Genomic DNA, 244824 nt, shown 5'->3' with positions numbered 1-244824 from the left:
TGTGAAAGTAACCTCGGAATGGACGTGAATTACCAGGCATTCTGAAATGGGTTGCTGAATCTGCAGTAGAGCTATCGCTTTCTAACTCCCGGGCTAAACTTGCTTTAAATTATTACATCAAGGATTGTTGTAAGCAAATTTCTTCCATAATACCACTGCCGGCCAGTGGGGGTTAGATTGAATACACACACACACACAAAGCTAGCGATTTGCTGTGTATGATTAAAATCCTGCTCAATATGTTAAACATTGCTATCACTATATGTGTTTAATTGGAAATACAAATAACTTTCCGGTCATCAAAACAAAACTTTATTTTTCTCGGATCGGTGCGAGTGTTACTTTCGACATAATGAAAATTTGCTCTTGACATGCACTTCCACTTCAAATTTTCAATCACACACATCTCCGAAATGAATGTCCCATTTGTATGTATATACAATCCAACTTCCACTGTCCGGCAGTGTTTTTATCAAAGAAAAATGTTTGCAATATAATCTACTAGCTGAGTGTGCCCGGTCTTGCTCGGGATTCAATATTAGCTTCAGTTTATGCGCCGATTTAAAAAAAAAAGCATGCTGTATTGTACGTTGCCCCCCCTATTATCTAAGGGCTACCCCCTATGATTATCTCCTTATACCCCCACACTCGCCCCCACATGCCTAATTTGGTTCCATTTGCTTCATTAGTTCTCGAGTTATGCAGAAATTTCTGTTTCATTTGTATGGGAGCCCCCCCCCCCCTTTACAGAAGTCCTGTTACTTGAGTCCTGTCGAATAATCGGCATATGTAGTGGAATAATCTTCTCTCTCGTTTTTCGTATCTCTTCTGCAATATTGTAACCCGAGTAGTCCTTGAAGCTCTCGAATGCAGTTAATGTTTCGAAACGTCTCTTTGATACTGACTAAGAAAAACCGCTACCCCTTGCCAGCCAAGCTCTTCCCATCACGGAAATCACATGAAAACAACGCATGATGACCGGTCAAGGCAAACCCTTCAAAGTCAAACGGGAGACACTGCGGTTGATTATTGGCAAAACGCACGCAGGAGCTTTTCTCCAACAATTTGACATTTTTCCAGCATAAATGTTATCCGTTGGCAAAGAAATATTATCTGAAACTAGTTTATGCGCGATGGAAAAATAAAAACGAAAAATCTGACGGGAGGAAAACTTCTCTTGTCCCCAGGCCCTCACACCCTTTTTGAGCAATAATGGTCTCACACTGACGTATTACGACCCGACAAAGACACGGTTTTCCACGGCGCACTCTGGTGGTCACTATCATTTCTCACTGGGGGAATCGAAATTAAATCTTTGTTTATCACCAATCACTATTTATTTGCACGGAAATTTAGCTAAAACGAGACCTCCGAAATTAATGCACCATTTCACCTGAAATTGCTACTTCATGTATGTTGCAGTACAGCAAACGTGGAGTAACAGTTTCATTGTGGGATACGTACCGTACCGTAGAAGCTGATATATGTGCACTAAAAGTTTCGAAGTGGTTACGAGAATAAGGATCTCACAGCGAAACACCTTAATCGCCTTTTACAATTTCACAACAACATAGGACCTCAGATAGCCTACTTAGTCTAGTCAGTTAAGGTACGGTATAACCACAAACGAAGTGACAGACGGAGCGGCTCAAAATTTGATTTGACGCACTTACGTTTGAAATTTTCGAGTGTACCTCACGGCAACACTATCTACTCATATGTACTAGCTTAAAGTATATATAGTTGATGCTATTGGCCTTGACGGCGAATCTATAACTCTTTACTCCTATGGTAAAATCCGTAAGCAAACGTCAGACTGTGCGTGAAATTTACTTTCAAAAACGAAGAGGTTCGCAAGTGGTGCTGGTGCTGAAGAGTATTGGCGTTGACAGCACTGTCGAAAAATTTGCTCTTACAGCAAATGTAGACAGTTTCTTATGGGAATTTTCGATGGAGTGAAAGGATAGTACGAAGTCCGCCATGTTTCACGCACAGTCTGACGTTTGCTTATGGATTTTCTCATAGGAGTAAAGAGCTACAGAGTCGCCGTCAACGCCAATGAACTGCTGTTGGATGATCAGATTGATTTCGTCCAGGCACTCCGACTGGATGGAACTAAAGAAAAGGACCGGAAAGCACCGGTATCTGAGGAGGAAAGGAAGAAGATGGACATTGAGGAAACGAAGAAATCACTTCCAGTTTTTCCATTCAAGGAGGATCTCATAGCCGCTATAAAAGAACACCAAATTCTTATTATCGAAGGAGAAACGGGTTCGGGAAAAACGACACAGATTCCACAGTATCTCTATGAAGCTGGGTTTACAAACGACGGCAAGAAGATTGGATGTACTCAGCCTCGTCGCGTGGCAGCGATGTCCGTGGCGGCACGTGTTGCACAGGAAATGGGCGTCAAGTTGGGCAACGAAGTTGGTTATAGTATTCGTTTCGAGGATTGCACATCCGAGCGGACTGTCATTAAATACATGACAGATGGTACGTTGCACAGGGAGTTTCTTTCGGAACCGGACCTAGCTTCGTATAGTGTGATGATTATCGATGAAGCTCACGACCGTACGTTGCACACGGACATTCTGTTTGGATTGGTGAAGGACATTGCGCGGTTTCGGTTGGATTTGAAACTACTGATTTCCAGTGCCACGTTGGATGCGGAAAAGTTTTCGGATTTCTTCGATGATGCGAACATATTCCGTATTCCTGGTCGTCGTTTTCCGGTACGTAGTTAGATTTGACTTGCTTTGTGTTTTGCTGTAAAATCTAACTTTTTCTCTTCTAGGTTGATGTCTTCTACACCAAAGCACCGGAAGCAGATTATATCGATGCATGTGTGGTGTCGGTTCTACAGATTCATGCCACTCAGCCTCTTGGAGACATTCTTGTATTTTTAACTGGTAAGTGGGTCTATTTCTATGCGATGTTAAAAAATTACATTTTTTTTTCGTTCCAGGACAAGAGGAAATCGAAGCCTGCCAGGAGATGCTCCAGGATCGCGTCAAGCGGTTGGGTTCCAAACTCAAGGAACTACTCATCATTCCCATCGGACATGCAGGCGAAAATTTTCGATCCAACTCCACCGAACGCCCGGAAAGTCGTACTGGCCACCAACATCGCCGAGACATCACTAACCATCGATAACATAATGTACGTGATCGATCCGGGCTTTGCAAAGCAAAACAATTTTAACTCCAGAACCGGGATGGAGACCCTGATGGTCGTGCCCATTTCGAAAGCGTCTGCCAATCAACGTGCAGGTCGAGCAGGGCGCGTTGCCCCTGGCAAGTGCTTTCGTCTGTACACAGCCTGGGCATACAAACACGAGCTGGAAGACAACACCGTCCCGGAAATTCAGCGCATAAACCTGGGCAATGCCGTGCTAATGCTCAAAGCTCTTGGAATCAACGATTTGCTTAATTTCGATTTCCTCGATCCTCCACCACATGAAACGTTGGTTTTGGCATTGGAGCAACTTTACGCCCTAGGGGCATTGAATCACCACGGTAAACTGACCAAACTTGGACGACGGATGGCGGAATTTCCGGTCGATCCCATGATGGCAAAAATGCTGCTTGCTAGTGAAAAGTACAAATGTTCCGAGGAGGTGGTGGCCATCGCTGCAATGCTATCGGTGAATGGAGCCATCTTCTACCGACCGAAAGATAAAATCATCCACGCAGATACGGCCCGGAAGAACTTCAACCACATGCACGGGGACCACTTGAGTTTGCTGCAGGTCTACAACCAATGGGCCGAATCGGACTACAGCACTCAGTGGTGTTACGAAAATTTCATTCAGTTCCGTTCGATGAAACGAGCTCGCGATGTCCGGGAGCAGCTGGTTGGGTTAATGCAGCGAGTCGAAATCGAAATGGTTTCCAGTCTGCCGGAAACGACCAACATCCGGAAGGCTATTACAGCCGGGTACTTTTATCACGTCGCTCGGCTCTCCAAGGGGGGGTCACTACAAAACGGCCAAGCACAATCAGACGGTGATGATCCATCCGAATTCGGCACTGTTCGAAGAACTGCCTCGTTGGGTGCTGTACCACGAGCTGGTGTTTACGACGAAGGAGTACATGCGGTCGGTGATTGAAATCGAAAGCAAGTGGCTGCTGGAGGCGGCACCGCATTACTACAAACCGAAGGAGCTCGAGGATTCCACCAATAAAAAGATGCCGAAAACGATCGGTCGGGCCACGCTGACCGAGGCGTAGGTTGTGATGAGACGGTTTGGGGTAATTCAAGAGCATTTTTCGCACTATGTATTCAACGGGAATTGTTGTTATTTGCGATGACATTATCCTACCTAGGGTGTCGGGTGTAAATTAGTGATCTTTAGAGACAAATAGGTGAAATATAAGGTTGCTGCAACCATGCTATATTGTATGTCAGTAGAGAGCTTCATAAGGCTAGCCCGTCTAATCCCAGTCGCGCTCCTTTCCGTTTCTTCAGGTCCGGTTAGGTGGATTAGGTATTCTCTGGCACGCCGAAGCCAACTGCAGGGCTGTTACAAGTGTCGCAAATTTTGTGCGGTTTTATGGCTTTTGAAGTGCGGATTTTGCGGAAAGCTTATCGACATTGAACACATTTTTTTAAATGATATTTTAGCTTGCCCAACTATTAATAACTTTACTGCTTTACTTCTTTATTAAATAATAGAAGGTCTTTCTAAACGTAGATTTTCCTGGAGTCTTCAAATAATTAGAATCGAAACTTAGTTGAATTAACCCTAAGTGGAACTAATCCGCGCCAAAGCAAATCTGAGATGGCAGTCCACGAATACCTCAGATTTGCGAATTTAGCGTAGTCGTAACAACGCCGTCCTTGACGGGAATTAACAAAGTTTATACTATTTCAAACAATCGCTGATAGGAAGTTTTTTCGCCAAGTGAATGATGAAATACTCACAATGATTTCACTGTATAAGATTTATTGCTGTCTCTAATAGCATATGTAGCAAAGCTATACATTATTTTTCTCTCGTCTCAATACCTACTTACTACCAAAAGTGGATGTGTTAATAACACAATCAATGATTAACAATTAAAAAAAAACCCTCACTGAATTCAACCATACACAGCAGAACATACAAAATCAAATCTCTCTTTAAAATATGCCCCGACCCGTCCGCTCTAATGCTGTGAGCACTGGATCGACTTGATGTCGATACCTTCCTGGACCATCTCCCACAGCGGGGACATCTCTCGGAGTCGAGTCACGTGCTTGATGCACTTTTCAGCTATGTAGTCGATTTCCTCGATGGTGGTAAACCGTCCGATGCCAAAGCGAATCGAGCTGTGAGCCAGATCTTCGTCGGCACCAATCGCACGCAGCACATACGACGGTTCCAGCGAAGCCGAAGTGCAAGCCGACCCACTCGAGAGGGCAACGTCTTTCAGCGCCATCAACAGCGATTCACCCTCAACGTATGCAAACGACAGATTGATACATCCGGGATAAGAATGAACTGGATCGCCATTGCGGATGACTTTCGGTAGCGATGCGAAGATTTGGTCCATCAGGCGTTTCGAGAGGAACTCCATCCATTTGTGATCGTACTTCATTTCACGGCTAGCGATTTCACAGGCTTCCCCCAATCCAACGACCAGTGGAGTCGGAACGGTTCCACTTCGAATGCCACGCTCCTGGCCACCTCCGCTCTGAATGGCTTCCACACGAACTCGAGGACGAATGCGAGTTGAATGCGAGAGGCTCCCAAACATACAAACTTTGCTCTTTCATTATCACGACGTTCTTATGCATAATCTAGTGTGACGTAACGTTGGATCATGCGTAAGAACACCGTGAGAACGAAGGAGTCGACTACATTCTTTCTGCCGCACCTATAGTACCGCACACGGTTCCCGCGCTGACTGTTCCTTACTTTCTCACTCTAATCAAAATTTCCTTCGATGAGTGAGAAAACAGCACCCCGTCAACGCGAGTGAGAACGCGAGTTGCCAGATCATTGCACACAAAACCAACTTGAATTAATTCAAATCAAAAATACTAGCGAACCTGGCGGTGAGCGGCGGAAAGTGGTCTAAAATTCTATTACAGAGAACCACCTTATTTTAATTAATTTCTTCGGAGAAAGTCGTCTGTAACTTCGTTTGTGCTATTAGTATTCATCTTTGCTTGATATGTGTACACATAAAATCCATGCGTAACCACACATACTACTCATCTGACTCATAAATTCCATGTGTACTTCTGAGTGGATTATGTTTATGTGTGGACATATGAAAATCATGTGTCGAATTTTTGAGTGTGGGCTTGATGCACAGCAAAAAAAGTTGTTGAATATTACATCGAAACTGCTGCAACCAGGTCAATCCCGAGGTCAATCCATCAGTTGTGTAATATCACATTGTACGACGTACATTGATTTTGCGAACAAAATTACATCCATTGATGTAATATTGTTTCTGCTTTTTGCTATATTACATCATTATTTCATACATCAGCTTGAATTACGTTCATAGATATTACAATTGTTTTTGCTGTGTGCACACTTAATCTAGCTCGGTAAAATCTCCCACAGCCGATTACCTCGGCATTTACTTTTGCTGATATCTTTGTAAAATATATATTTGTTAGCTGATATCTCAGCAAAATCTTATTTGTTAGCTGAGTCTCGGCAATTGTTTTACTGAATCTCAGCAAAATAAATTGCAGAACTACTCGGCTGTAGGAATATAGGCGAAAAAATTTAAGTGTGTGGGGACCTCGGTGGGGACTACCCTCATAAAAAATAACTATAAACGAACGATAACCCAAATCATTGAACTATTCCACAAATGGTTTGGATGATACCCAGAACACGTCGTTAAGCAAATTAACCATACATTTTTTATTAGGGTAGGGAATCGATTGTTGCTAGAGAGCTTTTTGACGTTTAATCTGCGTACACTACACACTTAAATTTTTTCGCCGAGATTCCAACAGCCGAGTAGTTCTGCAATTTATTTTGCTGAGATTCAGTAAAACAATTGCCGAGAATCAGCTAACAAATTAGATTTTGCTGAGATATCAGCTAACAAATAGATATTTTGCAGAGAAATCAGCAAAAGTAAATGCCGAGGTAGTCGGCTGTTGGAGATTTTACCGAGCTAGATTAAGTGTGTACTGCACAATTTAAATCGAATGATTACGACCAAGAGGGAAACAGATTAGTGGGAAAACAAACCCTTCATTCATCCATGTGTGCTAGATAGAGAAAGACGATTAAACGTCAAAAGGTCTAGTGGGCTATTTTGGTTTTTGGTATACCGTATAATAAAACCTCCAAATGGTCACCCTACCTGGTATGATGACATCCCACGAAAAACATACCACCATCAATACGAAAACTTTGCGCCTGCATCGACCAAAAACCCGCGACAAGAAAGTGTTATGTTTGTTTTGTTTTGGTTCTGCTTCGTCGTCCCGTTCGTTTGTTTTCCACCCACCCACAGAGCGCCGCACTAGTGCAGAAAAAATAAAGATCGATCTTCTTCCGACGCCGCAGCCACCGTCGTTCCGATTTCCGATCATCTCAAGTGTCAAGTGTGTGTGTCTGTGAATTCACCGTGTCACGAAAAGAGTGAAAGGACAGAAAGAAAAACACTTATCAGTTCGTGATAAGCATTAGCAGTCGTCGCGGAATTTCGTTCGTTCATAATTCGATCGGTGCGAGAGGAAAAATCAATTTTTGTTGTGTTTTGATGTTATGCTAATCTCATTCGGTGCTTCTCCGTTTCGTTCAGTTCCGGAATTCAGTCATCAATTTAGGTAAGAGAAACGAAATAGTTATTGGTGTTTAATTTTTTAGATTAGGCTTATATTACTGTTCAGTTCTAATAAAGTCACTTTTCTCACACTGACAAACAAGGTATTTTTTTTATCTCCATCGTAGGCTGTATCTGATTTCAATTAGGCGCTGAGGAGCGGCAACAAGGTCACTTCTGGTCCTTTGGACGGTTTTGTTTTTCACGGTTAAGACTAACATAATATTACATATTTGCTTTGCATTTCGTTGAGTAGTGTATAGAGCAATCCTATCGGGATCAGGCCGGCACTCTGCCGGCCGCCGATTTGTCCCTGTTGCCGATCCGGTGCTTCTTTTTGTGCTTCCTAACAATTTTGACGTTCTTTTCAGATTCCGTCTCGGAGCAGAGTGTGGTCAGCTGTATATCGATTGTGGTCGTCGTGGGCAGTTTGGTCGGTGAAGTGGAAGAAGATTGGTTGTTGTTGTTGTTGTTGCTGGGTGCATTGGACGGTGTCCTGACGGCTCGCAAGTGTCCTTGTGCGGTTTTCCGTTGCTTCGAGTGCAGAGGTTGAGCGGCCGTTACGACTATTCCGCCGGTTTTGAACTTATTGCCGCCACCGGTGTGGATTGGTGTTTTAAGCGATTGACTGGAAACGAGCAGTTGGGTTTGCGATCCGGATACCGGACCTAGCAGATTGCTGGTGCTTGTGGCCTTCCGGGGAGAACCGGACGACGAGAGAAGACTAGCTGCTGCGGCGACTGCCATCCGACGGGAGTGACCGGAACGTGCACTGCGCGACAGGTGAGTAATGATTTCCGCTTTCTCTACGATTTTGTTCAGGGTCGATCTGAGGAGGGTAGGGTAAATGGATATGATTTAGGGTTTAGAACTATAATTCCCATCTGTACCTGGTTTTCCTCCGAACTTTGGCAATGCCACTGCCTTCGGAACTATCGCTATGCTTCTTGTCGGAGGAGGCTTTCTGCTTTCCGCCGCTGTACTGATCGGCGAGGGACAGCTTCACCCGGGTGGCAGCGCTGCTCACTGCCGAACGATTCTCCTTATCCTTGGCGGCCAGGCGGGACATGCTCTTGTAGTGTTTCTCCTTGAGGCTTCGCTTTTCGTCCTTCCAGGCGGCCAGCTTCTGCGAACAGGCACTGTTTGGATGGGAAATGAATTATTATTTTTTCGTGGGTAATCATCGGGATTGCAAAACTTACGTCAGCAGGGCTTCGTTGTCGAAGTGGGTGGATTTGACCAGAACTGGTGGGACACCCCAGGATAGGGGACGGGAGTTGATGGTCGCCGCTTCGTTGACGTACCCGTCCGAGTGCGTTCCGGTCCAGATGGACCGCTTGAACGACAGATGGGCAAAGATGTGGTCCGGGCTCATCGGTTTCATCATTTCCGCTCGGTTTCTAGGGGTTTGGGGATATTGAAAAATTATTGATTTTATGGTGGATGGTGTTCCTCGGCGCCGGGAATTTCAATTGTCACCCCTATTCTGTATTTCGTTTCGAACGATATTCTCATACAAAAATTTTTTTTTTTTTTTTGTATGAGAATTTCGTTTGAAACGAAATACAGAATAGGGGTGTGTATTTAGAAGATGTTTCAGTCTACCGTGGAAGTGAGAAATAATTCTGGAAAGTCGTCGGGCTTAAGACAGGTGGTTCATGTCTTCAGTTGTTCACTAGAATTGTGGGTACCTCAATCTTGGTAGATATTTTGCCTAAGAATTCATTCGCTAGGTGGTGCTACTGCATAGAGAAAAGTTCGCATTGGACATTTCCGCTGAATCTGGTTCTAATGATCCAGTCAAAATAGATTCTGTTTTTTGGAAAAGTTGTTCACTTTTGTGAGAAGTTAGCCAAATTTCTCTAAAGTTCGCTTATTTTCAACAATGTTGTTCTACGAAGTTCACTGAGCATCTACAAAGTCTAGCATTTGCAAAGTTAGCTAAATGTCTATGAAATTTGTTGCACTTCTAGAAAGTTTCCTAACCTTCTACACAGTTCAATGAATGTCTGCGAAGTTTTCGAAAGTTCTACGATGTTTCTTGAAGATCTATGTCCCTTGGAATCCTAAAACATTTCTTTGACTGAAGTCGTGGGAAAATTTTCCTAAAGTTCTAGAAAGAACTTCCTTAAAGTTATCTGAAGAATTTCTTTAAAGTCTTCTCAAGTTCTCGGAAGAACTTCCCTGGAATTGTGGGAAGTAGTTCCCTGAACTTCTAGGAAGGACTTTTGTGAGATTTTGGGAAGAACTTCCCTAAAGAAGTTCTGGGAAGAACTTCCCTAAAGAAGTTCTGGGAAGAAATTCCCTAAAGAAGTTCTGGGAAGAACTTCCCTAGAGTTCTGGGAAAAATTTCCAAAATTCTGGGATGAACTTTCCTTCAGCTCTGGGAAACACTTGCCTCAAGCTGTAGGTAGAACTTTTCTAGAGTTCTAGGAAGAATTTTCCCGAAGTTTATTTCAGGATATTTTTTGAAGTCTTCAGGATGATCAGGTTGATTTGGATCCTGATTGGTTCAGGATGATTCAGTTGATTCAGGTTATATTCTTAAGTTCTGGATAGAACTTCCCTTATGTTTTGGGAAGAACATCTCTAAAGTTCTAGACTAAACTTCTATGGAGTTCTGGGATTTTTTTTCTGTATTTCTGAGAAGGATTTATCTGCAGCTTTGGGAAGAAGTTCCTTGAAGTTTTGAGAAAAACTTCCTTCAAGTTCTGGGACGATTTTACTGGAGTTCTGGGAAGAAATTTTCGGAAGTTCTGAGGAAACCTTTTCAGCTTCAGCTCTAAAAGAAATTTCCTATAGGTCTGGATAGAACTTCCCTGAAGTTCTGGGAAGAACTTCCCTGAAGATATGAAAAGATTTTTTCCTAAGTTTCGGAAAAGCTTCCCTAAAGCTCTTGGAAGAATTTCCTTATAGTTTTGGAAAGAACGCTCCTAAAGTTCATGGAAAAACATCCCTGAAGTTTTTGGACGAACTTTACTGAAGCACTGGGAAAAGCTACCCTGGAGTTCTGGGAAGAGCTTTTCTTAAGTTCTAAGAAGAACTTTTCTGAAGTTTTGGGAAACATGCCCAAAGTTCACAGACGAACTTCTTTGACGTTTTGGCAAGAACTTCCTTGAAATTCTGGGAAGAACACCCCTAAAGTTCTATGAAGAACTTCCCTAGAGTTCTGGAATTTTTTTTCCAAGATTCTGGGAAGAACTTCCCTAAAGTTCTGGGAATCACTTGCCTCAAGCTGTAGATAGAACTTTTCTAGAGTTCTAGAAAGAATTTTCCCGAAGTTTATTTTAGGATCTTTTTTGAAGTCTTCAGGTTGATCAGGTTTTATTCTGAAGTTCTAGATAGAACTTCCCTCATGTTTTGAGAAGAACATCTCTAAAGTTCTGGACTAAACTTCGCTGCAATTCTGGGAAAAACTTTTCTGTTTTTCTGAAAATGATTTTTCTGAAGTTTTGGGAAGAGCTTTCCTGAAGTTTTGGGAAGAAGTTCCTTGAACTTTTGAGAAAAACTTCCTTTAAGTTTTGGGAAGAATTTTTTAAAAGTTCTGGGGAAACCTTTTCTGAAGTTCTTGAAAGAACTTCCCTATAAGTCTGGATAGAACTTCCCTGAAGATATGAAAAGATTTTTTCCTAAGTTCCGGAAAAAGCTTCCCTAAAGCTCTTGGAAGAACTTCCTTATAGTTTTGGAAAGAACGTCCCTAAAGTTCATGGAAAAACATCCCTGAAGTTTTTGGGCAAACTTAACTGAAGCACTGGAAAGAGCTTCCCTGGATTTCTGAGAAGAGATTTTCTTAAGTTCCAAGAAGAATTTTTCTGAAGTTTTAGGCAACATGTCCAAAGTTCGAAGATGAATGTTTTGGGAAGAATTTCCTTGAAATTCTGGGAAGAACATCCCTAAAAATCTATGAAGAACTTCGCTGGAGTTCTGGGCAAAACTTTTCCAAAATTCTGGGAAGAACTTCCCTTCATTTCTGGGAAAAACTTGTCTCAAGTTGTAGATAGAACTTGTTTAGAGTTCTGGGAAGAATTTTCCCGAAGTTTATTTCAGGATATTTTTTGAAGTCTTCAAGAAGTTGATCAAGTTTTATTCTGAAGTTCTGGATAGAACTTCCCTCAAGTTTCGGGAAGAACATCTCTAAAGTTCTGGACTAAACTTCCCTTGGAGTTCTGGGAAAAACTTTTCTGTATTTCTGAGAATGATTTTTCTGAAGATTTGGGAAGAACTTCTTTGAAGTTTTGGGAAGAGCTTTCCTGAAGTTTTGGGAAGAACTTCCTTGAAATTATGGGAAAAACATTCCTAAATTTCTGAAAAGAACTTCCTGGAGTTCAGGGCAAAACTTTTCCAAAATTCTGGGAAGAACTTCTCTTCAGTTCTTGGAGAAACTTGCATCAAGTTGTGAATAGAACTTTTCTAGAGTTCTGTGAAGAATTTTCCCGAATTTTATTCTAGGATATTTCTTCAAGTCTTCCGGTTGATCAGGTTTTATTCTGAAGTTCTAGATAGAACTTCCCTCATGTTTTGGGAAGAACATCTCTGAAGTTTTGAATAAAACTTCTCTGGAGTTCTGGGACGAACTTTTCTGTGAGAAGGATTTTTCTGAAGTTTTGGGAAGACCATCCCTAAAGTTTTGGGAAGAACTTCTTAAGGTTCATCAGGCTTTAGGTTCATCAGGCTTTATTAACTTTAAAGATCTTCAGGAACAGTCAGAGAGCTTCGGGAAGGTTCTGAGAACTTCAAAGCAGTTTGCAAATTGGCGAACTTTAGGATATTTAGTTCCTAAAACCAATGTTGCAAATATTCGCATCAATGACAACTCAGTACCAGTATTTGAGAGATACAACTCACAATGTTCATTTTCCTACCAGACTCTCACTACGAATAGGACAGAGGCAATGACAAAAATATTCCGACTCAACTCAGCGGGAGAACAGACAAATCTAGATAGAGCTGGAATTAGGGTGTAACAGCTTTTGTAAACACTGACTTCTCTCGATGATTTCTCGAAGGCCATGGCTCTCCCTGGAAAATCGACATCACCATCGAGTAGAGGAAGACTTCTCCTACCCGATGAATATGTTGGTTTGTGCTGGCGTGCCTTGGATTCCGAGGAATCAACCAGAGAAGTCATTGTTTACAAAGGTTGTTACGCCCTAATTCCAGCTCTATCTAGAAATGCTGAGAATGTGTTCATCTAACCAGACTCTCTCTCTCTCTCTCTCAGTCATTGAGCTTAGTCGTTCTGATTCACCATGAATCTAACTCGAGGTCTGAGTCAGAGTGTGTTGATAGAGACAAATTGAGTCAGAGTGAGTCTACCTGTTCGTTGAAGCAGTTGGTGAAAAAGCGGGGTAACGTATTTTTAAAGGGGGGGTCTTGCCAGAAAAATAACTCTCTTTGTCGTGTCTCCGTATCCGTACATAATAACCAGTAAAATCTTGCTCAACCATTGACTCAGTCAATCACTGATTCAAGCCACCAGAAACTCGAGCGGCACTCACTCAGTGCCCGAGTTTCCTCGGTATCGGCTTGGATTTGTGCATTTCATAGAATGAACGGATAAAGACGTAAACGTAAAGGACACTCTTTCGCTCTTCTCTTGAAGCGGTAGGTGACTGATGAACAGATACAGTTTTGGTTTGTAGTTCTCTCCCGTGGAGAGTATCGTCGGTTTCAAATCGCGGCTTCGCTCATCAATCAGCAACATTGCCTAAAACTTCAGGAAAGGCTTCTTCAGAAAAATAGCAGAACAAAGTCCAAACAAACTACAAAGAATTTCAGAATTTCGGGAATTTCAAGAATTTAAAGGAAGCTCCGAAAACTTCAGGGTAGTTCTGAGAACATCCAGAACTACGGGGAATCGTTAAAGTCCTTTATGTTAGGTTGCAATAGGTGTTCAGCTTTAGGGCAGCTCCATTAAATTCAGGAAAATTGCAGGAGTTTTGGAGAAGCTTCCAAAACGTTATATGAATTTAATGATCTTAACGGCCGTTACGTGAATTTTAGGGCAGTTCTGAGAACTTCAGTGCAGGGCCGTAAATATTAGGAAAATTACGGGAATTTCAGCGAAGTCCCGAGAGCTCCAGGTAAATTTCGAAAAATAGCGAGAACCTGATCATCAGAGAAGTTTAGAGAACTTAAAACCAACATTTGGAAACTTCACCGAAACTTATAGAAATTCTCGGAACAGCAGAGAAGGGAAGTTTAGAGATCTTTTAAGCAGTTTTAACAATTTCAGGGCAATTCCAGGAACTTCAAAGTTTCGGGAACTTCAGGGAAGCTTCATGGCCGTTCCATCAGCTTCAGGGTAATTTCAGGAACATCGAAGAAGTTTTTTTTATCTAGTTCGTTTATTTGTAAGGCTCAATCGCGTTCGCTTTACGGAGCCGATAATTCATTGTTCTTTGTTTGTAACAAAATTCACTTAATTCTATGTCTAGTAGGAGTTGGGCCGAATACTCGCGGCTTACCCGAGGTTAGAGGGGTACATTGTCGAAGGATAGGAAAAGCGGAGGTGCTTGCGGGTAGGGTTTCGTTGTCTCATCAGAGCGATGTCGCCAGTATGAACGGTAGTGCGGTTCTTCAAGAATATCCCGATAACTTCAGGAAAGTTAACAAAACTTCAAAGTAATTCAGAGAACTTGAGGAACATTGAGAGTAGTTTTGAATAAATTTCAAAATCCTCACCCAAGCAGCATTGCAAGTTTTATCGAGGTTTTATAGCAATCTACAAGTCTAAATCATGGTCTACAGAACCCTCATGACATCAAACATGCTACTTAGGCAGAGAAGTTAGGACTAGAGATCATCGGGGAAGCTCAGAAAGTCTAGACTTTCGGGAAATTTAGTGATGAAGTTCCGGAAATTTAATGGTAGTCCAGAGATTTTCCAGGAAGATTAAAGATTTTCAGGACAATTTAATTTATTTCTGAGTAGCTTCAATAACTTAAGAAGAATCAGGGAAGAACAGAGCTCCTAAGGACAGTACAATTAACCTCATGGAAATTGCAGGTATTTTACAAAAGTTTCAAGAAACTCGGAGAATTTTCGAAAACTTAAGTAAAGTTGCCAGAACTTCAAGGATGTCCAAGGAACTTCAAAAATGTCCAAAGAACTTCAGGAAAATGTTGAGATTTTTATGCTGTTTCATATTTTTTTTGGAGGACTGTTTCCAGTACTACAAGAGATCAGAGAACTTCAGAGCAGTTCATGGTGTTACGAGGAATTATGAAAATTCAAATAAATTTCAAGAATGTTCCAAAAAATAGGAAAATGGCGTAGTCTTCAGGACAGACCATGAAGATCAGGAAAATTGATGGAACGATAGAGAGGTTTCGAGAAATTCTTAAAAATTTAGGAAACTTCAGGGACAAACAGAGAAGTTGAAAGATTTTAAGGGAAGTTCCATGAGCTTCAAAGAAGTTTCGAAAAGGGAAAATAACTTCAAGGCCGTTCAATTTACTTCAGGAAAATTGGGAGAACTTTTAAAAAGTTCTATGAAATTCAGCGACTTCAGAAATCTTTAGGGCAGTTCCAATAACTACGGCAAAAAAATTTTGATATATTTGGGTTTTTATTTTTTTAAATCTTTACCTAACAAAAATTGTTTATTTTTCCCAGAAAGACATTGTTTGTCGATATTTTGAGCACCCCTATCATATTTCTTCTCTCGATGCCTTGTATCGCAGTAACACACATACAAACACATGTATTTTTTCTTATTTTGCTTTTATTTCGACGCAATAAAGAGAGTTGTTTTTGACGCTACAGTGAACCGGACGCGTTTCTTTTAAGGTCCGAAAAAAGTAGCTTTCTCGAAGAAATTTACAGTCCACTTTACCAAATAGAAGAGACCGACATGATTTTTCTCTACACATTTGTGTTAGACGTAATTTCGATCAGAAATGCCGTTTCCGTGCTACAATTTTCTGAAAAATTTCAAGGATGCCATTTTGTAAATTTTACAATGGCCAAATTTTGGAAAAAAAAATGAGATTCATTGCCCAAAACAAACAATTACTCAAAGTTTCATAGAAATCGGAGAAGGTCGATTCAAAAATACGATTTTTTTTTTCACTAATTTGGAATTGTAACATTCTTAAATTACACACAATTATGGGCTGCCCATAAATTTGAGGTGGCGGGGGCGCTAATTTAAAAAATAGTATGTAACCAGCATTAAATTTACCATGACAGCCTTGCTCGGGTCTTCTGCAGGGCCCAAAAAAGCCACTTTCAATCGAAAATCGTCAAGCGACGACGAAGCTGTCAGCCATCGCTTTCAATTGAAAGTCATTCTGTCTTCTCTTCGAGCAGATCCCCTTCAACATCACTTTCGATCAGTTTCCATGCTGTTTGTTTTGGTTTGATTCGTGTTCATTTCGTCTTTCACTGTCAAATGCACCTTCGTTCGGATTGAAGTGAAGCTGTTCGATCCAAATTACTTTTGTTGATTGTTCACTCGGTTCATTGTTCATCCATCAATATGGGTATTTTTGGAATCGCCATTTCAAAATCTAAGATGGCGGCTTCCAGTTTAAAAAAAGGTGGAACATACTGTCAAATACCCATTAATATAGGTATTTTTTGAATCGGTATGACAGCTAGAGAATGAAAATCGATATTCGACACCATTTTGAACTCCAAGTTGGTGGCTTCCAATTTCAGAAAATGTGGAAAATACTGTAAAATATCCATCAATATTGACACTTTTTTGAAACCCGATGGCCACCAACGTGTTGTTCCCGTTCCGCAAATACCCATACGAATCTATGCGTCGTTCCCGTTCCGAAAATAGCAATATTTTAGGGTATTTGACACTTTTCTGAAACCCAATGTCGGTTTCCAAAATGGCGTCCACTATATATTTTCGGTATCTACGCGTCGTCTACGTTCCGAAAATAGAGCTTTTTGACGTTTAATCGGCGCACACTACTGTACCATTTAAAGCGAACGAGTGCGAGCAAGAGGGAAACAGATTAGTGGGAGAACAAACCGTCCATTCATCCATGTGTGCTAGATAGAGAAAGATGATTAAACGTCAAAAAGGTCTATACCCATATCTTAGAGTATTTGTCGAATATCGATCTTCGGCGTCTGCGCGTTGATCACGTTCTGAAAATACCGAGGGGGGCGACACATCTAAATCTCAAGTTTAGATGCTCAACAAATCTCACACTAGCGAATCAATCTTCGAAAAATCTTCTTTCATTTGTCGCATCTATTTGCATCGCGCATCATCTTTTTGCAGGAAATCTTCAGAATCGTCATCAATCTTCTTTCTATTTACTCAGTGTGCGCGCAGCTAGCCACAGCAAAACACAATGTTTTCTGCATCGTAGATAGAGTCGTTCCCCTCGGAAAATACCCATTAGAGACTTTTCCAGAGCTCGATGGCCGTCATCTTGGATTCCAAAATGGCGTCGGACATCGATTTTTGGCACCTTCGCGTCGTCCAAGGTTCAAAAATACTCATATTGTAGGGTATTTGAAACCAATGGTCGCCATCTTGGACTTCAGTTGGGCTCTATTTTCGTTTAATATAAAATAACAATGTATTACTACATATAATCCGGATGCCATCCCTATCGGCAACCGGTATTGTGCGGATACTATCCGGATACTATATTTTGATGCCTGACGACGCGACGCGTGACAAGTCGAATGAGCCCCTAATTGAAGTGAAAGTGGAAGCAACGAATGATGCAGTTTTCGAATCATTCATTGCGTCAATTGAAACACGTCTTTGCTTCAAATGAAATGAACTGATGCACTTGACGAACGAAACAAGCGATATCCAATTCATGTTTGATAGGAGGATTGTTCATTGTGACTCGATAACAAGAAACACAGTGACCTACACGAAAATGATATTGCTCGAAATGAAGCGCTTCTGCGGAAAGTTCCTTTTCTTTTCTTTGTTTCGAAAATGCAGAACCCTGGTCTTCCGAGTTAAAGAGATTTGAAATGTTGTAGGAATCCCCATCCCCACCAATCGCCCAAAACTCACCTCTCCGCACTCCTCCGGTTGAATCCCTGCCACGAGCGCTCCTTGCTGATCGGTGGAAACTCCTTGATAATGCTCATCACCATCCGGTTGTTGTCGTCCTCCTCCTCGGACATGTATCGACTCGTCGCCGACCGTACGATCAGTTCCGGTGGCATCAGATATTGCGTTTCGCAGCCCAGCATCGTCAGCTTCTTGATCCGTTCCGATTGGCGAAACTTGTGGTGCCGCCGGAAGCTCCGCTTGATCGTATTCTCCGTATCGGACACGGCCATCTGGTGAGGCTGACCGCCCACCGGAGACGATTCCTCGTCGGAGGAGTACTCGAAGAAATCGCTAGCCGGTTCGGCCGTAGGAATGTCCAGCACGATGCGGTGCGCATTGCGGGCTCTTCGCCGATACGGTCTGGTCGGAGTGCGACTTTGCTTTTTGCCCTGTGCGGTGGAAGTTGAACAGTGTTTTTCAAAGAGTTGAGGTTAGGTGCGGTTGTGATTACCTTTTTGTTTCCCTTGAATTTCTGCGGTAGAACCGGAGATGATGGAGGTACCCTCAGTGAAGAACAGCACGGGCCTTCCAGTTCTGCCATGCTATCTTTGCCAGCTGCGAGAAAGAAAAACGTTTTTCTAATTTTATAGCGAAAACGATGAATTTTATAGCACACTAACCTTCATCTTCGGAACTACTGGTGCTGGTGTCGCCTTCGTCGCTGGAGTAATCCGACAGGGGAATGTTGAGCGGTTCCTCCGCGCTGGAGCCCTCCTTCGAAAGTCGAGTCAGGATCTTCATGCGGAGCTTTTCCTTCAAAGTAAACAACCACTTTCGGTAACGTTTTGCAAAACCTAGAAGCTTGTTTTTTTCCATCCTAATCAAGTGCGTTCGGTGCCATAAAAAAGATTCTACAAAGCGTGCTTTTCGGTTTCCAAAAATGGACTACTTTATTCAACTACCTAATCAAAATAAACAAACCAGAATATCGAGTCAAATCTGTCTCTCGTCGTCGGATTGGGGCGTCTTGGGTCTCGTTTTCCGAACGACGCGCCGCACGACTTTGACCACCCGGCGTACGATCCGTTTGCGAGGTCCCTGCTCCAGTCGCAGAGCTTCCCGTTCCTCTTTGGTGCGCGGAACGGGAATGGAGCGGAAGTGCTGCATCCGTCGTTGGATGGCTTCGTTCGACGGTGGCGCTGAATCCAGGTTGGCCAGGTTCAGTATGAAGTGCAAGCACTGGCGCGCTTTATTGCGGTAGACTCGCTTAAGGTTTTTTTTTTTGTAGCACAAAAGGTAAACATTCGATTATGAGCGGGCAGTAACTGCGTTACCGTAAATCTAGCCTAATAGTTCTGCTAATTCTACTTGGACTGTACATTACTGCGTGGGCAATGGGACAAATCCATAACTATTGTTTGAACATATATACACGTGTGTTAGCAGTGCTCTGTGGCGTGTTGTAGATGTCGCTAGTGTAGTAGCTTGGCCTCCTTGCCTCGGTTGTTAGCCCAGAAGTACTTTTGCCACTGGAAACGGAACGGGGTCGGTTCGGGAGGAACTTGAGCAGCTACAGCGGCGGCCTTTTTGGCTTCAATGCGGCTGATACGTTCCTCTTCGACTCGTTTCCGGCGGGCTAGGATCTCTGCTTCCTTTATGGCTGCCTTTTCCTCCTCCGTCGTAGGCAGAGGGATCTGGCTGAATTCGACTAGTCGCCAACGCCATTCTTCCATGCAGGGTGGTTCCGAGTTCGGATCGTGCAGATTCATAAAGAACCACAAGTACTTGCGCACGATCTGGCGGTACTTCCGCTGGCGGTGGTTAGAAAAGTGTTGTAAAGCGGTGTGATGTGGAGTGAAAGAAAGTATCGTATCAGGAAGTTTGACTGGGATAGTGTGTGGCGTTTTATAGCAAGGGTAGTTTTGATTTTATAGCGCACAAGGGACACGAACATAGACGGGTGAGTAACACATTGAACAGTCGGAAAACGTGTCACAGTCTCTAGTGATAGCGTCTAGTCTTGGGATTCGCCGCCCAAACGTATTTTCGCCAGTTGAACAGGAACACTTTCGGCGGAGATGGCGGCCTCAGGGTTATTCGTTTTGCACGTTTCCGGTTCTCTTCTTCGGTTCGTTCCTTCTGGAGCGCGGCATTTTCCTCCCGTTTGGCTGCTTTTTCCTCCTTCGTCCGAGGCACCGGAATCCGAAGAAACTCCTCCAGCCGCCGTTCAATGGCGCTTCGACTAGGCGGGACCGACAATGGATTGTGCATGTTTCGTATGAACCATAAAAACTTGAGTACAATTACCCGATACTGACACTATTCATTGATCGTCATGGTTTCGGTTTCAGTCAATGTTCGTTTGCAAAGAGTAAACAAATCAATTTAACAACAATCGTGTGAGGAATTTTGCCCTTAACTAGCGTGCAACCCTGTTGGTGACTTGCATGCAATTTTTCGGAACAACATCAACGAGTGCGATTATGACATTTGCTTTTTCATATGGTCGACGATGGCTGTCTGTCAAAACTTACACGAGAACAAAATGGGCGTGCCGCGTTCGGTTTGTCATTTTTGGTGGTCGTGCTGGAAGTACTTGCAATAATATTTAACACAAACACACGTTCCCATACAAACAATCATACACACGCGCGCTCACTGACAAATACAATACGGTGAAAATGTCAACAAAGGAAAAAAAATGACACAAACACAACTTCTATCGAACCCGGATGGATTTGTTTTTGAACTAAAAATAAGCGAATACTCTTTAATATTTGCGTTTTATCAAATTTCACTTGTTTTTTGTTTTGCGAATTTGTACAATGCCAAACAGAGAAAAAAAAAAGATCTTCGATTTCGGTTTCCAAAACTACTACATACTTCAAGAAAGCGCTGACATTTGATGAATAAATAAGTAAAAGAAATGTATACAATATGCTATTATTTACAAATATACAAACGTAATGACTTCAATTATTTTTTTTAACTCGAGCAATACTCTAAAAGATGCGCCTACTAGTTTATGCTTGCTTTCTTATTGTTTCGTTTGCTTGCTATGCATTTAAATTAACTTAACTAAACACGATTCGCTTAGACGTTGCGAGTGAGAGCGAGAGAAAACTGGCGTTATTATTTCGAAATAAAAATGATAATACTTTTGCAGCGACAGTCGACAGAAAATTCGGGTGGGTGGGTGAGAATGTTATTAAAAAAATGGGTGTTGAGTAAATGCTATATCCGATGCAATCGACGGATTGGTTTCAGTTGGTTAGCTGGGAAGGAGTTTAACTGAAAGTCAGCGTTCTTATTTTACGGTGTAAAATTTTCGCCTTTAACTTGTTGTTAATTGATTTCAGGTGAGAGTGTATTCGCCATCTGTCAAAGATTCGGCGCAGCAAGCGGTTTATTTCTGATCAGTTCAAGTGAATTCAACATCGATTAATTGGAAGTGTTTGCACAGTAGTTCATCGTCGAAGAAAAGTGTAGCAATTTCTTGCATTTGAGGCGAATCTCTAAAGCGTATCCGAAACATTGCAACCTCTCCAGTTAAACTCCTTCGCTGCTTCTAGGAACATGCTTATTTCCAACGAATTTTGAGCGATCAGAATTTTTCCAATCAACCAATTCAGACGCAGTAAGCTAAAAACAAAAGCAAATTTTCCAGGAATAAATTAGCATTCGTTCAACCACCACCAGGCACTCTGTTGGGCCTTGCGGCGTGCCTTTCGCAGTTTTTTCTCCCTCTTTCGCAACTTGCGCAACCGTTTGACGAAGAAATTTACTTTGATCGGATTATCGTCGTAGTAGTCCATCAGCGTTTCGCAGTAGGCCCGGCCGATGTGTTCGTAGTCCTGTTCGGAAGTATTCGCTTCATTAGAAAATGTTTCTCCAGGGAAAAAAAAACCCAGAAAACAAAACTTACCGCCGTGGAAAAGTGCGTCCCGGCCCGGCCACCCATCGTGCTGCCACCGAAGGACGCCTCCAGGGTGTAGCTGTTGGTCACTCCGAGCACCCAGACGACGATCCGTCCGGTGCCTTCCTTGTTTTTCTGTACCTTAAATTTGCAGTTCTCGAACGAAAACTGATGCGGGGAAGAAGCAAATCAACTGTCAGTTATCAGTTATAGGGCTTAGTTCAGATCTGGCCGTTACCTTATCGGCGACATTCTTGTGCAACATCAGCGGAAAGACCTGCTCCAGCAGCCGCCGGTCGGGATGTCGCTTCAGATTCTCGCACCCGTAGATGAACACATTGTGCTTGCGTGAGTGGGCGTGCATGTCGCAGTACATCGCGACGCCACAGTCCTCCATCAGTCTGCAGAAATGGGGAAATGGAGAATAGGAGATTGGAATCAGTCTAGATATTATTGGATAAGTTTCACAAGGTTTCGAGGGGAGGCTTCTAGGGAATACTTTGAAGACTTTGGACGTAGATGAATTCCAGCGAAAGTTCCAGGGTGGCCAGTGAACGGAGAAAGCCGAAAAACCACCAGGAATTTGAAAAGCAATTTCATGGGAGAGCCGTGAAAAAGTCAGTAAACCATCCCGGAACAAAATAACCATACAATTACCATAAAATAAAATACAATTACATCTTAATCTATTGCCAATCGATCTTATTGTACGTATATTGTACAAGAAATTTGAACATATTGTTATTACGATCGATGTACAAAACGACCCGTATGAATTTTCAATAATAGAAAAACAATACAATTAATGGGAAATGGCTCAACTCTGCTCGGGAAAAAGAGATTTTTCGTATGGTTAAGATACATAACAACCCCCTTGTTCTATTGTAGATTTCCCCATTTACCATAGAATCTATTGTGGAAACAATACATTATATGATTATTTTATCGTTGTGGACAATACGATTTATTGTAAATACAATGAATTCTATTGTATGGTTACAATACATCTCTATGGTTCTTTTTTTGTAGGTTGTATTTATTTATGGATTTGCAATTGGACGCAAACTTATTTTAATTAAACTTAAGAATTCATCATGATTTATGAGCAATGCAGATTTCAACTTTATCTACTCATGCGTTACATTTCCAATAAGTTTATTATTAAATTAACTTTAAAATTGAAACGCTTTGTTCAAAGTAGGAGTTGTAACGTTGTTATGTTTCGCTTCAATTCGCGAGAAATCGCCGATGGTTGGGACATGTTTTTTCAGGAAATTTTTTTTTGCTCCTAATAACGCTCCAAATCTTGATTAGAGCCATATTAACGGAGATAAATCGATTTAAAGATTTTCATACCCGCCAGTCTGAAAAAATGTGTTGGGACATGTTTTTTCAGGAATTTTTTTTTTTTTTGTTTTGGCTTCTAAACACGCTCCAAATCTCGATTAGAGCCATATTAACGGAGATAAATCGATTTAAAGATTTTCATACCCGCCAGCCTGAAAAAATGGGTTGGGACATGTTTTTTCAGGGATTTTTTTTTGACTCCTAAAAACGCTCCAAATCTCGATTAGAGCCATATTAACGGAGATAAATCGATTTAAAGATTTTCATACCAAGCCTAAAAAAATGGGTTGCGACATGTTTTTTTATGAATTTTTTTTGACTCCATAAAACGCTCCAAATCTCGATTAGAGCCATATTATCGGAGATAAATCGATTTAAAGATTTTCATACCCGCCAGCCTGAAAAAATGTGTTGGGACATGTTTTTTCAGGAATTTTTTTTTTTTTGTTTTGGCTTCTAAACACGCTCCAAATCTCGATTAGAGCCATATTAACGGAGATAAATCGATTTAAAGATTTTCATACCCGCCAGCCTGAAAAAATGGGTTGGGACATGTTTTTTCAGGGATTTTTTTTTGACTCCTAAAAACGCTCTAAATCTCGATTAGAGCCATATTAACGGAGATAAATCGATTTAAAGATTTTAATAAAAGATTCGATTTAAAGTAACTAATATAAAAAAATGAAAAATGAAAAGACAATTCTCGATTACTTTTTCGAAGAGACGTATCAGCTTTTGTTAACAATGCATTTGATCGTCGGTTTGGCGTAGCTGGTAGCTCGCCTATGCATGCTAACAATACCATCAGGTAGGGGAAATTTCCCCCTACCTGATAGTGGTATTAGTATACGTGGACGAGCTACCAGCTACGCCAAACCGACGATCAAATGCATTGTTTACAAAAGCTGATACGTCCCTTCGAAAAAGTAATCGAGAATTGATCAATCTAGATGCTCAAGTTTTGAACCCACTGCAGCATGCTTTTGACGCTACTGTATATGGACGATCAAATGTAAAATACTAGGATAGCCACAGCATAGTTCTGTCAAAACCTCAGCATTTTCATTGATCCATTGCACCGTCTTCAACCAGAGGTTGCACAGACTAGACGTCGGACAACACTCAACAACTAGAAGACCAGTAGGGAATTTCCGGGATGAAAAAAGTTTCACCGGTTGGAGCGGGAATTGAACCCTCACTTCGTGTCACTTACAATACGACGGGTGACGCCGCTAGCCGCACGACTACGAAGCCCACGAATCTGGATCATCTGGAATTCTCCTCAGAAATCTCTTGAAATTACCTTCTGAATTTTCCTGAAACTTTCCTGAGTAGGGGAAATGGATGTAATGTCGGGCTAAATGCTTCTAATTTGGGCCCATACATATGTTCAGCAACCGACTAAATTTTCAATAGCGACCAAAAATATCCATTAGTACCGTCCCAATGACGCGTTCATCTAGATAAAATTGATAAATAGCTGATTTTTAGCGATGGGTCCAATCTTAGATCCATAGGCCAACATTAGAGCCATTTCCCCTAATTAAGTTTAAATTGTGCTCTATTTTTGTATCGTCCTCAGTATGTTCCTTTAGATATTTTTTTTTTTTTTTGAATTCCTGTTAAGTTCTTTTCTGAATCTTGGCTGGTGGGTGAATAAGTATTTATTGATTTATCGGTATAGTTTTGGACTTTATTAAGAAATCCAACTTAAGATCCTGCGCGCCTGTTGGCAGGAATAAGCACTAATCGACGGTGATAAGTCTGTGAAAGCCCTTGAAAATTTAATTCTAGCGTTCAGAATCATAAGCGTCTAACTGCGATGATCGATTCTATTTATCGATTTACTCTTGGCATTACCGCAGCTAAGTAAACCAATTTTTCGAAACTATTCCCATACAGTGTAGGGAAACGTTGTATTAGCTAGCAATAGCTACATCAAACGCACCCAGGAATGCTAATCTAGCAGAGTTATTAACAAAAAAGTAAATCGATGGAAAGTATCGATCATCGCAGTTAGGCTAGAATTGGGGTCACTCTGGGACAACGGCATTCAACTTTACTGTTCTGTAACAATTATACACACGGTGAACATAATGTTTACTATACGCCTTTTTAATAGAAACTAAACGATCGATTCAACCTCTGGTGATGAATAGGAAAACGTCAAAAAGAGTGTTGTGAGCAGAAATTTCTACCGTGATACAGGAAACGGAACACTTTTTTACTTTTCCTGATAAATTGATTTATCAGAGATGCTCCAAAACTTGATCTACAGTTGAAAAATTTAATTCTGTAACGTTTTTGCAAAGATCCTGATGGTGTTCAGGAATATTTTTGTTGAGAAAAATGGAAAATTAGAAAAGTGCCTTAGTGGTTATGATCTTCCGGATTTCTTGCGTGTGAATAGTTAAGGTACAAATCAGTTCAGATCTGTGAAAAATCGTACAATAAGACAATTACCGATGAAAATTGGCAAGATGTTGAATGAAAAATGCTTTAATTTGTGTTGTGAAAAAATCTTTTTCTGATGTAAACAAACGGTTTGGTTGACGTTTCCTCTCGAACTCGCGGGGCGCACTCTACTTTGGTGGTGCCTTAAAAGGCCTATTGAAAGTTATGCCGAGTTTATTTTGGTCTCCACTCGTTCCTAGCTCGTTCATTCTCACGGAGAAAGGAGATAAAAGGACGGCAAAAAAAGAGAGGTTAGCATTCGCGTGCAGTGCTTTATTGAATTTCTGTTGCTAATTTGACAGCTCCTCTTGTTCGTTTACGATTATGCTTGGTTTATGTCGCCCCGCAAAACGTTAAATAGAGATAGTATTCTAGATCATATCAACTAATAATTTTAGCTGCAGACCAGCTTCCCAAGTAACATTGCAAGTTTTATCGAGGTTTTAAAGCATTCTTCAAGACTAAATCATGGTCTACAGAACCCTCATAAAACCCGAATTGTTACTTGGGTTATACAGTCAAAAATTGCCTTATGCAGCTAGTTTTTGCCTGTATAAGCGGTCTACAGCTAAAATTGTCTGTTGGGATTTAGTTTTTGTCATCTTGCCGCTTTTCATGTTCCATGAATGCGATGTCAATTATTCAAGGTCTGATTAGATTCAGTGTTTGTCGAGAAATGTGAACTCTCAATATGGCCATTACCAACCGAGTTTTGTAAAATCATGAAGTTTGATATGTCGCACGATGGGTTTTGGTTCTTGTTGGAAGTTGGCCACTTCCTGGGGGCACCGAAACATTTCCAAACAGTGTGGCCATGGACAGCCAATAAGGCCATTACCGGTCGATTTTTTATAAAATCATGAAGTTTGATATGTCGCACGACGAGTTTAAATTATTGTTGAGAATTGGTTACTTCCCCAAAAGCACCGGAACATTTCCGGGGTGGCCAATGTGCCGGAGCTTCTCAAAAAAGCCATTACCGGTCGAGTTTTGTAAAATCATAAAGTTTTATGTGTCGCACAACGGGTTTTGATTCTTGTCGAGAATTGGCCACTTTTTGGAGGCACCAGAACATGCCCAGGAGGGCTTGTGTGACTGTCAGTAAGGCAATTATCGGCGGCATTTTGTAAAATCATGAAGTTTGATGTGTCGCACGACGGGTTTTTATTCTTGTTTGCCACTTCCCCGAGGGCATCGGTACATTTCTGGGATGGCCAATGTAATCGTGGTGTCTCAATGAGACCATTACCGGTCGAGGTTTGAAAAACCATGAAGTTTGATATGTTGCACGACGGGTTTTGGTTTTTTTTTGTCGAGAATTGGCCGCTTCCCCGTGGGTACCAGAATATTTTCGGGGGTACCGAAACATGCCCGAGAGCGTTACTGTGATCGTGGACTGTCAGTAAGGCCATTATCGGCCGCATTTGGTAAAATCATGAAGTTTGATATATGACAGCTTGAATCTGTTTGGGCATATTTCGATACTACTGTCCCAGTCATGGTTGATCTAAAGGGTGTCCCACATCAAATTGCATCACGGAAAAAACGCTGTAGAAAATTACCTAGTAGATCGATCCTTTTCAAACTGGCAGACAATAAAATATAACACATTAGTAAGCTTTTGGCATACTAATGGAATGTGGTACCATAACCGTACGCTCGCACCTTACGCTTAACTCCACTCATTAGGTTCTGTACAACATCTGGCTGCAGCTTCTTCTGTACGGGAATCCACTTTTTCTTCATGTCTTCCTTAGATTTGACCTCCTTGGGATGCTTCCGTAGTGCCTGCTTCATAATAGCCCAGTATTTTTCGATGGGCCTTAGTTCCGGTGCGTTGGGAGGGTTCATGTTCTTGGGTACGAAAGTGACCCCGTTGGCGACAACATTTGAATAGTGGCGATCGCTTGCCAAATCATGTATTTCTTCCCAACTAACATTTTCAGCTTTGTAAGCTAACTTTTCCAGCGTTGTGCTGTAAAGTAGCTGAAAAGAAGCTGCAGATCCAGCTACAAGCAAAAGCTAGCAAAATAGTTTTGGAGAGCGTTTACTCAGCTTTCTTACAACCATTATTCAATTTGTGAGTCGCAATGAATAACATCAGACAATAAACGCTAATGTCACTTCTATACACACACTAATCAACTATCCACTTGAAGCTGCAAAACAAAGCTAACAAAGTGAATATATTACTCATTTGATGGCTTCTACACAACCAACAACTCTTGCTGAATAACATAAACATCAAAAGTGCTTTTTCAACAACTAAACAACCTGTACTCAGCTTATAAACTGCGTTAGAGCAACTTCGGAAGCATTTTCACAGTCAAGTAAGGTTTATTTTTAGACGTGTGCAGTTTTACAGCTTTTACTCTGCTCTTTTATAACTAGTCGAGAAAGGTGATTCGTGTGCACTATTATAAAGCCTCTACTCAGCGATTTTGTTGTAGAAGGGAATGTTGATTTGTTTACATAAGTTCAATGTGTTGGCGTAGCACAGTTGGTAGTGTCAAAGGTTTGCCAATGAGGTCGTCTCGAGTTCGATTCCAGGTTCCGTTGCTTTGTAAATAATTTGGTGATGATTTGTAACTAATTTCGATTAATTAGATTTAACAGCAAAATAAACTCAGTAAATTCCTTCATAAAAAAGCGTAAACAGTATTTAACCCGGCTTCAAGAGAAAGCTGTGTAGTGATTATTGGACAACCGGGAAAAGGTTGAATAAGCACCTTTCAAGTTCACACACAAATAACCAGCAGGATAACAGCTGTATAGAAGCGTTAATGGATATGCAATAAGAGCTTCTCCCGACCGTTCCAACAGCCATAAGGGGCTGTCCATAAACTACGTAGACAGTTTAGGGGGGGGGGGGTTGACAATTATCTACGGCCCATACAAATTTGAATTTTTTTGTATGGACAATTGTCTACGCAGGGGGAGGGGGGGTCAAGAATCCAAAAAAAACTGTCTACGTAGTTTATGAACAGCCCCTAAGTAGCTGACTAAGTTCGCCAGATTTGCTTGTATAGAGGTTGAGTAAAGGTTTCCTCATATCGTATAACGTTTAAATACAGCTTGAGACTGTATAAATGAAATGAGTAAAGCGTTTACATTGTGAAAATTGTTAGTTGGGTTGGCAAACTTTGAAAGTTTCTGCTTCCTTACTTCCTCCGAAACTTAAAAGTTGTGCTTTGCGGTAGAGAACAGTAGCTCGGAAAGCTGCCGGAAGTCCGCCTTGACGTAACCGTAAGTCTCATCATCCATGATGAGACAATGAGGCTTCGTCAGCATCTGGGTGTACAGATTCCGGGCCCGTGACTTTCCCACCGTATTTTGCCGCCCGTCATGATTTGGAGCCTTCTGAACTTTGTACGTATGCAGTCCCTCCCGGCCCTTGGCTCTCTGAACGAAAGACTTGGAAAGATTCAACTTTTTGGCCACATCCCTGACCGAAGCATTGGGATTCCGCTTAAATGCTTTCACGACACGCTTATGATCCTTATCATTAATAGAACATCCATTCTGACCGCATTTCTCCTTCCGTTCGATGCTCAGAGTTTCGTAGTAACGTTTAATCACACGGCTCACCGTTGACTGCACGATTCCGAGTGGTTTTCCGATGTCCCGATGAGAGAATTGAGGATTTTCCAGGTGCTTGCGCAAAATCAATTCGCGATATTGCTTTTCGAGTGACGCCATTTTTTCCAACGTTCGAAAAAACTGACAGCGATTAAAATACAGTGTAAAAAATACACTCTAAACTACTTATACCCAAATTTTCAAGAGAAAATACCCAATGGGTAATTTTCTACAGCGTTTTTTCCGTGATGCAATTTGATGTGGGACACCTTTTAGTTGAACAAAGCATCTGAACTCCAGGACGGTTTGAAGAACCTAAAGCTTCTGGTGTACATGGCAATAGATCGTGCATGATCCACAGAGACACCTTGAATTTATTTGGATATATTTCGATACTACAGACGTTGTTCCAAAAATGCCCAATATTTTTTTAGGTTCCATCATTTCGGAAGCCAGCATCTTGGGTTTCAAAATGGCTTTCTTACATGGATTTCCGGTCTTCACACGTCGACACGGATCCAAAAATATTATTATTATTATTTAACTTTATTAAAGAGGCTTTCAGCCTTGGGCTGGTTCGCCTCCACGGATCCAAAAATACCCATATTGTGGATCAGTGTGTCCCAGTTTTTCTGTAAACGTAAGCGGCCATATTGGATTTCAAAATGGTGTCAAACATAGATTTCCGGTCCCTACACGTCACCTAGATTTCAAACATACTCATATTTTGGAGTAGTATTGGGGTGACAGTGTTTTTCAGTTTTTCTCGTACCGAAAGCCGCCATCAAAATGGCATCAGACATTGATTTCAAATATTACACGTCACACTGGTTCCAAAAATTCCCATATTGAGGGCAGAATTTCTAAGTTTTTCTGTATCTGGAAGCTGCCATCTTGGATTTAAAAATGGCATCAAACATAAACTTCCAGTCCCTAAGCGTCACACCGCAATTTTCTGAGAGTTTCATGAATGTTCCAAAATTTCTAGAAATTTGTGGGTCTTCCGGAAAGTTCTAAAGGGTTTTCCAATAGGGATTTTCTAACTTTGACTGTTCATTGCGGCCATATTGTTGAAGCTACAAGTGTCAAATTGGCTGTCATTTATTCAGTGTGTCTTGCCAAATTACCATGCAGAGTTATAGCGTCCAACAGCACATGCGAATGATAAAATTGCTGTGTTAAAGTAAGTGTTTTTTGCGAGCAACGTTCCGAGTGCTTCGCCCATTTTACGGTCGCAATAATCGTCCTACCGATAACTAGGCTATTTTTGAAATATTGGACTCAATCAAATCAAACTTGGAGAAATTTTCAAGAATCTGGAACGAAAATAAATATTCAAGACATAGAATAAATTCCAATGATCCAGATTTCAAATAAATTAAGGGCCTTGCAAAAGTTTCGAAGCCTTTGAACTTTAAGAATGAATTTGATAGGAATTTCCAAGGATCTCTACACGCAAAACAAAAATGTATTACAATGTTAGTCGCATTTCCTATCATCCTCCGCAACGAAAGACTTAAACATTTTTTATCTTTTATAATTTGTGTTCTGTCGACGCTTTCGACTAAGCCAGCAAGCATTTTAGTTATAACATGTAGAACGACGCACACACTTGCCACGATTCTCTCCCATTTCCGTTCAGCAGAAAAAGCATACGAAATCGAGTTATCGTACTATGAGCGCATCTTATTAGCTTTTAGCCTATCCATACTTCGAAGCATGCAGAGAACAGTGGAGAATGCACAGGTCTAATAACCGCAACGTTCGTGGTTCGAGTCCAGTCGGTGACCATTTTTCTATTTTGTTTCGACATGATTGATTTCACTCACTAATACACTCCACATTGGGTGTAGGAATAATTTCAAGGGAATTCAGAGGATAGATTTTTAGGAAGTGAAATCTAAGGATTCCTTTCAAATTAGTTATGAGGAACTCCCGTTTCGAAGTGAAACGTAGGGATCATTCCAAGGTTGGTCTGAGAAGAATTCCAAGCGAATCCTGAGTGGGATTCTAACAAATATATTTTATTAACAATATGATCCACTCTTTCGCTTAGCTGGCGAACCGAATTTTTAGCGATGAAAGCACCTCTGTGGCCAAAAAGGCTACCAATGTATTTGTTTATCGTCACGGGGGGTAGACCAAATGAAAATTTGTTTAATATTTCAAATGAATGTATTTCAGCATTTTATTTTATTTGACATGCCAGACACATTTTAAAGTACATAATATACACAATGTAATTAATGAAAATAATTTGACTCTTACTTTTGTAATAAGTGCTATATTCGCACCCCTCGATTGTAATTGAATGATTGTTGCTGACCTTTCACAACGCTAGATAGTGCGTGAAGCAATATTTTGCGGGTCTCCATTGCAACATTTGAAAAAGGCATAAATGGATCATATTGTTAATATGATATATTTGATTCAAAGCAAATCTACAAGAGAATTCTGTGGAACATTCCAAAGCAATTCCAAAGAGAATTCAAATAGGGTTCTGACTAAAACTCCAAAGTAAAAGGAGAACACCAAGATACTTGTTATGTATAATTCCAAGAGAAACAGCAGAATCCGAAAATAATTCTGTAAGCAATGCAATGAAACTTCTGAGGATAACTTCAAAAGTACTCTTCAAAGAAGATTTGAGGAAGGTTTCAACGAAACTTTTAACGAAGTTTTGAGCTTTGACTATATGTTTTTAGTATTACTTCTACGTGAAGTCAACGATTTACATAGTTGAAGATGCTAATTTCAAATAACAGACTGTAGTGGTAATTTTTATACGATAGATGGAGTAGATGAAAGCATAGAGTTGATAGTTCCGTTAGAGTACGGCAGTGTGAAGATTGTATATAGATATTAGAATAGCGAACTAGGACAACTTTTAAGGAAGGTACAAATCGGTTTTTTCATCTCTCTTTACCAAACTTCCCCTTTGGAGAGGGATGGTGAGGGGTGTCCCCCCCCCCCGCCACCACTGGCAAAAGAGATGAAAACCGACCCGTTCAAGTACCAACTGTGTGTTTGAAACAGTTTTACCGATTTTTACCGTACTTCAATTGTTATTTGAAGGAAGGCATCCAGTCGTAGGTTTGGAAATTGCAACTATTGTTTACCCCTACCACGATATGTGCTCCTGTCATCGTCGACTTGACGTGTCCCCTCGAGATCGTCAAGTCGACGATGACAGGAGCACATATCGTGGTAGGGGTAAACAATAGTTGCAATTTCCAAACCTACGACTGGATGCCTTCCTTCAAATAACAATTGAAGTGCGGTAAAAATCGGTAGAACTGTTTCAAACACACAGTTGGTACTTGAACGGGTCGGTTTTCATCTCTTTTGCCAGTGGTGGCGGGGGGGGGGGACACCCCTCACCATCCCTCTCCAAAGGGGGAGTTTGGTAAAGAGAGATGAAAAAAAACCGATTTGTACCTTCCTTAAAAGTTGTCCTAGTTCGCTATTCTAATATCTATATACAATCTTCACACTGCCGTACTCTAACGGAACTATCAACTCTATGCTTTCATCTACTCCATCTATCGTATAAAAATTACCACTACAGTCTGTTATTTGAAATTAGCATCTTCAACTATGAAGTTTTGAGGTTAATTTCAAAGAAATACTATGGAGAACTTCAAGGTTGTTTCTGTAATCATCTTTAGAGAACTCAAAGAAGAGATCGTAGTGAATTCTGCGGACCATTTCAAAGAATTCACATTTAGAAAAAAGTTTCTTCCAAAACCGGAAAAATGTCCGTTAAAGTCCTGAAAACTCAGGGACACCCTGTTTATAAAAGTTGTACGGCCCTTATTCTAGCTCTATATACAAATCCTGTCTAAGTGCCATCTCGTTCCATATACACATATATGAAAGCTCATTGCAGGCTACAAGATTGATCGCCAAGAACCCTGTTAAAACAAAAAGAAAACATTCAAATGCCTCACCTTCTAATCATTGCCTTCGTGTTCCAGATGGACGGATACGTCTCCCGAATCACGGTCCGGTACTGTCGGTTGAGATCACGTCCGGTCAGCGAGCTGCGGGTGTTTCCCACGATGACGCCGTCCGGATTGAGCATAGGCACTAGCTTAAAGATAAACTTGTGGCGAAGCTTTTTCGCCTGCAATGCAAATTTTTGGAAGGTTGAAGTTTCTCAGTTTTCTCAGCGTCGGCTCGTCGGTCACTTACCACATATGAATCACCGGTGATAAAGTCCATGAGGCCCTTCATCATCCACGACGAAGGACTCTCGCCTGGATGAACACGTGCGCTGATGATTACCGCTTTCTTCTTCTGAAAATAGAATTTTCACATGATTAATGGCATAACATAGTCTGCTGATTTGTTTTATTCCTTCCTTGGATTACAACATCCCAACCAGAAGAAAGAGAATCGAAAGATTGGCACGCGCCCTGAAATAGATTGATTCGGCGTACATACGTACAGAGTAATTCACGCGATCCTCAGTCTACCGGTAGGTGATTGATTGCCAACTTTGTCACCTCCTCGGTTTCGCTAATCGCCATAGGGTGGTTCGAAATCTAATTTTGCTAGCACAATTTGACGCACCTGTGGTTCCACCCTCAAATAATGGGATAAATTGGCACGCGATCTGAACCGTGGATGTTTTTCATTGTCAAGGGTCAGACTCAAATTTAGATCTGGTAGACGTACCGGGTGTCAAAGCCAGACACGTCACGAGACTGAGCGTTACGGCATTGTTTGATCCGTTCGTTTGTCAGGTTGATCATCCGGAAAGGTAGAAAGTTTAGAAATGCGGATGACACATAGACCTCCTAACACGAGCAATGATTGACTGACGCTGGTCGGTTGGTATGGTTACCGCACGGCTCAACAGAATTTTCCAATTTAACCCCCGAAAATAGAATTCGGCAGCTGTTCTCAATGTCGCCTCGATCGGCGTTGGGCAGTGCGAATGAACCCCGTTCAAGTTGGCTGGAATGGAAGCTGACAGCGGTTGCCATATATCACTCGTCGCGACGCTTCACGGATCGATCACGAACTGGCCGGGTGAGGGAAATTGTGTAATTGAGTAGATGAAATTCGATGAAAACAAAATTCTTTGTCTCTGGACTTCGTTATTGGCACCTGTTTTGGGTGAGATCTATGAAAATGATCATGTGATTTTTTCGGGGTTTGTGGAAACATGCTTTCTAATTAACTTGCACGCAAGTATGCATTTAGTGTCCGGGAGGAATTTTTCGAAAATTTTAATTGGCGTATGCAGATGTTTTTTTTTTAAAGGAATGCTGAATTTAATCCCATGGATGGATTACGAGGTAATTCCAATGGGGTGTTCAACTCTGTGCCGAAAGCTAGGTCAAGCGTTGTACCGAACGTGCCGAAGTGTGGCAATCAAGGTATCAGTCTCAGTAACCCATGAGTTTGGCAACCCTGCACTTATGACTTTTGAGATTGTGTGTTTACATTTTCTAGTCAAGTACGGAAAAAAGTCGTGGAACTTAATTCCAAGATGATATTTAACGAGCTGATTGCCGGTCATCCGCTTAATTTCGCACTCGAAGTTTAGCCCCTCCGCGATTGATGGCAGAAGCTGTGCATCCAGGAGGTGACATTTATGTACCGTGCGGCATTCTGGCAGACGTTTGCCGGAACGAAGTAAGGCAAATGGAAGATGAATCTTGTCTGCATTATCATCATGCTACACGGGCAATGCTACAACTTGAAAAACATTAAGGACTCGACCTAAAATGCCCACCGGTGGTAGTAGTAGCAGCAATAGACCTGCAGTAGTTTCCCAGTGTCAGCAGCAACTAATTTTATAGGGAAGAGGGGTCGAACTACTTCGTCCACGGCTTATCCAAATAAATGTCGGTTCAGGATCTCGATACTGGTTGCAGTCGTTTGATGACTACCTCCTCCTTGTATGCCGCTTGTCATACCGGAATGGCATAATAATCTCCCTGAAACTGCTGCCGATTCCGATTAGAGGTGGGCAAAATAGCTCATCTGGCCGAGCGGATCAGACCCGTCCAGCTGATTAAAGGGAGTCGATTCTTTTGAACAGCTCTTCAGCTCACCTTTAAATTAAAGAAATTTTTACACAAATTTCACACGCGATGATATGATCGACATCGTGTTACACGATGTTACGCCTTTTCTCTAGCCATGTAATCCAGTCTACATACAGATTTTATTTCTGATGTTAATTCTTCAGCGGGAATTGCTCCCACTATTCTCGGCTTCAGCTCCAGATCATCAGCTCAGATCTAGAGATGGACTCCCAAGCTGTTCTATAGACCCGATTCATTAAAGTCAGCTGATGACCCGCGGGTCATTTTTAGGAACCGTAGCTCATCAGCTCACTGATATCATAAGTCTAATAGTGTATTCAGATCTGAGCGTGCATTAGCAGAGCGGAGCAGAATTTGTGTTGGAATGAGAGAGACAACTAGTACTTCTATCCCTCTCGTACATTCGCAAAATCTCGCCTCGCGCGTGGAATATCGCTCAAGACGGAATCTACCTTGATTCTCCAGCACAATTACTCCCACTATTCTCGGCTTCAGCTCAGATCTAGAGATGGACTCCCGAGGTGTTCTATAGACCCAACTCACTAAAGTCAGCTGATGACCCGCGGTTCATTTTTAGGAACCGCAGCTCATCAGCTCACTGATATCATAAGTCTAATGGTGTATTCAGAGCAGAGCGTGCATTAGCGAAGCGGAGCTCTCTCTATTCTCGGCTTCAGCTCTAGATCATCAGCTCAGATCCGGATCCGGAGCTGAATCGTGAAGAATCGAGAGAGAAAAAGATCAGAAGAGCTGGATGGGTCCGACTGAATCATCCGAGCCGATGATTCGGATCCGGAGATGAGCTGCTAAGCTGGAGAGCTGCATTTAGCTTTTCGGTTATTTGCTTTTGTGCGGATCTTCCGCTCCCCAAGAGAATGATGGGAGGAGAGGTGAGAGCACATATGCTGGAAGAATAACATCAGCAATAATAAGAGCTGGGTACGTAAATATATTTGATAATACCAGTAGAAATTTAACATCGTGTAACACATGTACATATGTCTCTCTCTCTCCCATACAGCCGCTTGGAAGTTTGCTTTTACGGTTGATGCTATCGTTCAGTATGCACATGTTGAATTACGCGCGCATCTTGGTTTACGCGGTGACTGTTCAATGCGTGCTTTTTTGAAAAATTCCGCTATAAGTCACGGATTGAATGGTTTAGATTTGTGATAACAATGTCCTGATGAGCTGCGGTTCCTAAAAAAATGAACCGCGGGTCATCAGCTCACTTGAGTTAATCGGGTCTTTAGAACAGCTCGGGAGCGGATCTCCCATCTCTAGTTCCGATTGCGTTCATTAATAATACCGCGATTCAGATTGGCTCTGTTACCTCCGTTGTGGTTACCTTCATAATTCCGTTAGCAGCATCTTTCTTAATGTTGCAACCGTCGTTGATGCGAACAGTTTCGAAAAAGCGTAGAGAGACTGCAAACCGGTAATACGGGATCCACTGACTCCACCAGCCTCCACAGTCATTCGAATACAAGTTCAGTCCATAGAATGAGTTGAACGGCTGCATCAATCGTACCGGTTGGTTCTGCGAGAGAAACAGCTCGAGAAACAGCTGCCATTGCAGATACATCTGAAGAATGGTAGGATTGTTCGGACTGTTGTTGACACCGTACATTATCACTGCAATGCTCCTTACCCATACAATTGACTCTCGGTTCGGATCCAATGGCCATCGAGTTAATACTTAATTCTAGTTAATTCTGGCCTATTTAGCGGGGCGTTTGGACTTTGGACACCTCTCAAAAACCGTGCGGACTTTCTGTAGAGGTTCATCCCCCAGAATGCATAAGGACAAAGAGCGTCTCGTCAATTATACAATGTCTTATTATGATTGGGGAAAATTTCGCTGGAAAATGACACTGACAAAAAAATCCCCCTTACGACGTAAACGAAGAAGTAAACCTTAGCAACGATTGCCAAAATGTAAACACAAAACAGTGATGCCGTTTTAGTACGTTTTGTGTCATACTTGTCATCGTGTGGCATGACGTGCCGATCAGTGTGCCACGATGTGTTTCGGCACAATGTGCAGAGTTAATTACTATAGCTATGAATAAGCGGACTGGGATAGCTATGGTGATGGCCTTTCAGTCCTTGTTACTACAGCAACGAACAGCATTGAAGACTTTGCAGAAGTGGTATACGAAGCGGCAACAGCAACCATCCCAAAGACCAGCAGCGTTCCGGGGCGAAAAGCGCTACGCTGGTGGAATGAAGATACGAGTAAAGCCGTTAAAGCCCGGCGTAAAGCGCCTTCCTATCGGACACCCCGACCGCGAGGCCGCTCTCCGTCACTACAATGAGTTGCACAATCAATGCCGGCAAGAAATCCGTGTCGCCAAACGAACCAGCTGGATGGACTTTCTGGAAGGAATGAATTCGTCACAGCCTTCGACCGACTTATGGAGGCAAGTCAACGCCCTCAGTGGGAAACGGCGCATGACTCCGCTCCACGTACAGATTAACGGTGAAGCGGTTTCTGACCCTGCAATTGTTGCGGACGAACTCGGCTCGTACTTTGTCGATCTCGCAGCCATCGAGGAGTACGAAGACGAATTCAAGCGGAAAGCTAAGCCTTCGACGTCATCCATTGCAAGTTTCTCTGTTTCTTCTGACGCTGGGAACTCGGACATCAACCAGGCATTCTCCTGGCAGCAACGGAAAGTCGGCGGGTCCCGACGAAATCGGGTACCCTCTATTCAAGAGATTACCAACGCCAGGCCAGCTACGGATGCTGGAGCTTTTCAACAAGCTCTGGCTCACCAAATCGTATCCAGCGTCGTGGAAGGAGAGCTTAGTCATTCCCATCCCAAAAGCCAATGAAACAACCCGTGAAGTTAGCAAGTTCCGGCCAATAGGCTTGACATGCTGTATGGCCAAGGTCCTGGAGCGAATGGTCAACAGGAGGCTACAACATTTCCTTGAAGCCGAAAACCTGCTAGACCATCGCCAACGATAGCTGTCTCCACACCGAGATTGTCTCGCTGGATATATCGAAGGCCTTCAACAGGACGTGGACGCCCCTCGTCTTAGAGCAGCTTGTTAACTGGGGGCTGTGTGGACCTATGGTCCACTTCATCAATAATTTCCTGACCGATCGTTCTTTCAGAGTCGCAGTTGGCAACACGAGGTCCCAGCTTTTCAGAGAAGAGACGGGCGTCCCACAAGGTTCAGTTATCGCCGTTACCCTCTTCTTAGGTTTCCAGCTTTCGGCCACCAAAAGCGCCAGGTGGCACGTGTGTCCATCCCGGCACCGTGTCAGCGGGCCACCTATCAAAGTTAAAAGCCAGCTCATACCACTGAAGAAGACGGTCCGTATTCTGGGGGTACTTGTTGACCGGTCCCTCAACTTCGAGCAGCACTTTAAGGCGATCAAGAACGACTGCCGCAGTAGGATCAACTTGATCCGCACCATCTCTCGCCCCCACCGGTCTAACAATCGCGACACTCGTTTCCGGGTTGCAAGAGCCGTCATCGATAGTCGCCTACTGTACGGTCTTGAGATGACGTGCATCGCCACCGAAAAGCTCGTGCAGATACTAGCACCAACTTTCAACAACTACGTTCGGATTGTCTCCGGTCTTCTTCCGTCAACGCCCGCCGATGCCGCATGCATCGAAGTCTTTACAGCAATGACCTCCGGAAGTGACAGGATCTTTTTCCTCGATGAGGGGAATGTGCCGGGAAGATTCAAGTTTGTGTTTGCCGCAAGTTCGCGAAGAAGGCAATGATTTGGCAAGCGATTTGCAATTCCTCGACGATGACATTTCAAGTTTACATCGAAGAATGCCTGAATAAGCGTGTATTGCCGATCATCCACAAGCATAGGGGCAAAGTCATCTTTTGGCCCGATTTGGCCAGCTGTCACTACTCGAAGGTGGTTCTGGAGTTGTATGCTGCCAACAAGATCGATTTTGTCCCTAAGCTAATGAATCCTCTGAATTGCCCGGAATTTCGACCAATCGAAAAATACTGGGCAATTTCAAAGCAGTGACTTCGACTTCGAAATGCCGGCATCAAGGACATCCAGCAAATGCGGACAAAATGGAAGAAATTCGATGATTCCGTGTCCGTTTCCACTGTACGGGCGCTGATGGGCTCTATCCAGAGTAAGGTACGAGATTTCGTTCGAACTGGAGAAATGCTGTAACTTTGAAGTTTTAATAAAAGTACTGTAAAGTACTGAGGTTTTAATAAAAGTACTGCATCGAAGTTTTTACAGCAATGACCTCCGGAAATGACAGGATCTTTCTCCTCGATGAGGGGAACAGACTTCTCCGCATGTCTGCCAATTCAGAGCTCCCCCCAGTGGCCAATGTTCACTGGTACGGAGACAAAAGTTGGTGCATACCTCCACCAAAAATCGAGAGTCGGATAAAGAGCAGGTTAAAGGCTGGAGATAACTCTGCAGCACTGAAGAGAACAGTACACGGACGGATCGCTTTCCCGAGCCGGGGTTGGAATTGGAGTAGCCGGAATTTCAGCACCGATGAGTAGCAGCCTATCGCCACAAAGCTTGGTTTTCTCCGCCCAAGCTGCGGCCATCTTTGTTGCCGTTACAACACCCTCGGGCCGGCCCATACTGTTGCTATCCGATTCGTACAGCGTGATACAAGCCCTTACATCCCTGACTCACCCCTGGATACAGGCTATTGTGGAGGCCACACCTCCGAACACGGTGTTTTCCTGGATCCCTGGGCACTGCGGTATCCCAGGAAATAGCGAAGCTGACAGCCTGGCAGGGTCTGGACCAGCTGGCCGCCGTTACACCGACGAAGTGTCACTACAAGACATAAAGCGATGGATAGTCAGCAAAATTTGGGAAGTCAGGGAAGCAGAGTGGTGCCAATCCCAATCCCTCTTCATTCGAAGAATTAAAGGAACGACGAGCAAGTGGACGGATATGTTGAAACTACGGGACCAGAAGGTGGTTTCTTGTTTTAGGACAGGCCATACATCTCACATAGTTTTGGTGGGACGCAGTTCGTTTGCGGAACCACTGCATCGGTGGAACACATCCTATGCCTGTACCCGCAATACCAACAACTACGGGAGCGGTACGCACTTCCCAACAGCATTAAGGACATACTGGGCGACGAACCTTCCACCTTAGCGACAGTTATTTATTTCCTCAAGTCCTTTTAACTTTCTTTTGGCTGACGGGACATCTCTGCCGGACGGGGATTACCCTTCTAATTTCCCACCGTGAAGGCTTTTGACCACCCCAAACTCACCTTCTGATTGTCATCCTCGTGCGTCGAGGGAGCCGTCACCGTCAGGTAGTACACGTTGTTCCCCGCCAGCGAGCGGCACAGCAGCCGCAGCTTGCAAAACTTCGACTTGACCGGATTCCGCTGGATGCTCATCAGATAGTCCTGCAGGTCCGAATAGGTGTACGGATAGCTGTGGGCAAAGAACACCGTATCGTCGTCGTACTTGAACTCAATGTTGAACGACAGCGTGAACGAAGCATTCCCAACGAACTCCTCGTCGTCATCGTCGCACGGCCGGTGATGGTAGTTGCTGTGATTGTAGCTGTGGGGGGGCTTGATTAACTACGGGTCTATATGCATTGCACAATGGTCCAGGATGTGAATTTAGCAAGACATAAGTTCTAGGGCTTTTGGTTTCAGTTTTGGACGTTTGGTGTCTGCGGTGTAGTGGTCGTCAAAATAATGTTTCTGAATCATCTTGCCCCTTAAAGGCTGCACAGTTGACCTGGCCGTTTTGATACATTTTGCGCATCTCTGATGTGCAACATTGGTATATGATTCACAAGAAAAATGGATTTTTTAATGGATATTCAGAAACTAATTTTCTTGTTAATGGAAATAGAGAAAAAAATCACCTGGACAAAGTTGTAACTGAGTTAACTTCAAGCAACTTTGTCGTGGAATTGTTTTTTTTTTTTCTATCTCTTAACGTTCTCTTTTTTTAAAGTTTGTCTATTTTTCCAGGCTCATTCGCGGTAGCTTTGCGGAGCCGTATCTCGTTTTCAATTTAGAGCAAAGAGTTGTTTGAAATTAACTCAGCTGCAAATCTGCTGAAAGCTTGTTTTTAAATATTCTTTAATTAAAAGAACGACCAAAAGAAAAGATAACGATTAAGATAAACAAATTCACCGAAGACACCAAACTAAAAACAACAGCACTTGACCCACTTGTCCTGTCAAATTCACATCCTGTTCCGCTGTGCATTTTGAATCACCAAAGATCTTACCCATTTTCGCTATCGTTCCGGAAGTAGGCAATGTTCTCCCCGCACCTCTGCCAACCGATGTGGTTGTACTCGGCGCACAGCGTGGAGTACATCAACGGTCGCATGCCCTCCTTGTACAGGCTGTCCGGCTTCGTTAGGTTGATGATCGAGAACCTATAGAGAGGATATACAGAAATAGATTTAAATTAATCGACTAATCTTCCGGTTCAGCAACTGGGAAATTCATGCACGGTGCTCCACTCTCGCCGGTCGTGATGGTGCAAAGGAGAATTATGATTTATGACCACCAGCCGGGTTGGCAAATTTGACGGTAAACTGCCGACTGAGTCAAAAGTTATGAATTTCCAGCTGAAAGATGTGCTTCGCCGAAGAAAGTCTCGGCGGACTCGCAATCATCATTTTCGCGGAAGTCATCAGCTGCAGATTTTTTCCTCTTCAAAATCGTCAGCTTTCAGCAGTAGCTATCAATTATCAAACCTAACGGTTTCCAGGTGCTGCCACCATTTATCGCTTGGACAAGAACGGGCACCTAACGTCAGTCGCCTTAAATGATTATTACGCGAAAATTTGATTTTTTTTTCCTTCTCCGCAAACATTGTTATACCCATTTGGACCAGATGTTTGCATTTGATGAGTTTCAGCGCCCGAGAAACAGCAGCGTAGCAAACATCGTCGTCGTCATAATCATAATTAGTATGATGTGCCCAGGGTGGCTGAGAAAAAAATGGTTAAATTTTCCGGTTTTTTTTCGCTTTCAGCCAAACGCAAGATAAGTAGTTTCGACTGCATGGACTCAGATTTTTTTTGCCTGCGATCCTTTGTTTTAACTTTCCATCGGGGTATAATTACGCGTTTCATTATGCGAGATGAGAGGACAAGGAAGCACGAAAGCGAAAACCATCCATCAGAACCGCACATGGACGACGATGTCGAGAGCGTTCTGGGGCTGATAAGAACTCTTTATGAACAAACATGACATGAGTATTATAAGAGGAAATTTTCGGTTTTCGCAAATTGTGCACCTTTCAATTTTTTATTAATTCGATTTCATTATTATCGCGCGCACATGTGCGTTGGATGGCGAAAGTGCGGTTTTCGCTTCTGGTAGTTAACGGGAAGCGAAGCGATTTTTTTTATTGTGGAAATGTGCTTCTTTGTTCGAATTTCTGTCGATTATCTACATGGCCAATGAAATGTAATGTTGTGATAACGAGTAGTTCATTATTTTACAACTACACCCATGGTTTGCAGAAGCTAGTCTATCAAGGTTCCATAATCAAGCAAAATTTGAAACTTTGAATGAACCCTTATCAAATTCGTGAAATTTCAGGGTGGCCAGCAAACCGAGAAAACGTGGAAAACCGGAAAATAACCGGGAATTTGAAAAGTAACCTAGATAGGATTTCTACCGGATGTATCTTCAGGCATTACATCAAATGTTCTCCGGAATTTTCGGCTAGCTTCTCCCTCTGGAACTATCTTTCAATCTATTTTCCTCGGAAGTTTCCTCCAAATGTCTTTCACCAGAAGATTTTTTCGACTTCTTTTTATAGCTTCTTCCGACTTCCTTTGGATGTATCAACGTACCTCGAAAACTGCTCCGACTTTCGGACGATTCCTCCAACATACCCAGGAAGTTTCTGCCACCTTCTTGCGGAAGTTTCTATCAATTCCTTTGAATAGGTTCTTCTAATTTCCCATATGATTTCAAGTCTTCAGTAAAGCTGTTCACTTGTTAAAATTTAGGCATATTTGTCCCAGGTCACCATGGAAGTCAAACCAGTTTGTCTGGAATCGAGAAACGGCAATTTCCTGGGCTGTCCCGGGTAGGAAACACTAGGTATGTTAAAGAATTGGCACGCCCCTAACGCGCCGCTAACACGCTTCTAGTGTTGGGAATCGAAAATCTTTGACATTGGTTTGTTTACACTTCTATTGGCGTCTTGCAGTGAAACTTTTTCAAGCTTTCGCCACCTACATTTCGAAGTGAGAACTACTAGAAGGAGGATAGTTTCCAAATTCTCCAAGTAAAACAGACGATTTTTGTGGCAAATTGGTAGGGTAATTGATTCTGGTTGGACCTATCCAAATACTGATGATGGTTGGACCTATTTATCAATCACTAGTTTAGTCAATCTTCGCTATTTTTTTTTTTCAAAGATCACTTTACTATCATAAAAAAAACTCTTTTTCTTCAATTTGCATGGGTGTTTTATTGAAAAAACTACAAAACAATTGAGTTTCAATGTGTTTTCAAAACAGTTCACTTTTCACGCATTAGCTCGTCATCATGCCGTACTTTCAAACATACAAAAAGGGAAAAAAATTCACATTTATTTTTATTTTCATGCAGTAAAATACTGCTTTAAGGTGTAAACAGCACGTTAGTACGCCATTTATCCATTGGTTTCACTAAAATGTTTGAATATATGACGAAATTCGAATAGATAAATATGATCATGGTTGGACGTACGCATGATGATGGTTGGACCTATGTGTTTCCTAAGACGGCCGCTAGGTGCGCTTCGGTTTGTGTACATCCTTCATGCGCAGCTGATTTGAAATTCGATTTCTTTTTGGCCGAGTGATCTATTTCTTCGATTGAAAAAATGGCTAAAGAAAAGAGTTATACGGTCGAAAATCTTCAAGAGGCTGTTCTTTTAGTAAGAAATAAATCACTTACCGCGTATCAGGCACAGAAAAGGTACAATATTCCGAAAACGACACTTCACGCAAAAATTAAGGGAAGCCACGGCAAGAAATATGGAAGGGAAATAGTGTTGAGTGTTGATTTGGAGAACCAGCTAGGGGATTGGGTTTGTGTATGCGCTGCTTCTGGCAGTCCCAAGACGACCAAAAAGATCTTGGAAGCTGCTAAGACATTGCGTCACTAGTTGGGCGTAAATTTAAAGGAGGAATTCCATCGTCAGGTTGGCTGAAAGGGTAACCACCGATTTCCGAACTACCACGAAAGCGCCGAAAGAATCTGTTAATATGAATTTACATTAAGCACTTCTCATACACCTTCTGTGTGTGAATTAACTTGAAATAAAATGTTAACAAACTAAAAATTGCTAACTGAAACTTATTTCCGAAAAAGAAAACTCTTAGCCCCTAAATTCCCCGGGGGCACCCAGAACATGCCCAGAAGTGGCCAATGTGGTCCAAGGCACTCAATTTTGCTATTGATCTTGTTATCGAATTTGGAAGTAATTTGAAGTGTCGCATGATAGGTTTTATTCCTTCCATGTCCTAATTACCATGTTCCATATACCCTGGAACTTGTTCCGGCCATATCTCCGGAACCAGTTGACCGATTCCAAAAATATTCGATAGCTTTCAATGGGACCACAATACCTATAGTTTGACGTTAAAAAATTTCCAAATTGGGTCAATGATTTCCTAGAAAATGAGCCATGATGAATAGCTAATGCATGGAAAATGAACTTTTTTAAAAACGAAGATAAACTCAAATTTCTTGATTTTTTTTAAATAGCAAATTCATAAAAAACTGTATAAAAAGAGTTTTTTCATGATACCAAAAAACCCTAAACAAAGTTTTTGAACAAATATGGGCTAAACTAGCATTTGCAAAAATAGGTCCAACCATCATCATTTTTTAGGTCCAACCAACATCATAATTCTTTGCTGAATAAAAACGTTTTATAAAATCATTTGTTCATAATATTTAACTTTTTATGTTATTATAAGAAACAAGAAAGGTAGATCTTTCCCCTAATCACGCATTTTTCATATTATATGTTGAATTCATAAAAAAAATACGACATGAATGTTGACGTCGAGTGAAACCGGCCTAAATAGGTCCAACCATCATCAGTTACCCTACATAAAGAAAAACTAATAATTTACGGTGTAAATTTTTGCTTGAATCGTGTAAGAAAACGTGTTTGCAAACTAACTGTTATTATTTCGGTATAGATCGGAGATGTTTTCATGGAAAATTATGCATAACAAGTTTGCACCCACAGGTAGAGGTTACCTCCTGCGCAGCTGCATTTTTTGGAAAATGGTGAATATGTGCGATTTCCACTAGGATGAAAGTGGAAATTAAGTTAATTTACTTAGGGAAGATTGTATCATGCTGGTGATAATGGAGAAATGGTTGTATAGGACGCCAATATTCATTTTGGTCTTTTTTAGGTACACATATTGATACTCACAATTTTCGACGGAAAACGCAACGGAACTGGATTTACTCAACACGCACCATACTATAAAATGGTGCTCGATGGTTTATAAAGTGATAACAAGATGACAAATCATTTTTATTTTGAGTAATTGAGCAATTTACTTCTGTTTACATCATATGTACGATGCAGCATTGATGGAGCTGTGAAATGAAATGAATATATCTTATGAAAGTTCATCTGGAAAAGTCAAAGATGCACATCAGTCTGATCGTGAAAACATTTTCTTCTTCAATTCGAATGTTATATTGGAAGGATTTCACGCAGGCTTGATGAAAATTATGATTTAATGCTAATTTTCACGAATTTTATATGCAGTCTGTCAACATTATCATCATCATGCAGTGGCGACATCTGCGTCGAGCTTTTCCGGCAATCTCCCAATATAGAGAACAACTGGTGCAAGTTTGATCAAAGTAGTCGATCGCGTTCAGATATAACGTCAAATGGAACTCGAAAAAAGAAAAAAATAATGTTCTCAAACACCTGGAAATCCGAAGTGGTCCGGTTTCAAGCTGGCTAAAGCGCTGAAGATGTCGAAAACAACAGTTTGTCGAGTGCTCAAAACCTACAAGGAAACCCTGAGTGTGGAAAGGAATCAGCGGACCTACGAAAAAACTGGAACCAGGGATCGTCAGCTGCGCAGCGTTAAAGCCAACTCGGTCTTTCGATCCGAGATGTGGCCAGGAGGAGGTACAACGCCAACCTTCAAACGGTGCTGAACATCCTTGCCAGGGAAGGATACAAGTCGTACAAAGCCAGTAAATATCCGAACCGGTACATGAAGCAGAATTCCGTGGCCAAAAAGCGTGCAAAGCTCTTGTACGACCGTGTTTTGACGAAACACAAGGGCTGTACTTTGATCGGAACCATTCGTCACATCCTCGACGATGACATCCCAAGTTTACATCGAAGAATGCCTGAAAAAGCGTGTATTGCCGTTCATCCGCAAGCATAGGGGCAAAGTCATCTTTTGGTCCGATTTGGTTAGTTGCCACTACTCGAAGGTGGTTCTGGAGTGATATGCTGCCAACAAGATCGATTTTGTCCCCAAGCTAATTAATCCTCCGAATTGCCCGGAATTTCGACCATTCGAAAAATACTGGGCAATTTCAAAGCAGTGACTTCGACTTCGAGTCAAGGACATCTAGCAAATGCGGGCAACATTGCAGAAATGCGATGATTCCGTGTCCGTTAACACTGTGCGGGCGCTGATGGGCTCTATCCAGAGTAAGGTACGAGATTTCGTTCGAACTGGAGAAATGTAACCATCTAATGCTGTAACTTTTAAGTTTTAATAAAAGTACTGTAAAGCAACCATTAATGGACTTTTTAAACTTATTGAATCACGAACTACAGGTCTTGGCAAATGTCATTTTCAATGAAAGATCTCACGCGATATTTACAGAGAGACTTCAGTCACTATCATTGGATGAGAAAACGATGATAGAGATTTTCTTCAAAATCTCATCGATTTTTTTGTCATGACAGAACGTGACAGTGTTGTGATCATCGTAACTACTAGCTAATTTAATGCTATTAAAGTTACTTGTACCGAGAAGATCTTAATAATGTATTCACATACGGTTGTTTGCTTAAATTCATCTAAATCAGTAAGAAATGTTGATGTCATAACCACATAAGAATTATTCTCATGAGTGCTTGATCATTGAAAAATGACAAGAAAGCTAATGATAGGTAGTTTCGTCTCATGACAGTGCGAGTACCTGTTTTCTAATCGTCACATGACGGCCGTGATATTTACCAGCTCTGACCTTAATACCTCTTTTCTGACCCTGAAAGCATACTGAATCTGTTCTAGACAGTTCCTGATTTTCTTAAGATCTTAGTTCAATTGACGTTTCTATAAAATTCCCAAAGCTTATAACTTGTCACCAGGGATCGGGTGCTACTCAATTTTCTGCGAGTAAAACACCCGCTGTTGTGAGACATCTCTTTCATTTCCAAAGAGACGTGAAAGAGCATTTTAAATCGTGCACACGCTTTTTTGAATCTACCCAGTAACTGGGTAGGTGGCACCCAGTCTTGTATCCATTAAGGAGTTGTCAAAATCTAGGTAAACTAATTTTGTTCTGATGAGTAGAATCTACCCAGATTCTGGGTAAATGGTTCTAATTGAAATTTTCCCAAAGTTCAAAATAGCGCAGGTATGAAAGGGAGATTGTTGCACTGCCAGTGAAATGTTTACTGCTCAAAATATACAATTCTGACGCTAAAAATGTTACAGCTATGGAACTGTTTGGATGGTGAATACTACCAGAAGCTATAGTTGGTAAGTATATTGTTAGTTTCTGAACTTTAAACTCTTATAATTCTAGGCTATTCAGATATTTTGTGCCGCTATGCTCGATGCCAAATGTTTGTTGTTGTTCCTAATTTATAGAAAATCAAATCTCAATAAAGGTTAGCATTTGTATTGATATCCTTATTTGGGAATTGAAATGCCGTATTCCATAGTTATACATTTTTACCGACAATCATTAACAGTAGGGTAAGATTACGTTTGATAGAGCTGGTACAGCGATCATATCAACAAATTTCTTTTAAATGGGTAAAGTTTACCCAGTTATCAAATGACAGTATCTGAGTAACCGTTACCCAGTTTCTGTTACAAGTACGTTTACCCAGATTTGGGTAAATGCATGTTTACCCATTTTTGGAAACGTTCAGTTTTAACCGTTGCTTCTCTGAGAGTGTGCTTCTTCTATAGCTGTAGCGCTGTAGGATAGTTAGCATACGAGGTAGCTTGTATGCGCCTTTAGCATTATTCATTTTCCAAGCATTAACAGACGAGTGGTTAAAGCACGGGTCTCGTAATATCAGCATCCTTGGTTGGATTCCGGTCTGCTGCGTTTTATATTTTTTTTTAGCATTGCTATTTTCCATAAGGCAAATCAATTAAATTCGTATCCAATTTTGCTGGCTATAAAGCAAAAGGCAATCTTTTGAATATCGGTAGTTTACTTCGCCAAGTGTACCGTGGCGGATTAATGACGAAGTGGTGCAGAGTCCTATGTCCTTAAAAAATATTTTAAGGCCAATCTATTCAGGACTGTTAGCATTCAAACTTGATGTTTTCGCCTCTTTGGACACATCGTGCGCGTGTGAAGCAAACTGCACCAGCAGAGTGGGGTGTCTATTTATCGCCTAGCCTAGTTTAAATTAATACTTGAAAATTTAGAGGATTATTTTTCATGCAAAAAAAGTAGATCCAAGTTCTCTACCATTTGTTTTCCCACACTGTCCCAAAATAGCTTCTTCACACCAAATTAAATGTGTAATATTCACATCGAACTTTAAAAAATCTGCGCTAGGAAATATACCAAAATTTGTATTTTCTTACGCTATTGAACACCATACAGTCACTGCAACATATATTTTATGAGTGTCGAAATATTGTGCACCCAGCCAAACGTTTGCAGTCATTCCTGTAAATCTCTAAGCCACGTCTCCCCCGATTGAAAGGTGATACTCCCGTCATAACACCGTGCACTACTCGAGTGAGCTATACACTCATAAAATTTGACACATTTTTATTGGCGAATGTCCATGTAAAATTCCACATAATTTTCGTGTGTCCACACATGGACAGAATCCACTCAGAAGTACACATGAAATTTATGAGTCAAATGAATAGTATGTGTGGTTTCACATCATTTGTTGATCAAATTGCAAAAATTCATGTGAGGGACACATAACAATAATCATTGAATTTTTATCAGTGTACGCAAGTCTGTCCGGTGTATGTTTTTATCATTTACCATCACACGCAAAGAGCAGCGCTTCAACAAAGTGTGGATGAATTTTGTTTTGAAAATCTTCGTTGTAACGTACGAGCGAAATGAGCAAATGAGTTCATTATACATCAACGAATACACAGTGCTTGATTAGCCAACCCAAAATTCTAGATAGAGCTGGAATTAGGGCGTAACAGCCTTTGTAAACAATGACTTCTCTCATTGATTTATCTGAATTCAAGGCACGCCTACACAAACCAACACATCCATCGGGTAGGAGAAGTCTTCCTCTACTCGATGGTGATGTCGATTTTCCAGGGAGAGCCATGGCTTCCGAGAAATCATCGAGAGAAGTCATTGTTTACAAAAGCTGTTACGCCCAAATTCCAGCTCTATCTAGAATTGTCAAAATCAGAAACGATCCTCAAAAGACAAATAATTAATTTCATTTTGGGCAAAATGAATATTTTGAATATTGTCAACCCCAGATATTATCATCAATCTTGATATCATCAATTCAGCATGAGGCCATAATTTGCCATCTATCTGTGTATAAAAACCAACACGACACGTTCTTCAGCGCTATATTTGTGTACGATGAAAATAATCATTTTGCATTTAATACAAGGGGTGGTCACTGTACACACTTTTCTCTCAGTGTGCCTCAGTGTGCCGCAGCAGTGCCGAGAAGTAATTGAACTGACTTTTGTTTGCTTGTGAATAATGCCTTCTTTGGCAACCCGGTTTTTTAACAGCGCTTGTTTTTGTTTTCTTTTTCGAAACCTGAGATGGCCCGGGAGTAGGAAGGACATTTCCGTTCTGAGATACGGACCGTGCTGGTGGAGGTTCACCTAGTACGAGTCTACGTTAAGTGAGGAAAAGTTCCAGGTTTTTCAACAGCGGTTATTATCGTAGGCTGTCCCGAGTGATAAGTGAAGCATAGTGAGGTGTCGTGACATTTTCTCAACCCTTCCCTCCTCTTTGCTTGCCCGTGTGTGCTAGTAAAAAAAGCTCAATTTCAATGATCATGGCGTTTAACGGAAACGGTGCTGGCGGTGACCAGGACCGGCGGCACAACAAGCGCCTCTGTACTGGCCAAAAGTTGTTCGAGACGGTTCCGCTCAATAGCTGAAACAATAGCAACATCAACGTAACAGATGAGCCTCGGCGAAAGCGCGAGGTAGCAGTCCGGTCCAACCATATCCTGCTGTTCACCTTCATTAATCCAGTCTATCCTATTACAGTGGACGTTCTACACACCATCTGCTCACCCAACGGACAAGTACAACATATCAAAATATTCAAGAAAAATGGAGTCCAAACTATGGTTGAGTTTGACAGCATAGAATCCGCCACTAGAGCCATTGAACGACTGTGGCGTCTACTCCGTTTGCTGCACACAGAAGATCGACTATGCCAACTCAATGTTTACAAAACCGACACTCCAGTTGAGACTTCCAGGTTGGAAGCGGCCGTCTCCAAGGATGCCTGCAACGGACGAGCCTCGTTGCTACACGGGCCTACCATCTTCGGCACAAGGCCCACCCCGTCAATCATTAGTCAACCATGGTCCTAAACTAGCTCTTCTGGGAGTCGGTGGAGGAAACGGATTTGCACCAAATTTTTCATCGCCCGAGTTTCATCCGGCGGAAAACTGGAAACCAACACCGGTCGGAACACACGTTGGACTGTGATGAAGGAAGCACCGCTGACCCGAAACGGACCAGCCAACTTCATTCAACCGGTACAGCAACAGGGCGCAGTAATGATGGTATTCGGACTCGATAACAACACAGCCATCACCGGGAAGCTATTCTATTTGTTCTGCCTGTACGGAAATGTTGTCAGGATAAAGTTCATGAAGACCACTTGAACAACATTCCAATCGAAACTGATGGTAGCAAAATTCAGATTTCATTTTCCAAGCAGAACTACTTGTCAGAGACCACCGATCCCTACACTCTGCCGGACAATTCTATCAGCTTCAAGAACTACAGCGCCTCCAGGAACAATCGCTTCCTTTCCCGAGCAAGATTCTCCACTTCTTCAATACCCCACCCGGTATGTCCGAGGATCTACTGCTGACTGCATTCACACCCACGCAAGTGCGAATGTTGCCGCTGAAATCGGAACGTTCCTCCTCCGGATTGGTTGAGTTCCCGAGCGTAGCCCTGGCAGTGAACGCCATCATGAAGTGCAACCACAGCGCGATCGATCACAAAGGCACAACATTCCCGTTCATTATGGAGCTGTGCTTGTCTTCGTCCAACACGATGAACGGTGCGTGGAGCAACGAAAACATCGAAAACATGGACATGGGCATGGCACCGGTACCTGGTAACACAATGTCGGCGGCGGCCCCGACAGCCTCCTCAGCCGTGGCAGCAGCGCCCGGTGGTGTGACACCCATTTCGGTAACGGGCGACTGTCTCAAATCCGAACACGATGAACCAATGTAAGATGGAGTCCGTGTCCTTTGAAGGAAACCAAAAGCAACGACGATACTTGGTGGAGATTCACGGTTGTGCCTTGAAAAAAAATGGTTATATTGTGGCAACATCAATAACAAATTTTGACACATGCACACTGCGCTGGCGCAGAAAAAGTACAGTGTTGCCAGTAACTTCAAAGATCAGAAAAATTATAACCATGGGTGCCAAACAGTGCCAATGACTGTGCCCTGGTGTGCCCAAGCTTATTTTTGGCACACTGTGCGGAGTGACCCCTTGATTTGATCCTCAAAACCATCCCCATCAAGATGAAGTTATGTTAAGTTTTCTTTATTAAGGAGGCTTTCAGCCTGCGGCTGGTTCGCCTCCATCGATCAAGATGAAGACGAATATTAATATTGACGACAACAGAGGCGATAATCAACATCCAGCCAAGAATGAAGACAATCAAATGTTGATTTCGATACTCACAGGTTGCCTTGATCAAGAGAATGTTGTTTCATCAAAATTCAAATTCATGCAGGTAGTTAGCAGGGCTCTACATTTTCGAAGCTCTGCATCACTCTAAGTTTTTAGGTGATCCCTGGGGCTGGTAGTAGGTCACTTTTTATTTTCTAGATCACTATTTTCAACAGTCACTAAAATTGTAATTTATGCAACGAGTTGCATGCAAAAAAATTTGCATTCAAAAGAGGGAATCTCAGGGAATTCCATTTATGATCTTGACACTCAGGGAATAATCTTTAAGTTCACGGAAATATTTCTCAATCCTTGTTCATAACTGCATTACAAACTATAATGATAACACCAATCATGTAGGAAAGTGAAACAATGTTTTGTTTAGAAGGCTAAGACTTGAACTTTTTAAATCCAGGTAATAGTTCTAGCCCAAGGAAGCATTTTTTAAAGATCCAAAACATGAATCATTTCTTCAAGGTTCTTGGGCGTATTTCACTTTCAAGGTTTCGTAAAATTTTGAAGATTGCGCGAACTTAGCTCTTCTTCTTCTTACGGGAAGGTACTGAGGGTAAATCGAAAATCTAAAATTGCGACCGTCACAAAAGGTTTAAGGTTTTGAACGCTTCTAACTTTGTCATTTATGGATGAAATTAAAATTCAAATACACCAATCGATAGGAAATAACTCTCAAAATCTGCTGCAATAAATGCTTTTTCAATTGTTCATACAAAAAACTGTTGAAAAATGTACAAATAAAAAGTAGTAATTTTATCACTGTTTTCATGAAATAAACGTTGTCCCCAAACCCAGTCGTCATAATCGAGTACCATTTAGTTGTACATCGTGCTGGATCAATCCCTTGCCTGAATGATAACGATCTCGCGTTCTACAAATTTCGATTACTCTTTCGAAATGACATATCAGCTTTTGTAAACAACGCATTTTATCGTCGGTTCGGCGTAACTGATAGCTTGCCCACGTATACTAACACCACTATATCCGGTAGGGGAAAATTAGCCTTATCTGACGGTAGAATTGCCGAATTTAACTCATTATTAAACGTGACATTTCGAACGTTATTTTCAATGTTCGAAAATCCCGAAAATTGATCGGTTTTCAAATAGAACTCAGGCACGGTTGCCAAAATTTAACTTCTAGTCGGTCCGAAATAACCACGCTCGGGTAGCAGGGTTATTCGATAGCTCATCTATCACTTTTAACCACGAGTTAAATTTAACGCCCATTGGGACAGCCTTGGAAGCAAAATTGGGGAAATCCATAAATGACGTAGAACAAAACGAAATTTAGGTACTGTTACTCTATTTATGCATATAGATTAGCTATGAAAGTCCATCCTACTTGGAAAATTATGCTATAGAACGGTTTACAAAATCCCAGTTTTTTTTGCTGATGGGGGCGAGGCATAGCAAGCCGTTCGATTGCATAATTCTCCAAGTAGGAGGGACTTACAATGCATATCTCTTTGCATCAATAGAGGTACCGTCGAGTTTTTTTTTCAGTGCTGATACTGAAATTCGACAGTGAACTTTCAAAAGGGCCTACTTGCAATGATCGATTAACTTCATCGATTTTCTCTTAAAATTGCTACAGGTAAGCGAAACAATTCAAGCTGAACATTTCATTAAGTCCTAATTAACATTGACAAGATTATATTCGTCGATTTTCTCCTTGTATCTCTTCGGCACTGCAATGTAGAATTTCACTACACAGCTTAACGTTGTCTACGTCAACCATCGTGTCTTGTACACAACCCCACCAATTTTTTTTTTCTCCTAATATTCGTAGATCTTCTTTAAAGTTTACCGTACTTTCCAATAATGTTATAAAATTTCCCCTACGTTTCGCAGAACGTCTTTAAAGTTTGTAGAACTTTGTTGACATTAGAAGAAGTTTTCTTATTTTTTTAACTTTCCTGGAGGATGCAGAGCTACATTGAAGTTTATATAATATTGCTAGAGTTCACGGAACTCTCTCGAAGCTCGTAGAACTTAGCACCCCTGAAGCTCGCAAAACGTGCACAATGAACATCTCTGAAGGTTGTTGAAAATATCTATTTCTCTGGCGTTTGCAAGAATTTGCTGGGGTTCGAAGTCCATAAAATCTTCCTAGAGCTCGGAGATCTTCATTGAAGTTCGTTGAACTTTCCTGGAGTGTGTAGAACTTACATGTGTTCGCTAGAGTTCTCTCAAGTTTACAGAATTTCTTTAAAGTTCGCACAAATATCCTACAGTTCGCAGAACGCCCCTAAGATTTGCAGAACTTTACTGTAGTTTATAATTTCGCTTGAGTTCAAAGAACCCTCCGAAAAAATGCAGAAAGTCCCCAAAGTTTGGAGCAGTTGTCTAAAATTATCAGAACCTGTTTGAAGTTCGCAGAACTTCATTGAAGCTCATAGAGTGTTGCTGAATCTCGTAGAACATTCTGGATGTTTTTAAAATGTCCCTAAAGCCCGTAGATTTTTCCTGAAGTTCGAAAATCTACACTGAAGACCGCAGAACGTTTTTGAAGTTTACAAAACTTTATTAAACTTCACTGCAGTTCCCTGAAGTTTGCTAAACTTCTTGAATCGAATAAGTCCAATAACTGAATTCTGGATTATTTCTCCAAATACAACTATCCTCGTTTCTAGTATTATAGGGTAGATGCCCCTAACATCGGCCTCATATAACATATATCACAAAATTACCAGCCCTACCGCCCACCAAAGTGACGTGCAAAGAAAACACAAAATGCCAAAGCAAGTTGTCATTTCACACATTGTGATACAAAAGATAACACCTTGTCAAGAGACCGGCGCTTACAAAAACAAACGATAAACAGTGCAGTGAAAAAGTGGTTAACCGGCAAACCGCAAATCGTTTGACCGAAAATAACCCACCGAAAAATGACGCGACTGCACAAAGCCGACTAGCCAGGCTAGGCCAGAACGCATAATTTAGTTGCTGGCGGTTCTTCACATCGCACACCGAACACGCCCATTCTAAAAATAACCCGTTCCGTTTCTTGCTCGGCCGGTTGTCCAAAATTTTTTTCTGGTAACATCTTCTTCTACCAATATTCGTTTTTTTTTCGCGTTTGCCTTAATGATCAACACAATTTTTGCACTCCCCCTCAATACTGCTCGGCTGCTGCTGTCAACCTCAACTTACGAGCATCGCGTGTGTGTTTGTCGCTCGGCATAGATTATAAATATTTTGGTTTTTCAGCGAGAGCATAAGACCACTTGTTGAGTGAGTGACCTGACGGGGCGAATTTCGACGATTTTCGAGAAGCGTGTGCCGGCTTTCGAGTTAATTCCCGGTGGCGGCGAGAGTGGAACTAATTTTTCAATTATTCAAAATTATGATTGACTTACCTGTAGACCATCTTGGCTTTGGTGTTCTTCACCCGGAAGTAGAACCACTGTGTGTGCCGGTTGGTGTACATGTCCGGCCGCAGGTACAGCTCGTAGTAGGTTGGCGTGATCTTGATGGCTCGGCCGAGGTTGCCGCTCTCGAACCGGGACTCGAAGACCAGATCGTCCGGATCGAACGCATTCGGTTGGGCCGTCGGTTGGGCCTTCGAACCTCCGACCGTCGAACGGCTAAACTGCGGAACGGAAGTAGTCGGTGATGAACCATCATCGAGAGTTGACGAAAGTGTATCGGTGTTGAGTGGGTTGTTGCTGTTGTTGTGATGCATGGCTGTGGAGTTGAGGTGCAACAGTGTTGGTGCTGATTTGATTTCGTGCTTGCTCTGCTCGCCCTCCGAGTCGTTGTCGGATTCTGGATCACTAGCGTAGAAGTTTTGTGCGGGGGTGGGAGTCGCACCGTTGTTCTGAACGGGACTTGCCGAAGAGGACGAAATGTCAACCTGCTCGGCGTCGTCTTCCTCCTCGTCCTCTTCTTCGTCTTTGGACGATGACTCCGAAGTTTGCGAATGAGGCTGTGGCTGTGGCTGTTCCAATGTCAACTTCTTTAGCTGACCCCCCATGAAGATCTCTGATTCGTCGTTCATCTGGCCGATTGTCAGCTTTGAGTTAAACTCGCTAGGGCCGTACCGCAGAAGACCATTGTCTTCGGTATCAGTGTCTGTGGATGAACCATTTGCTTCATCGTCACTGTAGCCAAAGTAGTGCCAGTTGGAGTCGTCGTCCAGATCTAGTACCGGACTGCTGTAGAATCGGTCCGAGCAGCGATCCTGTCCGGATGGAAAATGGTTACTCGCATCCGAATCTTCGTCATCGTCAGTTTCATCGTCGTCATCGTCTAGAAATTGCGGCTTATTATCTCGACATTCGGAAGCAGTGGATTTGGAGTCGCTGTTAGACGGGTGAAGCTTCTCGGGAGTTAGTCGCGTTGGCGATGGACTCGGTGAGCTAGAAGAGCTATCACTGTCCTGCTGGTAGTAGCATTTGTGAATTTGTGCGAGTAGGGGTGCAAGGCATTTGTTGGCGTGTTTTTTTTTGGTTGTGCGTTAGTATGGAGAAGCGTGGCCAAAAGAAAGATTCATTTTAGAGAACCGTCTGGGGACGTTGACAGAGGATACACGCACTCGCAGCACTCGTTCGCGTTTGGATGGGTAATTCAGGGACGCTTGAAGTTTGAAGGTTAGCAGAAGCATTGGCAGGCAGACAGATTACAACAACAACAACAACAACAACATCAACATGGCTTAGTCCTGCAACTTTCACAGCATCCATGCTACACAACAGCGAGCGGGGTCGTTTCGGGTTATTTGGTATCAGTTAGGTTGGCTTTGGAGTTTGGCCAATGTAGTACAGTATATATCCGTTAATCCGAAGATCGATGATGCAAAATAAAAGGTCTAAATCATTGCCTACAAGAGTATAAAGAAATCAAAACCATTACGGGAGAGGACTAGTCCAGGGAATCTTCAGGAAAAGCCCAGCTAGGATTCCACGGGGGATCTCGGTGGTAAACCCAGCAATCTTCCAGGACAAGTCTAGGGTCCTCCGACGAAAGCAAGTTTGGTGACGTTCAGAGAGTTCTTCAACTAAACTCAGAGGACTCTGCGTACAAGTTCAAAAGGCCTTTGGAACGAGCCCGAAGAACGTATAGAGCATCTTCAGATTTAAATGCCTGTAAGTCCTACGGAGTCATCTTAAATGTCGTCCTACGCAACTGTCTTCATGGACCTGTGCTTGGAATCATTTACATGTATGCCTGGAACAACTTAAATTTCCGACAAAATGCATTTGACTCGTCCTAGAAGTCCTCTTAACCTGCCCTTTGAGTGTACCCAACCAATTTCTGTGGACCTTCCTCAACACATTATCCACGTGCGTCTCCGAAGTTTACTGAATCTTTCTTCAAAGTCGCTGAATCCACCGCTGAAGTCAGCAGGGAAATCATTAGCTCATTGCTTGATAAGTACCATTAAACTGCCCCTGTGCTAACTGAACAGCTGGACCCACTTTCCGAGTTCACTTGTATCACCTTTGAAACCACCTCCGAAGACATGTGAACCTGGAACTTATCAGATCAAGACTGAATCCAAGTAACATTTCAAGTTCTATCGAGGTTTTATAGCATTCTACAAGTCTAAACAATGATCTATAGAACCTTCATAAAACCCAAATTGTTACTTGGGAATGGATATGATCTTTAAAAAAAACCCTTCCAATGAGGTTTTATCGAGGTTTTATAGTATTCTTCGAGTTCAAATCATTGCCTTCAAGAGTGTTGCAATGACCGAAAAACTTCTCCAAAGATCTTGAAGAACATCATGGGCCAAAGATACCACAAAATACCTTTACATATCATGGAAAGCTAATGGCAATGACAAAGACAAGCTTCCTCAAATCAAGTTCCAAAGCACCTTTTGATGTTACCTAATCGTTCTCATTGATCCAACTCTCTATAAGTTTATCAGTGTGTGTGCAGAAGGGGTGACTGACAACTCTCAAACTGGCATCGTTAGTCATTTTGATCGCTTGAGTGCTGGTTTCGAGTTCAAGGGTCGATTTCTTCACCTCCGCTTAAATCTTCAACCAGGTTTAACCATACAGCTAAACCTGGCAACCGTTTGAGTCCCAATTTTAGGCCTTATGTTAAGGAGCTTTTTGTTAGAATTCGGTTGTAGAAATACAAAAATGCAGGCATTTTTGGAAAGATTTTTTTTAGTCTAGGGCTTCCAAAATATTCTGGAGTTTTGATCTTTATATTTTCAGGTTCAACTGAGACGTATAGAATATTTTTTCGTAAGAAGTGAATTCAAAAATGCTCCTAGAGTTTAATCACATCATATGAAAAATTAAACAGCATACACAAGGCATAGCAAATTCTCCAAATCATCCTGGAGAATTAGTCTTGATGTTCTACCCTACTGAATGAAATTTTGCTCAATGTCCCGACTAAAGGAACGAATCCGTAGAGCTTCGTGGGACCTCGTATCATCATTAGCGATTCATAGGTGTGTCAACAAATAACTTGGATTCTCCAACTCCTTGTGCAGTTCAGAGCTTGATGTTCTTGTTGACTCAACAAGGTATTCTATGATGGTCCCGACTAAAACTTTAAACCTTTAAAGCTTCGTGGAGCCCCATAACATCATGTGAGATGTATTGCTGTCATGACAAAATATGTCGGGTTTTCCAAATTATCCTGATGTTTAGATCTTGATGTTCTACTTCCTAAACACAGTCTTGTACAATGTTCTGAGCTATTATACAAATCCGTAGAGCTGCGTGAGTCGTCACCACATCATGTGGGACCTGATTTCAAAAAGTTCAACAGGTAATTTTCTTTTGAATTTCGTCTGCAGAACTTCATGCAGCCCCATACTATCATTTGGGATGTACAATTGTAATGGCAAAGTCTTTTGGGTTCTCCAAATTATCCTGCAGTTGAGATCTTGATATTCAACAGGCTCAACAAAGTGTTGTACGATGTTCCGATTTCGTATACACATCCGTAGAGCTTCTTGGGATCTGATCACATCGTGTGATGGCATAAGTCGTATTATCAGATTCTCCAAAGTGCCTGGATTAAAGATATTGAAGTTCTATTGAGCCAATTTGATATTTAACGATGTCCAGACTAAATTTTGGAATCCTCGGAGCCCCCATAATGACATGTGGGATATATAGTTGTAATGACAAAGTATCCTGTGATCTTCTAATTATCCTGAAGCTTCCATTTTTATGTTATACAGGCTGGACAACGTCTTGTACGAATTATTATACGAATCCATAGCGATTTTTTGGCATGTGTAACATTAGTTGAATCAGTATAATATCTTAGATTGAGGCGAACCAGCCCAGGCTGAAAGCCTCCTTAACAAAGGAAACTTAATTTAACTTAATATCTTAGATTCTCCAAAGTGGAGTTGACACCTTGAAATTCTACAGGCTCAATGAAGTCTTCCATAATGTTTCGATATCCTGTAAGAATTCGTGAACATTCACTTAATTTAGGGCATTTCTAGATAGAGCTGAAATTAGGGCGTAACAGCTTTGGTAAACAATTACTTCTCTTAGTGATTTCTAGAAGGTCAAGGCTCGCTCACGCAAATCAACATCACCATCGGGTAGGTGAAGACTTCCACTTTCCGATGGTTTTGTTGGTTTGCGTGGGCGTGCCTTGAATTCCTAGAAATCATCGAGAGAAGTCATTGTTTACAATAGCTATTACGCCCTAATTCCAGCTCTATCTAGATTTGTATTTACGATTTATCTTAGGTTCTCCCAACCGTCCAGAAGTTCAGATCTTTAAGTCCTATACCCAAGTAACATAGCAAGTTTTATCGAGGTTTTAAAGCGTTCTACAAGTCTAAATCATGGTCTACAGAACCCTCTTAAAACCACAATTGTTGCTTGGGTAGGCTCAACTCCCGTTGATTATACGAATCTGTAGAGCTGTATGAGAACATATCGCATTGAACGTCACGAGAGAGGATTTCCAAAAATTCCAAAATATCGTGTACTCCTGCATCATAGCTTATCGAAGTCGCCATAATGATTGATTCAAGTTAAGACCAAAAAAAGCCCTCTAGTTGTTCTCTCATCAATTCAGGTCCATTAGGAATTATTCTGAAGACCTTTAATCTTTCTAATATTTTCCGATTTCATCTGGATGATCAGGAATCATTATGATGACCCTCAATTGGCCAACAAATCAAACGAAGTTCTTCAGATATCCTCTGATCATATCTGGATGATTAGAAATCATTCTGAGGAGCTTCAGACCTTGAGATACTTTCTTATCGTATTACGTTGGTTAGGAATTATTGCGATGACCTTCAGAACTTCAGATATTCTCTCATTACCTAAGGTTGTTTACTACCCATAATCGCATAACAGTCCCATATGGATAGGAAATCAATCAAACAGTTCAGGAATTATTCTGAAGATCTATAGCGAATCAAGAATCCTGTCTAATTCCATCAGATGTGCTCATCATATTACATTGACTGGGAATTATTTTAAAGACCAAAAATTCATACAAAGTCGTTCAGATATTCTTTGAGTATATCAAGCTGATCTGGAATTATTCTGGAGATTTTCAGACCATCAAATATTCTCTCATCATAGTGCGATTTCAAGGAATTATTCAGAAGACTTCGTATATTCTCTCAACGTATAAGATTGATTATGAATAATTCTGAAGACATTTAAACCTTGAAATATTTCACTGAGGCAAATGAAATCACGAATTTCATAAGGCTCGACTCATGAATGACACATTTGAATTTCATTAGCGTGACAATGAATGTTTTTCGTCTCAAGCGTTGAAAGACGAGTGGCCAACAAACGGGCCCCGTAATCTCAACATTCATGGTTCAGTTTCAGCGAAGACATCAAATCAAAAAGACTGGCAACTCTGCCAGAATCCAAGCGACAGATACAGTAGCGCTTCGCTCGAGCGAAAGTGGAAGTAACGCATAGAGAACTGAGCAAATACACAAACCTTTCTTCTGAGGTTGTAATATTTGCTATCAAATTCGTTCGAAGCATTTGCCTTTGCACGGCAGATGACGCGACTGTGCCGGTCTCATAGCGGTCGTATGAGAAAATGGTAGAGTTGCCAGTCTTCTTGATATGTAGTCTTCGGTTTCAGAATCATCAAAATCAAACGACTGTCTAAACAAAACAAAATCAAAGCACAAACCCATTCTACTTACAAAGGTTTTCAAACTTATTATTTTTTTTTTTTGATAATGCATTAACTAAAAATCATAGTGCAAGCTGTATTTTCAGATCTATGATTAAAGTTTCAGAAAATTTGAAAAGCTTACTGAACCCTTATGCGATAAACGAGTGTTTAAAAAAAATTTGTTTACGATTTCATCAGATTTAATTTGTACTATTGTACGGTATAAGTCGTTTTTGTATTCTGTTCTGTATCCTATAAATTAAAAAAAGTAAGATGTTGTATCCAAGACTCGACCGTAGATTTGACGTAGAATTACGTGCTCGGTATCCATATTTGGCGTCTATGTTAGGGAAACCACTATTTGCAGGCAATCGATGATAATTTTGATCACCATTGCAACAGTTGGACATTTGTGTAATTTTCAATAGCGACCTATTCAAGTTTTAGCTTTGTAGAAAAATTACCAATCGATTGGCTTGTTTGGAATTAATATCCATCCGCTATTGACAGAGTTATAAGTGGTCAAAACCTGACCTCTTTTCGTAACGCGGTCGATTTTGGTTTTTTTTTTTTTAATTGAACCCCCAATATGTTGCCGAAAGACGTAATCCTTCGTCCTAAAAATCTCGATACGAATTCGACCTGTTCAACGGGTACAAATTTACGACCCTGTCTGGATATTATTATAAGACTTTTCGTTGCTTGGGTAGGCCCTAGCATAGCTATTGACATCATCGGATTAACCAGACTATACCGGTACAGTGTACCTTAATCTCAAAACAAAAGTATGGCGAGTGAATAATTCCACCCGAAGACGACAACTCCACAACACCGAAGGCTTTGAAGAACGCTTGGGACTTCCGAGAGTCCTACTTACATAATGAACCGCACTGGTAGGATTGTAGTTGTAGACGATTACCCCGTTCTCCTCGCCAACGGGCCGGGGCTGGAGCTCCTTCCCCGTCGGTTGGTAGTACGGTTCCGGCGACTCCGGCGCATAGTTGATGTGATACACGCGTTCCTCCTGGACCTGGCGATCGAAATGGAATGAAACAAAAGAAAATAAAAGGACCATCAATAAAGCAACTGAACAACGCAAATACGTCTAAATTGACGCAATCATGGAAATATTCCTCTAGATCTAAATGAGCTGATTGGAATCTCTCGGGGTGCAACGCTCTTCGACTTGGCAATCGGAAGCCAGAAGCAGACCCGACCGTCTAGGTAGGAACAAAAATGGGAAAACCAACTTCAATTTACATAGAACAGTTCGATCAACTTTCACCGGAGTTATTTATGGCCATTCATTCTTGCCTACAGGGTGGATTGCTGCACCGATAAAGAGTGAAAACTCAAGTTGAAGGAAGGGCTTGGGAGCACAGTATGAAAAACTTCTGTAATTTTGATGTGAAGCAATTTATGAAATATTTCAAATCCTGTGTGCTAGGATTGATTGAGTTTTCGATCTGGCTTTTGCTGCTACGACGTCAATTGTGGCGTCACGTCGCAGTCGAATACATGGGCATGGGCGGATTTGTTTGGGTCAATCTTTTAATGGTGTGTACATTTGATTTACGAGCGTCGATAAAATTAGTCATTATTGCCGTTTTGGGGCTACCGCCATTAATTTGCTTGTGGGGTGCTTGGTTGGAGAGTGGCAGGAATTGAATGATTGAATCGTATTTGAGTGTTGGATGGAGTCGTGTTTCAATACGAGGTGGCATGTTCCGGTTGACGGCTTTCCGTTTGACGAAGCAAACGGACGGTTGACGATGGAAATGGCACTAAGTGAGCGGAAGTCGAACGTAATATTTGTTCTACGCTTCAGAAAATTGGAGACCTTTGTGTTAACAAATACCCATCTGATTCATAAACAAGAAACTTGAAACTTGTGCCCTTTAGACGGAAATGTCTTTGAAATATTTCATGAGCATAGCAGGTCAATCAAAGGCAACAGAAAATATCGGGGGGAATGACTACCCAAGTATGAATAACCAACAAGCCGTTTTAATCCATTTGTTTTCAATATGGCCTGTACTCGAAAAAAATGCACCAGACAAAACTGTTCACCAAAAATTTATTTTAAGTCGGATTTTCTTGAAACTTTCAGGGAATGAACTAATACATATGGATTATGTTTTGGCATAATTACTTTATTCAATTTCCTTTCCATCGCCAAAAGCCCGCACCTTTCCCTTAAAACCCCTCATTACATTTTGTGCAATGGTGGAGCCGACCTTTTTGGTCACTTTCATCCATTATTTCTTCAACTCCAGCTCGTTCTTAAACACCTTGGACGATTTTCGAACTTTGGCCTTCATTATGGCCCAAAATCTTTCCACCGGACGAATCTCTGGTGAATTTGGGGGGTTGGCGGTTTTTGGTACAAAAACAACGTTATTGTCTCTGTACCAATCCAACGTCGATCGCGCGTAATGGCATGATGCCAGGTCCGGCCAAAATAATGTCTCGCCTCCGTGGGACTGCAGGAAGGGCAACAGACGCTTCTGGAGGCACTCGGTGCGGTAAATTTCGCTGTTAATGGTACCCATTGTGATGTACGGTTTACTCAGTTTACCGCATTGGCCTGCCAGAGCAAGTGTTTTTTGGCGAATTTGTCCACTTTCTTCTTCCTTATGTTTTCCGGAACATTAAACCGTGATTTGGCAACGTAGAACTCCAGCCCCGGAATCTGCTTTGCGTCTGCCTTGATGTATGTTTCGTCATCCATAACCACACACATCGGTTTCGTTAACCACTCTCAATACAGCTTCCTTGCGCGGGATTTGGCGTCCGTGTTTTGTTGATCACGCCGGTTCGGTGCCCTCCGGACCATGAATACACGAAGCCCAGCTCGTTTCATGGTTTTCTGAACGAACCAGGCGGAACACTTTACCTTCAGAGCCGCGTCACGAATCGAAAGGTTCGGATTACGCTTGAAATAATCCAACACCTTCCGGGCCTTCACACGGTCAGCTGTCTTCGATTTTCTTCCACTTCCAGCCCGCCTCTCGGTCGTCTGGGACTCCTTAAACGATTTTACCACCCGAGACACAGTTGTATGGGTGATTCCCAGTTGTCTTCCGATCCATCTCATGGTCGCAGTCGGATTTTCCATGACGACGCGCAAAATTCTCCGGCGATTTTCTTCTTGTTTCGATGACATCTCAATAACCACTAAACCGATTGTTATGAAATTTTGCACATGTAAACAATTCACTCCAAACTAGTTATACCCAGATTTTCATCAATTTTTACCCACGGATAAAAAAGGTACACACGGATAAAAATGGTGCATTTTATTCGAGTACAAGCCTTATAAAGCTATCACACGGCTAATATATAATTAAGAAGACTTATAGGGAAAATGGATATAAATTCGGCCTGAATGGGCTCATACAAAAATTCAGCAATCGACTATGTTTTCAATAGCGACTAAAAATATCCATTAGTACCGTTCCAATGACGCGTTCATCTAGATAAAATTGATAAATAGCAGATTTTTAGCGATGGGCCCAATCTTAGATCCATAGGCCAACATTAGAGCCATTTCCCCTAGATCATATGATTTCATACCAACACGATTTGGAGATCCTGGTACACCTGATTTTCATATAAATACATTTTAAATTATGCCCATGGACTCTATTAACATGCTTGGAATGTTTTGTAGTTAACGGAATTTTACCAGTCGTCGATCTAAACTCCAGCATGATTTGGAAAAACCTAGAACATCTTATATTCCTAGAAATCGATTTTAAACTATTCTCATGGTCTCTATGACCCTGATAGGACATGTTTTGTTGCTAGTAGGTGTTGAAGAGTCGTAGCAAGATGTCAATCTATCCAGCAGGCCACTTTTCACAAAATTTGATAAAATTATGTTTTTCGTAGTGTACCAACTGCGTACCATAGCGTACCTTCAAGGATTTTGAACGTACCTCGCAAATTCCTTGTTTTAGAGTGTCCTGCTGAATAGACGGGTGATTTTTCGAAAACCTTCATTAAACCTTCCAAAACCTACACCAATGTAGTGTACCAATAGCGTACCTTCCGAATCTGAGGTTCATTTTTAACGTATCTCAAAATTTACTATACTTACTTATATAAAACTCTTTAAAAAAACATTATATGTAAAATCTGACTTCGGATTTGAACTTCTCGGAAAATTTTAGCCCGATTTGACCCAAAAAACATATTACTTAAGTGTATTATACGCTACTTAATGGCCAAAAACGTGATTTTAAAACAAGTATATCTAAATGCCCTTGAATACCTACATCCAGCTAAACATTCTGTTTACCCCTGAAATTAGATATCGAACAAACATGGGAGGAGAAACTGTTAATATCTTTAAAAAACTACAAGGGACAGCCCTAGGGGTTGTACGCAATGGTGACGTAGCACTACGTGGTCTTATATATTAAATGGTAATGTGTATCTTTATTCAGCCAGGTATTAATCTGAACCATTTTTTTTAATTATTTTCCTTACCTCATTTTCATATTTTCATTTTCTGTTCTATTTACTATCGTACAGATTTGTCTTGAATCTGATGAAATATTGCTTGGAGCCAATGCCCATGATTGTGCTGGGTAATTAAAATTTTTATTCAACAGATTGCGTTCAACGTATCCACATCGTATAATGGCCGCACCAAGCAGACCGCTCGTAAGTCCACCGGAGGAAAGGCTCCTCTCAAACAGATGGAGGAGTGAAGAAGTCTCATCGCTACCGGCCAGGAACAGTCGCTCTGCGTGAGATCCGTCGTTACCAGAAATCGACCGACCTGCTGACTGCAAGTTGCCTTAAAAGCGTCTGGTCCGTGAAATCGCCCAGGACTTCAAGACCGATCTGCGCTTCCAGAGCTCGGCCGTTAATGGCCCTACAGGAATTCAGCGAGGCATATCTGGTCGGTCTGTTCGCCATCCATGCCAAGCGTGTCACAATTAATTCATGTTCCATATTCGGTTTTCACAATGTGTACCCCCATATTGAAATCACAGACGTCCTACGTCAAAACCGTACGGTCGTGTCATGGATGCAACCTCTTATTCTTTTTGTCAACATTGTTTTCATAAGGCAAATCAACTGATTTCTTATCGCGAACTTTGCTAACGCTGCTTTCGAACATTTAAAAGTTCAATAAATCATCAAAACCTCTTTCACGTTGGAAATCGATTTGTGGCCCTGAAAAGGGCTGATTGATTGTTTGGATGGAACTAATTTACTTGGAGCTAGTGTACTTGGTAACGGCCTTGGTTCCTTCAGAGACAGCGTGCTTGGCCAACTCACCCGCCATAGCAGATGGACAGCAGTTTGGATTTCGCGGGAGGTGATCGTCGAGCGTTTGTTGTATTGAGGACGACTCAGCAGCAATACGTTCGAAGATGTCATTGACGAAGCTGTTCATGATGCTCATGGCCTTTGACGAGACTCCGGTGTCCGGGTGGACCTGCTTCAACACCTTGTAGATGTAGATGGCAGAGCTTTTTTTCCTGCGCTGTCTCCTCTTCTTCTTCTCTCCCTTGACGATGACTTTCTGCGCCTTTCCGGACTTCTTGGCGGCCTTTCCACTGGTTTTCGGTGCCAAAATTTAGCTGTTCGCTTCGGTAGAGAATAACTGATAGTCGTTTCGACGGTGATGTCTCGTTTTGTGCTCGTAGCATAAGAAGCGAAACTCCTCCCCTTTTCAGTATTTTGCTTCCCACTGTATGTATTGTACCCTCCCTGTATTAATAATATGCTACTCGACGCAGGTATAAGTATACCCTCGATGAGTGAAATAAACCGACCTATCTGGTCGGTCTGTTCGCCTTTCACGCCAAACGTGTCACAATTATGCCAAAGGACCTTCAGCTGGCTCTTCGTATTTGTGGTGAACGCTCTTAATTTTTCCATCGAAATCTATCAAAACCGGCCATTTTCAGAGCCACTAAAAGATTCCACAAGAGAGTTGGGAAGGAAATTTGTGCTGCTTACAACTGATCGAATCACAGTGAATCCTGATCTAAAAATTGCAACCAGCAAGTGCCCTAGAACCAAAAGCGATGCGATGCTATGACGATGACTGTAAGAGGCTTAGAAGCAGAAGGGTGAAAGCCAATTCGCTTTTTCGATTTCCTCTTTTGTGATGACCATAGCTTCCTATTTCGCACTATTTCTGCTATGCTCTTCTATCATCCACAACAATAAACGTATCAATGAATGTGTTTGCCGTCGTTATCTGACCGTGCACTTCGTAGTTGCTCCTCCGTGAATGATCACAACTAATCCACTTGCACAGAGAACTAAATACATAGATGGGTGCATAGGATAAGCTTTCCATCTTCAATGAACAATCACATTAATTCATTCTATTGATCAATTCACAGCGCCGGCCACGTCCTCCCGGTCTTTTGGGGACGGAAGGATGATTAGTCCGACGTCCGGTTGTTACTAGAGACCGAGAATACCTTTACATCTCCACGGTTATCTCGGGAAGAATAGTAGTGTAAGTGAGGTAGGTTATTTTTAGTTTAGGATTCACTGTGGTAAGTTATGAGATCGGTTAAAGCAGAATTTGTTCTTTATTTAAATCTAGTGGGGATAGAATAAGGCAAAGTGAAACATTGCAAGCGGGGGGGGGGGGGGGGGATCGAACTCCCTACCTTCTGCTCAGTAAGCAGAAACGGTAACCACTGAACTACCGAACCTCGTCGTAATACTATATCGACATGTTTCGTCTACTTACTACTCTCTGACGACTGTGCTGGGGAAGCAGCATAAGCATGTACGTAATTGGTGGATTTGTTAATTATTTCGACGCTTTTGGGCAATGCTTGACATTTACTACTTTTTCAATAGTTTCTTGTTGAACATAAACATTGATATCGATGCGTAAGCGTAGCCCTGATCGATTGGTGATAAAATTATTGAAATTGGTTCAGGGGCAGCTGAGTTATTAACGTTCAAAATCTTTCATAATTTGTTACATGTTCCATTTTCAGTTTTCACAAAGTGTACCCCCATATAGAAATCAAAGACGTAGTCCTACGTCAAAAAACATTATTTATCTGTATGGGTACAGGTTGAACGTACCTCAAGGCAAATCATGTTAATATGGATGGAATGGATGATTTTCTAAGAAAAATTTAATTTTTATAATTATTTTAGAAAATTTGTAGTTGTTTGCTGAGAATTAAATCTTCTCAAAATACAAAATACATAAAAATAAAATTTTTCTTAGAAAATCATCCATCCCATCCAAATTAACATGAGTTGCCTTGAGGTACGTTCAACCTGTACCCATACAGATTGATAATGTTTTTTTTAAAGATATTAAAAGTTTCTTCTCCCATGTTTGTTCGATATATACTTTCAGGGGTAAACAGAATGTTTAGCTGGATGTAGGTATTCAAGGGTATTTCGATATATTTGTTTTAAAATCACGTTTTTGGTCATTAAGTAGCGTATAATACACTTAAGAAATATGTTTTTTGGGTCAAATCGGGCTAAAATTTTCCGAGAAATTCAAATCCGAAGTCAGATTTTACATATAATGTTTTTTAAAGAGTTTTGTATAAGTAAGTATAGTAAATTTTGATGTACGTTAAAAATGAACCTCAGATTCGGAAGGTACGCTATTGGTACACTACATTGGTGTAGGTTTTGGAAGGTTTAATGAAGGTTTTCGAAAAATAACCCGTCTATTCAGCAGGACACTCTCAAAATCCTTGAAGGTCCGCTATGGTACGCAGTTGGTACACTACGAAAAACATAATTTTATCAATTTTTGTGAAAAGTGGCCTGCTGGATAGATTAACATCGTAGCAAGCATTGGAAATGCAACATCATTCCGTTGCTATGTATTTTCCAACCACTATATTATACTAATTCATTAATTGTTCAACCATCAACTCGACTAGATGTCTCAAGTTATTTCTCCCCAATAGTCTATTCCTGCGTCTGAAACCTCGAATAGGTTATGGACCCAGACGGAAGCTCCTGATCGGAAAATTTAAGAGTGAAAAGTTTGCTGTTTTTTTCTCGAAGCGATGGAGTGGGCAAAAATTGTCAAGTTGATCAATTCGAACTATCAAGCATGGTCGTTCTCTGTGAAAGCGTTTCTGCGGAGGGAGCAGCTCTGGAAGCATGTCGAACCAGGTACTCCTCCGGCACCGATGACGGACGCTTGGAGGGACGGCGATGAGAAGACGTTGGCCACGATTCATTTGATGGTGGATGAGAGCCCATATAGACTGATTCGTGACAAAACGACCGCGAAGGACACGTGGACGACTCTGAAGGAGCACCACGAGAAGACCACGTTAGGGCAGCGAGTGACCCTACTTCGACAGATCACACGAACCAGAACTTCTGGCGGAAATTGAGAAGCAGTACGCACGTCTGGAAAATTCCGGATTTGAAATGAAGGAGTTCCTTAAAGTGGCGCTGATATTGCAGAAGAAAGAAAAGGTCACGGCCAAAACAGTGCGCGAAAACGACTCAAGGTCGTTCACATTTATGGTGCGGTCTGGTAAGCATGCTGCGAGTGCGTGGGTGATTGATAGAAAAAAAATCACATTTAAATGAAAAATGCAACCATTGATAGCAGCGAACATGGCAGCAATGTTTCATTCAAGTCGGAAGGGGTCGATACTAAATTGAAATGCTCTATAGCAAGAACACTATCTTGATATTCTGGTCATGCTTTGATTTCGAAAAAAATGCTCATGTTTCAACTACACCTCTGCGCCACCGCGCCACGCCGCCGCCAACGACGATTTTCATACGCCGCCGGCGCCGATGAAATTGAGCCGGCGCGCCGCCGCAGTAAAATGGTTCACGCCGCCGAATAAATGTATGTCACGCCGATGAAAATTCCGTAACATCTTTTCGGTAAAATGCCTTGAACGAGTTGAAATTACGGTCTTGTTCCTCATCGTAATCGACGAGATCATGGTGGGTGCAATTGACCGTGTACCGAACCGTGGGCTGCATTGGCAGCCTATCATCATGGAGCATCTCAACGACTTCGATTTGGCTGATGATGTTGCTCTGCTGGTGCTTTGATATGCAGAGTAAGCTCAATGACCTTGGCGAACATCAACGTCAACAAGACCAAATCGTTGGATGTCAACACGGGCTACCCTTCCAACTTTACGGTAGCAGGGCAAACAATGGAGAAGGTCGAAAGTTTCCAATATCTTGGCAGCCAAATAGCGTCGGACGCCGGGACCAAGAGCGACCTAGGTGCACGAATCAAGAAGGCTAGGGCTTCCTTTGCGAGTTTACGAAACGTATGGAGATACAAACAGATAAGTCAACGCACCAAAATCCGATTTTTCAACTCAAACGTGAAATCTGTGTACGCCAGCGAGACGTGGTGTGTATCAACGGAGAATACTCAGAAGCTACTTCGTGCCTGGTGGCCTCACAACAGGATCTCGAATGCCGAGCTCCATCCTCGATGTCATCTGAAGCCGTTGGCAACAGAAATTCGAGAGCGAAAGTGGAGGTGGGTCGGCCACACACTTCGACGGGGCGGAAACGAAATCTGAAAGCAAGCGCTGGATTGGAATCCGGCAGGACATCGCAGCAGAGGAAGACACAGGGGCTCATGATGGCGGAGCTTCAACAAGGAAATAAAGCAAGTCGATAGGAATCTGATCTGGGCCATGTACATGACCCTTAAGTACCCGTGGTTGGCAGCCTTGATTCGCAAGTGTGTCCGCCACCAGCACGCCAAGTGAATGAGTTTTTAACACAGCTGGGCTGACCGTATCTGCACATTGGTCAGGCATCCAGTAAAAGGGTTGTAACACTTTGCCATATGAATCCACCCCCTGCAATTTTAACAAGCACTTGACATATCTTTCTAAACAAATTCCGCATGCACGGCCAATGAAAACGCTCAAAATTGAGTAAGAGTTACTCATATTTGAGTTCAAGTTACTGAAATTCGCGAAAACGTAGGTCACTCATACAGTAAACAAAAATACAAAATAAATCATACCCTCAACCCAAAAAAGTACATCGTACATCATATTTTTGCTATTTTGCACGCAATTTCAGCAGTATATTCAGAAAAGTTCAAGTATTTCTCATGGTGCATTCAATTAGCTGAATGAAAATTGTTATAATATTCTGCTATTTTTGTTACAAATTTAAATAAATATATGCTCACTTTTGTGCTTGGAGAAAATAAATCAACACTCCTAAGATTTTATTTTTTAGCAATCGAATAAAAACAAAATCTGAAGATTTGGCATCACGGCGTAATATTTGACAGTTCTTGTTCCGGGAAGCGTGCGCATCGCACCATTGTGTTTGTTTGCGCCATTTGAAAAGTGAAAAATGTCGGGAAAGCAGATTTCGCTCGATGTTAGAAATTTGGTGATTCGCGATCGTGAAAAAGGAATTTCTACTCGATCTCAGTTGGAGCTGTTCAGCACATATGGAAATTATCCGGACAAGGACGTCATCGTGCGACAAGTAATCGTGATGACATCAGAATTGTTCGAATGGCTAAGCAGAATCCGAAGTATTCGTCGGGGCATATTGTGGAATCGATGGATCTCAATGTAAGTCGACGTCCTGTTCGCCGGCGACTTAATGAGAACGGTTTGAAAAGCTGTTTGGCATCGAAGCGCCCTTTTATCAACAAGCGGAACCAACGGAAGCGACTGGAATTTGCTAAAAAGTACGCCGGAATAACTGTGGACTTCTGGAAACGAGTTCTGTTGACGGATGAGAGCAAATTTGAGTTATTTGGACAGAAAAGGCATACATTAAAAGACGGTTAAACACGGAGGTGGAAATATCATGGTATGGGGAGCATTTGCGTGGTCTGGTGTTGGAAGCTTGGCTCATATAAAGGGAATAATGACTGCATATGTGTACATTGTTAAGTGTACATTGTGGAAGTTTCGCTACTGAAAACTGACCTGGAATCCAATTACATTTTCCAACAAGATAATGACCCAAAGCACACAGCGAAGAAAACAACGGCTTTTTTCAAATCAAATCGGATCAAAACCCCCCGGATGGCTTCCCAATCTCCCAATCTCAACCCAATTGAGAATTTGTGGTCTTACTTGGACAACAAAGTGGATAAAGCATCGGTTTCCAACAAAAACGTTTATTTTGAACCACTTGAAGCAGCGTGGGAGAATATCGATTCAGAATATCTACAAAACCTCGTCGAAAGTATGCCAAGACGGTTGGAAGCAGTGTTGAAAGCAAAGGGTGGTCATACCAAATACTGAGAGTGTTGAAATGTAAGTTGAAAGTTGAATTAGACAAGAATTTTGTCCAACTTGAAATTCTCCTTTTACAACTTATAAATGATGATTGAGAAAGTCATACAATATATTGAATATTCTATACCTGCACAGTTTTAGCGAAAACATACAGAAGTTTTGCAGAACAAACCATTATTGTATGTTTGAATCTACCTGATATATCGAGCTCCAAAGAAAAATTATATGGGTGTATGATTTACTTTGTCCAGTACTGTAGAATGAGTAAATTTTTCGACGCTTTTCCGAGGAAAACTTCTTGAAGACGAGGAAAACTGATTGTGGTTTTAGTCTGCCTACTAGTGCACTTCTAAACTGTGTATAGAAGTTTTCCCCGGGAAAGTGTCGGAAAATTTACTCACGTTTTAGCGATTTTGAGTAATCTGAACTCAAATGTGGGTAGCATTTTTTGTCCATGTTCGATTAGTTTGGAAAGTATTTTTTTCTAAATCATTAAAAATAAACTCACGCCGCCGCCGAAAATATTTTGATCGGCGCACAGCCTCTAAAAAACGTCGTTGGCCGAAAATTCCTTAGCTAAAAATATTTTAATTTGTGAGATCTCGAAAAATGTTCCAAGCTTTAGTTCTTAAATTTTCTACGCTTACATCTCAATTTTATCAGAATTTAGGAAAACTCAACAAGTCGGAGATCTTAAACATTAGAGTTAAGTTCATGATACTTATTTTTTTAGAATGAGATACTGAAATTTTCTTGTAGTTCAATTATCAAGTCAAGTCTCAGACAGAAATCTTCCTCAGTTCCCAAAGATCCAGAGTGTTGTGAATTGTTTCAACGAATAGTCTAAGCTCAAACTTTTACTTTTCTTAATTCGACTCAATGGCCGTATACACCACAATCGTAAACGGCGGCAATTCTTGACCGAAATTAGCAGCACTTCAAAATTTGACATTACAAAACGCCCGCTTCATCCAATCAAAGTCCACCGCAACAATGTCCCGTTCGACAAATCCGCCTAATTAATGACCAGCTGTTTGTTCCGTCCACTCACGCTCCGGCGCTGGGGGACGATGCTTATCGTCCATCCGTACTCGCCACATTCTCCAATGCCAACAGCCGTCAGAAAATATTAAACAAACACCACTCATATGACATTTAATTTTCCTTCAGCCAACCAATTGAAATCCAAAAAAAAAAAATCGCACACGACCAGGCGCCCGTCTCGGTGCTCAGTAGTTTCTTCGACGAGACTAGCAGGAGAGCATTCGATTCATTGCACACGGGACCGGATTTCACTTTTCAAAACAAACACGACTTCAGTGGAAAACTGAACATCTAGGGCTGTTGGATTATGTGGGATACGGAATCGTGTTGTGCATTTATCGCGCCGTCGATTTTATGGCTTTCGGTCAGCTGGGAACCGTAAACAAACAAATGTATGGAGGACCATTCGACGACGGTGTCGTCGGTGCGCCGTCCGTTTCGCTGCTTTTAGTTTACTAAACGGGACATTGACTATATTTTGATTCACATTTAGAGCCGAGAGAGCAATGTGCCAAATTTTTTACCTGACACTCGATCGGCCATCTGGGGGCTTGCTGTGGGCAGTCATAGTCCCGTTCCTTCGGCAGTGCGAAAAGTTCCCGCGGTTCCTTGAGGCGAGCGATCGGGCGGAGCGTTTTCGAGTCGGTGTTCACCTCCAGCTGGTTGGTTTTGAGGCTGTTGGAGAGGAAGCTTCCGAGGTAGCCGGCTGGAATGGTAAAGAGAAATGGAAATAGATATTTAGTAATCATACTCCTTCCGTACATCATCAGCGAGCTCTCAATTCCAAAGGGGTCCCTCCGAGTGATAAATCCCTAAATCATCATGCTCGCAAATCTCACGTCAGTTGTGAATAACGATCCGCTTTTTCGTGTTCTCTTTTCAGATTTACCCCGCACCTGTCACCAGTGACCGAGAGGAGAGGTACGTACTCAATGAATCGAAAACGAACCACTAAATCAGCCAAGACCAAGACAAATCAACGTGCAACGAGATGAGGGATCAGTGCAATCCTCCGCTTGCGCACGCTATATAGTAGCTAAAACGACGACCGAAGGTCGAATTGCTGGCGAAAAATGGGGCGAGTGGAGCTTGCCGTAAGAAATGGAACAAGAGCTGCCAAAGTGGACCATTTACAAGACTCTTGTGTCGGCGGCCGTCTCAGCGTTTCAGAATCGAGGGAAACGATATAAATCTTCACTCAGGGCGGCTGCCGAGACTAATGATGTACAATTTCGAGCAGCAATGAACCGGTGTCGTTGTTGAAGCATCCCAGGGGTGGCACTTTCAACCACCCACCCACCCACGCTTATTATCTTTAACATCCGACCAAGGGAAAAAGCATATGTTTGGGGGATGAATTTTTAACAGACTCCTAAGGCTAATTTCAGGCATCTCGTGCATTGGGATAAATCTGTGAAACGATGTCTTCATCTTATTATTCGCCGATCCTTCCATTTGTCGCTTGTCAGCCACACGCATATGCAACATTATATGTAGTCTTATCACGTGATGACGCATTCATTTATTTCGCATTCAGAAACTCCCGTTGGCATTGTACCAACATTTTCCACTTCGTCATCACGCGAGCGGATTAAAAAGCCACACTTCTGGTCTTTGGTTGTCGTTCGCGGTTTAGTAATAGAAGGTGTGCACTGGTGAACATTTCCCTCCCAAACTGCGAATGACCTGAGCGTAATTTTTCATCTGAATTTTTCACAGTGTCATCGCTCGTTAATCAAGCCAAAAATAATTCATATAACTATATGCACGGTAGGCAGTGGGTGACTCCACACGCCGAAAACGAGAGTCGACGAACGGCTCGTGTGACTTTGTCATCTTTCTTCTTCATTCTATTTTTTCTCCAACCCAACGTAAACATGATTTCGCTTCTTCTGTGCTCACCTCTTCCGTGTACGACGACTAGGAAAATTGCGGAAAATTGTTACACGATTTTTCTTTGTCGTAAACCAAACCCGGTGTGTTGCACACGGGCGGTATTTAATTTCTCTTTCTGTGTTCTTTTATTTTTATTTTGGCGAAAATCGTTTCTTCTTTCCCGAAATTCTGCCGTTGTGGATTTTCGGTTGTTATTTCGCGCAATGAAAACATGACACTGGGCTTCGACCGCTTTGCTGCTCTCCCGCGCTTCACTAGTGCGGTGACAGCTGCAGCAAATATCGCTAGCATCGTATCGAGAGAAAAGGGCGCCATGTGGCAATTTTCGGTTTAATCAATCAATCGATGATTGATTAACCTTTGGATTCGGTTGGCGCGGTGCGTTCTGTTGGGGTAATTTATTCGATATTATACGGCTCTGTAGATCTCCGCTTATGGTGGATTGCATAGAAAGGCAGCACCGTCACTTGGGCCATAGTCGTTTGAGCTACATGGCAGAAAATGGCAATATTTTATTTAGTTGGAATAGAGCATAATACGAGAGTTATATCCCCGAAATAAACTGTCCACCAGCTTAATCATTTTGGCCTTATAAGCAACAGTGCTGAATACTGAATCTTTCAATGTGACCAATTACAAGAGAATTCTGAACTACATAAAATTACATCACGGAAAAAACGCTGTAGAAAATTACCCATTGGGTATTTTCTCGCGAAAATTTGGGTAGAAGTTGTTTAGAGTGTATCGTTACAGAGTATTTTTATCGCTGTCAGTTTTTCGAATGTTGGAAAAAATGGCGTCACCCGAAAAGCAACGTCGCGAATTGATTTTGCGCAAGCACCTGGAAAATCCTCAACTCTCTCATCGGGACATCGAAAAACAACTTGGAATCGTGCAGTCAACGGTGAGTCGTGTGATTAAACGTTACTACGAAACTTTGAGCATCGAACTGAAGCAGAAATGCGGTCAGAATGCATATTCTATTAGTGATCAGGATCACAAGCGTGTCGTGAAAGCGTTTAACCGGAATCTCAATGCTTCGGTCAGGGATGTGGCCAAAAAGTTGAATCTTTACAAGTCTTCCGTTCAGAGAGCCAAGGATCGGGAGGGACTGCTTATCTACAAAGTGCAGAAGGCTACAAATCGTGACGAACGGAAAAATACAGTGGGAAAGTCACGGGCCCGGAAACTGTATACCCAGATGCTGATGAAGCCTCATTGTCTCATCAAGGATGATGAGACTTACGTCAAGGCGGACTTCCGGCAGCTTCCGGGGCTACTGGTCTTCACCGCCCAGCACAAGTTTGATGTTCCGGAGAGGAAGTAAGGAAGCAAAAACTTTCAAAGTTTGCCAAGAAATACATGATTTGGCAAGCGATGTGCTCATGTGGCAAACGGAGTGCTTCGTTTTTGACTACCGGGACTGTAAACGGAGCGATCTACCTCAAGGAGTGTCTACAGAAGCGTCTGCTTCCTCTGTTGAAGCATCACGAGGCCCTACGATCTTCTGGCCGGATCTAGCTTCTCGCCACTATTCAAATGTTGTCCTGGAGTGGTACGAAGCAAAACTACGGCCCATCGAAAAATACTGGGCTATTATGAAGCAGGCACTACGGAAGCACCCCAAGGAGGTCAAATCTGAGGAAGACATGAAGAAAAAGTGGGTTTCCGTACAGAAGAAGCTGGAGCTAGATGGTGTACAGAACCTAATGAGTGGAGTTAAGCGTAAGCTGCGAGCGTACGGTTATGGTATTGAAGTTGAATGAAATAAATATGCCAAAAGCTTACTAATGGGTTATATTTTATTGTCTGAAAGTTTGAAAAGGATCGGTCAACTTGGTAATTTTCTACAACGTTTTTTTCGTGATGCAATTTGATGTGGGACAACCTTTACCTCTAAATATTCTTTTCATGAATCAAATGAATTCATTCATGAAGGGAAAGGGGCCTCAGATAGCATATTCGGTAAAGGCACAGTATGACCAAGGATTTCCGGTCCAGTCGAGGTTATCTTTCTAGATGGATATTTTCTCAACTTCTCTCATTGTGCTTGCCACAGAATATACAACGTCACATAACTGAGGAGAAGACCCAAAATCCCACGTAATTAAAGGAGCTCTTCAATATAGCTTATCTTATGTACATTTTTAAGATCAGAGGAAGTGGTTCATTTTGCCCAATTTTCGCTTAATTAAATAAACCTTGTCATACGTAATCACTATTTCAAATTGATTTTTCGTCCTATACCAAATTTCCGATGCAAAGTGTGTGGGCTTTAAAAAAATATATTATATAGGTATATTGGAAAAAATATTTGTAAACCCCAAAATTGAACTAAACCTTTTTTGACGTAGACTACGGCTTGCGTGAAGGTACGGGGGTTAATTGAAAAGGGGTTAGGTTTTGAACGCTTATAACTTTGTCATTTATAGATGAAATTGAAATTCAAATACAGCAATCGATAGGAAATAACTCTAAGAGTCTGCTGAAATAAATACTTTTCTAATTTTCTATTTAAAAGTTTTGAAAAATGTACTGTTTTCATGAAATAATCGTTTTCCTAACCCAGTTGTCATAATCGAGTACCATTTGGTTGCGCATCGTTCTGCTTGAACTTGTAAAGCTATAAAAGATCGCTGTTGTAGCGCCACCACTCATTTTCGCATTAGACGGCGTGTTGAGCTGCTCGCTTAAGGTAGCCAGCTGCCGTCGTGCAGAAAATCTGAGTGGCGTAATGAGTGGATCACCTTGACAACCACCCCACCGCTGGAAGGAGACTCACTTCTTCAACGCGCTGTTTTGGAATTAAGCTCAATCTGCACCTACCCGATATCATCCGATCCGACTGGCGATTTTCTATATATATATATATATATATATATATATATATATATATATATATATATATATATATATACACACTCTCTCATTTGTAGAAAGTTGCTCGGATGATATCGGGCAGGTGTGGGATGAGCTTGAAGTGAAGAACGATGTCGTGGTACCGAAGCTCATTTTCGCATCGGACAATGTAGTGAGCAACTAGCAGCAGCAGTATCTTCAACGATAGGAGATAGAGCCTCAGGACCACAAATTTGTACAGAAAGATTTATATTCTTGTGATAATTTGGCAGTATTGACCGATTTCCAGTGAGACTACAATATTATTTCCCACTTGGGACCCGTTCAAAGATTACGTAATGATTTTTTTATAAAACACCCACCCCCTATAACGAATCGTAACAATTTTCACTCACCCTCCTACCCCTTGTCGCCTGTAACAACAAAAAATCACCTATAAAAATTGTATTTTTTTCATTTTATCATACGTAACAACCCATTTCAACACCCCCATCCCTAATAACAACTTGTAACAAATTCTAAACTACGCCTCCCCCTCCCTGTCTTTTCTATTCTTCGCATTTCAAGCTTATTGCTTATCGCATATTAGCCTATTGCGTGCTCTCAACGTAGTGTTCTAGATTAGCTTTGAATGAATTCACAGAAAATTCCTTTCATAATTATATTTGAATTCAGCCTGAATCCTCCTTAGAACTTCCATGCAGCTTACATCAGAATTGTCTTGCAACTCTGCTCACAATTATCCTATAGCTCTCCTCTAAATTCACTTAGAATTATCTAGACATTCTTCACGAGATGCCATTGGAATTATTCTCGGAATTTTCATTAAACACTTCTCAGAATTCTTTTGAAATTCGATCCCCTTGGTATTTATCGCTGGATTTCCTTGTCACTCTCTTTAGAATTAGCTTGAAATTATCTTTAGCATATTCAAAGAATTCAATAGTCTCGGAATTTTCTTTGTGTTGTCATCACAACTCTTTTAAAATTCTTCTCATAACTTATTGAGATAATAACCGATAGTGAACGATCGTCGGTCGTAGCTTGTTGTGATGTAAGGGTCACGGTGACCTTAGAGCGACCGTTTTTGCTTACGGAGCAGAAGATCGTGGGTTAAATTGCAAGCCTCTTTACATTACTGAGTTGATAGGGTCGCGTCATTTGCTTAACAGGTTTTAAAAGATCGCATCACTTTCCAATGTGAATCCAGATCTAATTTACCCTTCCCACTAACAAAAACGTCCTTCCCGTGACAACCGTGGGGATGCAGAGGTATACTCGGTCTCTAGTAGCAACGGTTGTTGAAATAACAATCCTTTCCTTCCCCGATGACCGTAAGGATGTGGCCGGTGCCGTTATTGACCTCACCAATATGGATTCTCCGGATTTTGTACACTGAGAATGGATTGCTAGTCCCAAGCCCCATTCATATGGTTCTTTGTGCAAATATCGCTAAATCTGGTCAATCACGGAGTAGCAACTACTGAAATGTATGGTCGTCAATGCTCATGCTCATGCTCATAAGTCGATTCGATTTCTGAACAAAGTTGTTCAGTTGTGAAAAATGCTCGAAGGTTGCCTTTGGTGATAAATTCGGAAGGCTACACCAACAATTTCATCAACGTTAAGCAAATGGATCCCAACTATGCGACGGGGATGGTGGAACACCTACGCTATGCTATTATTCGTACGAAAAGAACTACGAAGGATCTATGAGCATCGAGCTTGATGAATCCTCACATTGAGTTTTGGAAAAGTTCACGATAACTCAATACGACTCGCGATTTCCTTGATGAACTTCGTGAAATATCGCAAACTTTCCCAGCACTGCTCACATTCTCGCCCACATGGTTTACCCAAAGGTCGCCCATTGGAAGCGTTATTCCAGAATACAGTTCATATTTTTGAACTTAGCATTTTATACGAAGCGTACAACGAAGGATCAGAGCAGGCCAGATTTGAATCCCGGTCTTGCCGAGAATCTTCGGGACGGAAATTTTCACATTTTCTCCTGTGTTTTTCCTCGGATATTCTTATCAGTCATTAGTCTCAATGGGCATGGACTTCGATGGCATGGCCACAGGACTTTATAGGGAAGACCATAGCTGAGTGGATTGGGCGGAATCTGCTCGAGTTCTGAAAACCTGCAGGTGCCGGATAAAGCGCTTCCGCTGAAGGTTTCGGTGACCGAGAATCCTATTTTAGAAGCATGACAGATGTTCAGGGGGAGATGTTTGATAGTTTTCATCGGGGGTACATAGCGGAAGGTACCTCAACTGCATCAGATCGTAGCTTGGTAGGTTTGGTGGTGTGTAATTAGCAGGTGGTAGAAGGCAATATGATAGGCTTTGAGGACACGCACTTCCGAGTCGATCAGATGATTTAAAGCTGGTTCGACGATGTTGCTCCTAGCGTGGGATTGCACTATCGCTCGTTCCAGTTTTGGGTTTACTTTAGTCGAGGAGGAATTTCATTCATCGATCAGGTTTCTCTTTTGTTTCTGTACACGTGCAAGGATTCAACAATTCAAAAGGAAATCAAGCCAACATCTTGTGGAATTTGTTTGAACACCATATTGGTTTGATGGTTTCCAGTTCCTCTTCCACCGCTTGACCGGCTAACGCTCTAATGAGAATGAAGCTGAATGCTTGCCATCCATCCATCCATCAGAGAAATTGAGAATGTAAACACAATCACAAAAGTCATAACTTTGAAGGTTGCCAAACTCATGGAATATTGCCGCCTTGATAGGCATACTTTGATTGACCTTGACAGGCACGTTCGGCCCAGCGCTTGGCACAGCTTTCAGTACAACTCAATTACTCGTCACGAATTAATATGTGCAGAGTTGAATACCCCTAGGATCTATCACATAACGGGTGTGGCTTCTAGTTAGATATTTATCACTTCTCTAGGCGCATCTGGAAAACTACTGGGTAAAACTAGTTAATTTGTGTAATGATAGGCTCTTGTATGATTTACAGGTATAGATATTTTTTCCGCGGACATTGAGAAAGTGATCGGATTTGACCCGGGTACTCAACATTATAACCATTCCTAGCTATAAGTGTTTCAGCAACTCAAACCAAGTCTGTTAGTGAAGAATAACTGATTTAAATTTCGTCATCAATTTCCTTCGGATCACGATAATGCGCGCCTTTTTCACCATTCCTCCATTGTCAGAACTTGATGCATCAAATGTAGATTTGATTCGCTCATTCATCACTGCACTTCCCGCGCCGTGCAGCGTCAAACACTGTCATCAACCTAAGGATGTCACTGACTGGCAGTGAACGGAAGCAAGCTGCCGATTGATTTATGAGCAATTAGCACTTGCACAAACGCCCCCTTGCAGATGCCATACGACATTCTAACAACGCTGTTGAAACCCCCTTCCTATTGCTGAGATGTTACGAGGATGCTTCGTAACAAATTAGCCTTCCGTACCTCAATGATCATAAAATTTTCCCTTCTAATTAACCGGGTCCCTGGCCTATGGACGAAACATGGTCTTGACTCGGTTACAAATAAGCCACAATCGTGAACGTTGTTTACCGTCCCACGTTTCGATTCGTACGATTTCGTACCCCCAAAAAACACAGAAAATGGCATGCACATGTATGCGAATGTATATCTTCAAATCCGATGCAAACCTCGCGCTAGTTGTTGTTACTAGAGGAAATTTTAATTACCTGCGCCTCTCTGCAAGACAAGGTATGCACTCGGACGGTTATTGCAGCGTGTCCCTTCTGCTCGTCCGGATTATGCAATTTTCGACTTGTAAATACTTTACTCTTTTTTAATTTTGATTCACTTTCAACGGCTCGCGCACTGCTCCGTAATTTTCTCAAATCAGCTGTTTTTTCGCCGCCAAACGAACCCCGGTCGTTGTTTTCGATTCGAATAAACAAACCGCGAAAAGATCACTCACAGCCGAGAACGCAAAAAAAAAATGCTCACCAACACACAATCAGTCCGAATTCGACTAGTTGTTGTTCGAGCTTAAATAGTTTCACTTTGTTTGGTTGAACCGGAATAGACGGTTCTCGTTGGTTGTTATTGTTTGTTTCCAGATTTTATTACTTTACTTAAGTAACACGCAAAAGGCACAATGTACGAGAGGAAAAAAAATCGCGATTCGATTGGATCGAACTTCCCTGAGATGGGCGCGCTATTATTCCAAAACAGTCAGACCGCGAGATTAGACCACGATGATGACAACTAATTACAGAGCGTCTCCACCGTTTGCTCTCTGGCAAGTGACTGACTGGTCGTCCAAATAGCAACTGGCTGCTGCTGCTACTCCTAGGGCTATGGTCAATTTGTGGGGGATGAAATTTTCCCGAGCGTCGTCCTCGTCGTCTCGGCCCAGCTTATTGCGATCGCGTGTGGCGTCATTTCTGTGTAGGTACTTAATATTGGCAACAACAACAACGTCGACCAGCATAGGAAAAGTACTCATTCTCTCTCGTGCTCTCTATGAGTGTGAGAAGCTGTTTACCGAGATTGGGTGAGTGGGTGGATGCGAAAACGTTCTACCAACCGAGAGGAAAATGCTGAAAGTCGTTCAGTCCGAGCTCGAGAGTAGGTACGGAAAAGTGGCAAGAGTGGCTAGTTCGTGTGTTTACGCGAGTGTCGGTTAGTTCGCTTGCTTTGAATTGCAGCCGGTCGGTCGGTCGGTCGTCTGCACGGTGGTGAGATCAATGAGTGTGAGCATTATTCGGGACGGGTGAGAAATAACCCTTTTGGTGCTGAGAATTTATAATTTGGGGTTCAACAGCTATTGAATAAAGAGAAAATTAAGGCTTTCGAATTCTCTACAAATTGAGAGTACCGCAAGGATCAAGGATAGCATTACTTTATTGTGCTTGCTTAATCTAAATAATGTGCAGGGTTGTAACAGTAGGGGACTCCCTTAGCCTATTCGGTAAAGGTGCAGCTACAGTGCAAGGCCATGCTGAAGGTGGCTGGGTTATATTCCCGGTCCGGTCTAGGAATTCTTCGGGTTGGAAAATTTCTCGACTTCACTGGTATGATTGTACTTGTCACATAGTTATACTAATGCAAAAATCGATTTTACTCCCTTTCTATATGTTATACATACATAGTGTCGGAAGTAGTGCGCATAATAGCACATCATTGTGCAATTACTGTGCACTACTTCCGACAATATGTATAACGTATAGAACAAGAGTAAAATCGAAGACAACAAATCAAGAAGACTGGCAACTCTTCCATTTTCTCATACGAACGCTATGAGACAGGTACAATCACGTCATCTGCCGCTCAAAGGTAAATGCTTCGAACGAAATTGTTAGCAAAGATTACATCCTCAGAAGAAGGGTTTGTGTATTTGCTTATTTTTCTATGCGTTGCTTCCACCTTCACTCAAGCGCAGTGCCATTGTATCTGTCGCTTGGATTCTGGCAAACTTGCCAGTCTTCTTGATTTGTTGTCTTCGGTAAAATCCAGTAAGAGTAAGCGGATTTTTCCAGTTTTCAGCTGTAACGACAACTCCAGGATGATCATAAATTATTTAAAAAAATCAACAGATTATCAGAAATCTTCCTGAAGTTCTCAGAGTTTTTTTAAGGCTTAAGGTTGATCACATATTATATTGTTGATTTTTTTAAGTTCGCAGACTTCGATGGTATTTGCAGAGAATTGATTTGAAGTTCATAAAATATTCCTGGTGGAAATTGGCAGAATATTTTTGAAATTCACCGAATTTTCCAGAAGTTCGCGGACTTTCTTTAATTAAGTATAATCATCCTGAATATCGTAGAAGTACTTGAAGTTCACAGACTTCCCTGAAATTCCCAGGTTTTTCCTTAATTTTCAGAATTTTCGGGAAGTTTGTAGATCTTTCTAAACATTAGCTGAACTTTCCAGAAATATGCAGAATTTTCTTGGAGTTCTTGTAATTTTTCTGAACTTTTCAAAACTTTCCAGAAGTTCGTTGAAATATTCTGGAGTTTTCAGAAATTCCTGAAGCTCATCGACTTCACTGAAATTGGCAGAATACTAATAAAGTAGGCAGAATTTTACAGAAATTCGTGGACTTCCATTGGTTCGCAAATTTCCATGAAGCTCGCAGACTTTCCTGAATTTAGTATGATTTTCTAAAGTTTCATAAAGTTTACATACTTCCTGGAAGTTCGCAGACTTTTTTTTAAATTTTCTAGATTTTTCCTGTAATTTGCGGAATGTTCTTGAAGTTTGCAGATCAGCTGAACGAATACCTAAACGTATTCTAATCCCGTTATTGTCATTATCTACATCTAGGGGACATTCCATTGCACCATCCTAAAATGGTTAGAAGTGGTTCTGAACTCGTTAAGGGTGCCATTTTGATGCTACAAAAAACGCCAAAAATGCATTTTTTTTCACTTCGGTTCAACCACAAAAAAACACCCTAAACGCATTCTGATCCCGTTATTGTAATTATCAACACCTACGGGACAAGACAATGCACCATCCTAGAATGGTTAGAAGTGGTTCTGAACTCGTTAAGGGTGCCATTTTGATGCTACAAAAATCGCCAAAAATGCGCATTTTTTTTCACTTCGGTTGAACCACAAAAAAAACACCCTAAACGTATTCTAATCCCGTTATTGTCATTATCTACATCTAGGGGACATTCCATTGCACCATCCTAGAATGGTTAGAAGTGGTTCTGAACTCATTAAGGGTGCCATTTTGATGCTACAAAAATCAGCTGAATTTTCCTGAACTTTTTAGAATTTTCCTGGAGTTCTTGAAATTTTTCAGAACTTTTCAAAACTTTTATTTTAAATTTTTTGGAGTTCGCAGAATTTTTCTGAAGCTCACTGACTTTATTGAAATTGGTAGAATATTTTTGAAGTTTGCAATATTGTTCAGAAATTCGCGGACTTCCCGTCGGTTCGCAAATTTCCATGAAGCTCGCAGACTTTCTTCCTGTTTACATACTTCCTGGAAGTTCGCAGATTTCCCTTGAAATTTTCAAAATTTTCCGGATGTTTGCAGATCTTTCCAAAAATTAGCTGAACTTTACTGAAATTTGCCGAATTTTCCTGGAGTTCTTGATTTTTTTTTTAACTTTTCAAAACATTCCACTAGTTTGTTGAAATTTTATGGAGGTTGCAGAATTTTACTGAAGCTCACCGACTCCACTGAAATTCGTAGAATACTTTTGAAGTTTGCAGAATTTTCTAGAAAAAGGCGAACTTCCCATAGGTTCGCAAATTTTAATAAAGTTTGCAGACTTTCTTGACTTTAGTACAATGTTCCTTGAAATTTGCAGAATTTTCTGAAGTGTACAGATTTTCCCCGAAATTTGCAGAATTTTCGTGAAATTTGCAGATCATTCCAAAAATTAGCTGAACTTTCCTGCAATTTGCAGAGATTTCCTGGAGTTCTTGAAATTTTTCTTAACCTTTAAAAATTGTCTAGAAGTTCGTTGAAATTTTCTGGAGTTCGCAAAATTTTACTAATGTGAGCTTCGACTTCTCTGAAATTGGCAGAACTTCGCAGAATTTTCCAGAAATTCGCCGCTTCCCATAGGTTCGCTAATTCTCATGCAGCTCGCAGACTTTCTGGAATTTAGTACAATTATCTGAAGTTTCATAAAGTTTACATACCTCCTTGAAGTTCTCAGACTTTCCTGAAATTTCCAGATAGTTCACGAAATCTGCAAAATTTTCGTGAAATTTGCAGATATTTCCAAAAATTATCCTGAAGTTGTTGAAATTTTGTCTGAACTTTTCAAAACTTTCCAGGAGTTTGTTAAAATTTTCTGAAGTGCAGAATTTTCCTGAAGCTCCGACTTTACTGAAATTGACAGAGCATTTTTGAAGTTGGCAGAATTTTCCAGAAGTTCGCGTACTTCCCATAGATTCGCAAATGTCCATAAAGCTCGCAGACTTTCTTGAATTTAGTACAATTTTCAAAAGTTTCATAAACTTTACATATTTCCTGGAAGTTTGCAGACTTTCCTGAAGTTCCTAGATTTTTTCCTTAATTTGCGGAATTTTTGTGAAACTTACAGATCATTCCAAAAATTAACTGCACTTTCCTGAAATTTGCAAAGATTCCTGGAGTTTTTGAAATTTTTCTGAACTCTTCGAAACTTTCCAGAAGTTTTTTAAAATTTTCTGGAGTTCGCAGAATTTTCCTGATGTGAGTTTCGACTTCACTAGAATTGGCAGAAGATTGCAGAATTTTACAGAAATTCGAGGACTTCCCATACGTTCGAAAAATGTCCATGCAGCTCGCAGACTTTCTTGAATTTAGTACAATTTTCTAAAGATTCATAAAGTTTACATACTTCTTTGAAGTTCGCAGACTTCCCTGAAGAGATTTTTCCTGGAATTTTCAGAATTTCTGTGAAATTTGCAAATCTTTCCAAAAATTAGCTGAACTTTCCTGAAATTTGCAGAATTTTCCTGGAGTTGTTTAATTTTTTTTTTAATTTTTTTTTAAATTCCAGAACTTTGTTGAAATTTTCCTAGATTCTGCAGAATTTTTCTGAAACTCACCGGCTTCACTGAAATTAGCAGAATACTTTCGAAATTCGCAAAATTGTCCAGAAATTCGCGGACTTCCCATAGGTTCGCCAATTTCCATGAAGCTCGCAGACTTTCTTGAATTTAAGTTTCATAAAGTTTACATACTTCCTGGAAGTTCGCAGATTTTCCCTGAAATTTTCAAAATTTTCGTGAAGTTTGCAGATTTTTCCAAAAATTAGCTGAACTTTACTGAAATTTGCCGAATTTTCCTGGAGTTTTTGATTTTTTTTTTACTTTTCAAAACATTCCACAAGTTTGTTGAAATTTTATGGAGGTCGAAGAATTTTACTGAAGCTCATCGACTTCACTGAAATTCGCAGAATACTTTTGAAGCTGGCAGAATTTTCTAGAAATTTGCTTGCAGACTTTCTTGAATTTAATACAATCTTTCGAAGTTTCACATACTTCCTTGAAGTTTGCAGAATTTTCAGAACTGTACAAATTTTTCCCAAAATTTCCAGAATTTTCGTGAAGTTTACAGATCATTCCAAAAATTAGCTGAACTTTCCTGAAATTTGCAGAGATTTCCCAGAGTTCTTGAAATTTTTGTTAACCTTTAGAAATTGTCTAGAAGTTTGTTGAAATTTTCTGGAGTTCGCAGAATTTTCCTGAAGCTCACCGACTTTACTGAAATTGGCAGAGAATTATTGAAGTTAGATCAATTTTCCAGAAATTCACAGACTCCCCATAGGTTCGCCAATGTCCATGACGCTCGCAGAGTTATTTAAATTTAGTACAATTTTCTAAAGTTTCATAAACTTTACATATTTCCTGCAGTTCCCAGATTTTTCCCGAAATTTCCAGAATTTTCGTGAAACTTACAGATTATTCTAAAAATTAGCTGAACTTTCTTGAAATTTGCAGAGATTTCCTGGAGTTTTTGAAATTTTTCTGAACTCTTCGAAACCTTCCAGAAGTTTATTGAAATTTTCTGGAGTTCACAGAATTTTCCTGATGTGAGCTTCGACTTCACTGGAATTGGCAGAAGATTGCAGAATTTTACAGAAATTCGCGGACTTCCCATATGTTCACAAATTTCCATGCAGCTCGTAGACTTTCTTGAATTTAGTACAATTTTCTGAAGATTCATAAAGTTTACATATTTCCTTGAAGTTAACAGACTTTTCAGAAATTCTCAGATTTTTCCCGAAATTTACAGAGCTTTCAAGAAGTTTGTACATCTTTCCAAAAATTAGGTGGACTTTCCTGAAATTTGCAGAATTTTCCTGGAATTAGGTTATTTTTTCTGAATTTTTCAAAACTTTCCAGAAGTTCGTTGAAATTTTCTGGAGTTCCCAGAAATTTCCTGAAGCTCACCTACTTCACTGAAATTTTTAGAATACTAATAAAGTTCGCAGAATTTTCCTGAAATTCGTGGACTGCCCATAGGTTCGAAAATTTCCATCAAACTCACAGTCTTTATTGAATTTAGTACAATGTTCTGTAATTTCATAAAGTTTTTCTGAACTTTTCAAAACTTTCCAGAAGTTTGTTGAAATTTTCTGGAGTTCACAGAATTTTCCTGATGTGAGCTTCGACTTCACTGAAATTGGCGGAATACTTTTGAAGATCGTAGAATTTTCCATAAAAATGCGTACCTGCCATAGGTTTGCAAATTTCCATGAAGCTTGCAGACTTTCATGAATTTGGTACGATTGTCCGGAGTTCCATAAAATTTACATATTTCCTTGAAATTCGCAGATTTTTCGTTAAATTTTCAAAATTTTCGTGTAGTTTGCAGATCTTTCCAAAAATTAGCTGAACGTTACTGAAATTTGCCAAATTTTCCTGGAGTACTGTTTTTTTTTTATTTTTCAAAACATTCCAGAAGCTTGTTGAAGTTTTTCTGGAGTTCGCAGAATTTTCCTGAAGCTCGCCGACTTCACTGAAATTGGCAAAGTACCTTTAAAGCTCTTTGAATTTTCCATAAAATCGCGGACTTCCCATCGGTTCGCAACTTCCCATGAAGCTTGCAGACTTTCATGAACTTATTACTTCCTTAAAATTCGCAGACTTTCCTAAAGTACCCAGATTTTTTATGAAATTTGCAGAATGTTCGTGAAATTTGCAGATCTTTCATAAAATTAGTTGAAATTTCCTGAAATTTGCAGAATTTTCCTGGGGATCTAGATTTTTTTTTAAGTTTTAAAAACATTCCAGAAGTTTTTTGAAATTTTCTGGAGTTCGCAGAATTTAAAGTTGGCAGAATTTTCCAGAAATTCGTGGACTTCCCATAGGTTCGCAAATTTCCATGAAGCTCGCAAACTTTCTTGAATTTTGTACAATTTTCTGAAGTTGCATAAAGTTCACATACTTCATTGAAGTTCGCAGACTTCCGTGAAGTTTCCAAATTTTTCATAAAATTTTCAAAATTGCTGTAAAATTTGTAAATCTCTCCAAAGATTAGCTGAACTTTCCTGAAATTTGCAGAATTTTCCTGGAGTTGTTTTAATTTTTTTAATTTTTCAAAACATTCCAGAACTTTGTTGAAATTTTACTTGATTTCGCAGAATCGTTCTGAAGCTCACCGGCTTCACTGAAATTAGCAGAATACTTTTGAAAACCGCAGAATTTTCAAGAAATTTGCAGACTTCCCATGTTTCCATGAACCTTACAGACTTTCTTGAAATTAGTACAATTTTCCAAAAATTCACAAATTTTACAAACTTCCTGAAAGATCGCAGACTTCCCTGAAGTTCCCAGATTTTTCCTGTAATTTGCATAATGTTCTTGAAGTTTGCAGATCCTTCCAAAAATTAGTTCTATTTTCTTGAACTTTTTAGAATTTTCCTGGAGTTCTTAAATTTTTTCTGAACGTTTCAAAACTTTTATTAAGTTCGTTGAAATTTTATGGAGTTCTCAGAATTTTCCTGAAGCTTACCGACTTAACTGAAATTGGCTGAACTCTTTTCAAGCTCGCAGAATTTTCCAAAAAAATGCGTACTTCCCATAGGTTTGCAAATTTCCATGAAGCTTGCAGACTTTCATGAATTTGGTACGATTTTCCGAAGTTTCATAATGTTTACATACTTCCTTGAAGTTCGCAGATTTTTCCTGAAATTTTCAAAATTTTCGTGTAGTTTGCAGATCTTTCCAAAAATTATCTGAACTTTATTGAAATTTGCAAAATTTTCCTGGAGCTCTGTTTTTTTTTTTTTTTTTCAAAACATTCCAGAAGCTTGTTGAAGTTTTTCTGGAGTTCGCAGAATTTTCCTGAAGCTCGCCGACTTCACTGAAATTGGAATAATACCTTTAAAGCTCTTAGAATTTTCCAGAAATTTGCGGACTTCCCATCGGTTCGCAACTTCACATGAAGCTTGCAGACTTTCATGAACTTATTACAATTTTCTGAAATATTATAATGTTTACATACTTCCTTGAAGTTCGCAGACTTCCCTAAAGTACCCAGATTTTTCCTGAAATTTGCAGAATGTTCGTGAAATTTGCAGATCTTTCATAAAATTAGTTGAAATTTCCTGAAATTCGCAGAATTTTCCTGGGGATCTAGATTTTTTTTAAGTTTTAAAAACATTCCAGAAGTTTTTTGAAATTTTTAAATATGAATTTCAAAATTAAAAAGAATTTAAAGCTCGTAGAATTTTCCAGAAATTCTCAGACTTCCCATGAAGCTTGTAGACTTTCATAAACTTATTAAAATTTTATGAAGTTTCATAATGTTTACATACTTCCTCGAAGTTCGCAGACTTCCTGAAATTTTCAGAATTTCCGTGAAATTTGCAGATCTTTCCAAAAATTAGCTGAACTTCCTGAAATTTGCACAAATTTCCTGGATGTCTGAGATTTTTTTAAATTTTCAAACATTCCAGAAGCTTGCTGAAGTTTTTCTGGAGTTCGCAGAATTTTCCTGAAGCTCACCGACTTAAATGAAATTGACAGAATACTATTGAAGTTGGCAGAATTTTCCAGAAATTCGTGGAATTCCCATAGGTTCAAAAATTTCCCTAAAGCTCACAGGCTTTTTTGAATTTAGTAAAATTTTCAAGGTTTCATAAAGTTTACATACTTCCTGGAAGTTTGCAGACTTTCTCGATGTTCCCTGATTTTTTTTCAGAATTTTCCTGGAGTTATTGAAATTTTTATAAACTTTTATGAAGTTCGATGAAATTTTGTGGAGTTCACCGGCTTCTCTGAAATCGGCAGAATACTTTAAAAGTTCGCATGATTTTTCAGAAATTCGCGGACTTCCCATAGGTTCGCAAATTGCCATGAAGCTCGCAAACTTTCTTGAATTTTGTACAATTTTCTGAAGTTGCATAAAGTTCACATACTTCCTTGAAGTTCGCAGACTTCCGTGGAGTTCCCAGATTGTTCCTGTAATTTGCAGAATGTTTTTGAAGTTTGCAGATCCTTCCAAAAATTAGCTGAATTTTCCTGAACTTTTTAGAATTTTCCTGGAGTTCTTGAAATTTTTCTGAATTATCCAAAACTTTTATTAAGTTAGTTTAAATCTTCTGAATTTCGCAGAATTTTTCTGAAGCTCACCGGCTTCACTGAAATTGGCAGAATACTTTTGAAGATCGTAGTATTTTCCAAAAAAAATGCGTACCTGCCATAGGTTTGCAAATTTCCATGAAGCTTGCAGACTTTCATGAATTTGGTACGATTTTCCGGAGTTTCATAAAGATTACAAACTTCCTTGAAGTTCGCAGATTTTCCAGAAATTTTCAAAATTTTCGTGTAGTTTGCAGATCTTTCCAAAAATTAGCTGAACTTTACTGAAATTTGCAAAATTTTCCTGGAGTTCTGTTTTTTTTATTTTTCAAAACATTTCAGAAGCTTGTTGAAGTTTTTCTGGAGTTCGCAGAATTTTCCTGAAGCTCACCGACTTAAATGAAATTGACAGAATACTATTGAAGTTGGCAGAATTTTCCAGAAATTCGTGGAATTCCCATAGGTTCAAAAATTTCCCTAAAGCTCACAGGCTTTTTTGAATTTAGTAAAATTTTCAAGGTTTCATAAAGTTTACATACTTCCTGGAAGTTTGCAGACTTTCCCGATGTTCCCTGATTTTTTTTCAGAATTTTCCTGGAGTTATTGAAATTTTTATAAACTTTTATGAAGTTCGATGAAATTTTGTGGCATTCACCGGCTTCTCTGAAATCGGCAGAATACTTTAAAAGTTCGCATGATTTTTCAGAAATTCGCGGACTTCCCATAGGTTCGCAAATTGCCATGAAGCTCGCAAACTTTCTTGAAATTTGTACAATTTTCTGAAGTTGCATAAAGTTCACATACTTCCTTGAAGTTCGCAGACTTCCCTTAAGTTCTTGTATTTTTCTTGAAATTTGCAGAATTTTCGTGAAGTTTGCAGATCTTTCCAAAAATTAGCTGAACTTTCCTGAAAATTGCACAATTTTCCTGGAGTTCTGGAAATTTTTCTGAACTTTTCAAAACATTCCAGAAATTCGTTGAAATTTTCAGGATCTCGCAGAATTTTCCTAAAGCTCACCGACTTCACTGAAATTGGCAGAGTACTTTTGAAGGTCGCAGAATTTTCCAGAAATTTGCAGACTTCCCATAGTTTCGCAGACTTTCTTGAAGTTTCATAAAGTTTACATACAAAGAACTTCCAGGAAGTAGAAATTCGCAGACTTCCCTGAAGATCCCAGATTTTTCCCGAAATTTGCAGATTTTTCCTGTAATTTACAGAATTTCCTGAAGTTTGCAGAACTTTCCAAAAAATTGCTTAGCTTTTCTTCCTGAAAGCCACAGAATTTTATGAGAGTTAATGAAAGTTTTCTGAATTTTTCAAAACTTTCCAGCAGTTTGATAATATTTTCCTAAAGTTTTCTTGAAGTTCACTGAACTTTCATGTAGCTCTCAGAATTTTTGTTAATCATAAAAAACAACTCCTGATGGTTTTAGAATTTCCTTGGAGTTCGCAGAATTTTTCCAAAAGTTAGTCGAACTCTTTTGTAGTTCGCAGAATATTCCTGAAGTTTGCATATGACAGCTTTCAGAACTTTACAGTAGTTGTAGTTTTAGTTCTACTGTAGGAAATTCACATATTTTTTTTTTAAGGAATTGTCGGCGGATTAAATTTGGAGATTGCAGTCTTCCTTAAATTTAGCAGATTTTTTTTCAAAAATCTACAGACGTCCCGAAGATAAAATTTTCTAAAAATTCATTTAAATTTTCCGAAGATCGCAGTATTCTCCCAAAGTTTAGAAAATTTCCCTGAAGTTAACTAAGCCTTCATGTTGTTCTCAGAACTTCCCTGAAGTTCGCAGAATTTTTCGCATGTTTGTAGAACGTTCCGAAATTTCAATGTTTTCTATGAAATTTACAGGTTATTTTTAGGTTTACATACTTCCCTGTTACCTGCAGAGATCAAACGATAATGCTGATGGTTGCCGTTGGCGGCTTACGCTTTGCTTTGTTTACAAAATCTGATAGGCCTTTTTCAATTGTTGGTTGAGATTTCCTGAAGTTCGCTGAATTTCCCTGGTTACATAACCCTCTGGGACTTAGTGCGATTGTTGCTGCTTGTCCTTTTTATTTATGGCCATGGCCGCACGACGACCCAGTGAAAATGGTTCTAGAAAGTGACCCAAAAGGAACAAGAAGAAGAGGCGCGCAGCGGGCAAGGTGGATCGACCAAGTAGAAGGTGACCTGCGGACCCTTCGCAGACTACGAGGCTGGCGAACTGTGGCCATGGATCGAGTAGAGTGGAGACGACTTCTTCGGACAGCAGAGGACAACAAGGCCTTAGCCTGATTGGTAAGGTAAGTACGGTCCCGGCAACGGTGAACAGGTGAGGCCCAGAGAATTTGTCGTCTCCTTTGTTCCTCCGCTGTATAAATGAATGATAGACTTTGACGTCTGGATAGAAGCAACGGGCACGTCATCAGCAGCAGAGATGTTCGCTTCTTGCCGGCAACCAGTATCCAAGAAAAAGTAGAACACAATGGAAGTATCATAGATTATCGCCTCCCTTCGGCCGACAATTCTGAAACTAATCCATTTCCTATCGTTGCAGGGGACGTTCTCGGTGAACCAGCAGACGACGAGGAAGAGTTTTTGGCGAAGTCCGAAGAAAGCGAACCGAAGAGTACGTCGTTGCCGAAGAACGTCCCCTCAACGCACCGAGTGGACCGTTATCAACGAGCACGCCGATACGCATGTCAAGTCGGCCAAATAAAGGTATTCCACCATCCCGATACGCTGAAACCAGCAGTTTGACAAGCCAGGAAACGTTCGAGCCACACTAGCAGAAGCGCTAGCAAGTCCAGAGATGGATGAAGAGTATGCTGCCCTGCAAGAAAACTCCACCTGGGATATCGTCAGTCTCCCCTCCAACCGCAAACCAATAGGATGTGGATTTTCAAAAAGAAACAGGGATGCAGTCAGAAATTTGGTAACGACTACGACGAGGTCTACGCACCGGTTGCAAAGCACACCACGTTCATGGCACTCTTGTCGGTAGCAGCGGAAGATGCATGTGAAGCATGTCGACATTTCGGAGACCTTCTATATGCGTCAGCCACCTGAGTACGAATCCAGAAATCCGCCAGACGTTTGCTTTTTGAGGAGGAGCTTGTATGGCTTGAAGCAAGCAAGAAGGGTCTAGAACCGGACCATCACCGACGTTCTGAAACTGCTGAGGTACGAAGACGGAAGTTTCCTGTGAAGTCAAGAAAACTATATCAAGAGCATGTTAGCGAACTTTGGGATAATGCAAGCGAAGCCATCATCGATCCCAATGGACCCGGGGTACGTCACTGCAGATAAAAAGGTTTTTTTTTTTAAACTTTATTTAAGAGATTTTTAGCCTTAGGCTAGTTCATCTCTTAAAGCAGATCAAAAGAAGGAGAAGATGTTGGCCACCGCCGAGAAGTACCAGAGTTTGGTGGGAACTTTGTTCTACGTCGCCGTATGTACATGGCCTGGTCTTGCAATTACGGTATCCATCGTTGGCCGTAAAGTCAGCAAACCTACCAATAGCGACTGGACGGAAGCGAAACGAGCATTGCTGTATTTGAAGAGCACCGCTGCTGGACTGAAGTTGAAACTAGGCGGAGTGGTAGTATGGAAGGCTACACTGATGCTGATTAGGAAGTCCAATTCCGGATTTATGTTCAAGCTTGGCGAAGGTACAATTAGTTGGAAGCAGGAATGTGTAACCTTGTCTTGGACCGAAGCGGAATATGTTGCACTCGCTAAAGCAAGCAAGGAGCTACTTTGGCTTATGAAGCTGATGCGAGGACTTGGCGAGGACATTCAGCAGCCGGTGACCATCCAAGAGGACAACCAGTATCAGTATGCTGAGCGCCAAAGGTGATACCAGAAGAACGAAGCACATCGATACCAGGTACAATTTCGTACGGGATTTGGCCAGGTCAGGAGTTCTTCATGTTAGGTATTGTCCGACGGAGCATATGTTGGTGGACGTATTGACAAAACCACTTGGTCGGATCAAACTAGCAAAGATGACGGAGATGATTGGCTTGCAGAACATCGACCTTGAGTTGGAAGTAGGAGAACAAGAACGATGAATAGCATGCCATGATTATATTGATGTAGATGATTAGAAATACAAATATCGTTATGCCGCGGATACTCTTGGATGAGCATGAGTAAATATGCTGAATTTTGCGTGTACGTGATATCAAATTATTGGAAGCACTTGCAGGAGATTGACGGGCTGGTTGAAAATGGCCAACTAACTAGCACATTTATAATTCGAAATATCCGAAGTCAATTATTTCGGAATTTTTTGACCATATCGTAAATAACTTTCTTAAGCATTATTTCGCAGCAACTTCGAATTATAATTAGTTGGTCATTTTCAACCAGCCCTTAAATTTCGGGCATGCACTTTCAATAATTTGATATTACGTACACGCAAAATCAAAATTCAGCATAATTGTAGTTCTGTGTCAAAATTTCAGCTAAATTGATCATAACAAAACATAGTTGCAAAATGCCAAAGTTGACTAGTTTGTATGAAAATCGGCCTTTTGTGCTATCGGCCACCATTGGATCTTAATTGCAACTTTGATAGCTGGGTTTGTAAGTAAGGAACGCAAACAAGAATTAAAGCAACTATTGAATCCAAAACTCGTTCTGTGAAATGCAATTGCAAGCAACGGGGAATTACGGAATCGTCGAGGAGGAGTATACCACGGAATTAGTTCCAGGAGTTCGGGACACTCCACGTTGCCTGTTATGAGGTCGAAGATAAACAGTCGTTGCAATTTAAGACGTGTTCACTCGACTGTCGACAAAAGCAGGCCACTCTCGATGCGTGCTACGCGATCGTCTGTTTACTCGGCAGCAACCATTGTGTGGTCCTCCTCATTGTTCTTCATCAGCAGTTCTTTTGGTCGATGCGTCGTCGACTTTGGAAAGCAACCGTTTCGTGATGAGTGTGTGAGTGCTGACCACGTTTTGCTTCCATTGATGCAATGGACGCGCTCTGACCCTCGTTGGCGTACAACAATTTGCCATACAATGAAACTACTGGAAGCGGCTCCAGTTCTGATGGAGGAGGCTTTCTGGATAGCGGAAGATAAAGTGTTTATTGTGTTGTACCTTTTGACTATAGCTTTAAGATGTATTGTATAGTGACCAAGTATCCTCGGCTCTGTTAAGTTAATTCGGTTGAGCCTTATCAAATAAATTAATAAACAAAAAAATTTAAGACGCCTGGCAGAGAGGGATTCGAAATCAATCAGCTTGCATCGGTCGGGATAACTTGGAAGGAGTTTGGATTGGATCAGGAATTGGATCATTCCAGGGAAGCTGACGCAAGGCAAACATTATAAAACTTTTCTGAATCCTTTCAACCGCAAGGATATGCGTAACGTAAAATGGAGACCAAACCGGGGAAGCATATTCTAAAATGCTGCGAACCAGCGAGCAGAATAGCGTCTTGAGACAATAAACATCGGTGAAACCAGAAGCATGACGACGAATAAAACCAAGCACAGTATCAGCTACGATGTTTATGTGTTCGTTAAACCTTAGCTTCGAATCGATCGTAATACCTACTAGATCACAGATGGAATGAATTTGCACGTTCTAGAGAATCCGGCTACATGTAATATTGATGGTGAATAACGCTGTTGCAACGAGTGCTGTTTACGCGCATGCCGTTGTCACCGCACCAGACTATCACACAATGTATATCTTCTTACACTGCGACACAGTCAGTGAGAGAAACAGTCGCATGGAAATTTTTTAGATGATCTGTAAAAGGAAGTCTGGATGATGAGAGCATGTCACACAGGTCATTAACATAAATGATAAAAATAAGAGGACTGAGAACACTGCCTTGTGGTACGCCAGATGGTTTGTTGAAAGTCCTGGAGTGCACGGAATTCACCATCACGAAAGCATTGCGATTAGACAGGTATGAATAGAGCCATTCTGTGATCCATGTCGGAAATCCAATGTGGTTCATTTTGTCAGCGATGAGATTGTGCGGTACTGTATCATAAGCTTTCGCGAAATCAACATAAACCAACATAATCCACTTGTTGCTTCGATTCTAAGTTACGTGATATCGCTGATACATAACACATTAAGTTCGATGTTGTTGAACGGTGCTTCATAAAGCCGTGCTGACTGTTGGAAATGATCGGTGCAGCAGCTCTGTACAAAACTGTGTGGATCAGTTTCTCAAATACCTTACTGAGACTACAAAGCATGGATACACCTTGTTAATTGGTGACACACTTGTAGCTTCCGGATTTATGGATCGGTACTATGGATGCCGTTTTTCATGCATTTGGGAACGTTCTATCTTGGAGCGAACGGTTGAAAACAGCAGCGATGGGCGTCGCCAGCGTAGCGGCGCAGCTCTTCAACAACACAGGAGGCAAGCTGTCTGTTCCGGGTCCTTTCGTTGAATCAAGCTCATCGAGGGCGCTTTCTGAACTTCGTCTGAAGAAAACTGTATACACGGTAGATTAATGTTATGGGAGACGGTATCTGCTCAAAACAGTTTTGACGTTGTACGGGCGATGCTTTACTAAACACGTTCTCGAAGAAAGTTGCAAAGAGATTGGCTGCTTCTGAGCTTGAACGAGAATTTGTTCCATTGAAGTGGACCGAGCCAAGGATTCCGTTTCTTGATGAAGTCCCAGAAGCGTGAAGGATGTTGCTTGACGGTTGACTGAATACTGAGCAAATACTGTACTCCAACTCAAGCTCACGGAGTCTAGCTTTGTCGGACCCAATTTTTGTAAGGAAATATCGGTTGCGCATCTTACGTACATTGTTACGAAGGTTACGTAGCTCAGGAGTCCACCACGGTTGGATGAAAACAGATACCGATTTTTGTCTTTTTCGAGGTACATGACGGTTGACAACTTCCGATAGAGATTGGTAAAAAGCTGATAGCATCTGATCTACCGTACCATTATTCCATAATCGTTCCCACTCAATATCCATAAAAATACAGTCTAATCTTATGCTTCATAGTGGAGCGTTGGAGACGGTTAGTTTAGGTCCGGCATCGTTGGCTCATGCCGTGACAGAATAGCGTCATGAGCATGCGATGAGGATTACTGAGCTTCCCCTCTCTGATGAACCATTGCATGAGAGAACCAAAGTTCTAGCCTGAAGTGATAGTATCACACTTGTTACTCCTTTATTTGAAAGCCGCGTTGTAGTACGCTTACGTATAGGCACTGACGTTGGGTGCGATACTGGCGGGTTTTTCCGCAAATCACTCTTATTTTATTTATTTTTACGCAGATAGATTTATTTGGGCTTGCAAGGGAATTATACTATTGAAAAATTTCAGAAAGTGCCTAACGGTACTCCTTCTATTTGCGTGAAAAGCTTTCATTGTTGTTTTCATTGAAGCATTACTCAGGGAACAATGTTAAACACCATTTTTGTACATGGTATTGCAACTAATCTTATATGAGCTTCATTTTGATTTGGGATAAGTGTTTGAACTATGGCTCGGGATTTCCACTGTGGCGTGCTTCTATTGTGACATATCCATACGTAATTTTGTGGGACGACATAGTGAAAACGTGTGAGCGTAGTTGGACCAAATACCCTATATAATTTAAAAATCAGCTAGGAAACTAATTTCAAAGTGAAGCATTTTAGTCACTTGAAGGTGTCACCTGTGTCGATCTAAGATATAATAAATATAAATCAAAGTCAAAATTACTTGAAACACGTTAAATTATAGATTATATAGCAGTTTAGGGACTTAATAAAGCATGAGCTATGATTGATTAGGTAAATTAGAGATTTCAATTTTTTATTAAATTGACTAATGAGATATCATAATCATCAAACGAACTTAAATAAGAACATTTAGACAGCCTAATAACATTAAGTAGATTAACAAAATAGTTAGGATGCGGGGGGTCCGCTTAGCGAGGCAACAAGCCTTTTCATATATTGTCTGTTTATTTTGATGATTGCTTTAAAATATCAATTTGGTATATATGTGAAAGGATGAATCAGTGGGAGATGGATTTTTGGTTTCTTTACATTTTGCAACACAAATCTATGTGTCATTTCCTCAAAACCCCCCAATAACCGACCTCTTCATTCCCTTCCTTGCACTTCCATTGCTCCACCAAACGCTGCAAAATGAAAATGAAATATCCATAAAAATACAGTTCAACAAGTCAAAGTCGCATGACGAATAATCAAATTTGAAACATTGATCATGATCGTCAAGTAGTAAAATGACTGATGTGTGATGGTTATCTACAGGTAACAGCGGAGAAGACGGTGAAATCAGGTCAAGATATTCCGGTAAATTGGTAAATACAAGGTCCAGCAGTCTGCCATTTGTGTTGACGAAACTGTTAATCTGCCTCAAGCCGTTGGCAAACATTGCTTCTGTAAAGTTCATCTCAGTATCAGTAGAGACATTCGAAGGAATGAATCCATTAATATCCTCGTCAAGATGCCATCGCAAATTAGGAAGATTGAAATCGCCAACCGACAAGATTATGTCAGACTCTGATAGGCGATCTGCAACAAGTTGAACTGAATTAGCATGAGCAGTATACAACTCGGTACTCCAATTAGGTGGGAGGTAGATAGCAACTACGTAAAGCGAACGAAGTTGTGACTTTGTGACTGCGATTTGTTCAAGTTCATTACAGTTAGCCATCGAAACAAATTCACACTCCAATCCAATGTGTTCTTAACCGCAATCAGCACTCCACCACCCCGCAAATGGCAACTCGTCATTTCATTGCGATAACAACTCAAAAAACGTAATCAGACGAGATTTCACAGCTATCAATATCTGCACGGAACCATGTTTCCGTAAAGACAAGTACGTGATAATCACAACTAGACAACAGCAAACGCAGCTGAACAATTTTTGTGCGCAAACCCTTGACATTCTGGTAGTACACAGAAAACATGCGATCGGAAACACGCTTCGCTGTGATGGGCACTTCGAGATGCGACGCTAGACGGTATGTTGACATGCTGGGTGAGACGACGCTAGGTGCAACAGCTTCAACAATTTCAATAGCTTCGGTTGTAGTGTGGCATCTAGAAGCGATGGACATTACTGGAGGAGAAGTATTCCAAATGTGTGTATATTTGCCTGTGATGAAGGTTTGGAACACCCCTTCTCCATTCTCATTTCCCTTTCACAGACTACAAAATACAGTACCTAGCCCTGGAAAAATTTTGGAACCCATATTTATGCAATTAGATTTCCCATCCAGGGGTGGAGCTTGGCTAGTATTTTGCTCGTAGAATATGTAAAAAAGGAGGGACTGTGAATGTTAATCTAGCTGCATATATGGAGGTACCATACATGTTTTGATCGCACTGCCCTCTGTTAATAATTAACGGAACTAAGTGTAAACGTGATTTCCGATAGATGTCATCATTAACAGCAGTGACATATGAAGGGAAATTAACGCAGATGCATGGTAACACGATTAATTGATCACAATTTTTATTAAACTGATCACTGAAAACAGGAATCTGCAAACGAATCACTTTGATTCGAAAACTAATGCTTGTGAAATTTCTATTCAAATAAAGCAAATTGTGTTAAGACCGATATTACATCGATTAATTTGAAAAGTTCTCAAGTGATAAATGTAAATTTATTAGTTGTGTATTGTGCCCAATCTTGATTGAAATGCTAAACTCACATTAGCATGTATGTTGGCAGTAACATATTGCCTGCAGCTCTATTATTTTTTGCCATCAATTGATTTTTAGTCGTATTACGACCCATCCTATTTCGTCTATTTATTTTTAAAACGGTGCTTGCACTTTTTCTTAAATGTCAAACTATCTTTTCAATTCTGATTTTTGTAGTATCAGAATATGAATTCGATCTTGTTAAAAATAAAATAATATCAAAAAACGATATCAACGTGCTTTCAAAAACATAATTTAATCTCATTTTGATCATTTTTCGATGCATTCCATTTTGGTGTGATTTGAAGACAGTAGGAGTAAAAGTACAACCGACAACTGTCCAAAAACGAATGTGGTGTACTTAATTTACGTAACTATTGAATAATTCACAAAATTCATAAGCAAGCACATTTGCAACTCAGCATCCAGAGAAAAACCTAACCTTGCAAATTACGAGCAAGCGGCAGTGTTTTCTGAGTTTGTACCAGCGCAAATCTCGCAAACAACTTGGCCTTTTTTACCCCTCCTGAGCCTGCTTTTAGAGCGTTATTTTCGGGTGAAATGGCACCGACACCTTTTGATCCCTTCTTCACACCGTTCACCATGCGGTGCAGAAGGAAAACCTTCCACTCAGAGATCAGAGGGAATTTCCGAGTAGCTTCAGGATGTGTCTATACCTCGAATGGAATCCGTGAAATTCCGTCCCGTTGGGACACTACCGTCGAACGCGCGCGCGAGCGCGTTTCTCCCATAAACAAACGGAATGGTATATTTGATAGTCCTTTTCACCTGTTTTTCATGCTTTCTACGTCCACAACCACACCCGACACCCACCCACCGCGCATTTCTTTCATCTGTGAGTATAGGTATGAATTTCAGTTCAGTGGCGGATTTCTTCACTCAAACACTCATTCGCCTGCCGTCGGAAGCCTGCTGGTTGATTGCTTGCTTGCTTGCCTGGCCGTCGCGTTGTTGGTGGCAACCGTTTGGCCGGGCGAAAAGTTTTTGAAAACATCAAACAAACGACAGCCGGGAGCAGCCGGGAGGGTTCAGAAAGCCTCCTCCAGAGCACACACACACCCGCAAGCAACATTCAAAGACAGCGCGGAGTTAACAACTCCAAAGGTATTCGTCCATCAAAACCTACCTACGCCATATGATGGGGGTGGAAAATTAAAATTTCTGATTTACAGCCGCAGTCTGGCGAAAAATTAGTTGGAAAGGGAAGACAAGGGAAAAGAAGTTGTTATTGAAATTGTTCTACTGTTTCGGTGTTAAATGAGTGTGCGTTTTTTTTTTCGTTTTCAAGTTCTGTCTGGTTCCGTGTTGATATTTTGTTCAACATTTCTAACCGAAGGCGATTGAAAAGTTTTCGACGTGTCGTTGCTTTCCGCTTTCATCAGCGTTGCTGCGGTGGGGGTTTTGTGTTTCCATTTTTTTCCGCTGTGGTATGAGGTTTAATAATAGCGTAAAAGTTGGAAAAGTTGTGGAGAAAAGTTCTTAAAATAAAGTGGCATCCATGCGTATTATTTTGGCCATAAACATGAAATTAATGGTTTGCGTTAAATTTCTAGGTACGTTTTGCAGAGTATACTGTATCCACATAATTTGTTTTTCTTGTTTAATTATATGATTCACTAAAAAAAAAGTTTCAGGCAGGATACTTAAATATTTATCGAGGGTGGTTGACGTCCTCTAAAGGTGCGTTTAGACTATCTGATTTGTTGGTCTGATTCGAGCGGACTGCTCGATAATTTTTATCAGATGCAATGTTCGGATGCGTTCACACTTCAAGACCAACAATTGAAATGGCCTTAACTCCATTTTGTAAACAAACCTTGTAAGGTCATTTGCTCGCGAACCGAAACCTACATTTGCAAACCTAAACCACAATCGGGTAGAGGAGAATTTCTCCTACCTGTTCATTATGTTGGTTTGCCTTTGCGGACTTCGGTTCGCGAGAAAATGGCCTTACAAGGTTTGTTTACAAAATGGAGTTAAGGCCATTTCAATTGTTGGTCTTGTCTTCTTCGACATGATGATTAGATTTGACGTTTGATTTGTCGAGCGAAATAGGTTTGTGTTTAATTTTCATTCGACTTTTTCAGCAAAATAGCCGCAAGTTAGGTTAAAATATTGTTTTTTTTTCAAAAATTTCACGGATTTGAACTGCTAAAGAACGCATTATTTGTGTTTTGATGGCATCCAGCAGCAAGGTAAACCGATTTCACTATTCAATATTGTCCTGTGTATGATTTGACTGATTTTTATTTTCCAGTGTGATTGGCCGAAAGATACCGTAATGGCTTTGATCAACAAAAAAGTGTTTATATAATACGAATTAATTATATAAGAATAACCATGCCAGACAGCAGGTCTGAGAGTCTACAAAGATTTTTTTTTTTGAGTTTCAGAGAGGTTCAGAGATCTACTGAGAAATTCGTAGAGCTTCAGGGTAGTTCGTAGATCTTGAAAACAGAGCTACAAATCTTTAGAGAATTTTACAGAAATTACAAGGAATTTGCACATTAGACTGATGCAAAATTTGACTTTTTCGCTCCACCGTGCTTAAATGGCTTCAAATCGGGTCCTGATAAGTCTCCCAAAGTAACAACTCATTTGGTTAGAAACAGACTTAGCACAAGCCATTTGAAGTTTACATGTAAATAACTATGGGAAATCTGAACTTTTTGTTCATTGCCTTCTAGTCTTTTTCTTTATTGAGCTGTGAAACAGTTTGATAGCCATTCTTATAGATTCTCAGCTACAACTTTGCTGAAGATCGTTTCTATGTAAAACGAGATAGGAAAAAGTTATTAATTATTTAAGAGATTGGTAAACTTATGACAAGATCAAGCAGCTGCTTTGTAGGCAACACTGTATTTTGCAGTGTGACATAGTAGACATGATTTTTGTTTCCTATTCAACGCCCCAGAAACACCAATGTTGCCTGCTGAGCAGTTGATTGAGCATGATCATAAGACATCAGCGCATTGAACCATTGATAACTTTCGATCCTTGCATTTAATCAAAAAGTGGTACTGAGCAAAGTTGTAGCTGGGAAAATTTCCTATAAGTACAGTTGAAAGTTTTTGAAGTAGACCAATATGGTGAATTATTAGATAGACATGAACAAAAATCTTGGTTTTACCATAGTAATTCCCATACAAACTTCAAATGGTTTGTGCCGTCTCAGTTTCTCACCAAATGGGTTCAAATTTTGAGAGGCTTGTCAGGATTCGATTTGGAATCGTTTAAGTATTGTGGAGCGAAAATTTAAAATTTTGCATCACGTGGGCGTACTTTGGTTCGCGTGTAAAGGGCCTTAGAAAGTTTGTGTGCAAATGCTTTTGTGCCGTTATCAAATGTTATGCTTGAAATGTTCAAAAATAAAATTCAAAACTTCAAGCAAGCTAAAATATTTCCAGATTAATTTGCAATCTCCAGATCTATAAACGAAATTTTGCAAATCTTCAGGGAAATTTGCAGAACTTCAGTCCAAGAATCTACAGTGAAATATAAAGAATTTCACAGAAGTTTGGAGATCTACTGAAAAATGATTGAACATCAGTGAAGTTCGTAGATCTTCAGAACAAAGCTACAGAACTTTGAAAAAAGTTACAGAACTTCATAAAAAATCACAAGAATGGTCATAGATCTTCAGATAAATTTGAAGAACTTTAAAAAAAACGAGTAGATTTTCTAAAAAAAAAAATTGAATGAATATTCAGTGAAATTTGCAGAACTTCAGGGAAATTCGTCGATTTTTTTTTAAATATTTATACGATTTCAGAGAAATTTGTAGATTTTGAGAAAGACATCTAAAACTTCAAGGAAGCTCAAATATTTTCAGATGAATTTGAAGAACTTTAGGTAATTTAGAAGATCTTTAGAGAAATGGTCAGATCTTCAGAGTAGCCCGAGAGCCTACAGAGGAATTTACAAAACTTCAGAGAAGTTTGCAGATCTACTGAGAAATTTATTGAGCCTCAAGGTTTTTTTTTCGTAGATCTTGAGAATAGAACTACGGAGCTTACAAAAACTTTATAGAACTTTAAAGATATTTGCAGAAATTTGAGGAACTTCAGAAAATTTCAGAGTGTAGATAGTAAATCTACTGAAAAACTTGGTGACGTAAGACTACGTGGTCTTATATAATAAATCTAATTTGTTAACTACAGCAAGAGCTTGTGTTTTGTGTAGGAATAGGAATTTGAGCGGGTTTCTCTCTGTTTATGCTCTTTAGTATGACTATGATTGCCCTGAAAAGAACCTTTTTATATGAATTTCAGTTGGGACATGTTCAGAAATTTAACTCTTTTAGAAAATCTTGGTGGTACAGGCTTAAAGCCTTTGGAAGATGGTGATGACGTGTAGACAGCTGGATCAGCAAATCGGACCGGACAATCCCATATTCTTCGGTTCAATTATTGGGCACTCGCAAGAGTATCGGCCCGTCTGCTGTTGGACAGGGGATGAACTGGTGTCTGTGACAGGTTGGAAGGCCGCAGCAAGGGCAACCTCAACCTTGTTACGATGAATGGACACTCGGAAGAGTCTCGCCGCGACTGCTGCTGGACACAGGTTGACTAGGTGGCTGCGACGGGTTGGAAGGACGCAGTGAAGAATACCTCAACGACGAATGGGCACTTGGAAGAGTCTCGGCCCGGCTACTGCTGGACACGGGTTCACCCGGTGGTTGGAAAGGCGCAGCAAAGGATACCTCAACTTCGCTACGAGAAATGGGCACTCAGAAGAGTCTCGGCCCGATTGCTTCAGGATTAGAAGCTTGATTGCTACCGTTTTGCTGATCGTCGCGATGGTTCTACTTCCACACGGGGGTAGTTGCTTTGTTGGATGGGACTAGATGATATCATAAGATGATCAGACCGGAGATACGTTTGACACCGCCACGGCGAGCCAGACGACTGATGGCGGGCTTGGTAGTACCCTGGATGTTATCACGAAGAACCTTGCGATGACGATTGGCGCCTACTTTACCAAGACCTTTTCCTCCTTTGCCGCGACCAGTCATGGTTGCTTGTTAGGTAGAAGAGTGGACTAACTAACATTCTCACTGCTGCTATTACTGCTTCTGCTGCCTGCTCACAACGCCGTCCGAAGCGAAAATGAGTTGAGGCTAGACAGCAGTGCTGTTTTATATCCCTTCAGGTTAAAGCAGAATGATGTTCACCCAAGTGGTACTCGATTATGACGACTGGGTTTGTGACGAACGCTTATTTCATCAAAGCAGTGATAAAATTCACTTTTTATTTGTACATTGGACAATGCTTGACATTTACCACTTTTTCAATAGTTTCTTGTTGAAAATCCATAATCAAAGCATTGCTATCGATGCGTAGAAATATTTCTGATCAATTGGTGAAAAAATTATTGAAATTGGACCAGGGGCTGCTGAGTTATTAATGTTCAAAATCTTTCATAATTTTGTTACATGTTCCATTTTCAGTTTTCACAAAGTGTACCCCCATCTAAAAATCACAGACGTAGTCCTACGTCAAAATCTGCAGATGTTTGAATAAATTTTCTGAATTTTGTTGTGATTCCTGGATTTTAAGAGAAGTTTACAGAACTACAGGAAAGTTCGCTGATCTGCTTGCACAATTTCAGAACAAATGGTAGATCTTCAGAGAACTTCCTAAAACTTCCGGAAAGCTAAAAAATTTCCAGATAAACTTTTAATGCTTTAGGGAATTGTGTTCAGAGATATTTGCAGATATTCATTGAATCATGAAAATCTACAGATAAGATTCGTAGATAATTAGAAACTTAGCGAACATCAGCAATAATTGTTGATCTTTATGGATCTTAAATCTGCAGGGATTCAAGAACTTTGTAGATTTTTAGAGAAATTTGCAGGACTTCAAAAAAATCTTTTAATATATTTTACCAGAAAACATAAACAAAACTTCAGAGAAATATACAGAATTGAGTTCTAAACAGAAATTTTCAGAACTCAAGAAATCTTGTAGATCTATGGAGAACTTTTCCCACTAGCTTGTCGAAAGTTGGTATCAACATCCTGGCGAATTTTTTTTTTTTTTTTTATCTAGTTCGTTTATTTGGGAGGCTCAATCGCGTTAGCTTTACGGAGCCGATAATTCATTGTTCACTGTGTGTAACAAAATTCACTTAATTCTATGTCTAGTAGGAGTTGGGCCGATTACTCGCGGCTTACTCGAGGTTAGAAGGGTACATTTTCGAAGGATAGGATCAGGGGAGGAGCTTGGGGTAGGGTTTCGTTGTCTCATCAGAGCGTTGTCGCCAGTATGAACGGTAGTGCTGTTCTAGCTTCGTCTGGAGTTCGACCGGCTATGGTGAGTGACCAGTGGGCGACGATGAGACTCATCGAGACGGGGGGACAAGACAAACAAAAACTAAGAAAGAGAGACAAAAGACAAAAGGAATTAAATTCTTATACTAGACATTTGAAGAAAAACATAAACGGACTGCATATAGCAGAGATCACGGGTTGCCAACACGTCTCTGATAGGAACATAGGGTTGTCTTCCTTGGGCCTCGAGGGTATTCAAAAGTCGCTCTCTGGCGGCGTCATTATCCGTACATTGCCAAACTGCGTGTTCGATGTCATCGTAACCGTTTCCACACCGACAGATGTTGCTGTCCACGAGGTTTATTCTATTGAGATGAGCATCTAGCGAGTAGTGGTTGGACATAAGTCTACTCATCACGCGAATGAAGTCACGACTTAAGCCCAAGCCTTTAAACCACGCTCTCGAAGAAACATTAGGAATAATTGAATGTAACCACCGTCCAAGATTTCCAGTGTCCCAATCGGTTTGCCAACTCGAAAAGGTACTCTGACGCACTAAATGGTAAAATTCATCGTGTGAAATTTGCCTGTCATACAATTCGCCTTCCTGCGCGCCCACCTTTGCGAGAGAGTCCGCCTTCTCATTGCCTGGGATTGAGCAATGTGAGGGGACCCATACAAAGGTAATCATATATGATCTTTCGACCAGCACACACATCTGCTCCCTTACCTTTGAAAGGAAATAAGATGAGTGCCTACCTTGTTTCATCGACCGAATAGCCTCAATCGAACTGAGACTATCCGAGAAGATGAAGTAATGGTCTGTGGGCATATTGGAAATCATCCCCAATGCGAAGTTGATTGCTGCCAGCTCAGCAACAAAAACGGAACAAGGTTCCTGAAGTTTGCGGAAGGCGCTAGAGTTTTCATTGAAGACACCGAAGCCAGTGGATCCATTGAGACGGGACCCGTCTGTAAAATATCTTTTCATGCAATTGACTTGTTGGTACTTTTCAGTAAAAATACGTGGGATAATAATAGGTCGAAGTTGATCGGGAATCCCATGAGTTGCTTGTTTCATGGTCAGATCATATTCAATTGAGGAACTGCGATTGGTGAAGTGAACACGGTCTGGAGTATAACAAGGAAGACACATATCTGATGATATGTAGTGGTGGTAGATTCTCATAAATCGAGATTGTGTGTTCAGCCCAAGAATTTCTTCAAAATTAGCAATTATAAGTGTGTTCGTCACTCCGCATTTGATTAGTATTCTGAGAGAGAGCTCCCAGAAACGGTTCTGGAGGGGTGTTACTCCTGCCAGAACCTCGAGACTCATGTTATGCGTTGAGTGCATACAGCCTAGAGCAATACGCAGACAACGATATTGAATTCGTTCCAATTTTATTAGGTGACTTTTTCTTGCCGAGAGAAAGCAGAAAGAGCCGTACTCTAGAACAGAGAGAATAGTTGTTTTATAAAGCGTTATGAGGTCTCCCGGATGAGCACCCCACCATGTGCCGCAAATTGAACGGAGAAAGTTGATCCTCTGCTGACATTTTTGCTTCAAATACGTAATATGGGCATTCCAAGTGCACTTTGAATCAAACCAGACCCCAAGGTACTTGAAAGACAATGATTGAGTAATGTTTCTGCCCAAAAGATTAAGATGCATTTGGGCTGGGTACCGCTTTCGAGTAAACACTACCAGTTCAGTTTTCTGCGGCGAGAATTCGATCCCTAGATTCATAGCCCAAGAAGACAAGTTATCTAAGGAATTTTGCAATGGTCCTTGCAAGTCCACGGCATGTGGACCTCTTACGGAAACCACACCGTCATCTGCAAGTTGTCTTAGCGTGCATTGTTCTGCCAAACAGTTGTCGATATCTTTGACATAAAAGTTATAAAGAAGAGGGCTGAGACATGAGCCTTGGGGCAGGCCCATGTAACTAATTCTGGAAGTTGTCAGTTTTCCAAGAGAAAAGTTCATTTGCTTTTCTGACAACAAATTGTACAAGAAATTATTTAAAATTCCAGAAAGTCCACATCTGTGCAGATTGTCTGACAGAATTTCAATGGAAACTGAATCAAAAGCCCCCTTAATGTCCAAGAATACTGAAGCCAATTGCTCCTTGTGCGCAAAGGCCAGTTGAATATCTGTGGAAAGCAGCGCTAGACAATCGTTTGTTCCTTTGCTCTTGCGGAACCCAAATTGTGTATTTGATAGCAAGTTATTTGATTCGACCCAGTGATCGAGTCTCCGAAGGATCATTTTCTCCAACAATTTCCTAATGCACGAAAGCATAGCAATCGGACGGTATGAGTTATGGTCAGACGCTGATTTGCCAGGTTTTTTAATGGCTATTACTTTGACCTGTCTCCATTCAGGCGGTACAATGTTGTTTTCTAGCAAGGAATTGAATAAATCTAGCAAGCGTCTTTTAGCGATATCTGGGAGATTTTTCAGAAGATTGAATTTAATCATATCGCTTCCCGGTGAGGAGTTGTTCGATGAAAGAAGAGCCATAGAGAAATCCAGCATTGAGAATGGTCTATCCAGAGAGCCGCCGCTAGGAGACGCTTCTCGAAGAATATTTTGTGCTGGAACTGAGTCCGGACAGACCTTTTTAGCGAAATCGAATATCCATCGGTTGGAGTATTCTTCACTCTCATTGAAAGATGAGCGGTTACGCATGTTGCGAGCCACCCTCCACAAGGTGTTCATTGAGGTTTCTCGTGAGAGTCCCTCGACGAAATTGCGCCAATAACCGCGTTTTTTTGCTTTGATTAATTGTTTCAGCTTTGTCTCAAGCTTTGAATATTCCTCGAAGTAAGTGGAGGTTTTGTGTCTACGAAAAGCTTTGAAAGCATCAGATTTTTCTACATACAATTTTGTGCATTCTTCGTCCCAACCAGGTGTGGCTGGTCTCCTTTTAAAGGGTGCACTTGGAACTTTTCTTTTTTGTGCTTCCAGTGAGCTTTTGTAAATCAAATCGGCTAGGAATCGATATTCTTCCAATGGTGGAAGCGCATCTATTGATTCGACACCGATTGTCACCGCCGTTGCATATTTCTGCCAGTCGATGTTCCTTGTAAGATCAAATGGAACCCGAGATGGTTCTGCAGAGTGAGGGGCACACTTTATTGAAATGATGATTGGCAAATGATCGCTACCATGGGGATCATTGATAACCTTCCACTGACAATCCAATGATAGCGATCTTGAACACAAAGATAGGTCGAGTCGGCTTTCTCGAGCCGGAGGTTTTGCTATACGTGTCGCTTCACCAGTGTTCAAAATAGTCAAATTGAAATCGTCACATAAATCGTAAAAAATAGCCGCTCTATTGTCGTCATATAGATCGCCCCACCCAGTACCATGGGAGTTCATATCACCCAGAATTAATACTGGGGATGGAAGAATCGAAACTAGATTCCAGAGTTGACTACGGCTAATGGAGGTTCTTGGTGGAACGTATACTGAAGCTATGCAAAGATCTTTGTTCTTCACATTTATTTGGCAAGCAACGATTTCGACGCCGGATAGAGCAGGAAGGGAAATTTTGTAGAAAGGGTAGCACTTTTTGATCCCTAAAAGTACTCCTCCATAAGAATCGTCTCTATCCAGGCGTATAATGTTAAAATCGTGGAAGTTGAGTTCTTTATCGGAAGAAAGCCATGTTTCACAGAGAGCAAATATATCACAGTCAGAATTGTGAAGTAAAAATTTGAACGAGTCTAGTTTAGGCACTAGACTACGGCAGTTCCACTGTAGCACAGTGATCATATCTTCGACCTCGTTCGACGAATTATCCATCGAAAGATATGATTGATGCAAGGAGGGGCCATGAAACAGTCAATTGCTTAAGATATGATTCTAATGTTGGAAGCAAGGCAGAAACTAAGCTTCTTAGAGGGTCTTGTATGTTGAACATGTTTAATATGAATTCCACAATGTCCGAAAAAGCTAGCAAACCTCGTTCGGACTTGGATTTCTTTTGAGAAGTTTGAGGAGCAGCTTTTTTATTTTTTTTATCTTTGTTGGGCAATGGCGGAAAATTCTTGCTGCATCCAGGGATTGGATCAACAGGAGCCTTCGGTTTTGTTTTTTCATCCCCATTACCCTGGGAATTTGGCAATCGTCTGGAGGTGACTTTAGTTTTCTTACGGCGCACTTTCGGGGAGGGGCATTTTCTTTTTGAGGAACCGTCTATTTTTGAAGGTGCGTGTACCACCGTAGAATCACCTTCATCGGATGAGTCAGAGTCCGATTCTTCAACTGACAAAACCGAAAATTGGTTTGCATCTTGGACGGCTGATGCAGCCTTCAACATTTGAGCATATGTCTGCTTGGAGCGTCCAGAGATTGAACGCTGCACTTTATCGGAGTGCTGTTTGTACATCGGGCACTCCTGCAAGGGGTGAGGATTCTCGCCACAGTAAGCGCATTTTACTGATTCTTTGTGGCAAGAATCCTCTTTGTGGTTTTCACCACATTTGCCACAACGAGTTTTGTTGCCGCAATGGCTGGCCGAGTGTCCCAGCCGTTTGCAGTTGGTACAATTATATACCCTCTGTACAAACAGTCGCACCGGAAAAAAAGCACCATCAATTTTAACAAAGTTTGGGAGAACTGAACCTGCGAAAGTCACCCGGAACGAGTCTGAATGTTTATAAACTTTTTTACCGTCTAGCAAAGATGCTGAATGCAGTTGCCTTACATCCAGTATCTTCACTGCGCGAATGTCGAGTTTTTAAAAGTTCCCGAGGCATGTTTCAAGTCCTCGACAGTCAGACTCGCGTCAGAGACCACGCCTTCTATCTCCACATCTCGAGAAGGGATGTAGATGTTGTACTCAACACTAAACAACTCGTGATCAGCAATTTTATTTGCCACATCATAAGTCGGTGCTTCTACACGCAGTTTGTTGAATCTTTCTTTGTGTACCAAGATTCCCGGATACTTACGCAGCAAATCTCTCGTTATGTCGAGAGTTTTCAAAGGTTTATTTTTGGGCCGAAAAAAGACAACCCATGGTCCTTTCGAAGACGGTTCATAGTATCTGGTTCGCGTAACGTAGGCATCGGAAGATGCCATAAGTGTTGCGCAAAAGCGGTGCGCAACCACTTAAGAAGGAAAAAAAAAATAAAACCTTCACTAATTAATTAATTTTAATTACTAGTAATTAAATTTTTTGCCCGACGTACGAACAAATCAAAAAGAAAAAAAAAAAAACTTATATCTACTTGCAAAAAGTTGTCTCACTATGACCCATACTCCCCTACCAGGGGTGAGAGACAGAGTCACGCGCCACGAGGCAAAATTAAACTACAATAGGGAGGCAATGGACTTGCAAAATGTATTGTCTAATACTTATGCCGGTTGTAAACAACCTATCAGCCGTTGCAGCTAGATGGTCCGTTTGCTGCTGCTGGTGGTGATGATTGGTGTTGGTGGGTCGGCACGATGATGAAAAAATGGCTTGACGACCGGATGGATTACCGGGGTGGATTAAAGCTGGATGGCAACTCCAAGGGGCTCGGCCCATGGAATTCCACTTCCTCTGCTGCACACTGGTCACTTGGGGCACCCAATGGGGGGGTGAAAAAACCGCTCGGGCGAAAAAAACACCGAAAAAAATTAGATGCCGCGCGACTGAGACCGGGACGTTGTTAACCGACTGAGTGTTCAACTAGGAATGCTGGCGAATTTTTGAAATCCTTTTTTGGCTTCATATCACAGTTCCTGAAGGACAAGATGAGCCAGATCCCTGCTAGTGTTCCTCCTGAGCAACCATATTCCACAAAGTTCACCTCATCCTTCTCATTTCATTCGCCTACCGAAGCTAGAGCAATTTTCCGGTAATTCATGATTCAATAGAAATTAGGGAAATTTTCGGAACTTCTGAGAAGTTTGAGAATATTTTATAGAACTTCGGAGAACTTCATTTCAATAACGAAGAGCTTCACCAAAAAATCGGAGAACTTCATAGGGAACAGTAAAATGTATGGAAATTGTATTTTAAAAAAGTTACAAGTGAGAGGTATTTCATACAAGATCAGGGAAAATCATAGTAGTTCTGAAAATTTCGTAGCATATTGTTGTACTTTATGGAAATCCATGGATCTTTACAGAATTTCATGAAAGCGTTTGCGTCTTTTACATCAACAAGATATTCTAGATAAACATTTCAAAAGGTCCTATCTGCATTGATCGATTCTCTTCATCAATTTTCTCTTTCGTTAATAACTCAGTTGCAAAACCTTTCCCTGTAGTATTTGACGTTTTGGACGCTAGATAAGAACCTCCTTTATCAAACTATGTGGTAGAATCAGCGCTAAATCTGTTTGCATAGCAGTGGTTATGAAAAGAGAAAGTCGATGAAGAGAATCGATCAAAGCAGATAGGACCATTTGAAATGTTCATCGAGATATGCTCTCATAGGATACCCGGCTGCTCAGAAATTATTGATGAAGCCCTTTAGATATTTTTTTCAAGTCTTAGTTTGAAACAACTTTGAAACTTAGCAATGCCAATTGCCTAATGACACATTTCGCCCTAGCTCTAGCCAGTCAATTAAAGCATATCATGCAGTGTCTGGTTTTATTCTCGGTTCTTTTTGGGTTGAACAGTTTTGCCACTTTCGTGAGCATAGAACATAATTGTGCTTGCCACACGCTATACGTCCGGGTCCTCCCTTAGCTCAGTCGGTAAAGGCATAGCTACAAAGCAAGACCATGCTGGAGGTTGCTGGGTTCGAATCCTGGTCCGGACTAGGAATTTTTCGGGTTTCTAGAACACTAAGTTGAGAGCACGCAATAAGCTAATATCCCAAGAAACATTGCAAGCTTTATCGAGGTTTTATAGCATTCTACAAGTATAAATCATGGTCTACAGAACCCTAATAAAACAAGAAATGTTACTTGGGATGCGATAAGCAATAAGCTTGAAATGCGAAGAAAATATGAAGACGAAGAAGAAGAAGAAGAAGAAGAAGAAGAAGAAGACACGCTATACGTACGCTTAAAAAGCCCTCAACTATCTCAAATGTTCGTCACATTATTGAACCTAATAATTCCGGAGCGGATTTATCTTCAGTGACCAAATATATTTTAAAGAGGCTTCAATCTGGAACATTGAATTAATCTGAACTTAAAAATAATCATACTTCAAGAATCTAGAACGATGATAAATATTCCAGATTTTTCACATTGAACATTTTCCAAGATCTCAGATTTGATTAAAAAAAATTTCAAGAAAATGTTGAAGTCTCATGGCCTTTGAATAAATTAATCTGAGAAAAATTGTAAGTGAACTTCAAGTAAAATTGCTTTCAAAGTAGCCCCGAGGAACTCCAAATTCCAGCCAAAACTTTTGAAAAATTCCATGGTAGTTGTAGGCAGGATTTGAAAGGAATCCTGAACATAATTTTAATGGAGTATTCAAATTTTATAAATTGAATTTTTAATTTTTGTTGTTATTTATTTACGACACTTTACGTCCGAAAAATGCATTCGTGTCACCATCAGTGTTAGTGTTACAAATGTATTTTGTATTATGTTTATGTTAGTGTTAGTGTGGTAGATTTTCATTTAGCTTTCTCCTCCTTGCTCTCTGGAGTTCTGGGCCAGATATCTAGATAAACATTTCAAAAGTTCCTATCTGCATTGATCGATGCTCTTAATCGACTTTCTCTTCCGTTAATAACTCAACTTCAACAGCATTCCCTGCTGTGTTCAACGTTCTAAGCACAAGATAGAAATTTCTGCTATCAAACTGTGTGGCAAAAATAACACGAAATGAATTTGCGTAGGCGAGGTTATCAAAAGAGAAAGTCGATGAAGAAAATCGATCAAAGCAAATAGGACCATTTGAAATGTTCATCGAGATATCGTCATTTCGTTCTTCATTGTATTGCTGCTGCATTTTGTTCTTCTTTCTGCTTCACACTTTTGGTAATTTTGCCACCCTGTCTTCGCTTTCTCATCTTCTTTTCCGTATATCTTCAACTTTTTCCGTCTTCGGCTTCTTCTGTTTATCCTCCATCATCTTCTCGTTTCCTGCTTCCTGTACATCTTTTATTTTCCGTCTTCTTTTGCTCATAACAGCAGCGTTAACCGTCTTCTTGGATTTCTGCTTCTCTTCATCTTTCTGTATTTCCATTCAGCATCTTCTTCATTAACTCACTTGCTTCCAACATTCATCGGCAACTTTCTTCCGCTGCATCTTCTTCGATTTCCTCCCCGGCATCTTCTGCCATTCATTTATTTATTAGTCGTCAATCAGTGTAGACCGTTTTACAGTTTTACTTAAACGCTAATTGTTACAATTTTACTTCAATTACTTGCATAGCATTTATATTTTATTATTGATGCCTAGCTAACCTCGTGAAGAAAGTTTTTTTAAGCGTACTTTTATTCATTGTTATGTCAATATATTCACAGTATGTATTATAGCAAGACATCATTCTATTCAATGGGCTGTTTTTGGCATAGTCTGTTCTTTGATTGTTGATGCTAAACAAATTTCTATTCCGCAGTGAGCGAGTGGGAGCATAAAAATTGATATTTTCCAAAATCTCTGGACTGTTAACTCTTTGCGAAATCACATCGTTTATAAAAGCAATCATTGCGAACTCTCTTCGCTTTTTGAGCTCATCTAAATTAATTAGCATACAACGCGATTCATAAGATGGAAGTGGAAAACTCGTCCAACCCAACTTTCTTAGAGCGAACAACAAGAACTGCTTTTGAACTGATTCAATGCGGTTTACATGTGTATCATGATATGGAGCCCAAACTATGCTACAATATTCGAGAAGAGGCCTCACATATGCTACGTAAAGTGTTTTGATTGTGTAGGGATCATTGAAGTGCAAACTAAATCTTTTAATGAACCCGAGCATGTTGCTTGCTTTGTAGATAATGTTATTGTAGTGATCAGCAAAAGTTAACTTGGAGTCGAGGATAACACCTAAGTCTCTGACTTGATAGGATCTTTGGATTGTTTTCTGGCCAAGAGTAATTGTGTCGTGTATTACAGCTTGCTTTCTTGTGAACGATATAGAATTGCATTTATTAATATTTAGTTCTAACAAATTTTTCTTACACCATGTGTAAAAAACGTCAATTTCTTGTTGAAATATTTGAAGATCAGGTGCTTTAGATATCTCCATGAAAAGTTTCATGTCATCAGCATATATAGAAACATGAAGAAATTTAAAAATATGTTCTATATCGTTGACAAATAAAATAAACAGTAATGGACCAAGATGTGAACCTTGTGGCACACCAGATGTTACATTAACTATGGTGGACAGATTTCCTTCAAATCTTACCTTTTGCGTCCGCCTTGATAAGTACGACTCGATCCATTTCAGTAGCCTAGGACTGAAGCCTAATTTGGATAGCTTAAAAAGCAAGAGTGGTATATCAACTCTGTCAAATGCTTTACTGAAATCAGTATATAGCGTTTCTACATAATTTCCTTTATCCATTGAGTTTAAACAGTATGACACAAAATGAATCAAGTTGGTAGTTGTAGATCGTCCTTTAACAAATCCGTGCTGTTTGCTAGTAATTACCGACCTAATCTGTAAGAATACATTGTCATTAATGATGGATTCGAATAATTTAGGAATGCTTGATAATATAGCAACTCCACGGTAATTTTTTACATCAGACTTTTTACCACTTTTAAAAATTGGAATTAAAAATGATTCCTTCCAAATCGGAGGAAGTACACTCGACTCCAAGGATAAATTAAACAGCCAGAACAAAGGTTTTGCTAGCTCCTTCGAAAGTGACTTTAAAAAAATAGGTGGTAAACCATCCGGTCCAGCACCTTTTGAAGCATCCAAGGTTTCAAGACCACGTATAATTTCCTTGAGAGTTAAATTATCCACTGCGATGTTCTTCATTGGCTCGGGGAGATACGAAAAATATTGATAATCTCGCTCATTCTCATCATGAATTGTATAAACGTCCTGAAAGAAGTCAGCAAATAAGTTACTAATCTGACTAGGAGTATTGCCCAACTTACTGTCTAATTGCATTTTGGATGGAAAGCTCTTGGATTTTTGCCTTTCTTTAACATAGTTAAAAAAGGATTTTGGGTCTGACTTAATGTTAGTTTCAATCTTTCTATTGTGCTCTTCATATGCATTTTCAATTTCTAAATTAAGTTGGTCACAAATAGTAAGATAATAGGTAAAATTTTCATTTTTTTTTTTTTTTTTTTTTTTTTTTTTTAACTCTTTATTTGTTCCAAATTCAAAATAAATTACATTTCATTTTAACCTAGGTGCTCCAGTTACTGCAGTAACGTACCAGCCTTAATTGTTATGATATATATCTAAGTGTTTTTACATTGTTCATGTCTTGGCAATTCAGTATTTTAAACAGGTTTTTTAACCTGCATGTCAGTATAACAATTGATATCTTAAAACTAAAAACTAAAACTAAATCTTATCTAAGTATAAAGGGAATTAATCGTTGCAATTGAGGATTGCAACGATTTTTGCCTGAAATTATTAATTATTTTGTTGGAAATTTGTGCTAAAGTCTCAACATTCGAAATTCTATGTACTTCGGTAGTACTGTACCAGGGAGGCAACTTCAAAATCATTTTCAGAATTTTGTTCTGAATCCTTTGAAGTGCTTTTTTCCTGGTAGTGCAGCAACTAGACCATATTGGCACAGCGTAAAGCATGGCCGGTCTAAAAACTTGTTTAAATATTAGAAGTTTATTCGTCAGGCAAAGTTTGGATTTCCTGTTTATAAGAGGATACAAACATTTTATATATTTGTTACATTTGGCTTGAATGCCCTCAATGTGATCTTTAAAAGTTAATTTTTTGTCAAGTATTAATCCAAGATATTTCACTTGGTTTGACCAGGAAATTGGAACTCCGTTCATAGTGACTATGTGACTATTACTAGGTTTCAAAAACGAAGCTCTAGGCTTATGTGGAAATATTATAAGTTGAGTTTTGGAAGCGTTGGGAGAAATCTTCCATTTTTGTAAATAAGAAGAGAAAATATCTAAACTTTTCTGCAGTCTGCTGCAAATAACACGAAGACTTCTTCCTTTAGCGGAAATGCCTGTGTCATCAGCGAACAAAGATTTGTGGCAACCCTGAGGCAAATCAGGGAGGTCCGAAGTGAAAATGTTATACAATATAGGCCCAAGAATGCTACCCTGAGGAACTCCTGCCCTAACAGGTAGTCGATTAGATTTGGAATTTTGATAATTTACTTGAAGAGTTCTGTCAGTTAAATAATTTTGAACTAATTTCATAATATAAAGTGGAAAATTAAACTTTTTCAATTTAGCAATCAAACCTTCATGCCAAACACTGTCGAATGCTTTTTCTATGTCTAGAAGAGCAACTCCAGTTGAGTGGCCTTCAGATTTGTTTGAACGAATTAAATTGGTAACTCTTAAGAGTTGATGAGTAGTTGAATGCCCATGGCGAAATCCAAACTGCTCATCTGCAAAAATTGAGTTCGTATTGATGTGAAGCATCATTCTATTCAAAATTATCTTTTCAAAAAGTTTACTTATTGAAGAAAGCAAACTTATTGGGCGGTAGCTAGAAGCTTCAGCTGGATTTTTATCCGGCTTCAAAATTGGAACAACTTTTGCATTTTTCCATTTATCAGGAAAGTATGCCAAATGGAAACATCTGTTAAATAATTTTACCAAGAAAGACAAGGTACTCTCTGGGAGTTTTTTGATGAGGATATAGAAAATTCCATCATCACCTGGAGCTTTCATATTTTGAAATTTTTTAGTTATAGACCTTACTTCGTCCAAATCAGTCCCCCAGGAATCATCAAAAATATTTTCCCGAGAGAAAATATTCAGAAAATCCCGAGCAACCTGATTCTCAATAGGACTAGTAAGACCCAAACTGAAATTATGGGAACTCTCGAATTGCTTAGCAAGTTTCTGAGCTTTTTCCAAATTTGTGATCAAAATTTTACCACCTTCTTTAAGCGCTGGAATAGGCTTTTGAGGTTTTTTCAAAATTTTTGTGAGTTTCCAAAAGGGTTTGGAACTCGGGTCTAATTTAGAAATATTATTTTCAAAAGTTTTGTTCCTCAGGGCAGAGAATCGCTTTTTAATTTGTTTTTGCAAATCCCGCCAGATAACTTTCATGGCAGGATCGCGTGTTCTTTGATATTGTCTCCTACGGACATTTTTAAGACGGATCAAGAGCTGAAGATCATCGTCTATTATAATTGAATCGAATTTAACCTCGCATTTTGGTACTGAGGCAGCTCTTGCTTCAACTATAGAAGTAGTCAGAGATTCGAGAGCATAATTAATTTCATCTTTGGTTTGCAAAGGAATGTTTGGATCGAAGTTATATTCCATAAATGTTCGATATTGCTCCCAATCAGCTCTATGGTAATTGAAAGTAGAGCTGTTGGGATTACAAATTATTTCTTGGGATATTTCAAAAGTTACTGGAAGGTGATCAGAACCGAAGTCAGCATGGGTAACCAATTGGCTACAAAGTTGACATGAATCAGTTAAGACCAAATCAATAGTGGAGGGATTTCTTATAGAAGAAAAGCATGTTGGGCTGTTTGGATATTGAATAGTGTAATAACCTGCAGAACAATCATCAAACAGAATATTACCATTGGAATTGCTTTGAGCATTATTCCATGAGCGGTGTTTTGCATTAAAATCACCAATAATGAAGAATTTAGACCTATGACGGGTAAGTTTCTGGAGGTCACCCTTGAGAAAATTCTTTTGCTGGCCTACGCATTGGAATGGCAAATAGGCAGCTATAAACGTAAGTTGTCCAAATTTTGTTTCAACAGAAACTCCCAAAGTTTCAAAAACTTTGGTTTCAAATGAAGAAAGAATTTTATGTTTGATTCGTCTATGAATAATGATGGCAACGCCACCACAGGGTCCATCAAGACGATCATTTCTATAAATCAAGTAGTTTGCGTCCTTCTTAACCTTATGGGCAGGTTTAAGGAACGTTTCAGTTATAACGGCAATATGCACGTTATGAACTCTTAAAAAGTTAAATAGCTCGTCTTCATTATCTTTAAGAGATCGAGCATTCCAATTTACAATATTTAATGCTTTAAAATCCATTACTGAATTTTAAAGTCATGACAATATTATTTGCAAATTTTACTCCAGTTTGAATAGCATCAAACATGGAGTTAGATTTAAGCATATCAGAAATCATGTCAATTAATGAATTCTGTAAAAATTCCATTTTGGGGGCAGTAATGCTTCCTAAGTCAAAATTGTCAAAATTTCCGTTAGAACGTTGGTTAGTATTTTGATTTCTACCCGCTGCAATAGCTGCATAGGTAGCTCCATTAACTCGCTGAACATTGTTAGCAGCGAGGGGAGTAGGTACAGATGAAACATTTGAAGCAGGGGAGATATTTGTACCTACGGGTACGAATGTAGAATTTGTTCCTCGCTGACCGTTGTTAACAGCAGAGGAATTTTTACCTGGTCGGAAACGTGGAGCGTTTCCTACCTGACGGTTAGAGCGAGATTGTAGGATCGCTTTGCGAGTCTTACATTCCCAAAAATTGGATTTGTGGTTTTCACCACAATTTGAACATTTAAATTTCTTAGGATCTTCCTTCACAGGACAGTCGTCCTTTGCGTGAGAGGAATCACCACAATTCATGCATTTAGCTGGCATGTAGCAATTTTTAGTTCCGTGACCCCATCCCTGGCACTTACGGCACTGGGTGAGGTTTTGGAAATTTCCTCCAGTCTTCCTGAAGTGTTCCCACTTCACTCGGACATGGAGCATAAGGCTAGCTTTTTCTAAGGCCTTAAGGTTGTTTAGTTCACTAGACTTGAAGTGAACTAAATAAAAATCATTAGAAATCCCGTTGTGCGAATCGCCAGGACGGGATTTAATTTTCATTTTGATTACTTGGAGTGGCACAACTCCAAGTAATTTTGCCAGTTCATCTTTGATCTGATCCAGGGATTCACCACTGGGCAGTCCTTTCATGACAACCTTGAACACACGTTCAGTTTTGGTGTCGTAAGTAAAAAATTTGTGCTTCTTCTCAGTAAGATACTTGAGAAGACATTTAAATCCGTCCAAGGTTTCAGCCAATACACGGCATTCACCCCGACGTCCAATTTGTAGTGAAAACTTAACTTTCACGAAATTCAAAAGTTCCATGCGAAGAGCATGGAAATCGGTAGTGGTTATCACAATAGGGGGAATCTTTTCCTTCTTGGCATTAAGCCGGGAAAGTTTACTAGAATTTTTCTTGGATGATGGATCATTCTCATCATCCGTGAGCAAATCAAATTGATTACTCAAATTAATTTCATCAGAAGGGGGGTCAAGAGTTTGCCCCTTTCTTTTGCGTTTAGGCGCCATGGCGGCAGTAAATTTTTATCCAATTCGACTTCCAAGCAGATTACTATAAGAATCTGAAGGATCGAAGAGGAATTTTCCAAATCGATATCCAAGAAGGATTACCTCGGGTAGGGTCCAAACAAGGATCGAAGAGGAATAAGAGTTGGAACAAGGTAGAAAATTTTTACAGGTTGAGCACTGAAAAGTGCTGTTTAAATTTGTTGTAGCTTTAGGTAGTAGTAACACTTCCTTCAGCAAAAAGCAAATAGATCCGCACGGCAAGAGAGCACGATGCGGACTGGTAAAATTTTCATCATTTTTGTTTCTCTTGTACGCTTTATGAGCTTTCTGCTTTCTGTTTCTAAGATTTATTATCTGTCTATTGTACCATATTGGTGTTTTTGCATTGGCTTTTTCTTTTGCTTCATGGGCACTGTCTGTTCTAGAATAGAATAAATAATCTGATAGAATACATCAACTGCATGTTCTGTATCATGACTACGGATTACAAGTTGCCAATCTATACTGTTCAATTTATTTTTGATAGCTCCATAGTCTGCCTTACTGAAATCGAAATAGGAGTCTGACAAATTATTATCCACCATTGCGGTTTTTTCAAGAATCATTATGGAATATTCAATAGCAGTGTGGAACACTTCATTTTTCCAAAGAGGAGAAGGTGACTCTGATACGCAAAAATCGTCAGTCATGGTAGTAAATAGCAAATCTAAATAGCAGTTATTTTGATTTTTTATATGATTTACTTGATTCAATCCAATTTCTGCGCATTTTTCAAACAAAGTATGAAGTGTTTCATTTTCCCCCATAATCGGAATCAAAATGGATTCATTTTCGTCATCTACAATAAAATTAGCTGCCCGTTGATTAAAATCTCCGTATATGTGAACGTTTGCTTCAGCCTCGAATTCCGACATAATACTGCTAGCAAGACCAAAAAATTTTTCAAATGCTTCTTTTTTAGCATGTTCTGGTGGAAAATACACAACCGCGAAAATATGAACACGATCACCAATAATTAATTTGACCCATACATGGTCAAACTCCTTGTTCTTGCAAGATGAAATTTGCTCAGATTCATACTCCACGCTAACTGCTATTAACACACCTCCACCGCATTTTTTGTTGGATAATAATTTATCGCGATCATCTCTATAAACATTAAAACGATCGCCAAAAACTTCTTCGTTATTAATACTAGAATCCCAACTTGTTTCTGTTCCTAAAATCACAGGAAAAGTGCAAGCATTAACTTTCTTGTAAATCTCATTCACTTTGGTGGCGCTTCTCATTCTATTAAAATTCTGACAGTAAATGACCAACTCCTTACTTTCATCATTACGATGCAATTCCAAATTTTGTGCTTCAGTACTAGGCGGCAAACTAAAACTATTTAAATTAATTACCTCTCCTTCCTGCTGTCGAGAGGTCGTCAAATCGTGAAAGTTGTCCAGTTCTTCAAAAACATTGTCATCGTTGGGACTTTCCTCTAGATGACTCGTCAATTTAGTCGAAAACACGAATGCCTGCATGAACTTGAACATGCCTCACATGCAGTAGCTGAAATCATCCGGTTAGGCGCAGGAATGGTACATGGAGATTCGCTCTCCGGATATGGGTTTAGAATTTCACCTCGATGAAATTGCATCGTTGGACGATAATTAGTCAATTAGTAATTACAGACTTAGTTTCTTCTTCTATATCACTTGCTTTTTCTTTATCTGCATCCGTGTCTTGATCGATTATTTCAGCAGCCGTTCCGTTTTCTTCCTACATCCTGCAGTTTCCGATAAACGTCGATTTCATCCAGGAACTTCAGCAACTGCTTCTCAGTATCCTCGTCGTTGCGTAACGCCGTATAAAGGCTTGTGGAATCGATTCCGTATTTCGTCCTGGTCGCTTCAAATTTTCTGCAGTGCAGAATAATGTGCCGAACGCCAACAACGGTCCCACAGCATTCACATGTTAGTGGTGATGTTTTCTTCAGCAGAAACTCTTGCGTAAGCCTAGTATGGCTGATTCGCAGACGATTGAGTACGCGTTTATCGGCAGAACAGTACTGATCGATCCACTTCTTCGTTTCCCTTTTGACCTCCTTCAGCTTGAAATCTGTCAATTGTGCCCAACGTGACTTGGTTCATATTCTTGATGGCATCATTCCTTGGTACCGGCATGACCAGGGATCCAACAAAGGTGGCCGTCCAAGTAATAAGCGCTCGATTTCCTATGGTCGAAGGACAGCTGGCCGAATCAGACAGAATGACAACACGTTCGTTTGATGCTCTCGCTGCGATGACGGCCGACTTGATTGCAAAGGCCTGAGCCGAAAACACGCTACACTGTGACGGTTTGCCAGCAACACCAGCACGGTGGGACGCACTGTATTCGGAGAATCCCCAACTTTCATCTGCCCAAACAATATGCGGCTTGGGTTTATACCACTCTCGGTTGGCGTGACGTGTCCGTACAGCGATGTATGGAAGCTGCAAATCAACCGCCGCCAGGCGATCGGTCGCTCACTCCACAACAGGAAGATCGATATTCCTGGAATCCTTCTCCATCAAACGAATTGCAACACGAATTATAGCTTGCAAAACCATTTGATCGAATGTATCGGAAAAGTGCCTGCTTCAGCCATGATCGCTGGAATCGGACTGGTGACGTACGCCCCTGAGGCGAAACGGACCATCCGGTTGTAGATGGGTGCAAGAGTCTGCACCACCGAATCCTTCACTGTACTGATGAGTCCGATAACGTAGATAAGTCGCGACGTGACGATTTCCGATCCGATACACAACAGAGAATCGCGTTGACCTCGTGGAAGTTTAGCCCCGATCATCTTCAAGATCCACAGCCTAGAGTCGCACGTGGTTTGAAGGGCAGCGACCGGTCAAGGTTGACGCCAACAACTTTCAGTCCTCGGTACAGCTGCGCGGTCGCTGCTGGGTTCTCGACGGGCGTTGGGACTGCCGTAGAAAATGCTTGATTTTGACGCGGAAATTCTGAAGCCGACGCGTTTCTCTCACTTGTCGACAGCTTTCACTGCAGTCTGTGTAGATCTTGATACAGCGGACGCTCCTTATTCCTCGATACCACCAGCAAAATATCGTAACCCGATAAATGTTCTTCCACGTTCACCCGCAAAGACCTGTCGTCGCCTCTCCCAGCTCTACATAAATTCATGCTGCCTCTTGTCCAGTCGTCCATTCGACTTCTCAGTCGTCAATCTGCGGTTCACGTTACATTGCAACAACTTCGCGATACAGTTGGTCAAAGGAATAGGCCGGAAAGCAACAGGTCCAGATTCAGAACAGTTTGGCTTCGGAATCGGTACTGTTGTTCCGGTTCGCCAGCTGATAGGATAAACATCACTACGTCAGACTCCGTTTAGAAGCTGCAACAGCGCGATTTTGACGGATGCAGGCAGACGTCGGATCTGTGGATACACTACGTCCCTACGTTGTCGAGTTCCCACAGAAGCTCATCCAGGATAAAGTCCGTGTTATATATGTCGTTGTCTACAGAACCCTCATAAAGCCACAATTGTTTCTTGTGTATCTGCTTTGATCGATGAAGAGCGATTTTCTCTTTAGATAACCACGGTCATGTAAGTACAATTCGGGCTATTTTCGCCACAATGTTTTTTTTTTATTAAATTGGATATGGTATTCGGAATCGAGTATTTCTTCGTCTTCTTCAATACAGGCACCGAAATTGAGTTGGGAAATGGATTTCCCACACTAACGGAATCGGTATTCGGCTGGATGGTATCTGGTTTGGTGAATACTGATAACCCAAAACCAAGGTTCTGGAGGAAATATTAACTCGATTTTAGGCTTGCGAAGAAATTGAGCCTCCCAACAATTATTCGCCAACGGAGGTAAAGTGTGAGGAGCACTACAGTCGTACGGTACGACGTGGTACAGATGGTCGATATACAGTCTCACTTCAGAAGGACGAAACCGTGCAAGCTAGGATGGGCGAATCAAGGGATATCGCATTCCGCCGTCTTCAAGAGATAGAACGACGATTGCTTCGGGAACCAAGGACAAATTTATGGAGGAATATTTGGAGTTAGGACACATGCGCAAAGTGAACGCTGCTGCAGAAGGAGATGTAATCCGGTGCTATCTACCTCACCATCCCGTAGTTAAGGAGAGTAGCACAACCACCAAGGTCAGAGTGGTGTTCGATGCGTCTTGTAAGACCACTACAGGAGTTTCGCTCAACGATGCGCTGCTGGCAGGGCCAGTAATCCAGGATGACCTACGTGCTATATAATAAGCAAATTCTGATGGTAGCTGATGCGGAAAAGATGTTCCGTCAAATTTAAGTAGACTGGTTGGCTGTGGTACTTCAATGCATACTATGGCGCAAGGATTTCAATGGCAGAGCCGAAACCTACGAGCTCTGTATGGTTACTTACGGTACGAAGCCAGCACCGTATTTAGCAACGCGAACCCTTAAACAGCTGGCGATGGATGAAAAATGCGCTTCCCCATGGCAGCAAGGGCAGCCATGCAGGACGTGTACATGGATGACGTTTTGACGGGTGAGGATGATGAAGAAACCGCAAGGCAGCTTCGAATTCAACTCGATCAGATGATGGAGAGCGGAGGATTTCGTTTGAGGAAATGGGCCTCTAACGCAGCTGTTGTACTGCGTACAATTTAGCGCTATCGAAAGAGGAAATTCAACTCGATCCAGATCCAGCTGTGAAAACTTTGGGTCTATTGTGGCTGCCAACAAGCGACGTCTTCAAATTCCAGTTCAAAACCCCACAGATCAGTGAGAATGAGAAGCTGTCGAAACGGAAGTTATTATCCATGATCGCAACTCTCTTCGATCCTCTTGGTGCAGTTATAGTAACGGCGCAAATATTCAAAATGTTTTACCTCGGAACTGGTTCTTCTTTCCAGGATTTGTTTCTTGGTTGAAATTAGATTGGGCGCCACTACACTACCCTAAACATCGAACATTTATTACAACTAACTACATCTATTCCAAAATCAAAACTGGTCCGGTGACCGTCTGCTCATCGAGCTGGCCCTTTGGTATCTAAAGTATTCCAATAATTAAAAAATGAAACCTAAATCTATGCCTTCTCGGTTATTGACCTATCACAAAAGTGCATATGCAATTAATTTTACTTGATCTTCTCTCCGACTGTTGTAGTGTTGGAATCGTGCTAAACACTTCAATCATCCAGACGGTGACTGTACAACACGTTCCACAGTCCCATGCAGCATTCGGTTGTGGAATTTGATGTTGAACGCACGGTTGTGATTGACTTTTTGTATTGCTCCTCAACAAAGGTCCCAACAAACATTGGAAGCCGAATAAGAGCTTACTCAGGCAAAAATATGCTTCTTCAGCTAAAAAGTTGCTTATTCAGCTTTTAATCAGCTCAAATTGTTTATTGCGGTATTATCTAGCATATACAGCGATAAGCATTGCAGGGAATATTTTTGTAGCCGAGTTATTAACGAAAGAGTATTTAGCCCGTGGCTTACAATCTCCTAAATAAAGTATTAAAAAAAATCATGGATGTTGATGAAAATGTTCAAGAAGTAAAGATTTAGGAGCTTTGTAGATGTTCAAGCAACATTAGAGAAATTTTTCCGCCTGTCAGGAATTTTTTGGATCGCCACCTACTGAGTACGGTGCTGAATACGATATACACTATTTTGACAAACAGATGTCGCGAATTTCGTCTACTACTTGCAGACTTCATCAGTGCCAAGTACTCAACACCACTTTAGTATCTGTCAAAAGATAATCAATTGTAACGGAATTTAAAGGAAATAAACCAACACACTCAAAGCAAAGGGATTCCGTTAAGAGGTTCGACAAATTTAAAAGATTGAAACAGATGTCGATTTCATATTCACTTTGGGTCCCGAAGAGACAATAAACAAACTGATTAATACACTCACCAATACTAACTTGCTTATGAAATAAGATAAAAACTGTGACTCACCTCCACCACTCATGCAAGTTTTTTTTTTAATTAAAACACGTCCCAAACTTATTTCAATTCAACGAAAGACAACCCATCTCAAGGGAGTCGTCCCTCATCTGTTCGATAATAATTGCTCTTCATGTGAGTTTTACTCTCGATTGTCCTTGTCTGGTGGATTCAATAGCGCCTGCTGGACATGAGGGTCCTTTCTCTATATTTCGTCCGTATTTTCTCTTATTATGCCACAAGTTCGGACAAGTGTCATAAACATATCCTTGGTCTTTACTCGTTACATCATAGTTTGTTTGCTTCTATCTTGTGAAACATCACCGAGGTAACTCACGTTTGAATATCATAAGCACTTTGCCGCTTATTATACTTAGCGCAAAGTTTAGAGAATAGGTAAATTCACGAACACCCCTAGTTGCCAAACCATGCACCTTCAGTCGCTGCAGTCAGTATCTCAGTAGCAAGAGGCTAGCGCCTTGAATTGACATGCCTTTCCGAAACCATGCTGTCAACGAACGGAATGTTTCCCAGTCGCATGGTTGTGCATTAATTCATTGGGGTGGGTGCTCTCCTAACCTTCCTTCCGTCATCAGTTCGCCCTCTTCTCTTCTGGTGACCCCATCTGATAACTCTGAATCCACCTCACACAGTAAAGCGGTCCGTATTTTCTTTTCGTTTCAATTTTGCAGAGTTGCCTTTTCCCTTCCACATTCAAACAAAGTTTGCCAAACATTCATAAGGGGCTCCCATTACGATTCATTGGCATTTGACCTCACACCCCCACCCCCACCTGGCCTCCGCTGATTTTGCTGATAATAACAATCAATTTATTGATTAAATATTAATTCCACCGCCGTTGACTACGACCACCGACGAAGGTGGCGATAATTGATTGGCGATTTTGGCCGACCAGCCGCAGCTTCTAATCAAGCACCGTATATTCTTACCTTTGGCAGCAAGTGTGGCACACACCGGAAACAGCTGCGTCTGAAGGCATCTCACTCGATCTCCGGCCGTCATTCCCCAGCTCATGCTTCCAGCTGTCCCGACGACCGTTTCACAAACCACACACAACGTCACTCACGCATCGTCACTACATTGCACATCTTCCCACACGAAATCACACGAGAATGGCTCGAATCACGTTCAATTATGTACTGAAACTCCAATGTAACTTTTTGGTGTAATTTTCCCGGAACCGAAAGTTGGGAAATTTTTCAGTGGAAAAATCGAAAACGCGCGCGCGAATCAATTTCGCCCTCCGGCCCGAGTCATGTTTGATCGAGGATTACCACCCGAGCCCATCGGGTGCTGTTTTGTACTCGCCACCATCGGTTTCCATCAAGAACCAGAACCCATCCAACAACAACAACAACAACAACAACAAGAACCGGAGAAAGAGTGAGAGAGAGCGGAACCATATTTATCGCTGCTGTTCTATTATGTTAGTGTCTGTTGTGTATTAGCAGAACGATGGGTTTCGCAATTTGTTTCGTTCCCTGCCTGGTAGGTACCTAGGGGAAAGTGGGGCAATATTTTGAAAATAATCTGTTGCAGGTTAAATGCTTGAAGCCTACTTCATTTTAGTCTAAAAAATTACATAGTTGAAGATGCTAATTTCAAATAACACACTAAAGTGGTAATTTTTATACGATAGATGAGGAGATGGAAGTATCGAGTTGATAGTTCCGCTAGAGTACGGCAGTGTGAAAATTGTATATAGAGAGTAGAAAGCGAGCAAGGACAACTTTTTAGGAAGGTACAAATCGGTTTGATCATCTCTCTTTACCAAACTCCCCCGTTGGAGAGGGATGGTGAGGGGTATTCCCCTTGCCACCACTGGCGAATGTCCTGGATCCTGAGTAAGTAGTTATCGTACGTGGATAATAGAATTGTTTTGTACTGCAGCTCTACTTCGCGATGGTAATTATGGTCGCTCTCAGACTTCGAAAGGAAGAAACGGTGACGTGCTTTCTTTAGGATGTTACGAAGATGCCGTAGTTCGAAGGTCCACCATGGCTTGCTGAAAACTGAATTGAACGATCGTCTTTTCCGAGGGACATAGTCGTTAAGCACTGCATAAAGCTTGTCATAGAATGCTGATAATGTTCTATCCAATGGCCCGGTTAGCGGTAAGGAATCCCAGTCAATGGCAGCTAGAGCCATTTTCAACTGGCCAAAATCTCACGAGCGGAAATCGTAGTAAAGATTATCGTCCGACTCGTTCTGTACTACTAAATCGTCGATACACAAAAGGCACGTGGTGATTGTCTACGGGCAACAGAGGCGTGGTGGCTTCAATGAGGTCTAGTCGCTCTGGAAGACTGACGAATACAAGGTCGAGAAGCCTTCCGTTCGCATTCACATATCGGTTAACTTGCTGCAAACCAGTAGCAAACATAGTTTCAGTGAGTGCCTGTTCATGGTCGGAAGAAGCGTTCAAGGGAATGAAACCATTTACATCCTCGTTCAATTGCCAATGCAAATTGGGGAGGTTGAAGTCACCCAGAGATACAATTATGTCAGCGGCAGAAGCACAGTTTGCAATATGTTGCACTGCGTTAGCGTGTGCAGAGTACAGGTCGGCACATGAGTTTGGTGGAAGGTAAATAGGTGGTCACAATTCAACAGTGGAATAGCCTCACAGTTGAGATGAGCTTTGACCGCAATTAATACTCCTCCTCCGCGAGAATGCTGACTAGTCAACGCACTACGATCACAACGGTAAAATGTATAGTCGGATGAAATTTCAGCACTATCAATATCAGCTCGAAGCCAAGTTTCTGTGGAGACGAGCACATCGTAGTAGCAGCTGGAAAGAAGCAAACGTAACTGCATAATTTTGGTTCGCATGCCTCTAACATTCTGATAGTACACAGAAATGAGGCGTTGAGAAGATGTTTTTTTCGTTTAGAATTCAGGAGCAGCGTTTTAAGGTTTGCTGTGACGGCCGGAACTGGAACATCTGTGATGCATCGACGTGTGGCTGAGTGGAAGTGAGTTGACGAGCACAGGTGGCTGGAAGCGACAAACGTTACTCGACGCGGAATGTTCATGTTGTGGGGGTACTTGCCTGCTGCGACAGAGTGGAATACCCCTTCACCAACTTCGCACACAGGACCGGGATGGCTGCAGATCGCTGGCGGTAGTGGCTCGACTGTTGCGAAGAGATTAGGGGATTCCGTGAGGCTTGCAGGCGTGCATCCCGGCGGCGTCAGTGCTGATGATGCGAGAGTAGGGTACAACGCTCGACTGGATTCGCCAAGATCATCGGAGAAGCTACGGCGACAGCTTGAACTGAAATATCCTGGCGATGCACGGCTGGAAGCGATTGGCATTACCGGAAGTGAGACGTTCATAATGAGTGTATACTTGCCTGAGATAACAGGCTGGAAGACCCCTTTACCAATATCGTACACAGGACCGGGATGACTGATGGACGCTGGCAGGAGTGGCTCGACTGTGACGAGGGGATTCGGGGCTTCCGTGAGATTTGCAGGCGTGCATCCCGGTGACATAAGTGCTGACGATGATAATGTTGATTGACTGGATATGCCATGAACATCCATGTTTACAAATCTGATGGCGATGAACGGCTGGAAGCGATGGGCATAAATAAATAAGATTGTGTACTTGCCTGTTGAAGCGGTGTGGAAGACCCCATCTCCGCACCCAAACAGAGGGCCGGGACGACTGAAGAGCGCTTTCAGGAGAGGCTGGACTGTAATGGGGGAATGAAGGTCTTCCAAATAGCTTGATTTATTGCGTCCCGGGCTAGAAGAAATCAGCTCAGATCCATAATGAGAGTAATCGGGGATGATGAAGCTTCCGGCGGTACTAAAGGCGTGATTGGTTTTTTGGTCTTCAGAGCGAAACGAAATTTTTGGAACCCGTAATCCTTGAACTCTCGAAACATCAGTCCTTCAGGCCAAGTAGCAGGGTCAAGTGCTTTGCTTTTAAGCGAAGGATCGAGTCCTATTTTGAAAGACACGAACGAAAGCGTGTTGGTGTCTTTCTCTTTCGGCACGAGCTTCACTACCGGTGGATCACTGTCAATTTCGAGATTGGCTTTCGTCATGGCGCGTACAGCTTCCACAGTGACGTCTGGGCAAATTCTGGACAGATATAGACAAAATGTTGATTCCAAATCGTTTTTGAAAATGGGAACTGACATAACATTATCCTGCGTTTGTTTGCTCAAAATATGGCAGTTATCAGGATCTCGTGCAGTTGATTCCATTTCACGGGGACGTTTAGCTCCCCTACGTTGATCGATAGTTGGCCAGAGAGAGTTTGTAGCTGGAAGGAGTTGCGCAATGGGCTTTGTATTCATTTGCTTAATCTCGGTTCGTAGCTCAGAAATAGCAGTCGAAAGCGCGTTTAAAGGTGATTTCTTATCAACTTGGCTCGATATTACTCGAAAATGAGAGTTTTGAAACAATTCGGCGCAGTTGCCATACATCCAGAACAGGTTTTTACTGTTGGATGTGAAATATGATTGTAACGCACGTGATACTCCTGAGCAGGTGATGATATGGAAGAAAGCTCCACAATAACCGCGGCAAACTACCACATCGATGCTCGTAATCGCCTCACAGCACTTTCCGTAGTGTTTCGCCATGGTAATGCGCCTACGCTTAGATCGTCCGCAAGCAAATTTGTGAGATTCGAGCAGATAAAAGCACGCAAGATGCAAAGTTCAGTAGTAGTAGTTTGCACTTTTCACCAGCAGGTGTCGCTTCAAATAAAAAAATCGGCTTTGAGGGTACTAGGCCTTTGTTGTTTAGGCACACCAATGAAAACAAAACACTCGCGGAAAGTGATATTATATCACCACGATACGAAGAACTAGATTGTACACGCACAGATTTTATTAACGGAGCTTAACTGGATGTCGTAAGATCGGAATCAAAATTTACCGAGTTGAAAACACACAGAAAATAACAGGAAAAAACAAGACCGGGAATTTCCAGTACTAAACACACAGAGCAGTGATGCTAGATTCCATGGTTATAAATGGTTTTTGGTTTCTTATATGACACGATGTTTTTTCTAGTTTTCAATAACATTAAAGTTTTTCTTCTCAAAATATGTCTTAAGTCCATTCGAGGCGATATGAGCCCCACTGATATTTCGAGCATTTTCTAACTAAATTATTCAGTTTTGCATTATTCCTATATGACTGAATAATATGAAATATTATTATATGATGATATGATATGTATGATATGTATGTATGTATGATATATATGACTGAATAATATGAAATCACTTTATGAAGGAGCTGCTTTGGAAAAAAATCAGTCATTCACAAGACTGACAAAATATAGCCTTAAATACGCAGTGCTTCTTAATTTTAATTCATTCTACAGAAAATAATTGTTTCTTATAAATCTTTTATGCTAAAACTGTTAATTGTTGACCCTTCATAAAGCTTCAAGAGAACAGGATATTCTTACCGTTTGTTTACAAGGGTGCTCATACCACTCCGATAGGGTCTTCTTCTTCTTCTTTCCTTTATTTAACGTCGGTCTCTGTTCCGCAATCTAGTGCCAATCACCGACGGCAATCGAATGTGCAGGAAGGCAGCTTCCACACCTGCGTAGGATATCGCACCCATTCAAGCACACACGTGGGCCGGGACCAACGGCTTTACTTCCCTTCCGAAGGAAGACGTGACCAGAGATTTTTATGCCTCAGAAAAATCCCACCGACCTCGGCTAGGATTGAACCCAGACCCATTGGGGTGTTAGAAAGCAGTCACGCTTACCACTACACCACCGGCGCCGGCAAATCCGATAGGGTGCTCATTTTACTTAGATTCAAAAGTTTTCTTTTAACATTCATTTTGTATTCATGATGTAAATAGGGCTTGAAATTATCCGTTTGATGAAAAATGATTCGAATTTCCCACTAAAGTTGGTATCATTAGTGATGATTTTCTTAAGGTGGCCAAATTGCCCCACTTTCCTCTACCTACTATTATACTACATACTGACATCGTAAGTATGGTGTTATTCTCCTAGGAGGTGGGAGGTAAGCAGGAACACGTGTAGCTATGTGTCAATGGAGAGGTGGAAGGATGGAGTTTCCTTACAGATAGATTGACAGACACGCAGCCAAGCTTTTTAGTTTTACTATGTTAAATTTTACTTTCAGCGGAGCTTAAAATATCTGATCCTGGTTGACATTTCATTGGCCTAATACGTTCGATGATTTGACAGATCTTGTTTTTAAACAAAATAACACTTTATTACATTCAAAAGCTAGAGCTATAATCGAACCCTCGCTCGGTAGCATACTCAATACGCCCAAAAAACGGGTGACGCCGTTATAATGCCACATTTTAGAAAAAGTACTTATTTTTTAAGGTGGCATTACACCACTATATGAAATGATCATTAGTGCGTGCGTGTTGTAAGTTTGGGAAAAGATTAATCCAATTATCCAGAGTGGGGGACTACCATGGGTCGTTACCATGTTACATTCGCTATAAACCAATGGAGACGCATGGTAGTCTAGTCGCATAGGAGTATTTAGCGAAAACCCAAAACTTACCAATTATTATATTTTTCCTAAAAAGAATTTTTTATTATCTTTCACTTGATCTTTTGATCTTTGAATTCGGCCAAGTGGTTAATAAAGCCCGATTCAAAGTAAATTTGGACGCATTCAAGTGATCATAACTCAATAATTAAACAACATACACGGTTGATAAAATCGTCAAACAAAAGGGTATTTATTCAGCTTTCAAACGTTTTTTTTTTATAATTGCTTTATTTGTACAGGCTCAATCGAATAAACTTTACAGAGCCGAGTTATCCTTTGCGTTATACATTATTACTGTCTTAAATTTAAAGTTAAAGGAACTGGACCGAGTACTCGCGGTTGTCTCGAGGCTAGTGGAGATTTACAATTTTTTGGATGGGAAAGGGAAGAAGGAGATTTGAAATGTGGTTTACGATACAACTATTTAATTAATCCTAAAGCATGAAATTATTTCTATTCATCTTGAAAACAAACATTGAAAAAAAAAAACCCCAGACGTACAAAACACAAACTAAACACAAGGTTAATCAAACTTACAATCTAAGGTTAATATCCTTAAAGTAAACATATATGAGTTTCATAAACTCCAGATCGCGCCTAGCCAAAATATCCCGAACTGGAACATTAGGTTGTCTACCTCGAGCCCGAAGGGAATCATAAAAATGTGATCTGACTCCACGATACTCCGCACAAGACCAAATGAGGTAACCTTGTCCACATTCACAGAGATTGCTGTCTCCCAACCCCACACGGAACAAGTGAGCGTTCAGACAATAGTGATTGGACATGAGACGAGACATCACGCGTATGAAGTCTCGACCCAAGTCCAACCCTTTGAACCATGCAAAGTTCGACACCTTAGGGATAATTGAGTGTAGCCATCGTCCCAAGCTCCCTTCACTCCATTGATGTTGCCAGCTTACGAGCGACTGCTGACGATAAATAGAGAAAAATTCACTATAGGCGATTTGTCGATCATAAATGTCGCCTTCCATAGCGCCCACCTTCGCAAGTGAATCCGCCTTCTCATTGCCCAAAATTGAGCAATGCGAAGGGACCCACGCGAAGGTGATGATGAAAGAGCGCACGGATAAAGCACTAAGCAGTTCTCGTATTTTCAAGAGAAAATACGAGAAGTGCTTTACCGGCCTAATGGAACGGATAGCCTCGACAGAACTGAGACTATCCGTAAAAATAAAGTAGTGGTGTAGAAGAAGTGAAGCAATAGTTTCCAAAGTGTAGTGAATTGCTGCCAGTTCAGCAACATATACGGAACAAGGAGCATGAAGCATTCGAGAGGCGCTATGAAATTCGTTAAAAATACCAAATCCAGCGGACGCCTCTATTAGTGATCCATCTGTGAAAAACGTTCTTGCAGAATCAACATGGCCAAACTTTGCAGAGTATAATGACGGAGCAATCATAGAACGATGATGCTCTGGAATTCCGTGGATTTCCTGCGTCATAGATAAATCAAAATTCACTGAATTGCCGAAATCGGAGAAGACTACACGATTGGGAATATTTCTTGAAGGGCTGACATCCTGTGTTAAATATTGATAGTACAAAGTCATAAAACATGTTTGAGGATTTAGCTCCAGAAGCTTCTCAAAATTTTCGATCACCAGTGGGTTCATTACTTCGCAACGGGTGAGGAGCCTCAGAGATAACTCTGAAAAACGGACGGATAGTGACAACATGCCCGCCAGCACTTCGAGACTCATAGTATGAGTCGAGTGCATGCATCCTAACGCGATACGAAGACAGCGATACTGGATCCGTTCCAGCTTGATGATGTGCGTTTTAGCTGCCGACTGGAAGCAAAAACTACCGTACTCTAAAACCGATAAAATCGTTGTCCGGTACAACGTCAGAAGATCTTGCGGATGAGCTCCCCACCACGTTCCGGTAATTGATCGAAGGAAATTGATCCTTAGTTGGCATTTTCGTCTCAGATACTCAATGTGGGATCTCCAGGTGCATTTGGAATCGAACCAGACCCCGAGATATTTGAAAGACATGGAATGAGTGATCGGTTTACCTAAAAGTTGAAGCTTCGGTTGTGCTGGGCTATGCTTCCTAGAAAAAACGACCAACTCAGTTTTCTCCGTGGAGAATTCGATACCTAGCTGAATAGCCCAAGTAGACAAATTGTCCAAGGTATCCTGTAAGGGTCCTTGCAGGTCAACCTCTTTTGGCCCTGTGATAGACACTACGCCGTCATCTGCAAGTTGTCTCAACGTGCAATTGTCACTAAGACAATTGTCAATTTCTCTAACGTAGAAATTGTACAAAAGGGGGCTTAAACATGAGCCTTGGGGGAGACCCATGTAGCTAAATCGAAAAGCTGTAGAGTTTCCATGAGAAAAGCTCATATGTTTTTCTGACAGCAAATTGTACAAAAAATTATTCATTAATGGAGACAATCCACAAGCGTGGAGTTTCTCTGAAAGAACTTCAACGGATACTGAATCAAAAGCCCCCTTGATATCCAAGAACACAGAAGCCATTTGCTCTTTCTTAGCAAAAGCCAACTGAATTTCCGAGGAAAGCAACGCGAGACAGTCGTTCGTTCCCTTACCCCTACGGAAACCAAATTGAGTATCTGAAAGAAGGTGGTTCGTCTCAACCCATTTGTCGAGGCGAAAAAGGATCATTTTCTCCATTAATTTCCGAATACACGACAGCATCGCGATGGGCCGATACGAGTTGTGATCCGACGCGGGTTTATCAGGCTTTTTAATGGCTATCACCCTCACTCGTCTCCAATCATCGGGAACAATATTGAGCTCCAAGAACTGATTGTAAAAGTTCAACATGCGCCTCTTAGCGACGTCTGGAAGGTTTTTCAGCAAGTTGAACTTGATTCTATCAGATCCCGGGGCAGAATTGCCACACGAAAGGAGAGCGAGTGAAAGTTCGACCATTGAAAAAGGCTGACTGATTTCGTCTACCCAATTCGCGGTTTCGCGAGGAATCAACTGCGACGGCACGGAATCCGGACACACTTTTCGCGCGAATTTAAGAATCCATTGATCCGAGCATTCCTCGCTTTCGTTGTTAGTAGACCGGTTACGCATTCTTCGCGCCGTACTCCAAAGCGTATTCATAGACGTTTCGCGCGACAATCCGTCTACAAACTGCCGCCAGTAACCCCGTTTTTTGGCCTTGATGAGGCTCTTGAGTTCGCGTTCAAGAGATGTGTATGCATTGAAATGCTCGCGTGTTCCGCGTTTCCGAAAAAGTTTAAACGCGTCGGACTTTTTACGGTAAACCTCCGTGCATTGTTGATCCCACCAGAGCGATGGTGTTTTCTTACGAATAGACGATCGCGGCACCGGTCGTGTTTGAGCTTGAAGTGCGCTGTCGACGATGAGATTAGAGAGGAAATTATATTCCTCCAACGGCGGAAGCTCTTCCACTGACGATACTGTATCGTCTATCGCGGATTGGAACTTAGTCCAATCGATGTTACGGGTTAGATCATACGCGACGTTAACGGATTCTGACGAGTTGAACCCACTGGCAATCGAAATTTTGATCGGCAAATGATCACTACCGTGCGGATCCTGGATTACATGCCAAGTGCAATCCAACGATAGTGAATTGGAGCAAAAGGTGAGGTCTAATCTGCTACCATTCGAGGATGGACCAGCCAAACGTGTTAAGGATTGTCATGTTGAAGTTGTCGCAGAGATCATAAATCAAAGTAGAACGGTTATCATCGTACAGCTCCCCCCAGCCTGTACCGTGGGAGTTAAAATCTCCCATGATCAACCATGGAGCGGGAAGTACCGCACATATGTCGAAAAGTTGTTTGCGATTTACAGATACTCTAGGAGCAATATATACAGAAGCAATACAAAGGCTCTTACCTTTAATGGTAGCCTGACATGCGACAACTTCAATACCGGGGAATTCGGGAAGATTCACTCTATAGAAGGAATGGCACTTTTTGATCCCCAAAAGTACCCCTCCTCCACGTGAATCCTCACGATCCAATCGAATAATGTTAAAATCATAAAAAGGGAGATCAATTTCTGAAGAGAGCCATGTTTCACAGAGGGCAAATGCATCGCAATTATTGTTATGGACTAAATACTTGAACGAATCTAATTTCGGAATAAGACTTCGACAATTCCACTGTAGAACAGTGATCAAATCCCCGACCTCGTTTGGAAAATTATCCATCGAAGGAGATGATAGCTGCAAGAAGGGGCCATTTTGAAGTCAATTGCTTCAAGAAGGATTTCACAGTGGGAAGCAATGTGAGGACAATGCTTTTCAGAGGATCAGAAATGTTGAGGTATTTGAGAATACCGTCCACAATGTCATCAAATGAGAACAACCCAGATGAAGAAGGGGTTTCTGTTCTTAAAATTGGGGCATCAGGGGTTTTGGATGTCCCCGGAAGTGGTGGAAAATCCTGGGTATAGTCAGTTCTGCGGAATCCAGGAGGAGTAGAAGTCTCATTTTTTCCACCACTCCTTGATTTGGGCAAGCTGATTTGGGGTTCTTTATTTGCAACAATCCGCGAACGGATGCGCTTTCGTTTCCGTGCAGAACCTTCCGGAAAACTGAAAGAAGTTCCCTCCTCAGCCAAGTCAGAGTCAGTCTCGTCATCTGACAAAAGAGAAAAGGGATTTTTGTCAGTGGTCGATGGCGTGGCTGTCTTAAGCATTTCTGCAAAAGACCGCCTGGAACGTTCCTTAAGGGAGCGTTTCATTTTGTCCCCGAGCTGTTTGTACGCCGGGCACGACGAGAGAGCATGAGGAGGAGTTCCATTGCAGTACACGCATTTTGGTGCAGTAGCTGCGCAGGCGCCATCCTCATGCTTCTCCCCGCATGTGGAGCAGCGTGCCTTGTTGCCGCAGTGGGAGGCCGTATGTCCAAACCGCTTGCAATTCTGGCAGTTCATGACCCGAGGTACAAACAACCGCACAGGAAGACGAAGTTTTCCCAGCTCGATGTATTGAGGAAGGGCAGATCCAGAAAAGGTCACCCGAAACGAGTCTGTGGTCATTCTATGAACGGCCAGTATCTTTATCGGAGGAAGCAAGGGGTTCTTGAATCGGCCAACCGCTTGCTTCTCCAGTATCTCGGGGTTCAGACTCGCCTCAGTGACCACACCTTCGATTTCCACATCAGAGGCTGGAATGTACACCCTATATTCCAGTGTGAAAAATTGGGAAACAGCAATTTCATTGGCCTGTTTCAGGTTAGCGACGGTCACACGAAGTTTGTTGTGCCTAACCTTCGTTATTTCGGTCACGGCAGAGAATCGCTTTGTCAGATCATCAGATATCTGAACAACATTCAAGGGTTTGTTTTTGGGCTGAAAATAGACAACCCATAGGCCAGTCGAGTCATTCGGGTAGGCCCGCAATCTGGAGCCTGCCCATTGACAGACTGAGACGACGAACCAGGGATGACATCATCATTTTTCTGAGATGAATGGTCATCCATGTCGTCTTCTGACAAAACATCCATTTTGTTCAACTAGTGGGAGCGCAAAATGCTCTCCCACTGAACGCACAGACACAATACACAGAAAACACTACAAACACAGAAATACAAAATGAAAATTTAACTAATGGGGGAGGAAAAGAAACAAAAAAAAAACAAAAACTTATCTGATAATTCTATACTACTACCACAGACAAACAGACGTAACTCTTTGAAAAACTTGTTCTTGAAAACATAGTATCTCAAAACATATAACCTCAGTAACGACATCTCTCTGGTTTCTCGCGGAAAACAAGCTTGCTCGTTAACTCGTAAACAATATTGCATAAAAGTTCTATAGAATATATAGAAACGTCAAAGTGATCCGATGCCAGCGCTGCGGCGAGTAGTTCGCGGAACTGATAATATTTAAATCAACCGTTAAATGCATGAACGAAGATACACAATGAAGAGTTACGTCTGTTTGTCTGTGCTACTACCACCGAGCGTTATATGTGTAGGCGTTTACACAGATGGCTGGAAGAGACGCGCTGCGTGGATGACCTTCGTTGTGGTGCACTTGATCGAGGCTCGGTACTCAGCGCACACAGGCGCACGACGATTGATGAACGATGTAGATGTAGAAACGGGTGCTCACACTCGATGATGATGATACGTGCGCGGGTATGCGTAAGCGCGTATGCGTGACCACGCGACGATGATGCCCAAATTGGTTTGCGAATTACCAATAGCACGGATTAATCGTTCCGAAAATGACACTTTCTACTAAAAAAAAACTCACTTTTCGATCAATTTACCGGGAACTATGCCAGGAGTCACTTAGTGAGAAAAAAACTGATAATTTATATCAAGCGAATACCGAAAAAACTTCCTAAACAACGGAGCGCGAAACAAGTCGACCGTACTTCTTGCTAGGACGCAGTGGGATGAGTGTTATAGTGAGATCTAAAGAGCCTGAATTTATAAAGAGACGACATCTTATCCATTTGACAGGTCTTCTGCTCGATTGGAATGACTTTTCGTATGACTTTGACAGATAGTCGATTGTTCCAATTTTGACATGTCGACATGTCGTCTCTTTATAAATTCAGGCTCTTTAGTGAGATCTATTGCAATTCATGTGTCATACACGTTAAATACACTAGTAGGAAACAGTAGCGCATAATTATATTGGTATCTCTTTGATTTCGATAAGTTAACACATGAAATCAATGTGTGGTAGTATTGATTTCATAAGCAACAAAAACATATTATTTGTGTGTGTAAATCTCATGACATCCGTGTGAAAAGCACATGATTCTTTGGTGACAATTAATGAACGGTCTTCATATTCCAAAACACATGAATGGAACGTGTCATTTTTTTTTTGAGTGTAGACGAGTGCACGGATGGATTTGAGTTCACTTGCTCGACAAAAAGTGACACAACAGCGGGTCCCTGTTTACTAAAAATGAACACATGAATAATACTCGCGTAGCATTTGAAACGGGCCTATCAACTGTTGTACACGAAACTTGTTAAGCCCTTTTCGCGCGAACCGAATACGCCCACGCAAACTAACAACACCATCGGGTAGGAGAAATTCTCCCCTTCCCGATAGTGCTCTTGGTTTACGTAAGCATACTTCGGTTCTCGTGAAAAGGACCTTGCAAGTTGTTTAGAAAAATTGATAATCCATTTTCAAATGTTATGCGAGCATTATTCATGTGTTCATTTTTAGTAAACAGGGCCCCGCTGTTGTGTCACCTTTTGTCGAGTGAGTTAACTCAAATCCATCCGTGCACTCGTCTATTGAACAATGTGATTGCAGACATTGATTAGAAATTTATCGAATCGACCACTAGGGTCAATGATGCTGCGGATTCTGCGTTGCACACTGAAAACGAAACTAACTCAGAGAGTGAATAACTTTTACTAAGTTGTGAGTCACTTTTAAGGGCTGAACACAATGACAGCGGCATAGCGACAAACGCGCAATGTTCTAAAATTGCGCTAAACGCTGTACCGCTGCCGCTTTACCGCATTGCTACCCACAATGCATGCGCGCAAAATCTATTTATTTTTCCTCTTCTGCTGCATGCTGTACGTAAACAAACCACGAAAATGGGATAATTTTGATTGCAGTTTTGAGTTTGGGCGACTGACTTAATGGGCGGACTAATTTCGGATTGAGAAAAGCACGTAAACGTGAAGAAATATGTGAGGGATTATCTGATTGAATAGTTGATCAGTAGAAGGTCTTCTGAATAATTGATCAATCTTGTAAAAATATCCAAGGGCTTTGGAATTCTCCAAAGTTCAGTGATTGTCTCTGAGTTTGCATTAACTTCAAAAAATTTAGGAGCACTTTGAAGAAGTACCATTAACCGTGGGGAAATATCGAGAGCTCTTCGTAGAAGAATTATGAATATTAGGAAAACTTCGAGAGCTTAAGGAAAGCTCCATGAATTTTAGGGAAGTCCAGAGAACTCTAATTTATTTAAAAGTTTAAAGAACTTTGGGGAATAAAGATATCTTAAGAGGAATTCCAAATATCGGGAAAGTTCAAAGATCCTCAAAAGATTATTCAGACAACTTCGTACATTTCAGGAAAATGTTGAAAACTCCATGGAAGATCTAGAGTAGTTTAAGGAGAACTTCAGAGTAGTTCTGAGGAGACCTTCAGAGTAGTTTTGAGGAGAAGGTGAAAGTAATTCTGAAGAGAGCTTCAGAGTAGTTCTGAGGAGACCTTCAGAGTAGTTCTGAAGAGAATTTCTGAGAACTCCAGAGAAGTTCCATTGGCCTCAGGAAAATTTCGGGAAATTTATGTAACTCCCCGGGAGCACCCGGAACATGTCTGACCAGCGTGGTCCTCAGTACTTAATATGGTCACCAATGTTCTTATTTTTGAATTCTCATGTAGTTTGATGTGTCACATGAGAATGTAGGTCCAAGTTTTACTTCTCCGGGGGTATCCAGAACGTGTCTGGATCTGGACAAAAATGGTCATATTTTTTTAATTCTCATGTAATTTGCATCATTGCCAAAATGTTGAAAAAAAGCGTTTTAGTACAATGCCGCTTTTGCCGCAACGCGCTCATTGTGGGTTGTCAAACGGAGTTCAGTGTATTGGAAAATATGCGCATGCCGCTATGCCGCTATCATTGTGTTCAGCCCTTTACTCCTTCGTATGACAAATTTTCTTAAAGCGTAGGTTATTCAACGCACGAGTAATCTACGATTTAAAAAAATTCTCCATACGAATCACTAAAAGAGACTGAGTAATTCCATGTTTAATCTTGACAGCACGGCCAGAAAGTAGGTTTCCGTATTCAGTGAAGTTATTCGGATGGACAATACCTATCGCGTTTGGTAAGCGTGATTATCTCTCATCCCAGCAGGCCTGGGTTCAATCCCAGTCGGCGCCACCGGGATGTTCTGAGGCATAGCATCTCTGATCACGCCTTCCTTCGGATGGGAAGTAAAGCCGTTGGTCCCCGGTTCATGAGTTGATGGGTCGATAGGTAGGTAGGGTCCAGGTTAGCGTCGGTAGCATTGATGCTCAGCACGGAAAACAAACCAAAGGAAAAAAAAATACCTATCGCATGATTGACCTCTTAGTTCAACATTCACTCACCATGCAGCGCTAGTAACATTTGAGTCAAAAGGCTTGCTTAAGCAGTCTGCTGATCATTGAAAAAGAATCTTTTTCAGAGAGTGAGTCACTTTTACGTAGGTTACTCATGCGCTAAGTGACCAACGCTTTTAGAAATGAACAAAAGTTACTCACTTAGTTTAGTTTTCTGTGTTTCGACTAGATAGGAGATTGCTATCTCTAGTAATGTTATTCAGATGGATTAGACCTATTGTATACTGAACACAGGGTGACAAGTGAACCGGGAAATCTGGAAAAAGCCGGAGAAGTCCGTGAATTCCGACGATGAACCGGGAAGAACATACTTCGTCAACTCTTTGAAAAATAATAATCTTCTCAGTCACTTTGAAGAACTTATTCGATAATTTTGATGAAAATTCCAAAGGAATTCAGAGGAAATTTTAGAATGAATTCTAGAGATAATAAGGTATGTAAGATACACATTCCAATGGAGTTTTTGGAAGTATTTTTATAGAGCTTTGACTACAACGCCAAGTCAATTGTTTATGTTCAAAGTAGAATTATTAGGAGGTTCTGTGTGAAATTACATGACGATTGTAAAAAGGATTACAGGTTAATTTCTAATTAATATTCTAAGTAAATTCCGAGGAGAATTTAAAAAGAGCTTTTATGAGAACTTCAAAGAAATTCCGTGAGAATTTAATTCTGAGGGAATTAGAAAGATAATTTCAAGTGAATGCTTATGAATGTTCCAAGGGACATCCATGAAAAATATCAAGGGTTTCGAATTTTCAATTAAATTTCTAAAGCATTTATTTTGTCATTTATATATTATTGAAAAGAACAGCAAAATAATCTCGTAGTTCTACGTCAACAATGCGGTCGTGCTTTGAAAACAACCCTCAACTTTTTTTTAAATATTTTAGACACCTCTTTCCTTCAAATTTAAAAATAAAATCGATAGTGGGCAACCGCCAACCCCCTCCCTCCTCTCTCCCCAGCTTGTCAACGTAGTTTTTGACGTAGGACTACGTCTGTGATTTTTAATTGGGGTACACTTTTTGAAAACCGAAAATGGAACATGTAACAAAATTATGAAAGATTTTGGACGTTAATAACTCAACTGCCCCTGGACCAATTTCAATAATTTTATCACCAATCGATCAGAAATATTTCTACGCAACTGTGAAATTTAAGATTTATCAGTTTTCAAAATGTCACTATTGAAAATTTCACGAATGTGCAACTGTTGCTATGATAATTAAAATTATTACCGATTGCCTGCGAAAAGCGATTTCCCTAACACAGATTTCAAAGTTGAATTCCATCCGGTCTCACCAAACGGTGTTTATTCAATCACCGCGTGGTGAGTGGTGGTGTTCTCCAGTATACAACGAAAGGCTGCCGGCAAGCAGCGAGCTGCAGCCAACATGAGCATCCATAGAAGGAGGGATAAGCCGCACCGCTATTGATCGGAATCAGTAGCTCTTCGTGAGTCGCTGTGGGCCATCTATGTCAAGTGCGTCATACTTAAGAGTATAAACAGAGGGAACCTCGCTCAAATTCCTATTCCGACACAAAACACAAGCTCCTGCTGCAGCTAACAAATAATATTTATTATTTAAGACCACGTAGTCCTACGTCACCATTGCGTACAACCCCATAAGGCTGCCCCTTGTAGTTTTTTTTTTACGATAACCCCTTACATTCTAGTATGTGATTATGTTGGTCTTATTTATTGATCGCCAAAAATTGCGTGATATTTCCCGTAAATTGTCATAGAGTGGCTGTCCATAAACCACGTGGGTAATTTATAGAAGAAGAATAGTAGATAGTGAGAGATTGTCTAAGATCCATAACTTTGAAAATAAATGTATGAACGACTGACTGTCTACGCAGAGGGAGAGTAAGTTCAAAATCCCATAAAAATTGTCTACCTAGTTTATGAACAACCCCTGAATCATCATGCAAATTTACAACACATCTAGCGTGCGTTATAAATAGCAAAAAATCACACACACACACATTTTTCAACCGGTGCACCATGCTCCAACAAAGCTGATCCGAACGAAAGTTGTAACTAACCTTTAGATGCCAAGCAAAAGATCCATTTTCCACCCGGAGAACGATACAAAACAGAGCACAAAGCAGTACAATTGCCTTCAGGTCAAATAAATTAGACTAATGTTCCCAACATTGTCGAAATAAATGAAACTCATCCAACGTGCATAGACAACGGCAAAAGAGCAACAGCAACAGCAACAACAGTACGTTAACGTATAACATATACTTTTCCATAGAAACGCCAAAGGTTAGTTGTTGTACCAAAACTCCGCCAACCTTTGATTTAGTTTGAATCGTGCGCACTCCAGTAAATTTGGGATCTGACTTGTTTTCCATCGGCCTAGGTAGTCCCTAGTTCCATTCCTATAGAGACGCTATTGACCTGCGATGGGAGGGCGGGCATACTCCTACACAAAGTCTCCAACATCCAACAGGGGGGGAACGTGGAAACAGGGAATAAACAAACATTTCCCAAATTGCAGGTTAGGGTGGCAGCCAGGCAGGCAGGCAAGCTAGGTGGGCGGAAAATTGAGTCATTTGATTTTACAACCGGCGCCATTCGACTGTGATGAGCATTACAATGGATCCTCTCGGTTTTTCTCGATGCTGACTGGGTTTTATTTGGGTTTCGTGATGCTCAACTTTTTTGTAATTTTTTTCCTCCTTCGATTCGATTGGGTTCATACGGTGGAAGAGATCGATTGAGCTCAGCTCACGTGCAAGCATTTTCCTTTTACGGTTGGTAAACGTTTCATTCATCCTGCCACCCATCCTCCCACCAATAATTGTGATTTATTTTCCTTCCTGCCAAAATTAATACATCAAAAACACGGTTGAACATCAAACGGGGGAGCTTGATCCTTGACCTCCGTCCGTATCTTGTTCACGCATGAGGGAACTTTTGGCAAACGGAATTTACGGGCAAATGTTTCCAAAAAACCATATGCTCCTCCTCATTCGTGTTTGACAGAGGGAAACCAGCTCAACGCAAAAAAAAATCCAACCTTTTTTCTTTGATGATGGGGCATAAATTTCCTGCCTTGTTAAATTACAATATGGGTATATCACACTGGCAAATAAATAAACGCTTTGGTTCACCTCCACCTTCGTACGGTACCGAGGAGCTGTAGACAGTGCAAGTGAAGGAACTCGGTTGTTGTCGGAGTTGAAGCGCTCCTTTGTACCTTGAGGGTAGAGAGGTACACCACCGCCACCCACAATTGAAACCAAGAGGCGAAAGGGGGTAAATCTCGGTCAGGATATTTGCCGAGCAAACCGAGGACTGCACTGCTGATGTTGTGATGTACCTTTCTCTACAGGGAAAAAAAAGGGTGCCTCATGTCCTGTCTTGTCCCATCCAAGCGTCTCACATGCAACTGAAAAGGTAAATTGACGTAAAAAGCAGCCGGTAAATAGCAACTGGGAAAAATCAGTTTCAGCTCTGCTCAGCTTGATGATTCTTGCTTTCGTTTTATTTTTTGCTGACATAGACGGCGAGCGGATGCTCTATTGTCCGTTTGTTGGTAGGATGAAGATAACCAAAAGTAATCAACAACAATAGCGCATGAATGGATTGATGGATGCAGTTTGCAGAGTTAAAATTTACCAAGTTTTACAGACTGATTAAATGTTTGCAATGTGAAACCTGCAGTAAAGTATGGCGAAAATAAGGAGAACTGGAAAATATAGACGACCCAAATAGGGAAATTTACACCCAACCGGGGCATGTAAGATTTGCTTACAATTATGTGGGATTCATCATCGCAGGATGTTAGTGGAGACCGCATTAACGGAGGATGAGATATACCGAGCTGCGGTCCAATGCAGGAAAATTGGATACCAAAAAATGTGGAGTGTATCAGTGAGAGAAATTAATGATGACGAAAAAAAAAGGTTGCCGACTGGACTCGAACAACGAACGTTGCGATTACCCTAAACCTCTTTCGGAAGTCGATAAACATTCGTAATACCGGGTAGTGCAGGATATTCTTTGTGAATGATGATGAGTTGATGTTTCTCCATATTAAATCTCCACCAACCCTAAATTTATAATTTTTTTTAAGTTCTGTCAAACCAGTAATTTGACTGATCTAACTATGATTTTTGTACAGGTTGTTTATTTTTGGGTCGAATTTATGATGTCGATATGAAAATTTATCACGTGTCGAAAGTAGCCCTTCTGACATTCTTGGTCGTTCATATAGGGTAGGATGCCGCAAAATGCACCGTTTAAGCAAAATCGACAATGGCTGGCGTATGGAAGCTAAAATCAAGGAAAAATTAATGGTGTAAGCTCTTAAATTTTCAAGGAAAAATATAGAAACATATTGCGCCCTCTAACTACAAACCATGAAAACCATATAAAACAAATACATTCAATCTTTTCGATACAAAATTCAAATTTTTAAATTCATTATATTTTTCCTAAAAATATTGTTAATTACCTTTCATTTGATATTTTGATTTTTGAAATTGGCCAAGTGGTTCAAAAGTTATAAATTGTTGAAAAAAATCATTTAAAAAAATATATTTTGGACCTCTCTAATTTCCATAATGGTCACCCAGCCCTATGGGGTTGCACGCAATGGTGCCGTAGTACTACATGGCCTTATATAATAAATCTTATTTGTTAACTGCAACAGGAGCTTGTGTTTTGTGTAGGAATAGGAATTTGATTGGGGTTCACTCTGTTTATACTCTTTAGTATGACGCGCTTGATATAGATGCCCCAAAGCGCATCACGAAGAGCTACTGATTCCGATCAATAGCGGTGCTGCTTCTTCCTCCTTCTATGGATGCTCATGTGGGCTGCAGCTCGCTGCTTGCTGTACTGGAGAACAATGTTGAACGATGTTCAACGCCACGCGCCAGAAGCACTGCTCCTGCTGATTGGAACTGAATCCGATCAGCGGTTGTGGCAACGTTATTAGCTAGCTGCTTGCGGGGAGCCTTCGTTGTGTACTGGAGAACACCACCACTCATTACGCGGTGATTGAATAAACACCGTTTGGTGAGACCGCATAGAATTCAACTTTGAAATCTGTGTTAGGGAAATCGCTTTTCGCAGGCAATCGGTGGTAATTTTAATTATCATAGCAACAGTTGCACATTCGTGCAATTTTCAATAGTGACATTTTGAAAAATGACAAAGTCTTGAATTTAAAAGATGCGTAGAAATATATCTGATCGATTGGTGATAAATTTTCTGAAATTGGTCCAGGGGCACCTGAGTTATTGACGTTCAAAATCTTTCATAATTTTGTTACATGTTCCATTTTCGGTTTTCACAAAGTGTACCCCATAAAGAAATCACAGGCGTAGTCCTACGTCAAAAATACGGGTCTAATATTTTACGATAAGGGACAAATCTACAAACTTTTACGAAATGCTGAGAACCACTTTATCGTTTTGCTATGGAATGGCTGTACATGCAGGAGCCCCTCGAAGAGCAACGCGGTAGGTAGTGCCGTCAACCCACCGCTTTTCTCGGATGTTCTTCAACCAATTGAGATGAGGTTTGTTACTCTCTTTTTCACTTCCCTTAGACCAAACGTGGAAGGAACGCTCCCAGGGTCGTTTTATGCTTTCCCTGATGTCTGACACTGTAATCGCAGCATAAAGAAGAAACATCAAGATCTGAATGAACATTAAAGGGTTCATCGGCCAGGGTTGAACCTTCTAATTTTACACCGCCCTTACCTTTTTAAACCACGGCAAGAGTTCCGAAAGCGAGGGGTGGGAAACTTCTACTTTGTATGAAGTTTTCAACGTAGTAGAACGAATTCAAATAAAAGATGTGAAACCCAAGGAAGACTATCTTCTTCTACTAATTTGTGTTTTGAAAATCGAACTTCGTACATTGGGTATTATTTATTTCCCCATTTAACTTCAATACAAACTACTTCGTGATCACGTTTTTAACTTGTTTGTATATCGTGTATAACTACCAATTTTAACAATTTTCGTGTTTTGTCTTAAGGCTTGTACTCGAAAAAAAATGCACCATTTTTATCCGTGTGTAACTTTTTTATCCGTGGGTAAAAATTGATGAAAATCTGGGTATAACTAGTTTGGAGTGAATTGTTTACATGTGCAAAATTTCATAACAATCGGTTCAGTGGTTATTGAGATGTCATCGAAACAAGAAGAAAATCGCCGGAGAATTTTGCGCGCCGTCATGGAAAATCCGACTGCGACCATGAGATGGATCGGAAGACAACTGGGAATCACCCATACAACTGTGTCTCGGGTGGTAAAATCGTTTAAGGAGTCCCATACTGACCCTGTGAAGGCCCGGAAGGTGTTGGATTATTTCAAGCGTAATCCGAACCTTTCGATTCGCGACGCGGCTCTAAAGGCAAAGTGTTCCGCCTGGTTCGTTCAGCAAACCATGAAACGAGCTGGGCTTCGTGTATTCAAGGTCCGGAAGGCACCGAACCGGCGTGATCAACAAAACTAGGCGGCCAAATCCCGCGCAAGGAAGCTGTATCGAGAGTGGTTAACGAAACCGATGTGTGTGGTTATGGATGACGAAACCTACATCAAGGCAGACGCAAAGTAGATACCGGGGCTGGAGTTCAACGTTGCCAAATCACGGTCTGATGTTCCGGAAGACATAAGGAAGAAGAAAGTGGACAAATTCGCTAAAAAATACTTGCTCTGGCAGGCCATATGCCAATGCGGTAAACTGAGTAAACCGTACATCACAATGGGTACCATCAACAGCGAGTGCCTCCAGAACCGTCTGTTGCCCTTCCGGTCCCACGGAGGCGAGACATTATTTTGGCCGGACCTGGCATCATGCCATAACGCGCGATCGACGTTGGATTGGTACAGAGACAATAACGTTGTTTTTGTACCAAAAACCGCCAACCCCCCAAATTCACCGGTGGAAAGATTTTGGGCCATAATGAAGGCCAAAGTTCGAAAATCGTCCAAGGTGTTTAAGAACGAGCTGGAGTTGAAGAAAGAATGGATGAAAGTGACCAAAAAGGTCGGCTCCACCATTGCACAAAATGTAATGAGGGGTCTTAAGGGAAAGGTGTGGGCTTTCAGCTATGGAATGGAAATTGAATAAAGTAATTATGCCGAAACATAATCCATATGCATTAGTTCATTCCCTGAAAGTTTCAAAAAAATCCGACTTAAAATAAATTTTTGGCGAACACTTTTGTCTGGTGCTTTTTTTTTCGAGTACAGGCCTTATGTCCTACCTTTGCATGCATAGGTGGTGGAAGTGACTTACGGACGTAGGTACTGGTGAACTACGGTGCTGGTGGTGGTAATGCTGGGTGGGTGGTGAATCCACTACTCTTCAATGGCCACCTGACCGTCGATCCGGTCAACCGGGAGGCTTCAGGTGATAGCCTATTTCAAAGGCCGCTTTCCGTGGTGACGTCCAGCCAAAATTACCGAAACAATGGCCTTATCCAGGAGACGCAAGGCTCCCCAAAATGGCTGACACAATGGATGGAACCAGCCCTTGTTCTGGTGACGTGTAGCTCCCAGAGTGGCCGAAACAATGGTCTGTCGTTCTGCCACTAAAATGGCGTATTGGGAGAGCTGTGGTGGACCTTACTGCTCAAGAAAATCCCTCATCTGCTGTGGCCTCCAATGGAGCACCCGCAGGGACGATTCCTGTTCACGTGGTATTTGGTCGTCGAGTAACGAGCTGTGTGGTCCGAGTTCTAGCTAGACGGACGGAAAAAGGCCTCACTTGGCCTGTTCAAGTTGAGATAAGTCTCACGTCACCGAATTTAGGGTACATTTCAAAGGCCATCCATAATATCGATAAAAGGTTCCGTTTTCCAATTTGTACTCCGGTAATTCGTCGTATTGGAGATGGACAATGGTCCCTTTCTCCGGCACAGCACCCCTAGGTAGGTAATACTAACTTTTAGGACATATTTTTATTAACAAACTAACACTTTTACATTAAACAGTTTCGGCTTGGCAGTCTGGCAATCACTCAATCAGAACAAATTAATTTTGTAATTTGTCCCTACGTTTCGGCTCTGATTAGGGCCTTCTTCAAGGGAAAAATTGTTGGATTTGTTCTTTGTCTAAATACTTGCAAATACTTGCAAATGCTCATTACAGCTAAAATGCTATTTTTCAGATTTATGAAGCTGTGAGATGTTTTAATGATAATTCTTATTGACAAGATGCAAGAACAGAAGGTAAAGTGTGTGTATGACACATAAAACATGTCAATTAATTTAGCTTTCAGAGGGTCACAATAGCGATTAGCTGTAACGATGAGCAACGCGATGAGCAAGCAATCAGCGATCATAAAATCGCTAGTTGTGACCTTCTGAAAGCAAAATTGACAAATTTTATATGTCATATACAAACTTTACCACCTCTTCCTGCATCTTACAAATAAAAATTATCAATATAGTATCCCATTGTTTCATAATACCGAAAAATAGCATTTTAGCTGAAATGAGCAATTGCAAGCCTGCTAATTAATAACTAATCTAAAATAGAAAAAAAATATAAACACACTTTTTACACTTTTACACAACCTCGATTGAAATAACGCTTTGCGCACTTCTAACTTCCTTGAAGTCTTGAGCCAGAAAGATCGAATCAGTCCGACCGAAGTAATTAGAAAGTTCTAGAATTGTAGGGAGCCTACAATTTTCCTGTTCATTTTTTGACAAGCCCCCTACTGTTCATCCCGACAATTATGTTTCTTCCCTAGTTTGGATTTACAGTGTAAGACATACTGGATTTCATTTGCTTAGAAAATGAACACCGATTTGTGACACACAGATGGCAGCACTTGACTACCAAATGCAGGGTGCGTTGAAAGGAGTAGCTCTATGTTAGTGCACTTGGCAAAGTCAATGCAAATGGGAATATGAAACCAATGGTTACAGGTTCTATAGATTGTAATCAAGGACGCTAGGTTTGAAGATATGTTTTCGTTTTGAAGGCATTTGAATTTCAGTGAAGACATTTTGTTTTCGAAGACATTTTGAGGACATTTTATATTTTGTGAAGACTTTTGAAGATATTTTCGACAATTCAAATATATTTTAGTGCACAAAGTTAAAGTTGTTTACAAGACATAAAGCTTTTTGAAAATGGTTATTCTTAGCATTTGGAATGGTCTTCATTAGGGTTGTCAGTACCGGACCCGTTTTACGAATACCGGTACATCGGTACCGAGAGATTCAGTGCCCGTAATACCGATAGAATACCGATACTAAGGGATTTAAAAATAAATAAATGGATGTCGAAAGAAAAAAATAAGAAAAAATCATTTATTTTATGACGTTTGGCCTGGTGTAGTGTTTCACATCCATTCTTCGGTCACTACACCAAATATGTTTCGCAAGGCAAGTCACGAAAAACCTAAAGGTGTTGAAGTGGCTATAATAAAGAAATGTTTTATTTATTTAATCTCCTTAATATCCTATTATCCCGAGTATTATTATGATTATTCAATTCCAAAATGCGAAGTAAGTATATTCAACATATCGCCTCCCATACATCCAGACTGATTCTACTGAATTATGGTGAAGGGCAGGAAAAGATGTTTTGATATTTATCTTGCATAGAATAGCCTTAAAAACGAACATATTCGTAGAACAAACGTTGTTCAGCTCAAAAAAGGTCTATGCATTAATTTTTTAAAAGAAAATTCCGATGATATTATGAAATATTTTAAGATATTTGGGAATATATCTCGTTTGTCTTGCCCTTTGAGCGAACCGTACTTAATGGTTTGAAAAGCATTGTGAAATACTTTCTTTTCAATTCTTCAATTTGAATTCTTTTAGCTTGTTGGTTACGATGTTTTATAAAACGTTTCAAGCTTATCTTTTTTGTCGTTTTAAAAGATATTTAAAAATTATTTCTTGTTGAAATTGCAACTCGTTTATGAAACTCATGTATGTTTACTTTAAGAATACTAACCATAGATTATAAGTTTGATTAACCTTGTGTTTAGTTTGTGTATTGTGCGTGTAGTTTTTTTTAATGTTTGTTTTCAAGATGAATAGAAATAAGTTCATGTTTTAGGATTAATTAAATATTTGTATAATAAATCATATTTCAAGCCTCCTTCTCCCTTTCCCCATCCAAAAATTGTAAATCTCCACTAACCTCGAGACGACCGCGAGTAATCGGTTCAATTCCTTTAATTCTAGATTTAAGACATTAATCATGTATAATGCAAATGATAACTCGGCTCTGTAAAGTTTATTCGATTGAGCCTGTACAAATAAATTAATATAAAAAAAAAAAGAAATTGCAACTTGAATGTTGAAATTTGCTTTATCAATTTTCAAATGACCAGTACCGAAAATATCGGTATTTTCTCATACCAGTACCGGTATTTCGGTAGCAGAAAATCACGTGGTATTACCGGTAATACTGGTACCGGTACTACCGGGTCCACAACCCTAGTCTTGATTTTGGCAACACGAAAATTTGAATTTTCTGGAAGTATTCTAAAATAACATTTTTCCATTAGTTTTGTAAAACTTAGAGAGTATTTTATACCTTTTACGTTGTTTTTTGATTTTAATTCTGTAACTATTGTATCACTTTCACTCATTCATTTTCACTAATTCATTTTCACTATCATTTTAAACTATAACAGATACGTATTTCGCTTAATACTTGCATACTTCTACAGTGTCTAATAATCAATCAATCAATTTAGATAGAGAGATTCTTATTGTTAAGCCATTTAAGTTTTAATTGTGACAAGTCGAAAAAGGTCTCGATTTTGACCCAGATGTGTTGCCAAAAACGAGACCTCGCTTCATATTAAAGAGTGTTCCACATCAAATTGCATCACGGAAAAAACGCTGTAGAAAATTACCTCGTTGACCGACCCTTTTCAAACTTTCAGACAATAAAATATAACCCATTAGTAAGTTTTTGGCATATTTATTTCATTCAACTTCAATACCATAACCGTACGCTCGCACCTTACGCTTAACTGCACTCATTAGGTTCTGTACAACATCTGGCTGCAGCTACTTCTGTACGGAAACCCACTTTTTCTTCATGTCAGTTTTGACCTCCTTAGGATGCTTCCGTAGTGCCTGCTTAAGTATTTTTCGATCGGTCTTAGTTCCGGTGCCGTTGGGGGGGGTACGAAAGTGACCCCGTTGGCTTCGTACCACTCCAGGATAACATTTGAATAGTGGCACGAAGCTAGATCCGGCCAGAAGATTGTAGGGCCCTCGTGTTGCTTCTGTAGCCACTCATTGAGGTAGATCTCCCCGTTTACAGTCCCGGTAGTCACGAACGGCGCACTCCGTTCGCCACATGAGCAGATCGCTTGCCAAATCATGTATTTCTTGGCGAACTTTGAAAGTTTCTGCTTCCTTACTTCCTCTCCGGAACATCAAACTTGTGCTGGGCGGTGAAGAACAGTAGCCCCGCAAGCTACCGGAAGTCCCCCTTGAAGTTAGTCTCATCATCCATGATGAGACAATGAGGCTTCGTCAGCATCTGGATGTACAGTTTCCGGGCCCGTGACTTTCCCAACGTCTTTTGCCGTTTGTCACGATTTGGAGCCTGCGCTTTGTAGGTATGCAGTCCCTCCCGTCCCTTGGCTCTCTGAACGGAAGACTTGGACAGATTCCACTTTTTGGCTACATCCCTGACCGAAGCATTGGAATTCCGCTTAAACGCTTTCACGACACGCTTGTGATCCTGATCACTAAATAGAACATCCATTCTGACTGCATTTCTCCTTCCGTTCGATGCTCAGAGTTTCGTAGTAACGTTTAATCACACGACTCACCGTTGACTGCACGATTCCGAGTTGTTTTCCGATGTTCCGATGAGAGAGTTGAGGATTTTCCAGGTGCTTGCGCAAAATCAATTCGCGACGTTGGTTTTCGGGTGACGTCATTTTTTTCCAACTTTCGAAAAACTGACAGCGATAAAAATACAGTGTAAACAATACACTCTAAACTACTTCTACCCAAATTTTCAAGAGAAGATACCCAATGGGTAATTTTCTATAGCGTTTTTTTTTTTTGAGATGCAATATGATGTGCCACCCTTCCCGAGCAGGAGAAAATAACTAATTAATACCTAATTCTGATCTGATTCCAAAATTTGGTATTGACCAGCATGACATAAGAGGTAAAATACCAAAGAATAATACCAAAAAATTACATGGAGAATACTTTGCAAATACCAAAAAATGATATTTGGATTCAAAAAGAATACCTGGAAGGTATTGTTTTGGTATTGCATTATCATAATTTGGTATTGGAATGGTATTGTGGGAACATTTTTTTGTTATTATTTTTTCATTTCATTTTCATTTTTCAGCGCAGGGTGGGGCAGTAAGAGCGGAAGTCTATGCAAGGCCGATAGTAAAGGAGGGGTAATGGCTGACTCGCCACATGCAGGCTACATGATCGCCATGGGAAGGGATAATGATTAGATTGAGGTAGGTGGTTGGATGTTTTTTTGGAATGAGGTGGCCACGATGCTACAAAATGATATGGAATGTGTAAGCTGGAAATAGTTTGAAATTTGAATGAGTTATTTAGAATTCGTTACTGGGAGTTCTGCTCTGCTTTGAATCAGAACACTGGATACCGTATGTATTGTTTCAAGATAGTTATGGAAAAAAAATGCTGCGAAGTGAGCGCGTAGTAAACCGATTGAATAAGTAAATCCGTTTCGAACGAAATATTTAAATTATGTAAGTTACGAAAACCGCGCGAATTCCGAGAGCCGTGCGAGACAACCGAAGCGAAAAAATGCTTATTATCATTTAAAGAGTGCCCACAAAAATAAATGTGATAGTCTATGTTGGCAAGTTGATTAATTTTGATTTCCTTCCTAGATATTCTACTTTTTGTACTATTGAGCTTTGTTTCAATTTATTTATTTTACTGCACGTATCAATCATTTCAAAATTTTGCGACAGTACCGATAAAAAAATTGAAGAATCTTTTAATAAGCCTCGCTTATTGCTTGTTATTGGTCTGCTCGCGTTTTCTTATTGAAGTTCAAGATTAAATAGGAAAATTTATTATATAACTTTCAAGGTTGGTTGCCTCCCTAAGCGGACCCTCCGCATCCTAATTCTTTTGTTAATCTACCTAATGTTATTAGACTTTCTGAACTTTCTTATTTAAGTTCGTTTGATGAATATGATATCTCATTAGTCTAATTTAATAAATTATTGAAATCTCTATTTCACCTAATCAATCACTTGTGCTTGTAATCTAAAGTTAAACGTGTTTCAAGTGCTTTTGATTTTGATCTATACCTATTTATTATATCTTAGTTCGATCCAGGTGACACCTTCAAGCGACTAAAATGCTTCATTTTGAAGTTAGTTTCCTAGCTGATTTTAAATTATACAGGGTATATGCTCCAACTACGCTCACACGTTTCCACTATGGCGTCCCACAAAATTACGTATGGATATATCACAATAGAAGCACGCCACAGTGGAAATCCCGAGCCATAGTTCAAACATTTATCCCAAATCAAAATGAAGCACGTATAAAATTAGTTACAATACCATGTACAAAAATGATGTTTAACATTGTTTCCTGAGTAATACTTCAATGAAAACAACAATGAAAGCTTGTCATGCACCGTTGGGCACTTTCCGAAATATTTCAATTGTATAATTCCCTTGCAAACCCAAATAAATCTATCTGCGTAAATATAAATAAAATAAGAGTGATTTGCGGCAAAACCCGGCAGTATCACACCCCACGTCAGTGCCTATACGTAAGCGTACTACGACGCGGCTCTCAAAAGGAGTAACAAGTGTGATACTATCACTGCTGGATTAGATCTTTGGTTCTCTCATGCAGTGGTTTATCAGAGAGGGGAAGCTTAGTAATCCCCATTGCCTGCTCATGGCGCCATTTTATCGCGGCATGAGCCAGCAACGCCGGCCATAAACCCACCGTCTCCAACACTCCACTAGCATGAAATTAAGCCCGCCCACCAACAGCAAGGTGCAAAAACTAGCCAAGGGGAGAGATTTTTTTTTTTTGTATTATTTTTTGGTATTTTACCTCTTATGTCAGGCTCATCCATACCAATTTAAGATATCGATATATTCGTTCCTCGGGTTTCTTATTTCCTCAATTTCCATCTCGGTACTTTCTCTAGTATTCCATTATCAATCTTTTAATACATTCTGGAAATTGTCTACACACTCTTTTACCCTAGCAGCACACATGTCACTGAACAATTGTGATTACTTGTGTGTAACTTATTCCAGTCACAATCAAAATGCAGCAGCTTCGAAGTGTGCTGCTTGGGTAATTCTTCTTAACATGTTAATAGCTCTTTGCTTAACGTTTTATTAGTATTCTCCTAAAACATTAATGGAATTAATTCTTGAATTACTTTTAATTTCTGCTCAGGAATTTTTTGAAATGTTCCTCAAAATTTTCATGGCATTTTCCTTTTAGTTCTATTGATATTCCTTTAGGAATTGCGTTAAAATATTCCAACCAAATTCTTTTAGGCGCTTCTGTGGAACGCCTCTTAGAATCCTTATGGAATCATCCTAAACATTTCTATTAAGCTATCCTCAAAATTATCCAGGAATTCTGCTCAGAACTACATTGCACAGTGGGCAAGTAATGAAATCTAGCAGGGAAAAAATAATAACGCTCTGGGATTGGATTCAATTGAGTTGACGTCTTGAGCAAAGTTTCTTGACTTAGTTAGGACTATAATTTGGTGGTTTTTGCAGCAAAGATGGTGCAGCTATACCAGCTTTCGTGGGCATTGGCAAAATCTTGAGGTAGCTTTTTCCTGTTAGTATTCATTCCAGGACCACTGTACATTGGAATTCTCTTTAGAATATCCCAACATACAATTTTAGCTGCAGACTAGCTTATACAGACAAAAATTAGCGCGATCCATCATGTAAATTCGGATCATGTCCTGGAGAAAACCCTATCTTAATTCGAAATGTTTCTGGTGAATTGACAAGGTCATGTGGTATTCGGTCATTGCGATAATTTATATGTACCACTTCAATACTGCTACGCATTTGACCACAACACACGGTACATTATCAAGGAGCTCTGGGGGTGATGTGGCTGGCAGCAAGGTGTGCGACCGTTCAATGAAAATTAACTGTTAAGCAACAATAATTTATGGTGGTCCTGAAAAGAAGCGTTTTGTCTTGATGGTTGAGTAATGCTGAGCTATTAGAGCGTTCAACACGGATGAAGCTGGCAAGCTGTATGTTGTTTGGAACGAGGGTGACGCGCTTGGCATAGATGACCCACAGCGACTCACGAAGAGCTACTGAATCCGATCAGTAGCGGTGCAGCTTCTTCCTCCTTCTTCGGTGAATCGTGGGCTCTTGAGGGTAGCCTTGATAGCTAGCTGCTTGCGGGGAGCCTTTCGTTGTGTCGTGGAGAAAAAAGTACAGCGCCACGCGCCGAAAGCACCGCTGCTGCTGCTGCTGCTGCTGATGACGACAGGACACCACCACTTACCACACGTGGTGATTGAATAAACACCGTTTGCCGAGACCGGGTGGAATTCGATTTTGAAATATATGTTAGGGTAAGCGCTTTTCGCAGGCAATCGGTGACAATGTTAATTATCACAGCAACAGTTGGACGTTCGTGTAATTTTCAATAGTGACTTAATCTTAAGTTTTAATCTTATCAGATTCGTAGAAAAATTTCGGTGATCATCTCTTTTTGCCAATGATGGCGGGGGGCACCCCTCATCACCCCCTCCAAAGGGGGAGTTTGGTAAAGAGAGATGATAAAACCGATTTGAACCTTCCTAAAAGTTGTCCTAGCTCGCTTTCTACTCTCTATATGCAATTTTCACACTGGGGTACTCTAAACGGAACTATCAATTCTATACTTTCATCTCCTCATCTATCGTATAAAAAATACCACTTTAGTCTGTTATTTGAAATTAGCATCTTCAACTATGTAAATCGTTGACTTCACGCAGAAGTAATACTAAACATATAGTCGAAGTATTTGAAGATGTTGTTTCAATCTTGTTGAGGATTTTTCGTAAACCCTAACACTAATCCATTAAAAAAAGAACTGATCATTGGGTTGGAAAACAGCCGAAAATTAGCAGTGGGTGGACAGAACCACCAACCGTGCTCTTCGGGGGATTTGTGTAGGAGCGGTAATTGAAAATAGTCGGAAAAGCGTGAATTGGTCCGAATTCTAAACCTTCTAGTTCTGTAATAACGAGGTCACAAAGAATTAATGTACTAGAAAACCATTTTGAAAATGAGTCCTTACAGCCCTCAAACTAAGATACATAGCCAAAGTTGGGTTCAACTTCAAACGAAATGAGTTTCGGTTTCCTCTGTCTCAGTTTACCCTCTTTCTGAAGCCGGATCTATGCTATTGATTTACAGCAATTACCGAACTAAGCATCATGCCCCCAGGCATAAATCTTCCATTAGTGTTCCCACTGCTGTTGCTTTTCCCGGCACCAGTCCTGTCATCACCGATTCCCTTATTCTAGAAATCTAATATCTTCGGACAGCACTGGTAGCAGTGTAGCAGCTAGCAAAACTCGTTCCAGGAACCTCTTAAACTATTGCAGTATATCGTAACTCGTAATACGACGACGACGAAAGGAGCAAGATTTGGCACCGTGAGGCGACGAACGGAGCGCGCAACGAGCATTGGTGGAAGGGGGGTGGGGGTAATAAAAGCTTTTCCTGCTTTTTGTCTGCCGTGTGCCGCGTTTTTTGCAGTCTCCCTCCGTGGGGGGATTTGGATTAAAGCGCTAGCGATGAGGACGATGATGAAAAAACAGTGAAACAACATTATTCGGTAAAGGGACTACAAAGCTCCGAGCGGCTTTTCATCGCTCGCGTTGGCTATAGAAACTGAACAAAACAGAAACTAGAAAATGTTAACGGCTTTATAGAGAATGCAGGATATCCAGGTCAGTAGGACGTATCTTGGGGATACCGTTTTCGGTGGTTGGTTGAAAATCAATTTGCAACAATGATTCTTTCGTTTTAGCGTCCTTCGGAAAGTCATCAAAATTCGAATCGATTAGCAAGAATCGATGGGTAAAGCGATTAAAAACAGATGACGAGATTTTTATGAGATCGCTTTCCAAAGGGGTTGAATTCGTCTTTATTCATAGCGGTTTAATATTTACTCGACTAGAAACATCAACCTTGACCCTCCCGTAGACAAAGCGTTTGCTTTAAGAGGGCTCGATTATTTACGAACAAGGTTGTAAAAACCCTAATACAGGTCGTAAACCTAAGCTTCTGTAAGGGACCAGGATCAATAATCCCACTATTGACGTCATGCCAAAATTGCCAATCTCCGTCTCCATTGTGAACAATAAAACATTTTGCACTGAGAAATGGATTCTGCCAGCTTACAACTCTGTGCTTTTTAAAGAGGGTGCATGAGTTGGTTTGCAGTACCCATAAACCACAATCAACGATGGGGTCAGCGGCGTCTCAAGTTCTAGCTCAAGAGGATTTTTGTCTACGAGCATATGTAGCAACCAAAAAATTGTTCATAATGCTCACATATGGCATCAGGGAGGTCCGAAGTGAAAATGTTATACAATATAGACCCGAGAATGCTACCCTGAGGAACTCCTGCTCTAACAGGTAGTCGTTCAGATGTGGAATTTTGATAATTTACCTGCAGAGTTCTGCCAGTTAAATAATTTCGAACTAATATAGAGTGGAAAAATAAACTTTTTCAATCTAGCAATCAAACCTTCATGCCAAACACTGTCGAATGCTTTTTCTATGTCTAGAAGAGCAACTCCAGTTGAGTGGTCTTCAGATTAGTTTGAACGAATTAAATTGGTAACTCTTAAGAGTTGATGAGTAGTTGAATGCCCATGGCGAAATCCAAACTGCTCATCTGCAAATATTGAGTTCGTATTGATGTGAAGCATCATTCTATTCAAAATTATTTTTTTCAAAAAGTTTACTTATTGAAGAAAGCAAACTTATTGGACGGTAGCTAGAAGCTTCAGCTGGATTTTTATCCGGCTTCAAAATTGGAACAACTTTTGCATTTTTCCATTTATCAGGAAAGTATGCCAAATGGAAACATCTGTTAAATAATTTTACCAAGAAAGACAAGCTACTCACTGGGAGTTTTTTGATGAGGATATAGAAAATTCCATCATCACCTGGAGCTTTCATATTACGAAACTTTTTAGTTATAGATCTTAAATCAGTCATCCATGAATCATCAAAAATATTTTCCCGAGAGAAAATATTCAGATAATCCCGAGCAACCTGATTTTCAATAGGACTAGTAAGACCCAAACTGAAATTATAAGAACTCTCGAATTGCTTAGCAAGTTTCAAATTTTATCACCTTCTTGTAGCGCTGGAATAGGCTTCTGAGGTTTTTTCAAAAATTTTGTGAGTTTCCAAAATGGTTTGGAACTCGGGTCTAATTTATAAACATTATTTTCAAAAGTTTTGTTCCTCAGGGCAGAGAATCGCTTTTTAATTTGATTTTGCAAATCCCGCCAGATAACTTTCATTGCAGGATCGCGTGTTCTTTGATATTGTCTCCTACGGACATTTTTAAGACGGATCAAGAGCTGAAGATCGTCGTCTATTATAATTGAATCGAATTTAACCTCGCATTTTGGTACTGAGGCAGCTCTTGCTTTAACTATAGAATAGGTTAGAGATTCAAAAGCATAATTAATCTCATCTTTGGTTTGCAAAGGAATGTTTGGATCGAAGTTATATTCCATAAATGTTCGATATTGCTCCCAATTAGCTCTATGGTAATTGAAAATAGAGCTGTTGGCATTACAAATTATTTCTTGGGATATTTCAAAAGGTGATCAAAGTCGACATGAATCAGTTAAGACCAAATCAATAGTTAAGGGATTTCTTGCAGAAGAAAAGCATGTTGGGCTGTTTGGATATTCAATAGTGTAATAACCTGCAGAACAATCATCAAACAGAATATTACCATTGGAATTGCTTTGAGCATTATTCCATGAGCGGTGTTTTGCATTAAAATCACCAATAATGCGAAAATTCTTTTGCTGGTCTACGCATTGGAATGGCAAAAAGGCAGCTCTAAACGTAAGTTGTCCAAATTTTGTGTCAACAGAAACTCCCAAAGTTTCAAAAACTTTGGATTCAAATGAAGAAAGAATTTTGTGTTTGATTCGTCTACGAACAATGATGGCAACGCCACCACAGGGTCCATCAAGACGATCATTTCTATAAATTCAATAATTTGCGGTAATATGCACGTTATGAACTCTCAAAAAGTTAAATAGCTCGTCTTCATTATCTTTAAGAGATCGAGCATTCCAATTCAAAACATTTAATGATTTTAAATCCATTACTGAATTTCAAAGTCATGACGATATTGTTCGCAAATTCAACTCCAGTTTGAATAGCATCAAACATGGAGCTAGTTTTTAACTTATCAGTAATCATATCGATTAATTATTTCTGTAAAAATTCAATTTTAAGAGCCGTAATGCTACCTAAGTCAAAACCATCAAAATGTTCCCACTTCCCTTGGACATGGAGCATAAGGGTAGCTTTTTAGGTTGTTTAGGTCACTAGATTTGATGTAATTTGATTACTTCGATTGGCTCAACTCCAAGTAATTTTGTCAATTCATCTTTGATCTGATCCAGGGATTAACCATTGGGCAAACCTTTCAAGACAACCTTGAACAGACGTTCACATTTGGTGTAGTGAGTGAAAAATGTACGTTACTTCTCACTAAGATACTAGAGAAGACTTTGAATCCGAGCATGGAAATTGGAAGTGGTTATCACAATAGGGGGGACCTTTTCCTTGATGGCATTAAGCCGAGAAATTCTATCAATATCAAATTGATTGGTCAAATAAATTTCAGAAGGTGGGATCAAGAGATTGCCCTTTTCTGATGCGGTAGAAGAAAGTTTCTCCAAATCAACTTCCAACCAGATTACTATAAGAATCGAGCAAGGTAGAAAATGTGTAGGTAACATTTAACACTAAAAAAGTGCTGTTTAAATTTGTTGTAGCTTTAGGTAGTAGTAACACTTCCTTCAGCAAAAAGCAAATAGATCTGCAAGGCAAGAGAGCACGATGCAGACTGATTATCGTCAGACTTCAAAAGCTAAACTACTAACCAAGAATTTTTTGCACTGTTAAATGCAGGATTTAAACTAAAAGGAATGTTTCTTGCTGTTGAATTATTTCTTGGGCAGGATCACTGAAATCCAAACTTTAAGTTCTATTTTCTGTAAATTCTTTTTAATGAATTCTTTTTTTTTTATTTTTGATCATTGCAGGATAGTCCGTTTTTTTCTTGGTAAATACAATTTGTTTTAGACTTTTTACTTTAACGATCCTGCTCACTTCCAGGAGTGCAAAGGGCCTTTGTGAAAGATTTCCATCCTGGGCGATTACTAGCTCTGGCCTTGACCTGTGTCCAAGTCAAATTTCGATCAACGTTCTTAATTTCACTTTTTAGGCTTCGCCGCCACGTGCCTCTGGGTCTGCCTCTGCTGCGATGTCCTGCTGGATTCCAGTCCAGTGGTTGCTTGCAGATTTCGTTTCCGCTCCGTCGTAGTGTGTGGCCGACTCACCTCGACTTCCGTTCACGAATTTCTGTCTCTATCGGCTTCTGATGGCACAAACGATGAAGCTCGGAATTTGAGATCCAATTGTGGGACCACAAGGCACTAATTATGTACCGCAGGCATCGGTTGATAAACACCTGCAGCTTCTGAGTGTTCTCCGCTGGTACACACCATGTTTCACTTGCGTATAACAGCATAGACTTCACGTTCGAGTTAAAATTAGGATTTTGGTGCGTCGACTGATCTGATTCGCTCTCGTTACATTTCGCAAACAGGTAAAAGCAGCTCTCGCCTTCTTAATCCGTGCACCTATGTCGCTCTTGGTGCCGCCGTCCGACGCTATCTGGCTGCCCAGCTATCGTGAAATTGGAACGGTTTTCCGTGTTGACATCCAACGATTTGGTCTTGTTGACGTTGATGGTTAGACCTGCTTCAGAGGAGCGTTCCACAAGGTCGTCGAGCTTACTCTGCATGTCAGAGCGCCGTGTGCTAATAACGCAACATCATCAGCCAAATCGAAGTCGTTGAGATGCTCCATAGTAATAGGCTGCTACAGCAACCCACGGTTCGGTATACGGTCAACGGCTCCAACCATGATCTCGTCGATTACGATGAGGAACAGTAGCGGTGATAATATACCAATGCCCTTTATATAAGATCCTGGCCAACAGGCTTATTGGTGTCAGTGAAATGTGCAAATATTTAGTGGTGTTCGTATTTCATTGCAATGTTTATCTTTTTACACGAAACAGTTGTTGGCAGTGACGTCAATCTCACTGTTCGCAGTATGGAATGTTATGGTAGAGTGACGTCGTCACTTGAGTGCTCAGCAATGTTTACAATATTTTTGCTTCTAACACCTGTATCCGATTGAGGATAACTTTACACAGAACTTTGAGAACAATACACAGTAACATGATGCCTCGCCAGTTGTCGCATACAGTTTGATCCCCCTTCTTGGAGACTTTTACCAAGACGCCCTGCACATTGACGAATAGTTGATGCAACATTTGTGAGGATAGCATGGGGTCAGCTTTGAGCATCTCTGCTGATATGCGATGGACCCCGGGGCTTTGTTGTTTGTTTAAGAGTACTTATTAAAAATGAAACGCAAATCATCTTTTTTTTAATATCATGATTTTCAGAAATAATTTTTGCAACCCTGCACAATAGGGTGGGTCAAATTTGTAAGGTGAATCACAACGTTATGACCCTCTGCTCTCCCTACTTTTTTGGATTTTTATTGAGGTCCCCAACAACTGTGTCAAATTTGAACGAATTTGGTTATGATCTGGATCAGTGTTGGAAAATATCAGAAATTCAAATCTCACCTAAGCTCAAAATCACGCTTGATTTTTGTAGACAAAAATGTACAAGCGCACAACTGCGGTTGATATTGCAAGCTGTGATGTCGCAGCTCGGAAGCAACCTAACAAAGCTCAACAGCTGCAAATCTTTCCAAACTGTGGTGAGATTTAGTTTCATGATTTTTGCTTCACACCCGAACGCAACCGAAACCTCCATAACGCCTAGCAGCAGTCACTTCGTGTCTGCCATCGGTGATATATTTTCTCTTTCTAAGAAAACGAGGTGAAACGGAATCATTTTTGTGTCGATTCAACTCTCAGCTTCAATCGAGGCTTCAACTTTACACGGTTTGAATAGTCTCGCAATATCAAAGGTGCTTGTAAAATCAATATCAGGGTTTATATTTTGCTCCAATCTCGCTCCAATGATATTGAGAGCGCATGAGAGCAAAAAATATCAATTTGCCAATGATCATGCCATCACTGAACTGGATTTCGTTCTGATTCCCACACATTTTCCCGTACATTCTCCCGCAAATCCAGATCATTACCAAATTCGTTCAAATTTTGCACAATTGTTGAGAACCTTAAAACACATTGAAAGAGCAGTGGGGAGCAGGGAGTTGTTAAGGGTAAAGGGGATATCATTATTTTTTGTAAATTCAAAAGCAGTTTTTTCGTTGAAGTTAATGCACAAGTTAACGCAACATATTATCAGTCATTCAAAATGTATACCAAATAGACTGTACCAATTGCTCAATATATCTCAGAGGTATATTGAGGTATATTTGAGATATTCGGATCTGGTGAAGTTCAGTGCGGGTAATATTATGAATGGGAAAAAAAACGTAAATGCATTTTTTTTTTCGGGAAATGCTCCCTAGTTCTTTGAAATCTTGAGTACATTGATCTAGGAGCTATTTTCTACCTCCAAATTATAGTCCAAACAAAGCCATAGAACTTGATGAAGACGGAATTTTATGCAATCGCAGTATTAATTTATTTCTTCTAGATCTAGATTTAACTTGGCCTAAAAGTCTCCTTAATAAAGAATCAACAACAACAACCTGCTAGATTTGCCTGCCCTTTAAAAGCTTGATTAAACTTGTGATATTGCTTGGTTGAGTAGTTCTGTGGGCTTAAATTGCACATAATACTATTGAGCAAATCAAAGAACAACAACTTTTGGTACAAACTGCAGTTTTTGGCGAGAATAGTGAATTAGTGAAAGTGAAAATGATACAATAGTAGTAGAATTAAAAGGAAAACAACGTAATAAAGTAAATCTAAAACGGAAGAATAGAATATCGAATGACAACCTCAGCAGTGACAAACAAGTGACGTCGAGGCTGTCAATGGTGAGCTCTGTAATAATTTCTGGTTGGGATTGGACCTCTTTAATATTTTTGGTACGCCAGGAACCGTTGAGACAGAATTGGGTTAGCCGAAAACTGCCTAAGTAGCTTTACATCAGGATACGAATCGTTGATGTACTGAAATTCCACGAAATGTTGAAGATGAAGACGACATAGTTCAGTGGTGCTCAGCTCATCCAACGAAAGCTTCCAGTCTATGGAATGTATGAAACCTATATAAAATTAAGATTCTCTTGAATTTCATATCAGAGTTCTCAGAGTTCTTTTGGAACTCGTTTTGGATCTTCTTCCTTTTCATCCTCAGAATTATTTTCAGATTTTCTTCTATTTTTTTTCAAAATTTCACTTGAATTTTTCATTAAATGATATGTAAATTTTCCTAAAATTCCGCTACAAATATTTTTTTTATTTCTAATTCCATACACATTCCATGGAATTTAACTCAAACTACTGCTAATTGACCTCTCCTTGACGCTGTAGAAAATATTAAATTTCTCCTTAAGATTTCTTTGGAATCAAATCAACTTCAGATAGAGATTTCTTTCGAATTCTTATCACAATTATTTTGAAATTAATGCAGAATTCCTAAGTACTTAATTTAATTCCTTAAGGTGAAGTTTACCGCCCCAGCACGTTTTTATTTTTCTAAAAATAATGAAAATCAGTTATTCTAGCTCGAGTGGGTACACCACCTGTGGTCGATGTCACCGATTTGAGCCAAACTTGGCCAAAACGCTTATTTTGGCATTCTGAACAAACGCCTTTTTGATTTTGTTCTAAAGTGCCTAGATCCCTCTAGGCTACAACCCTGGATCTCCGAGATTTTTTAAAATGTCATCATTCAGAAGGAATAATTCCACAGCTAAATAAGCTACTCGTGATATTAGAACGTCAATTTGAAGGTTTTTATTAATGTAGATTTTTTTTAGGTGTTCCCAAATTTTGTTTTTGTAATAGTAACTACAGTAAACGGGCTGATTACCGGCAGGTAAACAAATTGTCAAAATGGCTTATTTTCACCATGGGCAGGATTTTTTATTTCTTAATATTTTAGGCTCAAATTTTCACCACACTTTTGAAAACAGTTCAGCTTCGAACCTGTTCGGATACGGTTGTGTATAAGTTTATTTCTGTTTTGTGCGTGCGTTCGCTGATTTTGCCAGATTAGCGCTGGCACTCTGCCTCCCGGACGGTTATACGTGTGTGATTGGTGGTTTTCTCGCTTTCCGAGAAGTTTTGGAATCGAAAAAGAAAACGTGATGCATCATGTTTGCAGGCATCAGAAGAAGTGTCGCTATCTGCGTTGTTTGTTTTTTTTTTCTTCGCTTGTGCTCCCGGTACAGAAATTTGTGGCGTCGCGAGTGATAGTTTTTGATTTCAGTTTGTTTACGCGTTGTATGATTTTGTGAGCGGTCGCTTCGTGTTCGCGTCATGGAGCAATCGACTACATTCGACCAGAGGATTGATCCCCGTAGGGCGGGTCTATGATCGGAGCTACTACACCAAGCGTGACATAGCTGCTTGCAAGGGATTCAGTTGGACTGATTTGGTGAGATTGTTCCATTTTTCTACTTTTGTCTATTTAAACTTAATTTCTATGAATGCGTATCGTTTGGAATCATTTGATTCGGATGAGACTCTTAACTTTTATTTGTTTACATTGTGTTTCAATTGGTATTCTTAAGAACTTCATAAAATAAGGTTTCAATATTTAAATTGAGCAGATCGACTAGCCTGGTGGCTGCCGCTTTTGCTTACTGAGTAGAAGACCGTCGGGGATCCACATTGTAAAGATTCCCTATTTTCAGCTTTTTTACAGGCCGGAGTTGTTGTTTGAACCATTTAGTTTATCAATTTAATTTATCTGTATAACAATTATTCACAAGCATTCTTCCAGGTCAATTCAAGAATAGTTTGATGATGATAAATCTTCCTAATATTCACATTACAGTTATGACCCGATCCTGTCAATCTCTCCGCGCATCAGACTGTTATTTTTCAATAATTCCACATAATTGTAATTTCATACCTTCCTCCTTCAAGATGAATGTTTAAGATACGCATACTTTGCTAGCTGACAAAATGGGGTCATTGCTGTATAATTATTCTCTTTTTGCAGCCTTCATTCAGACTGGATCTATTGATTTAAATTATTTGAGTTTTCTTCCAGCTCTTTGATGACGGAACATCACTAGATTTATACTGTAATGATTCACTCTTACAGCTTTCACCCTGGTTTTGTCTGTTGATTTGATTTGTTTGAATTGGTTTTCAGCTCTTTGGTGTTGGCAGTCGTGGGCGATCAATTTTGCTCATGCTCATGCTCTAAGTTCATTTTCAGCATTTCGATGATGGAACGTCTTCAGATTTATATTATAAGGGGGCTTATTACGGATGTCACATCACGGTGAAAAGTTGTCACTTGTCGTCACGGTGAAGTGATTCCCATTTGATTTGTACGGTAATCACGGCTCTTATTCTGAGTATCACTTTCTTATCACCGTGTAGTGACACCCGTAATAAAGCCCAATGATACACCATTTGGTTTTGGCTTCGGGCAAATCCAAGTATAATGCATGATAACACTGATTCATTTAAAACCATGGTCGCATCACTTATCAAGGTGAATCCTGATCCAACGAACCCAACTTACTAACAAAATCTACTTTTCTGTGTCTTTTGTTGGAAATTTCAGGGTTACATCTTCCTTATTGGGAGCTGAGGAGACATAGAGCTGCATCATATTGTATGTAAAATAATTATTATTTTCATTGCGGAATACCAGTTTTTTTATCCATATAAATGTATTTTCATTATTACGTATTTTAATGTTCTGATATATTTCATTTCTCCATTACATATGTTTACTATATATATAAATAAATACTGGGTTGGGAGGGAGCATCAGGGTATCATTTGACCTGAAACTGGACGATTGGAGTGGTATGACAACCGGAGTCTAGGAGGGAATAAACACTATCATTTTCTTTATCCTACCGATTCGATTGTGATGGTGTGAATTCTACTCCAACAGTTTCAGTGAGATTGACGCGCCCTTCTTAACAAACCATCCTGTAGGAAGCTTAATAAGTATTGCGAATTGCGTTATTCGATTTGTTGGATCGTATCGTTGGAAGGAGATTCTTAAATTCCCGTGGATTTCGCGTAAGTGTCTCTGCTTACGGGTCCACCCCACCGTTTTTGGCCCTTCATACAGCGATATTGTGAATTCAGATCGGTAGCTCAAATTGATCTTGCTATTAAGTGGAGCTGCATACAAGACAAGATCTTCGAAGGGATGGTGGCTACCTTACATACAAATTTTCACCACACTTTTGAAAACTCTTCTACTTGATGTGTTTCCAAGGGCAAATGATTTGGACAAACAGTTTTTGAGATATGACCAGATGAGTGAGAGGTAGTTTTGAGCTTTTCTAGTGAAAAATCAATGTTTTTTAATATATTTTATTTTTTTCCTGAATTCTTTAACGCCTTATAATTTTCTATGGCACAATAATATTGTTATGTTATTTTTCACATGTTCTGGACAGGATTCTCATTATATGAAATCATAACTAGCACATTTATTTACTTCTGTCCATAATTTAAATGTGGTCCTAAAAGTGAAAAATACGTTCCTATGTGATAAAGGGCGAACACGAAATTATTGCGACACATTCAACAGGGCATATCTTTTTTACCATTGGGTAAAAATCAACCAAATTTTGCACACTTTCTCATTGATGTGTATTGTGTACATGCTGTCAAACTCGAAGTCGTGTTTTTCGATTCAACGAAAATGGAGGTGAACCAACGCGAGTTGAGAGAACAAATTCTTTCCAAACACCTGGAATTTCCTGACCTGTCGCACCGGCAGTTGGGAAAAATGTTGAAAATTCACCATTCAACCGTCTCCAGAGTGTTGAAGCGGTTCCAGGAGCGGTTGACGTTGGACCACGGCAAAGGAGCTGGAAGAAAACCGGGACCGGAGAACAAAAAGACGGAGGGAAAGGTGAAGCGGATGATTAAAGCAAATCCCAACGTCTCAAGCCGTGATTTGGCTAAAAAGATCGGCATGTCGCAGAGCTACGTCCAGAATGCAAAGAAGAGAGCTGGACTACATACATACAAGGTACAGAACTTCCCAAACCGCGATGAGCGGCAACAATCGACGGCTAAAACTCGGGCACGGAAGCTCTACGAGAAGATGCTGACAAAATATGGCTGCTGTGTGATGGACGACGAAACGTATATAAAAGCCGATTTTAAGCAAATTCCGGGGTTGGAGTTTTTCACCGGCAAGAGCAAGTTCGATGTGGACGACAAATTTAAGAAGAAGAAAATGTCGAAGTTCGCCTCCAAATATCTCATTTGGCAGGCCATCTGCTCTTGCGGACTGAGGAGTGAGCCTTTCGTGACAAAGGGCACAGTAAATGGCGAGATCTACAAATCTGAGTGCCTCGAGAAGCGCCTTTTGCCGTTCTTGCAGCAGCACGACGAAGCTCCGCTATTTTGGCCAGATTTGGCATCATGCCACTATTCTAAAAGTGTTCTGGAGTGGTATGAGGCTAATTCTGTCCATTTTGTTCCAAAGGACATGAATCCGCCAAACTGTCCGGAGCTGCGCCCGGTGGAGCAGTACTGGGCAATAATGAAGCGGGAACTTCGGAAGAGCAAGAAGACAGTCAAAGACGAGATGGACATGTTAAGAAAATGGAAAAAAAAACTGAGAAACTGGTACCGGATGACACTGTAAAGACTTTAATGGAGGGCATCTAGCGAAAATTCGTTCAATTTTACACTCAAGGCTCCATCGATTAACTTTTCTTTTGATTTTTGAAGTAAATATATGTATAAAACTACCCTAAAATTTTGGTTTGATTCTAAACATTATAAGAAAATTGGCATGACATTTTCGGTGTCGCAATAATTTCGTGTTCGCCCTTTACAGCCAAAACGTTGTGCTTTTGAAGTACGATTAAATCGGATAGATTAGCAGGTTTAAAAAATTTCAGTTGTGGATGGCAGCTGCTGCTTGAATAATACCCTAATTTGAGTAATTAATTCATTTTTTTAGAAAAAATCTCACGAGCAAGAATGCTTTTTTTATTATAGTCATAAAGAAAAAAAAACGTTGAACCGCAACTGCAATGACCCGCCATATGCCTTCAGCTGAGCACCACTGACGTATGTAGTTGAACTTGGTCTGCTGGGTGGTGGGGAATCCACAGGCATTTATTGAAAACACATTTTCCATTCATGTAACGTAACTGTCATCTTGTTCTTCTACGCATTTGAAGCTTATTGCTTATCGCATATTAGCTTGTTGCGTGCTCTCAACTTAGTGTTCTAGATGCACTTCCACATTTATTAATTGAGAGCTTTCGATGCCAACATCAATGCATGAGTTAACTGTTAACGTAACTGTCATGTATCGTCAGCAAACCCATAGTTCAAAATCAGTTTGTCATCCATTATGTACCATGTTTTAATTTCTGCCTTTTGGAAAGTTTAACTCACGTAATATAGGCTGTCTTGCAATGAGCACTCATACATAGAATGTCCAGTGAAAACTAGATGTATGAGTGCTCACTGCAAGACAGCGTATATCAAGTGATATAGGCTGTAATGTGACCGGAGTGTAAGAGAGGAGCGGATTCAAAACAAGCTGCCAATGTATTTTTTAAGCGGTAACTTGAAAGAGCGACTGATTTTAAGCTTATGAAACATTAGAAATCTGACTAATTCATCATTCGGATGGGATCCTTTCCAGTTATTTGTTTGAATTTAATTCAATCTTTACCAAATAAAGTTCCGAAAAAATAATTGAGGAGCTCAGCTAGCTTGATGGTTGCCACTTTTGCTTACTGAATAGAAGATCGTCTGTCTAACACGTGTTTTTCGGAAATCCATATTAAATCCTTCTCAAGAGCAGTTTCTGTCGTCCACTATGAGGTCGCTGCCAGGACCGATTTTGGTTGTTGAGAAGAAAATTAGTGGTTCAATCTCAAGCATTACAGAGTTTTATTGTGAATCGGATTCATTTTTAAAATGAGATAAAGCGTATTGAAATTCGGTTGGGGGAACGAGTACTTAAATGTAATAATATTCGAGTTTTAGGAAAGACGCGTTGATCGAAAATCTAGAATAAATTCTTCTCCAGAGTAGTTGTTATCGTAGTAGCGTTGAATGGAAACTTGATCGTAATTGTTTTGTGATATAAGGAGCTCGGTGGCCTAGTGGCGTACGATTTTGCTTATTGAGCAAAAGATCGTAGGTTCAAACCCAAGCTATTTCGCGCTATTGAATCGTTAGGACATTAATTCAGCAAATCGTTTACCAAAAATATCAAATTTGAGAGAGAAAATACTCTCACGAGCTTAATCTTTCAACATGCCATGTATTCTGATATCACTTGATTTATGATTTTCCTCTCACAGACATGTCAATGAAGCTATCCAGTACCATATCATACACTATGTACTATTTTCTAGTACATGACTACTATACCATCCAGCATGCCACATAAATCAAGTATTGCATACTTCACGGCGTAAATTGAGCAAATTTTTGTTAGAGCTGGAATTAGGGCGTAGCAGCTTTTGTAAACAATGACTTCTGTCGATTATTTCTCGAATCTCAAGGCACGCCCAACATAACCAACGGGAAGGGGAAATGTTTTGAGTGGGCGAGTCTTGGCTTTCTAGAAATCATCGAGAGAAGTAATTGTTTACAAAAGCTGTTACGCCCTAATTTCAGCTCTATCCCATTGATAAGAAAAAACGGCGGATAATCCTGTCAGGAGTGGGGCTAAGAAAGTATTTTTTGTGCAGCCCCTTAGCCAAACCCCCCACAGTGCCCTTCCCTAGCACACGGCACCGTGATGGACGATGATAAGCCTGTAAGCGAACAACTTACTTTGAACTCAAAGCGACCTCTAGCGTACCGTTAAGAATTGGATTTCGCTCGCTCGCTCGCTCGCTGAGCTATCGTGGGTTGAAAGTGGGTTGAACAACATTTTCGGCAAAAACCACCCACGCCACATGGCGAAAGCGTTGCTGTAATGTACAACGGCGGCGGCGACTACGACAGCCAACAACCAGCAGCAGAGCGCCCATAAAATAGAGTGAAATTATCCCTTTAGCAGAGGAGCAATGCGATACCCACATATTTCTAAAGTTGGTGAAGGTATCCCTGAACGAAATTTTGATTGCATGTGACCCGGGCTGGATTTGCTCGGTTTTGGATTTATCGCTCGTTACACGACGATGACAAGTCCCCTTTCCCCATTGTTGGTCCTTCGAGATGCATGTTTTCCGTCAATACAATAATTCGTTTCGAGAATATTATGCAACCATGTGGGTATCTAGTTAGGTACTCACCCTCGTTAAAATTCACCGGTGCATCCATCATCTTGCTTGCAGCAGCAGCAAAACTTGTCCTCACAGCAATCTCATCTGCTGCTGCTGCCGGTTAATCTCTCCGGACCGGACCGGACCGGAACGAAATTGTGCAACGTCAGTTCTGTCCGGACTGCATGCACTCACTGCTCCACACGTTCTCGTCCAAAGGGGGTGTTTCGCTTCCGGAGCTCTATAATCACTAAGCTTACACTCTTCTTGGCAGCCGGCGGGGAAATGGAATGACGAGAACGTCAAACGCGTGCCTTCTTCTTCTTTTTCTTCTTCGTCGTCGGAACGTGCTCAATTGACCCCGAGTTTCAATATTTGAATTTTAAATTAAACTTTCCGGAGCCCGTACTTGGCCGGAAAACCGAGCGCGCCTTGTGAGAGGATACCGGCAACTACAACAACATAATTGGTACGGTGCGGAACAAGCGAAAATACCGACAGTCGTTAGCTAATCATGGTTCAGGAGTTTTGCACGGTTCTGCAAAAAAAAAGAAGCGATTCGTTAATTTTTGGCGATGATTTTTTCCTTGTTCTAGGGGTACGATCTAGTCAATTTGCATAATTAATTGTTAATTATCTCGGTCGAAACGATGATGTAGAGGGTGGAATTGGAAAACTGCGCGGGTGGGCGGGTCGACCGGATTGCTGAAACTGACAGATAGGATGAATTTGTTAATCGAGCGTTTCGACCCGGTTGCTTGTCTACTACGTTGATACTCTATCTAGGCTCTGAGGCTCTGAACCATTTGGTGGATTATTTTAACTTTTGGTTAAAATTTGACAGATGGAAAGTTATCGATTAACCCTGCTATCCGAGCGTGGTTATTTCTGACAGACAAAAAGTTAAATTTTGACGACCGTGGCTCGAAAACCGGTCGATCGACAGCACGGGGATTTTCGAACATAAGAAATAACTTTCGAAATGTCACTTTTAACTACGAGTTAAATTTAACTCGGCAAATGGTTCACAGCCCTAGTTGATACTGGCGCTGTCTGCGATGTCTGCTCAGGGTGTTCAATCAATCTTCTCTCTATTGGGATTTGGAGTAGATTCCATAAAAAACTCGATTTTTCACCAGCGTGGGAAATGTAATTGACAAAAATTTCACTTCGCTTGTGTAAACAGATACGGTCAAGTGAAATCGAATATTGTGGATCGCATATTTTTCGCTTACGTTCACTTTTTTCACACATGCAGCTGCTCGTGAAAAAAAAACAGCAGCTATAGCGTGGTAAATACGCAGCTGAAAAGTAATGACGTTTTTATGTGCTACCGGATAGGACACGGAATGCAAAAGAAATTACTTTTCCTCAGCATTTCTTGACCCAGTACGCAGTTCAAAAGAAATCGGTAAAGGAAAGATCGATTACATTAGTATCGTGATCGACATGAAGGTGGCGCATTCTGAATGCAATTTCACTTTCCTTGCGGAATAATGGTCTGATCAATTATTCCGTTAGGTAATGTTGGCGTTTATTGCAAAACTGATGTTTTGGATGCATATAAACAACATAAACACTAATAAGTGTTGATTTTACAATTTGACGACATCTCGCTATAATCTCAAAATTTAGCAGACTATAGCTGTCAAATTTTCTTTTGGGAAAAATCCTCAAAAATTACTTTTCCGTTTTCTTTTCAGCTGCGTACCAGGCTTTATAAGCGAAAAGATGACGTTTCGAGAATGAGCGTATCTGTCAGATTTTCACTTCACCGGATTTCGTTTCACGTGAACTGTGAAATCGGAAAATGATCCACAAGCATTATTTTCACAACCTTTTTCCCTAGCAAAATTTCAAGATTTTTCAATTGCTTAAAATTATACTTCGCTTTGAACTGTATAGAGTAGAGAACTACTTCGGCCTAATCGCCCATTTTGGGCCTATCGAGCATAAAACTTCAAATAAATCCATGATTTCAGAGTTAACAAGTCAATTATGCGTTTGATACGATACTTTAGTTAATAAGCTACCGATTGAAATCAATGAGAATGCGTGATATGAAGGTTTGCACCCATTATTCCCAAAAACAAAAGAAGCGCTCCGACCGAATCATTTTTTATCTTTATCCGATAGGCCGAAGTGAATTCATTGGCGTTTCAATGGCGTTTAAATGCGTTAGGCCGAGTTAAGAATTCGCAGGCCGAGTTTGGCGTCAAGAAGTAGTGTTAAACTTTTGATAATATCTCAACGATTGGTTTCTCTTTTTCAACTCTTACGATACGTACGGAAAGGAAAAAAAAAATGGAAGCCACCAGTAATAATAATATTCCGTTTGGTGCTAAACTACGCTAGATTAAGAAAGACTAAGTGCGGGTTGTGCTTAATAGGCCGGAAATGGGGTAGTTAACCATACTAGGCTTTACAAATAAAGCCTCAAGCGCCCAAGATCTGAATAAGCTTACTTGTCGGATTGACAACTAGTTAGAACCAAATCGACTTCCGTTAGGCATCTTGTCATGTCATTTGTGACAACTGTCAAACTTGTCGTTTCCGTTCCGCTTCCGCCCTCATTGCGTTTGGGCCTTTAGATTCCCAGAATATTCTAGATGAGATTGTTGGATTATGACAAAAGAACATTCCAAGATATAATACCCCGTTCACATTACAGCCTATATCACGTAACATAGGCTGTCTTGCAATGAGCACTCATATATAGGATTTCCAGTGAAAATATCACGTGATATACGCTGTAATGTGAACGGGGTATAAAAGCCGAAATTTTCAGAAAATTGAGAGAAGCTATCTCAAAATATCTCAGACGAGATTAACAGAAAATTCTAGTTGAGACTGCGGAAAGACAGACGAGTATTTCAAAATACTCTATTCAAATTTTCCAGAAAATTCTAGAAATCTTAAATATCCCTGAAATGAGATTCTCAGAATATCTTTCTTTATGCAGGTATTCCGCTGTAGAGCAGTTCAACACCAAACGACGAATCGATCTCCGATTTGCAAGAAGCTTTGCATAATTGTTTGTTATGGTTGCTGATCGCATTTCTGATCAAATCAAAGCGAATATAGAAACTTGCGTGAATCCTAAAAACTACGTATATTTCAAAATCCGCATAAAAAACTATGTAAATTCCAAAATGGTTTTTATGGAACTTCAAAAAAGTTCCGGGAAATGAAAGGAAATACCGATGATTTCGGGGAAGTTTCATGGACATACTGCGGAATAATAAGGTAAGATCTGAGAACTTCTCTGAAATTTCTGCCACTCCATGGAAGCGTCGCGAACTTCAAGGCAGTTTTTTCTGCTTCGAGGAAATTGCAGGAACTTTTATGGAATTTTGAAAACTTCAGGCAAGTCCGAAGACCCTGTGCAAAATTGTGGATGCTTTATAGAAATTCCAAGAGCTTCAGACATTCTAGGCGTAGAGATCTTCAGAACAGCTCAGAGATCTTAAGGGCAGTTACAGTAACTGCAGGACACTCCAAACTTATGGGGAAATTTAATGATTTGTGATGGTTAATTTCGGTAAGGAAGTCCAGAAATTTAGAAAACTGCAAACATATTTTGGAAACTATACATAACTCCAGATATTTTCAGGGAAAATCTTCAGGTTAATAATAATTGTGAAATCTTCCGGGTATCTTCGAAATCATCAAAGAAGATCAGAGAACGTCAGTGCAGTTCAATAAGGAAATTTCCAAAAAAATCAGCAAGGTTCGAAGAAGTTTTGAAATTTTTAAATGCCTCGTTTGTTCAGGGATGTTTAGAGTACTTCAGGGGAAACATGTCAGAAGGGTACACCCAACCGGAGGATGTAAGATTCGCTTACAATTATGTGTGATTCATCATCAGAGGATGTTAGTGGAGACCGCATGAACCGAGGATGCGATATACCTAGCTGCGGTCCGATGTAAGAAAATTGGAGACCGAAAAATGTGGAGTGTATTAGTGAGTGAAATTAATTATGTCGAAAAAAATAGAAAAAAGGTTGCCGACTGGACTCAAACCACGGACGTTGTGATTATCAGACCTGTGTTTTCTCCTTTGCTCTCTCCATGCTTCTGAATATGGATAGCCTAAAAGCAAACATGAAACGCTCATTTTCTCGCATGCTCGACTTCGTATGCTTTTTCTGCTGGATAGATTCGAGACAAGTGTGTGCGTTGTTCTACAATGTTCTACAATGTGCGTCGTTCTACAAGCTTACTGGTATAGTCGAAAGCGTAGAAAGAACACGAAATGAAAAAGACAAAGAACCATTACATCGCCTGTAAGGTCAACTTCTAACATTCGCTGCGATGTTCATGAACAGAGGATGATAGGAAACGGAACTAACATTCATTGTAATAGATTTTTGGGTTGCGCGTATAACTCTATACCTAAACAATGACTTTGAACGGCGATTTCTCTTGAATGACTAGCTGCGGCAGATTCTCTGGGCGACACGCCCACGGAATCTGACTACACCAGCTCATAGAACAAGCATTGTTCTGTCAGAATATTTAGTTAGTTTGAGTGGGTGTGTTGTCATTCGCAAGAAACCGACGATCCAACTCATTGTTTACGTTTGCATGACCTTTCAGCAAGAGAAATTATGGAAAATTCCTGGTGTCTACAGGGAAGTTCCATGAATATCAGCTAAATTGTTGGCACGTCGAACTTCTTGAAAATTAAGAGCACATTACCATGGAGGAACGTAAACTTCAGGCAAGTCCAGAATGTTCAGGGATGCTTTGAGATTTTAAGGGATGATCCACGATTTTAAAGGAAGTTTCGAAAACCTTAGGGACATTGCAGAAACTTTAGGGCAGTTCCATTAATTTCAGGAAAATTTCGGGAATTTTTAAAACTTCCAAAAATTCAAGAGAACTTTATTGAAGATCCTTAGAGCAGTTTCAGTTACTTCAGAAATGCACGGAGAGTTTCTAGAAAGTCTACAGCTTTCAAAATCTAGAATTCTTAAGATCTTGAAGATTTAGTCGTTTTGATTGGGTTTTTCTGTTTTATCATCGCCAACGTTTCGATCCAGGGATTGAGATCTTCATCAGGGCTAGTTGAGTTTTTTTTTTATCGTAAAGATTTTTGCGCTGAACGGAAGACGGTACAACTTATTATCCCATGAAGAAGGTCAAGTCCAAAAACTGAAACGTCGAACATAAAACATCATAGCGTTTTGATCCAGCGTTAAACTGAAAATCCAATACCCGAAAAATTAACATCCTTTAGCGCTGATATACGCGTACTCTAGTTTTGTGTGTACTTCCCCTAATTACAATTTTGGGTGTTTCTTAAAGTGAGAGGTGACGCACATATGCAAAATCAGTTAGTTACAAGCTCTAAATTTACCATGACAGCACTGCACAGTGGGCCGGAAATTAAATCTAGCAGGAAAAAAAATAAAAACGCTCTGTGAGTTGACGTCTTCAGTGAAGTTTCTTGGATTAATTAGGACTACAATTTGGTGGATAAAAATAGATACAAACTTTTTTTATTTCGCCAGATAGAGGTTTGCTGTCTTGGGAAAAGTCAAGGGGTGATCACTCTACATACTTATTTTGTGACAACTTTTTTCTCAGTGTGCCTCAGCTGTACTGGCAGTGCCGGTGCCGAAATGTCATTGAACTGAGTTTTGTTTGCTTGAATAGTGACTTGTATGGCAACCCGGTATTTTGACAGCTCTTGTTTTTGTTTTGTTTTTCGAAACCTGAGATGGAGTAGGTACAACATTTGCATTCTGGGATACGAACTATGCGGGTGGATTTTGCCAAGACGGTCCTGGTTGGTGTAGCAGCAGCAGTAGTAGCAGCCGCTGCCATGGATGTCTTCGAGCAGTTCCAGGAGGTGAAGTCGGACGGTATAGTTTTTGTTTGGTTGTCGTGACCGGACCAAGATTTCCAGCCTCGGCCACGGCAACACGAATTAGCGATGCAGATCCCACGGCTGTGGCTGCTTCCAATGCTGCTGCTGTTCTTGCGGCTGCTGCGCTGCTGCTGCTTTTGTTGTTGCTGTCCCTTCTGCTGGTCCGGCTCCTCAAAAATTCGTCAAAAGAATATTGTAGGAGACGGGCCAGCAGCATTGGAAGCAGTCGCAGCCGTGGGAGCTGCATCGCTAACTCGTGTTGCCGTGGCCGAGGCTGGAAACCTCGATCCGGTTACGACACCGCTGTCAGCTGTTCTTTGTCTTCTGTTCATCTAATGAACTGATAGAGCCCAGATAGAAGGAAATGTGGACGGGACTGCCATCACGGGAGTCTGTGTAATGATATTTATAACGGAGCTGGATGAAATCATGAACCCGGGAGGGATGATAACTTTTTGTGATAAAGATGAGCATTTTTCCTCGAAATGTTGGGATTGTGGAGTGTTGCTATGCGTGCGATTGCCCTGATTTCTTCATTCTGGGTGGTCGGAATGATTGTATGCAGTCCGGCGCGAAATGATGTACAGTCAACTTTCGCTCGTTGGGCTTAACCTGTAGCCCACTTAGTGAAAGGCTTTCGTTAGTTGGGCGAGCTGTCAAGCTGAAAATTTGTTGAGGGATACACCGATTGTTTATTATCATCAATATCCTTTAGCAACTGTCCAAATTCTTCATACATGAGCCTCTCGAAAAAGAAACAGCTCTGCCAAAAATGACGTTTGCCTTTGATTTAGGTGGGCTACAACCCAACTAACGAGAGCCCAACTAAAACGTAGCCCAACGAGCGAAATTAGACTGTACCTACTTCTTCGAACAGGCATCAGGATGTGCGCAGACAATTCGATCTAGGAGAATCCATGGCGAGACTTGGTGGAGATTCACGGTTGTGATTTGAAAAAATTGGATTGTCTTCTGACAACATCAATAACAAATTTTGACACATACACACTGCGCAGTTGCGGAAAAAGTTCAGTGTTGCCAGTAGCTTTTAAGATCAGAAAAATTGTAACCATGGGTGCGAAACCGTGCCAATGACTGTGCCCAGGACTGTGCTTGTTTTTGGCATTAAGGAGGGTCAAGATGTAATAATTCTTTCGATCTTTAATGAGGTCCTCAAAAACTGTGCCAAATTTGAATGAATTTGGTTATGATCTGTGGGAGATCATTATCATTTGTATAGAAAAATGAATGGAAAACGAATCTCAACTATTCATATGCTTGTCAAAAATTCAAAAATGGTTACAACTTGGATCAAACATGAGATTTAGATTGGGAAAACTATGCAGAACACAAGGGGTAGGCCACTCCGCCCACCAATTTTGGGTCATATTTTTTGCCAGTGTGCCGCAAGTGTGTTAATTGTGTGTTGATCCCAGCAACCCGGTATTTCTGACATTTTGAATGTTTTGGTTTGAATTCGCAAGGATAAATCGGATTGAGGATGACGCGGAAAGTGGCGAGTGTTTGAAATTTTGGTGTTTTGTGTTCATAGGATAATAAAATTCCCTCAAAGGTAGACCAGAAAGCTAGCCTTTCGTGATGTGAAAAGCAACAGTCTATCAGCAGCCGGAAAAAAATGGAACCGGTGGGGAACATTGTTGGAGATCGACTATAGAGGATGATGAATAGCCTTCTGTAGTTTGTTTTGTGTGAGTTGCAGCATTATTTGAATTAAGGTTGCTAACTGCCTCTTTCTCTTTCACCCTAGAACCTATATTTCGCATTTAGATCTATAAGTGAACTGCTGGTCTGAGTTTCTCTGGGGTATATTCAATTAGAGGATGTTCCTGAATATAGAGTCAAACAGCACGTAATGTTGTGAACAACATCAATGAGTTGTCCAGCAGTGCTCCTATTTTCTTTACAACAATCCAATGCATACAAGATTGTGCTGAAGGTGTGCCGATGGGTCTGCCTAAGTTGTGCCGAACCAAATTTTGGCACAGTGTGCTGAGTGACTTACCCCTTGGGGGTGGTCACTCTACACACTTATTTTGCGCCAACATTTTTCTCAGTGTACCTCAGTGTGCCGCAGCTGTATCGGCAGTGCCAAGAAGTCACTGAACTGACTTTTGTTTGCTTGTGAATAATGCCTTGTTTGGCAACCCGGTATTTTAACAGCTCTTGTTTTTGTCAATAATTAGTAAACGTCAATCATTAGTCAACTAGCCCTTCTGGGAGCCGGCGGAGGAAACGGATTTGCACCGAATTTGTTACCGCCCGGACTCGATAAAAACACAGCCAACACCGATAAGCTGTTCGATCTGTTCTGCCTGTATGGAAATGTTGTCAGAAAAAAGTTCATGAAGACCAAAGAGGGTACCGCCATGGTCTAGATGGGAGACGCCATCGCAGTCGAACCAGTCCATCGTACACCCTGCCGGACAATTCGATCAGCTTCAAGGTCTACAGCGCCTCCAAGAACAATCAGTTCCCAGGCCAGCAAAAATCGCATTCTCCACTTCTTCAATACCCCACCCGTATGCCGTCCGAGGATCTGCTGATGACTGCATTCACCACCAAGGACTGCCACCCATCGCAAGTGCGAATGTTCCCGCTGAAATCGGAACGTTCCTCCTTCGGATTGGTCGAGCTCCCGAGCGTAGCCCTGGTGGTGAACGCCATCATGAAGTGCAACCACGGCGCGATCGATCACAAATGCACAAAATTCCAGCTGTTCTTTGTCTGGGAGGAAATGGGGATGCGGCTGCCATCACGGGTGTAACGATTTTGAGAATCCATGGCGAGACTTGGTTTCTCCATTTTTATGTGAATTGTTCATGGCTAACCTAGAAAATACTCTGGAGGATAGGAATTTGTTGCCCAAATGTTGGTATAGGTACGTGGATGACATCTTTAGCATTGTCAAAAGGGAAGATTTATCAAAAACTTTGGAGGCCATAAGCAACGTTCACAAGGACATCAAATTTACTCACGAAGAAGAGAGAGACGGTAAACTCCCCTTCTTAGATCTTCGCATCATCAGGGAAACGTCTTCGTTCAATTTCGAAATCTATAGGAAACCAACAAACACAAAGAGAGTAATACCAAGCACTTCAAACCATTCCCATCAACACAAAATGGCCGCTTTTCACCACATGGTTCACAGGATGCAAACTCTTCCTCTTAGTGATACAGGCAAATCAAAGGAAATAGCTCACATTTTTGAAATCGCTAGACTTAATGGGTATCAAGAAAAAACAATTCAAGCAGTAATCGATAAAAGAACAAGGGATCATTTTAGGCGTATTTCGACAACTCTTACTCCAGTAACTGAGGGTTTAAAACGGGTAGCGGTGAATTTCGACAAAAACATTACCAAACCATTGATTTCAAAGTTTAGAAATTTTGGCCTCGATTTAGTATTCAGCAGTAGGATAAATCAGCTGAAGTCACTGTTAGGATCAACTAAGGATTCAATAAATGTCTTAGGGAAAGCCGGAGTCTACAAAATCTCTTGTCCAGATTGCAATAAAATCTACATTGGTCAGACGAAAAGGACTTTGGAAACAAGGTTTAAGGAACACATCGCAGAGGTAAAAAAGGCTAACAAAGAGATGGATTATGAATTTAAATCCAAGGTTGCAGAACATATCGTTAAAAAGGGGCACAATTTGACTAAGGAAAACATTAATATCCTGCGGACTGTATCTTCACCTTGGAAACTAGACGTAGCCGAAAGTCTAGAAATATTTAAACATAATCCATCAACATTGCTTAATAGAGATCAAGGAAACGGATACTCGAGACTCTTTAGCATGCTACCTAAAACAACACATCGTAGCATGCCTCTACCTGTTGGAGACTGAATTTAGGTACCTGTTTAGGTAAATTTTGACATGGCAGTGGATACCTGCTGATTTTTAGTACCTATTGATTAGTATATAACTCGTAGATTAAAGATGGATTCTTCAGTGGTGTTGAGTACTTGGCACTGATGAAGTCTGCAAGTAGTAGACGAAATACGCGTATCTGTCAAAAGATAAGCAATTATAACGGAATTAAAAGGAAATATACCAACCCACTCAAAGCTCTTCATAAAGGGATTCCGTTAAGAGGTTCGACAAATTTAAAGGATTGAAAACCTGGAAATAACCGGGAATTTTGAAAAAAAGCCGGGAATTTGACGGGAGAACCGAGAAAAATCATCAAACTTTAACATGTTCAGATCTTAATTAACTGAAACCTTTGAAATTATATGACCTTTCGCAAAACTCTCATTTGAAATCCTTTGGAATTCTCCTCAGAATACCTTGGAATTCTGTGCTGAATTTTCGTGAAACTTTCTTAAATTTTTCAGCATTTTTCTTTATTTACCTCAAAACACGATTCCTTTGTCATTTTTCTCGGATCTTGCTTAAAGTTATCCTGTGAATCTTCCTCAGTATGCCTTTGAAATTATTCAATAATTCACCGAGGAATTCTCCCTGAAGTTCTCCCCACAATTACCTTGTAATTCGTCTAAGAGTTCGTCGGGACTTAATCCTAGAATTAATTTAGGATTCTTGTCAGAGCTCTGTTGAATTTTTCTTCGAATATTGAATTTTAGAAATTCTATAAAAAATCTTCTTATTAGAACCCTGAAATTTTTTCCAACATCACACGATTTTTTTTTGCTTCACTTTAACGCTCCTGGGTCATTCATGTCCGGGGGTGAGATTTGAACTCGTGACTTTGGTGTGAGAGGTATGGATGCTAACCACTACGCCGGGGTCGCCCCCGATCACACAATTATCCAGCAAATATATTTTTTCAAATCTGGAATCTTGAAAAAAATTTCGACATCAGGGATCTGGAAAAATCTTCAAAATCCCACATTTTGACTATTTTTCTCCGTTCAATATTGTTGGAAAAAAATACAATCCTGTGTTTTCCTTCTAAATCTAAAATAGATTTTCACGAGGATTTTCATAAGTCACAAATATCTAAACAATGTCTAAACACATGTCAAAGCCTCAGAATCATATCAGTTTTTTAAGATTTATATTAGTACAGATCACGATACTTTAAATTCAAATTTTGCTCCGTATCACGTTCAAGATTTTCAAAACAATTTCTTAATATAATCTCTCCCTCTAAAATTCGGTATAATGACCCATTCAGCTATATAGCGTTCGGCTATGCGACCTTAAAAAAATCCATGACTCTGTTACTTTTAATATTCTGGCGCTTTGACTCGATTTAAAAAAAAAAAAAGTTTTTCAAATTGATTCGAAGTACCTCGATAAAAACCGGGAATATTTTGAGATTTGAACCGGGAAAACCGGGAAAAACCCGGGAATTTTAAAATGAAAATTCACTGGCCACCCTGTTTTATGTCTTGGGCAACTTTTCGTAAAACTTAAAACGTACTACAACTTTTCCGAAGACAGCAAACCTCCATCTTGCGAAATAAAAAAGTTTGAATCGCTGCGCCATCTTTGCGGCCAAAATTTGAACTATTTTTATCCTCCAAATTGTATTCCTAACTAATCCAAGAAACATCAGTCAAGACGTCAACTGGAAGCAATACCAGAGCGGTATTATTTTTTGTTCCTACTAGATTTAAATCCTGGCCCACTGTGCACTGGTTGAGATAGGATTTTTTTCTTATACAAAGATGCTTGAAAATAACTCAGCTACAACTTTAATGAACGATGTAGGGGGAATGGCTCTAATGTTGGCCTATGGATCTAAGATTGGGCCCATCGCTAAAAATCTGCTATTAATCAATTTTATCTAGATGAACGCGTCATTGGGACAGTACTAATTGATATTTTTGGTTGCTATTGAAAATTTAGTCGATTGCTGAATTTTTGTATGGGCCCAAATTAGGGGCATTTTCCTCTACGTCTTAATTTTCAAGAATAAAAAAGTTACATTCAAAGTGTTTTTTATGTTACTTCATACGCGAAGTTAACGATTTTCAGAGTTGGTTGGAAATGCTAACATGAAGCTTTAGTGTGATGATTTATTAGCTAGAGAATGATCTTTAGAAGAGTGTAGGTGGATAGTTCCGTTAGAGTACGGCAGTATGAAAATTGAATAGAAGTTGAAAATGAGCGAAGGGCCATTAAAGCGACAGTTTTACAAGGTAGACGCACATTTTTGCCTAGCCCGTACGATGTACGCGGGGACTTGAAGTATGTCTCCAAGTTAAAGCTTCATGTTAGCATTTCCAACCAACTCTGAAAATCGTTAACTTCGCGTATGAAGTAACATAAAAAACACTTTGAATGTAACAACTCAAGGCGGGAGTAGCCGTCAACAATGCTGATGATGGTACAGCACGCAACAACCACCCTACTGCTTCCTCTCTGAGATGATCACGTTGGTCATGACGAGAGGAGCAACACAATAGTTGGGTAAAGAAGAACTGCATTATAACACACCATCGACTGGAAATGCTCTCGCAAACGTGGGGCTTTAGGTAGTGATGAAAACGTCGCTAGAACTATTCCACAGCCGCAGTCAGTTTATGAGCAACAAGAGGGACGCACATTTTTGCCTGTGGACTTGGAGACATACTTCAAGTCCCCGCGTACATCGTACGGGCTAGGCAAAAATGTGCGTCTACCTTGTAAAACTGTCGCTTTAATGGCCCTTCGCTCATTTTCAACTTCTATTCAATTTTCATACTGCCGTACTCTAACGGAACTATCCACCTACACTCTTCTAAAGATCATTCTCTAGCTAATAAATCATCACACTAAAGCTTCATGTTAGCATTTCCAACCAACTCTGATAAAAAAGTTAGTTTTTCATAATAAACTGAGGGCCACCCTAATGGCCACCAATATGACAGCAAAAGCTCTAGGGCCAGGGCTGAAAAAAATCACTAAAATTAATCAAAGTTCACTATGGATGAAACATTCATTTCATAGTGATAGCTGGTGATTTTTTCAACCCTGCCTAGGGCTACTATTCCTGCAAACCTTCCATTCTGGATCACTGGGCAGCGGCATAATCTTAACAAGAAATCTTGTCAGCTTGACGAGAGCATGTCAATTTAAATTGATTCCGACGTGTGAACCCTCAATATGTCGATGTCGACCAATACATAGGTACTGACTCAGCCACGATGGTTCTTACGATTAGTTTTCCACGGATTTACATCTATTCTATTGACCCTCGGAAGATTCACAGTTCCAGATAGGGTGGGTGTTCCATGACTGGAACAACTACCCTATGACATATCGATTCAAATCAGAAGAGTAAGAATGCAGCATCACTCAATGGATTACGAATGTTCGGGATGGTGCTAGCAATTAATCCATCCTGTTCGTTAATTACTACCTTCAAAAACAAACTGTGTGTCGACTGCTCCTCCGCCAAGAGCTTCACCAACCTTTACCGGCGATGGCACACTTTTGTTTCGAAATTTATCCGGGTCAACATTCAGGTCACGGTTTCACAAATTGCCCGTATCAACCATCGCCGCCGCCGCCACCGCTTTTTCACTGTCAATTTTCACAATTCCAACCTGCAGCGTTGTCGATTGATTGGTATCTTCGTCGTCCTATCTGGGGTTAATTAAAATTAGAAAACATTTCCAAGTGGCCCTCACTGTGTCTCTCTATCAGACATCAAACACGAAATCCACCACCCGCACAGATTTCCTCAACCCAGTAAATTTCATCAAAACAAAACCCTTCACCCTCGGAATCGTCGTCGTCGTCGTCTAACGCACGCACATACACACACACAAATCGAGGATCCGGTTCTTCTTCGGAATTGTTTCCTTCCAATTGTCTGCCTTTAATCTCGCTGCTTAGATCGTGCACAATAACACATTCACACACAGACAATGGGCTGCCGTTCGGACCCGGATCCTATTTCCCGCCTCGTACACTTCCAATGCCAGAAAGCAGCAGCAGTCACACCGTTAGAAGTAAACACCCGAAGAAGGCAGGCTGGCTGGCAGGAAGCTTCCAGCCCGAGTTCTTATCTTTCAAGTATCTCTCGGCAGACTGAAGCCGAAACTGGTACTCCGCCAACGACCTACTCTACTACTGCCGTTTTCCCAGTTTGCTTTTCCTCCCTCCGTTTTCCTTTTTCCGGTCGTCGTCGTCGGTCGGTCGGTTTGTGTGTCGGAATGTCGATTCGCTCACTCCATGCCAACTGCGTCTCTGCTCTGTGTAGCTAGGATACTTATTAGATTTAATATAACAATTCAATTTCACTCGCATCAGGCCAGGTAGGTAGGTAGGTAGCTAGATAGGTACTGGAAGAGATATTGGAGATTCCAATTTGAAGACAAATCCAATAAATCTCCGCTTGTGAGCTAAATCCGTTCGCTTCTCGAAAGTGGTGTATCACTGCACAGCATTTCTTACAGTTTCGCAGTGTCTTCACTTTTCAGCTACTTCATAGCAGTTTATGTGCCATATCATCGTCATCATCATGTCTCATAGACACACGACTCAACCTTATTCGTCTTGGTAACGATCCAACAAAGCCCGCTCCAACTAAATCGCAGTCGTGTATCATGCATCGTATACATACCTACCACGAAAAAAAAAAAAAACTGTGAAACATGCAAGCAGGCAGCCGGGCAGAGTTCGAATAAAAAAGGAGGGCACTCAAATTCCGCGCAACGTGACCCCAAACGCGGTAGCTACCCTACCCCATATATATGTAGAGTGAAGCGAGCTTCTATACCAGGAATTGTTGTTCTTTATGATGGCGAAATACTACAGCGAAACGACGACGACGACGATGATGCCAAACAACGAACGGAATAGCGGAAGGACGAAATTATGTTGCTGGTCGCCCAACTCCCATGATGCGAGGAACGACGACAACGACGACGATGGGAAGGATTTGCAAGTATCCTTTGTGTGACGACGAAACTCTCCCGCGAGGGGTTTCCCAACTGCTATATTCATGATATGGCTACGGGTAAAGGAATTCCCCATGAGGATGCAAGTGAATGGCGTCGTATATGCAAACTTATTCGATTGAACCAACACAGAATGGGTCCCATTTCACACAACTTCTACTTTTAACATTTACTCATATTACTGAAATAATCTGTTGGCAACAGTTCATGCATCTTTCAACTGGAAGTTCCAAAAGATTCCCTCTAGGAGTTCCAGGAATACCTTCATTGTAGGTCCTATAACTACAGAGCTTGAGCTTGAGCTTGAGCTTGATTGACCGCCCACGGTTGCTACGGTTGCTACTTTGTTATTGCCAGATCAGCTGTAATTACACAGAGAACCAATAGACGATGCTTGGGACTAGCAATCATCCTCAATGTGTAAAAACTGGTGATCTAATACTTGGCATTACCAGCGCCGGCCACGTTCGAATGCTGGTCAATAAAGGAATGCGATGGATTGTGTTGACATGACACTCGCTTTGATGGAAACCGAGAACACCTCTGCACTTCCACGAGGAATCACTGGAGTGTTGGATAAGAGGGTTGGGTTTGCAGCAGGGCTCGTTTTGGTAAACGATAAGCTGCATTGATGTCCTAACGATCATATAACGCGAAGGAGCTTGGGACTAAACCCACGGTCTTCTGCTCAGTAAGCAAAAACGTTTGCCACTAGGCAGACGAGCACCTTTTTAATCACAGAGTTGCTGTTATTACCATGTAGTCATATTAACAAATAAAACGATTGACGAATCTTGAATGTGGATGGGCCTGAGATTAGACTCATGATGTTCTGCTCAGTAAGCAAAAACGGTTGCTCTAAGGCCACCGAGCCCCTCATATCACATAATACCGTTGCTCAAATTTTGGTATCCATTCAAACCCGGAACCTGTTGTCGTTGGTTTTGAGTTTCGCAAAATACACGAGCGATTTTACCATAAATCTCTTTGATATGTAAGGACCTGGGACCGCGTTTTTCTGCTCAGTAAGCAGGCCACTGTAACCGACGATCTTTCAAATCCGAAAACTAAAAACTACGAAAAAGTACTTAGGCCTTCATTAAGTTCCACTTTCACGCGACGTACAATGCTTCAACTTGCTCTTTACGTATTGTTCAGGCTAGGCCCTTTTCAAAATTTACGCGAGAAATACGCACAATCGTCGCCTACCTCGCAAAACTGGTTCCAAACGACAACAAGGCATAAGCAACGATGGATTGTTGAACTTTGCTGGCTCCGGTGGTGTAGTGCACAGTTAAAAAAAATGTAATATCGATCAACGTGTTCAAGCTGATGTATGAAATAATGAAGTAATTGTAATTTTGTAATTTATCAGCACACACCCTGGTCGACCACTGTAAACCAATCTGCCGTTCAGCGTTATCGGTTTTTGTTTCTGGATCTTTAGTTGCCTCTGTGATATACTTACTTGCGGCATACTATTTTGGGAGTGTATATGAGCGTGTACCATGTACGGTAGCTCATCTCACATCGTGATGGTGGGACATAGTAGACAAATTAGAGAGAAAACAAGGAGGTATTAGTATTAGTTATATGTAAACAAACAAAACAAAAGAAGAGAAGAGGAAAGAAGAGCAGAAAAATAAAAAGGGGATAGAGTAGATAACAAAGAAAAGAAACGTAGGCAGATGATTAGAAAAGGCATTATCCGAGACCTCAATCAAATGTTACTCCTGCCGAGATCTCAGCGAAACCCTCCCCGCCGAGACCGAGAGAAAAAAACTAAGTGTGTAGATAGATTAGTAGGAAAATAAATAAAACTACTTTATGACTCAAAGTGCAATGAATGAGCGTTAGTTTCGGGATCATTTCAGTGATAGAGTTATGTTAGTTTTGATCCGTAATCAGCCCTGCCAACCCCTCCAACATTAGTTGCAGGCAGTGGTTGTTAGATAATGCGGCACTGTAACTACTACTATTTTAGAGGTATGATTCGTCAAGTTTATACAACTCAATGTTTGACAAATCATCGTCAATCCCCTTATTCCAGGACACGGCCTGTCGATTTGAATCTAATTTTGATCAGTGAACGGGCACCATATGGTACATTTTCTCACCATGAACCTATCATTTCCAGCCTATCTGAACTATTTAATAAATGGAAGCCATAACATGGGTTACGCTCCCCCTAAGCGGGCCCTCCGCATCCTGTCTCTGTCTTATCTCAAATACAAAATGCCAATGGTATGAATGTATCTATATATAACTTGGAAATGACGTACAATCAAATAAACCCGTAACCCACTCACTTGGTCAGGCTTCAGAATCGTCCAGTGGGCAGTGCGCTCTACACTCCAAGTACCCTTTTTTTCAAATTTACCGCAAATTTGATATTTTACCCATTGAGTGTTGATTAGTCACAATGAAACATTGTGACAGAAGTTGAAGTTACTAGTGTATTAAATAATCTAGGTCCTATTTAGGATTATATCTGAAAAATCCAAATCTGGCCAACGCCCACCCCTAAACCTAAACCTGTTCTAATCCACCTGAAATGACTAACGAATGGAAGACTTTGACTACCCAGCCATGCAATAGTCTCATTCCGTGCCTTATGGCAACTTGATGATTCTATTGCGCTCATCTTCTGGCACCACCCAGGGGAGACTTGGTCCTGTACCCAATGCTTAACTTATCTCCATTCCACTCAGCTACTCGCAATTTCTCGTGATATAGTGGACGGAATATTATTATATGAGACAATTCAATGCAGATGTCTTTCCAAATTTGGCAGATCGACAGGTAATCGGTGAGTTACCACGATCGTTGCTATTCAACAACTCGACAACGTCCCATCGTCAACGCCTGCTATGAGTATTTCCCATTGCAGACGCCAACGAAATGACGTCATCGAGCTATCGATCAACTACCCTGGTTATCACCTGGTACCTTATAGCACGATGCTAGGAGGCGAACCGGAAGAATCGATGAGCTACCTCCCCCTCATTGTAGTTCCTACAACTACATCCTAAACATCCTACAACTTCCACGTGAATGTTTCTACAACTTACTATTGGAAGTTCATAAAGTAGTGTTCTGGTTGTAGGTGGTCACGGGTAGTCATTAGCTATTAAGCGCTAAAACCAATAAAAACTGAAACACATTCTATGAATGAATTCTTCAAAAAAAAAAAACATTACAAGAACCCTTCAAATGTGCCGAGAATTTCAGGGAAGTACAGAGACCTTCAGAGAACTTATGAAAATGCCGTCAATCGTTGTTGTTATTCTCATCGTCGTGATTTTGCGCTGTTAAATTTGATCATGATTTTTTATCACACGGGCTGTCGTTCTTCGTTTTTCCCGTTCTGTAGACTTGCAAAATGTTACCGATTGTTAGTGGAAAGTGCAGTTCGTTGCGATAATCGTCTATTTGGAGCATATTCCGTGTTGTGAAAACAGTGAAAAAGTTATCTAATCGGACATCTTGTAGTGTTTACTGTTGCGTTGCGTTATTGTCATTGTCAGACGCTCTGCAGAATCCAACTCCTCCTTGCGTATTAGAGCATCTCCACCGCCGTTTCTAAATTAGATTTGGAAACTGAGTCAGCATGAATTCCGCCTGTGACCAATGCGCTAAACCTGTTAAAGGCGATGAAGAATCCGTCTCATGCACGGCTTTTTGCGACAGGATGATTCACCTGAAATGCGGCGGCACAAAGTTGAACAAGGCTTTTCTGAATATTGTCCACACTAGTGCGTGAAGCTGATGAAATGTGCTCGGTTCAAAACTACTGTTTCGTCGTTTAGTAGTGCGATTAATTCTATCACCGAGAAACAGGAAATCGCACACGCTGAGCTTAGGAAGAAAATGACTAAGCAAGGACAGCAGATCCCTCAGCTGTCAAAACGAATCGCATTGACAACTCCATTAAAACGGCGCCGCGATGAAAGCTCGCTTACCAGCAAACCACTTGTTGGTGGTACTAAAGCAGTAACGGATGACAATGCCTTTACCGAGGTCCTTACTGTCCCTGAACCCGCCGAGCTGTTTTGGCTGTACCTTTCCCGTATACATCCTAGCGTGAAATCAGAATCAATCGAGAAGCTGGTCAAAGGTTGTATACAGTGTGCTAGTTAAAAACAGGATCCGACATCAACCGTATGAGTTTCATATCGTACAAAGTCGGATCGGCTCCCAAACTACGTGAAGATGCTCTTACATCGGATACATGGCCGAAAGGAATTTTGTTCCGTGAATTTGAAGACGGTTAAAAAACATGGGGATGTCTCGTTTGAACACGCCTGCCATCACGATCTCTCCTGTTCCGGGATCTTCCGAGTTCTCAACTCTCATCTCCGGGCTAGACCCAGTATGCTGATTCAGAATTGGATGCAGCGTTGTGAATTGGAACGCTGTAAACCAGAACGCACTGCCTGTCGCATTATGGGAGACCTCGATCCACTCGATCCAGTCGCGCTAGCTGTTTCCCGCCATCAAAGTCGTTCTATTTCCTGCCATCAGCGTCGTTTCTGGTCGAGTTCGGTGGTGGGGTCTCCCCAAATATTCCATCAGATCTGGACGATTGACTTAGCGAAACAGTATAGGATTTATAGCAACAGATCAATGCAATCAAAAATGCAATTAGATTCGATTCCGTGAGTATCATTAACAATCCAATCCAATGTGTTCCTAAAATGTGAGCTAAGTAGTCGCACCCAATATTGACCAGCGCCCTTCAAATATAAATCTGCCTAAAATAACGATGTGTCCGCCACCCGATGTTGATGACGTTGTTTCAAATAGTGTATTATCTAGTTTATATGGTACGTTGCAAAACATTTGCAGCACCGTACTCTACTGGTGGCGAAGGTGGAATTTGCTACCCACCAAAACCCCGAAAATTCACTTTAATCTTCCTTGATTATCTACAAAGCCCCATTATCCTTTCTTCTTCAAATTATGATTAGTTTCCGAATGTTCCATCAACATTTTCCAATCACCATAGTTTGTGTTATCTTATTTCTCTCATATCGTACTTGACTTTCTCCTCATTTCAGGAAAAACCTAGAACAATTTTAAGAATTTTCCTAAACATTTGTGGGCAAAACTACCAGTATGTTAAATCAAAACCTCCGCAGTATAAAGTCCTTACTGCGCTAACCGAAGCAATGGCGCAACGGACTTTTTTTTCTCCTAGTACTTGTGACCTAAGAAGGGGGCCTTTCTTAAGTCACAAGTACTAGGCTAAATAAGGAAGAGATTATGGATATGATGATAGTTAAAATAAAAAAAAACAAAAAAAATATAGATTCATGAATATGGATTCGCTTTATGCGTTTAACTCAGAATAACCATAGAGGTAACTCTAAGACTAGTAGGTCCCGAAGAAACCTGCTCAACTTTTTGGCTCACCCGCATAAACGCGAACCATCGCATGACCTTACCGATAATGGTTATAAATTGTTTATAATCCCTGCTAAACTTCAACTGAAATGGTTATGGAACTTTACATGAACGTTTGTGTGATAAAGTTTTAACCTTATGTGTTATGGTTTTTTGGAAGCGGACCTTACAAATAATGGGTTGTTAAGAACCATTACCATTCCAAATTCTTGTTTTCTCCATACATTTTCGGAAAGACAACTATATTAGAACGTTTTTACTTATGGTTTGAGAACATTAATGGTTATGGTTATGGTAGTCAGTAAGGTCCATTAATGGTTTTGTATTATCACTCAACTTTACGTGAAATATATCGTGAATTGGTAATCAGTAATTTACAGGCAACCAATTCGCGATATATTCCACATAAAGTTGATCGATGTTACAAAACCATTCATGGACCTTACAGGTTACCATAACCATTACCATTAATGTTTTCAAACCATGAGTTAAAAGGTTTTAGTATAGTTTTCTTTCCGAAAATGTATGGAGAAAACATGAATTTTGAATGGTAACGGTTCTTAACAACCCATTATTTGTAAGGTCCACTTCCAAAACACTATAATACTTAAGGTTAAAACTTTATGATTAAACGTTCATGTAAAGTTCCATAACCATTTCAGTTGAAGTTTAGCAGGGATTATAAACAATTTTAACCATTTTAGGTATGGTCAATTTATGGTTCGCGCTTATGCGGGCAGCTCTGGTACTATCTTCGGTCCCAAGCTAATCGATTCACCCCTCGAAACAGAGGAAAATCCACGAACCCCTCATTTTATCTGTCAAACTTTCATAGCGAATCAAAACAAACATAGTGTAGTACTGGAATTTATACTAGAATGGGGTACGTTAGTCGATTTGCTTGGGACCAATAGGCTAGTCAAGTAGTGAGTCAATTTAAAATCGTTAGTTTCGTATTGATTGTTGGAATAACTCTGGCGTTTTACATATCATTACCAATTTGGTTTCTTCGTTGCTGTTCAATTTATGCTGAAGATGGTGGATTTGTGATATGTTGAGTAGTTATAAACTATGACTGCTGTTAAGAAAGCATACATCAATCGCAAGCATAAAAGAACAGCAACCATAAAAATATATGTAGAGTAATGCAAAATGGTACATGGTAATCTCATGTGGCTCTCGTACAAGAAACCTTACTTTCGGAAAGGCAACTTTTAACTAGGAAACCTCGTGAACCCAACCTTTGTTTCTTTTAGCAAAAGTAGACTGCCAAACTGCTCGTCGTCGTCACTACACAAATCTTTGAAATAACAACAAGAGATGTTTGTGCTGTTACAATTGATGTTACCTTTGGAAACCTTAATAGGCTGTGACGTATACGTTTGTTGGAAGCGAATCATTTCTAGTTCGGATTAAGTCGAAGCAACTGTAATCGAAATATTTCACGCGTAAACACAAGTGAGAGAAGAACAGGGCTGTCATGACACACACCCGCTGGAAAACATCGCACATGCTAGGAATTTGCTTGGTGGTTGAAATCCCTTACGCACATCAACAGCAGGAAGATTTCCAGTCAGCAGAAGGTAATTGTTCGTCGGTGAGTGAGTCGCTCGCACCGAAATTGGCTGTTTGAAAGAAGCGCGTGGCGTTAAATTGTTCGGTGGAGAAGTGCGGTTTCTCGATTCTCTACGACGGGAGTGCGATTGCCAATCCGCGTTTGATCCGTCACATTTTGCACGTTTGCCCAGTGACATTTTGCACGGTGAGAAGAATTCCACCTGAACGACGTCAGTGTGGTTGTCCAGCAACGTTCGTCCGGCACGGCGAGAACGCATCCCGGGAGGAAAATGGCAACAAATCGGAAAAGCAAACGATCCGGCGATCTGCGATCTGCTAATTACCGTTCAGACGTAGCACTAACACAGCAACTGCTCAGTGGCTGCTGTCTTCAAATTATAAGAGCCTATTGCTGACGCAGAGAAGCGAGGACCAAACCGGATTCAGAGCGAAAGAGGCCTTCCACGGAGGGGTCTTTTTTCTACCTTGGCTTGAACAAAGCACCAATACCGAGGGCGAGTGTTTTCAGGGTCTTAGTCCCGCGACGGTGGCGTGTCGTGTGAGACCCACTTTGGAGCTGTGGTTTGCGGATCGCTTGGGGAAAGCGTCTACAGGGTGTTAGTCCCGCGACAGTGGCGTGTCGTGCGAGACCCAATTGGAGCTGATTTGTGAATTGTGCCCCTGGGTCTTAGTCCCGCGACGTTGGCGTGTCGTGCGAGACCCACGTCGGAGCTGTTTCGGCGATAGGCCATCATCGGAGTTTTTTTTTTTTTTTTTTTCTTTGGTTTGTTTTCCGTCGATCTTGTTTTCCGTGCTGAGCACCAATGCTACCGACGCCAGGAAGGCAGCTCCCACACCTGGACCCTACCTATCGACTCATCAACTCATGAACCGGGGACCAACGGCTTTACTTCCCATCCGAAGGAAGGCGTGATCAGAGATGTTATGCCTCAGAACATCCCGGCGGCGCCGACTGGGATTGAACCCAGGCCTGCTGGGGTGAGAGGTAATCACGCTTACCACTACACCACCGGTGCCGCTTATCATCGGAGTCGTCGAGAATAGATCAAGGCAGGAGAACGGTTCGGTGCTGTGTGTCATGTGTACGGCAACGAAGATGGGGCCCCGCACCGAGAAGAAGAAGATATGTAAGTGAGTAATATCGATAAGCTAGTAAATTAGCAGAGAAAAAGGAAGAAGGATAGGGAGAGGAAGTTGGCAGGAAGCGTGAATTAGGAGAAGGAATGTGGGAGATCGGGTGCGAATAAAATAATGCTAAACTAACATTCGGCCCCATTTTGTTTTGTGTGTCCTGTGGTAGTTCAGCTCTGCCGACTGAGGAATCCTGCAACAAGGCAATACGTTTACTGTTTCAGTTTCAGGTTTTAACGTTTACATATATCAGGTTCCTGTTTTAGATGTTCGGAAGTGAGTCTATCTGTGAGTGATTCAATATTTTCCCATATTCTCAAGTTTTTCTGAAGTTATTAAATATGTTATGAGCTGAATACACGGATCAGTGTTTCCAATTTTTTCGAAGTGATTTAAAACATTTGAAAAGTTCAGTACTGTTCGAAGCTATTCTGTACGTGCTATTTTTTTCAAAATGGTTCAGTACTTTCCAAAGTGATCCTAAACTTTTCTCAAGTTATTCAGTACTTTCTGAAGTGATTCTGAACTTTCCTAATAGAATGTAATATCAGTATACACAAGTAACAATTTGGGTTTTATGAGGGTTCTGTAGACCATGATTTAGTCTTGAAGAATGCTTTAAAACCTCGATAAAACTTGCAATGTTACTTGGGTAGATATATATTGCTTTTGGAAACGTAACTACAGTGCTCTCTCTACAACTCGAGTTATAGAATTATCAAGTTATAGAATAACAATCCCATACAAATTCGCTATCGCAGTAGCCAAGACGCTCATTTTTATTATGGTTATATAACTCGATATCGAGTAAGTAGACATCGAGTTGTGGAGAGTTGACTGTACTTCATCTTTGTTGCCAAAGTCGAGACCTTTTTCGATGTGTCACAATTGAGTAGCTTAGCGATAAGAATCAATACTCCGTTAAGTGAATCCTGTTGAAGAACTATTGCAAAAAAATTTGACCTACATTTGGAAGCGGCCAGCACTGTTATTGCCTACCGTAAAATATGAGACCACCAGTTTTTACACATTGCAGATGCATGCTAGTCCAACGCACCGTTTGTTGCTTCTCTGTCAGGTAATCTGGTAATAATGGAGTAGCAACCGCGAGCGGTTAATCATTCTCATGCTCAATTATGTCTGTACTATCTGAAGTGATTCAGTACTTTCTGAAGTTTTTCTGCAGTAATTCAGTACTTTTTCCGAGATTTTCTAAAGTATTTCAGTACTTTTAGAAGAGATGTTGAACTTTTTTTTAAATGATTCTGTGCTCCCCAAAGTGACTCCGATTTTTCTGAAGTGATAAAATATTTTCTGAAGGGATTCCAAACTTTTCTGTAGTGATTAAGTTATTACAAAGTGACTAAATTCTTGAGGGAGTGATTGTAAACTTGAGAGAACTGATACAGTACTTTCTGAAGTTTTGTGAAGTTGTTCAGTTCTTTCCGGAATTATTTAGTTTTTACGGAAGCGATTACAAACCTTCTGGAAAGATTAAGTATTTTTCAAAGGGATTCAGAAATTTTCGTAAGTCATTGAATACTATCCGAAGAATTTCAAAGCTTTTCTGGAGTGATTCATTACTTTCAGAGTTGATTTCAAACCTTTCAAAAGTGATTCAATTCTTTCTGAAATGATTCAGTACTTTCTGAAATGAGTGCTTTCCGAATTGATAATGCACATTCTGAAGCGATTCAGTATTTCCAAAGTGATTCAGTGCATTCCTAACTGATTCAATTATTTTCGAAGTGATTCCGTTCTTGCGGAGATGATAACAAACTTTCTGGGATCAGACATGGAAAATCATTTACATTCATTTCATGCATTCATTTACATTCATTTGCCTCTAACTTTTTTCATCAACAGCATTCCGCAAAATGATGTAAAGAGCTTTAGTAGGTTTTGTTATTAGCCACAACTTTTGCCCATAACTCAAATCTGTATCTCTTATGTATTACGAATTAGAACGGGCAGAACTCGTTCCTGTTTTTCAGTGAATGTAAAATACATTCACTGAAAAACAGAAGTGGATTCTTTTTACTCTGGGTTGTCATGCATAAGAGATACGGATTTGAGTTGTTGACAAAAGTTGTAGCTAATAACAAAACCTACAAAAGCTCTATACCTCATTTTGCGGAATTCTGTCGATGAAATAAGTAAGGGCAAATGAATGTAAATGAATGCATGAAATGAATGCTAATGATTTTCCATGCCTGTCTGGGATGATTCAGTACATTTTAATATTGATTCAATATTATCCGAAGAGATTCCGAGCTCTGATACTCTAAGGAAACCTTAGCGTGAAACTTTAAAGGCACAAATGTCAGCTTCCGAAAAACATACAAATTTGAAATTGCTACTCCTTGTTTGCTGTGCTAATACAAACAGAGAGTAGCAATTTCAAATTTGTATGTTTTGTGGAAGCTGACATTTGTGCCTTTGAAGTTTCACTTTCCGAAGTGATTCAGTGCTTTCTGAAATAATTCAGTACTTTCCAAAGTGACCATGAACTTTTCCAAAGTGATTCCAAACATTCCTGAATATATTCAGTATGTTCCGAAGTGATTCCGAACATTTCGGAAGTCATTCAGTGCATTCCTAAGTGATTCAATTATTTTCAAAGTGAACTTTCCACAATGATTCAGTACTTTCCAAAGTGATTTCGAATATGTATTAAGTGTTTATTAAGTTATTCAGTACTTTGCCAAGTGAATCTTAACATTTCTGAAGTGATTCAGTACTTTATGAAGTGATTCCAAACTGTTCTGAATCGATCCAGTACGTTCAGAAGTGATTCCGAACATTTCAAAAGTGATACAATACATTCCTAAGTGATTGAAAACATTTATGAAGTGATTCAGCACTTCCGAAGTGAGTCCAAACTATTCTGAAGTGATTCAGTACTTTTTGAAGTGATTTCGATCTTTTTATAAGTTATTCAGTGCTCTCTGAAATGATTCAGTACTTTCCGAAGTGATTCCTAATTTTTATTAGAAATACTCAGAGAGAGAGATAGGCGGAGAAAACAAAATACAATTCGGCAGCAGGGATTTGTTCCTAAATTATCTTGCAACCCTTGCTAGAAGCTAGCATTTCAAATGACTTGTATTTTTGATTCGATTTACGTGCAAAATAATAATTGATTGCATCGCAATGTTTTGCACATTTCTTGGTGCCATTCTAAACCAACGAAGATCAATTAATCAATAGAGTTAGAATATTGTTTTTGATTCCAAAAACTAGTTGAATTTGAGAAGTACACAAAACATAAAGGTGATTGAATTTATGTTCGATTGCAATACTCTCAAATTTATTCTAGTAAGAATAAGAAATCATCGGAAAATTCTAATTGTAATGTTCGATTGGCTCAGATTTTGACAGTTCATTTGGCTCAAAACATTCTCTCCGCCCATCTCTCCCTCTGAGTATTTCTAATTTTTATGAATTGATTCAGTACTTTTTGAAGTGATTCCGAGCTACTCTCAAGTGATTTAGTACTTTCCGAAGTGATGTCGATCTTTTTTCTATGATTCCAAACTTCACTCCCATACCTCACTGTGAAAGAATTTTGAAAGCATCATCATGTCAAAATTTATATCTTACGCCACTAAGTAGCGCCAACTTTTGGTTAACCTCAATCAGATGATCTTTTTAACAGTTCAGTGGTATTTTTTTAATTTTTTTTAATATGCGACTACCCACGACTACCTACAACCACAGCACTGAAGGAGACATCATAATCTGCGATACTATAGGCTTGGGTGATGTCGTCGAGGTTGCGTAGTTCTGAGTCGGTTAGAACTGTTTCGAGGATGTTGCTTCTGGGAGTGAATTTTCGTCCGCTCGAGTTCTGGGTTTCATTTAGTCGGGGAGCTGATGAAAATTTCGTCCACGGTTCGTTTCTTGTGGACGATATTGCTTCCAGTTCCTCTTTCACTGCTCAATCCGCTCTCAGTCTAATAAGAATGAAGCTTAATATTTGCCATAAACCATTGTCACGAATTAGACAAAAATTGAAAATGTAAACACAATCACAAAAGTCTAACTTCAGGGTTGCCAAACTCATGGGATATTGACACCTTGATTTATACATTTCGGCCTACTTCGGAATGATCGACACAACGCTTAGCACAGCTTTCGGCACTACCAAAACTCTTTGCACAGATTAAGATGTGCAGAGTTGAATACCCCTTGAGCACCACCCTGTTAAAAAGGCACCCTGCTTCTCATTTGACAGGTATTTGTGTTGATTTCTAAAATATCGAGCACAGGTCTAAGTTTTGTTCAAATTGTAGTGAAATCGGATGTGATCCCTTTAATTTAGCAGCCACGGGTCGATTCAAACATCATACGTTCGAAGAAAAGGTAAAAAATCAAGGCCGACCATGATGCAGGTCTCTCTAAAACGCTATCCAAACTGGAGAGTTATAACACAAACGAAGTGACGGAGCGGCTCGAAAACTTTGGTGACGCACCTGCTATTGCAATTTTTCAGTGTACCACATGGCAACACCACTACTACTGGATTGCACCACATGGCAACACTAAATGTACTAGAATGTTTTGGTTCTGTCTCTTTCACTCTACTCTAAACTAAAATGCATAAAAAAATGACAAAATGATACACTCTTTGCACACTGTCAAAGATCATATTGCACACAAAATCAACTATGTTCAAATCAAAACAAAAATACTAGCCCATCTGGTGGCTGATGGCATAAGCTTCTGAGAAAATTCTATTACAGCGAGCCACATTATTTTAATTGATTTCTTCGCCAGTTAGTCGTCTGTCACTTCGTTTGTGGTTAGACATTTTATAACGGTTGTCAAATAATTGCAACACAGAAACCACCATCAAGATAGTGCTATAACATGTTATAACTCTGTAGTCTGAACAAGGCATAATAACGAAATCAGTCAAAAACTCTTCCGATCACACACGGTTGTGGGAAGTTTTCTATACTGTGATCTGACTATTTAGCGCCACAACTTAATTATGGTGAGGAAAGAGAGGTTTTTCGGGCTATCCAACTTCACGTTTCAGATTAGAATGATCTTCTTGTGTATTTCTGTTTTCTTCAGCCCTTCGGCTCTACCAGAAGTATCAACAAAACATCGCATGTCAAATGACATTCCTCTAACGCGCAAGGTATATTGAATGCGCAGGTAAGATTTATCAGGAAGCTTCTTGAAACGTGGGAGGAAAAGTAAGCTTACACCGAAGGATAAACGGAGAATTTATAGAATTGCAACGAACCAGAAAACAACAATTTCTGTCAGCAGCAAGAACTTCGAGTGGCGTAAAAGACTAGGAAAACCCAACTTAACAGAACGGCATAAGTTGAATGGCTTCAAACGAGCTCGTCTCAGATGAAAAGAAGTTATGCCATGATGGACCAGGCGGTTGGTAGAACTACTGGATGTTCAAATGAGCAGGACCTTTGGTGGTGAAACGCTGATGGTTTGGGGAGCATTTTTCTTTCTACAAACATGCGCTGGGTGGAAATCATAGATCATAGCGAGGGAGCCTCAACAAAATAATCAAACAAGTCAACAGAAATTCAGTCCATTTGTTGCATGACAATTACGATTCATTCGTGCTCCCCGTTTGCCTGGGAATGACTTGTGCATAGTTTCTTGTTAGCATTGCATGTGTCTTTTAAGATAGAATTCCACCTAAAGCAACGAATCAGGTCAGTTCTTATCTAAATATAATTTCCACATTTTCCGAAACAAACTTCCAAGTTCAACATCCCTCTAACTGTTTGTTCAAAGATCACGGCAGTGCCAATAGCAAGTAGGCAACGCATATTGCGGCAATAAATTAACAACTTGTTCCACTTTGAACGAAATGCAATATTCCATTCTTCCTGGCAAAAAAAAGAAAACTTGTTGGAGCTAAAATACTTTTGAAAGCCATAACTTTTGCTCTAGCTACTACGTACAGTACAGTCGACGACAAGCACGTCAGGGGGCGCTGGCTGCCTTCCCCAGCGAAAACCTACGATGACATTATCCAAGTTTCAGTTTGCGACAAAAACGAGCGAAATTTGTTTGCACCAAAACAATAAAGCTCCTGGCACCGCCGTCGATGCTGCACCCCACATTTATGCAATGTGTACTGGGGCGGCTTCCTTTGAGTAGTTCCACGCCCAATGACGAATCGATCGGACGCGACCTTCTTCAATTGGCATAACACTTTTTCACAATTGTTTGTTATGGGCAGCCATTCACATTTGTGCTAAAATTAAAAAAAATACCGAAAGTCATTGTTCTATGATTAACATGTGTCCAAATTGGAAATTTTACAGTAATTAGTATATTTGATCAAGTTTTCCGATTTGAACTTTTTATCGTGTATTTTTTCCCTGAGAAGGAATTACTTTTCCTTCAACTACACGATAAGAAAAGTACCCAAAAGTATGTTCTTTTCACTACTTTGATCCGCTTTACCTACTTTTGGCTTCCTACACTATCCAGCTTTCCATGCACGGTAATGGCGGCCTGTTTGTATGAAGTGCAAGGGCAGACGCTGGAAGAGTCTTGGTCATCATGTCCGCCGGTTGTTCCATGGACGAAATGTACCGAATACAAATCCGTCCATTCTTCACGAATCAGCCAAATTTCGAAACAAGCAGCAGCACACAATGCGTTCAGCTCAGGTTCCGTAGAGGAACTTTGAATACACAACCACTGACGGAACGTCGATCCACTGGATCATTGGCCCAGTCCGCATCGGAGAAAATCTCGACCATCGGAGCCTTCAAATCAGCACGATACATCAAACCGACATCCAGAGTCCCTGTTATGTACCGCAAGATACGCTTTAAATACGTCCAATGTTCATCCGTGGGGCAGCTCTGGAATTGACTGAAAAAAATCACTGCCGCCGACAGATCCGGTCTTGTTGTGAGCGAAGCATAAGCTACGCAACCCACAAGCTCTCGATACGGCTTTGACGTACGTTTATCCTCCTCACCCTTTGGTAATTTCAAGCGGCACTCCATGGGCGTGGATGCCGGTTTGCACTCCTCCATACCGAAACGATGCAGTAGATCCTCCAAGTATTGCCGCTGTCTGATGCGCAATACTCCTGCTGCCATATCACGATCGATTCGCATCCCTAAGAAACTCTTGATCTCGCCCGCATCGGTCATCTCGAATTCAGAGGCAAGGCAACGCTTCACTACTTCCACCGCCTTCAGCGATGTTCCAGCAACAACGACATCATCCACGTACAGCACGATAATCACCTTCTCGCTCCCGATCATCCTTATGTAGAGGCACTGGTCGTTTGAACTCCTGTTGAAACCCATGCGACCCTCTACGAACCCATGGAAACGATCATTCAACAATCTTGAGGCCTGCTTCAATCCGTAGATTGATTTCTGCAAGCGACAGACTTGATCCTTGCCGTTCTCAGGGTGTCCAGTTTAGCCACCGGAGAATACGTTTCGCAGTAATCGAAACCGTATCTCTGGTTGAAACCTGTGGCCACCAACCGAGCCTTAAACCGGTCGGGTTCTCCATTCAAGCTACGCTTAACTTTGAAAATCCACTTGCTCGTTATCAGCGTTCGGTTTGCAGGTTTCCAGTTTCCAGGTTCCATCTCTTCATCGACAGCCTGTTTCCATCTGCACCAATCGTCTCGCTTCTGGGCCCATAACCTAAAATGATTTCGCGTCGTTTCCTCATCCAAGAGGCGACACTTATAGTACGTTCAGACTACAGAGTTATAACATGTTATAGCGCTATCTTGATGGTGGTTTCTGTGTTGCAATTATTTGACAACCGTTATAACATGTTATAACTCTCCAGTCTGTACAGCGTTTTAACGAACTCCATGTTCAGGTTTGCCTCTGGCATTGTTTCCAAGGCAGTAACCACAGTGTCGAACGATGGACCTAATGTGAGCAAGAGATGGCAAATCACATCTAGTTCTTTCATCTCTGCTCCCGTTCCACGGTACTCACGCACTAGCCGATCGAAGCACAGAAAGTGTTCCTGCAAGGTACCGCCCTCATACCGCAATTTAATATGACTATCATTCTGCAGAGAGCATTACGCATTCTAACTGAAGGCCCTATCCCTTCTCATAACAATGTTCCTCTTGTATTCTAGAGGAAAATCATCTGATTTCAGAACAACCGTCATCCGGTTGCAGCTATCATTCGAAAAGGCGATTTTTATGTTTCGATTTGAATGGTCTGAGGTTTCATTTGAACAGAGGACGGTGGTTTGGTACAGTGTAATCTAATCTACTCTAAAATAAGTAAAAGTATGGACGTCTGTCAAAAGTAGTTCGAATCGAACCGTCAAAATGCACTGCTTTGCTCGATTGGAACAACTGTTTTTAGCCGTTCATACTTTTACTAGAGGGCTTTAATCTAATCTAAAACAAATTCACACGACCAATTAGGTCAACCCCAATTTGAGTTTAGTTTACTCATAAGAATGATGAGAAAAGTAAAGATTGAATTCTCTCAGTCTATTGGTACTACTCCTAGACTGAGTATTATTATTATTATTTAGCTTTATTTAGGAGGCTTTCAGCCTCAGGCTGGTTCGCCTCCAAGGACTGAGTAAAATTTTGTCAAATTTCCTAATTTTCCGGCAGATTTTTTAGGTTTTCCTCAGGAAATCATGAAGCAAATTTACTCATCGCTGAGTTCCTGCACTTTTTGCGATTATGAGTAAACTTAACTACAAATTTGGGTTGATTATCATTGGCCGTGCAGCCAGTACAAGAAAGCATCCTGGAAGATGATAAGGAAAAGATAAGAAACTTTGCCAAATAGGTATTAGAACGATCACGGACCGGTCCTACTTCATAACATACACAGCAAAAAAATAATTTTGATATCACATCAAAGTGGATGCACTACAATCATGTCGAAAATTTCATGTAATTTTTATGACCACATAAATAAACAAATGCAGTAAAAGCAACGTAATGTCAGTTCATGCATTGTATTAATGATAATTTTGTCCTTTTTAGCAAGTAATATTACACCATATTTTCGACATGATTGTAGTGCATCCACTTTGACGTGATATCAAAATTATTTTTTTGCTGTGTACACATCATATAAATCTCCATCATAAGTGACCGATTCTTCCTCTTCCACATGAAAAAAATACTAAACTTCCAACGAAACTTAAAACCTAAGAGGAAGAGGTGACAATTTGCTTCTTACTCTTTTATTTCTATCTCTATCTCTATATTTATCTATCTCTATCTCTATCTTACGCACATGAAATCGGCCAATCAGGAGCTGGTTCACGTTTGACAGAAAAGTGGTTCATTTTCGCCCCCGTATTGTCACCTCTTCTCTTAGCTTAAAACCGAAACACAGCTTCAACGATCGGAAATCCATTGAAAATACACTTGGGAATATGCATCGTTTGGCCATAAGACTCTGCAGCCGCGCACTTTTCTATAAAAAATAATCTAGTTAGAGCGCCACCAGCCAAAAATTGCAAAAACGCGACGAAAAAACATAGACGAACAATTTGACAACAGGAAATTTTTAGCTTCCGTTTAGAAGCAGGCACACTTCGATCTCCAGCATGGCACACCCTTCCTATGGGGGAAAAAGTTATTCAAAAAAATTATGTATGAAGATTTCTACGTTTTCCAACAAATTGGAGCAGGTTGAGCCTGAAATTCAATTGTTTGCTACTTGCCCTGGAATTGCTCCATTTTATCATGATAAAAAACTTCGGGAAATTCCGCAATGGAGCGCGTGAGTATGTGAAGCAGCAGCTTGGCTGTTTGTTTCGTGTTTTATGAACTTTTGTAAACAGCAATCGAGACCAGTCACAACACAAGAGTTCAATTGCTCCGGCGGTTTCTTTTCCTTTGTTCTTGAGCGAGTGCGAAAACAACTTCCATTGTGTCGTTACTGCCCGGGCGCAGGAGTTGCAATCCGTTATCAAACTACTTGTTCATTGAAAGCTTGTTTGAGGCGCGATTTGCCAAACCCTGCTACTAACGATACTAACTGCCAAAGTCGCGCATTGGAAATTTATCGCCCGCTTGGTAGTGGAAGGTGCCTTGTTGGGAACCATTAGTCACTAAACGGTTCGGTTCTACAGGGATAACCATATTTCATTGCTAGCTATCAAGTTCCATATTACTTTGCATCGCCCACACCTCATAGTTTCTTCTGTTCTCTTGTGTGGTTTCGAAGTTCGGTTTGCAATGTTGGCCAAAAAGTCAACGAACTACGCCCCCTTCCGCCCCCCCTTTCCATTTATGGGAGGCGCACAATTTATGGAGCAGCTTTCGCTTCAGTCCAAGTTGGTTGTTTGAAATCAATGAATGGGTGCAGACTTTCCTACCGCTGCCGTTTGCGACTGCAAAGTAAAGGAAAATGCATGTAAAGTTACACAAGCTACATGCCTAACACTGAATGAGTTGTCGTCGTGAGTCGTAAGGGATGATTTACTGTGTACACCACCGCTCATAAAGCAACTTGGCCATGTTAGATTCATTTATTTAGAAATGGAGCACACATTTTCGGTGGTTACCTACAACAATTCTAGTTGGCGGGTGTTGGGAGATTTTGCTTTCTACGTGTTTATAATAACAATAACTGTATAGTAGACTGATGCAAAATTTGAAATTTTCGCTCCACAGTGCTCAAACGGCTTCAAATCAGGTCCTGAATAGCCTCCAAAAATTTAAACTCATTTGGTAAGAAACTGACTTGGCACAAATCATTCGAAGTTTATATGGAAATTACTATGGGAAAACCAAACTTTTTGTTCATTGTCTCCTACCCATTTTCCATATTGCTTTTTCGAAAAGTTCTATAACTTTTCTTACGGGAATTTTTCTAAGCTACAACTTTGCCCAATATCGTTTTTCAGCTAAATGTCAAATTAAATAGTTATTAATTGTTTAAGAGATTGATAATCTTAAGGCATGATCAAGCAGCTGTTCTGTTAGCAACACTGTATTCTGCAGTGTGACATAGTAGCCATGATATTTGTGCTGTATTCTTCTCACCAGAAACAGCAATGTTGCCTGCTGAACAGTTGAATGAGCATAATCATAAGACATCAGTGCCTTGAATCATTAATAACTTTTGTTCCGTGCATTTGATTGAAAAGTGGTTTTCAACAAAGTTCTAGCTAAGAAAATTTGCTACAATTACTGCTATCATTTTTAAAAGCACAGTGATGTGGTGAATTGTAAGATAAATACAAACAAAAACATAAGTTTTCCCATAGTAATTCCCATACAAACTTGAAATGGTTTGTGCCAAGTCAGTTTCTTACTAAAGTAGTTCAAATTTTGGAAGGCTAAGCAGGACCCAATTTAGAACCGTTTGAGCACTGTGGAGCGAAAATTTCAAATTTTGCATCAGTCTACTGTATAGTTTAGTTTCCTCCTCGCAAATCAAAGAGACTGTTCATAAACTCCTTAAACTGTTTTTGAGAGGTTTTACAACCTTCCCCCTTCCCTTTGAAGATGGCCTGAAGAAGCTCAAAGAATCGACGACTCACAATCCTCAAACCAAGCCTCGGAGCGGTTCTGTCAACTGTCAACTGCGGCGCAATGACTTAAAAACCATCGAAGGTCAATACAAACACCTCGGACTACGATTTGGCCAAAAAGTACCATGTGGTGGTTTAGTCTCTGGGAAAGATTCAAGTTCTATCGAGCTGCTAGCTTGCTAAACAACGGAATCAAACCTCAAACCGAGCCTCAAACCTTCAAGCAGAATAATGTGGCCACAATCCGTGCCCAAAAACTATATGACCTGGTGCTGGCCAAATTCAATGAATTTCTCCTCACGGTCGAACGTGAAGGTCGATTTCAAATGACTACCGGTACAGAAGATTTACTTTATTTGTAAAATCCAATTAGCAATGGATCGCAGTAAGCTGCGCTGCTCAGTTGACGCAGGGATGCCACATTTGCAGACATGCATGTGAATGTGCAGACTTTTCATTCTTGTTTTTTTTTTTCCCTTTGGTTTGTTTTTTCCGTCGATCTTGTTTTCCGTGCTGAGCACCAATGCTACCGACGTGTCAGGAAGGCAGCTCCCACACCTGGACTCTACCTATCGACCCATCAACTCATGAACCGGGGACCAACGGCTTTACTTCCCATCCGAAGGAAGGCGTGATCAGAGATGTTATGCCTCAGAACATCCCGGCGGCGCCGACTGGGATTGAACCCAGGCCTGCTGGGGTGAGAGGTAATCACGCTTTTCATTCTTATTGCAGACGCTATTTTGAGGCTACTCAGTGACTGGGTCGATGGTTTGATTTTGCTCCGATGAGTGAAATCTGTGGGCGGACCGAAGCGGACAGAGTTCTCACGGGGCGCAAGCGGGGACACACGTATTGGCTTCGGAAGGATCAAAAATAAATACGCACGGCACTTCACGGAAGAACAGACGAAACTTTACTATTGTTGTTGTTATGTACACATTAAACATATAGTGTTGCCAGAAGGGCCGTTATGCACATATAAGTGCCATAAAAAGTTTATGTATGGTGAGGGGTAACACAATGTAAATACCTTCACTCCTCCTCAATGGTTAGACCTCACCTTGAAGTTCGGTTGCGTTAACCAAACCAAAATGTTCCGCAAACTGTCGATGCTTTACAAAACCTAACGGCTTCGTAAGGACATCTGTTGGCATCTGGTCCGTAGGGCAGTACTGTAGCACCACTTCACCTCTGTCGCACAGATCCTTGACAAAATGGTGCTTGGTTTCAATATGCTTTGAGCGCTTGCTTGATCTCTCCGAACGTGCGAAACTCAAACAGCCCTGATTGTCTTCGTTGATCACTGTTGCTTTCACCTGTTTTTCATCAAAGTCTTCGAGTAGTCGCCTCAGCCACACAACTTCCTGACACGTTTCAGTCAGAGCGACATACTCAGCTTCCATCGTCGAAAGCGTCACACAAGACTGCCGACGACTCACCCAGCATACTGCTCCTCCTCCGTAGAACACAACGTATCCTGTGGTCGATTTCCTCGTACTTTTGTCTCCTGCCCAGTCCGAATCCGAAAATGCCACCAAATCTTCCGCCTTTTTGCCTCCAAGCTGCAGTTTCCAGTCCATCGTTCCTTTCAAATAGCGTACCATGCGCTTCGCAGCGGTCCAATCAGCCTCCGAGGGAGCACTGAATTTCCGACCAAGAATCCCGACACTTGTCGCTATGTCCGGGCGTGCACACACCGCAACATATAGTAGTGCACCTACCACGCTTCTGTACTTCGTACCATCTTCGAATGGTTTGCTGTCAACCTCATCCTTCAGATAGCCCTGATCCATGGGCGTTCTTGCTGTCTTTGCTTCGCTAAGACTTGTCCTGGCAACCAGTTGTTCAATGTAGTTGGTCAAACTCACACTGAACACGCCATTCTCCCTTCAAACTTCCTGTCCAAGGAAATGTTTCACATCGCCGAGATTAACTATTTCGAAATGCTGACTCAGCTGCTTCTGAACACGAGTTATTTCATCCTCGCTTTCACATCCGATCAGAAAATCATCCACGTAAACGATAAGGTAGATTTTCTTATCGTTTCTGGTTGCCATGAACAGACACGGATCCGCGCAACTTGCTTGGAAACCCATTTGTGTCAGAACACCGGTTAGCTTCCGGTTCCAACATCGAGCTGACTGTTTCAGTCCGTATATGCTTCTACGAAGTCGGCAAACAATCTCCTCCTTTCCGTGAACCTCGTAGCCAGGTGGTTGACGCATATAGATTTCTTCTTCGATTTCTCCATAGAGATACGCGGTGCGGACATCCAAGTGCTTCAACGCCACTCCTCTCTTTCCAGCCAGGGACAACAGGACTCTGAGTGTAGCATGTTTGGTCACAGGGGTGAACACTTCATCGTAATCAACGCCATAGCACTGAGTGAATCCCTGCGCGACGATCCTTGCTTTGTAGCGGACGACTTCATTTGATTCGTTCCGTTTCACTTTGAACACGCTGTTAGATCACGGTATATTGTGGTGATGTGAGGGATACGGTGGCTGTGGAGCAACGGTTTTTGCTTATTGAGCAGGATCAGGAATTAGAGCCCAAGCCTCGTTACATTACTGAATTAATCTATCCAGGCCTCTATTGAAAAAAAATCGTGTTGGTGCCGGGCAAAGGTGATGTATCCTAGACAAATGGTGAGTTACAATTTTTGCTGTTGTCATCGTCGTAGGCGCCGAAGGCAGTGCCGTTAGTATTTTTAAAATTAACCATCAGCCGCTGAAACTATATGAATTATCGCGTATCTCTGTTGTTCATTACATACCAAGTGAAAACTTAATCGTATTTTGTCGTGGAGTGTTGTGGTTTTGAGATGCTCGATAACCCTGGAGAGATTCGGCTCCGTAAAGCTAACGCGATTGAGCCTTCCAAATAAACGAACTAGATAAAAAAAAAACCCTGGAGAGATCGGTTTTGCTTAATGAGCAAAATATCATGGGTTTAATCCCAAGCTCTCCCACAGCAAAATAAACCGCCATCGATGGATTCCGAGAACATAAAGCGCAGTTTTTTTTTTGTTTATTAATTTATTTGATAAGGCTCAACCGAATTAACTTTACAGAGCCGAGGATTCTTGGTCACTATACAATACATCTTAAAACTATAGTCAAAAGGTACAACACAATAAACACTTTATCTTCCGCTATCCAAAAAGCTTCTTCCATCAGAACTGGAGCCGCTTCCAGTAGTTTCATTGTATGGCAAATTGTTGTACGCCAACGAGGGTCAGAGCGCGTCCATTGCAGCAATGGACACAAAACGTGGTCAGCACTCACACACTTATCACGAAACGGTTGCTTTCCAAAGTCGACGACGCATCGACCGAAAGAACTGCTGATGAAGAACAATGAGGAGGACCACACAATGGTTGCTGCCGAGAAAACAGACGATCGCGTAGCACACATCGAGAGTGGCCTGCTTTTGTCGACAGCCGAGTGAACACTGATAAAGCGCAGTTAATAACCATAAGTTGAATTGTTTAAACCATGAATTTCGGAAAGGGTGTATGCGTGATCCAGTTTACTTAGAAGAGACGTCACTTAATTTGAATAACTTTTTGTTGGTTCGGTAGTCGGTCGTAGATTGTGGTAATGTAAGGGGCACGGTACTATAGAGCAACCGTTTTTACTTACTGAGCAGAAGATCATGGGTTAGAACCCAAGCTCTTTCACATTACTGAGTTGATAGGGTCGCTTCATTTGCTTAAAAGGCTTTAAAAGGTCGCATCACTTCCCAATGTGAATCCAGATCTAACTTATCTTTCGCACTAACAAAAACGTCCTTCCCGTGACAACCCTGGTATATACCGTGGTATATAGAGGTATACTCGGTCTCTAGTAGCAACGGTTGTTGAAATAACAATCCTTTCCTTCCCCGATGACCGTAAGGACGTGGCCGGTGCCGTTATTGACCTCAACAATATGGATTCTCCGGATGTTGTACACTGAGAATGGATTGCTAGTCCCAAGCCCCATTCATATGGTTCTTTGTGCAAATTTCGCTAAATCTGGTCAATCCACGGAGTAGCAACTACTGAAATGTATGGTCGTCAATGCTCATGCTCATGCTCACAAGCTTGCGGACCTTTTTTTTTAACTTTAAGGAACTTCTCTATGTGGAAGGTCCGGAGTAGTGAAAGAGATGATGTTTTATTTGACGATTGATTCAATTTCGAATTCAATTTCTCCTACAATCTAGGTAAACGGTACTTCATTTCACTTTTCAAAAGAAACAATTTTCCGGAAGCGAACAAAACGAAAATCTCCTTCACGCTACAGTTGCCATCATCATCATGTTTGCTGTCGAAAGATAATTCCCATCCTTTTATCATCTAGCCCAGTAGTCTAGCCGTATACACAAAATGCCAAAACGCGAAAATGCTTCCTCCGCTGACTGGTTATTAATGTGAAACGAAAACTCGACGACGACGTGGGTGGGACACCGCGGCAGCTCGCTCTCCCAGAAGGGTAGTATTTTTCCGCTGATTGTGTATTCTGGCACAAAAAACATAATCCCCTTCGGGAAGCTGCTGTTCCGCTCTCGTCCCCTTAGTTCAGTTGGTGTGTTCAGCAAGAATGGAACATTCATTAAAAACAAGGCACAACAGACCGGGAAACGCTTGCAGCGCAGTTTTCCGAAGAGGGAGGAGATAAGTTTTGAAAAGGAAATTATCTCGACTTGGCGCTAAATTTGAATAACGTCTTTTTGTCGACGGATGGAATAAGAAATTATTACGGTGCTAAAGCTCGGTGGATGTCGAGCGACGGTGGAGTTTTTTGGTGGTTTGTATACGTTAATAACCTGTTTACCTCATTTCTTTAATTTTTCATAATTTGTGCAAACTGACATTTTTTCCTGAGTTTTCCAGGCTTTTCCAGAATTTTAAAGGAAAACTTCCAGATTGATTAACTATAGTAATAGCACAAACGAAGTGACAGACGGAGCGGCTCGAAAACTTTGGTGACTAACCTGCTATTTCAATTTGTCAGTGTACCACATGGCAACACTACTACTGGATTGTACTAGCAATTTCACCAAATGTATTAGAATGTTTTGGTTCTATCTCTTTCACTCTACTCAAAACTGAAATGCATAAAAAAATGACAAAATGATACGCACTCTTTGCACACTATCAAAGAATCATTGTACACAAAATCAACTTTGTTCAAATCAAAACAAAAAAACTAACCCATCTGGTGGATGATGGCACAAGCTTCCAAGAAAATTCTATTACAGTGAACCACATTATTTTAATTGATTTCTTCGCCAGTTAGTCGTCTGTCACTTCGTTTGTGGTAATAGCATAGAGGTAACTCTAAGTAACTCTGGTACTATCTTCGGTCCCAAACTAATCGATGCACCCCTCGAAACATAGGAAAATCCACGAACCCCTCATTTTATCTGTCAAACTTTCATAGCGAATCAAAACAAACATTGTGTAGTACTAGAATTTCGCCTAGAATGGGGTGGGGTTAATCGTTTGCTTGGGACCAATAGGCTAGTCAAGTAGTGAGCCAATTTAAAATCGTTAGTTTCGTTTTGATTGTTGGTACTACCAACTAAAAACATTCAAATTGACCGTGAAATGCGTGTTCGATGAACAAATTGTCAATGTTATGTCTGTTTGTCTGAGGTTAAAGCATGGTGAAATGAAGAACTAGAAATATGATGTCTTTAGCTATGTTGCATGAAATATTGTTTTCTACAACTAAGCTGAAGAATGTAACCACCTATAACATAAAACAAAAACGTTAGATTTCTGATTTAGGCTCACTTCTCCGAAGACACTCTGATCCCTTAAAACGAAAAGAAGCGGAGTAAATAATTGAACTGGCCATAAATGTCAAATGATTCCATTCTTTTAACTGCCTTCCCAACCGTCGTCATGCTCTTCTTGGCATCCCATTGAAGCCAAACCAAGTTTCCTCTTCCTTCAATAAATACGAGAGAAATTCACAACTTTCCACTCCGTCCTCCTCTGTGTTGAAAAGTAACGCACAAAACTTTGACGTTCCTCATCGCTCCTCATCACAGAGCATAGGTTGAAACTGACTTTCAAATAAGAGCCACCCCCGCCCCCTTCTAGGAAATGCATACCAAGTTTTCCCCTAGAAGCTTTCAAAGCAACAAGAAAGCAGGAAAGTTGTGAGTGGATTTCAATTTCAAATTAGATCCTCCCCCCATCCCACCATCCATTGGCGCGTCGGTACGAAGTTTCGATTTCGTTAAACGTAGGTATTATAAATATACCTAGATAGTTTTCTCCCGTCTCAAGTTCCTGAGACGGACGGGTGTGATGAGGTGGGGGCATAGAGTTCGAGTAGAGCTTTTCCACGGATAAACGGACGTAGCAACGAGTCAATTTGAATGGCTACCCAAGTAACACAAATTCATAGAATTATGTTGGGTGAACTGCTGTACTACTAAAACCAGTCATAAAGGGCGAACACGAAATTATTGTGACACCGAAAATGTCATGCCAATTTTCTTATAATGTTTAGAATCAAACCAAAATTTTAGGGTGGTTTTATACATATAGGGAATTTACGTATTCTCGGCAACCTAAGCAGCGACCTTCTTTCTATAGCCTTTTTCTCTAAGGAACGCACACATATGCAGTATTGGTTTGTTTACAATCTTTTGCTGCCAGCTGCTCTAACAATTTCAGTCGAAAGAATTGTCAAAAACTGTTTTGAAACGCTTTTACAAAGCTCCACCCTAATAAAAAATAACCATAAACGAACGATAACCCAAATCATTGAACTATTCCACAAATGGTTTGGATGATACCCAGAACACGTCGTTAAGCAAATTAACCATACAATTTTTATTAGGGCAATCTTCTCTAGTGAGAGCGAGTATTGTCGGCAACCAGTTTTTCTTCGGCAACCGTTCCATTTGAACTGCATGTAAATCTGCTGCTCTATTATCGGCAACTCGAAATCAGCTACAATTTGTAGTGCGTGTGTTGCATTTCAATAAAACCTTGCTTTTTCTACGTGATAAAAATATAGTCAAATTGAAGCTGAAAGCATAAAGAATCGTTTGCATGCATTCAGCGAAGTGTTTTCGTAAGAAAATCCAGTGAAAATAGTGTTTCAATTTGGTTTGCCGAAAATAGTCTGTCATGCCGAAGCCGTCATTTCCCCTATTTACTTCAAAAATCAAAAGAAAAGTTAATCGATGGAGCCTTGAGTGTAAAATTGAACGCCTTTTCGCTAGATGCCCTCCATCAAAGTCTGTACAGTGTCATCCGGTACCAGTTTCTCAGTTTTTTTTTTCCATTTTCTTAACATGTCCTTCTCGTCTTTGACTGTCTTCTTGCTCTTCCGAAGTTCCCGCTTCATTATTGCCCAGTACTGCTCCACCGGGCGCAGCTCCGGACAGTTTGGCGGATTCATGTCCTTTGGAACAAAATGGACAGAATTGGCCTCATACCACTCCAGGACACTTTTAGAATAGTGGCATGATGCCAAATCTGGCCAAAATAGCGGAGCTTCGTCGTGCTGCTGCAAGAACGGCAAAAGGCGCTTCTCGAGGCACTCAGATTTGTAGATCTCGCCATTTACTGTGCCCTTTGTCACGAAAGGCTCACTCCTCAGTCCGCAAGAGCAGATGGCCTGCCAAATGAGATATTTGGAGGCGAACTTCGACATTTTCTTCTTCTTCTTAAATTTGTCGTCCACATCGAACTTGCTCTTGCCGGTGAAAAACTCCAACCCCGGAATTTGCTTAAAATCGGCTTTTATATACGTTTCGTCGTCCATCACACAGCAGCCATATTTTGTCAGCATCTTCTCGTAGAGCTTCCGTGCCCAAGTTTCAGCCGTCGATTGTTGCCGCTCATCGCGGTTTGGGAAGTTCTGTACCTTGTATGTATGTAGTCCAGCTCTCTTCTTTGCATTCTGGACGTAGCTCTGCGACATGCCGATCTTTTTAGCCAAATCACGGCTTGAGACGTTGGGATTTGCTTTAATCATCCGCTTCACCTTTCCCTCCGTCTTTTTGTTCTCCGGTCCCGGTTTTCTTCCAGCTCCTTTGCCGTGGTCCAACGTCAACCGCTCCTGGAACCGCTTCAACACTCTGGAGACGGTTGAATGGTGAATGTTCAACATTTTTCCCAACTGCCGGTGCGACAGGTCAGGAAATTCCAGGTGTTTGGAAAGAATTTGTTCTCTCAACTCGCGTTGGTTCACCTCCATTTTCGTTGAATCGAAAAACACGACTTCGAGTTTGACAGCATGTACACAATACACATCAATGAGAAAGTGTGCAAAATTTGGTTGATTTTTACCCAATGGTAAAAAAGTTATACCCTGTTCAATGTGTCGCAATAATTTCGTGTTCGCCCTTTACAAAGCTTATATAAACTGTTATAGAACATATGTGTTGCTTGGGTAAAATTTAATGGCAAGTTGGTGTTAACTCATCAATTTTGTAATAACTTCGGACCCTGCCCTTTGGCTCAATGAGGGTAAGAGCGCGTTCTGCCTGGTTGGTCCAGGCAAATTTCAGAGTAAGTGATGACACTGGACATTGCACATAACAATTCACTTTAAAAGGTGCGTTTAATATTTCACTACATGTAGTTCCAAAGAGCCTGAATGAAATGTGGCGCTTGTGAAGATCACTTGAAGATATTGCCTTTTTCACGACTGCTTAGATTTCTGTGATAATCGTGCACTGCCCTTTTTCGAATTTCGCACTGTCAAAGTAACCGATCTGTGACGTTTCGTTCGACTGAGGAATTTGATGTTTATTCCCAAGCAGGATTTTTTGTAGTGGAGTCCGGCATGGACAATATCATAGCAGAAGTGAAGAACCGGCTAGCTTCGACTAACACAGTCTATCATGTGTTGTACGGCTATTACTTTTTAGGTCTTAGCAGAACTCAACTCGCCAAAATTTACAAGAAAAACAAAACTACGATTTATAACTGGATACAGCGATACGAGGATGATGGATACTTCAACCGAACATCATATGCTAGAACAGCACAACAATTTGGTGCCGAAAAACGTCGTTGGATAGTTCAGTTGTATCATGATAAACCTACTACTTTCCTGGATGAAGCAGCAAAACTTTTTTCTGAAACACACCCATACAACCATCTCCGTGTCATCGATTTGTAGAATCCTTCATCACGAGGGAATGACGTGGACAGCTATTGAACGCAGAGTTATACAGATAAAGGAGGATGATGTTCTCAGATATTATCATGAAATGTCAGCTTTCGAGTGGGACTACCACAATCTTCTCTTCCTAGATGAAGTCAGCTTTGACAATAAATCTATGCTGCGAACGAAAGGATTTGGTGCTCGAGGGAAACGACTCCTTTTCAAAGGTGAGTTCGTCAGAAAACCTCGGGAATCTCTACTGTGCTTCGCTGGACAGGAAGGTATGGTGGAAGTTTGCCACACAGAAGGAACGTTCACGAGATCGAGTTGGTTTACTGCTGTAAACACCAGTGGACACGTACAAGATCATCCAGGATTCCATTCCGTGTGGATCCTAGACATAGCTCGGATCCACTGCGACCCCTACTTGGTGTACTATTTCAGGACACTGGGTATTCATCTGATTTTTCTACCTGCTTACGAAAGTGGACTACAGTAGCTGCCCGCATAAACGCGAACCATAAATTGACCTTACCTAAAATGGTTAAAAATTGTTTATAATCCCTGCTAAACTTTAACTGAAATGGTTATGGAACTTTACATGAACGTTTTAATGATAAAGTTTCAACCTTATGTATTATGGTTTTTTGGAACTGGACCTTACAAATAATGGGTTGTTAAGAAAAATTACCGTTCCAAATTCTTGTTTTCTCCATACATTTTCCGAAAGAGAACTATATTAGAACCTTTTAACTTATGGTTACTGCTGCTCCTTCTACTGGTCCCCCTAATAAAAATTGTATGGTTAATTTGCTTAACGACGTGTTCTGGGTATCATCCAAACAATTTGTGGAATAGTTCAATGATTTGGGTTATCGTTCGTTTATGGTTATTTTTTATTAGGGCCGTCTTCTCTAAAATTCATAAAAAAGACGGACCAGCAGCAGCATTGCAAGCAGCCGTGGGAGCTGCATCGCTAGTTCGTGTAGCCATAGCCGGAAACCTCGGTCAGGTCAAGATATCGTTGTCAGCTGTTCTTCGTCTGGTAGGAAATGTGGATGCGACTGCCGTCACGGGTGTAGCGATTTTGAGAATCCATGGCGAGACTTGATGGAGATTCACGAAGAAATTTTGAAAATAATTTGATTATATTGTGGCAACATCAATAACAAATTTTGACATATGCACACTGCGTAAGCTCAAAAAAAGGTCAGTGTTGCCAGTAACTATAAAGATCATAAAAATTGTAACCATGGGTGCCAAACAGCGTCAATGACGACGCCCGGGTGTGCCCAAGTTTGATTTTGGCACACTGTGTAGAGTGACCAACCCCTTGTAACTTTCGAAATGTCATTTTTAACCACGAGTTAAATTTAACTCAGCAAATGGTTCACAGCCTAAAAAAGGCAGTGCACGATTAACACAGAAATCTAAGCAGTCGTTCAAAAGCCAATAAGTACATTTCACACAAATCGTGAAACCAACAATCAATATGAAACTATCGATTTGAAATTGGCTCACTACTTGACTAGCCTATTGGTCCCAAGCAAACGATTAACGTACCCCATTCTTGTAAAAATTCTAGTACTACACAATGTTTGTTTTGATTCGCTATGAAAGTTTGACAGATAAAATGAGGGGTTATTGGATTTTCCTATGTTTCGAGGGATGAATCGATTAGCTTGGGACCGAAGATAGTACCAGAGCTGAGCCAAAAAGTAGAGCTCGTTTCTTTGGGACTTACTAGTCTTAGAGTTACCTCTATGGTGAAACTAACTTGGAACCTAGCGTGGAGCACTCGCTCATATCCTGGCTCATATAAATAAACCAATCGTTATACAAATATTCTCAAATTTGACAGGTTGGATTGGTTTGTTTATAAACAACACATGATGGAAACATTCTTGGAAGTGCTGCCAGAATTGATGAAAAATTATCTTTTATGTGATGGCAGCCTGCGTGACAAGGTGTTTGGAATGTCCCTAATAAAAAAATACCATAAACAAACGATAACCCTAATGGTATAACTATTTCACCAATGGTTGAGAAGATACCCCAAACACGTTTTTAAGCAAAATAACCATTAAAAATGTATTAGGGGTGTCGGAGTGTGTTTTTGTGGGTATTAACACAAGGTGGCAGAGTGACTTACCCCCTGCGCTCTACCCTATCTAGTAGAATGTTAAATAGTCAAACTTTTAATTCCACTGCTGAAAGAGTACTGCTCTTTGTAAAACTTCGTTAAAGCATAATAATCCGTTCCGAAAAGCTGAGGAAATAACCTCTCCAACGGTATCAAAACATTAGGGAACGAATAAATAGAATCCGAGATTCATCATTCTGAAAAAAAGTGGCGAGTTTATTTTCAGTGTGGAAAAAAATCCATCCCATTTTCACCGTCGAATTTCTGACTAAATATCTCGTAAATCTACCTGTGGTTTCACTGTGACTCGCACTCAAGGCACACAATAAAAACGAAGTAGGCAATATAATCTGCTTGATGTTTGCGGTTGCGACATTTCCGGATATCATTTGAATATGTTATCTTTATGTTGAGTAACCTTTAATGAACCTCATCAACCAATTCCCCCCTCTACAACATCTCAAATCCTTTCATTTGACGTCATGTTTCGAAATCGACACTCATTTCTCAACTTAAGCCCCGTGTGGAAAACAAAAGGGGTGGGAGTTGGCGCTCCTGCATATCGCATCCGAGAGCCTCCCGTTGGGGATTCTCATTTTAGTTTCGCGCTAACTTCTACCCTCTGATGCAAGAAGTTTTCTGCTCAGTCCTCCACGGACGAACGAGGATTGGAATATCACAGCGTGTGTTGTTGTTTGCCGACATAAATTAGCAGCTGAAACTTTGCCGACGAAAAGTGGTTATGACTTGCTGTGTAGTTTCGGTCGCAGCGTTGGCAGAATTAGGTTAAAATACTCTACTGAGTTCCATAATTCAAAAATTCAATCTGGCAACTCCGTTTCACCCGTCCCCGATGGTTACTAGGGACACAGCCGTTCAAATCACTAACGTGTTAATGTCGCTGCCTACTACCAACCCGATGGCGGCGACCATGTGGTTTCCACGGAAACCACACCCCTACCGAGGTGGTACACACAAGTGCCGTTATTCAGGTACCTACTTGCTGCCAAAATGCTTGGTCGATACTTTTCTTCAAACCCTTACGACGGGGATCTCGCGCGCTACCTCGGCACATGTTTATATCCATCCCTGCGTGGATGGGGCTCATTTTCCATATTCTGTTTTAATAGTAGTTCAGTTAGTGCTGTCGTTAGCTTTCGGCGGATTTACTACTGCTACACTGGTTGAGTTGTGAGCTTTGAACTAGAAAAAGAATAAACATCAGAAAAGACGCAAAGACGCCAGACGGCGGCTACGATAACCGGCATTATGCTTGTCAGTATTATTATTCGTTGTAGAGTGGTCAATTCACGCTGAGAAAAAAAAACGTAGTAGCTTAGTTGTTGTACCTATCAAAACAAAAACACTAGTGACAATCCAACGGTGACTTCGATTTCGTCGAACATTAATTGATTCCAATATTCACTAATCATTCAAATTTCTCTCTGCTTTTCCAGACGAGCAAACGACGCAGAATGGGACGGAAAGTGACGGTCGCCGTTGCCACCCTGAACCAGTGGGCGCTGGATTTCGAGGGAAACATGTCCCGCATCATGGAGTCGATTCTGGAGGCGCGCGAAATGGGAGCCACCTATCGGACCGGGCCGGAGCTGGAAGTGACGTAAGTGGAAATGGTTATGTAATAGTAGATGCCGTAAAATGGGGTGAATTGGAAGATTGCTCAGTTTACTCTTCAGGATAAACATTGTTTGTGATTGTACTAGGTTGTTGTTGTTCTTCTATTAAGAAGACTTTAGATTGCACTAGGAGTGAACTCTTATGGTATTCTATTAAAGACTAGCATTTCGACAGTGAGCATGCATAAGGGCGTATACACGATGATCGATTGTCTTCATCGATTTTCTCTTTGCATTGCTACAGCTAAGCGAAACAATTTTCTAGAATTTCCGAAGAACTTCGAGATTAGGGCATAATTACTTTTGTAAACAAACACCTCAATCATCGGTTTCTCACGAATTAAAGCTCAACCTCGAAAACTAACAATACAAACAGGTAGAGGAATGATTCCACTGTCATTTGGTATAGGTTGTTTGCATGATTGAGCTTCTATTGTCTATCTATCTAATCATGTTGGGATACTTGTAATGCTTTCTTAAACCTGGGAAAACATGAGGCAAATTTACTCATCGCTGAGATCCTGCACTTTATGCGATTTATGAGTAAGCTAAACAGTTACTGTTACTCAAATTTAGGCGAAAGGGCCTCTCAAATTGAACACTAAACTCCTCCACTAAAAGCTTATCACCTTCAATTTTCATCCATTTCACACACACACAGTGGCTACAGCTGCGAGGACCACTTCCACGAATCGGACACCTATCTGCACTCGTGGGAGATCCTGCTGGAGATCATGATGTCGCCGCACTGCCAGAACATGCTGATCGACGTCGGCATGCCGGTGCAGCACCGAAACGTGGCCTACAACTGCCGGGTGGTGTTCCACAACAAGCGCATCCTGCTCATCCGGCCGAAGCTGGTGATGTGCGACGACGGGAACTACCGCGAGACGCGGTGGTTCTCCTCCTGGACCAAGGTTTGATTCGATTCCTATTGCTTCACAATTGTAGCTTAACAAAGTGTTTCTATCCCCGTAGGTACGTCAAACCGAGGAATACTACCTTCCGCGGATGATTGCCTCGGCCACCGGGCAGCATACGGTGCCCATCGGAGACGCCGTCGTCGCCACCAGGGACACCTGTTTGGGGTACGAGATCTGCGAGGAGTTGTGGAACCCCCGAAGTACCCACATCGATATGTCCCTGTCGGGGGTGGAGATTATAGTCAACAGTTCCGGAAGCTACATGCAGCTGCGAAAGGCCTACATAACGACGGATTTGATCCGGAATGCCAGCTACAAGGCAGGTGGTGCGTATTTGTTCAGTAACCTTCGGGGGTGCGATGGCCAGCGGGTGTATTTCAATGGGTGTTCGGCGGTTGCCTTGAACGGTCATGTCATTGCCAGGGGGAAGCAATTTTCTCTGGAGGACGTTGAGGTCACAACGGCGACAGTGGATTTGGAGGACATCCGGTCGTATCGGGTGGCTATGCGCTCGCGTTGTACAATTGCCGCATCAACTCCGACCTATCCTCGGGTGAACGTCGACTTTGCCCTGTCCCATGCATGTGACCTGAACATCCCACCGAGTGCCCCTCTCGAGTGGATCTATCACAGTGCGGAGGAGGAAATTTCACTCGGACCGGCTTGCTGGATGTGGGATTATCTTCGTCGGTCGGGTCAAGGTGGCTTCTTCCTGCCGCTGAGTGGAGGAGTCGATTCGAGCAGTACGGCCATTATCGTACACTCCATGTGCCGTCTGGTCGTGAAATCGATCATGCTCGGGGACATTCAGGTGCTGCACGACATCCGGAAGATTCTCGCCGATCCGGAATTCACTCCGGACAATCCGGCTGCACTGTGCAACCGTCTGCTGGTGACGTGCTACATGGGCAGTGAGAATTCAAGCAAGGAAACCCGCCAAAGGGCGAACAGTTTGGCCAATCAGATTGGGAGCTATCATCTGGAGATCAACATCGATGGCGCAGTGAGTGCTTTGCTGTCGATCTTCAACACCGTTACGGGAATGAAACCCTTGTTCAAAACACAAGGAGGCTGTCCGAGGCAGAATTTGGCTCTGCAGAACATTCAGGCGAGGACGAGAATGGTCCTGTCGTACTTGTTTGCCCAGTTGATACTTTGGGTACGCAACCGACCGGGTGGCTTGTTGGTTCTGGGATCGGCCAACGTCGACGAAGCCCTGCGTGGATATATGACCAAGTATGACTGCTCGTCGGCCGATATCAACCCCATCGGAGGCATCTCCAAGACGGATCTGAAACGTTTCTTGTTGTTTGCCAAGGACAAGTTCAATCTTCCCATAGTTTTGGATATCGTTGCCGCACCACCAACTGCCGAGCTGGAACCACTGCATGAGGGCGCCCTTGCCCAAACGGACGAAGAAGACATGGGCATGACCTACCATGAGCTGAGTGAATTTGGCCGCCTGCGGAAGCAGAACTACTGCGGTCCTTACAGCATGTTCTGCAAGTTGGTATCGATGTGGAAGGAGAGCTGTACACCACGGGAAGTCTCCGACAAGGTGAAGCACTTCTTCCGCTGCTATGCCATCAATCGGCACAAGATGACGGTCCTTACGCCATCGTACCACGCCGAATCATACAGTCCGGATGACAATCGGTTCGACCACCGACCGTTCCTGTACCGGGCCAACTGGAGCTGGCAGTTCAAGTGTATCGATGAGGAGCTGGAGCGGACCACGTGCCCAGTCACGGCACCGCCGTCATCCGGCGATGACAAGAGCGGCAGTGGTGGTCATTATGATATCGGTTCGGCCAAGAGCGGCCACTCACCAAGTAGTGCTCGGCGGGGAATCAGCGGTGGGGACAAGAGTACTTCACCGTTGGTCTTCTCCGAAGCCGGAAACACCGGAATGAGCAGCGGCGGTAGTGCCCACCAACTGAACAACAACCACACCGGACACGAGTCGTTGAAGTTGACCAAATCGCACAGCAGTGGAGGCTACTCGAAGATGCATTCGAGTGTGATGGGGAAGATTAAGGATAGAACCGGCGTGCCAGTTTAAGTCAGTCGCATAAACGGAAAAAATACCACGCATAAATAGGGCCAGTAAGTAGCTGAAGTGATGAATTTGGAGATCACCAATAACGCTTTACCAATTATTACCGATGCCAGTTACACGTGCTGCTGCACACACATACAACCTAGCAGTTAGAAAATAAAGTCAGGCTTTTTTAAACGGAAACTCGAAAAAAATTTCCACTTTTCTAGTTGATTTTCTGTTCATTGTGCTTTTCGAAGTTTACGCATAATTAAGGCAACTTACAATAACAAAATGAATAACCTTGCACTGTCACTTACCGATATTGAACCTTAAATACAAAAACGAAAACCGAAAAGTGCGCATAACGAACGAGCGGAGGAGATTTTAGATTCTTTTTATAGTTCATATAGGCATATTCTTACCTAACTGAATACCTAAAATAAATAACTTAGAATTACAAGCAGAGCAGACCTCAACAAATGTAATTGTTAGCACCACAAGCACACATACTCACGGTTAGACGACCCCAAAACAAGGGCGCTATTTACTAAAATTCTAGGGAACAACGACTTTCGAATTACGATGGAAATATTTAAAATTACTAGTATCTAGGTACAACTTTGATAGCAAAATTGGGATCCTAATAAAGGTTGGAAATTTAGAGGAAAATATCCCAGGTTGTAGAATATGTCGGTAGGGTTGAAAGAACGCTCCTTTGCTTGAAGTTTCACAGGATTTAATTTAGGGTCAGCAGCCTATCGCAACTCATCCTTTCAAATGGCTTCAGCTATACAATAGAAAGTTAGTGCCTGTGGTTCGAATAGATCTTTTATTGATAATCCCGAATCATTTAGTGACTTGTGCATGGAAGATTGTGAACAGTAGCTGCTGTGGAAAAAGCATATACGGTTAGCCCAGTATTATGGGTCAGTCAGTTCCGCCTCTGCGTGTTAATCAAATGGAAGTGGCCCATAATTGTGGGTGACCCATAATATTGGGGTGACTGTAGATGTTTATTCCACAGCAGCAGCAAGAAGATGAGGACGATGTTGACTTTAATGCCTTGAGACAAGATCCATCGAAACAGCATTTGGTGAGATCTGTCCATAATATTTGACTAGCAATGTATATGTTTGATCAGTATCATTGCTTGTTTTTGTCACTAAGAAGACCTATTTTGATTAATGAGAGGGCGCGTCTTTGGGAAGATCCGGGAACACTTCGAATGATGTGAAAAATCACAATACTGTAAAGGGACCATATTTGACGCATACTATAACTAATCATGTTTGTATTACTTCATGCGTGAAGTTAACGCATAGATGGAGATGCTTAACCCTTTGTCTGTATCTTGGGGTCTAATGGGACAATTGAGTGAATATACCCGAGCAAAGCTGAAGATCAAATTGAAATCAAAATTTGTTGTTATGATGTAACTTATTTTGAATACTCCAGTTGATCTCATTTTGGTTGACTTAACGGTTAACACAGCAAAAATGAGAGCAAAATTTTACGCTGTTGAAGCAAACGGAAAACTAATCCTGCTTTCAATGAAATCAATTTGATTACTGATTTTGCATTCATAATGTTTAACTGAATACGGACCTGGAGTAAATGGTTACCATTCATGTTTCTCAAGCTGAAAGACTTGGGCTCCAATCTCACCCCGGGCAAGTCACGAATGACCTAAAATGTGTCAAACAAATCAAATAATCATTAGTTCAACGACAGATGAATTTCAATTAAATTTTAAACAAGACGTAAACATGAAGTTCTGCTGTTAAGTTAAGTTGCTTTCATTTAAAAAGTCTTGACTGCATAATGAAAGCACAATATGATATCAGACTTATGTCGTAAAATATGAAATCAAAATGAGTTTTCATTATGATAGGAACTGCACACTTTAATATCGATTTGCTTTCATTTTGTTAACCGACTTTGCTCGGGTAGGTCTGCTTGGTGTAATTGATGAATTGAAACTAAATTTATGCGTTACTACATATTATCATGGCATGCTACTGCTTGTAGCTAGTTCATCGGTTACTTCTCCATCATCCCCGCTTAACCGAGAATTCTACCAATCCCTATTGTTTGTCGTTCAGCTTCAAGTTTAGGGACCGGCACCGCCTTTGTTAGAAGATCTGCTGTTTGAAGATGACTGCCAACGTGCTCCAACTTGATATTCTTCTCTTCCAGTTTCTCACGAACAAAGTGATGTCGGATATCGATATGCTTACTGCTTGCTGAATATCCGACTTCTCTTTCAGCAAGGTGAATCGCACTTCGGTTGTTGCAAAAGATGGTTATCGTTCCGTCTTGTCCTGATAGGTCCGCCGTATTCATCTCCACTAGATGGCTTCTTGTGCTACCAATGATACCGCCATGTATTCAGTCTCCGTCGTTGATAAGGCCACGGTTTATTGCTTACAACAGCTCCACGAAATCGGTCCACCTGACTGCATCAAGACGTACCCGGTGATAGAGCGTCGCGTCTCGATATCGTTTCCCCAATCTGCGTCGCTGAATCCAACGAAACCGTTATCTGCTTGCTTGCGGTAGGTAAGCTTCATATCCTTCGCCTGGAGTTACGCGCTCCCTCGCACTGCGCCTTACCAACTGTTGTGGGTCCTCTGTTTGTGGAGGGAGCGCAGCAGGTTGTTGATCATCGTTGTCGCCATTCTCGGATTTGTGGCTGTCACTGAGCTCGTCCTGATCCGTTAGTGATTCGTGATCACCTTCGTCAACGCCCTGTTCCTCCGCATCCTCTTGTTCGTTCCGCACAACTATTTCGATAGGAGTTGGCTGTGCGACAGGATCAGCTTCTCTCAGCATTATTCGGTCTTCGCCTAAAAATATCACGTCACGGCTAACTACTACGTTCTGCGCTTTAAAACTGTACACCCTGTACGCTTCCGTGCCATGAATATACACCGCTCAGACTTCGCATCCCACTTCCGTCGCTTCTCTTTGGGAACGTGCACCATTACCTCGCTTCCAAACACACAAAGGTGCGATAAATCGGGACGATTTCCAGTGAACCTTTCCTCGGGAGTGACCGGTAGGCCTTTTGTCGGTGATCGATTGACCACGTAAGAAGCAGTGGCTACTGTTTCCGCCCAGAATCGCTTCTCTAGTTCAGCATCGCATAACATGCTTCTTGCTCGCTCGACTAACGTGCGATTCATCCGCTCTGCTAGCCCGTTCTGCTCCGGATTGTACGGAACCGTGGTTTCCTGGTGAATGCCAGCTCGCCGAAGGTAACGGCGCATCACCAGATTGACGTACTCCTTGTCATTGTCCGTTCTGATCCGCTTGATTTGCTCACCCGTCTGTTTCTCTCCATACGACTTGAAATCCTCGAACGCTTCTAACACATCTGCTTTTGATTTCAGGAAATAGACGAACGCCTTCCTGCTAGCATCGTCGATAAACGTTAGGAATTATCGACGTTGTCTCCATCGGCCCACAGAGATCAGAATGGATCAGCTCAAGCAAACGTTCAGTCCAGTGATCCTTCGCCTTAAACGGCTGTCGTAGGTGCTTGCCTTGGATACACGGCACACATTGAAAGGAATTTGTATCCTCAAACTCCATTCCAGTTACCATGCTTCTGAGTCTCCTCATGCAGCCAGCCGATAGCTGGAAGCTGTTCTGCCCTCGAGCCAAGTGAACTGATGAACTTTTAGCCAACGCCAACTTGTAGAGTCCATCCCAATGCTGTCCGATCACCACAACTTCGTTCGTAGTGCTGATAATTTTACAAGAGTCTTTGTCGAACCTGACCTGATACCCGTTCTGCCACATCTTGCTCACGGATAACAAATTTAAAATGGTGATTTCACAAGACGTACCTCCAATGTCTGCTTCCAAATTGACGGCGCCGATGGCAACAACAGCAGCTGCAGTGCCATTCGCAACGTTGATGCTTGCTGACACGTTCTCTGCAACCTTCAGATGGTCCTTGTTCCGGCACAGATGTGTTGTAGCTCCGGAATCAAAAATCCAGTCAACATCGTCCTTGGTCGACTGTACCGTATTAAACGCCGCGAAAAATGCAGCATCGCCACTATGTTTCGCACGGGTTTCCTTCCTTTCACTGGCATTGCGACGCATAGTGTCCCAACTTCTTGCACCGAAATCACTTCACGCTCGATGGATCGGTAGGTCTCTTCTGCTCCGTTTTTGTGGCTTCTTGCTGATATTCACATCTTGCAAAATTTTCGCCTTGACAACGTCCGCTGTAAGCTTCATACCCGACGACTCCAATCCCAGGATAATCGATTCGTACTGCTTCGGTAGACCCTTTATCAGCAGACTCGTCAGCCAAATATCGTCGACTTCGAAACCGATAGCTGGTGACTTGTCGTAAAAAGTTCGTTCACGTACTCCTGCGTCGTTTGGCATATGATGTCCTCATCGCGTTCAGCGCCAATCAGCCGGATCCCCGTAAGCCTTCTCAGCAGTCGAATTTTCCTGGTGGAACCACTGTGCTCGTACGTATTCCGCAGACTGTCCCAAGCCTCTTTCGCGGATTTTTCGTTGCGCACCAGCCCATAAATCTTGGGATCGATGCTCAAGCATATCGTGGCCACAGCTTGCTCGGAAACATCTTCACTAACCTCCGGATCGCTCTCCTGCTGTTCCTTCACTGCGCACCACGTTCGTTCCTTGATCAGGATCATCTTGGTCGTGAAAGACCAGGAGCTGTAGTTCTCCGCGCCGCGTAGAATCTCTCTCACCGGCAACGAAACTGAACTTCCTGGCATTCGTCCGTTAGCCGGGGCTCTTCCGTTTTCTCGTCCACCCGAGCCTTCGCCCGAGCCTCTGCCATCCATTTTCATCAAAAATTTCTTGCTTCGAAAAAAATTGGAAAAATTTTCTTCTTCACCAAACAGAGCCGTTTCTATAGCAACTGTTGGAGGCGAACCAGCCCAACGCTGAAAGCCTCCCTAAGAGCAACCGTAACGGTCGTTGTCATTTGGGCGACTATTTTAACCTAGGGGCAAGCCAGCTGTACTTCGAGTTAATATTTTTGCATTGAGTAAATTTGAGTTACTCATAATTACTCAAAAGTGATCAAAGTAGTCTTACGTCAACAAGTGAAAACATTTTGAATAAACATCATCTGTCATCAGTTTAAATAAACATCGACTGAAATCCGACGAACACTTGTGATGAGGTTCCGGATACGATTCCGATGATGGCGGATGATACTGTGCTTATCATATCAGCAAGGTTATTGGTACGGCTACTTGTGTACCGTTGATTAGTGAGATGGCAGTTTAGTAGTGGGCTGGTATGTAGATGGATTAGTACAGGTGCCGCAGAAGGAAGTAGTGTTAGTTTGTTATTATCAATCCTCCTCGTGTTTATTCGCGAAATTCACATCAAAGATTGATCAGTTGCGAAGGAAATCAATTTGGCAAGGCATTTGTGACCAGCATACACCTTCCGGTCGTATGAAACAAGTCCAAATCCGTCCGTATTTTTTTGGAACCGTTTATGGCATAATGGTAAACTTTTGATGAACATTAACGGCAAATAACTCACTAACACTAGCGGACCGTGAGTACTGTGTCACCTATACATCCTTCCATCTTGGGCTGGTATGGCAGTTTCGCGGCTATGTGGAACTGATTCCGATGCTAAGGTGCTTCGTTCTGACCATGTCGGTCATTGACAACAAGGCCACGCTTTGTCGAACCGTTAAAGGGATTCCTCCTTACTGATTAGGGACGTCGGATAAGCATCGCAGAACCTTTCAATCTAACACCTGTGACTCCGTGTCACAATTTCGCTAAGATCTAAGATTTTAATTCTATTTGTGTAATTAATTGAGTTGATACAAGTACTGAACCAAGGAGAGGATGAGTTACCTATTCATGAAGGATGGGATCTTTTTCTTTGCATAATCGAGTAATAAAATGATTATAATGAATAAATGAATGCCAGTATTTTCATTAAATCCCAGCCAATGACATTTTGCAAATATTAACAATAGGACATTTCTCACTGCAATTTCATTAATGTATAACATACAATGTCCAGGTGGAATAATAAAAAATAATTGAATATAAACTGTAACCCTGAAACTGCTACATTGCTGCATTTTTAGAGCCGTGGTTTATTCAAGGGCCAGGTAAACCAAATGTTTTCTAGTAAATTTGTCCAACTAGAAGGGTAGTCTGAAAACGGTATGGAACAATTAAACGTATAGAATCTGTTGGTGATGAGCTAGAGTACATTCCAGAGGACGAACAGTTACGGAATTTGAGAATGATGTTCCGGTATGAAACGGGGATAGAATGTATTGTTGTTTGACAACTGGGGGAGGAAAACAGGACGAAAAAAACATGGCTACTAAGCCAATACAAACAGTATTTTGAGCAGCTCGAGTTACTCAGAGTAACTCAAAATTAACTCCGTTCTAACTCATGATCAAAAGCTGTCTTGCCCCCAGATTTTAACAGCGCACAGCGCTCTCATTTTAGTTTAATCACTCTTCTCCACACCGGTCGCTGCTATCGCGGTTATCAATTTACTCGCCTTTGTCCGTACCGGTAGTGAGCATTTTGACATTTCTACGAATAGCAACCTTTCTCCCGCGCTGCTAAATTTGGTAGCGCACTTCTCACCGAGAAACCGACTGCTATTTTAGTTACTCGTATGGCAACCCCTGATACGGTAGCTGCGCTATGATGAGGGCTACTAAAATGAGTTTAGCAGCGTACCGTTACGGTTGCTCTAATAAAGATAAATAATAATAATATAGCAACTGTCCATAACACAATGGGACAATTGAGAGAATAGGTCTGCTTGGTGTGATTCATGAATTGAAACTAAATTTATTCGTTACTACATATTATCATGGCATGCTACAGCTTGTAGCTAGTTCATCGGTTCAATATGACCCCAGGCAATTTTTGCAATCTTGATTATTCATCAAAACGATATGCCTGCCTCTTAGTTGAGACATGTAATACCCTTTTTGAAGGATTTTCGCAATGAACTTAGCTTTATTTTAAAGGTACAGACAAAGGGTTACCGGGTTACCGTCACATATCAGACTTAAAGTGGTAATTTTATACGATAGATGAGGAGATGAAAGTATAGAGTTGATAGTTCCGTTAGAGTATGGCAGTGTGAAAATTATATATAGAGAGCGTAGAAAGTGAGCAAAGGAAGGCATGAATCGGGTTGATCAATCTCCTTTATCAAACTCCCTTGTTGGGGAGGGATGGGGAGGGGTATCTCGTCGATTGGGATGATCGCCGATTTGCTCTATCGATTGTTTCAAACTCAAGTTGTCATCTTCTATAAATGCGTCGCGGGTACCAAATACGGCCGGTTAGGGGTATCTAAAAATATTGTATGTTATTTATAAATGCCAACGGCGCCGGTGGTGTAGTGGTAAGCGTGATTACCTCTCACCCCAGCAGGCCTGGGTTCAATTCCAGTCGGCGCCGCCGGGATGTTCTGAGGCATAACATCTCTGATCACGCCTTCCTTCGGATGGGAAGTAAAGCCGTTGGTCCCCGGTTCATGAGTTGATGGGTCGATAGGTAGGGTCCAGGTGTGGGAGCTGCCTTCCTGGCGCGTCGGTAGCATTGGTGCTCAGCACGGAAAACAAGATCGACGGAAAACAAACCAAAGGAAAAAAAAAAAAAAATTTTATAAATGTTCTCTAAAGGGCATTCTAAGGTTAAATCTTAATGGAATTCTGAGGAGTTAATAAATGTAATTATGAGAACAAGTTGAAGTAAAGCTTCCAAAGTAGTTCTGAAAAGCTCCTGGTTGTGAAACCTTAGGATAAGTTTAAGAAAATTGCTAGGAGAACAACAAATAAATTCTAAGGACAATTATAGGTAGTGCTGAGGAGAATCCCTAAATAATACTGACGAGAATTCTAGGTGAATTCAAATGGAATGCAAAGAAGAAATTTCATGGGATTGAAATCGTGATTTGACGGGGAATTTTTGAAGAAAAAAATTACTTTGGAAATGATAAGGAAATTTGAATTAGAATTATGTGGATAATTGTGTTTATTCCGCTTCTTGCGTGACGCGTACCAAGTCGAGTCATTTATGTCACCCAATTCCCGTACTCGAATAGAGTGACAATTGTCGATACGAATGAACTCCGATGAACTTTTGGTGCATTCCCATAGTCGATGGGAATCGACAAAACTCGGATCGGAATGACGTTTTCATGCGAGTGTTGTCGATACGTCAGAAGCAATCGAGAACGTTTGAAAAGTGTGACAATGGAAGTGAAACGGTAAGTTTTGTGTGTGTGTGTGTGTGTGTGTGTGTGTGTGTGCGCGTGTGTGTGTGTGAGGATGAAACACCAACCAAATGAAAGGTATGACCACGGTCCCATAGAACGAATAGGGTTCCGAAACACGAATCTTATGCTTCTTAACCCTCCGTTACTCGCGCTGTTGTACCATAGAGGTAACTCTAAGACTAGAAGGTCCCGAAATAACGTGCTCAACTTTTTGGCTCAGCTCTATTACTATCTTCCGTCCCAAGCTAATCGATTCACCCCTCGAAACATAAGAAAAACCAATAACCCCTCATTTTATCTGTCAAACTTTCATAGCGAATCAAAACAAACATTGCGTAGTACTAGAATTTCGACTAGAATGGGGTACGTTTATCGTTTGCTTGGGACCAATAGGCTAGTCAAGTAGTGAGCCAATTTTAAATCGTTAGTTTCGTATTGATTGTTGGTTGTACCATAGAGGCAACTCTAAGACCACTGGGTCCCGAAGAAAATCATTATTATTTTTGGCTCACTCAGTACCAGAACAACGGTCCCAAGCAGTCCCAAGCTATTTCACTCACCCCTGCATGTTCTGCATGAATCCACACACCCCTGATGTTATCTGTCAAACTTTCATAGCGAATCAAAACAAACATAGTGTAGTAATAGAATTTTAACTAGAATAGGGTACGTTAATCGTTTGCTTGGGACCAATAGGCTACTAAAGTGGTGAGCCAATTTAAAATCGTTAGTTTCGTATTGATTGTTGGTTGTACTTTGTACAACACACATGAGTTTTCCATTGCCATTTTGTTGCTGAGTTACCAATTGTTCTGAAACCAACGAGTGTTCCTCAAAAAACTTGTTTTGATTTAAACAAGCTAAACTTGTTTAGTAAATACCTAAAAAATGCGAATAATAGGGAAAATGTAAATGGAAACCGCGTAAACTGTGACCATACTACGTGAGATTTGACTTCATTGATTACAACATAGAATATATCGAGATCCTGACCAGATAAAAAGTTACTGTCTCGGACAAAGTTGTTCAGGAGCTCATAGCCTTGTCGCTGGCGGACAATAGTTCAGAATTTTCTCACTACGTAGCGCTAGTATACATGTGAAATTCTCGCATGTGGTATATCTCGAGATCCTGACCAGATAGAAACCCGCATAAATCACAACCATAAGGTTACCACATTGAAAATGGTTTATCTTCCTGTGAAAACCATAATGAGAATGGTTCAGTCAACTTTAATCGAACCATACCTAGATAAAGTTTTGACCATATTGATTAAGGTTTTCGAAGACCTAACCATACGAATAATGGGTGGTTAAGAACGTTCACCATACGAAATCTCACTTTTTCCCATACATTTTTTGCAGAGAAACTATAGCCTAACCACATCAGAAAAGGTTCAAGTTGGAAATGTGAAACCTATTTCCATTAATGTTCGAATAAGGTAGTACGTTTTAGAACCAACCATTGTTGTTAACTTCAATATATACTATGAACGGGTAGAAACGACCATACTTATTGACGTTATAATACTGTCGTAGTTTATGTGGAATTCAGCAGATATTGTTTGTTCTTTAATTTTAATGTGGTTTACAAGATTGCTTTTTATGAATACCTCTCCCTTCACTTGGGAATTGTTTTTATTGTTCTTCATATAAACAGAGCACTAAAAGAAACACACCCTGAAATACGAACCTTCATTCTATTTGAACCTGCTTCGATTTCCTGTTTGGGTTAATGTGAGCCAGAAGAATCAAAATTTCCAACCCATGTAGACCGCTGTTTCTTATCCATGATGGCTGGGATTGTCAAAGGCCCTAGATATTTTTATAGGAAATACATGCTTTTTTAGAAATACTTTATACTTTAAGCTGGTATTACTTACGTTATTCATTTTTCTCTACGATAAAACAGGTTTTCCATTTGGAGTAAAGTTTTAAAAATAAAATAATAAAGCATAAAAAACACCGTGAACTCATGGCCGCCGTTCCAAAGAAAAGCATTTTCCTCTGTTTGTGCCAGTTGTAAAAACATAAAGCAACCATAAGCGAAACACGTAAGCATTGTACAAGTTGTATACAACTTTTATTCGTAATGTTTTGAAACAGTTCAATATAGTTTCGTAAAGTTGATCAACCGTAACAAAATGTAGCTGGAACATACCAGAAACTGTAACAGTATAAATTAATGTTTCTTTTCTGTTTATTACATTCCATAAACCATAACAAAACTATTTTGTATAAAGTTAATATAGTTAGTAAGGTTTCAGTGAAGTTTGAACTATTCTAGAAATGGTTCTTTTCTATGCGGGAAGTTACTGTCTTTCACAAAGTTTTTCAGGAGGTCAAATCCTATTACTTGGTGCTTAATAGTTCAGAATTCGCTCACTACGCGACGTTAGTATATAAGTGAAATTCTCATATAAAATATCTCGAGTTCCCAACCAGATAGAAAGGTACTGTCTTCGGCATAGTTGTTCAGGAGGTTAAGGTGTTTCCGCAGGTGGATAGTGGTTTAGAGTTTTCTCACTTTGCGCCGCTACTATACATGTGAACCTCTTGCATATAAAATATCTCTAGATCCTGACCAGATAGAAAGTAAATGTAATCGGCAATTTTTTCAGGAAGTCAAGATCTTTTTGTTGTGACAATAGTTAAGAATTTTCTCACTATGCGGCGCTAGTATATACGTGAATTTCTCGCATATTCAATAGCTCGAAATCTTGATCAGCTAGACAGTTGCTGTCTTCAGCAAAGTTGGTTAGGGGGTTAAGACTTTTTTGCTGGTAAATAGTAGTTAAGAATTTTCTCATCACGTGGCGTTAGTATACATGTACACTTCTCGCAAATATTATATCTTGAGATCCTGATCAGATAGAAAGTTACTGTCTTCGGCATAGTTGTTCAGCAGGTGAAGGTCTTTTGGCTGGTGGACAGTAGTTCAGAATTTTCTCACTTCATGGTGATAGTATACATGTGAAATTCTCGCATATTAAATATCTCAAGTTCTTGACCAGATAGAAAATTACTGTTGTCGGTAAAGTTGCTCAGGATATCACAAAATTTTTGCTCGTGGACAGTTGTTCAAAATAATCTCACTACGTAGCGCTACTGAAATGTGAAACTCTCGAGATCCTGACCAGATAGAAAGTTACTGCCTTGGACAAAGTTGTTCAGGAGGTTAAAGCCTATTTTTGGTGCATAATTTTTTAGAATTTTCTCACTACGCGGTGCTAGTATACACGTGAAATTTTCACGTATAAAATATCTCGAGATCCTGACCAAATAGAAAGTTACTGTCCTCGGCAAAGTGGTTCAGGTGGTCAAGGTCTTTTGGCTGGTGAACAATAGTTCAGAATTTTCTGACTGTGCTGTGCTAGTATACACGTGCAATCCTCATATGTGCTACAGCTCGAGATCCCGAACAGCTAGAAAATTACTGTCTTCGACAAAGTTGTTTATGAGATCAAAGCTTTTTTGTTGGTGAACAGAAAATAGTTCAGAATATTTTCGGTATGCGGCGCTAGTGTGCATGTAAAATATTTGTATATGCTATAGCTTAAGGTCAGGAAGTAACTGTCATCGTCAAAGTTGTACATGAGGCAAAGTTCTTCCGGATGGTAAACATGCAAATGTGTTTCGTTCAAAGCTCTCGAATGTTACGTCCAATTTTTGATCTCCTTAGGTTATTTGAATGGTATAAATGGTATAGCATAAGGGTTCTACTTCTACTTTTAGTTTCAATTTTTTTTTCCCAGTCAATTCTGAGAAAATCAATCATTATTCTTTAGAATAAATTTCGAAAAATACTGTAACTTTGGGTGAACCTTTGGTATACAAAATTTGAAAATAATATTGAGCAATTTGCCCCTTCGTATTTCCATTTAAGATCTTTAAAATGTTCTAAAAAGAACGAAAATTTGACGTTTTTAGGGCATGTCCTTAAACTTATGATCGGGATTTCTCCATTCAACTGAGCAAAAGTGCCTTACTCTCGTCTGAATTAGCCTCGTTGTCCGTGATACGTTAATACAAGGATTTTTTGTGTTCTGACCCCTCCGTAAGACATTTTGAAATTAGCCTTATATGAAAGGGAGACTCTAAACATTCATTTGGTGGAAGTTTCAACGATATTGATCTTTTAAGATAATGTTTTCCATCTGAGATACGTGCTACCACTAATTTATCAGAGGTATACAAGTGGATCGACTCACCTCAATTTATGTATCCACAAATCTGCATGAAAATCTTCACCAATAAAAGAATTCCAGAATATATTTGGCTTATCCTACTTAGGCTGATGTAAATTGTATTTTTATTTTATGATATTTGATATGCGAGAATTGCCCACCAAAAGATCTTTATCTCCTCAACAGCTTTGCCAAATACAGTAAATTTCTAGCTGTTCAGGATCTCGAGATATTATACATGCGAAGATTTTACGTTTATCCTAGCGCCACATAGTGAGAAAATTCTGTACTGTCGACCAACGAAAAAGTTTTGATCTCCTGGACAATTTTGCCGATGACAGTTCAGCAGGTCTCGAAATATATCTAATGCGAGACCTTCTGAACAACTTTGCGAATACAGAAACTTTCTATCTGGTCACGATCTCGAAACAAACCACATGCGAGAATTTCACGTGTATTCTAGCGCTACGTAGTGAGAAAAATTTGAACTACTGTCCACTAGCGAAATCTATCTGAACAGAATCTCGAGATATTTTACATGCTAGAATTTTGCGTGTATACTAACGCCACTTAGTGTGAAGATTCTAAACTATTGTGCACCAAGCAATAGGGATTGACTTCATGAACAAGTTTTTTCAAGACAGTAATTTTCTACCTGTTCTGGGCTACTGTGCACCAGCCAAAAAGTCTTGACCCAATGAACAAGTTTGCCGAAAACAGTAGCTTTCTATTTGCTCAGGATCTCGAGCTAATGTATATACGAAAATTGCACGTATATATCACATGCGGGAATTTCACATGTATTCTAGCGCTCCGTAGTGAGAATATTCTGAACTACTCTGCACCAGCGAAAAGGTTATCATTCCTAAAACAACTTTTTCGGAGACAGTAACTTTCTATCTGGTCAGGATCTCGAGATTTTCTATGTTGTAACCAATTAAGTCAAATCCCACGTAGTACGGACACCGTTTACGCGGTTTCCATTCACATTTTCTCTATTATCCTTATTTTAGGGGTTTACTGTGTTAAAAGTTTAGCTTGTTTAGTTAAAAACAAGTTTTTTAAGGAATACCCGTTGGTTTCATATCGATTGGTAGCTCGGCTGCAAAATGGCAATGGAAAACTCACACTGTTGTACAAAGTACAACGCGCGAGTACACGTGTTACAAAAGTTGGCGCGAGTAACGGAGGGTTTAAGGGTCAGATCTCACAATCAGGCATGGAAAATCATTTACATTCATTTCATGCAATCATTTACATTCATTTACCTCTAACTTTTTCCATCAACAGCAATCCGCAAAATCATGTATAGAGCTTTAGTAGGTTTTGTTATTAGCTACAACTTTTGTCCATAACTCAAATCTGTATCTCTTATGCATCACGAATTAGAGCGGGCAGAACTTGTTACTGTTTTTTAGTGAATATAAAATACATTCACTGAAAAACAGTAGTGGCTTCTGTTCGCTCTGATTCGTCATACATACATAAGAGATACGGATTTGAGCTGTTAACAAAAGTTGTAGCTAAACCTACGAAAGCTTCATACAACATTTTGTGAAATTCTGTTGATAAAAAAGTTAGGGGCAAATGAGTGTAAATGAATGCACGAAATGAATGCAAATGATTCTCCACGCCTGCTCACAATAGGTGGATAAATTTAAGTTTTTAGTTTAATTAAGCAATATCATGGTGTGTTTATGGCAGAATATCATTCATCGTTAATATTAAAAAAAACGTTTATAACTTATAACTTCAGATAGTGTGAACCAATCTCAGATTTTCTTAATTAGAGATTTGTTGGACTCCAAAACCTTTCGATTGGTGGTTGGTATGTCAAATTTGGATCAGTGGTTCTGATGATAACTTCGACACCAGTCAATCGCTTATGCAGGGTGTCGACTCAAAGTCGAAAATAAAATTCCCTGACTTTCCCTGACTTTCCAGTCGGTTTTAAGAAATATTCCAGTCATCAAAACTTCGTTATTTTAACCTAAGAAGCTACAACGTGATGTGCTTTATTATACCGTAGTGTAAATTAAGGTTAGTTTAAAATGAGCAGCAGGGTAAGCTTTCGAAGATATCAAGAATAGCATACTCATGGCACGTACAACAGAACTTGATACTAATACAATTTTTACAAAACATATGACCGACTATCTACGAAGGATGTGAATATGCCTAGGGCTATAAATACATATTACAATATAATAATGAATAACTACTGCTCACAACTAGGCTCACTATTAATTACTAAGTAATAATATGAATATTTAATCAATGTCACCAAGCTCTCAATTTGTGTTCATAATTTCACAGCCAAATAAAAATCAACCCGTAGACGATCCTTTCTCTTAACATATAAATTATTGTAAAATAGTAGAGCAGTGATTATTCTTGCTTTGGCAACCGAACCTGAGGATGCACTGCTCATGCATTAGTCAGTTTCGTACTCTCTGGAACTCCATATGACAACCACAGACATGGCAAAATATTTTAAGTTTAATTATCATTAACATTTTATTCTCTCGGTGAGTTCACATTACAACGAGAAATTGCAAGTTGAATTTGTGTTTATTTTCATTTTCAGATTACTTTTAAAAATGTTTATCATTTGAGCAGAACAATTTTCTCCTGCAAACTCTCGGCTTCTTTTTGAGCATCTTGAGTTTTCGGAATCGAGAGCTTCTTTCATACGACGATCCTTGTCTACATGGAAAGCGAATGAGATTTTTCGAACTCGCTGAATAAGTTTATTCAAAATTTGTAAGTTTTCCAACCCGCCTGCATGAGTAACACCATCATAGATCTAACGTTGCGCTACGACTGAAGGCCCAAACGCAATGTGGGCGGAAGCGGAACGGAAACGGAAAGTTTGACAATTGTCACAAATGACATCAAGATGCCTAACCGCAGTCGATTTGATTCTAACTAGTTTTCAATCCGACAAATAGGCTTACTCAGATCGGGCTTTTCCGCTGCCACTGCCGTTCCGCTGTCATTGCGCTTGGGCCTTGATAGGAAAGTCCTCATGTCTTCACAAAGATATTCTGCATTTACCGAAAAACCTCTCTCTGCATTGGCGTTGTCATGCGATAAGCAGCAAATCATTTTCACAACCAACAATAGTTCTAAATACGCCGACCAATAACCTGTGCCAAAAAACGTCCAGTTGTTCCTTTTTGCGATCTTATTGATCAAATGTGCATTTACCTGTGCAATATTGTTCAGATAATCAATATTAATAAACCTTTCCATAATGCCTCTAACCATTTGAGACATCGCGTTGCACAAAAAAGACACCATAGGGTTGTCCGTCTGAAATTCGCATTGAAATGGCTTAACTTCGACACCAACTGATTTGAAGAAAGCTAGCTTAATACCACGTTCAGACTACTACAGAGTTATAACATGTTATAACGGTTGTCAAATAATTGCAACACAGAAACCACCATCAAGATAGTGCTATAACATGTTATACATCTGTAATCTGAACTTACTATTTGCCATCAGCAGCGAGTCATTCAAACCGTTTTTAACATCTTGGTAGGAAGCTGACGTTCATTCGATTTTGTCTTTCTGGACGCCTTGAATAAATTTTCGTATTTGCGGAGTAATTTTGCCCTCTGTAGGGCTGGTAGCGATCACTGCTGTCAGAAATAGTGATTTTAGTGACCATGTTGAATAAATAAGTGACCAAATAGTAACTTAAAGTTGTAAAAATAGTGACTAAAAAGTGACCTAAGACCTAACACTAAAGCGACATATTCAATAGAAACTTTAAAACCAAACCCACGGTATTAGTCACGGTATCTATTAATTTAAAAAAATCTGGAAAACCGGGAATCTTCAGGAAATTTTGTTTCCCTAAAATACCTGAAAGTCTCAAAGAATTTAAAAACAAAAAAAAATCTTACTAAGGAAATTTAAAGAAAATGATGAATTTTAAAATACAACCATTTATTTTTTCTCGATATTTTTATTCACACTTTGAACTTTAAGATTCACAGTGGATTAATCTTCAGTAAGAAATAAATTTAAAAAAATATTTTTTTTTTTTGGTTTTTGAAGACCATTGTCTTTCTGTAATGTTTCCGAAATTTTTCTAAATTTATGGAACTTTTGTGCTCCCGAAATTTTCATGGAATTAGAACGAAATAATTAATATATTTCTATGATTTTCACTGAAGTTCTCAAGATTTTTCTGAAGTTCATAATACTTCCCTTAAATTATCAACATTAATTTAAAACTTCTTCAATAGTCTAGACTTTCTTGGTGCCTAAACGATTACTGAATTTCTTTAAAGTTCTCTAGACTACCCTGAATTTATCAGTATTTTTTAAGAACCCGCAACTTTACTGAAATTAATTAATTTGTCTTGAAGTTTTGACAATGTTCCTTAAGTATTATAACCATTATTAACACTCGCTTTTCCCTGAACTTATCTATGCTTACCTGAAGTTCTCTAAATTTGTTTAATAGTCCAGCAAATTTTCTGATACATATTCATAATTCCCTGACGCTTCTGACATTTTAGGATCAATCATAGAATTCTTGGAATACCCTATAATTCCACGGAACTCCTTGTAAGTTGCTGCAAATTTGCTTAAGTTAATGGGATTATTCTGAAGCTATCTGATCATCCTCGAAGTACTCGGAACTTCGCTGAATATCATTAAACTATCTAGAAATATCTAAATTTAGTTCTCTGGAATTTCTAGAATATATCACTGCTTGCTAAAAGTTCTCTCTTTTTTTATTAATGGAACTTCGTTTATGTCTTCTAACCAACTAAGCTAAATTTTCACATTTTTGAAGTTCTTGAAATCTCCATGATATGACACCCTTAAAATATTATCACGTTTTCCGGATGTTCATAAAATTCTCTCGGAGCTTTGCTGAGGTTTTCGGAAATTCACTGAGCTTCTCGAAACTTTTTTAAGGTTTCTAATATTTCCTTGAAATTATTTGAACGACCCTTTGATTCTCTGATTTGTCTTGATGTTCTCGAAGCTTAAATTTGTACATGGAATACGAAACTTCAAGACATTGAATATTTTTAGACTTTGGACATACTTACTTGGAAAACTGAGGTAATTTTATCCAGAAAAATGAATAGACATCCATACATAGAGAAAGACGATTAAACGTCACAACGTAAAGAATAATTAATCTTGAAATAAATTTACGCTAAAAAAGTTGAAAATAGTTACTTATTACAAGAAAAAGTGACTTTAGTGACTTGGCCTTAAAAAAGAGACTTTTTAGCAACTGACTTGAAAAAAGTAACCAAGTCACTAAAAAGTGGCTCGCTACCAGCCCTGCCTCTGAACAGCAGCACTATTTTCCAACCATCGGTGACCGCAAAACTTTAACGGGAATATGGTAGATCCAGATTACATCGTGATAAACGCTCGTCTTACTGGTACATCTTTGAAGATAGTGTAGATACCACGCAAATATTGGACAACATCCTAACTGATACTGCGAACACTATCCTTGAAGCGATCGTCAATGAAAAACTATTCAATCAGATCAAAAACAGAATCACTAACATGCAACATGGTTTCTTCAAAGGACGATCAACTAATACAAATTTACTTGAACTCGTCAACTATTCTTTGGTTGCAATGGATAATGGAAACCATGTAGAAGCACTCTATACCGATTATTGCAAAGCATTTGATCGTATTGATATACCCATGCTTCTTTTCAAATTACAAAAAATAGGAATTGAACCTGGACTTCTCAAATGGCTTGAGTCATATTTAACTAATCGCCAACAAATAGTTAGATTCAAAGGTGAAAAATCAAACCCTATCACTGTTACTTCTGGAGTCCCCCAAGGCTCGCATCTAGGCCTTCTTTTGTTTATTTTATTTGTAAACGACATCTCCTTTATTCTTAAAAACATAAAAGTTTTAATCTATGCGGATGACATGAAACTCTTTCTAGAAATAAGAAATAAAGAAGATATACAGACATAGGTACCAGATTGAAATAAACTTATTCTATGTTTGGTGTAACAAAAGCCTCCTGCAACTAAACGTTCAAAAATGTAAATCAATAGGGTTTTCGATCTAATTTCCGTCCTACTAAGCACAACCCGAGCTTTACCTCTCTTTTCCGAACGAGTTTAAACAAAAAAATGGCATATTTATGTCAAAGATGACTTCTAAATTTATTCACCTTTCCATACGTACCGTTGGATTTGATAAAGAGTCACAAATTGTTGAGATATTGTTTAAAATCTAACACTGCTTCTTGATTCTAAATTCGTCCTACGAGTTTCAATTCCGTCCAAACGCATTGAAACGCCATTAGATTTTCTTCGTCCTACGGATAAACGTAGAAAAAGGGGATTCGCTAGGAGCGCTTCTTTTGTTTTGAGAACAATGAGCGTAAATATTCATACAATGCGCTCTAACAGGATTTATGTTGTAGCTAATGAACTAACGCATCGGAACAAATCTATTATTGATTTGTGCACGGTGAAATCATTGCTATTATTGATCTTTTCTGATCGATAGAACGGAAATGGGCGATTACGACGAAGTAGCGCTCTACCAGCTATTAGTACAAAAAGAAACAAACCAGAAAATACAATTGTATTAGGAAATCAGGCAGTAGAAAATTGTGAACGAGTTAGGGATTTAGGAGTTATAATTGATTCAAAACTAGCATTCAATGATCATTATAATACAGTTATCAACAAAGCAAATACCTAATATGCTTGGCTTTATCAAACGATTCAGTTACAATTTTCATGACCCGTATACAATAAAATCACTGTACATTTCATATGTAAGATCAATACTTGAATATTGCAGCATAGTTTGGTCACCTTTTTCATTCACGCATGAGGAACTATTAGAATCAGTGCAAAAGCAATTCTTACTATTTGCTCTTCGTAAATTAGGTTGGACAAGATTTCCTCTTCCATCTTATGAAGCACGCTGCATGCTCATCAACATTCAAACATTGAAAGCGCGTCGTGAATTTGCAATGGTTTCGTTTGTGAACGATATAGTATCGCATCGAATTGACTCAGTAGAACTGTTATCAAAGCTTAATTTTTACAAACCTTCTCGGCAACTGCGAACTCGAAATATATTTACTACAAATAACGATCGCACAAATTATGCCAAATTTGGTCCACTAAATCAAAATATGACTGCTTACAATAAACATAGTGAAGCTATTGATTTTATAATGACAAAAACCAGATTAAAGCAGTACTTTAATTCTATTCGTAAATTTAACACATGACTTGTAACTTGTAAAAAATGGTCTACATCTGATTGACGACAAAATAAATAAATAAATAAATAAATGAATGCATTATGCAAAATAAACAGCTCACAGCTTCCCAGATCTATCAGCTTCTCGCCACCTTTTTGTATCTCTAGCTTCAATTCACATTGGGCCCATCCATGGACACTTGCAGCAACTTGTTCGAAGAGATACCGGCAAGGGAGTCCATAAACGCAGCGAGTAGATCTGATGCCCGGGATCTTCCCAAAAACATTGACGTCATGCACTGACGTCATGCACTGACAAACCCAGACTTTATTCAGGTCATAACTTCAGAACTTCTGAACTAACTCCAAATATTTTTAAATAGAGTACAGTGGGACTTCAATTCCATTCGTTTGGCGGTTGGTTTGTCAAACATGGTTCAGTTGTTGAGAAGATATGATGTTTTGTACCCATAACCTGGCATTTCCAAATCATTCGCGGTCATAACTCAAGAATGTCTGATCCAACTCCAGATAATCCCAGCTAAAGAACTGTGGGATTTAAATACCTTTCGTTTGGCAACTGTTTTGTTTAGGAGATATGCTGTTTTATACGAATAATTCAAATTTTGTCAGATCTTGTTTTATCTCCGGATCTTGGAATTCCTAAGATATTCAATAGCGTTCGATAGGAGGACTACAATACCTATCACCTGGCACTTGATATGTACACCCTTCTCTGTAAGAAGGGTAAAACCGGCTTCCTATCGGAAGTCGAGTTGTTGGCGATGGCTATACCCTTCTGCTCCTGGTCGATGAGATTCGCCTACACATTGCGTGGACTCAACGGCAGGAGGGGAGA

General features: G+C 40.8%; 3 protein-coding genes and 2 pseudogenes across 4 annotated transcripts; 3 read left to right on the top strand and 2 right to left on the bottom strand.

Annotated features, from left to right (window-relative positions):
- Nucleotides 1–2025: 2025 nt before the first annotated feature.
- On the top strand, nt 2026–4320 carry LOC135700835 (probable pre-mRNA-splicing factor ATP-dependent RNA helicase mog-4; annotated as a pseudogene).
- Nucleotides 4321–4948: 628 nt separating this feature from the next.
- Nucleotides 4949–6069, bottom strand: LOC135700787 (cysteine desulfurase-like). Its single transcript, XM_065221427.1, has one exon. It carries the CDS (start codon nt 5736–5738, stop codon nt 5148–5150), a length of 591 nt encoding a protein of 196 aa, XP_065077499.1. The 5' UTR covers nt 5739–6069; the 3' UTR covers nt 4949–5147.
- A 1942-nt stretch (nt 6070–8011) lies between these two features.
- Nucleotides 8012–129036, bottom strand: Nna1 (Nna1 carboxypeptidase). Of its 2 annotated transcripts, XM_065221436.1 has the most exons (17): nt 128675–129036; nt 74167–74348; nt 62233–62385; nt 55616–56439; nt 41365–41517; nt 40380–40680; nt 33263–33367; nt 33019–33194; nt 21927–22089; nt 21698–21856; nt 21558–21626; nt 18453–18585; nt 18284–18387; nt 17791–18221; nt 8987–9184; nt 8675–8923; nt 8014–8613 (listed from the first exon to the last, which is right to left on the bottom strand). In XM_065221436.1, exons 1-17 carry the CDS (start codon nt 128757–128759, stop codon nt 8064–8066), a joined length of 4035 nt encoding a protein of 1344 aa, XP_065077508.1. In that variant the 5' UTR covers nt 128760–129036; the 3' UTR covers nt 8014–8063. The 2 variants fall into 2 exon arrangements, with proteins under 2 accessions (XP_065077509.1, XP_065077508.1); XM_065221437.1 differs by lacking the exon at nt 128675–129036 and having other exon boundaries at nt 8012–8613; nt 55616–56507; nt 74167–74274.
- LOC135700819 (heterogeneous nuclear ribonucleoprotein L-like) lies at nt 50156–51789 on the top strand (annotated as a pseudogene).
- A 91980-nt stretch (nt 129037–221016) lies between the features above and the next one.
- Nucleotides 221017–224902, top strand: Nadsyn (NAD synthetase). Its single transcript, XM_065221450.1, has 4 exons — nt 221017–221036; nt 221111–221274; nt 221952–222207; nt 222269–224902. The coding sequence occupies exons 2-4, from the start codon at nt 221129–221131 to the stop codon at nt 224273–224275; spliced, it is 2409 nt and encodes an 802-aa protein (XP_065077522.1). The 5' UTR covers nt 221017–221036; nt 221111–221128; the 3' UTR covers nt 224276–224902.
- The last annotated feature ends 19922 nt before the right edge of the window (nt 224903–244824 follow it).

The sequence above is a fragment of the Ochlerotatus camptorhynchus genome, unplaced genomic scaffold, assembly GCF_037179485.1.
Source record: "Ochlerotatus camptorhynchus isolate MF236.1 unplaced genomic scaffold, CSIRO-AGI_Acam_v1.1 ptg000142l, whole genome shotgun sequence".
NCBI lineage: Eukaryota > Metazoa > Arthropoda > Insecta > Diptera > Culicidae > Ochlerotatus > Ochlerotatus camptorhynchus.
The sequence above is the reverse complement of the archived record's forward strand: the minus strand, read 5'-3'. Positions and strand labels throughout refer to the sequence as shown.

What these genes read in the sequence shown, in the direction of transcription:
- Nadsyn (XM_065221450.1), top strand. Translation starts at nt 221,129, where the DNA reads ATGGGACGGAAAGTGACGGTCGCCGTTGCCACCCTGAACCAGTGGGCG. An exon ending in GGGCCGGAGCTGGAAGTGAC is followed by an intron (nt 221,275 to 221,951) that starts GTAAGTGGAAAT and finishes ACACACACACAG; the next exon opens with TGGCTACAGCTGCGAGGACC. An exon ending in GGTTCTCCTCCTGGACCAAG is followed by an intron (nt 222,208 to 222,268) that starts GTTTGATTCGAT and finishes CTATCCCCGTAG; the next exon opens with GTACGTCAAACCGAGGAATA.
- Nna1 (XM_065221436.1), bottom strand. Translation starts at nt 128,759, where the DNA reads ATGAGCTGGGGAATGACGGCCGGAGATCGAGTGAGATGCCTTCAGACG. An exon ending in CTACCAGTGCGGTTCATTAT is followed by an intron (nt 56,440 to 62,232) that starts GTAAGTAGGACT and finishes CCATCCGGACAG; the next exon opens with GATCGCTGCTCGGACCGATT. An exon ending in ACGACGATAATCCGATCAAA is followed by an intron (nt 18,586 to 21,557) that starts GTAAATTTCTTC and finishes TTTACTTTGAAG; the next exon opens with GAAAAGCTCCGCATGAAGAT.
- LOC135700787 (XM_065221427.1), bottom strand. Translation starts at nt 5,738, where the DNA reads ATGTTTGGGAGCCTCTCGCATTCAACTCGCATTCGTCCTCGAGTTCGT.